At 37.8% G+C, this 288,358-nt stretch overlaps 11 protein-coding genes across 17 annotated transcripts; 5 read left to right on the top strand and 6 right to left on the bottom strand.

Moving 5' to 3' along the window:
- The first annotated feature begins 16,594 nt into the window (after positions 1 to 16,594).
- Positions 16,595 to 34,999, top strand: rcvrn2 (recoverin 2). The gene is made up of 3 exons (XM_007256483.4): positions 16,595 to 17,225; positions 29,383 to 29,494; positions 33,369 to 34,999. Exons 1-3 carry the CDS (start codon positions 16,845 to 16,847, stop codon positions 33,452 to 33,454), a joined length of 579 nt encoding a protein of 192 aa, XP_007256545.1. The 5' UTR covers positions 16,595 to 16,844; the 3' UTR covers positions 33,455 to 34,999.
- Positions 35,000 to 38,744: 3,745 nt separating this feature from the next.
- On the bottom strand, positions 38,745 to 47,992 carry si:ch211-149k23.9 (germ cell-specific gene 1-like protein). The gene is made up of 6 exons (XM_022674028.2): positions 47,797 to 47,992; positions 44,205 to 44,396; positions 43,869 to 43,916; positions 41,481 to 41,633; positions 41,266 to 41,377; positions 38,745 to 40,397 (listed from the first exon to the last, which is right to left on the bottom strand). Exons 1-6 carry the CDS (start codon positions 47,990 to 47,992, stop codon positions 40,013 to 40,015), a joined length of 1,086 nt encoding a protein of 361 aa, XP_022529749.2. The 3' UTR covers positions 38,745 to 40,012.
- Positions 47,993 to 64,713: 16,721 nt separating this feature from the next.
- Positions 64,714 to 71,369, bottom strand: atg12 (ATG12 autophagy related 12 homolog (S. cerevisiae)). Its single transcript, XM_049480615.1, has 4 exons — positions 71,234 to 71,369; positions 68,485 to 68,621; positions 68,308 to 68,370; positions 64,714 to 65,198 (listed from the first exon to the last, which is right to left on the bottom strand). The coding sequence occupies exons 1-4, from the start codon at positions 71,340 to 71,342 to the stop codon at positions 65,139 to 65,141; spliced, it is 369 nt and encodes a 122-aa protein (XP_049336572.1). The 5' UTR covers positions 71,343 to 71,369; the 3' UTR covers positions 64,714 to 65,138.
- Positions 71,370 to 80,853: 9,484 nt separating this feature from the next.
- On the top strand, positions 80,854 to 90,073 carry cdc42ep5 (CDC42 effector protein (Rho GTPase binding) 5). Its single transcript, XM_007256481.4, has 2 exons — positions 80,854 to 81,013; positions 88,643 to 90,073. The coding sequence occupies exon 2, from the start codon at positions 88,648 to 88,650 to the stop codon at positions 89,512 to 89,514; it is 867 nt and encodes a 288-aa protein (XP_007256543.3). The 5' UTR covers positions 80,854 to 81,013; positions 88,643 to 88,647; the 3' UTR covers positions 89,515 to 90,073.
- An 11,000-nt stretch (positions 90,074 to 101,073) lies between these two features.
- grwd1 (glutamate-rich WD repeat containing 1) lies at positions 101,074 to 108,882 on the bottom strand. The gene is made up of 7 exons (XM_007256480.4): positions 108,619 to 108,882; positions 106,620 to 106,737; positions 105,468 to 105,648; positions 104,059 to 104,269; positions 102,955 to 103,100; positions 101,903 to 102,094; positions 101,074 to 101,782 (listed from the first exon to the last, which is right to left on the bottom strand). Exons 1-7 carry the CDS (start codon positions 108,827 to 108,829, stop codon positions 101,474 to 101,476), a joined length of 1,368 nt encoding a protein of 455 aa, XP_007256542.3. The 5' UTR covers positions 108,830 to 108,882; the 3' UTR covers positions 101,074 to 101,473.
- A 21,324-nt stretch (positions 108,883 to 130,206) lies between these two features.
- On the bottom strand, positions 130,207 to 137,706 carry zgc:174888 (uncharacterized protein LOC558116 homolog). Its single transcript, XM_022674025.2, has 5 exons — positions 137,302 to 137,706; positions 136,898 to 137,010; positions 134,478 to 134,552; positions 132,548 to 132,679; positions 130,207 to 130,810 (listed from the first exon to the last, which is right to left on the bottom strand). Exons 1-5 carry the CDS (start codon positions 137,312 to 137,314, stop codon positions 130,406 to 130,408), a joined length of 738 nt encoding a protein of 245 aa, XP_022529746.2. The 5' UTR covers positions 137,315 to 137,706; the 3' UTR covers positions 130,207 to 130,405.
- Positions 137,707 to 147,654: 9,948 nt separating this feature from the next.
- On the bottom strand, positions 147,655 to 162,202 carry flcn (folliculin). Its single transcript, XM_007256478.4, has 12 exons — positions 161,729 to 162,202; positions 160,495 to 160,698; positions 158,679 to 158,825; positions 156,628 to 156,849; positions 156,322 to 156,488; positions 155,984 to 156,075; positions 151,660 to 151,799; positions 151,454 to 151,567; positions 150,491 to 150,614; positions 150,247 to 150,372; positions 149,845 to 149,947; positions 147,655 to 149,315 (listed from the first exon to the last, which is right to left on the bottom strand). Exons 2-12 carry the CDS (start codon positions 160,696 to 160,698, stop codon positions 149,108 to 149,110), a joined length of 1,647 nt encoding a protein of 548 aa, XP_007256540.1. The 5' UTR covers positions 161,729 to 162,202; the 3' UTR covers positions 147,655 to 149,107.
- Positions 162,133 to 174,732, top strand: leng9 (leukocyte receptor cluster (LRC) member 9). 2 transcript variants are annotated; one of them, XM_022674024.2, is made up of 7 exons: positions 162,133 to 162,260; positions 164,210 to 164,322; positions 167,535 to 167,619; positions 168,452 to 168,552; positions 168,647 to 168,813; positions 169,977 to 170,145; positions 170,956 to 174,732. In XM_022674024.2, exons 2-7 carry the CDS (start codon positions 164,268 to 164,270, stop codon positions 171,852 to 171,854), a joined length of 1,476 nt encoding a protein of 491 aa, XP_022529745.1. In that variant the 5' UTR covers positions 162,133 to 162,260; positions 164,210 to 164,267; the 3' UTR covers positions 171,855 to 174,732. The 2 variants fall into 2 exon arrangements, with proteins under 2 accessions (XP_022529745.1, XP_007256539.1); XM_007256477.4 differs by lacking the exon at positions 162,133 to 162,260 and adding an exon at positions 162,952 to 163,061.
- Positions 174,733 to 189,464: 14,732 nt separating this feature from the next.
- On the top strand, positions 189,465 to 253,708 carry ttyh1 (tweety family member 1). 6 transcript variants are annotated; one of them, XM_022674015.2, is made up of 15 exons: positions 189,465 to 189,803; positions 209,032 to 209,189; positions 216,075 to 216,304; positions 221,470 to 221,581; positions 222,359 to 222,705; positions 223,957 to 224,052; positions 225,231 to 225,303; positions 230,034 to 230,109; positions 230,262 to 230,317; positions 231,349 to 231,441; positions 232,290 to 232,382; positions 232,485 to 232,624; positions 237,679 to 237,846; positions 245,077 to 245,155; positions 248,397 to 253,708. In XM_022674015.2, the coding sequence occupies exons 2-15, from the start codon at positions 209,064 to 209,066 to the stop codon at positions 248,478 to 248,480; spliced, it is 1,773 nt and encodes a 590-aa protein (XP_022529736.2). In that variant the 5' UTR covers positions 189,465 to 189,803; positions 209,032 to 209,063; the 3' UTR covers positions 248,481 to 253,708. The 6 variants fall into 6 exon arrangements, with proteins under 6 accessions (XP_022529736.2, XP_022529739.2, XP_022529740.2 ...); XM_022674020.2 differs by having other exon boundaries at positions 189,466 to 189,803; positions 237,679 to 237,739; positions 248,397 to 248,508; XM_022674021.2 differs by having other exon boundaries at positions 189,466 to 189,803; positions 237,679 to 237,739; positions 248,392 to 248,508.
- A 2,086-nt stretch (positions 253,709 to 255,794) lies between these two features.
- On the bottom strand, positions 255,795 to 264,985 carry josd2 (Josephin domain containing 2). The gene is made up of 5 exons (XM_007256474.4): positions 264,814 to 264,985; positions 262,929 to 263,078; positions 262,441 to 262,566; positions 259,986 to 260,180; positions 255,795 to 258,147 (listed from the first exon to the last, which is right to left on the bottom strand). Exons 2-5 carry the CDS (start codon positions 263,048 to 263,050, stop codon positions 258,036 to 258,038), a joined length of 555 nt encoding a protein of 184 aa, XP_007256536.2. The 5' UTR covers positions 263,051 to 263,078; positions 264,814 to 264,985; the 3' UTR covers positions 255,795 to 258,035.
- A 2,457-nt stretch (positions 264,986 to 267,442) lies between these two features.
- On the top strand, positions 267,443 to 278,005 carry ube2s (ubiquitin-conjugating enzyme E2S). The gene is made up of 4 exons (XM_007256475.4): positions 267,443 to 268,001; positions 272,848 to 272,995; positions 275,100 to 275,290; positions 277,242 to 278,005. Exons 1-4 carry the CDS (start codon positions 267,999 to 268,001, stop codon positions 277,593 to 277,595), a joined length of 696 nt encoding a protein of 231 aa, XP_007256537.1. The 5' UTR covers positions 267,443 to 267,998; the 3' UTR covers positions 277,596 to 278,005.
- The last annotated feature ends 10,353 nt before the right edge of the window (positions 278,006 to 288,358 follow it).

The raw sequence follows: 288,358 nt of genomic DNA, 5'->3' as shown, positions 1-288,358 counted from the left end.
CCAGATCTGTGTGCATAAGAAAAGACACTTCTATACTGGATTTACACTGGTGACCACCACCATACAGTATTTCTACACCCATTTCTTATTTCTTATTATCTATTTCTCTATTTTCATATTTCTTTGTTGTAATAATGATTCTTGGCGATTAATCTTATACCATTGTAAAGCCTGTTAATTTCCCTTTAAAATGAAGCCATATTTACAAGAAATATGCTTTTGTGGGATGAGCAGTAAAGATAGGTATGTGGGCTGCAACCATGAAAAATTGGCCAAGTGCTCTCTGCCAATGGCTAACAGCTTATTCAGCCATTGACTCATTTGGTGTTGGACGTTTTCCTTGGGGTGCCATCGTCTTGGCACTGCATGTCTCTGACATCAACCACTGATTGGAACTTGACCTTCAGTTTGGAGATGCTGGTATTAGGGTTCGCCCCAAACAATTCAGCAACTTGGTTTTGTGGAACACCAGCTTGAAGTTGTCCTATCACACAAGATCAGTCAAACGTGGCCTGATGGCAATTCTTGGAGCAGACACCTACTGACCACTGTAGCACTGTAGGGCCCATGCTCACAGGTGCTGCCAATCAGAAACCACCTGGGGTACCATATTATATAAGTCCAAAGCACGTGTCAATAGCAACAGCAGAATAAGATGTTTCCCATTGAAAGAGAAGATTTGGCGTTTTTTTTTTTTTTGTGGGCTCAACTCAGATACCCATCTTACTGCTCATCTCAAATGCATGTTCCTTACAAATATGGCTCCACCATTAAGAGGCTTTTTTAATGGTATAAGATATGTTACCAATAAACATTGTCACAATATACAAAGAAATAATATACTAAACTAAAATGTCCTTACTTTAAGTGTTAAGTTTCATTTTTTCAGCTCCACTAATCATATAGGATACTTTGTAGTTCTAAATTTGTAGAGTGTAGTCCTGTATCTGTTTGTCTGGATACTTTATTAGTATCCTTCTTTTCACCCTGTTCTTCAATACTCAGGACTTCACAGTGTAGACCACCACAGAGCAGATATTATTATTTGGGTGGTGGGTCATTATTCTCAGCACTGCAGTGACACTGATTGGCCTGGTGGATCAGATACAGCAGTGCTGCTGGAGTTCTTAAACACCTCAATGTCACTGCTGGACTGAGCATAGGCTACTAACAGCATCATGTGGGCACTAACGAAGGACTAGAGGAAAAACGACACAACGTGCAGCAACAGATTCAGAGCTTCTGTCTCTGACTTTACTTCATCTACAAGGTGGAGCAGCTGATGTAGGTAGGAGTGTCTATTAGAGCGAACAGTGAGTGATTAAACACAGTGTGTAAGTGTCACATCTGTATGTGGTTTATTTACCAGCAGTAAAAGGCAGGACGGACGGGGGGATTGAAAGGCCAGGAGGGAGGGGCGAGAGAGGAGAAAAAGACTTCCAGGAAATAGCAGTGGGACAGATGGTAGGGCTTAAGGATCCGCCAATTACTTGCCATGCTTTAACACCATCAAACCAAGTGCAGATTAAAGAGGCACTAAATCAATTCAGCCGATACAGAGAAACTCCAGCAGCTTTTCTCAAGCTGTCGATGCTAAAAGCCTAATAATCCAAATACCAAATCAGCCCACCCAATCCGCATCCCACCTGATCCATACTGCAGCGTCCACATCCCACCTAATCCATACTCCTTCACCTGTAGTTCACGCCTGTAGAATGTGCTAACTGTATTCACAATGTGCTGCTAGCTCCCATATCATGTAGGAGACTTGGGTTTAACCCTTAGAACCCTACACACCTTGTGTTCTCAGCTTAATTACCCAGGAATCCCTTCACACATAAACATAATCCATATATGGTTAGAGAGGGCGGAATTTACTCCTTCTAAAAGTAGTGATGACATCCCAGTGCACGTAAGTGAGATCTCCTTTGGTTTCAAACCAAATAATATCCCTCAAAAGTGTTCACAGAAAAAGTGTGAAACTACCTGCTTTACTCAAACTAAAGATAGTTATGGCACTACTTTATATAGTTTTTACTTTACTTGCACATTTTTAGTAAGTAGTCATTTTGCACTAAACATTTTTATTTATTTAGACTAAAAAGTTTACATTTTTGTATGTAGTTTTCTTTGTGTGTCCTGATCAAAATACTGAAAGTCCTAGGCTGCTCTGAGTGTCAGGTTTTTAGTATCTACATGTATCCTAGAGGTGTGATTATTGATTATCAAGAAAAATAAATCCATCTGATGCTGTTTCTCCATGTATTTTGTCAAAGTTATAATTAATAAGCCATGTAATGAACTCAAATCATCAATATTCTTATGCTTTCAACTCATAAACACTCTAATCTAACTAAAGATATCTTAGGTGTGAATATATTTAAAGTCTATACATTTAAAAGTCATAAGTAAATTTAAAAGAGCTCATGGCATGTGGCTGTCTGATATAATTACTGTGTTATAAGACCTGAAAGAAGAACTGACAAAAAAACTGAGAAAAAACACACCAAAACAGTCTAGGGTTCAAAGGGTTCCCAATTCCAAATTCCCAATCTGGTTGACCAATAAGAATCCATGGGCAATACTCCTATAACACTACATTGGCCCACCTCTTGTTTAAGAATAACTTTGTTAGTTGCTCTGAATAAGAGCATCAGCTAAATGTCATAAATGTAAGTGTAAATGTAAAAAGCTACACTATAAAGTCATTGCTTCATTACTCCACATGGTAACGCTAATAAAATGAATAGCGTAAACCTGCGGTGAAGAATATTGGAGGTTAAATTCTGTGAAACTGACAACAATTAATACATAAATGCTGGTTTTCATATAATTAGTAGTATTTTATCCTTTTCAGTAACATAGTGAAGTGCTGTGGTGTATCATAGAGAATTGTCTTGCCATATATCGAGTATAGCAGAATCATACTATCAGAATAATATTGTATTATGGTGGTGGTGTAATTGTGAAATTTCCAGTTGTTTTCCCACTCTGGTGAAAACTTTTATGGAGATGTGGCTTTCATTTTCCAGCAGAACTTGGCACACTGCCCACACTGCCAAAAGTACCAACTGGTCTTATATAATATTCTACTTTTCTGAGAAAATAATCTGTGATGGGCAGTGCTGCACAACGGCCTGCCAGCAGGGGGACCGGTAGACATAAGGAAGGAAATGGTAGAGTTGGATCCCAAAACTCCAACTCTCAAAATCCCTGGCGGTGATCAGCGTCAACCAGCTGCACCTGTGCACTACCCTATATAAACCTCACTCAAACCAGACCTTACTGTTGCACCTTTGCAAAGGGGTGACCAGTAACAGATTATAAAATATTTTACAACACACTAAGTATGTACATTATGTATGTACTGTCTGTAGTAAAAGTAACACTAAACATAAAAAGGACTAGGTCATTATGGTGAATCAATGCCGATCTGCACAAGGCATCTGTCGCTGCGCTTTCCTCCGAGCGTTAGCACTGTGATGCTACTCGGAAATGCTGCATCAACAGCAGTTTAAAAAGAGGCGGAGTCTGACTTCACATGTATCAGAGGAGGCATGTGCTAGTGTAGCACCACAGATATATAGACCCAATTACACAACCACTACAATGAGTGTTACTTGATAAAATAATTAGGATAGTTCTAGGACCAGTTAGGTTCGCTCTAGGAGCAATACACATGGAAGAAATGAGACCAGAATTTGTGCAGCAATAAAGTGTATTAAAATGTCAATCAATGCCAGTAGGTAAATAAAACAATGTAACAAAATAAATTCTGTAAATAAATAAATAAAAAACAATTCAGTTACTCAGTTTCCAAAAGAATTCACCCTTCAATAACCTTGGTCAACAATGAAAATGGTAAGTATACCCTTTGTATTTCAGTATTTGTATATTTTAATATTATATTAATTACTATTATTTCTCTAATCACCTGTGTTCTCTATTTTAGAGGTATTTATGCAGTTTAAGGTAAGTATTATTTTATTATTTTAATCTATTTATAGGTATTTTATAACTAATTAATTATTTCTTTCTTCTAGGTCTAATGGATTATTGATTAAAGGTAAGTATTATTATAATTACTGTTATCCAATTAAACCTCTAGGTTATTTTACACCAATAGTATACCCTTTAACAAACAACCAGAAATAAAAAATAACAATTCTCTGTAGCAAAAACAATAAATGAATATCAAAACCACTTAGAAATTATCAAAATCAAATAACAGTAATCCAACCAATTAAAATTTAACCCTTTTCAGTATCTTTGTAGAGTGTCCTTTCTTTCAAAAAAAATAAAATAAAATAAAAGTGTCCTTTTTACTCAAATAATCTTAAAGTCCACAAATTTTCTTTAATGTTCACTATCAAGTGTTTGAAAATGTGAATGAAGTGTAATGAAGTCACTTGGGTCCTCGGGCTTGGCTCGCCATCCTAGCACCGCGCACTGCACCGGCCGTGTGCAGCTGAACGACACGAGGAGTGTTCGGGAAGATCCATTTCCAATCCATTTCACCCAACAAAAAAACTGGCCTGTTTACATAAAACAGTGTCTGAGTTTCACATAACTCTTAACTTTTTTTTTAAATACACTTACATAACCGAACTCAGTAAAAAACATTACTTTTAACAGTATTACATTCAAAACAGGTCTTAAACATCCAAAATACAGCTTAATAAATCTCCACCGTTCCATAAAATTACATTTATAAGTGGATAAACTCATCTCACACCTTAACCAATAGCGTTAGCATAGCCTCAGGCTTGAAATATATACACGAGGGTTAGCTTAGCATAAGCTTAATAAGCTAAATTCAACACATTAGCTTAGCGTAGGCTAAATTAGCTTAGCATTAGCTTATCACAGGCTAGATTCAATGGGCTAGCTTAGCATAACAAAACGCGTTAGCCGCTAGGCTAATTAGCGCTATTTTATTCCTCTATTTATTCGGCAATTTGGTCAGAAAACATGTTTAAATATACTCTAAACTCACCGAATCCTATCCAAGGTTTTCACACACCACCCCAGGGCACATGGACACCAGGTTCTACCTCCACCTGGAGATTACCGGAGCGTGTAACTGGCAAAGTTTCACGAGGCACAATAAGTGAGCCTTTCCCCCTTTCTCCACTCTGCAGCCTCAACTCTAACAGCGGTCAGCTTGGTAGTGATTTACTCACTAACCACAACGCTGAATTCTAGCGTTTTCTAGTATTTTTTTTATTTATACTTTAAGCAGAGAACTTCTTGCATGACCTGTCTCTTCTCCTCCCGCAGAACTTTCTGGGTAAAACAGCCAGGGATTGACGTCCACTAACCAACAGGCTCCGCCTCTGTCTCTTAGAGGATTATTATGATTGGCTGCTGTTTAGCACCTTGGATCATCTGAAGAACTGATTGGCTGCTGTTTAGCGCCTAAAAGTTTTATTTCATTTATTATCTAAAATAAATAAAAACGATTTCCTTTTCATTTTAAACACTGTTTGGGAGTTTTTTTCTTTTTTTCTATTAATTAATTTATACTGTTTCAGAATAATTAAAGAAATAATAAAAATATATATTCATTATTTACTTTCTGCAGTTATCTAATTTATCTGTCTTTGTGACCCATTTAAGACCTGGGTTACACCCTCCCGTCTTTAACTGCATGCACATCCCTGTGCATTGGACTAGTGGGATGTCTCACAGCAGGATTGGCATATTCCATAGAGGCAGCTTCTATAAGAGACTGAGTGAGGGCTGTAGTCATACCTTGGAATAGGGACTGGACAATGGATATCAGAGGATTGCCTAGCTCTGGATAGGTTAGTCTCTTGGCTTTTTCTCTGTGTCTTGTGGAGCGTCTCACTGATGCTGGAGTTTCTTCATCCTCAGATTCCTCTGTGGAAGGCTGTAGGTGTTCTGCGTTTTCTGGTACCTCTTCAGCAGGTGTAGCAGAATGCAGCATTTCAGAATTTAGAGCTGGATCGTCGACATGGTCTGTAGGTAAGTATTCATTTTCTGCTAATCTTTCAGGTAGGTCTTCTTTTACAGGGATCTTCTCAGGTAAGTTTTCTCTTTCAGGAATCTCAGGTTCAGCAGACGGGTTCTTTACAGCTGGTTCAAGCTGGATTCTGAAGTTAGAGTCAACTGGTATTCTTTCATCCTCATGGATCTGAACAATTTCAACAGGTTCAAGCCTTAAGGGAACTGAAGAATAGTAGATTGGGTAGTCATCAGAATCAGAGTTAGAATCAGACTCTTCTGAATTCTCTTTGGGTGACATCTGTCTTGTTCTTGGTCTCCTAACCTTAGAAATAGGAAGGTCAGCTTCTTCTGGTGATAGGAAGTTGCACGGTCGGAGCAAATCTCTGTGCAATGTACGTAGGGGCCCAGCCTTGTTCTCAGGCTTTACTGTGTACACTGGGAGTTCTCCTGCTCTGCCCACAACAACATACACAACAGATTCCCATTTATCTGACAATTTATGTTTTCCCCTCAGTTTCACATTCCTCACTAACACACGATCACCCTTCTCTAGGGTTGATTCAGTGACTCTTTTGTCAAATCGTGCCTTGTTTCTTTCAGCAGATTTTGCAGCATTCTCGGTAGCCAATCTATAGCTCTCTTCCAGTTGATTTCTCAGATGGCTCACATACTGAGAGTGAGTCTTCTCATGTTGCTTGTTCACAGAGATGTTGAAAGCGAGGTCGATTGGCAGTCTTGGTTTCCTTCCGAACATAAGTTCGTAAGGGATAAACCCTGTACTGTCATGCTTCGTACAGTTATAAGCATGTACTAGTGGCTTAACAAAATCTCGCCAACACGACTTCTCTTTCTCTTGCAAAGTCCCAATCATGCTCAGTAGTGTCCGATTGAATCGTTCCACCGGATTACCACGTGGATGATATGGTGAAGTCCTTACTTTATGAATTCCCATGACTTCACACAGCTCCTTGATCGTTTTGGACTCAAAGTCAGGACCTTGGTCACTGTGCAGCTTTTCAGGAACACCATAATGGATTATGAAGTTCTCCCATAAGCACTTCGCCACAGTCCTGGCCTTCTGATTGGGAGTAGGTATTGCCACAGCATATTTGGTGAAATAATCTGTGATCCCCAGGATGTCTTTGGTGTTGCTGCGATCTGGTTCTAATGACAGGAAGTCCATACACACCAATTCTAGGGGTCTTGTTGCTTTGATGTTAACTAATGGTGCGGCTCTTTCAGCTGGTGCTTTCCTGAGTACACAGCGACTGCATGTCTTTAGCTTCCTCTCCACATCTGATGCCATTTGGGGCCAATAAAAGCGTGCTCTTAAAAGATCTAGGGTACGCTCCAACCCTAGGTGGCCCATGTCATCATGGAGGCTCTTCATTACCATCTCTCTTAGTTCTTCTGGTAGAACTAGCTGGAAATTGACATCTTGTCCTAGTTGTCTTCTTCTGTACAAAATTCCGTCCTTCATTTGTAACCGATTCCACTCTCGGCACATCAGAGAAAGTTTTGGCATCTCCCTTCTTGCAGATGGGGTTGGCACCTCTCCCCTTTCAAAAGATGAGATTACTTCTCTGATAACAGGGTCTGACCTCTGTTTCTGTTGTAACTCAACTTCAGTTATCATTGGGATGACTGGAAACCCTTCAAAGTGTTCGCCCAACACAAAAGCATCAGGTAAAGAATCAGGATGAGTAGACAGGGATCCGACTAAGGGAATGGGTTCGACTTCTGATGCACTCAAGGATGGCTGGCATACTAACCGAGCTTCGCAGATTGCCTGGACCACTTCGGTGCTCACTTCTGCATTAGTGGTAAGCTCTGGTAAGTGTTGCAGCGTAAACTGTCTAATTCGGTCTTGTTCTTTCTGAGAAGAAGGGTCATCAATTTTAGTATTCATGGGATGTCGTGAGAGGGCATCTGCATCGAGGTTATGTTTGCCAGGTCTATATTGCAACTTAAAGGAAAATGTTGACAATGCTGACAACCACCTGTAGCTTGCAGCATCCAACTTCGCTGAAGTGAGGATGTACGTCAGAGGATTGCTGTCAGTTATCACTGTGAATGAATTGCCATATAGATAGTCAGAAAATTTGTCTGTTACAGCCCACTTGAGGGCCAAGAATTCAAGCTTATGCGCTGGGTATCGCGCTTCACTTTTTGAAAGACCACGACTGGCATATGCTATTACACGTTGATGCCCGTCCTGCTCCTGGTATAAGGCAGCTCCAAGGCCAATGGTGCTGGCGTCGGTGTGCAAGATGTATGGCAGACTGGGGTTGGCAAATCCCAGGACAGGGGCTGAAGTGAGTTTAGCGATGACAGTGTCAAAAGCTTCCTGACAGTTTTCCGTCCAGCGGTCTCCAAACAGTTCTTTTGGCTTGTAGTACTGGTTCTGACTTTTGGTCAGCTTGCATCCTTTCCTCTTAGGAGCATATCCAGCAGTTAGCTCATTCAGCGGTTTGACTATCTTCGAGAAGTCTCTGATGAACCTTCGATAGTACCCTGCAAATCCTAAAAAGGAACGGAGTTCTTTGAGGTTCTTGGGACTCGGCCAGTTCTTCAGGACTGCAATTTTCTCTGGGTCAGTTTTCACTCCATCACTGGATACAATGTGTCCAAGGTATCGGACGGACTTCTGGAAAAATTTACATTTCTCAGGGGATAGTTTGAGACCATACTCCTTGAGTCGTTGGAGGACTTTGAAAAGGCGCTCCTCATGCTCCTCTAAGGTTTCTGAGAAGATAATGAGGTCGTCCAGAAAGACAATGACTTCTCGGAGGTTGAGGTCTGACATACACTTCTCCATGAGTCTTTGAAATGTACTTGGTGCGTTAGTGATCCCCTGCGGCATACGATTCCATTCCCAGAATCCAAGTGGGCATACAAAAGCTGTTTTATGTTTATCTGCTTCTTCCAGCTCAATCTGATAATACCCTGACTTCAGATCAAGAACTGAGAACCATTTGGATCCTGTCAGCACAGAAAAGGTTTCCTCCAAATGAGGTAGGGCATATGCATCTTTCACAGTTTGCAGATTGAGTTTCCGGTAATCTACACAGAGTCTTACTTCACCGTTCTTCTTCCTGACTACAACAATAGGGGATGAAAAGGAGGATTCAGACTCTCTGATTACTCCAGACTCTAACAACTCTTCTAGATGTCTTTTTACTGCATCAAAGTCCTGAGGATGTATTGGTCTAGCTCGCTGTTTGAAAGGAGTTTCATCAGACAACTTGATGCGATGTTTCACTTGGTTTGTGTGTCCAAAGTCCAGGTCATGGTGAGCAAAGACTTCAGGCATAGCTCTCAGTTTGCACTCTATCCTTTCTCTCCACTCAGCTGGGACAGGTGAATCAGCAAAGTCAAACTTGATACTTGCATCTATGGCAGAAGCTGTCATAGGTGAGGTGTCAATGGAGTTTTTATTCAATGCATCACTGGGCAGGATTTGTTGCAGTGCATGCAATTCAGCAAGGACTCGATTAGGGGTTAGGGTAATATCATGGTCTGTCTCGTTCCTCAGTACCACAGGCAGCTTAGCGTGAAACTTGTCAGGTAGAGTAATCAAGCTGTTGGTCACAATGAGACCACCAGGAAGAGAAGCTGTTGAGGGTGACTCCAGAACAACCCATCGGTCAGCACCTCTGTGGTTCACGGATCCTTCTAAAATAGAACACTGGCCTGCTGGAATGATTTTGGGTGCATTACTATGAAGCCTTACCGTGCCTACTGTGCAGTTTTCAGTTTGCTTATGTCTCATTTCTAGTGTTTTCAGGACCATTTTATAGCCATGATGTGGTGACTGATGTTTCAACTGATTCTTCTCAAAATGTTTCTCATACAGGACATCCAAAGTATTGGTTCCTATCAGCAAGGTGGGTCGTGCTGCTTCACTGATGTCTGCAACAACTAATGCTAAGGTAGGAATTTCCACAGCTGTACCTAGAAACTCTTTTGGAAAAGTGATGTTCAATTCTACATAACCTGAATATGGAACGGGCTGTCCATTAGCTGCTTCTACTTCTAGTAGATCACCAATAGGTTTACAGCTCAGGGTTGGTTGATATGTCTCATGAAATGATTTGGAAACAGTTGTCACCTGTGACCCTGTGTCAAGCAAGCAGTTGTATTTCTGTCCATCGATGACCACTTCAGAAATACACTTGGTCCCTACTAGACCTCTGGGTAGGTTACCATATGTTTTGGTCTGAGTAGTTTGGTTGTTTACACTGGCCCTGGTAACATTAGGGTTCTTAGTTCTCTGTGAGATTGTCTGGTTCACTGTACTGTGTTCACGGTCCCAAGCATGCTGCTTCTCAATTAACTGCTTCTTTTTAGCAGCCACTAGGGAAGGGTTGGGATCAGCTGGACAGGATACAGCAGTATGTCCGTCTTCCCCACAGCAGAAACAGTACCATGGTCTCGGCCTTTGACTGGACTCTTTGGTAGCACTGGTCTGTGTTTCTTGTGTCACTGTTCTGTCTCTTTTCTTGTTTCTCATTTCAGACAGCACTGCAATGGGTTTCTGTGGCTCTGGAACCATCATGTTGGCAACTTGACTCTGCAGGTGGGCTACTTGTTGTCTCAGCTCTAAAATAGCACCTTCTGAGTACTCAGGGCATTTTGGCTTTGACACTTTAAGTTGCCCTTGCAAGTCTTTGACCTGTTTTCTTAGGCTGTCAACCTCAGCACTAAGGGTTTCTTCTTCTTGGCTAACATAAGTCTCAGCCCTGACTGCATGGGAGCTGGCACGAAACTTTGCATTACCAAAATGCTTTTTCATTCTCATCTCTTTGGCAATGTGCTTATCTTCTTCCATACGAAGATGGAACAATAGCTCAGAAAATGAGGGTGGGTTATTCTTCTTCTGCTCCAGCTGGAGGTCAGCAAGTAACCAATTATCCCAACATCCACGACAAAACTGGCGTAACAGGTGCCTGTTCTTCTCACTGGTGGGTAGACTGCCTTGTTTGATCACTTTACTTAAAACAATGTAGAGCCTTTGGAGGTATTCGGACGGCTTTTCACCAGCATCCTGTAGAGTATTCAGAAATCTTGCGAAGAGCTCATCACCGTCTTCAACAGTGGCGAAAGCTGAGTCAAGTAGGTCTAGATAAGCTCTTGGAGTAGCCTGTGGACCCAGATGCTTTACTAGATTAGCTGCTGGAGGCAAAAGACTATCAAGAACTCTTCTGGATCGACACAAGTCTGACACTGCAGGGTCTTGCAACAGTAGTTCAACATTGTTTCTCCATGTCTCATAGTCAACCTCATTATTAGGATGGGGTTTCTTCCCTGAAAAGACTCTAAGCCTTACTGGGGCATTTGCATGTGCTGCAGTTTCTCCACTCCTTACAACATGTTCAACAACAACGCGTTGAATAGCAGGTGGGTTCAATTCCTCTGGTGTGAGCACCACATTATGTTCAGATCGTCTCTCTGAGTTAATCGCTGGGAAGCTCTGAGCATTCGTCGGTGACTGCGGATAAGCTGAAGACACTTGATTTGTAGGTTCTGCCTCCCATGAACTGGAACTGTCTTGGATTCGGCCAGTTTGGTTGTCTTCTTGACATGCCATTGTTTCACGACACAGAAGGAGTTGCTCTTGTAGAAGTTCTGTTAACGGCTTCCTGCTCTGTGCTGCTAGCTTTTGGAATTCGGCTAGGAACCAGTTTGCATCAGTTTTTGTGGCTGAAGGCACGTATACGCTTGCCAAAGCAGTTATCTTGTAGGAGACATCTTTTTGCCTTGAACTATGGTAAGTATATGGCAGTAAGGGTTTGAGAGTACTGAGAGCTAAAGAACTTTTAAACTCCACTATTGCATTTTTGTGAAAGGCTGACGTGGGGTTATCAATACGCAGTACCCTTGCAATGTAGCCATGCTGCTCTAAATAGTCAGTTAGTTCTGTATCTGTTTCTGTCTCAGTTAACCCACTAACAAGAACTGAGTTAGCAACATTAACTTCTTCCTGTTCTACAATTTCCATGGTGAGTATACACTTTGAGTGCTATTTTAGATCTAGATTTTGTTTAGCTTATTTATATAGTTTTTAGGTGTGTGTTCTAATTATTTGGTCTCACTGCTTCCAATTTTATTGCTCCTGGCTGGCTCGCCAAGTTCTGTAGCACCACAGATATATAGACCCAATTACACAACCACTACAATGAGTGTTACTTGATAAAATAATTAGGATAGTTCTAGGACCAGTTAGGTTCGCTCTAGGAGCAATACACATGGAAGAAATGAGACCAGAATTTGTGCAGCAATAAAGTGTATTAAAATGTCAATCAATGCCAGTAGGTAAATAAAACAATGTAACAAAATAAATTCTGTAAATAAATAAATAAAAAACAATTCAGTTACTCAGTTTCCAAAAGAATTCACCCTTCAATAACCTTGGTCAACAATGAAAATGGTAAGTATACCCTTTGTATTTCAGTATTTGTATATTTTAATATTATATTAATTACTATTATTTCTCTAATCACCTGTGTTCTCTATTTTAGAGGTATTTATGCAGTTTAAGGTAAGTATTATTTTATTATTTTAATCTATTTATAGGTATTTTATAACTAATTAATTATTTCTTTCTTCTAGGTCTAATGGATTATTGATTAAAGGTAAGTATTATTATAATTACTGTTATCCAATTAAACCTCTAGGTTATTTTACACCAATAGTATACCCTTTAACAAACAACCAGAAATAAAAAATAACAATTCTCTGTAGCAAAAACAATAAATGAATATCAAAACCACTTAGAAATTATCAAAATCAAATAACAGTAATCCAACCAATTAAAATTTAACCCTTTTCAGTATCTTTGTAGAGTGTCCTTTCTTTCAAAAAAAATAAAATAAAATAAAAGTGTCCTTTTTACTCAAATAATCTTAAAGTCCACAAATTTTCTTTAATGTTCACTATCAAGTGTTTGAAAATGTGAATGAAGTGTAATGAAGTCACTTGGGTCCTCGGGCTTGGCTCGCCATCCTAGCACCGCACACTGCACCGGCCGTGTGCAGCTGAACGACACGAGGAGTGTTCGGGAAGATCCATTTCCAATCCATTTCACCCAACAAAAAAACTGGCCTGTTTACATAAAACAGTGTCTGAGTTTCACATAACTCTTAACTTTTTTTTTAAATACACTTACATAACCGAACTCAGTAAAAAACATTACTTTTAACAGTATTACATTCAAAACAGGTCTTAAACATCCAAAATACAGCTTAATAAATCTCCACCGTTCCATAAAATTACATTTATAAGTGGATAAACTCATCTCACACCTTAACCAATAGCGTTAGCATAGCCTCAGGCTTGAAATATATACACGAGGGTTAGCTTAGCATAAGCTTAATAAGCTAAATTCAACACATTAGCTTAGCGTAGGCTAAATTAGCTTAGCATTAGCTTATCACAGGCTAGATTCAATGGGCTAGCTTAGCATAACAAAACGCGTTAGCCGCTAGGCTAATTAGCGCTATTTTATTCCTCTATTTATTCGGCAATTTGGTCAGAAAACATGTTTAAATATACTCTAAACTCACCGAATCCTATCCAAGGTTTTCACACACCACCCCAGGGCACATGGACACCAGGTTCTACCTCCACCTGGAGATTACCGGAGCGTGTAACTGGCAAAGTTTCACGAGGCACAATAAGTGAGCCTTTCCCCCTTTCTCCACTCTGCAGCCTCAACTCTAACAGCGGTCAGCTTGGTAGTGATTTACTCACTAACCACAACGCTGAATTCTAGCGTTTTCTAGTATTTTTTTTTTTAATACTTTAAGCAGAGAACTTCTTGCATGACCTGTCTCTTCTCCTCCCGCAGAACTTTCTGGGTAAAACAGCCAGGGATTGACGTCCACTAACCAACAGGCTCCGCCTCTGTCTCTTAGAGGATTATTATGATTGGCTGCTGTTTAGCACCTTGGATCATCTGAAGAACTGATTGGCTGCTGTTTAGCGCCTAAAAGTTTTATTTCATTTATTATCTAAAATAAATAAAAACGATTTCCTTTTCATTTTAAACACTGTTTGGGAGTTTTTTTCTTTTTTTCTATTAATTAATTTATACTGTTTCAGAATAATTAAAGAAATAATAAAAATATATATTCATTATTTACTTTCTGCAGTTATCTAATTTATCTGTCTTTGTGACCCATTTAAGACCTGGGTTACACTAGTCTTAACCCTCCTGGTGTTGGGGCATCACTAGTGATAGGGGGAGTCAAGTGGGTTGGATAATTGAAAAAACGTCATAGTAATTTTTACTTTAAGTAAAAGTAGAACTTTAAGTAATTACTTTACACAGTGTTTGTTGTGCCACATTTAGTTATAAATTTAAAATGAGTTAAAGTATGGAGGTATCTCAGTGTTTGTGGCCGAGCCTGTGTTACCTCAGGCCGCACTCAGGAACAGGGAGCTGCTGGAGTATTTTAAGCTTCAGCAGAGTCAAGTCAGCTTGTTTTTTGGCAACCTCCCTCCAGGTCTAATTCAAAAGCTCTGTTGTCTCACCGTGAGGCCTGAGGGTATCAGAGGACACGGTTAGTTGGATCACACACTGTTGTGGTGTGCTCTACAGGACCATACCTTCACTAACGTTCTAGCCCAAACTGACCTTTCTTCTCTAGTTGAAATGAGTTAAAATAAAACTAAGGTTTAAATGACAAAATATTAATTTTAAAAATCACATAATGATTTTTATGGTTTAAATTCTTTCACATTTGAACTACAGGTGGCTCAAAATTGTTTTCACACTATTAATATTTGGTACGGTTAAACATGGCTCTGGTTCTTTTGCTCCTATGCTTCTGTTCATTTGGGCAGGTGTGAAACCAGTAATCGAACTCAGGTGTGGACTAAAACAACCGCACCAAGACCTGCAAGAGGAGGTGGTCTCGGTCCGGGTTCCAAACTAACTCTGTAGCAGTTTGTTTGTGGTGAGAACATGATCTGCTGTTATGATAAACTGCTGTTCAGGTGCAGTTTAACCTGATTTATTAACCAGATAATTACTACAGTTAAACGCTATCTCTGCTGCTACTGTTCAATGCTAAGCTTTTTTCTATGTCCGCAATGTTTAAAAGTGGCAATATTTACTTTTTTGTTCCCATGCCAGACAGCTCTGACCAATCAGAGGAGACAATGTGCTCGCATGGTTTGTCGGGGCGCATTCTGGTGTGTTTAGATTTGTGCCTGTGTGAAAACAAACCAAACAGAGGGAAGAAACACTTCAAGTAAAACAAACTCATCAACTAATCTCTAAGTCAACTGAACAAATAAGTCTGAATAAATTCGCCAAAATCAAAATGTGTCAAAAAATGTACACAAAACCTGTTAAATATTCAATTTTGAGTTTGAGACTTGACTGATTCCAAGTTGTACCATGTATTAAATCATATAAAATCAAAAATCTAAATTTTTTACAACTGACGCTTTACAGAAATCTGGTATCAGGACATTAAATCAGACAAGGCATTCAATATGTTTTCATTTTTTATGATTTTTTTATTGTAAATTTAATATTAAAGACATTAAAGCTATACAGGAACACATGCTGAATTATTTTGTAAACAGTGTAAAAAGTGTTAAACAAACCAGAATATGATTTATACTTAATGATTTTTCTAGCACATTTATCTTTGAAGACAGATCTGCAGACTCTTGGTATTTTAATCTCAGTGTCTTCATGAGGTAGAGTTACCTGGAATAGTTTTCTCAGTATATTGAAGGAAGGAGTTCCTGGAGGTGCTGAACAATAGTTGCTATTTTTCCTTCATGCTGTGAAGCTCCAGCTCATCCCAATTAAATCACCTCAAATCACCAACTCAGTTCATCAGATTTAGATCAGGGGACTAATGTGAAGAATAAACACTTTTTTTACTATTTACTACATAATTCCATATGTGTCCCTCAATGTTTTTATGTCTTTGAAATTAATCTATAATATAGAAAATAAATTGTAGTGATGAAGTTAGTAAGTGACATTTCCTAGAAATGTGCCATTTGGTTGCACTTCTTTTTTTAAAGTTAAAAGCTTTCATTACATGTGAAATGTAGGTATAAAAAAAATTACATAGGACTTAAAACAAAACCCTGAGGGACTCCACAAGAAATGTTGCATTTTTAGATATAATAAGCTGTTTTTATAATCATTTGAATAAAACCAATGGTTTATTCTGATCTTAGTCTATTTGTGATTGAAAGAGAAAATCAGTGGTATTAAAATGGAACCTTGGGGAAGACTTATATTTAGTGCAGTTGAATCACTGTCATCTCAGACTGATGCAATTATACATCCCTAATATCCAACCTAATCTTTCATCACTGAACACTGCATTAACCTCTGCTGACCGTAGATGGAATGACCTGATTTGTACGAGCAGTTCTGGCTGCTATGTTCTTTTACTCTCCTGAATTAAAAAAGTATTGATAGGCTATTTATGGAGAGAGAAAGAGAGAGAGAGAGAGGTAGAGAGACAGGCCAGAGTGGTAGATTTAGAGCTCAAAGGCTCAGTCAAGCCAAATCTTCCTCTAACAGAATTAACCGTGCCGTCAAAGGTAACAGCCTAAGTCCACCTCCTCCCACCCAGTCAACCACTCCCCTACCCCTCCCTTACACTCCTTAACGTGTCATTCCCTCAGCGCTCCGAGCAGCATCGTTCAAATTCACACCATCACTCGAGCAGGTCGCAGAGTTTACCGTCCACCACAACTGACGACTGTACCACTGGAGGGAAGAATAAACTCATCCTGGTTCAGTCTCTGGATCAGGCTTTAGAGACAGCGAGAGGCCACACTCAGCAAGAAGTTTTTCTAATACCCAAAGCTTCCACAAACAGTCAAGAGTCACAATGGGAAACGCCAAGAGCGGCGCCATGTCCAAGGAAATCCTGGACGACCTGAAGCTTAACACCAAGTTCTCGGAGAACGAGCTCTCGCAGTGGTACGAGAACTTCCAGAAGCAGTGCCCGAACGGCCGCATCACGCCCGAAGAGTTCGAGAAAATCTACGACCGCTTCTTTCCCGACAGCGACGCCAAGACCTACGCCAAGCACGTCTTCCGCTCCTTCGACGCCAACGATGACGGGACGCTCGACTTCAAAGAGTACATCATCGCCCTGCACATGACATCCGGCGGGAAGACACAGACCAAGCTGGAGTGGGCCTTCTCTCTCTTCGACGTCGACAAGAACGGCTACATCACCAAGGCAGAGGTGGCAGAAATCACCGGCGTAAGTTCTTACAGTCTTACATTCTTAATTTCCTATCAGCATCACTTCTTATGGATCGCTCTCAGATGTAGACATACATTCAGTCCTGCATAGCTGAAATGCACAGGTCTACACAAGTGTAGCCGAAGCAAAAATAAGTCAACTAAAACAAAGACAAACTTGTGTTAAAATTCATCTATCTATTTTCATAAGCTATCAGCACTATTTGAGGACTTTTAACAGTGTAATGTAACAAGTTACAAGAGAAAAGCATAGGCCCTAACTTTAAACCCTGTGGGACTTCACTGGAAATGTTCCTTTTTTCAATGAACACTTCCTAATTGAAATAAAAATAAACTATATAAATATTATAGTAATTCGAATAAAACCAATGGTTTATAACTTGTGTTGTAAAAGAAATACTACAAGCACTATTTCAGTGTAAGAAGTAATATTTATCAATAATGGACCATCCCAGGTCCTTCATCACCTCAATTAAGAAGATATTAAAAAATTATAGTGGATACTATAATATAATTAATAGTAGCTAAACAATAATTTATAGTGGATATAAAATAATGTATTGTACATACTGCATTATTAATAGACCGAAATCTTTCATAATAGATACTAAATAATTACTAGTAGCTAAACAACAAATAAATATTGAATAATTTATAGAAGATGCTTAATTAATTAATTAATTAATTAATTAATAATAGTTAATCATTCATAGTAGATACTTAATAATTAATAGTAGTTAAAGAATAATTCATAGTGGTCACTAAGTAACTCATAGCAGATACTAACTAATTAAGAGTAGCTACTGAACAATTTATTGTAAATACAAAATCATTCATTAGGAGATACTAAATAATTATTATTAATAGTAGCTACTGAATAATTCATAGTGGATACTATATAATTCATAGTAGATACTAAATAATTAATATTAATTGTAGCTACTGAATAATTCATAGTAGATACTGGATCATTCATAGTATATACTTAATAATTAATAGTAGATAAAGAATAATTTAGAGTGGTCACTAAGTAACTCATAGTAGATACTAAATATTGTTTGTAGTTAGTAGCTACTGAATAATTCATAGTGGATACTAAATTAATATGCTAATAATATCTACTAAAAAATTCACAGTGGATACTGAATCATTCATAGTAGATACTAAATAATTATTAGTAGTTAAAGAATAATTCATAGTGGTCTCTATGTAACTCATAGCAGATACTAAGTAATTAATAGTAGCTACTGAATAATTTACTGTAAATACTAAATCATTTATTAAGAGATACTAAATAATTAATAGTAGTTAAAGAATAATCCATAGTGGTCACTAAGTAACTTATAGTAGATACTAAATATTTTTTGTAGTTAGTAGCTACTGAATAACTAATAGTGAATACTGGCTAATTCATAGTGTATGCTAAATTATTAATATTAATAGTAGCTTTAGAATAAATAATAGCAGCTAAAGAATAATTCATAGTGGATAATGAATCATCCATAGTAGACACTAAATAATTCATAGTATATAATGCATTGTTCATAGTAATGCTTGATACTAAATAAATAACAGTGGATAAAAAATAATTAATATTATAAATAATGAATATGCATAGTAAATACTGCGTACTTGCAACTTACCCTTGTACATAAGTTAGGTTCTTCTGTTTGTGTATGTATACACATATGGTTTACATACCTATATACATACTAGATAGTGTACTCATGTACTAATATTACAGTACATTATGACCACATTATAAGTGAGTAATTTAAATTAGGTACAACATAATTAATTGTAGCTACTGAATATTTTACACAAGCCTAAACAAAAAACTGTAAATCCACTTTCTAAGTATTAGAATCCACTTTCTAATAAAAACACTCCATTCCTACTGCTGATAAACCCATGTCACACTCTACACACACCACACACACACCGCACACACACAGTACACAACACACACACACAGTACACAGCCATGCAGCGCATAACTCCTGCTCTCAGACACAACACATCATCTCCTCAGCCTGGCCACAGACGCTGTGTTTAGTCTGGACAGGGCCTGTTTAAAAAACGTCTGATTTTTACATTTGCACAAAGAGATAAAACCGAGGTCCTGCATGCAGACTCTGTCTGTTTCTGCTGTAAATCAGATGCAGAGTCTGTTCTTTGAAAGATGTTTGCTGTAAAGGCTTTAACTCAGCAATTAGTCCAGCACTTCAGCCGATTGCTAATATAATCAGCCAAACCAAGAATAATCTAGCGGATTACTGGTTTAGTGCGCAGGCAGTAAACCCACCTACACAAGTCCTACGACTCAGACCGTCCACACACAGGACCAGGATTAGAACCAGCATGTTCTTTTATTATTAGTTTGTTTTTTTTCTGTGTACTTTAAGCCTGGTTACGTTGAATGTACTTACATAACATGAGGTAATTCATTGCATTAATTTTTACTTTTAAAATAATGTTTGCTGAAAACTTAAAAGTTAATTAGCCTACATTGTAAGTAGATTTAATTGTTTGTGGCTCTGCAACAATAAGAACAGAAACAATCATTTTTACTTTGAACTGTATTGATAGATGATAAAATAGATTTGTATTTAGTCCTTATTTGATTTCATTTAAGTAAAAGCTCAGAAAATTATGCTTGCTCTTATAACCTACAACATAGAGACCAGGCAGTTATTCACTACATATGATCTAGAACAGGAGTCAATTAGTTTTGATTGTGGGCCAGATATTTTACAAGCCATTACGTGGTGGGCCACAAAAAAACCTGTTTTTGGAAAATGAAGCAGGTAAACCCAAGAAGAAAGGCCCGCTTCGTCAAGATAGTTGTCCAATACACTACTGCTGCCCCGCCTACTGAATTGGGATACAGCCGTGAAAAAAAGGGCTTTTAAGGAGATAGGCAGTGATGGTATTGTTACTTTGAAAAAGTAATCTGATTACTGATTACTGATTACTCCTTTAAAAAGTAACTTAGTTACTTTATGGATTACTTGATTTTAAAAGTAACTAAGTTACTGTACAAGTTACTTTATTAGTTACTTTCAGCAGCTGCAGACACCACCTCCCGCCGCCTTAACATAAAAATTTTAACCAGTTTTGCCAATACTCCCTTTATTGGAAAATGCATTTTTAACAGCAACAATGTATCTCTAGACATTTAAAGTTGAACTATTTCCTGAAAAAATTAGTTTTTTAATTTAAAAAAAGACCATTTCTCTTGAATTAACTTAACATAAATTATTATTTTTTTATAAAAAATAAAATATGGTCTTTCTTGATTTCACTTAACATAAATACTTGTTTTTATAAAAAAGAAAAATAAAGAAATATCACTCATTAAACTCCTCTCAGACAATCACATTAACTAACTGTGGTCTAATTTATCATATCTTTTTATCTGACAACACTGAAGATTTTTCTGTGCCCTCGAAATAACTCAATACACAGCCATTATTGTCTAAACTGCTGGCAACAAATTTGAGTACACCCCCAAGTGAAAAAGTCCAAATTGTGCCCAAAGTGTTAAGATTTTGTGTGGCCACTATTATTATCTAGCAATGCCTAAACTATCTTGGGCATGGAGTTCACTAGAGCTTCCCAGGTTGCCACTGGAATCCTCTTCCACTTCTTCATGACGATATCAAAGAGCTGGTAAATGTTAGAGAACTTCTGCTTCTCCACCTTCCATTTGAGGAATGCCCTATAAGTGCTCAATTGGGTTTAGATCTAGAGACTTGGCCAGTCTAGCATCATTACCTTTTGCTTCCTCAGCAAGGCAGTTGACACCCTAGAATAATTCATGCTATTGGACTGCTTTCTTGTGCATCAGCATAAGAAGAGGCTTTCTTCTAGGACAGTGTTACGCAGACAGAGTTGATACATTTACCTTTTGCTTCCTCAGCAAGGCAGTTGACACCCTAGAATAATTCATGCTATTGGACTGCTTTCTTGTGCATCAGCATCAGAAGAGGCTTGCTTCTAGAACAGTGTTACGCAGACAGAGTTGATACATTTACAGTAAAGGTGCATGGTCTAAGCAAGGGCGTAGAAACGGGTTTGATATTGGGGGGACACATTTGCTAATATGAGCCAAAGCCCACCTTATAGTGTCTTAGAACTACATTTGTGGAATTAGTTTCAATCACAATTAATCCTTTTTTCTATATTCTGTTTATTATTAGTTACATAAAAGTAAAGGTGACTTTACAACCTAAACATGTTACTCCACATTACTTTTACATTACTTGTTGTTAGAAAAAAAATATGCGTATAAAGAATGTAACTTTATGTTTCATATAGATTTTTGGCAGAAGTTAATATAAACTTTAGACATCAGAAAAAACATTTGGATTCGCCTGGAATCCCTCTATTAACTCAGGACACGTGGTCATACTGTGGTCTTACAGTAGAAGTCAGGTAAGAGCAGTGTTTCTTAACCCTGTCCCTGCATATTCCCACTGTTCTGTATATTCTAGAGCTTTCTAATAAAGTAAGTGATGGTATGATGTGTTTAATACACTGTTGAATATACATAATGATTGATTTATGATCCATAGGGGCCTAAGGGATTTTAACAGGTAAACTCAGTAAATGATTGTTTATTAGCTGATCAGTTGGATTAGGTGGATAATACACAATTTTAGGGCAGTGATCAGGGTTGAGAAACTGCTTTAACATACCAACATGAAGTACTGTACTAAATTCTGCATATCCTCAACATCCAGCTTCTAGCAAACTATTTTTTTGTTCATTATAACTTACAGAAAGTCCTGCAATCCTAAATTAATAAACACAATTTAAAAATGAAAATAGTGATGATAGGCTGAACATTTTATATATAGTTTTTTTTCTTAAACCTTGACTCCCTAATCTAGCTAATTCCAAAGTTAAGCTAACTGAGTCACAAGCTGTAATTTATTAAGCACACAGTGGGTTTGGTCTGTGTGTTTTGATTCAGAGACGTGTATTTTTAAGCAGCTATCAGAAACATATCATCACAGTTTACATGGTTACATCCAGATTAGTTTTAACATCAGCTGCTGCTGCACCCCGCTGCTAAAACTCACAGCGAGGGAAGAGGGGCTTCCCCCACCAGCACAGTTATCTCCACGCTCAGCAAAACCAGCGAGCTATTTGGCTGTTTCTCCTGAAAGGCGTGACTTTCTCTCTGAACTGGCACCATGATTGGTGTTAAGAGATTTTTCATTCACTGTGGGGGCAAATCCACCTGTTTCTAATACCCATGGTCCTACGCCAATGGGTCTGAGCACTGCAGTCTTACCTCCCACTTCTTCAACCTCTGCAGCAATGCTGGCAGCACTCATTAATCTATTTTTTAAAGCCAGCTCCTGGATATTAAGCTAAACATATGGACTCAACATCCTGGAAAACTGCGTATGCCCTAGGTCATCCACATCAGAGTTCTTTGCCACGAGGTGCCGTGTTGAATATTCAGTGATCAATATAAAAGAATTGTATCCAAAATGCCAAATTTAAAAGCCCTGCTCCCTGAGTGATTTGACACCAGGGAGGGAAAATGGCTAATTGGGCAAAATCTAGCAAGTTTTACTTAGGGGTGTACTTACTTTTGTTGCCAGTGGTTTAGACATTAAAGGCTGTTTTTTAAGGTAATTTAAGGGCACAGCAAATGTACAGTGAAGCTGTACACTGATTACTTGACACTGTATCAGTACAGCTTTGTACTTTATTACAGTATCTATCACATATTATTACCAGTTCTATCACAGTGCGCTTTTTATTACAGTACCCTCACTCCAGTCCTATCACAGTGTACTTTATTATTATTACAGTACCCTCGCTCCAGTCCTATCACAGTGTACTTTATTATTATTACAGTACCCTCGCTCCAGTCCTATCACAGTGTACTTTATTATTATTACAGTACCCTCACTCCAGTCCTATCACAGTGTACTTTATTATTATTACAGTACCCTCACTCCAGTCCTATCACAGTGTACTTTATTATTATTACAGTACCCTCGCTCCAGTCCTATCACAGTGTACTTTATTATTATTACAGTACCCTCGCTCCAGTCCTATCACAGTGTACTTTATTATTACTACAGTACCCTCACTCCAGTCCTATCACAGTGTACTTTATTATTATTACAGTACCCTCACTCCAGTCCTATCACAGTGTACTTTATTATTATTACAGTACCCTCGCTCCAGTCCTATCACAGTGTGATTTATTATTACAGTACCCTCGCTCCAGTCCTATCACAGTGTGATTTATTATTACAGTACCCTCGCTCCAGTCCTATCACAGTGTGCTTTATTATTACAGTACCCTCGCTCCAGTCCTATCACAGTGTGCTTTATTATTATTACAGTACCCTCGCTCCAGTCCTATCACAGTGTGCTTTATTATTATTACAGTACCCTCGCTCCAGTCCTATCACAGTGTGCTTTATTATTATTACAGTACCCTCGCTCCAGTCCTATCACAGTGTGCTTTATTATTACAGTACCCTCGCTCCAGTCCTATCACAGTGTGCTTTATTATTATTACAGTACCCTCGCTCCAGTCCTATCACAGTGTGATTTATTATTACAGTACCCTCTCTCCAGTCCTATCACAGTGTGATTTATTATTACAGTACCCTCGCTCCAGTCCTATCACAGTGTGCTTTATTATTATTACAGTACCCTCGCTCCAGTCCTATCACAGTGTGATTTATTATTACAGTACCCTCACTCCAGTCCTATCACAGTGTGCTTTATTATTATTACAGTACCCTCGCTCCAGTCCTATCACAGTGTGATTTATTATTACAGTACCCTCTCTCCAGTCCTATCACAGTGTGATTTATTATTACAGTACCCTCGCTCCAGTCCTATCACAGTGTGCTTTATTATTATTACAGTACCCTCGCTCCAGTCCTATCACAGTGTGATTTATTATTACAGTACCCTCACTCCAGTCCTATCACAGTGTGATTTATTATTACAGTACCCTCGCTCCAGTCCTATCACAGTGTGATTTATTATTACAGTACCCTCGCTCCAGTCCTATCACAGTGTGATTTATTATTACAGTACCCACGCTTCACTCTTTTAGACTCACATGGAATTACCTGGAGCACACATCTCACTGATTGGAGAAGGTCTGGTAGACAAAAGGAGGAGGGAAATCTGGGGGATCTAGAACCCACAAGACAGTCTAATCTGGCTTAGATTACGACTTAACCTCAGACTGAAAGATCACATGAGCAAGGGATGAAGGGAGATATAGAGAGTGAACAGGACACTTCTGTCCAAACAGTGAAAACTGAGAAAACAAATCACTCTTTATCCCAAACTAAAATATACTTTCACTGAAGTCCATCAGCGTCTCGGAGCATTTTCAATCGATCATTTTCAATTCATACAAAACCGTTGTTTTGGTGCTACCCTCTCACAGAAGGTTTCCCACCATACGCCATCCATACGGCATCACCGCAGACTTTTCTGACTGTGGAAAGTGCAGCAATGATTGAAGTTAAAACAGTGTTTAGGGAGGAATACGATGCGATGTGACAAGGCAGTGTTGACAGCTTGCCAGAGGCTTTGGCACTGGTTCTAATCTGAGGCTTAAGTGAGACTGCCTTCTTGGCTAAAGGCGCTGAAGCCCAGGTCCATATTTAACCAGAGTTTTAAAGAGGGAACACAAATCTAAGATCAGTCAACAACCGACCTATCCACGGCCGACCCATCAATAGCATCCCTAATTCAACCCTAATGAGAATCTGGCAGGGATGCCAGAAAAAAAAACTTTTTCCGTAAGACTTAAAATGGTAAATTACTTTTTCACTTTCACTTTTCACTTTTTACAGTATTTATCTTCAAAAAACCAGAAAAGTACTGTTAAATTAAACCCCCCAAGTGTAATTAAACAGTCAGAGGTGTTCCAAATACATTTATTACCTGTAATCTGTAATGTGAAAATGTGAAATTACATTATTTTACTGTTTATTTTGAAATTATAAACTGTAAAATGAACACTAAACTTAACATTTGTTCCAGAGCTACTGTAGCACTCTGTAGATTCAGATACGTCACCAAAAACATCCAGACAACCTCAACAAAACATTCAGCAACCTCACCAAAACATTCAGTCTACCTAACTAAAACAATTACTCAACATCAACAAAACATCCAGAGAACCTCAAGCAAACATTTAGACAACTTCACCCCAAACATACAGCCACCCTCACCAAAACATCCAGATAACATCACCCAAACATTTAGACAATTTCACCCAAATCCTGCCAACCTCACCCAAACATTCAGATAACTTTACCAAAAAGTCCAGATAGCCTCACCCAAACATCCAGCAACCCCACACAAATAGCCAGCCGACCATACCCAACCATCCAGATAACCTCATCAAAACGTTTAGACAACTTCACCAAAGCATACAGCCACCCTCACCAAAACATCCAGCCAACCTTTCTTTCTAACTAAATACAAATTCCAAATAAACACAAAGCATCATGGGAACCCTCCACTGTGACTTTTAAAATTACATAATATGACTTTATTGAAGGAAAGACTGTACCCAATATATATCTTTTTACATTTATCTTACATATTTATTTGTATTTATAAACTGTACTTTAACAGTTATATATCTGCATAACAGAAGTAACTTTGACATTTCACAGTTTGTTTCTTTAAATCATCAGTTACTAACTGTTAAAATACAGGTAGTTCATTTATTCAGCTTATTATTTTTTTTGTAAAATCATGACACATTGTTTCAGATAAAAAGATTACAGGAGAACACTGTGGATTTTTTTAAATAAAAAAAAGTGTGAAGCTAAACGTTGAAGCATGTCCTGCAAAACCACATTACATGCAAAGTGCTGGTTAAAGCCAGATTACCAGCATAAGGTATGTTTTTTTTTTTTTTTTAATCTGGATGACCAGATTCTGGACAACTTTCACCATAAAAAGACCAGTGCAGACCATACGAAACCAGCTAAATCAACCAAGGCTGGTAAACATTAAAGGCGATATATTTAAGGCAAAACTAACTTCTTTTATGTGCTTTTGTATGTTGTGGCCAGCTACCACTTATTTGCATTTAAGTGTCAGAGCCCTTAAATGGCTCTTTCTGATAAAAGAGCTTGTCATGAGTTATTTTTTTTTGTAAAGAACTTGCACATGTTTCGTATAGCACATAGACCTGTTCTAACTTGTGTAAAAAGAGGTATATGAGGTATGATTTTATGATTTTGAAAGATCTCGGTGGCACAGCTAAATCCAGGGTCCGCCTCCTTGTATCTGATATATCTAAAAGCTTCTGTTCCCCAGCCGCCTTTCCCAACGTGGGCAGTCTGAAAACTGTGTAAATGAGCATTCAGCATTAGAAGTGAATGGAGGTCAGTGGGATATGGAGATTTTCTCCAGCTCAGTGATTAACCCAGCAGAAATCTCAGAATTAGGTGCAGATGGAGCTGGCGCTCGGCTACGCTAAATCAGCTCAGCGCTAGAGGAAGAACAGGCTTAGCATGCTGTTAGGAAAACATTAGCATTGCACAGTTAGCTCAGTCCGTTTGAATACATGATTGGGGAATGCTGGGGATTGGGTGATTAACCGACTGCAGTCACTTTAAAAAGAGTAAATTCAATGAATATAGTTTTATGTTGGTTGTTACTTGTGTATGTCTGAGTTTTTATATGTTATTTGTATTAATTTTAGATAAACTGGATTTGGTTGTGCTGGATCCACTAGTGGAGCGTTATTCACTATCTTGGTGTTGTGTTGGAGGGTGGATAAGGGTCTCCTCCGGAGGGTTTATTATGATGTATTATTAGGGAATTACTGCTTGTTTGGCAACCTTACATGTTATCTCCTGTTCTAAATAAAGCTAGCTCAGCATTAATAGGTAATTTATTCTGCAGTATAGCTAACATTTGATCATTTCCTTTAGATTTCCAGGTGTATTGTTTTTTTTTTTTTTTTTTGTGAAAGTAGTGAATTTAACAATTAAGTCAGAAAGCAATACAATATACAAAAGTAAACTAATTTGAAAATAATAAGAGTTTTTCTACCTGTTGTTAACACTGATGAGTGTTTAATTAATATATAACTACATATAGTGTTGAATATAGTGTAGCTCAAAAATATTAATTATAGTGGTAAAGTTACTGTAACATTTTAGGACTGTAACTGGGACCATATGTTACCTGGAACAGTGGTAAATTATACCTACTAAACTAATCTGGGCTTCAGTGTAAACTGTGATTATAAATTGTTTTTCTCTTAAATGATAAACTGATGTATTGAGAATGCAGCAGAGGTTCAGTGGACTGAATGTGAACTGAATGTGTTCACGACATTAACTTAGAAGCTGAAACCTGCAGGTGGAGACAAACTCAGCTTTTTAAATGGTATCATTCAATTCTGACATTGTTGAGTTGAGTTGGGTCCATGTCTATTATAAAAATGATAAAATATAGTTCGAAATAAAAAATAGACTCAATAGACTCCAAATTTCAGTGTGGACTAATTGTTAAGTTCTAACTGTAACACACTACACAAAAATAGTCCAGCCTGTATCCCTCTTTATTCACGCAGTGTTAAAAATGTATAATAAAAGCCATAGCCACTACACTGTCTGTGATACACTATGATACGTACCTTTACAGATTCTCGACTACAATTCTAGATTATTTTATATTATTTCATTCATTTACTTCCTTTTTGTATTATGATTACATGGATTCATTAATGTTACAAATACATTTGATTAAGCTGTCAAGCTTAAGTTTCATATTTGTTATTATTGTCATTATTTGAATTTGCTATGAAAACTTACGGGCTGTGTTGAGTTGGTGGTGATATGTTGAAATTGATAGGGTTTGAGTTAATGATGTGTTGAGTTGATAGTGTTGTGTTTAGTTGGAGTTTATTTTGTTGTGTTGAGTTGGTGGTGATATGTTGGAGTTAATGGTGTTTGAGTTAATGATGTGTTGAGTTGATAATGTTGTGTTCAGTTGGAGTTGATTTTGTTGTGTTGAGTTGGTGGTGATATGTTGGAGTTGATGGTGTTTGAGTTAATGATGTGTTGAGTTGATAGTGTTGTGTTTAGTTGGAGTTGATTTTGTTGTGTTGAGTTGGTGGTGATATGTTGGAGTTGATGGTGTTTGAGTTAATGATGTGTTGAGTTGATAGTGTTGTGTTTAGTTGGAGTTGATTTTGTTGTGTTGAGTTGGTGGTGCTATGTTGGAGTTGATGGTGTTTTATTGAGTTAATGGTGCTGTGTTTGACTTAACGGTGTTGTAGTGATTAGATGTTGTGTTGAGTTGATGGTGCTGTGTTGAATTGATGGTGCTGTGTTTGACTTAGCGGTATTGTAGTGATTAGATGTTGTGTTGAGTTAATGGTGCTGTGTTGAATTGGTGGTGCTGTGTTAAGATGATGGCGCTGTATTTATTTGATACTGTTGTGTTGAGTTAGTGGTGTTCTACTGAGTTGATGGTGCTGCGTTGAATGAATTGTGTTGAGTTGATGTTGTTTTGATGAGGTTTTGGTGTTGTGTTAAATTAATGGTGTTGTGTTGCTTTGGTGTTGTGTTAAGTTGATAATGTTATGTTGAGATGATGGTGCTGTGTTGAGTTGATGATGTGATGACCTGATACAGTTTTTTTGTTAAGTTGACAGTGCTATGTTGATATGAAGTACTGTGATGATGTGTTGAGTTGAGTTATTGGTGTTGTGTTGAGCTGATTGGTAAAACTGATGATGTGTAGAGTCAGTGGTGTTGTGTTGCGCTTATGGTGTTGGTTTGAGTTATTTGTTTTTTGTGTAACATTGATAATGTGTATTAATGGTGTTTTATTGAGTTGAGTCAGTAATGGTGTTGTGAGCTTATGGTGCTATGTTGGTATGAGGGTGCTGTGATATGTTGAGTAGAGCTGATGATTTTGTGTTGAGTGAGTCAGTGGTGTTAAGTTGGTGGTGTATGTGGAGTTTATGGAGTTTATTTGAGTCGAGGATGTTGAATCGATGTTTTGCTGAGTATTGAAAGTATTGTATAAGTTACTCCCTCCTCAGAACAGCAGTAAGAACATCCTGCTGATGATTCTGACAGTTCTGACGTTATCTCTCGTGTCTCCTCTCTCAGGCCATCTTTAGGATGATTCCTAAGGAGGAGCTGGAGAGGCTCCCAGCAGACGAGAACACTCCAGAGAAGAGAGCAGATAAACTGTGGTCTTACTTCAACAAGTCAGAGACTGGTGAGAATTTACACCACAGTTCACCACTCAATATACATTTAATAACTTATTACAATAGAAATACATAGAATCATAACTAGATTATTTTAATAAATTACAATTCTGAACCTTAAATTGAACATGTTAACTATAATCTTTTCAAAATGTGTTATTCACCTTTAAATTGTGAATAATGGATATTAATGTTAATTCAGATTCATTCTGGAGATTAATACTATTAGAGCTTCATACTGGATATTAATGTTAATATTAGAGCTTCATTCTGGATATTAATGTTTTTAGAGCTTCATTCTGGATATTAATGTTATTAGAGCTTCATTCTGGATATTAATGTTATTAGAGCTTCATTCTGGATATTAATGTTATTAGAGCTTCATTCTGGATATTAATGTTATTAGAGCTTCATACTGGATATTAATGTTATTAGAGCTTCATTCTGGATATTAATGTTAATATTAGAGCTTCATTCTGGATATTAATGTTATTAGAGCTTCATTCTGGATATTAATGTTAATATTAGAGCTTCATACTGGATATTAATGTTATTAGAGCTTCATACTGGATATTAATGTTATTAGAGCTTCATTCTGGATATTAATGTTAATATTAGAGCTTCATACTGGATATTAATGTTATTAGAGCTTCATTCTGGATATTAATGTTATTAGAGCTCCATTCTGGATATTAATGTTAATATTGGAGCTTCATTCTGGATATTAATGTTATTATTAGAGCTTCATTCTGGATATTAATGTTAATATTAGAGCTTCATTCTGGATATTAATGTTAATATTAGAGCTTCATTCTGGATATTAATGGTATTAGAGCTTCATTCTGGATATTAATGTTATTAAAGCTTCATACTGGATATTAATGTTAATATTAGAGCTTCATTCTGGATATTAATGTTATTAGAGCTTCATTCTGGATATTAATGTTATTAGAGCTTCATTCTGGATATTAATGTTATTAGAGTTTCATTCTGGATATTAATGTTATTAGAGCTTCATTCTGGATATTAATGTTATTAGAGCTTCATACTGGATATTAATGTTATTAGAGCTTCATTCTGGATATTAATGTTATTAGAGCTTCATTCTGGATATTAATGTTAATATTAGAGCTTCATTCTGGATATTAATGGTATTAGAGCTTCATTCTGGATATTAATGTTATTAAAGCTTCATACTGGATATTAATGTTAATATTAGAGCTTCATTCTGGATATTAATGTTATTAGAGCTTCATTCTGGATATTAATGTTATTAGAGCTTCATTCTGGATATTAATGTTATTAGAGCTTCATACTGGATATTAATGTTATTAGAGCTTCATTCTGGATATTAATGTTATTAGAGCTTCATTCTGGATATTAATGTTATTAGAGCTTCATTCTGGATATTAATGTTATTAGAGCTTCATACTGGATATTAATGTTATTAGAGCTTCATTCTGGATATTAATGTTATTAGAGCTTCATTCTGGATATTAATGTTATTAGAGCTTCATTCTGGATATTAATGTTATTAGAGCTTCATTCTGGATATTAATGTTATTAGAGCTTCATACTGGATATTAATGTTATTAGAACTTCATTCTGTATATTAATGTTATTAGAGCTTCATACTGGATATTAATGTTATTAGAGCTTCATTCTGGATATTAATGTTAATATTAGAGCTTCATTCTGGATATTAATGTTATTAGAGCTTCATTCTGGATATTAATGTTAATATTAGAGCTTCATACTGGATATTAATGTTATTAGAGCTTCATACTGGATATTAATGTTATTAGAGCTTCATTCTGGATATTAATGTTAATATTAGAGCTTCATACTGGATATTAATGTTATTAGAGCTTCATTCTGGATATTAATGTTATTAGAGCTCCATTCTGGATATTAATGTTATTAAAGCTTCATACTGGATATTAATGTTAATATTAGAGCTTCATTCTGGATATTAATGTTATTAGAGCTTCATTCTGGATATTAATGTTATTAGAGCTTCATTCTGGATATTAATGTTATTAGAGCTTCATTCTGGATATTAATGTTATTAGAGCTTCATTCTGGATATTAATGTTATTAGAGCTTCATACTGGATATTAATGTTATTAGAGCTTCATTCTGGATATTAATGTTATTAGAGCTTCATTCTGGATATTAATGTTATTAGAGCTTCATTCTGGATATTAATGTTATTAGAGCTTCATTCTGGATATTAATGTTATTAGAGCTTCATACTGGATATTAATGTTATTAGAACTTCATTCTGTATATTAATGTTATTAGAGCTTCATACTGGATATTAATGTTATTAGAGCTTCATTCTGGATATTAATGTTAATATTAGAGCTTCATTCTGGATATTAATGTTATTAGAGCTTCATTCTGGATATTAATGTTAATATTAGAGCTTCATACTGGATATTAATGTTATTAGAGCTTCATACTGGATATTAATGTTATTAGAGCTTCATTCTGGATATTAATGTTAATATTAGAGCTTCATACTGGATATTAATGTTATTAGAGCTTCATTCTGGATATTAATGTTATTAGAGCTCCATTCTGGATATTAATGTTAATATTGGAGCTTCATTCTGGATATTAATGTTATTATTAGAGCTTCATTCTGGATATTAATGTTAATATTAGAGCTTCATTCTGGATATTAATGTTAATATTAGAGCTTCATTCTGGATATTAATGGTATTAGAGCTTCATTCTGGATATTAATGTTATTAAAGCTTCATACTGGATATTAATGTTAATATTAGAGCTTCATTCTGGATATTAATGTTATTAGAGCTTCATTCTGGATATTAATGTTATTAGAGCTTCATTCTGGATATTAATGTTATTAGAGTTTCATTCTGGATATTAATGTTATTAGAGCTTCATTCTGGATATTAATGTTATTAGAGCTTCATTCTGGATATTAATGTTATTAGAGCTTCATTCTGGATATTAATGTTATTAGAGCTTCATTCTGGATATTAATGTTAATATTAGAGCTTCATTCTGGATATTAATGGTATTAGAGCTTCATTCTGGATATTAATGTTATTAAAGCTTCATACTGGATATTAATGTTAATATTAGAGCTTCATTCTGGATATTAATGTTATTAGAGCTTCATTCTGGATATTAATGTTATTAGAGCTTCATTCTGGATATTAATGTTATTAGAGTTTCATTCTGGATATTAATGTTATTAGAGCTTCATTCTGGATATTAATGTTATTAGAGCTTCATACTGGATATTAATGTTATTAGAGCTTCATTCTGGATATTAATGTTATTAGAGCTTCATTCTGGATATTAATGTTATTAAAGCTTCATTCTGGATATTAATGTTATTAGAGCTTCATTCTGGATATTAATGTTATTAGAGCTTCATACTGGATATTAATGTTATTAGAGCTTCATTCTGGATATAAATGTTATTATTAGAACTTCATTCTGGATATTAATGTTATTAGAGCTTCATTCTGGATATTAATGTTATTAGAGCTTCATTCTGGATATTAATGTTATTAGAGCTTCATTCTGGATATTAATGTTAATATTAGAACTTCATTCTGGATATTAATGTTAATATTAGAGCTTTATTATGAATATTAATGTCATTATTAGAACTTCATTCTGGATATTAATGTTATTTTAACTTTATTCTTAATTGTAATGTTTTTATGAAAACGTCATTCTGGATACTAATGTTATTAGAACATTATTTTGAATAGTAATGTTATTCAAGCTTTAATCCGGATATTAACGTTATTAGAGCTGCATTCTGGATATTAATGATGTTATAATCTCTCGCTCTCTCTGTCTCTTTCTCTCTCTCTTTCTCTCTCTCTCTTTTAGAACGGTTGCACGAGGGCGAGTTTATTCAGGGTGTGATGGAAAATGATAATGCCCTGCGTCTAATCCAGTACGTGCCCACCAAATAGAAAAGTCCGGACCCTGTTCCTCCTCCAGTCCTCACTCTCCTCGCTCTCTCGCTCTCTCTCTCTCTCTCTTGCTCTCTCTCTCTCTCTCTCTCTTACGCTCTAGTGCTGTCCTGCGCTCATTTTGTAAATACCGTTATATTCCATCCACTGTAACTTCCTGATTACTGTAGTGTAACGTTAGTGATGAGCAGTGTAACACAGTGTCCACTCCACAGCACAGTCTATATTTTTATATTTGATGTTGTTCATAACACAAGTTCTGACAGTGCCCAACATGTTCTCAGTGTTTAATGTAGCTTTAATTCAGTGGCAGTCCAGTTTTATTTTGTTTTGTTGTGTATTTTTGTTTGTATTTTTTTTTCTCTGTGGTTGCAGTAAAATATACAGTGCCAGTAAAAGTTTAGACACAGCTTCTCATTACATGTTTTTTTTTCTACATTATAAATGAATACTGAAGTCATCCAGACTATGGAGGAACACATAATGAATCATGTAGTAAATAAAAAGTGTTAAACAAACCAAAATACTAATTCTTGGTGCCCTAATTTATCAAATCTATAGATGAACCACCAACCGTGTAGCTTGATTTAGGGCGTGTTAGTGTGTCTTGCGCAGCTCGAGGCACACAAAAGGCATGAACTAATTCTCTTAATTAATCATGGGCATGCTTTGGGCATAACGTGAAATAAACCAATCAGTGAGCCACTGGCCATTCCGTTTAAGAGCCGGGTGTGCTCTGACTTTGGCGGATTGCTATTTTAACGGTGCTTCTCAGCAGAGGAGACTGACCTGTAAAGGTGAGCAAGCAGCTCATTTTGTATTTTGTTTTTTATTGATATAAAAGTTGGGTTTGTGCACTGCTATGTGTCTTTTTATGCGATAAGCAATGAGCATTATGTCGCCCCTTGCACACGATGTAAGATAGGGCCTTTTCTGGGGCAGTCCTGATAAGTGCCAGTTTCAACATAATTTTTAAAGGGTTTTTGCGACTGCACTTGAGGATACTTTTAAATGTATTTAATTTTTTTTACTTAGTTGAGTAATTCTTGCCACGATATGTATTAAAACATTACTCAAATAGAGCTATTCGCTGTATACCAGCTCTACCTCTTCAATTAACTCTTGATAAGTTCAGCACAGCTGTTAACTGAAAGCCTAAATTCCAGATGACTCTGAAAATACAGCCAAGATGTGCAAATCTGTCATCTAAGCAAGAGGTGCTACTAAATATAAAACATATTGTGGTTTGTTTTACACATTTTTTTATTTACTAAATAATTCCACATGTTTTTCTTAGTACAATGCGAAACATTTTAAAGTAATAAAAAAAAAAAGCACAAAATTTAAGGTGTGCCAAAACTTTTGACTGGTACTGTACATAAAATGTGATGCATTTGTTTCATCTGTCCTGTTTAAATTAACATAAACACTGGAGATTAAGGTGAAATAAGATGTCCTAGAATGCCTTTAGACTCTGTTTTGTAATTACTCTGTTGGTTCTGGTGGGAAAAGCTGAACATTCAGTGGAATAAAAGTGTCAGAGGAGCTGTGTGCGTCTGTGTGGTTTCTGATTTATAAGCAGTATTAAATATCTGACTTCATCTTCAGGTAAGATCTGCTACCTGTTAAGAAGTTTAGATCCATTCCAGTACCTACTGAAATCATGGAGGTAAAAACATCTGGTATTATTATTTAGAACTAATTTTTCAACCAATGCAGCAGAGCAGGCCAAATCCATGAAACTTCCACCACCATGTTTTACAGATGGAAAAAGTTTTTTTGCTGGAATTTAGTGTTTCTCGTTCTCCAAACATAACAGCTATACACAGTGTATGGGTCGGACAGTGGAATGGTAAACCTGTGGGTAGAACATGCACAGAGGAAAGCAGAACAATGGAATTTGTTTTAAATGGATTCATGGAGCGCTGACGATATGAAACATTATCAGAGTGTGTTTATTTAATGACTCCGGCAGATCTGAATATAACAGCCTAACCAAAGTGAAAGAGCCAGAAGGTAACATAGACACGGAGGCTCCCTGAAACACTGTCCTGTCATACAGTTTTTTTCTGATTTTCTGTCCACCACAGTTCAATCAGTTGTAAAAAGAGCCATATAAAAAAAAATCTCAGTTAGCATCAGTTATTAGTTTAATATGATTATAAATGTTGAATATGAGCTGATGGTGGATGGTAGTGATGGTGGTGGGATGGTGGTTTTGATGTGTTTGCCTGTAATTTTTGTTTGGGAGAGGAAAAGAGATTTTACACGAACTGATATTTACTTATAATCCTGGATTAGCTGTGTGTCCATGTGTGTGTGTGTGTGTGTGTCCGTGTGTGTGTGTAAGCCATAAGGTTGGACTTGGCCCGGGACTGGTGAATAGAAATTCTCATCCTCTGTGCGTGCAAGTGAATGTGACACTGCATGTGCGTAAGTGTGTGTGTGTGTGTGTGTATTGTGTAAGCAGGTTTAATATGAGGATATCTGTTCTCCAAAATGCATTTCATAATACTATTTACTGTTCATTCTGTCTCCCCCTCACCGTCACACAGGATTACTGTCATAATCTGCTGTCCAACACGGCAAAGCAGACTTCACCAAATCTCCAATCTCTCTGTCTACAGCCGCCTCTCTCTCTCTCTCTTTCTCTCTCTCTTTCTTTCTTTCTCTCTACGCTGTAAAAAAAAAACAATTAATAAAAGAAACTCAGTAAATATGAGGTAATTTGCAATGACTTTTCTTCATAATGTTGGTAATTAAATAAAAAAATTAACAGCTGAAACACATTAGAAATAACATACAGTCTACTTAACATTTCTTAGTACATTACACAATAAAGTACATCTTCCCTATTGGTTCCTGGCACCTGCTATTTTACCCCAAACTCACCATTAGTGTGTAGTCTTGCCCACCAGGGCTACATTCCCTTTGGCTGAGGAATATAGTTGGCAGATAGCATTTATTCCTCTATGCGGCCTATCGTACACCCTGTGCAAGGGCCGTGGCAACGTTCATTGCTATCTTTACCCCCACCAACATTCTATTTTTACACATTTCAATTACTTGAATTTCTTGTCTCTTAATAAAGTGTTTGAGAGCATCAATTGTAAAGTTTTGAAGAGGTAGAGTTACAGGTATACAGTGAATAGCTCTATTTGATTAATGTTCTAATTCAGGGGTGTCCAAACTTTTCCTGATTATTTCATTTACACAACATTTTACTTGATCTTTATCTTTGACAGTGTTGTGTAAACTAAGATTTTTCAAATTGATGTTTAATTTCATGATGTCTCTTAATATTAAACTCCTTAATTACATTTTCCTGCACTAGAAATGCGCACCCTCTCCACTTTTAGACTCTTTGGCCCGATTTTCCTGCGCTAGAAATGCGCACCCTCTCCGCTTTTAGACTCTTTGGCCCGATTTTCTGCGCTAGAAATGCGCACCCTCTCCACTTTTAGACTCTTTAGCCCGATTTTCCTGCGCTAGAAATGCGCACCCTCTCCGCTTTTAGACTCTTTGGGCCATTTTTCTGTGCTAGAAATGCGCACCCTCTCCACTTTTAGACTCTTTGGGCCATTTTTCTGTGCTAGAAATGCGCACCCTCTCCACTTTTAGACTCTTTGGCCCGATTTTCTGCACTAGAAATGCGCACCCTCTCCACTTTTAGACTCTTTGTCCCGTTTTTCTGCGCTAGAAATGCGCACCCTCTCCGCTTTTAGACTCTTTGGCCCGTTTTTCTGCGCTACAAATGCGCACTCTCTCCACTTTTAGACTCTTTGGCCCGTTTCTGACACCTAGCGTTCAAACTTTGAATCTCACATTATAAAAACCTGCTTAACAGCGGGCCAACTTTCATTCTATTTCTAAAATACCGCGCGGGCCGCTCCAAAAAAGGAAACGGGCCGCAAATGGCCCGCAGGCCATAGTTTGGACACCCCTGTTCTAATCCATATTATGGCAAGAACTACTCAACTAGGTAAAGAAATATTTCAATATCCTCAAGCACTCGATATCCTCAAGTGCAGTTGCGAAAAATATCTAAAACATGACGAAACTGGCACTTATCAGGACTGCCCAAGAAAAGTAAGACGAAGGGCTCTATCTTAAAACCTGTGCAAGGGGCATAGAAAAAAAACATATGCGTAGTTTAAACAGTTAAAGTAATGCTGTTGTTTTTGTTCTTAATAAAGCGCCACAATCAGGCTCAACGTTTGTTCCAAAAAGGTCTTAAAGAACCCTGGTTTCAAGCATTTAATAAAAGCCCAGTTACAATAGTCCATCCAAAAAAACAAAACATGGGTATAATGAAGTTCCATTGTTATGCCCTGCCTCTTAATTTTTTCCACCAACTGCACTGAAAATGTACCAAAAACTTACAGAATTGTGGGGTTTATACTGAAGTGTGAACTGAGCCATGAATTTTCTGTACCAATACACCCCTAATGGGCAAACTATGCCCCTATAACTAGCCTTTTACGTTTATTGGGAGCATCGGCTTAAAGCACTTTATTTCAGAATGCTGGAGGCAAACAGAGATTTGCTATTCGACAAAAGTTCGACAGAAGTTGACATGTGTTATCATGTTTCACAGCACCCCAAGTCCATTTCACACTGAATTTCTCCTTAAAAATGGGATCGCAGAGTAAAAAAGTTCCAAACTTCCATATCTGACTTTTTACTTGCTGTCTAATAATATATTTACACTCTTGACCTTTGCCTCATTCAGATATGTATCAGTTCAGAGCGCAGGGTCATCCAGGCCACGGCGCCACTGCAGCAGTGAGGGTTAAGAAGTCTTGCTTAAGGGCCCAACAGTGTCAGTTTAAAAATTCATTCTGCATCTTAATTCTGCACCAAAAATATCCCAAACGAGAATAACATCAAGTCAAATAAATAAATAAATATTAATAATAATAATAAAAACAGTCCTGAAAAGAAAGCATCTCGTCCTTACGCAATCCAAGACTAATCCATTCAACGTTCCGTGAAATTTCATTCCAAACAGCTCCCAGACGCTAAATCCATTTATTGAATGATCCTCTTGCGAAAGATTCCAGCACCAGCGTTTCACACCTCAGAATCCTGAAGCCGGACAATACATTCACATTGCTATTGTTAAAGCTTGATCAGCAGTTCAGGCAGTTCCTGTGCTCTTTAAAATCACAGCTTTACCTACAATTTTATTTTTTATCAATCAGCTCAGATACGGACAATCATAGCATTATGACCACCTTTTTGTTTCTACACCATTGATACATTGATGTAGTTAATGTAGAGCAACAATTATAGACTGTAGTGTAGCACTGTAGTGACTCTGATTAGCATGGTGGTGGTGGTGTATGAGGTGTTAGTGTGTGTTGTGCTGGTACAGGGACTGGTTTAGACAGTGCTACAGTGCTGCTGGAGTTTTTAAACTCTGTTTACCTACTATCCACTCAATCCACATCACCTATAGCAGTCCTGAATCTGTTTCTGAACAGTTTGTGTTGGGTTCATCCTCTAGTTCTTTATCAGTGGTCACAGCATGCTGCCCACTGGTCATATCGATGCTCTGGTGGTCATAATGTTATGGATGATCAGACTGTACAGTATATCCCACCAGTCAGCATGGTGCTACAGTGCTACAACTCTGTGGAATGTGGGCTAAGTGGGCTCCAGGGCAGGTCAGCATGGGGCACATATATATTTTAACTGGGACCCTGTTGGGTTTTCCAAAAGGGCACCATCTTTACAGAGCACCATAATCTTGGTCTGACCCATAAACAGTCAGACAGTCCCAGAAAGTCATGTCTTTTGGTTCTATGTTGACATTCAATAGTGAATATAAGTGATGGAACCCAACAGCATCGGTCATGGGGCAAGGAGGGGTTAAACATGGGTCCCATCTGGGTTGTACACTGCACATGGGGTCTAGGTTAGATTCATATTAGCTTGAATTAAGGTATAATGATGGTGCCCATTTGGGAAGCGCAGCTGAGTCCCAGTAACACACAGGTACAAATATGAGCATGTTGGCCCATGGACATAATGTTTTGGTAGCCAGTTGTGCAAAGAATGGAGAGGCCTGTCATTTTTATCATAGGTACCAGAAAATTATATTAAATGATTTTCTAACAATTCATTCATCCAAGAACACCCTCCCAACCGTGAAGCATGGGGGTGGAAGCATCATACATTGGGGGACAGAATGACTGCATGTAGTGAAGGAGAATTGTGGGTTCATGTATTGCAAGATTATGGCCAACTACCTCCAACTTCTCTCAGTAAAAGCATTGAAAATATGGGTCTTGGCTGGGTCTTCCAGCAAGACAATGACCCAGAACACACAGCCAGGGTAACAGACCTCTTCATTTTTTGTAGGTGGGAAAACTCACAAATTCAACAGTGTACCAAATACTTATTTTCCCCACTGTCTTATCTTGGCTGGGACACATCGCACAGTGTAGTTTAAGCTATTGGCACCATGCTAATTGGTGGGGTTTAAGCTTTCATTGGTTGGTTTGTCTGATTGACTACACTGTTGACTAATATTTTGGTCCAAACGTCGAAACTTTAACACGGTGAATCCGTTCTGTCTCTGTCCATGGCGTCCTCCATTTCGTCCATCTCTCTCTCGCAATCCTCGCAGCCTTCCGGTCCGCAGCCCCCTACCAGCACCAGCGTGGGGACGTCTCCGTCCCCCACCACCCCCATGCTGCCGTCCGCCCACATCGTGTCCATCATGCCGTTGGGGCAGTGCAGAAGGCTGCTGACGGAGTACAGCCCCGGTCCTCCTGCCCCCGGCACCACCTCCTCGTAGGCCGGAGCGCGGCTGGCAGCCCGGGACTCCTCCAGCCGGAGCCGCTGGCGGTGCCGCATCTCGATGATGGTTTTGGTGTAGGAGTTGAGGGTGAGCACGGCGGCACCCATGCAGCAGCTGAAGGACACCCAGGCCAACCTGAGGGGAGAGGGAGGAAGGTTATGGTTAGAGAATTACAATTGGGTGATCTTGAATGTTAAAGTGAGTGGATCACCATGGCCAGATATAAAAATCTGTATATGCTATTTCAAACCAAGAGCAGAAAAAAAATGTAAAGAAGTCTAAACAATCCTGGTTTTGTCTTCTAATGGCAATTCCACTGGTGGAGACTCTTGTGCACCTTCCACCCCAAAACCAAGAGTGAATAACACTCTAACAAAGCTCAACTAACATACTATGCTCTAAATACCTAAATAACCCTAAAAAGGAGGAAGGGGCGACCAATGAGCATGCTGGTAGGCCAAGTATGTCTCCAGGCCTAAACCCAATTGAGCATCTGTGGGGCATCCTCAAATGGAAAGTGGGGCAGAGCAAGGTCCCTAACATTAATCAGCTCTGTGATATCGTCATGAAGGAGTGAAGGAGGATTAGAACTTTGGCAACCTTTGAAGCTCTAGTGAGCTGCATGGCCACACAATATATTGACAATTTGGGCACAATTTGGGCTTTTTTTTTAATTAGCGGTGTACTCACTTGGAAATTAAGCTGTGTGTTGAGATATTTTGAGGGCACAGCAAATTGGCACTGTTATATATAAGCAAATTTACACTGTTACACTGTTATATATATATTTACATTGCATCAAAGTGTCATATATCCATATGTGAGGAGTGTACTCAATTTTGTGCTCAATGAGATACTGTACAATTAAACTGAGATCCACTGTCACAACAGTAGTTCAAAATGAGCACAAAGTAATCAAAGATGACCTTCACATTGTCCATGTGTGAAATCAGGTAATATGCTACAGTTGGATGAATTTGGATTGAAAGATGAAGCAACTCACGCAAACGACCAGCCGTAGTCCCAGCTCTGCGGCCTCCAGTCTTTGGGTCCAACTATAACAGTCAGCTGGAAGACAGTAGTGTACATCATATGAGCCACCATCCCCATGAGGCCTGGGACAGATGAACAGAGAGAGAGAGAGACAGAGAGAGAGTTACACTGAACATCATACTCCTACAATCTTCAGATCAGCAGAGCACGAGCTTAGCCTCCTACCTGACAGCACAGTGCATATGGCGGCGAAGGCATTGATTTTAAGAGCGTGCATCTCTTTATGAGAACACAAAACCTCCAGCCACATCAGCAGGAAACCCATCCCCAGCAAACTGATGTACATGAACTCAGAAACCATGGACAACCAGAGGACACCTTCAGGAGAGAGAGAGCGAAAGAGAGAGAGAGGGGGTGAGAACCGGGGAGGAGTAGACCAAGTGGTGCAAACAGTGGAAAATGTGTTCATAGATCGAGATAGAACTTTTTAACCCAAATGATCCAAGGTATAGAACCTTCTAGTAGCTAAAACCTCCAATTATTGGAGAATTTTTTCCCTATTCTTCTTAACAAAACTGGTTTATCTCAATGACGTAGATGAATGTCCTTGCATTAACTGGCTTATTGGGTCTTTCCAAAGCATATTTTTTTTTTGAAAGGAACTCTTCAGGCCTCAACAAACCAAGAGATTTTGGATAATTTCATGCTTCCAAATTTGTAAAAAAAAGTTTGCAAGGTCCATAAAGACATGGATGAGCGAGTTTAGAGTGGAGGAACTTAACTGGCCTGCACAGAGTCCTAACCTCAACCCAACAGAGAACACCTTTGGAACAAATTATAGCAAGACTTGAGCTAGACCTTCTCCACCATCATCATCCGACCACACAAATGCTTCTTCTTCTGGAATAATGATAAAAAAAATCCCATAAACACAATATTAAACCTTGTAGAAAGCCTTTCCAGAAGATCTGAAGCTGTTATAGCTGTAAAGGGTGGGCTGAGGAGGCTTCACTACTCCCATTCCAAAGTGCTTGAGGGCTTGAGATTAATCGCTCCAGCTCTTCTCACAATGTCAAAATGTTTTAAAGGAGCGTCTTCAGTCCAACTGATCCCTAAGGAACTCAGGAGATCTTTATTGTTCCAACTTATCTCAGGAGATTTTAAGTTAAACGCACAACATTAACTTATTTAGAAGTTATGAGCTATTAAGATTCACCACTCCAACTATTGTACATATAGTAAATACAGTATATATACAGTACCAGCCAAAATCTAATATTTAAGACTATATTAAAGCTCTACAGAAACAAATGTGGAATTATTTTGTAAATGAAGAGTTTTAAACAAACCAGAATATGTTTTATACTTTAGAAAGCTAGAAGGTAAAAGTAGCCACCTTTATCTTTGAGGACAGATCTGCAGACTCTCTCATGTCTGGAATAGTTTTCTCAGCGTCTTGAAGGAGTTCCTGGAGGTGCTGAACAATAGTTGCTACTTTTCCTTCACGCCGTGAAGCTCCAGCTCATCCCAAATCACCATTTTAGTTAATCGGGTTTAGGTCAGAAGATTTTTTTTTTTTTACAGTTTACTACAGTTTACAGTGTCCCTCAATTGTTTCCATGTCTTTAATATTAATCCAAAAATATACTGTCGCTGTCCAATGACCATTCATCAAGACATTTTGGAACAGTGTAAGGGACAGTGTGTCTGTTCAAATTATGTAGTAAACTAAAAATCCAAGTAAAAGTAAAAGTACCCATCTAAAAATCTACTCGAGTAAAAGTAAAAAAGTACTCAATTTAAAATGTACTTTGAGTAAAAGTTACATAGTTACTTGTAATTATTTGATGTAAAAAAGTACAACAAATCATAAGTTAAATTGTTTTTAATGAACTATTATTCCACATAATAATTTGGACCTTTCAGGCAGTATTTGTTCAGACCACCAAATAAAACATTTTCAAGAACAAGTGGCATAGTTTCTATGATTAATTTTTTTTCTTTACTGTTAAAAAATTATGGTCATAGATGACTATAAACTGTATTTTTTACAGTTTTACAGGTCATTGTTATATTTTAACTTGTCATTGCTTTGCTTTAACTGCTATTTACATGTTTTTTTTAACATTTAAGCAGATTGTTTAATGAGTATAGTACTTACACCACATGCTTTCTCAGGTTTGATGTGGACGTTTTGAAAGCTGACAGCTCTGTCCGGCGGGGCACATTTTGTATTGCATGAGGACGTTATTGCCTCGTTATTCCACACGCGAGCATCCTTGCACCGGTGCATCCGCGCCAATTAATATATATTTTTAATTCAGACAGTTGTTTTTTTCCCAGCATTTCATTTTTTTACTCAGTAATTGGGAATTTTCCAATGTAGCAAAGTAAATTACTTGTGTCAAAATGTACTTGAGTAAAAGTAAAATGACCTATTTTAAAAACTACTTTAAAAATGACAAATTACTCATAAAATCTACTCAATTACAGTAACTTGAGTAAATGTAATTCATTACTTTGCACCTCTGCGTTTAACTGATACGGTACTTTCACATGCAGGCATTCACACCCATTCAAACGTATATATAACCACACATACAGTCTCCTCACCATGCGTTTCTCCAGGGGTTAGATCGAGGAAGCTGCGGCATCGTTCCCCTGCAGAACGAGAGAAAGAGAGAGAGAGAAAAACACCCTCTCTGCTTTATTTAGCTTGTATCTGTAAAGGCTTAGCGTGTGAGTGTGTATTGCAGCAGTTACAGCTATAAACCTGCAGTCTGAACGCTGTGATTCAGTCCTCACTCTGCTCCTGAAGAACCTCTGCACTGCACTTTAAACACTTTAGCGTTTGGGTGGTGTGTTAGAGAATTAATCTCTAAGACAGTGCAGGGAACAGAGTTCTCCCCAGGAACAGGGTGAGGAACTCTGGCTGGTGTAGTCTCTCACCATCAGCATGTTTCTCACAGGACTCCCAGAAGCCTGTGTGGAAGTAGCGGAACATGTACTTGTCCTCCCCTGTCTCCCAGATATAATGCACAGCGTTGGCCAGCTGCCTCTGCCGAATCCTGGCCAGTTCCTCCCTCCGTTTTGGCGACATCGTTCTGTTGGAGGGTCCCCGGGGGTCCGGAGTTGGGCTTTCTGTAAAGACACAACAACAAAAGGTTAAAAGTTGGTAACATGCAGTTTCTGAGGCTGATAACTTTTGATGAAACTCTTGCTCTTCCGTTCCCGGGGCACTCCTGATGAGAGCCAGTTTCATCATAACGTTTTTCATCTTATCTTGTCTCTGTGAGAGCACTTAAGGATACTTTCAAGGAATGTTTACAACTGATGCTCTCAAACACATTCAGAGACAAGAAATTCAAGTAATTAACTCTTGACGAGTTTAGCACAGCTGTTAACTGAAAGCCTGAATTCCAGGTGACTCTAGCTTGTAAAGCTGTCTAAGAAAATCCAGCCAAGATATGCAAAGCTGGCACCTAAGCAAGAGAATCTGGCACCTACTTTGAAAAATCTAAAATATAAACCATATTCTAGGTTGTTTAACACGTTAATATTTAAGGTGTGTCTAAACTTTTGACTGTGCAAAAAGTGTAATTCATTTGTTTCATCGTCTGCTCTGTTATAAGTAACATAAACACTGAAGATTAAGGTGAAAAAAAATCTGTCCTTGACGGGTTCTGGTGAGAAAGCTAAACATTTAGTAAAATAAAAGTGTCCTCTCTAAATTATAAACAGTATTAAATATCTGACTTAATTTCTTCAGGTAAAATCTGCTACCTGTTACGAAGTTTGGATCCGGTCAAGTTAAGGTTAAGTGTCCTTGAGTGCAGTCACAAAAACCATCAAAAACATCATGATGATCAGGACTGGCCAGGGAAGTAAGAGCAAGAGTTTCCTTTGTTGTACAGGATAAGTTTATCAGAGTTACCAGCCTCAAAACCACAAGTTAACAGCAACCCAAGATAAGAGCCACTTTTAAGTTACTACATGATTTGTATGTGTTCCTTCATAATTTGGATGATTTATAATTAATTTACAATGTAGGAAAAATGATATAAATATATATAAGGATGTGTATATAAAGCGCTATCCGAGCGGGATTAGTTTCTCAGGTGGACGTCTGAGAAAAAAAAAAATCACACTTCTACTCAGTGATAAAACTTTTGCATCCGGACTACAATTTAAAAAACAGGAGAACCAGTAAGTTTTTAGGCTTTTTTGGTTACATGACATCGCGTTCAGTAGCTCCTCCATTTCCACTCGCTGTTGTATTTCGGTGGATCTCCATGGAAATGCACGCCCAAAGTGTAATTACGGTGCGTGGCAGTGGAGAAATAGATATTTTATGAAATGCGAGGTGATGAAACTCAAAGAAGTGCATCTGGACAGGACTAAAATAACCTTGCGACCACAGAGTTCAGCAAAAAACAGTAGGTAATTCAACCTGTAATTTTCTCAGAGGAAATCTGAGAAAAACACATACATGGTCGTTCCAGATGGGAATAAAATCACAGAGGACCCCCCCATAAGAGGACCCCCTAATAAACTAATCCCGTCTGGATTGGGCTTTAGTCTGTTTGAGGCTAGAGAACAGTGGGGTTGGGTTTTGTTTAGTTCTGATCTGAGCAGATCACGGGAGCTGGCGAGTGTCGCAGGGTGATTTGAGAGGTTATTCAACTGTGAGTGAAGTGAAGTAACTGGATCTTAAACAAATCCACTGTAACAGGCTTATTGCTGCGTAATACAGCGAGAGAGAGAGGCAGCATCATTACAGCCTGTCAATCACAGAGAGATTATAATGTCACACAAGTACATGTGCAGGAGTCTTCTCTTTCACACACTTCAGACATTAACTGTGATTCTGAAAGAACTGAACAGATAAATCATATCGCTGTCTATCAAACTGTTCATATTTAGCCATTCTTTAGATGGCACATACGCAATTGCCTCAGTCATAGTCAAATACATCCTGTGATCAAGGACATCCTGTGATGAAGGACAAGATGATGACCAACGCAAACTGCAGCAACCGATTTAGAGCTTCTGTCTTAATAGCCTCTGAACTTAACTTCATTTTGTCACCTTACAACCACAAACTTGAAATGTATTTCATTGAGATTTTAAGTGATAGACCAACACAAAGTAGCACATAATTGTGAAGTGAAACAAAAATTATACATAGTTTTCACGTTTTTACGTTTTAATTACAGCGGCAAGTCTTTTGTCTTCTTTGCAAAACAGTTCCTGTTTTACATCTTTTGCAGCTTCCAACAGGTTTTTTTTCCAGGATTGTCCTTTATTTAACCCCATCCATCTTCCCATTAACTCTGACCAGCTCCTCAGTTCCTGCTGAAGAAAGTCATCCCCACAGCATAATGCAGCCACCACCATGTTTCGCAGTTGGGATAGTGTGTTCAGGGTAATGAGTAGTGTTACTTTTCAGCCACACATAGCGTCTTGCATTTAGGTGGCAAACTGCAAACAGCATTTCTAATGACTTTATTTCAACAATGTTTTGCTTCTTGCCATTCTTCCATAAAGACCAAATTTGTTTAGTGCATGACTTTTATTTGTCTTGTGAACAGATTCTCCCACCTGACCTGTGGATTTCTGCAGCTCCTCCAGAGTGATCATCAGCCTCTTGGCTGTTTCTTTGACCAGTGTTCTCCTTTCTCGATCTGTAAGTTTGGATGGACGGCCCTGTCTTGGTAGGTTTGCAGTTGTAAAATACTTTTTTCAATTTTAATCTAACCCTGTCTGGTGAGTTTCTTGGTCTTCATGATGCTGTTTGTTCACTAGTGTTCTCTAACAAACCACTTCACAGAATAGCTGTATTTATACTGAGACTAAATTACACACAGCTGGACTCTATTAACTAATTAAGTGATTTCTGAAGTCAATTGATTGCACTGAATTTTATAAAGGGGAGTGAATACTTTTGCATGTTAGATCTTTATATTAAAAAAAAAACTTTCGAAAACCATGTACCATTTTTGTTCCATGTCACAATGATGTGCTATTTTGTGTTGGTCTATCACTTAAAATCTCAATAAAATACATGTAATTTTGTAGTTGTATGATTAGAAAATTGTTCAATAGATATAATATAGTCACGCTATGTAGGAGTGTCTAATAGAGTGGATAGTAAGTGCACAGCATGCTGATCTCCGCCGTGGAGATCTGCACAGGTGCAGTAGCCATAACAGGCAGAAAAATCATGTTTTTTGTGCATTATTGAGGCAAACTTAACAAACTGTTCATGGGGTTTTTTTTATCAGATTTAATCAGTGTTGTAAAATATGTTGTTGAAATGGTAATCAGACCTTTGTTTTTGAGTATTTTGGTGTCTAAACATCCTAACAGAAAGGAGGCTGGTCTTACATGAGGGAACATAAGCACCTGGCTGCATCGGCAAGAAACTACAGTTTCTACAGGACTACAGTCTGTAATTATAGAACTACAAAGCGCTCCTATATGATCAGCAAATGAAAAAAAATAATGAATGGATGATTTCTGTACAGTACACACCCCTCACCTGTAGTGTAAGGCTCACTGTTGTTCTGGCCACAGTTCTTCATCTTGACGGGCGATAGGCAGAGCGGTTTCACCACTTTGTGCGTTCCCTCACACCAGTAGGAGGTGCAGAAGGCCAGTACGGAGAGAGCCAGGGCGAGCGAGGTGAGCGAGAGTGAGAGAAGGGAGCGGGAGCGCCGGGACATGTGGTCCAGCATGACTGCGAAACAGCAGAGAGAGAAGCAATAAGTAAATTAATTCATTCTGATTGGCTGCCTTTATTTATTGTTGTTATGAAATGACTAGGTTTTGGGAGGAGGAACATGCCTGAAGCTCCTCCCCTTTCCAATCTAGCATCCTATAAATTCCCTTGACTTCTCTTTTGTGTAAAGGCCAGAGGTGGAAAAAGTACAGAAAAATTGTAATTGTAAAATTCTACTCAAGTAAAAGTAAAAGTACCCATCTAAAAATCTACTCGAGTAAAAGTAAAAAAGTACTCAAATTAAAATTTACTTTGAGTAAAGTTACATAGTTACTTTTAATTATTTAATGTAAAAAAAGTACAAATTATAAATAAAATCTTTTTAATGATCTATTATTTCAAATAATAATTTGGACCTTTCAGGCAGTATTTGTTCAGACCCCCATAAAACATTTTCAAGAACAAGTGGTATAGGTTTCTATGATCCATTTTTTTCTTTATTGTTAAAAGGTTATGGTCATATAGGCGACTATAAACTGTTTTTTATAGTTTTACAGTTTGTTATTATTTTTTAACTTGCCATTGCTATGTTTTTGTTTAATGTTTCCAAAAAAACTTAAGAAATTATCATTAAAAACATGAAATCATACAAAAAAGAATGTTGGTCGGTGCATGCGCAGTGCTGTAAAGAAGCACATATCGATGGGTAGCATAACTTGACAGAACACCGGTTCCCCTGAGCACCGCTGATTCACACAGCGTCTCTCCCACTAACCATAATAAACACTGCTGGGAAAAGTTCAGCTGCGCTGCCATGGAGAACAAAACTCAATTTTTTTTTAATTCAGACAATTAATATTTTTTCCCCCCAGCATTTAATTATTTACTCAGTAACGGGGAGTTTTCCAATATAGTGAAGTAAATTACTTGTGTCAAAATGTACTTGAGTAAAAGTAAAAATACCTATTTTAAAAACTACTTAAAAAATGACAAATTACTCATAAAATCTACTCAATTACAGTAACTTGAGTAAATGTAATTCATTACTTTTCCACCTCTGGTAAAGACCACTTTTATCTTATCAGAGAGCTGAAGCTGTCCAAACTCCAGCCTAAAGTTCTCTGAGTTTTCCGCCTTCTTGTCTTTCTCTTCACACATAGCCATAAGCTGATGAATGTTTTGAACAAGCTTAAAACAAAGCAACTAGAAATTAAACTTGAAGATAAAGCTAGATGTTACTTCTTTATGGTCACACTTGTTCTTCTTAAGACACTTAAGTTTTTATAGTGGATATTTAAATGTAAATGAAAGAATGAATGTAAGAAATGTAAAATGAAATTATTTTAATATTAGTGGTTTCAATTAAAATACTGTTACATACTTAAGTCTACTATAAGTCTGAAGGGAGATAACGTAAAGCCAACGTGGGGTGTTGGAATAAAGAATGCATGATAAATTGGATAGAAGGAACTTTTTTTAACTTTATTATAAACATCTAAGCTTGGTTGTAAGAATTTCAAAATTTTACCATCAAATATGCTGAGTATTAAAGGGCGTTTTCACACCTGTAGTTGTGAAAGTTTCTATGGTCCGGATCAGTTGATGAGTTTGTTGTTTATTTGGAGTGTTTCTCCCTCTGTTTGGTTTGGTTTCACACAGGCATAAACCTAAACACACCAAAATGAGCACCAATAAACCACTCGAGCATTGTCTCCTCTGATTGGTCAGAGCTGTCTGGCGTGGGAGCAAAAAAGTAAATCAAGGGGCATATTTCTGTGCAGTGTGAAGCTGCTTTAACACAAAAGTCATATTATATATCAGATGTGCCTAATCAGCTGTTTAGCTCAATAAAAAAAAAGTATATTTGATAGTTGGGTCTGATTTAGACCAGATCACATTCTCACCACAAGCGAACTATTGAAGAAAAAAAATCACATGATGGGCAAGGTTGAGGCAGATAATGAGGGAAGTTCGTGTCAAATTTTAATTCGGTATAAAAAAATAATAACATGTTACTGATAACAAATTAAATGCGTGCATGAATGCTTTAATGTAGCTTTTTACCTAATTGTCCATGTTAAACTGTATTTATTGTGATATATTAATCACATATATGTCCACATATCAATCCATCACACTCTAGCCTTTCCAGCATGACCAAGACCACAGAGCTGTCTAAGAACACCAGGGACAAAACTGTAGACCTGCACAAGGCTGGGATGGGCTACAGGACAATAGGCAAGCAGCTTGGTGAGAAGCCAGGGAGATTTTGGCCAACAACCTCCGACTTCCCTCAGTAAGAGCAATGAAGATTTAGGTAAGGTCATGAATGGGTCTTCCAGCATGACAATGACCCAACATACGCATACAGGCCAACACACAGCCATGGCTCCATAAGAAGCATTTCAAGGTACTGGAGTGGCCTAGCCAATCTCCAGACCTAAACCCATTAGAAAATCTTTAGAGGAAGCTGAAACTCAATGTTTCAAGCAACAGCACCGAATCCTGAAAGATCTGGAGAAGATCTGTATGGAGGAGTGGGCAAAAATCCCTGCTGTAGTTTGTGCAAACTTGGTCAAGAACTATAGGAAACCTCTGACCTCTGTAATTCTCTTTTCCTATTGTATCAAATATTTATTACATGCAATAAAATGCAATTAATTATTAAAAAACATACAATGTAATTTTCTCTTTTTTTAGATTCTGTCTCTCACAGTCTTTTTATATACTATATATATTTTTTTCTGTATAAAGTCCTCAAAGTATGTATTGTATGCATCAGTATTTAGCTCCATACATCTTCCCATCATCTCTGACCAGCTTCCCTGTCCCTGCTGAAGAACAGCATCCCCATGGCATGAAGCTACCACCACCATGTTTCACAGTGTGGATGGTGTGTTTAGGGTGACTTTTTGGTCTAAAGATTTTGGTCTCATCTGGCACATCCATAGCACCTTCTTCCACATGGCTTGTGCTGTGTGCTCACATGGCTTGTGGCATGTTTTTTTTTCTTCCTACTATCCAGATTTGTAGAGTGCACAACGTATAGATTTAATGTGTTTTATTGAGATTTTAAGTGATAGACCAACACGAAGTAGCACATAATTGTAAATACAAAATAAAAATTTGAAAAGAGTGATGTGCAAAAGTACAATATACATATAAAGAACAATATATTGTTTTGGGATAGGCTTACTCTTTAATTTAGCAATCTTGGGTAAATGTATTGTTTTTTTTGACCTTACAATATATATATATATATATATATACTACCGTTCAAAAGTTTGGGGTCACATTGAAACGTCCTTATTTTTGAAGGAAAAGCACTGTACTTTTCAATGAAGATAACTTTAAACTAGTCCTAACTTTAAACAAATACACTCTGTACATTGCTAATGTGGTAAATGACTATTCTAGCTGCAAATGTCTGGTTTTGGTGCAATATCTACATAGGTGTATAGAGGCCCATTTCCAGCAACTATCACTCCAGTGTTCTAATGGTACAATGTGTTTGCTCATTGGCTCAGAAGGCTAATTGATGATTAGAAATCATCAATCATGTTCACACACCTGGAAACAGTCTAGCTCATTACAGAAGCTACAAAGACAAGGGCACACTAGCAGGGCACACTAGCAGGGCTAGCAGGAACTTCAAGCTACACCAGACTGCTCTTTTTACTTTTTTACTTTACTTTCACTTCAGATACGCTGTAGCAGCAACAGCAAACGCGCTTTTCAGCGCGCTTTTTTCGGACACAGGGGTGTTCGATTCTCACTTGAGCGGGGCGTGGCAAACCCCCTCTTTCACACTCTCTCTGTTTGCGGACCTCGGGGGCGTTACTCGCGGCTTTAAAAGACAGTCTGGTGGCGCTGATTTCCTATATCGCCCGCAGCTGTGCGCAATCTAGAATCCTATTACATCACTCACACTCGCCGAGGCGTCAGCCGAAGGCGTCAGCTGTTGAGACCCTCTCGTGTGAAGACCAACGCGGGTAAAGACCTGCGAGTCTACCTGCGCGAGTCCACCGAGCAAGGACACTGACAAGGCAGCCCGTCCTACTGCCTCCTAAAATGTGCTCCCAACACATCTCAGTTATGTCTGGCACGCACAGAAGGCGTAAAAACACAAACAGGCGCCAGGATCATACTAACCTGCGTCCACTAAAACAAACCACGCCCACTACTACCTCATTCTCTGTTGGGCTATGGAACTGCCAGTCGGCTGTTAATAAAGCAGACTTTATCGCCTCTTATGCGAATCATCAGTCATTACAACTGCTGGCACTGACTGAAACTTGGATCAAACCTGAAAATACTGCTACTCCGGCGGCTCTTTCCAATTATTATTCCTTCTCCCACACTTCTCGTCTCTCTGGACGAGGAGGTGGAACGGGCCTATTAATCGCTAATGGCTTAAAACATACTCCACTATTACCGGCAAACACATTCAATACATTTGAGTATCATGCCACACTGGTTAATACTCCAGCAAAACTTGCCATTATTGTTCTCTACCGTCCTCCTGGACAAATGGGCGAATTCACGCATGAACTTGACATGCTACTGTCTTCTATCCCTGAGCAAGATTGTCCCATGCTCATTCTAGGGGATATGAACATCCACCATGACAGTACCAGCTTCACAGACTTCCTATCCCTCATGCAGTCTTTCGAACTGGAGCAGGTCCCCAGCCCTCCAACACATAAAGCTGGCAAACATCTAGACCTGATCTTCACTCGTAACTGTGACACCGACTCTCTAACTGTCACTCCTTTGCACGTCTCAGATCACTACTTTATGAAACTCAATGTTCATATTTCAAATAAACCCACAGCTACTCCTACTATGGTCTCGTTCCGCCGAAATCTTCGAGATCTCTCAGCAGACCAGTACTCCTCGCTGGTGACTGACAATATGCCTCCACCAGGCTCATTTTCATCACTCAATGTAAATGATGCCACTGACACTCTCTGCTCCACACTAAGCTCCTGTTTGGACAACTTCTGTCCTCTTACATCTCGAGCCATTAGCTCAAACAAACCGCAGCCATGGCTTAAAAATGACACACTCAGGGAACTACGCTCCAAACTCCGAGCTGCCGAAAGAAAATGGCAAAAAACCCAAAAACAAGCAGACCTAAAAAATTACCAACTGCTCCTGGCTTCTTTCTCAGCCAACCTCACTACTGCTAAAGCTGAATTTTTATCACAATAAATTCTGCTCTCTCACAGACTCCCGGAAACTATTTGCTACATTTAAATCACTACTCAACCCTCCGCCTCCTCCTCCGGCTACATGCCTTACGGCTGAAACACTTGCCTCATTCTTTACTGGCAAAGTGGCGGCCATCAGCAACCAGTTTACTGATGCACAATGTAGCAGTCCTACTGCATCCTCTACTGCCCGGTGTCCCTCCACCGAAGGCGTTGCTTTCTCCTCGTTCACTCCTCTCACTGAGAACGAGACATTGGCTCTCCTAACACGTAGCCGTCCTACTACGTGTCCGCTTGACCCAATTCCTTCAAACCTACTGCAAACTATCGCACCTGCAATCATTCCGGCTATCACTCACACCATCAATGCCTCTTTAACTTCTGGTGTATTCCCCACTGCTTTCAAACAAGCACATGTGACACCACTGCTTAAAAAGCCTTCTCTCAACCCCGCCCAGGTTGACAACTACAGACCGGTCTCACTGCTACCCTTTCTCTCTAAAACACTAGAAAGAGCAGTTTTAAATCAGGTCTCTGGCTTCCTCTCCCAGAATGACCTTCTGGACCAGAACCAATCTGGGTTCAAAAAAGGACATTCTACCTCTGTTGTCTGTGACTGAAGCGTTGAAAACTGCCAGAGCTGCAGGTCAGTCCTCAGTGCTCATTCTGCTGGACCTCTCGGCCGCATTTGACACAGTCAACCATGACTTCCTCCTAACTATACTCTCAAACATGGGGATCGCAGACAATGTGCTGTCATAGTTCAGATCATACCTCACTGGGCGCTCGTTCAAGGTGTCGTGGCAAGGACAGCTGTCCTCAGCCCGCTCCTTATCCACTGGGGTTCCCCAAGGTTCGGTACTGGGACCCCTTCTCTTCTCCATATACACCACCTCTCTTGATCAGGTTATCCGCTCACACGGATTTTCCTACCATTGCTTTGCTGATGACACCCAGCTATACCTGTCGTTCTCACCTGAAGATCACTCAATCTCTGAACGGATTTCGCAGTGTCTCTCTGACATATCCTCATGGATGAGGGAGCATCACCTTCAATTAAATCTCTCAAAGACTGAACTTCTGGTTATACCAGCAAAACCATCTTTTCAACACAAATTCTCTATAAGTATCGACTCTCTCTCTCTCTCACCGACAAAGGTTGCTAGGAACCTGGGTGTTATGGTTGATGACCAACTCTCCTTCACGCACCATGTGGCCTCAGTTGCTCGGTCCTGCCGCTTTGCGCTCTATAACATCCGAAAAATTAGACCTTAGACAGGCCACCCAACTCCTGGTGCAAGCGGTCGTCATCTCACGCCTCGACTACTGCAATGCCCTGCTAACTGGCCTCCCGGCCTGTGTAGTAAAACCACTCCAGATGATCCAGAACGCAGCAGCACGTCTGGTCTTCAACCAGCCAAAACGGGCACATGTCACCCCGCTGCTCATTGAGCTCCATTGGCTACCAGTTGATGCTCGCATCAAATTCAAAACTCTTACAATCGCCTACAAGGTGATGTCAGAACAGGCTCCTTCCTACCTGCACTCGCTCCTGAAGGCTTACGCTACCTCCCGGCCGCTGCGCTCCTCCAGTGAACGTCGCCTCGCTTTGCCAAACATTCACACAAAGCAATCCAGACTGTTCTCATACAGAGTTCCCCCATGGTGGAACAAACTACCTTCCACTACCAGATCAGGAGAATCTCTCGCTATCTTTAAGAAACTCCTGAAGACAGAGCTCTTCAAAGAGCACTTACTCTCTTAATACCTCTAACACACTAACTACTTCTAACCTCATTTCCTTCTTCCTCTCCTTCACTCCTCTATCCTATTATTCCCCTTTGTCCTCCTTTTATCCCTATCCAAAGATGTTTTTCCTTTAAACTTATTTTACATTGTACTTGACTATTGTCACAAATAGCTTTTGGACAAAAGCGTCTGCCAAATGTAATGTAATGTAATGTAATGTAAAAAACTGACCTTCCTTTGAGCAGATTGAGTTTCTGGAGCATCACATTTGTGGGGTCAATTAAACGCTCAAAATGGCCAGAAAAAGAGAACTTTCATCTGAAACTCGACAGTCTATTCTTGTTCTTAGAAATGAAGGCTATTCCATGCGAGAAATTACTAAGAAATTGAAGATTTCCTACAACGGTGTGTACTACTCCCTTCAGAGGACAGCACAAACAGGCTCTAACCAGAGTAGAAAAAGAAGTGGGAGGCCGCGTTGCACAACTAAGCAAGAAGATAAGTACATTAGAGTCTCTAGTTTGAGAAACAGACGCCTCACAGGTCTTCAACTGGCATCTTCATTAAATAGTACCCGCAAAACACAAGTGTCAACATCTACAGTGAAGAGGCGGCTGCGGGATTTTGGGCTTCAGGGCAGAGTGGCAAAGAAAAAGCCATATCTGAGACTGGTTAATAAAAGAAAAAGATTAAGATGGGCAAAAGAACACAGACATTGGACAGAGGAAGACTGGAAAAAAGTGTTGTGGACGGATGAATCCAAGTTTGAGGTGTTTGGATCACAAAGAAGAACGTTTGTGAGACGCAGAACAAATGAAAAGATGCTGGAAGAATGCCTGACGCCATCTGTTAAGCATGGTGGAGGTAATGTGATGGTCTGGGGTTGCTTTGGTGCTGGTAAGGTGGGAGATTTGTACAGGGTAAAAGGGATTCTGAATAAGGAAGGCTATCACTCCATTTTGCAACGCCATGCCATACCCAGTGGACAGCGCCTGATCGGAGCCAATTTCGTCCTACAACAGGACAATGACCCTAAACACACCTCCAAATTGTGCAAGAACTATTTACAGCAGAAGCAGGCAGCTGGTATTCTATTGGTAATGGAGTGGCCAGCGCAGTCACCAGATCTGAACCCCATTGAGCTGTTGTGGGAGCAGCTTGACCGTATGGTACGCCAGAAGTGCCCATCCAACCAATCCAACTTGTGGGAGCTGCTTCTAGAAGCGTGGGGTGCAATTTCTCCAGCTTACCTCAACAAATTAACAGCTACAATGCCAAAGGTGTGCAATGCTGTAATTGCTGCAAATGGAGGATTCTTTGATGAAAGCAAAGTTTGATGTAAAAACAATGTTATTTCAAATACAAATCATTATTTCTAACCTTGTCAATGTCTTGACTCTATTTTCTATTCATTTCACAACGTATGGTGGTGAATAAGTGTGACTTTTCATGGAAAACACAAAATTGTTTGAGTGACCCCAAACTTTTGAACGGTAGTGTATATATATATATATATATATATATATATATATATATATTTATATATATATCTTTCAAAACAGGCCTTTTTTAAAAAAGGAAATTGTGTGTTTTAACCCTTGTGTGGTGTTCGGGTCTGTGGGACCCGTTTTCATTTTTCATCAAATGATACTAAAAAAATATTTTTTCTAACTCAAACTCATTGGCATTGGCTCATTTTTTGTGAAAAACATATATCAAAACACATTTTCGATAAACACACACTGTACACCCCCCCCCCCCCACACACACACACATTTATATTACATACAGTATGTTTGGCCAAGGGCTAATAAACATTGCTTCATTTGTAAATTTGAAACTAAACACATTTTCTACTCATATCTTGAGTTTAATTCATTTTCTTTTACATTTTATTAAAAAACTAATAAAAAAAAGAGTAGCACTTTTTAAAAGAAATGTAACATAAGAAAGGTAAAGGGCAAATGTTAACCATGTAAGCTGTTTATATTGCTTGCAATTTAGGTGAAGCAAGCATGTGTAAAGCATTTTAATGTAAAATTGCTTAATTTTGCTGAATTAAATACAAATAACAAAGTAAACGAGTAACAAAAATATGAACACCACACAAGGGTTAAGTCAGGATGATAATCAGTGGTTGAGACTGGAAGAACACCAGCAGTGGAGGGACGTGGGGGGATGTGAGGATTATGTTTTTTGATGAAATTATTGGTTAAGCTCTTACGTTAAGTCTAAGTTTACGTGTAATCTGTGTGAGTCGGGGGTGTTTGTGTTGGGGTAGGTGTGTTTGCGATGTCTCCATTGCTCCCTCTAGACAACACAACCCCACAGCACTGAGAACTAACAGAGGCAGCTGCGGCGTTTTCAGTAAACTGACCCTGTGTGAACTCTCGCACTGCAGGAGAGAGTACGACCCGGCCTGAGCGCACTTTTATTTACAGCACAGTTTAATGAAGGACACGCAGGATGTAGTTCGGCAACAAAAAACATTTTTTATGATTAAAACTTTTTTTCACGATTTTTTTTTTTAGAACAGTGCAGAATAAATAATACAAATATAGCAAATTAACATCCCTCTTTGTATGCACAGGTATGTGTAAAAAAAAAAAAAATGCTAGTACCCTCACACCCACACTGGCTGAAGGTATTTTGGACCATTCTTCTTTACAAAACATCTTCAGTTCAGTCAGGTGTGAATACAAGTTTCTGAGTATGAATAGCCCACTTTAAATCACACCATAGATGTGATTTCCAATAATATTCAGGTCTGGGGACTGAGAATATCATTCTAGAATGTTGAACTTGTTCCTCTGAATGAATTATTTAGTGATTTAGTAGATTTAGAGCAGTGTTTAGGGTGTTTAGGGTCGTTGTCTTGTTGAAGTATCCAGCCCCAACGCTTCAACTTCAACTTTTTCACTGATTCTTGAACATTTTTCTTAAAAATCTGCTGATATTGACTGGAATCCATGTGACCCTCAACTTTAACAAGATTTCCAGTACCTGCACTGATCTCACAGCCCCACAGCATAATGGAACCACCACCAACTTTTACTGTGGGGAGCAGTAAAGTATTTGTTTTAGAATATTGTGTTCTTTTTCAACCATGCATAAATAACCGCCCTCCATATAACTCTAATAATTTAGGTTTTAACAGTCCACAGAACCTTATTCCAAAATTAAGCTGCTTATTCAAATGTGCTTTAGCTTTAGCATACCTTAATCAACTCTGTTTGTGGCATGTGCTCAGAAAAGGCTTCTTCTGCATTTCTCTCCCATACAGCGTCTCCTTGTGCAAAGTGTGCTGAATAGCTGAACTATGCACAGTGACGATGCTCCATCTGCAGCTAGATGATGATGTAGGTGTTTTGAGCTCTGGAGGTCTGTGAGTTGACTATGACTGTTCTCACCATCCTTCACCTCTGATTATCTGAGATTTTTCTTGTTCAACCAATGATTCATAAAGAAAATCATGAAAATTATAATTAATACCACTATATACAGGGATTGGCCAATGAAACTGAAACACCTGGTTTATGACCACAATAATTTATTGTGGTGACGGACAGTTCTGGTGGAAACAGGAGAGTTGAGGTGCACATTGAGTTCTGCCGTGATTTGATCAGTCGTGGTTTTATGTTTTTTGGATACAAGCACCCGAACATCCCTTTCAGACAGCTTCCTCTTACAGTGTCCACAGTTAATCCTGTTGGATGTGGTTGGTCCTTCTTGATGGTATGCTGACATTACCCTGGATACCGTGGCTCTTGATGCATCACAAAGACTTGCTGTCTTGGTCACAGATGCGCCAGCAAGACGTGCACCAACAATTTGTCCTCTTTTGAACTCTGGTATGTCACACATAATGTTGTGTGCATTGCAATATTTTGAGCAAAACTGTGCTCTTACCCTGCTAATTAAACCTTCACACTCTGCTCTTACTGGTGCAATGTGTAATTAATGAAGATTGGCCACCAGGCTGCTCCAATTTAGCCATGATGAAACCTCCCACAATAATATGACAGGTGTTTCAGTTTCATTGTCCAACCCCTGTATATATAAGTCTTCTCCTGCATTGGACCATAAGTTCTAACAATCAGAAAATATACGAATATATGTCTATATACCCATCAATACCCATATTCTTCTCTTTTTTAATACCATTTTATGCCACTGATATTGCGATAATATAATAGAGCAGTGGTTCTCAAACTGTGGTACGGTGGAAATCAAAGCATCCCAAGGTGGTACACTAAATAACCTCAGAAAACATTACATTTTGTTTGTGTATAATGCTTTACCCACCTCTTTTAATGGAGCAATAACCTGTAAAGCCCTTCTAACAAATAACCATTTTATTTAATTAATTAATCAATTAATTATTTAAAGAGGCACTAAACCCTAAACCATTTTTTTCTTCATAAATAGCTGAAAGTTATCTTAATTGCTTCTCAGAGGAAGAGAAAACTGTCTTGTTCATTCACATTGTGTATGACTGGAGTATATGCCTGTGTTGAGCGTGCATGTTGCACTTGTTTTGCCAAGATAGCAATTGAACATCTGAAGTGCTGCCGTCTCTCTAGGTTGAATTCAGTAAGTGGTGCACCTGTGTTTTCTGTTGCCAAGATAGCAATTGAACATCTAAAGTTCTGCCGTCTCTCTAGGTTGTTTTTTTAGTAAGTGGTGCACCTGTGTTTTTATATTGCCAAGATAGCAATTGAACATCTGAAGTGCTGCAGTCTCTCTAGGTTGTATTCAGTAAGTGGTGCACCTGTGTTTTCTATTGCCAAGATAGCAATTGAACATCTAAAGTGCTGCCGTCTCTCTAGGTTGTATTCAGTAAGCAGTGCACCTGTGTTTTCTGTTGCCATATAGCAATTGAACATCTGAAGTGCTGCTGTCTGTCAAGGTAGTTTTTTTAGTCAGTGGTGCACCTGTGTTTTTTCTGTTGCCAAGATAGCAATTGAACATCTGACATGCTGCTGTCTGTCTAGGTTGTTTTTTTAGTCAGTGGTGCACCTGTGTTTTTTATTGCCAAGATAGCAATTGAACATCTGAAGTGCTGCTGTCTCTCTAGGTTGTGTTCAGTAAGTGGTGCACATGTGTTTTCTCTTGCCAAGATAGCAATTGAACATCTGAAATGCTGCTGTCTCTCTAGGTTGTTTTTTTAGTCAGTGGTGCGCCTGTGTTTTTCTGTTGCCAAGATAGCAATTGAAAATCTGAAGTGCTGCTGTCTGTCTAGGTTGTTTTTTCAGTCAGTGGTGCACCTGTATTTTTCATTGCCAAGATAGCAATACTCCAAAAATGTACCTGAACACACCTCATTTTCAGATCATCACGCACATTTGTGTAGATTTATCCACAAGCACTGTTGCTATTTAAACGATGCAGGCAGAAAGTGTGAAAATAGATTGTGGTGAGGTGTAAGATAGCAACAAACATCACAATGCACCTTGTATAAAGTGTGTAGAAGGGGCCTATCTTAAGTTATTACACATAGTTTTAATAAATACAATGCCCAATGCTTGGCATTTTTTACATTTATTATATTTAATTTTTTGTTTTTTTGTCAAAATGGCGGAGGAATACTTGCAGTAATTAGTGTGACAGAAAATAGTCCTTCACAGATGCATTTGCTGTAAATATATATGTAAATCAAATGTATGTATGCTATGTTTGTTTTGATAAACAATATCTAGTTTAGTTCTAGTTATGAGATTTTTTTTTGGGTAAATCTACAATAATTCACAATTTTACAACAAACCCACACTCTGGCTGTGTTCATCTGCACTAAACACTAAATTATGATATTAAAAATTATGAAATATTTATATTAGTTTGGATTTTAATAAAAGGATCCATTTATATCCACTTCAGTATATCATGTCTCTTCATTTTTCAGCTCTGAAAATGAAAGAAAACAGGTAAAACAAGGTAAAATGTTAATTTTTTCCTTACCTGTAAACTTTGTTTCCAGTCACAAGTGCACAAATAAACCAGCGCAGTCGTTCCCCTCCCAGTCCATCCTTTATATCTGTCCTTTATCTTTCTGGAAAAAGAGCAGAAATGGCCCTCGGTCCTTATCCTCCCATCACTCCGCTCATCCTAGCTCTGTTTGTACATCTCTGCACCAATCTTTCACCATCTCTCTCTCTCTCTCTCTCTCTCTCTCTCTCCCTCTCTCTCTTTCCTTGGGAATTGGTGTCAGAGTCCAACCCCAGATTTTTGCGTAATCCCTCCTAAGTCCATCTGTTAGAGCTCGCTTTCCCTTTCTCCATCCTTTCTTTTCTTACACATCCATCCCTCGCTCCCTCCTGCGCACCCCCCACGCTGTAATTACAGCACAATGCTGGAGGAAATCACAGGCTGTCCTTTTCTCAATAATCCAAATATGTCCAGCTGGATCTGACACTGTAGGTATTTGTCTCTCCTGTGATTATTAATACACGTCCAGCCTGGCAATCCCACATCTACACACTCAGCCGACATGCTGGCCATGGCCTAAACCAGCATTAGAAAGATAAATGGATGGATGGATACAGTGGCTTCCGAAAGTATTCATCCCCCTTGAACATTTCCACATTTTGTCATGTAACAACCTAAAAAACAGACCTAAATGTTTTTTTATTGAGATTTTAAGTGATAGACCAACACAAAGTAGCACATAATTGTGAAGTGGAACGAAAAAATGGTACAAGTTTTTAAAAAAATAATTAGTCAAGTAAACATCTGAAAAGTGTGACGTGCAAAAGTATTCAGCCTCCGTTACTCTATAAAAAACTAAATAAAATCCAGTGCAATCAATCAATTGCCAATTAAATACACCTGTTCTGTGAAGGCCTCAATTGTTTATTAAAGAACACTAGTGAACAAACAGCATCGTGACTACCAAAGAACTCACCAGATTCAGAGCAGACCAGGTCAGAGATAAAGTTGTGGAGAAGTTTAACCCTTGTGTGGTGTTCCTATTTTTGTAACTCGTTTACTTTGTTACTTGTATTTTAATTCAGCAAAATGAAGCAATTCTACATTAAAATGCTTTACACATGCTCGCTTCACCTAAATTGCAAGCAATATAAACAGCTTACATGATTAATATTTGCCCTTTACCTTTCTTATGTTACATTTCTGTTATGTTCTTTTAAAAAGTGCTACTCTTCTTTTTTTATTAGTTTTTTAATAAAATGTAAAAGAAAATGAATTAAACTCAAGATATGAGTAGAAAATGTGTTTAGTTTCAAATTTACAAATGAAGCAATGTTTATAAGCCCTTGGCCAAACATACTGTATGTAATATAAATGTGTAGGGGGGGGGGGGGGGGGGGGTGTACAGTGTGTGTTTATCGAAAATGTGTTTTGATATATGTTTTTCACAAAAAATGAGCCAATGCCAATGAGTTTGAGTTAGAAAAAATCTTTTTTTCGTATCATTTGATGAAAAATGAAAATGGGTCCCACAGACCCGAACACCACACAAGGGTTAAAGCAGAGTTTGATTATAAAAACATATTCCAAGCTTTAAACAAACCAGGGAGCACTGTTCAATACATCTTCCAAAAATGAAAAAAAAAAAAAAAACATTAAAAATATATAATAACTGTTTATTTTTGTGGAGAAAAGTCAAACGTTGCATTGCTTCATTGTTTATTGCTCATAATATGTCAAACCTTTAGCATTTGTGAAATTGAAGGATCTGGAAAAGACCTAGGTCTGCTTTTTGGGATAATTTTGAAGTAAAGTGCCTGATTGCTCACCAGATATGACTCTAGTGAGTGATGATTCATACGAAGGTGTTTTAGGGCCATTCTAAAAAAAAATAAAATAAATAAATAAAAGTATCTAAAATCGCAATATTATAAGATTAAAGCCTATTATCTAGTATTTTGAGGGAAATGTACAGTTAGTACATGCGATACATGCGATATTTTTGGGATTAATTGGATCAGACAATTTATTTAATAAACTGACTGGATTTGCTTGTATTTTTGTTGATCATTCTATTTATTTATTTTGCAAGATAGAAATAAGTCACAAAGCGGAGATTAAATACATTAATTTTGTACAATAGTTCCTATTAATTACCTAATAATTACAATAATTCCTATTAATTACCCTCCTACCCTCTCTCCCCCTTTCTCCCTCAACCATCCACATCCCCAGCCTGTCACTTGCCACCAGCACTCATGACAAAATGGTACTAAAGAAAAAGAAAATTAAAAATAATAATAAATCAACTCAATACAAAACAATTAAAAAAACAAGCAAGAAAAAAAAATAAAGAAAAAAGATTTATGTGATCTACCTGGGACATCAGATTGCCTAAACTATGACAGTAATGGTGTATTTTTTTTGCCAAAATAGAGAAATAAAGCAAAATCCACATTTAACCAGCGCTCAGATAAGGGTGGAGTGGAGCTTTTCCACTGAATCAGAATAAGACGTCTAGCTAAAAGGGTACAAAAGGCAAAAACATCAGAATATACAGCTGGAATAGTAGAGTCTTTAGGTGATACAGCAAACATAGCAATCAATGGACAAGGTTCAATTTTATTTCCAATTCTAATATAAAGAAAAAGAAGCTAAATATATACAATGCCAAAAAGATTTTAGAGCATGTTAAGTAATGTTTTTTTTTTTTTCAGTTAAGCTTAGCAAGTTTAACCTTTGTCCAGTAGACTCTAGTAACCAGTACTAACTGAATAAGGCTGTGTAGTGCAAATTGAGGAAGAATGTATGCAGTGAATTATCTTGTCCCAATCATCTTCCTCGAAAGTTAACTGTAGCTCCTGTTCCCTCCTGCCCATATAACTCTTTTAGCATTAGCCTCCAAAACATTGACTGGATATTCTAACAAATGCGGAAGAAATGAACTCTAGACAGCAGGTGTGTCAGACACCTCCTCCGACACGTGTGAATCAGCCACCACCTCTTTTAGGACCGTTGTGGATGTAGCACAGCCAGCACACTCATACCTCTTTTCCACCAACAAAGTGCTGGTGCCGGAGCCAGTTCCTGCGAACCTTTTAAGAACCGGCCCGTGTTTCCACTGCTTCAAGGAGTCACTCAAAACGTATGTGAACGTGGGCATCAACAGAGGTCGGGGGGCGATTTGAAAAAAACACAGCGGAACCCGAGCTCCTCTTGAAACTTGTGCTGCTGTTCCTTGGTGGACCACTTTTGATTCATTTTCATTCATTTAGCTGCTTCTGCTGCTCTTAGCTGTGAATGGAGGTGAGGTTTGTAAACAACTTTGCCCTGGAAACGCTTCAACGCCCCGCCCTTTGGCCGCTCGCATCACAGGTTTACTGGTTCCAGACCAGCAAGATTGTGGGGCCAGAACGGAACCGGCTTTTCTGGCCCAGAACCTGTGATTTTGTGATTCCACTGGCACCATGCCGATGGAAAAGTGCCCACAGAGGAAGGTGCAACGATTCAGTTACATCAGCTCACAGACAGTTTGTGCTGATCGACATCACCCTAGTAGTGACGAGGGGAAAGAGCGCCATCTACCCACCCAGAGAGAGCAAGAACAACAGTGCTCTCTCAGGGCTCTGGCAGCAGATGGCAAGCTGCATAACTGGGTTTCAAACCAGGGATCCCATGATCATAGTGGGGCAGCACTTAGCCCACTGGACTACTCTGCACCCCTTTTTACTGATGTTTAAAAGAGGAGTGCAGCCTCCTCAGGAACCAATAAAGCTGGTTCTGTTCCTTAGTGTACAGGATGATCTATGAAGCGTATCACATACCAAGAAACGAAAGACAAGAAACTGGCTTTCAATTTCCACAATAATTTATTTACATAAAGAAAACAACTCGCTACAAGAAATAATTAGCCATTAAAAATAAAAAACAACAAAATAATAAACACAAGACAGGCAGGTGCATTATTTATTATACATTGTTAACAAATATGATTCATCTCTGAACACAGATTCAGTCGATTAGCCAAGACATGTTTAAAACCCAGAAATATGATAAAAAAAAAAAACTCCTCACAAATCACCATATACACTCTTTACACCTCTTCAAAAACTGTGTGGGCGTGGTCATAATATTCTAAATCTGGGCTCAGAGATCAATCATTTTTTGTAGATCCACTTTTAGTGCTGTGAAGAACTTCTAAACAGATGGTTCTTTATTAAAGATCAGTTCTGTGTGTGTGTGTGTGTGTGTGTGTGTGTGTGTGTTGAAAGCTCATCATCCCCAGGCTTGACTCTTGCAATAATGCAGAACAAGTTTTCCGTCGCTGCCAAAACACTGAAACACAAGAGAATTAGAATAATATGTATTTTATTTTGTGAATTCTAGCTGTATTTATTAGTGGTGTTAAATGGTATTAATCACATTATCATGGGAATGTCGGCCTAATCTCAAAATATGCTTTGATTAATCACGATTCATCACATTTCACATCCTGAAACTTTTAATCATGAAAATAAATGGATCAATGTAAGATAATCAGATTCCTATTTTAGCTATATTAAAATATGTTTGTTTAATCATATTTCTTCAACTTAGAACAAAGATTGACATTTGTAAAGTATGTTTAAGAACAGTTGAATTTAAAAAGTCAAATCAATGCAAAATATGAAAAAAGGAAAAAAGAAAGATTCTTTTTGAGGAGACAACAGTTGGAATAAACAGTGTGTGTGAGAGAGGGGGAAAGAGAGGTGTAAGACAGACTAAGTTATGAGATTTAATAAATATCTCACTATAAATAAAAAAAATAATAATAATTTAGCTTCTAAACTCAGCAGTAGCGAATCTGTGTTTACAAAGCTAAATAAAATCACTAATAACGTCACCAGCCTCTATAAAACAAGTTAATTACAGGAGGAAGTTTTTGCCAAACAGCAAAATGATTCATTTGCAAAATGAATGCACTAAAGTGTACAGATTAATAAAGTGTGTTAATGCTAACAACACTATAATTTACACTAATTAAAAGAGGACACATAATGTACATACAGCCACTTTACTAACTCTTTATTAATTGATCTGTTTTAATACTTTATAGCTACAACCTTTTGTAATCTGGGCACAGAAAACTTTTACTGTTCTGAGAAGATTTTTGATCTGAAACCTGTTAAATCACAAATCATTAAGATGAAAAAGGGATACGGGTCAGAGTAATATTAATTTATTTATTTTTCTGATTGTTTGAGGCTAAATGCAAAAATAGAAAATTGTATGTAAAAAATCATTATTAGTTTAGTTTTTTTTTTTTATGTAGTGAAATACGTTTTTTTGATCTATTTTTCCAGTGTTTGTATTTCATCTCTGCATCTTACAACCGGATTTTCAGGAAACATGAAAAACTTTATCTTTTCTTTATTTTCAGTCTTTCCATTTTTGCATTTTGCAAGAATCATACCATCAGATTTGTGTTACAAACTTTTTTTTACAAGACACAAATATCGAGAGAAGATTTAACTTTTATTTTATTTTTTATTTTACTTTTATTTTTCTAGAAATTCTGTTTGCTAAAGACTGAAATAAAAAAATATATCATTAAAAAATTCTACTATACTGAATAGAAAAAAATAATGATTAAGTATTATACCGAATTTTCTATTTGCGAATTTAGCTTGATTTGGTCAGAAAATTAAACTGCTAAACGTTACACTGACTGATACCTGAAGCCTGTAGGGTGTTGTGTTGCAAAAAAGTCCCCAAAGTCATTTTGTATGTATTTTGTATGTATTTGTTCAGATTCCCCACGATTTTACCATTATCACTGTCTTGACTGCATATTAACTCAGAATACTACTACTAATAGTAATATTTATTTGTATAGCACCTTTCATATATACAGTACCAATGAACAGTTTGGACACACTTTTATTTCAGTGTTTTTTCATTATTTTAAAATGTTCTGCATTGTAGATTAATACTAAAGTCATCCAAACAAAAAACAAAAACGTGTTAAACAAACCAAAATACGGTAGCACCTCTTGCTTAGATGACAGCTTGGCACATCTTGGCACATCTCGATTTGAGTCATGTTTTATTTCTCATCATGTCGAGAACTACTCAAGTAAGTAACGAAAAAATTACTTTGAGAAATGAAGATCAGTCAAAGTGTACTCGCAAAGACCATAAAAAACTTTATGATGAAACTGGCTCTCATCAGGAACACCCCAGGAAATGAAGAGCAAGAGTTCCCGCTATTGTACAGGATAAATTTATCAGAGTTACCAGCCTCAGAAACCTCAAATTTACAGCATCCCAGATAAGAGATCCTAAATGCTTCTTCACAGAGATTTTGGTTTGTTTAACACTTTTAATGATTCCTACATGATTCCTTATGTGTTCCTTCATAGTCTGGATGACTTTAGCATGAGAGCTGGATACAGCCAAAGAGGCACATTTGTAATAAAACAAACTGGGTGCCCTCTACTGGTCTCTGCTTAGAATAACGTCATATGGCTTCACTGATTTGAATGAGCTTTAATAAAAAAAAAAAAAAAAAAATTAGGTTTATCTCTCATTCTTAGAAAACTCTACGCTTCAGCGACGTTGATGGAGCATTGCTGTGAGGAGCATTGGATTGCTTTCAGCCACACAAGATTGGGAGTAGAGAGAGATAGAAAGAGAGAAGGAAGGGTGAGGTCACAGAGAGAATCCAATTCAATATACAGTGTTTTTGCATTGTAGATTAATACTAAGGTCACTCAAACTATAAAGAAAAATATATGGAATTATTTAATAAACAAAAAAGTGTTAAACAAACTAGAATATGTTTTATATTTTAGATTTTTCAAAGTAGCACCTCTTGCTTAGATGACAGTTTTAAACATCTTGGCTGGATTCTCTCAGTCAGATTTAAGAGGTAGAGTCACCTGGAATTCAGGCTTTCAGTTAACAGCTGTGCTGAACTCATCAAGAGTTAATTACTTGAATTTCTTGTCTCTTAATAAAGTGTTTGAGAGCATCAGTTGTAAAGTTGTGAAGAGGTAGAGTTACAGGTATACAGTGAATAGCTCTATTTGAGTAATGTTCTAATCCATATTATGGCAAGAACCTCTCAACTAAGAAAGAAAAATGACTTTAAAGAATTAAGGTCAGTCAATCTGAAACATTTTAAGAAAGTTGAGTCTCAAAGACCATCAAAAACGTTATGATGAAACTGGCTCTCATCAGGATCTCCCCAGGAAAGGAAGAGCAAGAGTTACCTCTGTTTTACAGGATAAGTTCATCATAGTTACCAGCCTCAGAAACCACAAGTTAACAGCTCCCCAGATAAGAGCACCTAGTCTGTATGACTTTAGTATTCATTTACAATGTAGGAAAATAAATAAAGAAAAACAATGAATGAGAAGGTGTTCCCCAAGACTGAGGAACTCTGGAGCAAAGAAACACTCACCTCAAAAAGCACGCCCACTTCTTGGTCTGGTGATGGGGCGAACGACTGATTGACATATATGAACTGAAAGAAAAGGTGGAGCATAAGACAAGCACATTGTTATTCACAATTTTAAACCAATAAGCACTTATTAAACAGGCACTTTAATGATTTTCCAACCAGGACCAAGTCTCGTACCAGCTGCTCTCCAGGCTCGAGTTTAAGGAAGCGTGAGATGAACTGAGAGAGCGACTGCACCGTCCTCCCTTTCTCCACCGCCCACTTCTTCGTCTTCATAATGGGAGTGTCTCCCACCGCCTTCAAGAGTACGTCAACTAAAAAATGGAAAAACAAAATAGATAAGCATCTGACCAAGCAAATACAGCGGCCTGCAAAAGAATGCATACCCCTTCAAATGTTTCACATTTATCATCTTACAACTAGGGCTGCACGATATTGTTCTTTTTTGCTAATATATATCTCAATATTAAACAATGCAGGGCCCATGATGTCACCAGCCCCGCCTCCGCCAGCGCAGTGTCTCGCGCCAGAACTGATCAAGAGCTGATTCAGCACCGAGGACTCAAAACCAACACTAATCGGCCCTTTAATCAGGCATTTCAATGGCTTTTTAAAAGGTAAATATTAAAGAGCATTTTCTGGGATTAAAAGCGTTAATTCAGCTGTAACAGGAAATATCTGCGCTGCAAAACTGTGCTGAACTGAGGTACACAGCTTTCAACGTGTGCATTTACAAGCACATGCCTAGCCATGTGCTGTTACCTCGTGTTTACTCCAGCCCGAACTTCTCAGGCAGCAGCAGCCTGTCACTCACACAGACACAGAGACAACGCTGTGTATCTACTTCATGTGTCAAAAAACAAAACATTGCAACATGACGTGTTTGAATTAACCGCCTTAAGTAACATCACACGTCCTGCGATGTGACTATTATTGCACATGGGCACATCACAATGACGATGCTTAAGCGATATATCATGCAGCCCTACTTAAAACTAAAACTAAATTGTATTTTACTGAGATTTTAAGTTATAGACAAACACAAAGTAGCCATAATTGTAAAGCGGAACAATAACATATATTTGGTTTTAAAATTCTTATCAAATAAAAATCTAAAAAAAGTATGCATGCAAATGTATTCAGCCCCCTTTACTCTGAAACCCCTAAATAAAATCTAATTAAATAAATTGCCTTCAGAAATCACTTAACTAGTTAATAGAGTCCAGCTGTGCTTAATTTAGTAAAAGCAGGAGTAAGTAACAGATGTCGAACAGATAGACCAAGGAAAATCACATCAGATGATTACATAAACATTGTGTGTGCTATAAAGAAAGACCATAAAACAACTGTTAGTGACATCAGCAACAACCTCCAGCAACAACAAAAGTACAGAGGCTTCACCAGAAGGTGAAAAACACTAATAATGAGGTGAATAAGAAGACCAGGCTAAAACTGTGGGAAAGAGAGGGACTTATTAATCTTAATTGATGTACACTGCACTCATAAGTCTACAGAAACATTTTATCTGTCTGTCAGTTTAAATAAAGATCCAGCTAAACTGATTGGGAGATCCTTAATTCATTAGGCGTCATGATAATTACATGATCAACTTAACATACTATGAATAGACATGCCCTCAAATGTATTTGATCATTGTGATATTGATCGTCTATTGTGTTTATTTTTATGTTTGTTTACCTATAGAACAGTGAACAGTATTTAAGCCAGTGATGCTTCAATAACCAAAGCTTCAATAACGGTGCAGTAGATGAAGAATAAAGTATATATTTCCCAAAGTATGATTAATTAAATGTCTTGTCTTCAAAAAAAAAAAGAGTATAATTGCTTTGTTATGCTATTGTATTATCATTATGTAATTGGCATTTAAATGGTCTTAAATTGAAAATTATATTGTTTATCACCTGCCTAATTTTGTTTAAAGAATTATTGCACACTTTCTGTAAATCCTATAAACTTTATTTCACTTGTGTTTCTCTGCTATATGTAATATTTAACTGAAATAGCTGTTCCAAACAACCAATCATTTATAAAGGAAAATCTGAAAATGATCAGGGATCCCCTAACTTTATCATATCACTGTATCAGCAATGATATATCGTTCACAAAATATTGTTATTGTGACAGGCCTAAGCATCACAAAAGAATGCAAATGTTTATTGATATCAGTGGGTCACAGGCTTGAAGCAGTTATTGCAATCAAAGGACTGCAACTAAATATTCAGTCTTATTCACTTGAATCTATTTTAAATTCATCTGTTACAATTGTTTGTTGTTCATAAGAAAATAGGGTGGGTTCACACAAAGGGTGCTATCTTCTGAACTGTGCGTCAGATGCAGATGTAAATACTTGGAAATAAAAGCTGAAATATTGATTTTGTGTCTGATAATAATCTTTTAATATCAAACACAAATGTTTTCAGTCTACAGCAGAAATAAAGGGATTGGCCTAACTGTTCCAATACGTTTTGGAGGAGACTGTAGAACCTTTAAGAGAAATTAGTCTGAAATAGTCTCTAATTTAGAGGAATACAGTCAATTTTTAGGGTTTAATCACATTTCTCAAATAAGTTTGGACACTATTCTTTAAAAGCACAAGGTCTATCATGCTCTATCAAATCATATTAGGCTGAACAGATTGATTGCAGCACTCTCATAAAAACACACACATGCATTTTATCCTGACAGCCACGCACCTCGGGGTCAGCTGACAGTCTAAGCACTTCAGTGATTGGCTACAGGAGGCCGAATGCGTTATTTTATTGGCTCACAGCACTGTCAATCAAACAATCACGGAAGTACACCACTAAAAGCTTCAGCAGAGGCTGTTTACACAGAAGTTAAGCTGTTAATATAGCTGTATTTCTAAACACACGCCGTTTAAAATCAACTCAAAAGTGTAATTTACTCTTTTTCTTCTCCTCTGCGACCGCAGGGTCTGCTGAGTCCGCGCTGGGCTGCTGTGAGGAGCTTTCATCCCGCTGAGTTTGTGTAGGAGACTCCGCACTATCAGACATGTCTACACCGCCTAATCAACAGCGCGGCCTTCAAAATAAAAGTCCCACCATCATACTGACATGCAGCTCTAGAAAAAAAATAAGAGACCACTTCAGTTTTTGAAACAGTTGTTTTATACAATAAACTAATAACAACATTTTTCCAAATGTTCCAACATTTTTACAAATAAAGATTTTGTCATTTAGCGCATTTATTAACAGAAAATGAGAAATGGCTGAAATAAAAAAAAGTTAATAGTATAAAGTTCAGAAATCAATAGTTCAGAAAGAGTTCAGAAATCAATATTTTGTGGAATAAGCCTGGTTTTTAAACAGTTTTCATGCATCTTGGTATGTTCTGCACCTCCAGTCTTACACATTGCTTTTGAATAATTTTATGCCACTCCTGTTGCAAGAATTCAAGCAGTTCAGCTTGGTTTGATGAATGTGATCATCCATCTTCCTCTTGATTATATTCCAGAGTTTTTTTATTTGGTAAAATAAAAAAAAAATCATAATTTTAAGTAGTCTCTTTTTTTTTCTAGAGCTGTACATACATAAACACATACATATATACATAAAATATAATAAAATATATAAAACAAAAACAATTTCCCTGATTTAATTAATTGTAACTAATTCATCTGTTCTCTCAACATAATAAATAATATACTCACAATATATTGCCCCAATTATTAATTTGCAAACCATTCCCCTAATTTAATTAGTCATTCCTTAAAGTACAAAACTGGGGTGTGAAACATGATAACAAGAACCAACTTTTGTAGAATAGCCCACCACTATTCACCCCCAGCAATTCGAAATAGGCTTACAACATGCTTACAATGCTAATGATAGGGGCATAGCCCAGGCAAAGAACTCACTATTTTAACACCATAAACAAACTCAAAGTCTCTCTTTAATTGTGAGAAATGTGAATAAAAATATATTTTTAATTATTTAAATTCTATCAAAATTAGTTTGTATTATTCCATTTTTGGTACAAGATGAAAAAAAAATCTGGTAACATTTTTATTTATTTATTTTCTGAAAATAAAATTGTAAGAAATTGTAAAATAGGTGAAAACCTATTTCTTCTTTACTTTACCAAATGGACAAAATGAAATAATGAACCTTTCCGCCAAGTTTTCTGTTTTTAAATTTAGTCTGAAATATTTGCTTTAGGACAGACCTGAGCACACTGGCTCTAAATATAACACTACACTTAGAAATGCTGTAAATTCTGCAGCATTCTCAGCAGTAAATTTGCTGCACCCATAACAACAGAGACTTCGGACTGATAAATAACTGAAGTTGTGCATAAAGCAAAAATAGGAAAGAATTCCACCTAAAAAAGTCAACAGTTCCAACTCCTCAGTTCCTGAATGCTTATTAAACGTTGGTAAAAGGAAATGTTATTTATCCATTTGAAGATTAAATATCTTGTCTTTGTAGTGTATTCAATTGAATATACAGTACAGGCCAAAAGTTTGGACACACCTTCTCTTTTTCAGTACGTTTTCTTTATTTTTATGACTATTTACATTGAAGATTCTCACTGAAGGCATCAAAACTATGAATGAACACATGTGGAAGGTGAAATAGGTAAAAAAAAAAAGTTTATATTCTAGTTTCTTTAAAATAGCCACCCTTTGCTCTGATTACTGCTTTGCACACTCTTGGCATCATTCTCTCAATGAGCTTCAAGAGGTGGTCACCAGAAATGGTTTTCCAACAGTCTTGAAGGAAGGAGTTCCCAGAGGTGTTTATTAGCACTTGTTGGCCCAGCTCACCCCAAACTATCTGGATTGGGTTCAGGTCCGGTGACTGTGGAGGAAAGCTCATTTTTTGTTAAGTACATAAAACTCCACATGTGTTCGGTCATAGTTTTGATGCCTTCAGTGAGAATCTAGAATGTAAATAGTCATGAAAATAAAGAAAACGCATGAGAAGGAGTGTCCAAACTTTTGGCCTGTACTGTAGGTTGAAAAGGATTTGCAAATAATTGTATTCTGATTTTATCTATGTTTTACACAGTGTCCAAACTTGAGTGCTTGAGTGTAGTGTGGTCATGCTGTATTACAGTATGGAGATCAGTCCTGCAGTGCTAACGCTAATCCGGAAACGACCCTCTCTCTCTGTGTCAGTGTGTGTGAGTGTATGAGAGAGAAATAGTGAGAGGGTCTCTGGTGTTGAATGACATCACTCTGTGCTGAGCATATGGCCGGTATGGTCAGTATAGGCAGGCTGAAAGAAATGCTCGGGGAGTGAGATCACGGGGGTCTGTGCGGAATTCCTCCTCTCTGTTTTTTGCCCTCCGTTTCCTGTGCGGGCCTCAAGCAGCAGGATGTTTCAGGATGTGTGTGTTTGTGTGTTTTACTCACACTCGAAACCTTGAGCTCAGTGTACACACAGTTCAGAACACTCATAATCCTTCAGGAGATCAAGGCGTCCTTAAAGGATGGCTTCGCCATTTACAGTACAAACTTAAACCACACGCATTAAACTCAGTAGTGGAAGCTACACTGTAAATAGTGCTTTTAATGATAGAGTGACACCAGCAAGCTGGAATTCCCTACAGGAATCACTAAAACTTCACTCACTGGTGTCACTCAACCATTTAAATCTTTGCATAAATTTGTACAGTAAACAAAATGTAAGAAGAACCAAATCAAACAAATGAGAACAAAAAATTGACTTGGTCATTTCTTTATTGAGGTAAATGCTCCAATGTTACAGATCTCCTGGGCTGCCACCATTCGTAAATGAAAAAAAGGAATGGCCACCATGGATCTTCTGGGCTGTGATTACCACGGTCCCGACTACCGCAGCAGTGGTTTGTTTTGTTTTGTACATATGTTAATTTTTACATTTTATTATTACTATTTATTTTATTTATATTTTAATGCCCCCCCCTAAATTAGGCGAGAATCCCCTCACCTCTGCAAACATACAACAACAAAGCAGCACACAAATACTTATTTGACAGTTGGACTCTTTTATACTTCTTTGTATTAAATCATATGCCATAGCTTTACACGCCCCTCCCCAGAAGTGTAACTATGCATCGTGCAGATAGCTGCAGCAGTGATTGGTCCACTGAGCCGCCCACACATTCCTGCCTTCACGGTTTAAATTGCAGAATCCCTGTCAAGAGCACTCAGAAGTATAAATGCAGGCAGCTGTGTAGGGCACCTCCCTTGTTTTGGATAATCCAGTAACACATTAGCAACCAATACATACTGGCAACCTCTTTAAACAAAAGAAGAAAGAAATAAGCATTTTATTTTAAAGCCTTGTTGTAATTATTCCTGTAATATTGCCACATTTACCTGGATGCCAGTGTATAAGAGTCTGGCAACCCTGGTGGCTTGTCCTTGGCTCTGCTTTGTTCCGCTGTTCGTTATTTACCGGTAGTCCTGATACGCATGCAATTCAAACTATGATATTTATTGTAAAAATTATGATGCAATGTGGGATTTTATAGTGCCCTCAAAATCACAATCCACCTCCAACCTATGATTCAAACACAAATGACCAACATACTTTATAGCAGGTTTCCTATTATAGGGAGATTCGGGGGATCTGACACCCCTAATTAAGACCTGAACACTATTAATGTATATTATCACATGTTTTGTGTCTTCATTAAGGAAGTATCTGCAGAACCACTGCACTACGTGTATGTAGATGCTATCCAAATGTTTAAAAATCACTTTTTATTGTCTTCAGTAATAAATCATTAACATGGTGATGTTCAACTCCATGTCACGAGCACTCTGAAGTGTAAATGTGGGCGGCTGTGTAGGGCACTCCTCTTACTCTTCTTATAGATAATCCAGTTATTCGGCAAAATTTAGATTGGGCACCACACATCTTAGTAACACCTTAGCAACCAACACATACTGGCAACCTCTTTAAACACCTTTGCAACCACCTAGCAACACCTTTGCAACCAATAAGAGGATTAAAAGAGTTGATCCTGCTGTCTAAAATGTAATATTGTCATTGTTAACAGACAAGATTAATCTGAAAAAATTAACTTTTAATCTGGTAACTTTAACACTGTAACAAATAAATGTTTTGCATTATGGGCATATCACAGTTGTTAAATGTACTCAAATGTGTTTATTTGGGTTAACACTGAAATATTTATGATATTTAAATCATTTTTAATTTAAAATTAAAAATATACTTTGAGCGTGAAAATCAACTCAACTGTTAAACTGTGTATAGTGTAAATGTTCAAATACTGGAAAGCCGTCCTCCGTGGAGATGAGTAATCCAGGATGGTATGAGCTCACGGACGCTCCAGCACTTCCAGGCTTTGACTATTGTGTCCCCTCACTGTGAATCAGCTCCAGAAAGGAAGTGATGTCATAGCATAGCTTCAAACCTACAGACATCAGACACAAGGCAAAGGCTGCTGTAGCCTTAGAGGAACCCTCAGTTAGCATAGTGCTAATTATCACATTGCCTCATGCCAAAATTCAAGGGAGAGCAGTAGACAGCAAATTGATTAGTGTTGAAGTGTTTAACCCAGGAAATTACTTGGGAAAGCCCACACCTGTATAAGTTTTGAGGTTTTATCTTGTGAGTGAGTTTGACTGAATACTGGCCAGCTCATGGCAAGGCGATGTGAATGTTAGTGGGTGCAGATGGATGGGACGTTCCATGCAAGCTATCAACATGCATAGGGCATGTATGTGTGTCTTTGCTATCATAACAATGGGAGTAGTAAGCCCCTCGAAACAAGCAAAAGATATGTACTAATAATCTGTATCAATCATGGATGTGTTTCAGGCATAACGTGCAATAAATTAATCAGTTTGTCACTTGCCATTCCCTTAAATATCCAGGGGTGAGTAACAAAAGTAATGCAATAGTTACTTTTACTGGTAACTAGTTACTTTTATAATGGAGTAACTCAGTTAATAGCTAAGTTACTTTTTTAGAGAAGTAACTAGTAACTATAACTAATTACTTTTTAAAAGTAACGTGCCCAACACTACTTACATCTGCCTCTTTTGTTGAGTTGCCTCAGACAGTAGGTACAGATCCCTCCCTCAGACAAAGTCTGCTGGCTAATTCTGCTGTGTACTGTCTGAGGTTCTTAACCAAAATGACAGAATACAAAAGCACACAAAAACAGCAATGGTGTTCTCGGGTCAGTGTGACCCGGTTCATGTTTAATTATCCAAAAAGATGTCTGAAACCAAACAAATCCTAGTAAGCAGTGTAAATCTTTCATAACTAACTCCATTGCTAATTATTCTATAAATATTTAGTGCAATGGTCGTCCTTACCTCTAAAAGGTAATGCTTCAATTAGAATAATTCACTTGATTTTCCTAAAAAAAAATACATGTTTACTTTTTTACTTTTAAAAGACAAACATAAAAAATGCAAAGGTTTTACATAACATTGAAACATAACATTGCAATTTTTATTTTGTTTGTGTTTTTTGTAGGGGGTGGTTACAAATATGTGAGATGAGCCATTTTCATATTATATGTTAATTATACTAATTAAAGCAAGCAGAATACCTTAAAACGGGTCAATTTGACCCATGACAAAACAGGAGGGTTAAACAAACTCTTTGTTTAATGTTTACATCCCATGGTCCTACTAATTCTTGAATTTTTTTAGTCAACAGCACTTGTTTTATCTGAGGTCAGACCATCAATGTCAGACAAAGCAAGACATCATAGAGGAGAGTTCACATGCCTGCATTTCCGTATACTTAAATAAGCTATGAAGACAATGTGGAAAGGCTGGAAACGCCAGAAAGCTTTAGTAATAATTATTGTTGGCAATCACCCTCATTAACTGGGCTGTTGTGCAGATGTAGAAGCATGAAGAAACAAGTTCTCCTGACCTGCCCTGCTATTACACCGAGATCTGCTCACACTGTCGGGTTTGGCCTTGTTTACTATCATAGCTAGATATTTTTTTTAAAGCTTTAAAAAAATTCTGAATTCTGAATCAGCCAGGCCTCAATCAACCCCTACTCCCTCATAAGTATTGAACTATATTGGTAAAGAGTATTTAGTTTAGTAGTGGTGGTGAAAACACAAGTCAATTCAGACACTCCCTCATTATTTACAAGCGTAAACACCAGACACATACACAAGTGATTGGCTTTACTGAATTTAAAACAATGTATACAAATGAGCTGAATTCTGAATTAAAGTTAATTAAGCAGTATCCAATTTATCTGGTCAATTTAAAGTAACAACCTTTCTGGGCAATTATTAGAGTATTGATTTTTTCTGGGCAATTTAGAGGATCCAATTTTTCTAGACAATTTTTAAAGTATCCAATTCTTTGGCCAATTTTTAAAGTATGATCTCCATGTTTTTGGAATGATCATGAAGTAGTATCTGTTATGCTGTTTAGAAACATAAGACTCACATTGTTAACTTATAAAGGGTCACATGCCATATCATAAAAAGGTATTAAACACAAATAATACAATAATGTAGTTAAAAGCATTTAAATCTTATTGTTTTTAATTACTGATCTGTACATATTTAAGACATAAGCATTTTATTTTGACGCCATGTTGTAATAAATACCAGTAATATTGCCACATTTACCTGGATGCCAGAGTAAGAGTCTAATTAAGAACTGAACACTCATATTAATGTATCACATGTTTTGTGTCTTCATTAGGAAAGCATCTGCAGAAGCCACTGTGCTAAGTGTATGTAGCTGCTATCCAAATGTTTAAAATTTACTTTTTTATTTTCTTCAGTAATAAATCACTTACATGGTGATGTTAAACTTTTTAAGAGAACACATTTTATCTCTTTTTAAACAAGTTCGAATAGGTCTATAGGCTATATAAAACATGTTCATGAAGAATCTTAACACAAAATCTCTCTCACATAAAGAGATCTCATCAGTTCTATTCTTGCCAGATTCAGTCTTTTTCTGAATGGAGAAGGGCTCTGTCATTTTTATGCAAATAGGCATTTGCTGGCCATGCCCTGTATGTTCTGAGATATGTGTTTATTTAGATAAATGAGATTCAGTTGTGGCTCCACTGGTGTAGGTTCATCCTCTTGGTGTTGGGATGAACGTTTGATAAGGGTGTCCACTGGTGCGCTGCTACTTAATGAGAGAATTGCTGCTTGTCTGGCAGTCTTTCACACCAACTTGTTTCTTTTTTCAGAAAATGACAATATACAAAAGGAAACTCTATGGAGTACAATCATGGTAACATATGATCTATAGATTGTTGAATTAACTCTAAAATATTATATAAATTGTTTACACTGTAGTAAGTGTGATTACATTTTTCTGTATATTATAACCATTTAACAACACTTTGCTCTTATTATTGAATGTGTGCTCATTTTCTCAAAAGTTTTATTATTTACTCAGTGAAATTTTCCTGTTTTGAACTATATATTGTCACAAAACAGTATTGTATAATTACAGTACTTACCGCTTTATCCACCCGGAAACAAGTGCATTGTTATTGTGCTGCTGATTCGACCTGTATTTGCACTGTAGTCAAGGTGCCGCCTGGTTTATATTACCAGAACTATAAAGAAATACGAGCTGATTAGTTTCTCTGGAAGGAGAGTGTTCTCACTAGAAGACATCAAATGACTTGAGTGATGGATTTACCTGTCAGGCCTGAATTAAGGGAGAACTGAATACAACATTGCTAGAATTCCACTTTCAGCAGTCTGATTTAATTGTTCTGCTCAGGTTGTAGGTTTGGAAGAATGCTTTATTGTTTAGTAAATCAATATAACATGTATTTTATGCCTTAGCATAACACTGTGTAACAATAATACAAATAATTATTCAATATTTATATACAATATCAAGCTATTTAAACCTCAGTGTCCAAGAATACCCTGTCCATCCGCCTCCCTGTCCCCCTATCTCTCTGTAAGTGCGTTGTAAAAGTTGTTTAAGTTGGGAAAGTTGCGAAAGCAGTGCATGACATGGTAATGTATCAGCATATATAGTGGGGCAGTGTATAATGTGATAATATGTAATATGGGATACTGGTATATAGTAAAACAGGACTTTCTCTTTTGCTCTCTCTCTCTCTCTCTCTTTTTTTTCTGTAACTGAGTTGTGAATGTTGTTTAAGTTTGGAAAGTTGTGAAAGCCATGAAATTGGGCTTAATAGAGAAGTGAAAAGAGCTGGAGTTTAATCTCTCTCATTCTCTCCTTTTCCCTCTCACAGTCTTTTCATGTCTCCCCCTATCTTCCCCCTCTCCTTTTTCCCACTCTCTTACCCACCTCTCTCTGTATTTTTTCCTCCATCTTTCCCTCTCTGCCTGTCTCTATTTTCTGCTCTCTCTATTTCTCTGTAAGTGAGTTGTGGAAGTTGTTTTAGTTAGGAAAGCTGCGAAAGCAGCACATGATATGGTAATATAGAAAAGTATATAGCGGGGCACTATATAATGTGATAATATGGAATTGGGAAGAATGGAGGAATGAAAACAGCTGAAATCTCTCTTTCTCTCACTCTGTCTTCCTCTCTATCTATTAGTTTTGTAAAAATAAAAATAATTTTTTAAAGCGTGGAATTGGGAAGAATGGAGGAATCAAAATAGCTGGAGACTTTCTCTCTGTAAAAGTGAGTTGTGAAAGTTGGGAAATTTGTGAAAGCATGGAACTAGGCTAAATAGGGGAATGAAAACAGCTGAAGTCTCTCCCTCTCTCTCTGTGAGTTGTAAAAGTTGAGAAATTTGTAAAAGCGTAAAATTGGGGAGAACAGAGTAATGAAAACATCTGGAATCTCTCTCTCTCTCTGTAAGTAAATTGTAAAAGTTGGAAAAGTTGTGAAAGCATGGAATTGGGATAAATGGAGGAATGAAAACAGCTGGAGTCTCTCTCTCTCTCTCTCTCTCTCTCTCTCTCTGAAAGTGATTTGTAAAATTAGGGAAATTTGTTAAAGCATGAAAAATGGAAGAATTAAAACAGCTGGAGTCTTTCTTTCTCTGTAAGTGAATTGTTCAAGTTGGGAAATTTGTGAAAGTGTGGAACTAAGAAGAATGGAGAAATTAAACAGCTGGACTCTCTCTCTCTCTGTCTCTCTCTCTCTAAGTTAATTGTGAAAGTTTTGAAAGCTTGGAATTGGGAAGAACAGAGGAATAAAAACAGCTGAAGTTTCCTCTTTCTCTTTCTCTCTCCCTTTTTATCCTGTTATAAAAGTTGGGAAAGTAGTGAAAGTGTGAAATTTGGAAGAAAGGAGGAATGAAAACAGCTGTAGACTGTCTCTCTCTCTCTCTCTCTCTCTGTAATTGAGTTGTGAAAGTTGGGAAAGCGTAAAATTGGGAAGAATGGAGGAATTAAAACAGCTAGGGACTTTCTTTCTCTCTGTGTAAGTGAGTTGTGAAAGTTGGGAACTTTTTAAAAGCGTAGAATTGGGAAGAATGTACGAATGAAAACAGCTGGAGTCTCTCTCTCTCTCTCTCTTTCTCTCTCTCTCTATCTATCTCTCTCTCTCTCTCTGTTGAATAGCAGAGCTCACCCCAATAAAGTGGCGTCACTTCCTTGCCCATCCCTGAGGGAAAAAACAGAAATATCCGAGAAGAGCGCGGCCAAGGAATAGCGAGCGGGGAAAGCAGTAAAGAGGAAATAACGCGGATAAACCCGGACTAAATCATAAGGATAATAAGTCTGAGAGCGACCAGAACCGAGAACTGCACGGTTATCGAGGTGAGTGTGTGTTTTTCTCCGGGCAGAGATTAAAGAGTGACTTTTACCTTCACTCACTTTTCCTATCTGCCCCCTCCCTCTTCCCTCCCATTCCCATCGCTTTTACTGCTATACTCTCACAAACCACTCGTTAACACACTGTTTATAACTTTAAATCACATTTTTACTCATAATACGGGGATTTGTGTGTGAATTTATGTAGCCTGGAGATCCGTGCTAACTTAAGAACTTCCACGAAGTTGAATCTGCCTTCTGTTTGGAATTCTTCCGTTCCACCTTAAATGGTACCGCATTCGCCCTGGTCACGTTCCAGCGCCCTTTCAGCAGCCGCTGCACTTTTTAAGGTGGACTTGGAAATTAGGACAGAAGGGGACAACTTTACCCCCTTGCCCAACTTGCGCAATCGCACACAAACCAGCCAACTAGTTAACTAGCTATCTAACTTTACTGTAACGAGTTAAAACAGCAGTGCAGGAGTTAAATACGGTTATAAGACAGATCCAGTGTAACAGGGGAAATAGCGGGCTGATCTGTTCTCCAGCTGTTGCTGTCGCTGGATTTCCCGTCATCCAGGTAACAAACATGGCGATTACACCCATGATCCCTAACACGTCCCCCCACCAGCCCCCCTTCACCTCCCTGCTGGGGCTGTGGCGCATGGGACAGTGTCTAATAATATTCTAATATGGGACAGTATATAATAATATTCTAATATGGGACAGTGTATAATAATATTGTAATATGGGACAGTGTATAATAATATTGTAATATGGGACAGTGTATAATACTATTCTAATATGGGACAGTGTATAATAATATTCTAATATGGGACAGTATATAATACTATTCTAATATAGGACAGTGTATAATAATATTCTAATATGGGACAGTATATAATAATATTCTAATATAGGACAGTGTATAATACTATTCTAATATGGGACAGTATATAATAATATTCTAATATAGGACAGTGTATAATAATATTCTAATATGGGACATTATAAGATGGGAAAGTATATTATATGGTTATATGGGACAGTGTATAATACTATTCTAATATGGGACAGTGTATAATAATATTCAAATATGGGACATTATAAGATGGGAAAGTGTATTATATGGTTATATGGGACAGTGTATAACATTATTCTAATATAGGACAGTGTATAATAATATTCAAATATGGGACATTATAAGATGGGAAAGTGTATTATGTGGTTATATGGGACAGTGTATAACAATATTCTAATGTGAGACAGTGTATAATAATATTCTAATATGGGACAGTGCATAATAATATTCTAATATTATATATGATTGATATGATGGTACAGGTCTGGAGGGACAGTTTATAATACTCTAATATGGGACAGTATATAATAATATTTTAATATGGGACAGTGTATAACTATTGTAATATGGGACAGTATATGATGGGACAGTTGTGGAGGGACAGTTTATAATACTCTAATATGGGACAGTATATAATAATATTCTAATATGGGGCAGTATATAATGGGACAGTATATAATACTATTCTATCAGTATATAATGGAACAGTATATGATGGAAGAGCATAATAATATTCGAATATGGGACAGTATATGATGGGAAAGTGTATTATATGGTTATATGGGACAGTGTATAATAATATTCTAATATGGGACAGTATATGATGGGAGAGTTTTGGAGGCACAGTGTATAATAACATTTTTACATGGGACAGTAAATGATAGGACAGTGTATAATAATATTCCACTATGGGACATTATATGATAAGACAGTTGTTTTGGGACAGTGTATAATAATATTCCACTATGAGACAGAATATGATGGGACAGTGTATAATAATATTCCACTATGGGACAGTGTATAATAATATTCCACTATGGGACAGAATATGATGAGACAGTTGTGGTGGGACAGTTTATAATTATATTCTAATATGGGACAGTGTGTATGTATGTGGTGGAGTAGATGTAGTAATATATAATACTAAACTCTACTTGCAAAGATTGCAAAAGGGTGTTAAATAAGTTTTACCTTGCTATCTGAATACTATATTGTAATAAAGGACAGACTGATGTTGTGGGACAGTGCAGTGTGTGGTACTGTTTGAGAGTATGTGGAAGGATAATGTATATTAAGGTGCTATGTGACAGTATGTTGTAGGATAATGTATATTATGGTATTATGTGAGAGTATGTAGTAGGATAATGTATATTATGGTGTTATGTGACAGTATGTAGTAGGATAATGTATATTATGATGTTGTGTGACAGTATGTTGTAGGATAATGTATATTATGATGTTGTGTGAGAGTATGTAGTAGGATAATGTATATTATGGTGTTGTGTGACAGTATGTAGTAGGATAATGTATATTATGATGTTGTGTGACAGTATGTTGTAGGATAATGTATATTATGGTGTTGTGTGAGAGTATGTAGTAGGATAATGTATATTATGGTGTTGTGTAAGAGTATATGGTAGGATAATGTATGTTATGGTATTATGTGAGAGTATGTAGTAGGATAATGTATGTTATGGTGTTATGTGACAGTATGTAGTGGTAAATTGTGTAAAAAGGTAATAAGGGAAAGTAGCTATTGGTACACTCAGTGTATACTATGATAATATGGTCCAGTGATGGGACAATGTGTATATAACGGGGCATTTATAAATGGCAAAATATGTAGAGAGACAGTTATAATATGGTAATATAAGCTCTGTATATGGTGGGACAGAGCATTATAGGATAATGTAGGGCAGGTGTGGTGGGATAGTGTATGATATTATTTTAACACTATATGGTGGTGAAGAACACAATATGGTATTATGAAATCAATATCAATCAATATTAGGACAGATTATGTTGTGGGAAAGTGTATTAGTTATGTTACAGTATATGGCAGTAAATGGCAAATTACAGTATTATATGAAATTATGGGACAGTATATGGTGGAAAAGTGTGTAAAATTGTGGTATTAAGGGAAAGTAGCTAGTGGAACAGTCAGTGTATACTCTGGTAATATGGAGCAGTAGATGGTGGGACAATGTTTATATAATGGGGCAGTAGTATATGGTAATATGAGACAAGATATATTGAGTGGCAGGTATTATATAGTAATATGAGACAGTAGAGAGAGTATGATATGGTAATATGAGACAGTAGTGAAATTTGAGACCTCTGTGAAAAAGTGTTTGCCCCCTAAACCTAATAACTTGGTTGTGCAACAATTGCAATCAAGACTTACCCACATCTCTGTGGAGGATTTTTGGCTCACTCTTCTTTGCAGATTTTTTTTTTAAATTTAGCCACATTTGAGAGTTTTTGAGCATAAACTTTTTGTTTAAGATCATCCACAGCATGCCAATCAGGCGTTGACTAGGCCACTAATTTTTTTAAGCCATTCAGAGATGGGCTTGTTTATTTGCTTTGGGTCATTGTCCTGCTGCAGAACCCAAGAACGCCTGAGCTTAAGGACACAAACAGATGGCCGGACTTTCTCCTTTAGGATTGTCTGATGAAAAGCAAAATTCCTGGTTGCATCTATTACAGCAAGTTATCTAGGACCTGAATAAACAAAGCAGCCCCAAACCATCACACTACCACCACCATGTTTTAAGCTCAGTACAATGTTCTTTTTCTAAAGTTATGTGTTAGTTTTGCGCCAGATGTAACGGGACACACACCTTTCAAAAAGTTGTGTTATTTTTGTTGCCTTGGAACTCATTTAATGTTGTTCTGTGTTCTTTTGTGATCTCCTGGATGAGTTGTCCATGAGTTGTCCGGCCACTCACCAGAGTTCCATGTTTTCTTTATTTGTGAATAATAGCTCTCAAATAGCCCAAAAGCTTTAGAAATGACTTTGTAATCTTTTTAAGGCTGGCAGAAGTCAATGACCTTGTGTTCTCATCTGTTTTTGAATTGCTTTAAAAAGATCAGGTCAAAATTAGTTGATTTTTGATATTTTATCTGCTTCATGTTGTCAGACAGGTCCTATTTAATTGATTTCATGACTCAGGCCTGTTTGTGATTAGTAGTGAAATTGAACTCAGCTTTCCAAAATATGTGATTAATCACAGTGAAATTTCGGGGGGGCAAACACTTTTTCAAAAATGGCTAGATTGGTTTGGATGTTTTGTTCTCCTAACAGGTCTCCCCAAGCAAGTAACTATACACTAGTAGCTGAGTGCTTGTTTTACATTCTCCTTTTAGTCTAGTTATTTCCTTTTATTTGCATTTAGCTTTTCCTACCAATTGCCCAGTTTAACCTGCGCTATTCTGTCTCAGACAAGTGACTTCTTTACTGACTTTATTACTGCACTTCACCTGTCGGGCTTCTAATTCTTCTCTTTACTGCTGAAACTGAGACTTAGTCCGATGTTAAGCTGAGCTAAAGGCTAAAGCTGTTGCCATGTGGGTCAGCCAGACCTGACTGTTCCTGTAACAGTTTTATTCAGTTTCCAAGAGTCTTTTGTAGGTGTAGGAAACAGTACTCACCACTCTCTGGCTTCATCTGTAATTTTTCTGAAGAAAAGACTTTTAGTTTTAATAGTTACAGAGTTCTCTTTGTTCCTGTGTCTTTTTTTCTAGTTATTATGATGAAAGTGTGAATGTGCTGTGTGTAAATGCTGCAGTAGAGAGTAATAGCAGTAACACCATCTGTTCCAGCTCTACTTTACTACAGACAATGTTTTGTACACTTTATTTTGTAGCATTTCCAGTTGTTTACTGGACTAAAATAGTTAAATAGGTGTAAAAATGTAGCTAAAGCAACAGCTAAATAAAGTAGTTGCTTAGTTCAGGAAAGCTAATGCTGCTAACAGTACATAAAATAGAGTTAGCACAAAGCTAATATTAGCATGCTATTTGATAGCTTAGCCGTAGTTTCCATGTTTAATAATCCTTGTTTTTAAAAAATAAGGTCCCCAGCACCGGGCAGTTTGAAAATATGATAATATGTGTGTTGCTGAAGCCTGAGGGGAGGACTGTAAAAGGATGGAAGTGTGAATGTGCCGTGTGTAAGTGTGTAAATGCTGCAGTAGAGAGTAACAGCAGTAACAACATCTGTTCCAGCTCTGCTTTACTACAGACAAAGGCTTTGTAATGTAACATTTTTTTAAATCCATTTCCAAAGTTAAAGTTAATTGTTTGCTTTAAACCCCCCCCCCCCCCCCCTTTTTTTTACAATATACTTTTACTCTTCTTTTTTTTTTACTTTTTTTTACTATACTTTTTTTTACAATACTAAATACTGTTTTCTTTAAAGGCAATTTACTGCAAAATTGTGTACACTTTATTTTCCCAGTTGTTGACTGGACTAAAATAGCTAAATAGATGTAAAAATGTAGCTAAAGCAACAGCTAAATAAAGTAGTTGCTTAGTTCAGGAAAGCTAATGCTGCTACCAGTACATAAAACACACTTAGCACAAAGCTAATATTAGCATGCTATTTGATAGCTTAGTCATAGTTTCCATGTTTAATAATCCTTGTTTTTAAAAAATAAGGTCCCCAGCACCGGGCAGTTTGATAATATGATAATATGTGTGTTGCTGAAGCCTGAAGGGAGGACTGTAAAAGTATGTGGCTGTGCTACGTCTGCCTCTCTTACAAGTAATTTCTCTGAAGAAAAGACTTTTAGTTTTAATAGTTACAGACTTCTCTGTATTTCTGTGTCTTTTTTTTAGTTATTATGATGGAAGTGTGAATGTGCCGTGTGTAAGTGTGTAAATGCTGCAGTAGAGAGTAACAGCAGTAAAACCATCTGTTCCAGCTCTGCTTTACTACAGACAAAGGCTTTGTAATGTAACATTTTTTAAAATCCATTTCCAAAGTAAAAGTTAATTGTTTGCTTTTTACAATACTAAATACTGTCTTCCTTAAAGGCAGTTTACTGCAAAAAAATTGTACACTTTATTTTGTAGCATTTCCAGTTGTTTACTGGACTAAAATAGCTAAATAGGTAAAGTAGTTGCTTAGTTCAGGGAAACTAATGCTGCTAACAGTAAATAAATTACACTTAGCACAAAGCTAATATTAGCATGCTATTTGATAGCTTAGCCATAGTTTCCATGTTTAATAGTCCTTGTTTTTAAAAAATAAGGTCCCCAGCACCGGGCAGTTTGATAATATGATAATATGTGTGTTGCTGAAGCCTGAGGGGAGGATTGTAAAAGTATGTGGCTGTGCTACGTCTGCCTCTCTTACAAGTCTGAGCACGGCTCTGGCACCAGTCAGCGTTTCTCCCCTGCCTGTACAGATCTCTCTCACTCTTCAGCTGAAGTGTATCAGGATGATATCTGATCCTGGACATTAGCAGTAGAAATCTCTGACTTTAGGAAATGGTTTAGTACATCAGTAAACGTTTAAATGCGCTGCAGTAGAGTGATTACAGTATCAGAGCACTGAATTTTTGATATGACTGGGGTTGCTAAGTCTAGCAATAACCAAAACAGTCAACTCCACTGTGTCCTTGTGATTAATCTGTGCTCAGAACAATATCCAAGACAGATCAACCAGGACCAAATTACTGCAGGTTGATTTCGATCAACAATATTATCATGAAACATTGCCCATAATAATGATGATATTACGATACTGTGATTCTTATTGGATCTGAGTTTGTGAGAGGTATTAAATTTTTTTAGGAAATTTAGAGCATTTTAGTTTCCCATACCTTCTTTTACTTTGTGTAAAAGGAGTGGTAAAATAGCATAAATTATATTAATCCCATAAGAATTGACATAAAGGTAAATATTCTATGATATTCTTTGGAAAAGAGGGTCTAAATTCTATATTTCTATATTGAATGTGTCAGAGAACACAAATGTGTCATTTTTATGCTTTTATATTAGAATTAAGACACATCAGTTTTTGTGAAAGGCCCAGTGGTATGAATGGGTATCAGTGTGGATAGTATGGATGAATGGTTGGTGTTAATCAACAATATTATCACGACTCCTAAATGAGCAACTACCAGGAATTATGAATTTAATGGTGTTAGTTTCACAGAATTTTACAACTTATGTAAAACAATTGTCTAGACAGAACACAAGCTTAACATATGCTTGCAGAAAAATTTTATTTATAACATATCGCAAACGAAAACAATATGATATATCACCATATTAATATAAATATTGTGTTACACCCCTAGTGAAAATGCCAAAACATTTATTCACATTCTAGCAAAAGAAACCATTCCTCGATCTGGTCTTTGGTAAAATAGCCTCATGGTATTGATAAGGAGGGTATGAATGAATGGGCATGTGTTTGATGGATTAGGGTATTAATATGGATAAGTATAGGAATGGAAGGTATGGTTGGGTGGATGGGGATGAGGATAGATCAATGGGGTATGGTTGCTTGATGTATTGATGAGTATGGATACGGTTGAGTAGGGTATGAGTATAGAAAAAAGAGTATCAGGTAGATGGAAAGGTGCTGATGGTCAAGGAAGGGATGAGTATAGGCATGGAAGGTATTAATGGATACACATGCTATGGATATTTATTGAGATCATGGGAATGATGGAAACATTTATAACGTGTAATCTTTATTTTTAAACTCATATTTATTTCTTTTTAATACTAATTACTTTCACTTGTTCTCCTCCCCAGTTCCAATGCCTCTCCACAAGTCGGGCCGGGCTGTCCGGCTGGATCCCACCATGATCTCTGCTCCACTGGGGGACTTCCGTCACACCATGCACATCGGCCGAGGAGGAGACGCCTTCGGAGACACATCCTTCCTGTCAAACTGCGGCCCCTCCAACCCGGAATCCTCAAAGTCCAACACAGACGAGTCTTTACAGTCAGTCTCATCACCCACATCCACCACTGCCGACCCGCCAGAGATGAGGCTGAGCTGTGACGACAGCGTGTCTTCTGACGGAGCTTTTCCCAAACTCCATCATTCAGAATCAGTCTCGTCCTTCGACCTGGATCTGGACTTGGGTCCATCCATTCTGGGAGATGTTCTCGGGGTGATGGACGGGCTCGGGCTGGGCTGTGATTGGACGACGGGCAAGGAAGGTGAAGAGGAAGTGTTTAACCCCATTAAGATCTCCGCAGACAGTGGGTCCAATGAGCTGAATGAGCTGAACGAGGTCAACGGGGTCAAGTCCAAAGGCCTGAGGCCCAAGGTCCGGTTCAGCGATAAAAAAGAGGAAATTATCGGCCGGCAGTTCGGAAATGGTGACGGGTCAGAGGTGGAGTTTCAGAAGGAAAGAGAAATGAGCCCAAGTGCCAATGTTCACATGATAGCAGAAGAAATGGCCTATAAAGAAATGGCTAGCAACGATGTGGCGGAATCTACCAATCACAGAGCAGATCACAGCCCGAGCCCCTCCTCCTCGATGAGCTCAGAATACGAGGGCATCTCCCCATTGGACAGGAGAAGAGAGGAGGAATCGGCGTCAGAGGAAGAGTGCGTGTCTGGAGAACAGGGCTACACGTTCGAGGACGAATCCGACGACGAGATCGGCCTTTAGGAGAACCGAGTGCCAATTTGCGGGACCAAGCACAGAAAAGTCTGCTCAGCAGAACGCTTTTCTAATCAGCATTCCATAGAAGGGAGAAATAACCAAAGCTAAACATCTGGAAAACTGGATTCTGATCATTAATAGGTTAATAATAAGTTTACACACATAAAGATGAGTCACAGCTGTCTTCCAGTGCTGCAAGCTTTAAGATAACCAATGGTAGAAATTATGTATTTAGGCCTTCGAACCAGTGTCTTACTAAGGCTAATGCTTCACGGTTAGCACTATTGTATCATGGGGAAACGACAGAATTTTATATCAGTTCTTCTTTTAGTCATGTGTTTAATATTTAATACTGTAAAACAGCTTCGATAAGTAATTATACGTATTTCAGGTTCATCATGTGTATCATACAAAAAGTATACATTGTTAAACTGGGAAAGTTTTCAACTCGTTTTTTGGGAATGTAGCCATGGCATACAATGTAGTCTGTGAGTAAAATGACTTTTTAATAAAATGATCTCAATACCAAAACGAGTGGTTGAGACACACAGCAGCATACCCAGAATGCCTTGAGTTTATGTGTTTTTCCATTGATCATTTTACGCCATTGTGCATGTATTACCTACAGTATTTATATATCCCCTGATCAGAAAAAGATAGAACAGAATGGAAAATGTAGGTAGAAAAAGCAAAAAAGTGTTTCCTACATTACCTCTGGCTTTTATTTGATTGCAAACAGTAACTCAAGATAATTTTATTTTATATACAGTGCTGTAAAAACGGTAACTTAATTTTTTTAGATAAGCAGTTTTTAAATGAGAACTCCATTTATCAAAAAAATCTATCAAAAGAAACCTGGCCCTGTGTAAAAAAAAGTATTTGCCCCTAAACCTAATAACTTATTTGTGCAACCCTTGGTGCCAACAACAGCAATCAAACTATGGCAATAATGATTCTTTCACATCTCTGTGGTGGAATTCAGGCCATATTGGAGGAATTCTGAGAATTAACTGACTGTCATGCCTATTAGACTATGACTAGGCCACTCCAAAACCTTAATTTTGTTTTTTAAACCTTTCCAAGGAGGACTTGCTACTTGCTATTGTGCTTCGAATTATTGCCCTGCTGCAGAACCCAAGTTTCTGGAACAGAGCAGAATTCATGTTTCCATCATTAACTGCAAGTTTTTCGCAGTGGGCAAAAGTTGTCCAGGTTCTGAAGTAGCAAAGCAGCCTAAGACCATCATACCACTACCATGTTTTATGTTCAGTATATTTTACTTTTTCTGAAGTTATGTTTTGTTTTATGCCAGATGCAACCACTGTGATGGTCCATTATCCCAGATTCCTCGAGTTCAGTAGAGAAGTGGGAGCAGCTTCTGGACATGAGGCTTGTGTTGTGTACATTAGTAAAGTTGTAAGTGGTTTTAGTGAATATAGTAACTCTGTACTGTAGTAGAGAAGTGGGCGGAGCTTCTTCTGGACATGGTGAACATAAGGCTTGTGTTGTGTACAGTAGTAAAGTTGTAAGTGGTATTAATGAATACAGTAACTCTGTATTGTAGTAGAGAAGTGGGCGGAGCTTCTGGAGATTGTGAACATAAGGCTTGTGTTGTGTACAGTAGTAAAGCTGTAAGTGGTATTAATGAATATAGTAACTCTGTGTTGTAGAGATTGTTGGTGATAAAGGTGTATAAAGTAATCTCTTGTTCATGTGGTTCTATCAGTTATTGTTGAATGATGGTTCTTGATTAAGTGTGTCTGAGGGATCGGAGGTTTGTGCTCTTGTTCCTCAACGTTCCTTAAATGGTTTAATGATACAGTATTATATCGGTGGTAGAGGGAGAAATATGCAAATACCAGCCAGTCTTTTACTGAAGATTTTTTTTTAATTATTATTATTATTATTCTCTCACACGTTTGTTACAAATTGTATATTCTCAGCTCATTTTGGTCGTCTGAGACTAACTGAGCATTTCATGGATCCCGCTTTAGTACCAAATCATGATTATAATCACCTACTTGAAATCACACCTTTTGTTTGGATGGTGTAGCAGAGCTGAAATACAGGAATGGGTGTTTATTAATGAATAAAATAAGGTTGAGCAGAAAAAAAACATACTGTCTGCAATCAAATAAAAGTCAAAGGAAATGGATGAAACACTACAGGCCCACGCAGCTTGATTTAGGGGCGTGTCAATGTGTGTTTGGTATCGTGAGGACGCAAAAAGTACGCCTTGTGTGGCTCAAAACACACAAAAGGCATGTGCTAATTCTCTTAATTAATCATGGGTGTGTTTTTGGTGTACCGTAAAATAGACCAATCAGTGGGTCACTACCATTCCCTTTAAGAATCAGGTGTGCTATGACTTTGGCACTTTGGTGTCTTAACAGCGAGGCGCTTTTGTGTGTCTCAGCAGAGGATACTGACCTGCACGTAGACGCTGTGAAGATACGCCGACAGCTTATTTAAGGGAACAGCAATATTCTTTATTTTGTTTATTGCTAAGCTAAAAGCTGGATTTTGCACTGTGCAGCGCATTCTTGTGTGTGTTTGCATGGGTGTACCTGCGCTGAGTGCACAGTGCACACAGCAATGCTGCATATCTAAGATAAGATTGGTTGGCTGACTCTTGACTCTTGTCAGGGTTTAAATCAGTCAGTGGCGCACCTGTGTTTCCCGCCGCCAAGATAGAAACAATTCATTTCAATTCAGTTTTATTTTTATAGCGCTTTTTACAACAAAGGTTGTCACACAGCAGCTTTACAGAGAAAAACAGGGCCAGCGCCTCTTATGAGCAGCACCACAGAGATGCCAGAAACATGCCAGAAATTCAACTGAACACACCTCACTTCCAGACCACCATAACAGCGCAGGCGCAGACTGTTCATGGGGTGTAAGATAGCAACGAGTATCACGACACGTCTTGGGCAGGGTGTACGACACAGCCCTACAGCTTACGGTTGTCTACTGTTTTTGCTGTTGTTCTTTCATGTGCCTACAAGACTCCTTCGCTACAAGATAACTAGACCTCTGAAGGTGGTATCTGTGGTATCTTGACCAAGACATTCCACCAAGTCCTGTAAAGTGTGAGGTGGAGCCTCCATGAATTGGTTTTCCTCTTGTAACCATCATTAAACATATTTAATATTTTGCTGTTTTGTCAGTTCTCATCTCTATACCCAGCATTGATAAGCCTCGGGTACAGGTTGGGGGTCCGCCCTCCCTTGGACCACCATTGGTAGGTATTCACCACTGCACACTGGAATTTTAGCTTAAGTCTTGGCTCAGGTCTGCTAACTTCTCCTCATCGAACACCAGGGGTATAAGAAAATATTGCATATTTTGCAAATAGTTTAGATATAAAGACTGGTGTCAGACAGCAGGTCATTTAGTGTTGTGTTTAAACCCCACCCACAAGATATCAGTGTTGAACTCTGGTGTAAATATGAATTTTTTAGCTAAAAATTACACCATACAATATTAAACTATTTTAAATTGTACCCCCTGTATCATGATGCATGTCGTATCACCACATTTTTACCAATACACAGCCCTATCTATAACACATTGAATACCAGAACCCACATCATTAACAGTGTGAATTTCACCTTTTAGAAGTCATAATGTTTGGGCATAGTATATATTTACATGCATATTATCTATTAGGAGAAAAGTATTTACACAAATAAATTATTTTGTCCTGTGCAAAAGATTTAGACACCGGTGTAAATGACTATTTTAAAGCTTATTTGCTGGGCAGTAAGAGTTTACTAACTCAGTAAAACCAGAATATTTTAAATGAAGACATTTTGGCTGGATGTTCTCAGTCAGCTTCATGAGGTAGAGTCACCTGGAATGGCTTTCAGTTAACAGCTGTGCTGAACTTGTTAATTATGAGAGTTAATTACTTGAGGTAGAGTTGTATACAGTGAATAACTCTATTTGAGTAATATTATAATTCATATTATGGCAAGTAAGGAAAAAAAATACTTTAAGAAATAAAGATCAGTCAATACGAAACATTTTAAGAACTTCTAAAGAATCCTCAAATGAAATCTCAAAGACCATCAAAACATTTTGATGAAACTGGCCCTCATCAGGAAGAGCAAGAGTTACCCCTGTTTAAAGGATAAGTTCATCAGAGTTACCAGCCTCAGAAATCGCAAGTTAACAGCTCCCCACATAAAACATGACTTAACTGTGGCTTATCACAACTGAGTTCAATTTCTCCTCCCACACCCAGACCTGATTACTGCCACACCTGTTTTCAATCAACAAATTACTTAAATAGGACCTGCTTGACAAAGTGAAATAGACCAGAATTTACTCAAAAGTGAGACATCATGCTGATATCCAAAAAAAAAAACAGAAACAAATGAGAAAGAAGGTAATTGAGATCAATTACCAGTCTGAATTATCAGTCTGGAAAATGTTACAAAGCCATTTATAAGTTTTGGGACTCCATCGAACCACAGTGGTGCAGTGGTACAGTGGTGAACTTCCCCAGGAGTGGCCGGCCAACCAAAATTACCCCAAAAGCACAGTGATAAATCATCCAAGAGGTCACAAAATACCAAACAACAACATTCAAAGATTTGCAGGCCTTAGGTAAGGTCTACATTTATGACTCCACCATAAGACAGAGACTGAACAAAAAAAACCCTTCCAACATGGTGAAATAACAACAATTCTGCAAAGAAGAATGGAACAAAATTCCTTCACAGCGCTGTGAAAGACTCATTTCGAGTTTCTGCAAACGATTGATTGCAGTTGTTGCTGCTAAGAGTGGCCCAACCAGTTATTAGGTTTAGGGGGCAAAGTTTTTCACACAGGGCCATGTAGGTTTGTTTTTTTTCTCCCTGAATAATAAAAATCTTTATTTAAAAACGGTATTTTATGTTTGCTTGTTGACTTTGTGTTTACATTTTTAGATTTAAGTATTTAGATCCATATGTTTTATAAGAAAAAAAAATCTGATCCATACACTGAGACAAAAAAACAGATTTGGTAAATTCAGATACATAAATTCTAAGATTAAAAAAATTTGATGCATACATTTTAGATTTAAAAAAATGTGCATACATTAACAGATTTAATAAATTCAGATGTATACATTTTAATATTAAAAATAATTCAGATTCATACATGTTTATATAAAAAAGGTCCATACATGAACAGATTTAATAAATTCAGCTACATTAATTTTAAGATGTAAAAAAAATCAGATCCATACATTTTAAGATAAAAAAAATCAGATACATCAATTTTAAGATAAAATCTATATGTACAGATCTATATATTTTTAAATTACAAAATTTAGATCCATACATTAAAAGATTTTTATGATTTAAAAATTCTGATTAATACTTTTTAAGATAAAAAAAAAATCAGATTAATACTTTTTAAGATTTTAAAAATTCAGGTTAATACTTTTTAAGATTTTAAAAATTCAGGTTAATACTTTTTAAGATTTTAAAAATTCAGGTTAATACTTTTTAAGATTTTAAAAATTCAGGTTAATACTTTTTAAGATTTTAAAAATTCAGGTTAATACTTTTTAAGCTAAAAAAAAAAAAGATGGGCCAACCAGTTATTAGGTTTAGGGGCAAATAGTTTCATGGAGGTGCACTTGTGTTGTCTTTCACTGATATTTAAATTTGTTTGATGATTTAAAGCATGTAAGAGTGATAAACAAGCAAAAATTAAGAAATCATAAAGGGGAAAACACTTTTTCACACCACTGTATGGTAAAAATATGTGATTGGCTGAACTGGTCTTGACGGGGCAGTGGGTTTTGGAGTGCTGTGGAATTTGGGCGTTCCTGTGGGAGTGACAAAAACAATGGGTGGAAAAAACAGTGCGTGGATATGAAGCGTATAGATTTGTTTTTCTTTGTTGTTTTCTTTTCTCTTTTTCTTTTTTGGCACGTTCTCAGCGCACTCACACTGACAGGGCTTTATGCGTCACTTACTGGGAAAGCGTCTGTAATCAGATCCAGTCTGGCAGCTGCTGCTACTGAAGTTCAGAGTACAGAGACACATTTACACATGAGCTAAAATACTGATAATATCCTTCACACTGAAAGGCCTGTGTTATTCACAAATCTGAGGCCATGTTTATCAGTAGATCCCAGAGACGCCAACAATATTTAATAATATTACTCAGAGCCAGGCCACACTATATTCTCAATGCACAGGCTAGAGGTGCACAGCGGCTCTCCACAACCTTAAAAGCTTCACAGTAAACATACATCAACCAAACTCTAAAGCCCAGAAGTGATAAGTGAACACATACTAATAGTTTTATACTATATAGTTTTATTTAAGAAAAAGTTGTTTTAAGTTACTTCCAAGTGCTAACTTGAGTTCTACAAAGATTCAGTTCCACCTTAAATGCTGCTGCTATGTTCACACAATCACACTAACACTAGTTTATTTAGCATATTTGTTAAACCTTCAAAAGTGAAGCAATTACAAGTGTCTGGACACAATTGTTAAACCAGTTAAGGTGACACAAGATAAAAAAAAACAGATACATACATTTTTACATTCAAAATTTTAGATCCATACCTTTTAAGAAAAAAATATAATATCCATACATTATCAGATAAAAAAAATCTGATCCACAAATTATTAGATAAAAAAATCAGATCCCCACATTTTTTAGATTTAAACATTAGGTCCATACATTTTAAGAAAAAAAAAAAAAACAGACATTTTTAGATACAAAAAAAGATCCATACATTAACAGATTTAATAATTTCAGATACATACATTTTTAAATAAAAAAATCATATCCATAAAGTAACAGATTTAATACAGTCAGATACATCAATTTTAAAATTTAAAACAATCAAATACATAGATTAAAAAAAATAAGTTCCATACATTAACAGATTTAATATTAAGATAATTTTTAAGATAAAGAAAATCACATCCAAACATTTTTGGATTTAAACAATTCAAATTAATACTTTTTAACATGAAAATCAGTAAATATAAAAAAAAAATCAGATTCATAGATTTAAATTCAAGTATCTGTAAATTTCTGGATCTGATGTTTAATATTTACATTTATGAAAATTTTAAGTTATTAAGAAATATCTCAAAAGTTACAATTCAAATTTAGGAATTACACAATAAAATAGTTAGTTTATCAGAAGCTCAAATGAACAAAATGCAGATTCAAATACTTCTGTCAACTTTTTGCCTTATAAAGCTCCATCCTCTAATACTGTTCAACTCTTCAACTCTTCAATAATACCCCCCCTACAGTTCAAAACTCTTCAATAATACCCCCCCTCCCCCCCACACAATTTAATAATACTCAAGTATATTAAAAATGCTGTGTGAATAATATTAAAGCTCACCTTCCGCGAAAATCAGATTTTTCTTGTTTTTTGTGGAATACAGTAGGTCTCTCCGAGCTGAATGTGTACACCTGCACATTAAACTGTTTTGCAGCCCCCATTGTCTGCAGGAGCTAAGCAAAGAAATCCCCCCTCCCCCCCTCCGAAAAACGGGTGAATTTTGAATTATCTTTCTGCCTACGTAGGCAGAAACTCACAGACCAGCCCACCTTGGCTCGAGAAACTCCCAGAGGCGGAGCTGAAGCGACGCAACATCACCGCTCATCAGTTAGGAGGTGGGAGGCAGTGAGCGGCAGAGCGGCGGAGGGGCGTCACAGTGCTCCTAGCCAATCAGAGGAGAGATATTTGCATGCTGTTTGCATGTATGAATATTCATGAGCAAAGCTGGAATCCGGTCATTTTGGACACACCCCTAAAACAGTCCATTAAAAAAGAGCTATACAGAGACACCTGAGCATTTTTTTTTTTACAAAAACGGCTCACATGTCATTCATTCATACTAGAGACCACAACTAGACATTTTAAAATGAAAGAAAAAACGACGGAAGGTGAGCTTTAAAACAAGTTGAATTATTGTCAGAAACCCTTCACACTGCCTTAAAACATGTCATAATTTTAAAAAATTCAAATTCAGAAACATTATGTAAGGGCCTTAATCACATATTTGCAACAAAACATCTGTTATGAAATATGGTAGCTTTCCTGGCAATTTGTAGGTCCGTAGGAAGCCAAGGAGCCATGCTAAATGACTCCTGTGAAAGTCAAGAGACCCATATCAGGGGCCCTCGTGATCAAGGGCCCTCTAATGGTAGGCCTTTCTCTTCTCTTGAGCCCCCTGGTAGGGTATCTCATAACCAGAGCCCTCTAAAAATATGCCACCCCCCTCTTTCCTAGGACCCCTAATAGCCAGAAGTTGAAGTCAGAACAGTGCCACAATGCCTCATCTGTTGTCATAAGGGGCCCAAAAGCATGGCTAGAGCCCCCAAAGGCTCTGTGGTCAAAGTCCCTAACAGACAGAGAATCGTTAAAATGAAGGGCCCTCAGAAATAAAAATATATTGTATCATAAATGTTGTAATCCAGCTATGATTAAATGCTGTATATTCAAAAAGAAAAAAGGGTGTTTAATTTCCTTAACGTGACTGTAGGCACTCTCACTCTCACTATTACGCTAAATATGTTTTACTTTCGACTTTCTATTTGACTGTTTACTTTATCTGTGAGAGGTGAATCTGGCAGAGCATCAGAAGTGGAACCGGTTCTATTTGTGATATCTTATAACACCTAGAAGAACAATGCAGGAACTGTGATTCATGTCTGGGACTGTTATTGTTGGTATACTCTTGCGGATGTACTGTAGATAAACCTGCCAGATCATAAAGCTGCTTCTTTTTCCCATCGTTGGTGCATCACTGTTCAGCTGATTTATTCCTTTTATTTAGTGTTTAATAGAATAACTGCTGCTCAAACAGTGAGAACTCTCCAAGCTGTTTAAAGGGCAGGGAGCATGGCCATTAGCCAATCACGGAAGTGCCACAAAAAAAAAATCACAAAAACTGTAACTGATAAACAGAACAAGCACATGCTACAACACGCAGAATCATGCATAAATCTGCACCACTCAATTTGCTGTCAGACTGAGTAACAGCATGGCCAAAATATACGCAAAAGAGCTCAGTAGTGTGTGTGGCCTCCATGTGCCTGTATGACCTCCCTACATCACCTGGGCATGTTCCTGAGGAATCTCCTCCCAGATCTGGACTAAAGCATCCGCCAACTCCTGGACAGTCTGTGGTGCAACATGCAGTTGGTGGATGGAACCAGAAATGGTGCTCCAGATGTGCTGGATTGGAATCAGGTCTGGGGAACAGGCAGGCCAGTCCATAGCATCAGTGCCTTTATCATGCAGGAACTGCTGACACACTTCAGCCACATGAGGTCTAGTGTTGTCCTGCATCAGAAGGAACCCAGGGCCCAATGCACCAGCATATGGTCTCACAATGGGAGACCTGAGGATCTTATCCCGGTGTCTAATGGCAGTCAGGGTACCTCTGGCGAGCAGATGGAGGTCTGTGCGGCCCTTCAAACAAATTCCTCCCCACACCATTACTGACCCACTGCCAACCCGGTCATGCTGGAGGATGTTGCAGCAGCAGAACATTCTCCACAACGTCTCCAGACTCCGTCACGTGTGCTCAGTGTGAACCTGCTCTTATCCGTGAAGAGTACTGTGTGCCAAGGGCGAACCTTCTCATCTGGATCTTCTCTGGCAAATGCCAATCGCCGTTTACGGATTAGCTTTCATACCACCATCCAGGAGTCTGTTACTGACAGTGTTCAATGACCGACATAGCAAACCTTCTTGCCACAGCTCACATTGATCTGTGGGTTGTAGACGCCACCTCATGCTGCCTCTATATTGAGAGAACTGACAAAATGCAAAAGAGACCAAAATATTAACCAGAAAGGAGGAGAAACGAGAAATGGTCTGTGGTCACCACCTCCAGAAACACTCCTTTTATAGGAGTCCTGCTTGTTGGTCTCCATCACTGCTCTCTGTGGGCAAGATCTACATCCTAAATCAGGGGTGTCCAAACTTTTTTTGTTGGGGGCCAGAAGGAGAAATATATTTGAAGTCACGGGCCACAGACTCCGTAATAAAACAAATAATGAAATATACCACTTTAAATAATACTTTTTTCCTGATTATTTCATTTACACACCATTTTACTTGACTTACTATCTTTATATTTGACAGTGTTGTGTAAACTAAGATTTTTCAAATTGATGTTTAATTTCATGATGTCTCTTAATATTAAACTCCTTAATTACGGCAACTTTTAGACTCTTTGGCCCGTTTTTCTGCGCTAGAATGCGCACCCTCTCTGCTTTTAGACTCTTTTGCCCCGTTTGTCTGCACTAGAAATGCGCACCCTCTTATAAAAACCTGCTTAACAGCGGGCCAACTTTCATTCTATTTCTAAAATACCTCGCGGGCCGCTCCAAAAAAGGAAACGGGCCGTAGTTTGGACACCCCTGTCCTAAATGGTCTCTTCTTGTGCTCAGCAGAACTATTACTGTGCACGGCGAGTGAGATTTACATCTTGATTGGTCTCTTCTAATATTCAGCAGACAGACCTATTATTGTATTTTTTGAACTATAAGGTGCACCATATTAAACGGCGCACTATCAACGAACATCTATTTTCTGGTCTATTTTCATTCATGAGACCCATTTTAAGAGACAATACTAATTCACTTCAAATTCGGCAGTTCTCACAGTTGAGTGGTGGGGTAGCTAACTACGTTAAGTAAAGCTAAGCTAAGTAAACAAACTAATAAAAAAAGGACTTTCTTTTAAAGTCAAACGAGAGCTGAATTAAAATCTACACAGATTTCTCTCCTGAAAGCTGCTGATTTGGGTGAGTAAAGCGCTTCTGTTTATTTACAGTAAGCTTAGATTAGCATTAGCAGCTAACTGTTGCAGCAGTGCTAGCCGGGGTTAGAAACAGGCTAGTCTGATAATACTCACCTCTGAACGGGGAAATAAAGGTTAGCGGCTAATGCTAATGCTACTCCAGCCCCGGTGTTGGAGAACTACATTTAAACTTCTGAAAAACACTTTAATTTGGCAAAGTAGCTTTACTGCTCCTTACAACCTGACTGGTAGAATTCATAAATCAGACACACTGGATTAAAAGGCACATTGTTGATTTTTGTGAAAATAAAAAGATTTTAAGTGCACCTTATAGTGCGAAGAAAAAAAGAAACAGTACTTCACTCTGCGAGTGAGATTTACATCCTGATTGGTCTCTTCTTGTGCACAGTAGAGTCAGTGGTAGAGAGTTGGAACGCAGAGCATTACCCTGTGTAGTTTGTTCATGTTTTGCCATTTAGCACAAGCTAACACTAAGGTGTGGTAAACACTCAACAAATACTTAGGGTGTGGTCAGCAACAGCTTATTGGCATAAAGGTGACAGAGCCCTTAAACAGCTCCTTCTGAAAGGGACCAAAATTGACAAGAATAAAGCTGGTGAGATCTTTCTTAATGCGAGACTGATTTTGTGCAACAAACTTAATGAACATGTTTTGTACAGCCCAGATACCTAGTCTAACGTGTGTAGAAATAGGTATAATGTATCCCTTTTGAAGGAAAAGTGTGTGTTTAAAATGACCATTGAATGAACAACCAGTCAATGTGGAAACATTTTGTTTTAATCAGATTTCATGACACAGATGAACAATGGAGGTGGAGTAAAGTTCAAAAAGCACAGACAGCCAATAAAAAAAAGCCACTGTACGTGTCTTACACTATCTGTGGATCCCACTAGTCTCCATAGTCTGGAGACTAGGTATCCAATCTAGACCGTCTTCATAGACCACCAAAGCGCCTGCTAATGCAGTCCTATAAATGCAGGCCAGTATATACGGTATCCTGTAACAAGCGCAGTGACTGGTGGAATACAGGAACCTGGACCAGGCGCTAGCTACATTATTAGCTATGAAACTTCTGAAGTCCATTTGTGCTCCTGAAAAAAGGCACAGATACACCCCCGCACACACAGAGATGTTCACACACACAGAGATAGATGTTCACACAGAGATAGTCCTGAAGACGTTGAACCCGGACAGCGCTGTCGAGATAAGTGTTCCAGGGAGCTGTGGGTGCCAGTGGAGCTCCTTGACCTCTGTCTGACCCTGGTGGAGAAACAGCAGCTGTGGCGGAAGATCCTTTACGTCATTTGCCCGCTCGCCCATGTCACATGACTCTACAGACAGATCCCATTGGCTGACCACGTCATCTGCTCCGGCGGCGGCGAACACGCTGGAGTCCACAGGGTTCCACTCCACTGAGGTCACTGGAGCACTGTGCTGCTTGAAGCTGGCCACCGCCCGTCCAGACTGAGGGAGAGAGTGAAGAGCCAATGAGAATTAAAACTACTTGATCTATTAATTAAATGATCTATTAATTAAATCCACCTTATTCTGCGTGATAATAGGCATCACTGCGTTTCTGCTCACCTTAAACTGCCTCAAGTCCCACACCTTCAGAAGCCCGTCGTCTCCTCCAGACAGCAGGAAGGGTTCGGTTCGATTCCAGCTGATGACGTTGACGTCTGAAGAGTGAGCCTCATTGGCTGAAAGCATGGAGTTGGGCGGAGCTCTGATGTCCCAAACACGAATGGACTGATCCACTGAGCAGGAGGCGAACACCTGTTACCAATCAGAAGTGTGCGACTTAATAATGCAGAATCTATAAGGCTATGTTCACATTACAAGACACATTGCTCAAATCCGATTTTTTGCTCAGATCAGATTTGGTTATCTTGATGGTTCACATTCACAAATGTAATGATTTGTATCTGTGTGTAACATGAATGAATCTGTTCCTGAAACGTCTCCGTGTGCACATTCATATGCGTATAAACATTGTCTTCGTGACCAACAACAAAAATCGTCATATTAGAGAGACGAGAGACTTGTAGCTTTATAAAGGGAAATGGATGGGTTAGCAGCTCATATGTGGAGCATCTTTTGCTGGAGTGGAGGAGAGTAAACAGCTGGTATATACTCAGGTTGAGGAGGTGAAAAAAGGCCAGGTGGTTTGCTTTTGCTGTTTTTGCAGCTATAGCTGCACAGCTGCACCAAGAGATAAAAGTGTGGGTATGAAAGAGAAGCATGTAGCACATACATAAAAGCAAAATGTTGCATTAATCCTAATTTGACTGTTAATATTCATGTCGCATGTCCATGGATAGGATACATATCTGATTTAGGCCCACATATGAAAGGGACTTAAATGTGATTTGAAAAAAATAAACTAAATTTGGAATATTCACACAGCAATGAAAAAATCAGATCTGAGGCACACTGAGCAAACAAGTCACTTAAGCCTGGTAATTTGAACTTATACAATCCTAATACAAATAAACTACTTCAGCTTTGTTCAAACTGCCAGTTCAGATTATTATTTTCCCAGTCTGTACAGCCAGAAGCCGGTATTTTGATCACATTTCCAAATCAATGCAGTTAATTCAGCAACCAGAACCAACAACTTCCTGTTTCTGACTTACTGTAGCTTCAGTGGGTGACCACTGGAGGTCCTCCACAGACTTGGTGTGTGAACTGAACGGCCGCTGGTCGATCTGCCAGGACACTCCGCCCTCTCTCGGCTCCCACACATGAATGTTCTTCTTACAGTCTCCGCTCACCAGACGGCCTTCAGGACAAGCAAAAACACACACAATACATTAGTACACAATACAACACTTACTCACACAGAGGGATTTAACTGAGCAGAGATATTCAAACTTCCCTCCTGAGGAACACTTGCTTATAATCACATTATTATTACACATTTAAACATATCCCACATATATAGTGCTTCTACTGTCTTTGAAGTGATGCACATTCACTACATTCACTAAGAGCAGGGTTGCCAGGTTCAGCAAAATATTAAGCCCAAACTCTGTCTAAAACCCACCCATCAGACAATATAAAGTTGCCACACAAATACACAGCACAGGTGGGCCGTGGTTAGTATTAAAAGTAGCCCAAAAAGCCCAAAATGTATCACAATATGATAATATATTTACATTTTGCCCAACTCTACATACTATACAGTATCAGTCAAAAGTTGACACATCTCTTCTCATTCAGTGTGTTTTCTTTCTTTTAATTTTTTGTTACATTGTCAATTTAAATTTAAAGGCTGGATTGTTAAACAATCCAGAATATATTTTATACTTTAGATTCTGCTAAGTAGCCACATTTATCTTTGAAGACAGATCTGCAAAATGTTGGTATTTTAATCTCAGTGTCTTTATGAGGTACAACTGGAATAGTTTTCTCAGCATCTTGAAGGAGTTTCTGGAGGTGCTGAACAATAGTTACTGCCTTTCCTTCATGCTGTTAAGCTCCAGCTCATCCCAATTAAATCACCTCAAATCAAGAACTCAGTTCATCAGGTTTAGATCAGGGGATTGTGATTGTTTTTTTTTTTTTGTTTGTTTTTTTACTGTTTACTACATAATACCATATGTATCCCTTAATAGTTTTCATGTCTTTCATGTACTATTAATATACAATGTAGAAAATTAAAACATTATAGAAAAACATTAAATGAGAAGGTGTGTCCAAACTTTTGACTGTTTCTGTATACCAATGCATTCACTCACCTGGTACTTTTGGAGACCAGTCAACAGCAAAGCCTTCAGCCATGTGACCAGAAAAACTAAATAAGGGTGTGATCTCCTTGTTCTGCTTGATGAATGCCGCCATGACTGAAGAATTATAAACCGCCTCAAGCTGCGGCCGAAGGTCAAAAATCTCCACCTGGCCCTTCTCTGACCACACGGCAGCCAATGACTGCTCACCTCGCCTGGTTACCTGATTAAGCAAAAGGAGGAGAAGAAAACAAATTTTAGTCCGTCAGAATTAGTGTGTCGATCATATGAACATTATAGACCATTATAGAGCGCCCCCTGCAATTACAGTAGTGTATTACAGTCTGTCAGAATGAGCGTGTGGATTAGGGCTGCACAATATTGGAAAAACTGAACATTGCTATATATATTAGTCAAAATACATATACATATACTGGCCCATGATGTCAGCTAAACAACAATACTCAGCCCTTTAAAAGGGAAATAAATGTGTTTTACCTTTTTGGGATTAAAAGCGTGATTTTGCGTGAAATATCTGCTCAAAAGATTATGTGTTTGACTTAATTGCCTTAGGTGACACCGCAAGTCCTGCAATGTAACAATTGTGCATGCACACATCGTGATGGCGATGCTTAAACGATATATGGTGCAGCCCTAATTAGTATCATTCCAATAATATAGTGTGATATGGAGTAGGGGTGTGCCATATCATATCGTACATGATAATATTGTCAAAAATGTTGAATATCGTGAACGATATTATACCCTGAAATTTCGTGTCAAATCATCCACCCCTAATTATCACATCAGAGTACTATTTTTATCTGTTTTTAGCAAAAGAAAAATTCACTGTTCTCATTTCCCATTATATATCTGTCCAGTATCATATATTTTACTTTAATGCTGGATATATGGAGATACTTGGAGTGCATTACTAGCATCAAGACATTCTGGATCATTGACTTCTGTTACAAATCAAAATCTCAGTTAGTCATATCATATTGCATGCAATAATAAAATTTAAAATAATTTTTCTAATTCAGTGTTTTGTCATATCGCCAGAAGAATCGTTATCGTGAAAATACCATGAAATATTGTGATATTATTTTAGAGCCATATCGCCCACCCCTAATATGGAGTGCCCCTTACACTTCATTTTGTGTGTTACAGTGTGTCACAATGAGAGTGTGGATCATTGAAAAATTACAGAGCATTTTAGAGCGGGCCCTATGCTTACAATAGTGTATTTAAGCCTCTCAGAGATTGTGGGTTATATAAATATTATAAATCATTATAGAGCGCCCCCTACACTTACAGTCTTTCAGAATAAGCATACGAAATTATTTAAACATTAAATTGCCTATGATTTAATAAAACTTAGCACACAACCCAAGCAAAATACAACGGATTTGTCGACTCACTCTGACTCTGTTTATTCCTCCATAATGGGGCACCATGGCGAGCTCCATCTGAGGCTTCTTGTCCTCGTCTTCCTCCTCATCATCATCATCGTCACTTTCTTCATCACTGCTCTCCTTCTTCCCCTCTTTGTTGTCGTTTTCCTTTATGCCGTGGAGGTTGTGCATGCGCATGACTATGAGTCTGTACAGAGAGAGATTTGGTGGGACAAAATATCAATACTAAAATATATATAGTATTGTTTGTGCAAATTACCAATATGTGGAATCAAATATAGATATTATTAAGAAAATATAGGCTCTTTAAACTCCCTCGGAATAACTCCCCAATTAGAATGACCAATTAGACTTACTAAAAGTAAATCTCCACGTGGTGGGGTTATTCAAATGAATAGTGTAAACCTGCGTTGAAGAGTATTGGTTGTTATAGGTGTGATGAGACACTCATCTCACAAGATGAGACATGAAATTAGGTTCTCAGGAACGAGAGAATATTTTAAGAATATATATATTTAATTTATTTATCTATTAAAATTTTGCACTGCTAACTGCAGCTAGCTAATACTTTAAATATTTTGTAAGTAATCATCTTGTAACGGAGGTCAATCAATTTTGAATTTATTTTGATTAAGAATTATGTATGATTTTTCATATGCAGTAAAATACAGAACAGTATATAAGTACTGCAGCTGGTTTTTACCAAAAACCCAACAACTTTTTTCCTGGATGATCTCTTAAGTCTCTTCAGACCTTAGAACTATTGTCAGAACCCCCCCTGTGAGGTTTCTGTATTTAACTGGCAATCCCACCGAAGGTCCTGTACAAACCTGGCAACCTATGACAAAATTTTGGCATGTTGCATCAGCACGTAAACGTGTGACTACATTGCTCTGCAGTTTAAACCATGAAGGTGGGGATGTGCGGGTGGGAACACGAGGTCCAGCAGACCAGATCAAGGTGTCTCGTGCCAGATTCCGTGAAACTGACACCAATAAAGCCCTAATTCTTGTTATTTGCTTATTTAGGAGTATTCTATCCTGTACAGTAACACAGACATTTTCCCTGCATTAAATGAGTAATCTGTCAAAAGTTTTAATAAAAAAAAATTCATCATGTAGTTTTGAAGGAAGTTAATTCATATATTGGCTGACTGACCTGTTGGCGAGCGCCGTGTTTGCCTGGGTTCCAGCACACAACAGCAGAGAGAGAGGAAAACTCTCTCTACTGTCTCCCTCACCATCGGGCAGAACATCAAAACTCAGACATGGAGCACCTGCAGAGGAAGAGAGAGAGAGGGAGAGAGAGAGAGAGAGAGAGAGAGAGAGAGAGAGAAACTTAATTCTATACAGTGGTGTCTCAAGGACATGTTCATCAATGTTCATGTTCGCCAGCTACGTATGAAGCCACCTGAGTGTGAAGGTGATAAACAGGTAAGTAGTGTGAAAATGCTTTGTTTTTGTTGGTTTTCTATTACGGGTGTGCAATATAGCTGTTGGGTACCACAATAACAATACATAATAAAATAAAATACATTAATTTAAGTCACTTGATTTTAGCACATGGCTCAGCTGTAGGAATGCAGCGTTTAGTCGACATAATCGACAAACTCTGCTTTCTCTCCCTGTCTTCAAAAATGTAAACATTGTTTCTCTTTCTTTCCTTTCTGTTTTCTCTATCTATCTCTTTTACATGTTTGAAGATGCTGTTCCTGATGTTCCAAGGCTGGCTCTCCACTGCCCGCTGTGTTGTACTCCGGCTCTGCAACCCTGCACTGATTACCATTAACACACTCAGTATCTGTTTCTGTATTAGCCATAGCTCTATAATTTGTGCCCATCACATTCTTATATTCATAAATTAGTACCTGTTACATTAGCTATAGCTCACATTAATTCTCTGTACTGTTGTTTTGTTCTGTTATTTGTTTGTTGTTTGTTACTTGTTTGTACTGAGCGGGTCAACCCGAGTAGGATGGGCTCCTCTGACTGAGTCTCGGTTCCTTCCAAGGTTTCTTCCTCTTAAAGGGAGTTTTTCTTTGCCACTGTGTCACCATAAAATTGGCATCTCTGTGGTGCTGCTCATAAGAGGCGTGGACCTGTTTTACTCTGTAAAGCTGCTTTGTGACAATCTTTGTTGTAAAAAGCGCTATAAAAATTTAGTTAAATTGAATTAAACACTAGATAAGGGACAAAATAGCCCCCATAATCACTGTATATTAGCTCATTATACATTCAACGTTCTAAATCCCACAATTAGTGGTTTCTCCTGTCTCTGTAGTAATAGACAAAAGCATGGAGCAAGTTTACCATGAGCTGCAGCTCCACCAGCACCAATTATCCCATTTCCCAGACTTCACAAGTATCGTCGGAGGTGTGTGTGTGTGCTTATCTTCACCTTCCTTATGTTGGAGGCATGGCTAGTGATTAAGGGGGGCTATGGGTTTGGCTGATTCTTCCAAAAAAAAAAAAAAAAAAATAGAATACTTAAATATAAAGAGGTCAATAAACCATTACTGACCCTAGAGTATTTTCACCTAAAATGAGCTGACTAAATAAGACTCGTTCTAAACATGATAATCGGACACGATTGGCACGATAAACCATGGTATCGTTACTTTCAATACTTTCATATTGATTCTTGAGTATTTACTACAGATACTCAGTACTTCCAACTCGGTGCATGATCTCAAGTATTTTATCCAATAAGGTTTAAATGTCTCCTTTTTGCTGCTGATTTTTTTGTTGTAAATACCTATTTGATATCCCTAGTTCTTATTGGAATTGTCTTTACCAAAAGTGGGACAAATTCCACACAGAAATCTGTGGAGAACTCAGACTTTTTTTCCCCAATCCTGCTATAAAAAACATGGACTGATGTTATTTTCTACCTGACAATTCTGTCTGTACCACTGTATAATTGTTTGTTTGTAAAATAAATAGATAAAAAAAATATTCCACCTTAAATTTAAGGTGGAACTCTAGACAACCAAAAACAAACCAAACTTTAACTAAAGTAAACACACCCACGTGCACTAACAGCTATTATTACCCACCAGACAGCACTGCTGACATATCGATTAAGTTAAATGATCAGATGAAAAACTGATCGACACAGATCAGTATTAATGAGTGCTCTGCTCGTGCAGTCCTGGTACCTGTCTGGCACTCGTGGTACATGCGGTAAGCGGAGCGGTCCATCTCCAGCTCCTGGCCGGGCTCCAGCGGCTGCTGCCCCGGCACAAACACCTTCATCCCCTCGCCGCTGTTCTCCTCCTGCTCCTCCTCCTCCATGCCGTCCTGCTCCTCCTGCTCCTCCAGTTCCTCCATCTCTCCATCCTCACACGCGTGCTCTCCGGGCGCCGCCATGTTCACCAGAAGCTCGAGAAGACAACACTGCGCAGTAACGTCACGACCGGAGCCGCTTCAGCTGGATAGTATAAAATAAAAGTCCCCCGTTACACCAAAAGGTTTACAGAATGTATTAAATGATGCAGGATAATAATGCGATGTTTAAAATAAAAAAGTAAGAAATATAAGGAGCTTCCTTAGCTTGCCAACAACTGGCTAATATAAAATAAAAGTCCACAATTACACCAAACATTCCTAATCCTACATCGTTCAATTTTATGTTAATATAATAATAATAATAATAATAATAATAATAATAATGACAACAACAACAACAACAACAATAATAATAATAATAATAATGACAACAACAACAATAATAATGATAATAATAATAATAATAATAATAATAATAATAATAATAATAATAATAATAATAATAATAATAAGGGGCCTCTAAAGCCGGTTAACAGTTGGTTAAAATAAAATTAAAAGTACTCCATTACACCAAAACCTATAGTTTGTAGTAAATTATGTAATACTGCTATATTATGTATTTTTTTTTTAATTTGAAAAATATATGGAGCCCCATTAGCTGGCTTACGAATGGCTAATATAAGATAAAAGTCCAATTGCACAAAACTTTCTCAAAGTATAAAAAAATATTTAGGTTATTAATGCGATACCAATACAATAGGAACCATAGCAATGTATAAGCAACTATTGAGCACCTAGCATCATCATACTAACCAAAATCCTGTTTTAGCTTTCCACTTAGCGACCACTTACAAACACCTTAGCGATCAACAGCAGTACCTTAGAAACAAATTAGCAAACACCTAAAACACCTTAGACACCAACACCAATTCCATAGCAACACCTTAGCAACCACTTTGCAACACCTTAGCATCTAAACCAATACCATAGCAACATATAACCTACCAAACATAACCAACAGCAACACCTTAGCAGCAACCACACGAAGACCGCTGAGCTGCAATCACACATTTTCTGTAGAAACTGCACTCTCTAGTTTGATAATGTGGCACTGGAATAAAAGTTTTTTTGAAAAATATAAAGTTAATTTAAAAACTCCAGCTCAAGCGAAATCAATGTTGCACCAGTGTAAAACTAATGGGCACAAATAAATACATTCTGCTGTTGGAGATCAACATTATTTAAATGCATTAAGATGGGAAACTTAAAGTTCAGCACACTCTTGCTATCTAGGTCTCGTCTGTAAGTACGTGTGTATGTGAGAAGATTTTTGGTGCTTCCATGAACGGACATGACTGCAGACTTCGGAGAAAAGAACCGTGGTTTGCTCAGATGTGGCGTTCCCCTCACTTCCTTCAGCACACATCTGCAGATACGTTCAACTCAACCAACTCAACCGCACATCTGACCTGAACATGTTTAACAGCTTCTGTGGAACCTGTTACTCATCTCCGCCCGCCTGAACCGTTCTGCTTTGATTCTTAACCAAAGAATTCTGCTCTGTTTCTGATGGAACAGAACTGTTGTGTCTGTGACTGTGCTGAAGGTCCTGGGAAAGCTTTCCTTCAACTTAGCCAAATATGCAGCTTTAAATATTTTGCCCCATAGAGACAGACTCCCGAGAGAGCGAGCTGTTGGGCACAGTGCACTCAAAATAATAAGGATGATTCACTGAATCAGGTGCCATTTAGATTCCTAACCTTTTAAACTTATTATTTACGAAGAAATAAGTGTCTTTGCATTATGAAACAAAACAATTAAATTACATTATTTTAAAAAAATTAATAGTCACACGTCCCCAAATGACCATCAATACATTTTCAATGAATATCAGACAAATTAAAAGAAATAAGAACAATTAATGCTGCTAACAAATTCGTTTGTCAATTTTAATTAAACATATAGTTTCCCTTTAAAAAGAAGTAATTTCAACCCACATTTCCAGTGTGTTTTCAACCCTGTCACACGATTCAATTTACCCCCTATAAAATGAACATTCTGTCCCTGTAGCATCATCACTGAGGAGATGACAGAAAGGAAGTGTCACAATCTGGAGGTGACATTCCAGGAAAAAACCCATCTCATCTGAGATGGACTGACGCAAAGCGGAAAAGTGTCCTGTGGTCTGACGAGTCCACATTTCAGATTGTTTTAGGAAATCATAGACTTCGTGTTCTCCTGGCCAAAGAGGAAAAGGACTGTCCGGATTGTTCTCAGTGCAAAGTTTAAAAGCAGTGTCTCTGATGAAATGGGGGGGTGTTAGAGGTCATGGCATGGATAACCTAAACATCTGTGAAGCTCCATTAATGCTGAAATGTACAAGCAACCGTCCAAGCAACGTCTTTTTCAGGGACGTCCTGCTTTTTTTTCAGCAAGACAATGCTAAACCACAATCTGCATGTGTTACAGCAGCTTCATAGTAAAAGAGTGCGGGTACTAGACTGACCTGCCTGCAGTCCAGACCTGTCTCCCATTGAAAAAGTGTGGAATATTATGAAGAGCAAAATACAACAGAGACTCCGGACTGTTAAAAGATCTGAAGTTGTATATCAAGCAAAAAAGAACTTCAACAATGAGTGTCTTCAGTTCCTAAATGCTTATTGTTGTTAAAGAAAAGGTGATGACCATGTTCCAACTTTTTGCCTATGTAGTAAATTTAATTGAATACTCACCGTCCACTTTATTAGGAACTAGGTACCTGTCCAACTGCACATTAACGCAATTTGTCGAATCAGCCAATCACATGGCAGGAACTCAATGCATTTAGTCATGTAGACATGGCAAACATGATCTGCTGAAGTTCAAACCGAGCATCAGAATGGTTTAAGCAACTTTAAGCAGTATTTAATGCCACTACTTATATCTGCTTAAAAATATATTTTATGGATATACAGAAAAGTGATATTTAATGTATTTTTTTAGTGTATTGCCATAAAGTGTATTAAATTGAAAATAAATGTTCTTTTAGTATTCTTCACCTAATTTAAAAATACTTTTTAATGCTCTTAACTATACTTTCTTTTTACTAGTGTGGAATACAAAAATACAAAAACCTAAAAAAAAAAAAGAGTCTAGAGTGTAGAGTAGTAAATGAGTGTAGAACAGAGCTTAGATTGGGCCCAAAAAAATCCAGCACAACTCTACCCAAGCCTGGCCCAACCGATAAAGTGTCATTATGGGCCCAAGCCTGATTTAAACCCCACATTTGTTTTAGTAGAAATTAGTGAAAAGGTGACTGTAGAAATAAGTGTAGAAATGCACAAGTGAGTGTAAAAATAAGTGTAAAAGTGTTCAGGTAAGTGTAGGAAGTAGTTAAAAAGGTAAAAGTGAGTGTAGAAATAAGTGAAGTATATAAGTGAGCAAAGAATTGAGTGTAGAAGTTAATTAGTAAATTAGTATAGAAGTGAGTATGAAGTGTACAAGTAAGTGTAAAGTGCACAAGTAGTGTGAAAGTGTGTAGAGTGTAGAAATGGGTTTAAAAGTGTTGGTGCGAGTGTAGAAGTGAGTGTAGAATTGAGGGAATTTGTCAGTGTCAGTTTTAACAGTTACCTAATTTAAAGCTGGAGAATTTTGAGGTATAAAACTGATTTAGTGAAGTTTTAGAATAATTATCTTTGATCTGTCTGGGGAAGCCCCTCTTCAGTACTGAGAGTAATTAATACTTATAAAAGTACTGAATATTTCTTGCTAACTCCAGTGAGCTAACATAAGCTGTGGCTCATGCTAAAGACTACATACACACTGTATAATAAATAATGTTAGGAAAACAGTGAGCGTGTGTTTTTCTATTACAGACATCCCACCCTGCAAAAACCCATCTCAGAGTAGCACCAAGTCACCGACCCCCCAACCACCATCCGAGTGACCTTAACAACAACCATATATTTATCCAGCAGCCCTCCATGCGCTGCCTAATCTGCTGCTGTCACTAAAACAAATAAACATATATAATATAATAGTTTCCTTGCTATTTTTTGTATGTTATTCTTTTAATGATTTTAAACAATTGAATAAATATTATATTCAAATATTATATTATTAGGGCTGTTGACCGATTGAAAACTAATTTGAGAGAGAAAGAGAGAGAGAGAATTATAAAATAGGGATAGGGAAAGAGAGGAATGTGGAGAGCGTCTATATTTAATCCATATTTCCCAATAAATAAAAAGTAATCTACCACTAGCAATACCCTGTTTACACTGGTAAATAATGCTAATATGTCACCAGGCTCTGTAAAAAGAGTCAAATACAGGATTATACTCGGGTTATACAAAAGAGGTAAAGTGATTAATGTGTTAACTAAGCAAATAGGTAGGAGCCACCCATTAAATAATTACTGCATAAGTGATTATTTGTATAACTGATGCAGTGAGTAGCTTCTCATTTGTCAAACAGCCATGTGGAAACAATGATATATCCTGTGATCATGGGAAAGTTGTTTATCTCTTTCAGAACAGTAAAATTATTGACATGCATCATTAAGGCAGAGAAAAAAGAACTGTCCATCGCATTATTAAAAAGTGGGAGGACAGTGGGAAAACATCATCTACCAATAAAGAATGAATAAAAAAAAATTGCGTAGGTCTAACCAGCAAAAACTCGCTAAAGAGCATAAAGATTGGACAACTGGACTCTTATGTGGTCTGATGAGTCCATATTTACCCTGTTCCAGAGTGTATTATTATATTATATTATATTATATCAATGATGTGCAGTAAGGCCCTTCTAACCGTGCGTCCACAAGGAAATATATATTATAGTTATTGTAAACTATAAGCATATATTTTATAAATTAACTAAAATAAAAACAGCAACTAATTCAAAAAAATAGTCTGTGTTTTTCAGTTGCTATGGGACTCTTATCTGACTGACAGTTGTTCTAACCAATCAAAGTTTTTCAAACCCACCCCCCCCCCCCCCTTTTCTGTGTGACCCTTCTGCTGATTTTGAGACAGTTTACATGATTAGCCTACCGTTACCTGTCTTTTAGAAAAATCGCTGTATATCCAGATCTGTTTAACATCAGCAGCTCCAACTAACTGCCTGAACTTACAGCGGGGGGCGGGGGGGGGTTCCCCACACTAACCCTCCTTCACGCTCCGCAAAACCAGCAAGCTGATTGGCTGTTTCTCCTGAAAGGCGGGACTTTCTCCTTGAACAGGCACCACGATTGGTTAAGAGACACAGAGTGGTCAGTGCCCTGTCTCCTCAATAAAAAAAAGTTTTTTAAATATTAATATAATACGGGAAATTTACGGGAAAATACTAAAACCGGAGGACGGCGGGAAAGAGGAGTAAAATACGGTAGTTTCCCGGCCAAAACGGGAGACTTGACAGGTATGCTTTTGTCCTGTGTATGTTATTGTCCAAATAACAGTTTTTATTCAGAAGGTCTGGTGCAGTTCTAATGAAAAATGTATGCAGAGGTGTGTAAAATGTTTCTTTACCACAGATAAAGACAGAGGAGATTTTAATAGCAAAATAAAATAACACAACATCAGTGCTCTTTTTCAATTTTACTTCCATTTTAATCTTTACAGTGGTTCTAAGAAGTTTTCGGCAAACTCCATTAAGCATTCAAAGTCTATTTCAAAGCCTTTTCCTGCTACCTAAAACCACTTCAGGAACTTACGAAGCCAATGTCAAAATAAAAGTCCTTTAAAAAGAGCTTTGCTACAAGAGACTTGGGACAGGAGACGAGACGCCTGTTTCTGAACTTGGCTTTTACACACTGGCTTTCAATATCTTTCAGATCTGCTAAAATATTCTATAATTCTGTATATTAGACACGCACACATTTTCTGTACAGCACATACACACATTCTATTAAAACACACACAGACAGGAAACACTTGCTGCTGGCAGGTTGACTGTGGTAATACAGTGTAAGTAGCTTCATTATGGCTAACGTCCAACAACCAAACATGTAAACATTTTTAAAAAATGCAGGACCGTTCCAGAAATACTGTCTGTCAGAAAAATACACTGGAGCAAGAAATATATATATATATATGATTACATTAACTGTAAAACAAAACAATAATAGAAATAATTGTGCACTTTGCATTGTATAGCATTAATGTTGAAACAGAAAGCTTGAACCCTTTCAGACCCTTTAAAAATTGCATCCAATGAAATTATAATTTTTGTTATACGTTTTGTTGCACTTTTATTGTGTTATGAGTTCATTTCTTAAAGTTCTTATAGTTATTATTAATTGATTATTTAAATCTGGTTACAAACAGAAAAAAGGCATTCTGATATTTTTACCATCACTAGAAAACTGGACATATTCAGGTCTGAAAGGGTTAATGGATGTTAATAGAGCATTTATACAGTTATATCAGTTTATTGTTATTATTATGAAACTTTGACACAAAGTTTTTTTTACGGCTAATTACGGTATCAGTCAAAAGTTTGAACACTATCTCATTCAATGTTTTTTTTCCATACGTTGTATTGTAAATAAACAAGTCATCCAGACTATGAAGGTACACATAAGGAATCATGTAGTAACTTAAAAGTGTTAAATAAACCAAAATACTCTATTATCTGGGGAGCTGTTAACTTGCGGTTTCTGAGGCTGGAAACTCTGATTAACTTATTCTGTGTAACAGAGGAAACTTCACTCTTCCTTTTCTTGAGTGGTCCTGATGAGTGCCAGTTTCCTCCTAAAGTTTTTGATGGTTTGTGCGACTGCACTTGAAGATACTTTCAAACTTATTAATTTTTTTTTTTACATTACTTAAACAGCTATTCACTGTATACCTGTAACTCTAACTCTTCACAACTTTACAACTGATGCTCTCAAACACATTAAGAGGCAAGAAATTCAAGTAATTAAACTCTTGACTCTTGATGGGTGTAGTACGGTGGCCGAGAAAGCCCAGCGCAGTGCAAATTGAAAAGCGCTGCAAAAGCACAAAACACATCCATCAAAATTACAACACAGGCGCAGCAAATAGAAAAACGCGCTGCAAATAGAAAAACGCGCTGCAAATAGAAAAACGCGCTGCAAATAGAACCACAACACAACGGAAGTGAGTCACAACACAACGGAATTTTCCCGGGGGACCTTAAAAGATGCTGTACCAGCTGTGTACAAAGGACAATAAGTGGCAAACAAGCTTCTGAAAAGTAAGTTATGTTTATTACCTGTGATTACCACGGTTGTGTGCATATTATTAAAAGTTCTGCTTCACAAAACGCCTTGTTTGCCACTTATTGTCCTTTGTACACATAGTGAAGTCCGAGACGTTACTGAAGACGCAGCTTAGCTGGTACAGCATCTTTTAAGGTCCCCCGGGAAAATTCCGTTGTGTTGTGACTCACTTCCGTTGTGTTGTGGTTCTATTTGCAGCGCGTTTTTCTATTTGCAGCGCGTTTTTCTATTTGCTGCGCCTGTGTTGTAATTTTGATGGATGTGTTTTGTGCTTTTGCAGCGCTTTTCAATTTGCACTGCGTTGGGCTTTCTCGACCACCGTAGTGTAGTGGAATGGAGAAGAAAAGTAAATTATGTGACTTTGAACGTGGCATGTTTGGTTGTTGGTGCCAGACAGGTATATATAGTATAGTGGTCTGAGTATATATTGAGGGATTTTCACACACAACCATCTCTAGTGTTTAAAGAGAATGATCTGAAAAAGAAAATCTGAAAATATCCAGTGAGCGGAAAAAAGTTCCGTGGGTGCAAATGCCTTGTTAATGCCAAAGATCAGAGGAGAACGGCCAGACTGGTTCCAGCTGATAGAACAGCAACAGTAACTCAAATAACCACTTGTTACAACCAAGGTCTGCAGAAGAGCATCTCTGAACATCAGCACAACCTTGAGGTGGATGATGGGCAACAGCAGCAGAAGACCAAGACCACACCGGGTGCAGCTCCTGCAGCTAAGAACAGGAAACTGAGGCTACAATTCACACAGGCTCACAAAAAACAGGACAATAGAAGGTTGGTACATTCGGATGGTAGGGTCAGAATTTGGCGTCAACAACATGAAAGCATGGATCCAATCGGCTTTCAGGCGGTTCAGGCTGGTGGTGGTGGTGCAGTAATGGTGTGGGGGATATTTTCCTGGCACACTTTGGGCTCATTAGTACAAATTGAGCATCGTGTCTCAAACGCCATAGCCTACCTGAGTATTGTTGCTGACAATGTCCATCTCTTTATGACCACAGTGTACCTGTATCTTCTGATGCTACTTCCAGCAGGATAATGCGCCATGTCATAAAGCACAAGAGAGCACAATCATCTCAGACTGGTTTCTTGAACACGACACTGAGTTCTGTACTGGACTGGAATGTCCTCCACAGTCACCAGATCTCACTCAATCCAACAGAGCAGCTTTGGGATGTGGTGGATGGGAGATTCACATCATGGATGTGCAGCCGACAAATCTGATGATGCTATCATGTCAATATGAATCAGACTCTCTGAGGAATGTTTCCAGTACCTTGTTGAATCTGTGCCACGAAGGATTAAGGCAGTTTTGGAGGCAAAAGCAGGTCCAATAAAGAGATTTGCAAATTGTATTGCATTGTATTCTGTTTTTATTTATATTTTACACAATGCATCATAAAATATCTTGGGTTTGTTCTGTCTGCAATCAAATGTAAGAAACAAAAAATGCCAACCTAACAAGTTTAATGTAACCCATGACGATGGCCTTTTTTTCTAGTGTTCTCCTTGCTCTGTTGTGTTTGTGTGTGTGTCTGTGTCTGTGTGTGTGTGTGTATGCATATAGATGAGCATTCATTTTGCATTTCTCTCTACTGTTGTTTTTCTTCGCGCCGCTGAAGGAAGGCTCTGTGGGAACAAAAAGCATTCTGTTGGGCTGGTGTTGTTTGTGCCAACATCTTCCCGTCCGTGTGCAGCTGAGGTCAGTCACACTGCTCCCGTCACACTTACCACAAGTACCATAACCAAACTCACACTGGACACAAACGCCCATTGACTCCTCACATGTTTAACCACTCAAATCTTAATCAATTTGCATTCAGGCTCACTTCAGAATGGCGGGGGTGGACAAAATAACAAAAACACCACAGAAACAACTCATATTTAATGGTCATTTAATGAAAAATCTGGAGTTAGTGTAAAATCCCCATTTTTGAGTGTGTTGTGAACATTGCTTACATTGAACAGCTGAAATACTCTTAAATAAGTAACCTAAATAAGTACCTAACATTTCTTAGTACATTACAAAACTCACCATCAGTGTGTAGTCTTGCTCACCATGGCAACCTTTCCTTTGTGTGTTCAGTTAGAGGGGTTGGACAATAAAACTAAAACACCTGGTTTTAGACCACAATAATTTATTGTGGTGATGGACAGTTCTGGTGGAAACAGGAGAGTTGAGGTGCACATTGAATTCTGCCGTGATTTGGGCAGCTGTGGTTTTATGTTTTTTGGATACAATCCGGGTTAGCACCCGAACATCCCTTTCAGACAGCTTCCTCTTACAGCGTCCACAGTTAATCCTGTTGGATGTGGTTGGTTCTTCTTGTTGGTATGCTGACATTACCCTGGATACCGTGGCTCTTGATACATCAAAAAGACTTGCTGTCTTGGTCACAGATGCTCCAGCAAGACGTGCACCAACATATTGTCCTCTTTTGAACTCTGGTATGTCTCCCATAATGTTGTGTGCATTGCAATATTTTGAGCAAAACTGTGCTCTTACCTTGATAATTGAACCTTCACACTCTATAAGCTCTTACTGGTGCAATAATGTGCAATTAATGAAGACTGGCCACCAGGCTGCTCCAATTTAGCCATGAAACCTCCCACACTAAAATGACAGGTGTTTCAGTTTCATTGCCCAACCCCTGTATATTGACTATAATTGTTGACTGCCTAGCAACAATGTTGTAGGCAATAAGAGCCAGTTACTCTTTTCTTTACTATTGTTATTCTGTATTTAAAGGTGTACTTCTGATAAAATCCACTTTTTGTTGTTGTTTGTGAAATACAGTAGGTCTCTTTGAGCTGTATGCGGATGCTGCACATGAAACATTGTCTGCAGTAGCTATTAAAAGAAAATATTCAGAGAAACAAGTTGATCAGGAAAATCCACCCCAGGGTTGGATTTTTACTTTCTGGACCTGGACTACCCACCTCTGTGCAAGTAAATAGGTTTACATAGGATCTCCGGAGGATTTGGCGTTTTACAGAGACTCTAAGACTAGGTCAGTGGCTGAACTGCACTTAGCAGAGTATTACACATGTACTAAAGTAACATATGACATGGAAAAGACTGTTATTAGTGTAAAAATGTCTTTATTTTAAAATGTTTCTAACTGTTGTCTGTCTCTCTGCTTCACAGTGCTTTTAGCCAATCAGAGGCAATATGTTTTCATGTATGAATATTCATGAGCAAGAGCCAAAATCCTATCATCCCAATGTGTAGGGTGTAGGGTCAGAATCTCAATCAGGGATTAAGTATGGTTTGAGATTATATTTTCTTTTCCTTACAATTTAAAAATGCTGTGTACTCCCAGACTAGGTTTTTAATCCCAGTATGGGAAACTGACCCTATATAACTACTATATAAGTAGATAAGAAAATTTGAATTAAACAAAAATAATAAATAAAACACAAAAATATTAGACTTGGTGCTTTCAGACCTCAATGCAAAGAAAACATGTCCATATTAATTTAAAAACAACATTAACAATACTAAAACTGTTTGAGATATTATTAAGATATTATTAATGAATGCATTATTTTGAACCAATGCCTCAATTAAATATTATTATAACTCTATTGAGCATTAACATTGTGTTATATTTAATAATGTCTTAACTAGTGTCAATTAATAATGTTTATTAATGTCATAAATTCTGTTAATTGTCTCTTATTGTAAAATGTTACCCGTATTCCATCATATTTGGATGAGCATGAAATGGTTTCAGAAGCACAGTGACCTTTTTAAGGACAGAGCTGAAGGGATGTGAACATGTGCTGTTTGCTTAGTGATTTGGGTAAGCTTTTGGGTGGCTTGAGGACTGTTTTTGTACTTGTTTAGGTTTAATAATGTCTATGAATAACTTGTTCCTGGCCTCTGGCTTTGTAGTGAGGGCCACCACCAGTACGTTTCACATGGACAGTCTGCACCAATCTACATTTTCTGTCCCAGAAAAACAGTGTGGTTTTCTTTTTCTGAAGGAGAGCTGTCTGAAATAATGTGTAATTCCTTAGATAACCACAGTCCAGACATGGCTCTGTTCATTCCCATCACAGTGATCACAGTGTAGCACAGGGGCCTCCTATAAGAATGGTTGAGTTCAGTGATGCCCTTGTAAAAAAATGCATTAAAGTATATTTTTTAAAAAAGGATAACATGGAAAAGTATATACTTTTAGCATTAAAATAAAATTAATATGTACTTAAATACATACTAAATTTACTATTTTGGAACCACTTATGGCAACTTCAGTATATTTCAGTTGTAATTAAGCTATATATTTAAATACAGCATTAAAAGCATTAGGCTGTGCTTTTGAGTGCTTTTGTCATGAAACTCCTGCAAAAGTAGATTAAGTAGATTTAAATGTGTTTTTTTAAACATCATAATTTATAATACACTTGAATGATATTGTAAATGTACTACTTTGCATATTGATGCACATATTGTGTACACCTTAATGACATTGGAAAAAAAACTACACTAGGAACTTTAAGCAGTATTTAATGCCACTACTTATATCTGCTTAAAAAATATATTTTATGGATATACAGAAAAGTGATATTTAATTTAAGTGTATTGCCATAAAGTGTATTAAATTGAAAATAAATGTTCTTTTAGTATTCTTCACCTAATTTAAAAATACTTTTTAATGCTCTTAACTATACTTTCTTTTTACTAGTGTGGAATACAAAAATACAAAAACCTAAAAAAAAAGAGTCTAGAGTGTAGTGTAGTAAATGAGTGTAGAACAGAGCTTAGATTGGGCCCAAAAAATACAGCACAACTCTACCTGAGCCTGGCCCAACCGATAAAGTGTCATTATGGGCCCAAGCCTGATTTAAACCCCACATTTGTTTTAGCAGAAATTAGTGAAAAGGTGACTGTAGAAATAAGTGTAGAAATGCACAAGTGAGTGTAAAAATAAGTGTAAAAGTGTTCAGGTAAGTGTAGGAAGTAGTTAAAAAGGTAAAAGTGAATGTAGAAATAATTGAAGTATATAAGTGAGCAAATAATTGAGTGTAGAAGTTAATTAGTAAATTAGTATAGAAATGAGTATGAAGTGTACAAGTAAGTGTAAAGTGCACAAGTAGTGTGAAAGTGTGTCGAGTGTAGAAATGGGTTTAAAAGTGTTGGTGCGAGTGTAGAAGTGAGTGTAGAATTGAGGGAATTTGTCAGTGTCAGTTTTAACAGTTACCTAATTTAAAGCTGGAGAATTTTGAGGTATAAAACTGATTTAGTGAAGTTTTAGAATAATTATCTTTGATCTGTCTGGGGAAGCCCCTCTTCAGTACTGAGAGTAATTAATACTTATAAAAGTACTGAATATTTCTTGCTAACTCCAGTGAGCTAACATAAGCTGTGGCTCATGCTAAAGACTACATACACACTGTATAATAAATAATGTTAGGAAAACAGTGAGCGTGTGTTTTTCTATTACAGACATCCCACCCTGCAAAAACCCATCTCAGAGTAGCACCGACCCCCCAACCACCATCCCAGTGACCTTAACAACAACCATATATTTATCCAGCAGCCCTCCATGCGCTGCCTAATCTGCTGCTGTCACTAAAACAAATAAACATATATAATATAATAGTTTCCTCGCTATTTTTTTGTATGTTATTCTTTTAATGATTTTAAACAATTGAATAAATATTATATTCAAATATTATATTATTAGGGCTGTTGACCGATTGAAAACTAATTTGAGAGAGAAAGAGAGAGAGAGAATTATAAAATAGGGATAGGGAAAGAGAGGAATGTGGAGAGCGTCTATATTTAATCCATATTTCCCAATAAATAAAAAGTAATCTACCACTAGCAATACCCTGTTTACACTGGTAAATAATGCTAATATGTCACCAGGCTCTGTAAAAAGAGTCAAATACAGGATTATACTCGGGTTATACAAAAGAGGTAAAGTGATTAATGTGTTAACTAAGCAAATAGGTAGGAGCCACCCATTAAATAATTACTGCATAAGTGATTATTTGTATAACTGATGCAGTGAGTAGCTTCTCATTTGTCAAACAGCCATGTGGAAACAATGATATATCCTGTGATCATGGGAAAGTTGTTTATCTCTTTCAGAACAGTAAAATTATTGACATGCATCATTAATGCAGAGAAAAAAGAACTGTCCATCGCATTATTAAAAAGTGGGAGGACAGTGGGAAAACATCATCTACCAATAAAGAATGAATAAAAAAAAATTGCGTAGGTCTAACCAGCAAAAACTCGCTAAAGAGCATAAAGATTGGACAACTGGACTCTTATGTGGTCTGATGAGTCCATATTTACCCTGTTCCAGAGTGTATTATTATGTTATATTATATTATATTATATTATATTATATCAATGATGTGCAGTAAGGCCCTTCTAACCGTGCGTCCACAAGGAAATATATATTATAGTTATTGTAAACTATAAGCATATATTTTATAAATTAACTAAAATAAAAACAGCAACTAATTCAAAAAATTAGTCTGTGTTTTTCAGTTGCTATGGGACTCTTATCTGACTGACAGTTGTTCTAACCAATCAAAGTTTTTCAACCCCCCCCCCCTGTGTGACCCTTCTGCTGATTTTGAGACAGTTTACATGATTAGCCTACCGTTACCTGTCTTTTAGAAAAATCACTGTATATCCAGATCTGTTTAACATCAGCAGCTCCAACTAACTGCCTGAACTTACAGCGGGGGGCGGTGGGGGGGTTTCCCCACACTAACCCTCCTTCACGCGCCGCAAAACCAGCAAGCTGATTGGCTGTTTCTCCTGAAAGGCGGGACTTTCTCCTTGAACAGGCACCACGATTGGTTAAGAGACACAGAGTGGTCAGTGCCCTGTCTCCTCAATAAAAAAAAAGTTTTTTAAATATTAATATAATACGGGAAATTTACGGGAAAATACTAAAACCGGAGGACGGCGGGAAAGAGGAGTAAAATACGGTAGAGGAGTAAAATACGGTAGTTTCCCGGCCAAAACGGGAGACTTGACAGGTATGCTTTTGTCCTGTGTATGTTATTGTCCAAATAACAGTTTTTATTCAGAGGGTCTGGTGCAGTTCTAATGAAAAATGTATGCAGAGGTGTGTAAAATGTTTCTTTACCACAGATAAAGACAGAGGAGATTTTAATAGCAAAATAAAATAACACAACATCAGTGCTCTTTTTCAATTTTACTTCCATTTTAATCTTTACAGTGGTTCTAAGAAGTTTTCGGCAAACTCCATTAAGCATTCAAAGTCTATTTCAAAGCCTTTTCCTGCTACCTAAAACCACTTCAGGAACTTACGAAGCCAATGTCAAAATAAAAGTCCTTTAAAAAGAGCTTTGCTACAAGAGACTTGGGACAGGAGACGAGACGCCTGTTTCTGAACTTGGCTTTTACACACTGGCTTTCAATATCTTTCAGATCTGCTAAAATATTCTATAATTCTGTATATTAGACACGCACACATTTTCTGTACAGCACATACACACATTCTATTAAAACACACACAGACAGGAAACACTTGTTGCTGGCAGGTTGACTGTGGTAATACAGTGTAAGTAGCTTCATTATGGCTAACGTCCAACAACCAAACATGTAAACATTTTTTAAAAATGCAGGACCCTTCCAGAAATACTGTCTGTCAGAAAAATACACTGGAGCAAGAAATATATATATATATATATATGATTACATTAACTGTAAAAAAAAAACAATAATAGAAATAATTGTGCACTTTGCATTGTATAGCATTAATGTTGAAACAGAAAGCTTGAACCCTTTCAGACCCTTTAAAAATTGCATCCAATGAAATTATAATTTTTTTTATACGTTTTGTTGCACTTTTATTGTGTTATGAGTTCATTTCTTAAAGTTCTTATAGTTATTATTAATTGATTATTTAAATCTTGTTACAAACAGAAAAAAGGCATTCTGATATTTTTACCATCACTAGAAAACTGGACATATTCAGGTCTGAAAGGGTTAATGGATGTTAACAGAGCATTTATACAGTTTATTGTTATGAAACTTTGACACAAAGTTTTTTTTACGGCTAATTACGGTATCAGTCAAAAGTTTGAACACTATCTCATTCAATTTTTTTTCCATACGTTGTATTGTAAATAAACAAGTCATCCAGACTATGAAGGAACACATAAGGAATCATGTAGTAACTTAAAAGTGTTAAATAAACCAAAATACTCTATTATCTGGGGAGCTGTTAACTTGCGGTTTCTGAGGCTGGAAACTCTGATTAACTTATTCTGTGTAACAGAGGAAACTCCACTCTTCCTTTTCTTGAGTAGTCCTGATGAGTGCCAGTTTCCTCCTAAAGTTTTTGATGGTTTGTGCGACTGCACTTGAAGATACTTTCAAACTTATTAATTTTTTTTTTTACATTACTTAAACAGCTATTCACTGTATACCTGTAACTCTAACTCTTCACAACTTTACAACTGATGCTCTCAAACACATTAAGAGGCAAGAAATTCAAGTAATTAAACTCTTGACTCTTGATGGGTTCAGCACAGCTGTTAACTGAAAGCCTGAATTCCAGGTGCCTCTATCTCATAAAGCTGACTGAGAAAATCCAGCCAAGATGTGCAAAACTGAAGACTCTTAAATATAAAACATATTCTGGTTTGTTTACTTAATAACTCCATATGTTTTTTCTTCATATTTTGGATGAGTTTAGTATTAATCTACAATGCAGAGCATTTTATAATAATAAAAAAAATACTGAAATTGAGCTTTGTCCAAACTTTTAAGGGGTACTGTATATTGTTAATACTGCAACAGGAGTGTAAATTGTGCATTATCGCTATCTTTCACTCTACATTCAGTGATTCCAAACAAATCAGCCCGCATCTGATGTCTTGCATAACGCTGAAGGCACGCAATCTGACAGTATGAAAAAAATTAAGCTAACCGAGGCACAGAGGAGACGGACACATGAAAGTAGTGCAAAAAAAGAAAAACCCTGTAACAGTCTGACCAGAGCATTATGAAGGAGAGTCGCTACTGCTGGAAAAAAAAAAAAAAAAAAAAATATATATATATATATATATATATATATATATATATATATATATATACTCTGATGACTACCAGCTGCTGATACTACGGCCTCTTCTCTGGAGCGAGCATTAAGAAAAGTTAAGAGCAACACGTGTTGGATAAATGGTGCAACGTTTTACAGCTGCAGCCAGAGATGGGACAGGATGTTCGGAACATTTTGACTCATTTTTAGAGAATGCATGATGATAATAACGTTTCATTGATATGAGTAGATCCTACTCTGATACAATATTAGCAGTTTATTAATTCAACTGTATTTTCTTTTTGTAACTACACAGAAAATCTCTGTAATCACAGCTAAAATGTTTTGGTTAGTACAACATTTCCTGAACGTTTAAGTTAACATTCTTAGAACATTCAATCTGTCAAGTTTTCTGGATGTTGTTTGACGTTTTGCGACATTTAATTTTTTACTTTTGGAAATGTTACTTTTGACGTTTCCATAAGTTATTATTCATCTAGCTGAGAACATTATGTGATAATAACCACACATTTTCAGTAACGTTACTGTAAACGTTTACTGTAACTGTAACTGTTTACTGTAAACGTTTTTATAACATTCTCTGGTAGCTGGGATGTTAATCTACAAATTTGTTTTTGTCCCAATTTATGTATACATTATTTGTAGCATCAAAGTGCTTTAAATTTTTAGAGCCAATCACAGTAAATGCTCCAGCATTGCTGCACCAACTCAACTTTACATGTAGCAATAGTTTTGTAATTAGTCTGTGGTTGCTACTGAGGGCGGGGCAGAGCATCATAGGAATTTATAAGTAAGATTACCAGTAGGGCTGCATAATATATAATTTTTAAGCATCGTAATCGAGATGTGCGAGTGCGCAATAGTCACTTTAAAGGACGTGCAATGTCATACACGTCATGTTGCAATGTTTTGATTCTTAAAACAAGAAGTAGATACACAGCGCTGTCTCTGTGTCTGTGTAAGTGACAGGCTGCTGCTGCCTGAGAAGCATGCGGAGGAGGGGGAGCGAGAGGAAGGGGCAGGAGTAAACACGGTGTAACCGCATGGCCTCCATCCACATGGTTGGGCATGTGCTTGTAAACACATGTGTCGAAAGCTGTGCACCTCAGTCCAGCACAGTTTTGCACAGATATTTCCAGTTACCGCTGAAATTACGTTTTTAATCCCAGAAAAACGCTCTTATTTACCTTTTAAAAAGCCTTTTAAATGCCTGATTAAAGGGCCGATTACTGTTTTTTTCTGTTTTCTCTGGTTTTAAGAGCTTGAAACTGACTCACGTCTTGATCGGTCCGGGTGGGGGTGGTGACGACTGGGCCCTATGTTGTTTAATATTGCAATAAATATCGTCGAAAAAAGAACATTTGCAATGTAACATTCTTCCAATATCATGCAGCCCTAATTACCAGCAAAGCAAAACATTAAAAAGTTGTTTTTATAAAAAGGAACTTTGACTTTTGCGAAAAAGTCCTATTTTACCTCATAATTCTTATTTGATGGTCTTATTTAAGTCATGTACCAAAAAGGAGCTCATTTTAACTGACTCCATCCAATAAATTTACACATTTAGAACTGTTCCTAATAATCAAACAATTTAAATCTGTATATTTTCATCATGAGTTTAAACCATTAAAACTGGTAAATGGTAAATGTCCCATTCCTAGATGCAGCAAGTAGTGTTAGCTATTACTGTAACAAATAAAAATGAAATGTGAAATAAGAGATTCCCGGTTCCTTAAATAATAACGGATGTGAACAACAGGAAAACTTCATGTTGTGGAAAAATAAAATAAAAATAACAGTCTAGAAACCTTTTCACTGTTAGCCCGACATGTGCTACAACATTATCTCATTGGAATCGCGATATGCGCATTGGTATTTTTGCAGGACTCAAATTATTAGATGAAACTATGTAGTAATGGAGCTAATTAGCTAGCTAACTGTATGGTGGACAGCTAGCTGATGCCCTGTAGCCACGTTAGCTGCAAGCTAGCTTTCTATGTTAACTCAACGCTTTATGCTGCATTCCAGTTACCTAAGATGTCAGAGATGGGAATGATGCTCCAGTTAATTAATACATTAATACAGTACCAACAATTTGGACACACCTCATTTAATGTTTTTTTTTATTTTATCCTATATTGTAAATGAATCCTGAAGTAATTCAGACTGTAAATTATCACATAGAAAATCAGGAAGTAACATGAAAGCGCATAAAAACATTTAGGTGCTTTTATCTGGGGGGCTGTTAACTTGTGGTTTCTGAGGCTGGTAACTTATCTTGTGGAACAGAGGTAACTCTTGCTCTTTCTTTTCTAGGGCTCTACTGATGAGAGCCAGTTTCATCATTTTTAAATTAATCAACGTTTTGATGTTGTTTTTAACTGCACTTGAGGATTCTTTAAGTCCTTGAAATGTTTTGGATTAACTTCTTAAAGTAAATTCTTGCTTGACTTAGTTGAGAAGTTCTTGCCATATAGAGCTAAATAGAGCTATTCACTGTATTATACCAACTCTACTTCTTCACAAATTTACCACTGATGCTCTTAAACACATTAAGAGACAAGAAATTCAAGTAATTAACTCTTGACAAGTTCAGCACAGCTGTTAACTGAAAGCCTGAATTCCAGGTGACTCTACCTCATAAAACTGACTGAGAAAATCTAGCCAAAATGTGAAAAACTGTCATCTAAGCAAGAGGAGCTACTTTGAAGAATCTAAAATATAAAACATATTCTGGATTGTTCAACTCTTTTGTTTAGAACATTTTAAAATAATGAAAAACCACTGAATAAGGTGTGTCCAAATGTCTGACTGGTACTGTCCATCAGTTATCTTTGAGAGCATTGTCCATAGTTAGCATTGTTAGAATTGTTTGATAATAATAATTTTGTGCATCCAAACAGGATGGAATCATGTCCACAGATAGGAGTTGGGAAGTACTGTGTGTAGGACTGATTTAATGGGACACTAACAAATAGAAGTGATAATAAACTGTATAACACTACTGCTTTTACTACTGTTGATACAGCCATATTTGATTCCGACTTTCTGAGTAGAAAATCTGACCCGTAGGAACATTCTAGCTCATTCGTAGCATTCGTAGCATCGTAGCATTATTGATCTTCTTGATATAGTAGAAATTTTGATTAGGCTATGTAGGCTACATGTATTTAATCGTGTATGGCAAAAACAAAAAGTGCTGCCTAGTTTGCTAACCTAGCTAGCTTGTTGCTTGTAGCTTTTTGGATAGCTAGCGGTTTTAGCTAACTGCTGTGAGCTGCCTCTTCCTGTTCTCACTGTAAAAAATCTTAACCACCTTCCCAATTTCCATTTTAAACCCCAGGAAAGACATTGTCCCACTCTGAAGAAAAGAGCTTTTAACACAGTGCATAATGAAAACTGAGCCACTACATAAACACACAACATGATGTCAACACTTGAGCTAGTGTAAGGGACGCCAATCCCTTAGACATTTGCTAAATGTTATAAAACGTTACAAACATGTAAGGGTAATGCTGAGGGAGTTTGGCAATGGTAGCATAATTTGTATGAAACAAACATATATATATATTAAACACATTTCTTGGGGAGTTCACTGAGAAATCATTGGGTGCAAAGAAATAATGCTTAAAAAAATTATGTATTTACTGACTGACGAAAATTGTGTATTTACTAAAAGCGAAATGTTAAGGTGACACTGGACTAATGCACTAAAATTAGGACTGTGTATTGGCAATACCTCGGCAATCTGATAAAATCCAATCCAATTCCGATCCTATGCTTTTATAGGGGACATATTATACAGCTTTTTACACATCTACACACTTATTTTAGAACAGGTCTATGAGCTATTCCAAACATGTTCATGAACATCTTTGCACACAATCTCTCTCACATAAAAAGAACTCACCAGCTCTATTCCTGCCAGTCTCATTCCATTTCAGAATGAGCTGTTTAAAGCTCACCTTCCGTCGTTTTTTCTTTCATTTTAAAATGTCTAGTTGTGGTCTCTAGTATGAATGAATGACATGTGAGCCGTTTTTGTAAAAAAAAAGTGCTCAGGTGTCTCTGTATAGCTCTTTTTTAATGGACTGTTTTAGGGGTGTGTCCAAAATGACCGGATTCCAGCTTTGCTCATGAATATTCATACATGCCAACAGCATGCAAATATCTCTCCTCTGATTGGCTAGGAGCACTGCGACGCCCCTCCACCGCTCTGCCGCTCACTGCCTCCCACCTCCTAACTGATGAGCGGTGATGTTGCGTCGCTTCAGCTCCGCCTCTGGGAGTTTCTCGAGCCAAGGTGGGCTGGTCTGTGAGTTTCTGCCTACGTAGGCAGAAAGATAATTCAAAATTCACCCGTTTTTCGGAGGGGGGGGAGGGGGGATTTCTTTGCTTAGCTCCTGCAGACAATGGGGGCTGCAAAACAGTTTAATGTGCAGGTGTACACATTCAACTCGGAGAGACCTACTGTATTCCACAAAAAACAAGAAAAATCGGATTTTTGCGGAAGGTGAGCTTTAAGGGCTCTGCCACTTTTATGCTAATAAAAAATGCTGTTCCTGGCCATGGCCATGTATACACTGAGCGTTTACCACACGTTTGTGTTAGCTTGTGCTAAAGAGAAAACACAAACAAGCTAGTTCATGCTTAAATGAAATAGAAGCACAAAACTCATTATTTGAAAGTACTTATATCTCACTCATCTGCTACTGTCTTGCCACGGACAGTAGGTACAGATCCCTCCCTCAGAAGAAGTCTGCTGGCTAATCCAGACCAACATGCTGGATAATTCAAGTGATCTTGTGGGTGTGGCTGTGGTGGTGGTTGAAAGGTGAGGGGGTTTTATTGCCATCACAATCACAGAAAACAGATGTAAAAAAAATGTTTTGCAAAATGTGTCTCCTTTAAGGATGTTGAAAATAATAATGAATTGAGACATTAGTGACACAATGTGTAATGATTAATAATGTCTTCACTACGTGTCAATTAATTAAGTAAATATTGCTAATTAATGTACCCTTAATGTAAAGTATTGCCAATATTTCTTTGCACCATCGAAGCTTCTGTACAGACATCATTTTGTTTGGACTCATGCTGTGGCTCTGTACCTTAAAAAAGGAAATTTTTTACATGGGAGAAGCTCAAAAAAAACAAAAAAAACAAAACAAAAACAGGAACATCCAGCCAGCACTGAGCACAGCTCCTTCATTACCTACAAGCTCGGCCCAGACCGCCTGCTGTAGCGAACATGCTGCGTTAACCGAGAGCCTCCGCCCGTCAGCCCGGGTTACTCAGCGTTACATTCAGAGCGAAACTCCTGATCCTCTGTCCTCCGTCCAACAACAACATCCACTACCATCCACAGAGGAAATAGAGAGCACACAGGACGAGGCCTGGAGAGGTCGACAGCCCCGAGTCCCCGTTAGTCGGGATGGAGGTGATCCATCTTCTTTCTCTCAATCCTTCTTTCTCACCACATTCACTTCCAACATTCCCTTCTACCTTCGGTCCTGCCTCTCCATCCCCAATCCCCACTCCCCCCCCCTCAATCTCCACAGGAATTTCCACAGTCACCTCCTCCTCCTCCTCCTCGTCTTCCTCAGAAGTGAAGGGGTCCGGGAAGATGCAAGCCTTTTCTCCAGAAGGGCAGTTCAATTCCAGCCATTTGGAGAGGAGTGAAGAAGTGAAGTTGAGCAGGGTTTCAGGGGAGGAGAGAACAGATGGGAAATCGGAGGGATCCGGAGGGTCCTGGAAACCCTGTTTACACAAGAATAAAACAGGGCTGTTAATGAGCTCACTGTCAGGAACACAGAGCTGCACTATTCATGAAATCTCTGGCAGCGAAACATCTGCTCTTACAGAGCTCTTTATACCCTAAACACACTCAGTTACAACATACAGGGTCTAAAATGTGTTTCTTTTAGTTTTATGCTGGAGCTACTGAAGATAAACACTTAATATAAAGACCTGAACCCAAACAATTAGCCTACATTTAACTGTAGGCTCAATAATCCCAATCATTTCCAAGCAAGGAGAGCCCACTCGTGTCACTTTGTTTAAAAAAAAAAAAAAACTTTTTGTTTAAAAAATGTTGTTATCATTATATTATTTGTCAAATCCCAATGTTTAAATATTTTAAAAATTAACTTTTTTTTTTCTTTAAAAGACTGTAATTGCATTACGATGCTGTTGTATATAAGTGTCAAAAATGGTCTTAAAATGACAGTATCTTTTATTGCAATTATTTCTGGTACAATATATCGTCCAAACAAAAATAAATATTCTGACAGGTCTAACTGCATGTGTTAATTTAATAAGCATTTAATAGTTGTTACTGAGTAATTCACACTGAATACTAGGGGTGTCACGATTTCGATATTTCATCGAAATCAATCAAAATTATGTCATGGTCTCGAGTATCGAAGTCAAAAAGCACACTGTAGCTCAAAGAGCAGCCCTTTCTCCAGTTTTGTCTAGCCTCAAATATGTTAATAGTTTTGGTACCTTAAGGAGCATCTTTCTCTCAGATAAAGTTAATAATATATCTTTATTAAAGAAAAAACCTTGTCATTCTCAGGGACTGAAAAAGTCTTAAAGTCTTATTTTTCATGTTTAACTGTTATAGTAGGATAGAGTTCAGTTTGTTAAGGCTATTATTTTGTACATGACTGTTCCTGTATTTTATTATTATTTATTTTCTTATGTTGCACATTGCTGTTTTAATAGTGCACACTGCTGCTACCAAAAAAAAAAACACTAGATGGCATTACATATATATCTTAATTAAATTATTTAAATTTGACCATTAGTGCCTGATGTGGTGTATTACAGATCACTTGTATCACTTTGCATCACTTATGTCAAGCCCACCTTTGAAATAAGATATTGTAAATTTGATGAATCAAACCAATGACTGACCATAGACTAATCTAAAACTGGCATAGACCTCTCTGCTGTAAAAAAAAGAAAAAAAGAAAATTGAGAATCGAATCGAATCGAATCGTGACCCTAAAATCGGAAATAAAATCGAATCGAAGATTTAGAGGATTTTCGCGACACCCCTACTGGATACAGAATTACTTAGGGCAGACACTGCAAAATACTAAATTACAGTTAATACTAAATAATTCATATTGGATACTGACTAAATGATATTTGATACAAGACACTAAATAATCCACAGATACTGATTCATTTAGAGTACATAGTAAATCATACTTTCTGGCTACTCAGTAATTGATAGTAAGTAGTAAATAATTCATGTCCGATACTGAACAATTCAGAGTAGATACTGAAAAATTGCTACCAGGCACTAAACTATCCACAGTACATACTGACACTCACAGTAGATGTAGATGCTGAAACTAACCTTAAAGTATAATGTGAGGGTATTTCTCAACAGTGTAATAACACACATACCAACCTATCAAAAGTATAATGTGTGAGTCAGATAATGTAATGTAATGCAATAAATAAATAAAAGTGTACCGGTACCTCTTTTGAAATGTCATCCAGTTCAATCTTTAGGTTGGTGATGAACTTGTACATTAAATGAGTTCTGTGAAGGTGCCTCAAGAGTTGTGCCCAGGAATGTGACAGCAGCACAACCTCGCTGAACAGACAACACTACACACACACACACACACACACACAGTGAAGATAAGCAGAATGACTGCAACTGTATAGAAAGACATACAATATATATAATATACAGTACATATATAATAGTGTGAATAGTGTGGTCAACAATAACAGGTAAGGCATGCAATTAATCTGTAAACTTTTTTTAAAGAGTCCTGCCATATTTCACTTTTTTACACAGCCTGATGTAACATTATCTGGTACCACTTTAAAATAAGACTACCTATATAAAGGGTTTATAAATGGTTTACAATTAGTTTATTAATGTTTACTAATTAGGTTGTAAATGTCTTAAAAATCATTAATAATCAGTTATAACACATACAGTAGAAAGGGTAACAATATAGATGGCTGTGGATTCACTATTTGGCAAACAACAGGTCATTGTTACCCTTTCTACTTATGTGTTATAACTGATTATTAATGATTTTTAAGGCATTTACTACCTAATTAGTAACCATTAATAAACTAATTGTAAACCATTTATAAACACTTTATAAAGGTAGTCTCATTTTAAAGTGGTACCCATTTTCTGTATTTAGCATTTTTATTTAGCAATGTAAACACAGCATCACTACTGCTCAGAAGCTAAGAAAGTAGATTACTTTTTATTTATATTAAAATAAGAATTATGGGTACTCTTCACCTTCCTCTATCTCTCACTGTTTCTTTTATTTTGCATTGAAATATCCATTATTAAAAGTTTCAGTGTTAAGAAGAAATCATGCAATTAACTACAATCAATCACAGCAAGTTGTGAGATCATTTTTTTATCAATCGAATATATATCAACAGAACACATATATATTTACACAATACAGGCCAAAAGTTTGGACACACCTTCTCATTCAATGCGTTTTCTTTATTATTTTCATGACTGATATTTACATTGTAGATTCTCACTGAAGCATCAAAACTATGAATGAACACATGTGGAGTTTTATGTACTTAATAAAAAATGAGCTGACCTCCACAGTCACCGGACCTGAACCCAATCCAGATGGTTTGGGGTGAGCTGGAGCACAGAGTGAAGAAGGCAAAGGAGCAACAATTGCTAATAAACACCTCTGGGAACTCCTTCCTTCCTTCAAGACTGTTGGAAAACTTTTCATTTCAGGTGGCCACCTCTTGAAGCTCATTGAGAGAATGATGCCAAGAGTGTGCAAAGCAGTAATCAGAGCAAAGGGTGGCTATTTTGAAGAAACTAGAATATTTTTTTTAGTTATTTCACCCTTTTTTGTTAGGTACATAAAACTCCACGCCTTCAGTGAGAATCTACAATGTAAACAGTCATAAAAATAAAGAAAACATATATATATATATATATATATATATATATATATATATATATATATATATATATATATATATATATATATATATATATATATATATGGCGCTTTTGCCATGTGGGTCAGCCAGACCTGACTCTTCCTGCACCAGTTTTTTCACCAGAGTCTCCAGAGTCTTTTGAGCGTGTAAGAAACAGTACTCCCCACTCTCTGACTTAATCTGTATAAAGAGACTTATACTTATAAGACTTTTAATAGTAACCTGTGCTTTATGAGTTATCTGTATTACTGTATGATTTGTTATATATAATATTTTACAAAAAAATGAATTCGTATTTTTGTTCATTAAACTACAATGTTTTATGTTATAACTGTGGTTAATAACTCTGAAACTGGTCAGTTTGACCCACAAGATAACAGGAGAGAGACAGGAGGAGACACTCAACACTCCTACACACATTAAGTGTGTGTAGTCTGAGGCTGAATCTTACCGAGGCAGTCTGGTCCTGACACTGCGTGCTGTCGTTGAATCGAGGCACAAAGTAGTTTCTGGGAAACACCGTCAACTGAAATCAGAGAGACACATTAAAACACTGTTACAGACCGGTGATCTCACCTTCAGTCCCGAAGGTGTAACCTGCAAATAAAACTGCATCATGTTTTTTACTTCTCAATCTTTCTGCATAATTCAGTGGTTAAGAGAGTAGATGTTGAAAAATTAATGGTACATCTATTGTTAAGTGGATACTTAACAATTCATAGCAAGTGCTGAATATTTATAAGCAAATCTTGAAAATTGAATAGCAGCTACTAAATAAATAATTTGTAGCAGCTAATGAATCATACATAGTATCTACTGAATAATCAATAGAAGTTACTAAACAATTTGTAGCAGATACTGAATAATGCAGAAATATATTTGAAGTCATGGGCCATACTCCGTAATAAAACAAATAATGAAATATACCACTTTAAATAATATTTTTTTCCTGATTATTTCATTTACACACCATTTTACTTGACTTACTATCTTTATCTTTGACAGTGTTGTGTAAACTAAGATTTTTCAAATTGATGTTTAATTTCATGATGTCTCTTAATATTAAACTCCTTAATTACGGAAACTTTTAGATTCTTTGGCCCGTTTTTCTGCGCTAGAAATGCGCACCCTCTCCGCTTTTAGACTCTTTGGCCCATTTTTCTGCGCTAGAAATGTGCACCCTCTCCGCTTTTAGACTCTTTGGCCCGTTTTTCTGTGCTAGAAATGCGCACCCTCTCCGCTTTTATACTCTTTGCCCCGTTTTTCTGAGCTAGAAATGCACACCCTCTCCGCTTTTAGACACTTTTGCCCCGTTTTTCTGAGCTAGAAATGCACACCCTCTCCGCTTTTAGACACTTTTGCCCCGTTTTTCTGTGCTAGAAATGCGCACCATCTCCGCTTTTAGACTTTTTTGCCCCGTTTTTCTGCGCTACAAATGTGCACCCTCTCCGCTTTTAGACTCTTTGCCCTGTTTTTCTGCGCTAGAAATGCGCATTCTCTCCGCTTTTAGACTCTTTGGCCCATTTCTGACACCTAGCATTCAAATTTTGAATCTCACATTATAAACACCTGCTTAACAGCGGGCCGTAGTTTGGACACCCCTGCTCTAGTCTGTCCATGTGTTTATTTAACTTCCTCTGCTCCTGCCCTGTGTTTATCCTGTGTCTCTGCCTTAAGTGTTTTCACCTGTGTTTCATTTGTAGCTCCGCCCCCTCGTTTCCTGTTTGTCAGTGTATATTTATAGTCTGTGTTTCCGCTCTCCTTTGTCGGTTCTTGTGCGTCTTAGGTTCAGGTTGTATGTTCTTTGTTTCCTCAGTCGTCTAAGCACTCTCCGTGTTTCTTTATTATTTCAGTTTTTGGTTTGGTATAATTGTTTGTTAGTTTTCTTTATTGTTTAAATAAATATCAACTTGCATTTGCATCCGCTCTCCATGTCCTTCCCTGCTGCTCCTTACAAATATTTAAGTAGCTACTGAGTAATTTATAATATATACTGAATAATCAATAGTAGCTACATAGCTGCATAATTCATAAGTCGCTATTAAATAATTAATAGCAGCTATAAATGATTTATAGCAGCTACTGAATCATTGTAGTAGATACTGAACAATTTATAGTACATATTAAATAACTCATAATGGATAACTAACGGTTAATAACAGGTGATGACAAATTATTAGCAAATCTTAAATAATTCACAACAGCTACTGATTAGTGGATTCTAAATTATACATAGCACTTACTGAGTAAGTCATACCACATACTGAATACATTGTAGTAGAGACATTATAAATTATATCAGGTGCTGAATAATTCTTAACATAAATGAACCCAAAAGAATCAATGGTAATCCATGTATGTCACAGACCCTTTAAAAAACAAAGTTGTTTAAAGTTCCTTACAGGACTTTCTCATTCATTTTAACTCTTAAAAGTTCCTAAGTGACATATACTGAATGTGTTAATGTGTGCTCTCACCTTATTTACAGAATGTAGGAGTGCTGGGTTAGTTCAATTTTTTGAACTGTTTTAACCATTAGAACAAACTAAAATACTTAATAAATAATTAAATGTTTTACATTTCATAAACTAGTTCTGATATGACTTCTAGAGTATGATGTTAAAATAGCAGTTGTGATTTTTTTGTGAAGTGGGTTAAATCATTGATACTATAATATGCTGTGACTGAAAACGATATGAAATATGAAAATGCTGTGATATAAAAACGACAAAATATTACTGAATCAGAATAATACATTTTTAATGTAATTTATAGTTAGTCTATAGATAGTTTTCATTCAGTTTACACGTGTAAGTATATTTAAGAAGACAAATAAAATAGAAATTGAATAAAATCTTTATAAAAACTTACAAATTCAGTCTGCTTTTCACGGATTTCGGTCTGAAGATTGTTGACAGTTGATTTGGCCAAATCATTGCAGCCGCTCCCTCGAACAGTGTAAACCATTGACAGCAGCAGTAAGACTGAGAAAAGAGGGGGAAAGACGGGGTTAACTTACATTTCTGTTACTGTGTTTCCGTTCTACCTTAAAAAGTGTAGGGTTTACTATAAGGCGTCTGGACCGACGCCGCGGTGTAACTGCTGCAGTATTTAAGGTGGAACGGAGGAATTCGAGCTGAGGGAGGTAAGCTAGCTAGGTGAGAGAACAACTGCGCAGCTGAAACTCAGTTTTTAGTAGTTAAGCAGCAGCTAGTGTTGCGAAAGACAGCGAAAAATAGCCTTTTAGAGCTCGCCGTGTGTTTATTATACATTACCTGTGGGTGTCATGCTTCTACCGGCCCCTGTGGGTAATATTATTCCCCATGTTTCTCTTTCTGCCGCCTCCCACCGTGCTGTGGCACTGCTGGCGTTCAGCCCCCCACGTTATTATCCTGCGAGTTCCTGCTGTAGGTCCACTTTCTCCCCTCTCCCGGTCCAAATGGCCACCTCCTGACCCTCTGGTACTTTCCAAAATGCCTTTTAAATGTCCTCACTCCCCCTTTTCTTTCGTTTTCCCTTTCCTTTCACTCCACATGCTCTGTACCCCCCTTTTTAAAAACAGCCCCTCCTCAAGCCAGACTTGCTCTCAGCTGTGCTAAAGCTACGCTTACTACCACAGTTATTACCACAGCACACAGCAGCTCTCAGTAGCATGAAAGTGAAAGTCTCTGCTTAACTCAAGCCTTTTAAAACCCCCTCTTACCCTCCCACCCCTCACACCCCTCCTTCAGACCTCTCCACCCTTTTTTTTACTTCATTAGAGAGAAAATTCTCCCCTCCTCCCCTCTTTTCAGCTGAAACAAAAAAAAAAGGAAAGAGGCCTAGCTAGCACAGGCTTAGGCATGCACTTTGGCCTTCTGTTTTTAATTTCAGCCCCCTCTCTCTGCTTCTGTCCCCCCTGACAGAAGAGTGGGCTGTTTGTGCTTTCTGTGGTGCTTAGTCACTGCTTTGGCAAAAATATATATATATAAAAAAAAAACACACACACACAAAAAAGAACCCTGATTACGCTTCCCCACAGAATTAGATTTTAGATGTAGAACAGATGCAGCGGTACTGCATGTGCAATAACTGCAAGTCATGTGCTCCCTGTGTCTGCACTGACAAATGATGACCTAGTTTAGGTGACACAGCCTGTAGTCATGCACATGCTGCATGGTGCCACTGGGGAGCAGGGTTTATAGGTTTTGAGGATGTTAATGCCTCTGGATTGCTGATTAAAACACAGTCATCTCACAACAATGCACAATGTGATGAGTAAAATTAGCCAACAAAATGATGCATCCCTACACTACGTAACAATTTCACAAAAAGTAAGAAAAGGAAAGAAATGAAATTTCTTTGTTGTGAGAATGCTTCTTGCCAATAAATCTTATTTCATTGGAAAGCGTGTTAATTTCCATTTTAAATTTTGCCACATTTGTAAGAAGCATGCATTTGTGGGATGAGCAGCAGAGCTATGTATGTTGAGTATGTGGGTTACCAGTGCCAAACAGCTTATTTTGCTCTTGCTGTTGACACTTGTTTTGATCTTCTGGTACCTCCAGGTTCTGCCAATCAGCAGAACACCAATGATCGATCTGGATAGAGCCAGTGTGATAGGGCCACTTCAAGCTGGTGTTCCACAAAAACAAGTTTCAACATTATTTGGAGTCCTGAGTACCAGCATCTCCAAACTGAAGGCCAAGTTCCATATAACAGAAGATGACACCCCAACACCACCACACACCTCACAGAGAACTGACCTGACCCCCCAAACACACACTAAGACTGAACTCAACTTACCCATCACTCAACACACACACACACACTCAGCACACAGAGACAGAAGTGTCTCTATCCTTATCAGCAATATTTGCTGCTTCATTTAAAAACAGCACAGATTTAACAAGGTACTGGAAACATTCCTCAGAGAGTCTGGTCCATATTCACATGATAGCATCACACAGTTGCTGCAGATCTGTTGGCTCACATCCATGGTGCGAATCTCCCGTTCCGCCACATCCCAAAGCTGCTCTACTGAATTGAGGTCTGGTGACTGTGGAGGCCATTCCAGTACAGTACAGAATTCATTGTCAGGTTCAAGAAACCAGTCTGAGATGATTCCCGCTTTATGACATGGCGCATTATCCTGCTGGAAGTAGCATTAGAAGATGGGTACACTGCGGCCATAAAGGGATGGACATGGTCAGCAACAATACTCAGGTAGACTGTGGTCTTTGAGACACAATGCTCAATTTGTACTAATGAGCCCAAAGTGTGCCAGGAAAATATCCCCCACACCATTACTGCACCACCACCTCCAGCCTGAAGCGTTGATACAAGGCAGGATGGATCCATGCTTTTAAGATGTTGATGCCAAATTCTGACCCTACCGTCCGAATGTTGCAGCAGAAATCGAGACTAATCAGACCAGGTAATGTTTTTCCAATCTCCTATTTTCCAATTTTGGTGAGTTTGTGTGAATTGTAGCCTCAGTTTTTTCTGTCCTTAGCTGCAGGAGCTGCACCCGGTGTGGTCTTCTTCTGCTGTAGCCCATCCGCCTCAAGGTTCGACGTGTGGTTCAGAGATGCTATTCTGCAGTCCTCAGTTGTAACGAGTGGTTATTTGAGTTACTGTTGCCATTCTATTAGCTCAGGGGTGTCAAACTCATTTTGGCCGAGGGCCACATTGGCATATTGGCTGTCCTCCGAGGGCCAGATGTAACTTATAAATGTAATAAAATGTAACCAAATGTAATATATGTAAATGAATGTAATTACTCCTTAATGTTAAATAACTCTCAATATATTATTTATTCAATCAAATATTACAGTTGCATGGAAAAAATGTTTGCTTGTTGCTCTATTAACATAAATCCTTTTAATTTGTCATGTCATGAAATCCAAAAACTCCATCAATCAAGAACCAAACTATTCAAGTGAATAGAAATGACATGACATCAAGTTATATTAACTTTGAAATTATTAACTGAAATAAGGCTTAATAAATATAAAATCAAATTGTGAGCTGTTAAGAACATAGCATTTCCTCAGATTTAGCAGTTCCTCATCCAACCACTAGTGGGAGCTGCAGCAGCAGCACCACAAGTCCGCAGTCTTTACTGAGTCAGAGCTACAGCCCAGCCACGGGCTACAGGGCTCAGCTCAGCCAGTCTGGAGCGTTTTTAAAATTTTTAAGTTCTTCTGTGTATGAAATAAAGATTTTTGTAACCGAATAATACAGCTCTCTACAGTTCATCTTTCAGCCCAATCACCTAACAGCAGCCGTTTAGAGCATGAGTCACTGCTGGGATTACATTATAAACAGGTCAGTTATCGCGCTGCTAACCTCAGGATGTTTATAACTACGGAGTTTAGTGGACACACCACGGCTGCAAGGTTAGACTGTTGAAGGCTACTGAAGACTATTAAAGGCTATTGGAGGTTATTGAAAGGGTTATTGAGGGCAGAAATTAGTAAAGGCTGGTTAGATAAGTGATTCACGTCCTCGTACTTTGCTGCGGTGAAACTGCGACTAGCGCTGTCCCAGTGATGTTTATTAACGTCATTAAAACAGATTTTGTCAGCTATTGTCTTATAAATATTTACACAGAACTTATATCTCTCCTAAAAAGCGTTTATTTTGGTCAGTAACACTCTTCGTAACACAAAAGGCATACCGGTCTTTCGCCTTGAAGCACAGCCGTCCGTCTGCATCAACTTCTCTTTTTCTGGACATTATGGGATAAACATTTATGTCTCAATTCCACCCGCGAAGTTACACCTTCCCTCCGGCAGGGTTTCCACATCAATGACTACACTGCCGTGTAGTGGCAGTAAGCCGTAACTTTGCGGGTAATACAATCGACAAGCATTGTGGGAAATGTATTTTTTGGTCAAAGAACGCTTCTGACTTATTTATTATAGACACTAAGATCTTACAAGCTCTCGCGGGCCACATAAAAAGACGTGGCGGGCCACATTTGGCCCGCGGGCCTTGTGTTTGACACATGTGTATTAGCTCGAACCAGTCTGGCCATTCTCATCTGACATCAATATTTGTGGGCATTTGCGCTCACAGAACTGCAGCTCACTGGTTGTGCGTGAAAATCCCAGTAGACCAGCCCGTGTGGCACCAACAACCATGCCATGTTCAAAGTCACTTAAATCAAATTTGGCATTGGCAGATGGCACAACCCACATACTCACCAAAACAGCCAAAACAGGCACGTCACTCCATGGCTCATTGAGATCCATTGGCTGCCAGTTGCTGATCGTAATTACAACTGTAAGTGCTTTGGGGTTTGTCTCTACCAGCTTTGCGCATGTAGAGACTGAGATTTTTGACCATTCTTCTTTATAAAACAGCTCAAGCTCAGCCAGGTTGGATGGAGAGCGTCTGTGAACAGTAATTGATATGTCTTTCCACAGAAGCTCAATGACTGGGCCAGACTGGGCCATTCTAACACATGAATATTCTTTAATCTAAACCATTCCACTGTAGCTCTGGCTGTATGTTTAGAGTCACTGTTTTGTATCTCTTTCCCAGTCTCAAGTCTTCTGCAGCCTCCAACAGGTTTTCTTCCAGGATTGCCCTGTATTTATCTCTATCCATATTTTCTCTGACCAACTTCCCTGTCCCTGCTGAAGAAAAGCATCTGTACAGCATGATGCTGCCACCACCATGTTTGACAGTGGGGATGGGGTGTTCCGGGTGATGAGCTGTGTTACTTTCCTGCCACACAAAGCACTTTGTAAGCTTTGATCTGATCTGACCACGGCACCTGCTTCCACATGTTTGCTGTACAAACAGCACTTCTTATGTCTTTCTTTCAACAGTGGCTTTCTTCTTGACACTCTTCCATTAAGGCCAGATTTGTGGAAAGATTCAAAAGATTCCTACACCTGAGCTGTGGATTTCTGCAGCTCCTCCAGAGTGACCATGGGTCTCTTGGCTGCTTCTGTGATCAGTGCTCTCCTTGTTCGATCTGTCAGTTTGGGTGGGCCATGGACATGTCTTGGTAGGTTTGCAGGTGTAGAATAAATTTTCCATTTTTGGATGATGGATTGTAGAACAGTGGTCTTTGGGATACCTAACACTTGGTACATGTTTTTATAACCTAACCCTGCTTTAAACTTTTTCACAACTTTATATCTGACATGTCTGGTGAGTTATTGGGTCTTGACAGAATAGCTGTATTTATACTGAGACTAAATTACACACAGCTGGACTCATATTAACTTATTCAGTGATTTCTGAAGGCAATTAACTGCACTGGATTTTATTTAGGGGGTTGAGAGTAAATGCATACTTGTGAATAGTAAATACTTTTGCACATCACACTTTTTAGATTTTTTTTTTTTGATACAAATTTTGAAAAACATAATTTTTATTCCACTTCACACATTAATGCAATACTTTGTGTTTGTCTATCACTTAAAATACATTTAAAATTGTGGTTGTAAAGTTACAATATGTGAAAAAGTAAGGGGTATATATATATATATATATATATATATATATATATATATATATATATATATATATATATATATATATATATATATATACATGTGTATAATTTTGTGTTTTATCTCAATAAATACAAAACTAGTGTTGTCCTTTGTCATATAATCAATGTTGGTGTTTTTATCAAGTTTATCTGCGAGCAGTTGAAATATAACAGTCAGAACTTGGAACAAAAGGGAATAAATCTTTCTTTTTCTTTTTTTCTTCCTGTTTAGATGTTTTGTCTTACTAAGCATTGCAAGTGTAAGACTATTTTGCTGATTTTAAGTCATTTTAAGCTCAAACTTAAACTCAAAGTCACCAGTCAATTTATACTGATTCTTGTGTCCAAATTTAAGATAGAAAATCAGGGATTTTACTTGAGTCAAGTCTTACTTTAAGGATATTTAGATATTTAGCTTATTTCAAGAAATCTTACTTAAGTTTGCCAGATTTGTGAATGGGTGTGTGTTTTTTTTCTGGATTACAAATCTGTGGTAGATTCCCGGTAGTGACTGCACTGTTACGGTAATGCTGTGACGTGTCTGAGGGCGAGGAGGAGAGGAATGTTCTGGCTGAGGCCCAGCAGAGTTTAAAACGTTCTCGTGAGGCAGCATGAAACGAGAGGAAGGGTAAAAGGAGCAGGGAATACTGTATTATTTATTACAGGAACAAGCATAAGGTTAACAGTGGAGGAACTACCATGTAGCATTTAGCTGGAAGCTGCTTCCAGATGAGAACATAACCCTATAGGTTATAAGAACGTTTAAACAATATTTTAAAAAGGTTTTAGAAAGATCAGCCTCTAATGTTACAGAAATAACGTTCCAGAAATGTTCTGAAAACATGTTACATAATAATGGTTTTCAGGGTCTTAGCAATCTTCTTATGGTCTAGGCGAGTGGTTCTTAAACATTTTAGACCATGTATTACCCAAAATTATGCTAAAAAGTCAAAGTACCACCTAAAAGCAAACTAGGAGTGAACCATATAGGCAAAAAATCGCAATGTGTAATAACGCTGTTGGATATTTTGATGTCAGTGTGAAACATAATAAATTAATTTGCTAAATTACTTTTTAAAGTCATGACATTTGGGGAAAGTTTTTATTCAACAGTGACAGCATGTCATTGTCTCCAATGAAATCAGGCAAATACTTAAGATCCAAGGATTTGCACATCTCCCTGGTATCCACATGCATTTGCTTGTATAATCTTTTGTTTTCGATACATTAAAAACGTTTGGTAGTGTACCACCTTGGGGTGCTTTATGTACCACCAGTGGTACCACACGTACCACAGTTTGAGAACCACTGGTCTATACCAACTTTATGCAAAGCAACAATTGTGTTTATAACATCCTCAGAGAGGTCTTTGCCATGAAGTGCCACGTTAAATATCTAGTGGCTAGTATAAGAGAATTGTACCCAAAATACCAAATTTACCAGCCCTGATGTTTGTATCTCTAACAAATCACTTGAAACCAGGGCGGGACAAAACATAATTGGCTGTGTGTTTGTTTATTTTCAGAGGGCACTAAATCCATACTGCTATACAGGCTGTACACTGGCGTTCTCTGAATTATATTCAAGTTTAATTTCTATAGTGCTGTCCTGTAAAGACATACAGGGATTAAACAATGAAACTATAACCTAGTTTTAGACCACAATAATTTATTGTGGTGACGGACAGTTCTGGTGGAAACAGGAGAGTTGAGGTGCACATTGAATTCTGCCGTGATTTGATCAGCCGTGGTTTTATGTTTTTTTGGAGACAATCCGGTTTAGCACCCGAACATCCCTTTCAGACAGCTTCCTCTTACAGCGTCCACAGTTAATCCTGTTGGATGTGGTTCGTCCTTCTTGTTGGTATACTGACATTACCTTGGATACCGTGGCTCTTGATACATCACAAAGACTTGCTGTCTTGGTCACAGGTGATCCAGCAAGACGTGCACCAACAGTTTGTCCTCTTTTGAACTCTGGTATGTCACCCATAATGTTGTGTGCATTGCAATATTTATTTACCCTGCTAATTGAACATTCACACTCTGCTCTTACTGGTGCAATGTGCAATTAATGAAGATTGAACACCAAGCTGCTCCAATTTAGCCATGAAACCTCCCACACTAAAATGACAGGTGTTTCAGATTCATTGCCCAACCCCTGTATAATAAAACATCTGCAGAGGGGTGAATTCAATTTTGTTGGACACGGTATGCTGTTTAGCCTTAAAACTGAAGAAATTAAAGAAAACTTTAGCGCCTCAAACTTTGATTTCAGTACAGGGAGCGAGGATGAATAGAAAACACCTCAGCTTCAAACGCATCCTGACAGTAATACTAATGATTTTATGATTAAACCCTTGTTTTTTCTCAGTTGTGTTTTATAGATACTTCATAAGATGTCTTTCAAAGCTGGTTAAAAACCAACAAAAAAAGACACACAATTCTTCAAAGTGTTCAAGTTCAAGTAGGCAAGTTCAAACAGAAATGACTGATGGAAATATAAAGACAGGCTTGTTTCAGATCCCCGAGGGCCCTCGCTGAAAACACTCTCATATAAACTGTCTTTGTTCCGCTTAGACTGAAACTGAATATGTGCTGCTACGCTTCGACACACGTTCGTTTCCAGACTTGCAGATGACATCAATGGACCTGAAACAGGAACGAAGATTATCAATATCCAACAAAAATGATTATAAATATAAAGAAGTTCAAGTTGATGCGAATATATTTTCTTTGGTCGTTTTCTGGATTTTTAAAAATATTCTTGCATTTTTTGGACAACGTATCTAGTGCAACAGAGGTAACACTTGCTCTTCCTTTTTTTTAGGCGGTCCTGATGAGAGCCAGTTTCATCATAATATTTTTCATGGCCTTTGCAACTGTGCTTAAGGATTCTTGAAATTTTCTGCACGACTGACCTTCATTTTTTAAAGTAATTTTTTTCTTTACTTAGTTCAGAAAAGAGATCGCCATAATATGCATTAGAGCATTACTCAAATAGAGCTATTCACTGAATACCAGTTCTACCTCTTCACAACTTCACAACTGATGCTCTCAATATGGTTGTATTGTATTATTAGGGTTCAAGCACCGAAGGTGCGTAGAACCCTATTGTTTTTGCTAAGATTTTTCTTATTATTATTATTATTATTAATATTATTATTATTATTCTTTTTCTCCTGTAAAAACAGTTGTTCAGCCTAAACCGTAAGTCATAGAGAAATGAAACTTGGTAGGTAGATGTAGGATCAGTGCATCTCGGTGGACAACAAAAATTGGTCAAGTGGTGGCGCTATAAACAAGGAAATTCATTTTTCACAATTTTCTCAATAACTCAAAAACCATAAGACCTACATTCAAAATTCTTTTTTTGATGGATTCCTTGGGTCAATACCAACAACTTTCCAATTTGGACCATGCACTTCCGTCTATATAGATTTTGTGCTAATTTGCATAATATGCAAAACCTACTTTTGCAAACTAGTCCTAGGAATTTTGACCAATCCTGGCATGTTTGGTATCAAAACACTCGTGAGAGCATGCGCTTCAATATTCATTAAGAAAAAGTTGAAATATGTAAACAATATGGCCGCCATATGCAAATTAGTCCTTCCGGATATATGCCCCATTCACTTCAAGAGGTAAATTTGGAGCACTGTTTCTCAGCAACCGTGCAACCTAGCAAGTTTGCATGCAGAATCTATCATACAGCCTCTAAAGGATGTTCAAAGGGCAACTTAATCAATCAACATGGCTGAACACCATCAGCCAATCAGCATTCAGCAGACATTTTGGCAGGCTGAATGTTGCCCAATCTGGATGATATTTGGCAGTTATGTTCAGGTGGAGACACTGTAGTGACCTGCAAAGTGCTGAAACAATCCGCCCACTGGGGGGCGCTGTTCCAAAAAAACGAGTATATGTCAATCATGCTGTACTATTTTGACATCTAATTGTTTTTGCCATATTTAGTACAGTGGCTCTGACAAATTTCTCAATACAACTATGTTTAAAAAGTGCTTTGTTCATTCATAATTGCTAATTGTTTGAAAATAGCTATATTGAAACTACTCTCTGGATATTTGGCCTATCACCTCCATTTCAGTCTTGCTGCACACTGTAGAGTCTCTAGGTAAATGTTCATTAAAAACATTTGTGAAAATTTCACATACAATACTCTCCAGGCATCAAGCAATCTGTGCGTCCTTGGAATTTCTAACCTAAATTGCTGTAACTCTGCAGTATTTGCTGTAATCTCACAATGTTAAAGACCTCTGTACAATATCACTCTGATGAAGCGCCATTTAATACAGAACTAGATTAAGAATAACTTGACATTACATGTCATATCAGAACATTCACTCCTTTGTGCCTCTTCTCAACATTAATAACAGGTGAAAGACTTTTGATCATTTTAAATGTGACAGAATGTCTCCAATTGTGTTAGACCTTCTTACACATCACCATCCTATGCTCTAGTAGGCACCATTGTGCTAGTTGGTGCTTGATGAAGAGCCATTTAATTCAGAACTAGATTTATAATAACTTCGTAATTACATGTAATGTCAGAACATTCCCTCCTTTGTGTTAATTTAAACTTTGTTTGGTCAAACATTTCAGCTTGTTCTGCAAAGGTTCAAAGGTCAATCTGAATACCACTTTGTGAACATTCTGGTTGAAGCCACCTGATCAATACCAATAACATGTAGACACCTTTTGACTAGTTCTAACTCACTTAATGAATATCCTACAAAGTTCACTAGATTTACATGTGAATTTAAGCACTGATCAGGTTGAAAGGCCTCTGCTCAACATTAATAACAGGTGAAAAACTTGATAATTTCTAAATGTGACAGGGCATCTCCAATCATATTAGACCTTCTTACACATCACCATTCAATGCTCCAGTAGGCACCATTGTGCAAGTTGGTGCTTGAACCCGATGATTGCCGCTTGCGGCTATATTTATTATTATTATTATTATTATTATTATTATTATTATTATTATTATTATTATTATTATTATTATTATTAAGTACCACGCTATTTGTGCCATATACTATATCCTGGATAATCAACACAGGCTTAGCCAATCATGCAATTTCTTTCTGTATTTAAAAAAAATAAATAGCTTTGTTATTTCCTCAAATGTTTTAATAATGTTAAACAAAACATTACAGTTATACACACATAATGACAAATACAAATGTTGTTGACATTCAAAAACTGGAAGTTGAATTTTTTTTTTTTAAATAAATATACCAATAGAAATTCTCCAAAATTATATAAATATCTTTTACACTGACATTTAATGAACGTTACATTGGTTTGTCCTTTTCCTTCATACAGGGTTTTTGCATAACAGCAACAGTAAGCAACAGCTGATAAATTCCAGGAGTTTAAACTAGAGCTGCACAACATTATCACAACATTATTGTGATTATGAACTCTCCCAGATGAAGGTAGATGAATAGTGGGTTCTCATTGTTTCTGTATGTTGCTTTGATTTTAACAAATTGAAAACCTCTGGAATATAATCAAGAGGAAGATGGATGATCACAAGCCATCAAACCAAACTGAACTGCTTCAATTTTTGCACCAGGAGTGGCATCAAGTTATCCAAAAGCAGTGTATAAGACTCAGGGAGGAGAACATGCCAAGATGCGTAAAAACTGTGATTAAAAGAAACAGTGTTATTCCACCAAATATTGATTTCTGGTCTCTTAAAACTTTATGAATATGAACTAGTTTTCTTTGCATTATTTGAGGTCTCTGCATTTGTTTTTATATTTCAACCATTTCTCATTTTATGCAAATAAATGCTCTAAATAGCAATATTTTTATTTGGAATTTTGAAAAATTGTTGTCTATAGTTTATAAAATAAAACAACAAAGTTCCTTTTACTCAAACATAAACCTATAAATAGTTAAATCAGAGAAACTGATCCAGAAACTGAAGAGGTCCCTTTTTTCCAGAGCTGTATATGGACACTATAATTACAGGCTATATTCCTGTATCTGTTTTCCTACATACTTTATTATTATCCTCCTTTCACCTAATTCTTCAGTGCTTAGGTCCCCACAGGTTAGTCCACCACAGAGCAGCTCTTATTATTTGGGTGGTGGATCATTATTCTCAGCAGTGCAGTGAATAGCACTGATTAGCATGGTGGTGGTGGTGTATGAGGTGCTAGTGTGCAGGTATGAGTGGATAAGGCTTTAAACATTTCAGTGTCACTTCTGGACTTAGAATAGTCCACCGACAGCATCTGATGGGTGGCCTCCTGTGGGCACTGATGAAGGACTAGAGTATGACCAACACAAACTGTTCAGCAACAGATTCAGAGCTTCTGTTTCTGACTTAATAAAGTTGACAATGAGAAAAATACAGTGTTTAAAAACTCCAGCAGCATTGCTGCATCTGATCTCACTCATACTACCTGTGGGGTTCTGAGTATTCGAGAACAGGGTGAAAGGAGGATAATAATAATATATATTAGTCTTGTAAATATTGCACAGTTCTGGACTGAACAGATTTGCAGTGGTTGTAAATCAGGGCATGTGTTTTCTCTCTTTCTCTCTCTCTCATTGGCTCAGTGTCCTTTCTACTCCCCTGACTGCAGTCATTAGGTGGCTCTTGTAGGTCTTGCTGAGTCCAGTCATCCAGAATTTGAGCAGCCGTACGTTGTCCTCCTCCCCGGGACCGGTGGCCCCCAGCAGCACCAGGACCTTCTGAGTGTCGTCCCTGCCTCGCCCGTCCACCTTCGTGAACTTAAACAGCACCTTCACTTTACTGTACAGAAAAAGAGAGAGAGGAATAACTGAAGTTAGTGTTTCTAATAAAGTGGCCAGTTAGTAGAGGCACATAATTTCTGTAGGTGTTTCAAATAAAGTCGCCACTAAGTGGAAACACAAGGTTCTGTAGTAGGTGTTTTTAATAAACTGGCCAGTTATTGGAGGTACAAGGTGCTGTAGGTGTTTTTAATAAACTGGCCAGTTATTGGAGGTACAAGGTGCTGTAGGTGTTTCTAATAAACTGGCCAGTTATTGGAGGTACAAGGTGCTGTAGGTGTTTCTAATAAAGTGGCCAGTTAGTGGAGGTACAAAGTGTTAGGTGTTTCTAATAAAGTGCCCAGTGAGTGGAGGTACAAGGTGCTAAGTGCTTCTAATAAAGCGGCCACTTATTGGTACAAGGTTGTAGGTGTTTCCAATAAAGTGGCCAGTGATTGAAATAACAAATAAATTAAATGATATGTTTTAAGTTATATGGGTTTCAGTAAGAGCTGTATGTAGGTAAAGAAGATTGGAAAGGTTGTACTGACTTCATCCACTCCTCCTTCAGACAGAGCAGGCAGTGAGACACCACCTCCACAGACAGGTTCTCATTGGTCAGTGCGACCTCCAGCTTATTCAGCAGCGTCGGACCTGTGGGATAGTAATGGGAAACCAGCTATTGATTCCAAAGGTTCACTTACTTTTTCACTATATTTTTAAGCGTTAAATGAGCGTGTTCAATAAACATTACATGACATTATATTCATTAGTACACTTTACATGGGTGAAGATCAGATTACATTTTAGTACAAACGTATGCGTAAATACATGAAATTCCAAAGGGTTCACATATTTTTTCTTGCCTCTGAGTGAAAATAAAGGTGTGAGAATGAAGGTTCACTTTAGAAAAGTGAGAATATACTGCTGTGTTAGTGTGTCATAGTGTTTACCTTTGTCTACTGGTTGTGTATTGGCGCTGCTGATGCTGAACTGGTACAGTGAAAGGACATCATCATCACACACGACGTGCACACACCCCTGCTCCACATTCAGCACGTCCACCAACACCGTGAACTCTGAAACCCAAACAACAAAGAACATCTTGAAGGACAAATGAATCCTAAATATATTACATAAACAACTAGAAATGTATGAATATAATCAATATCACACAATGTAGTGTGGTAGTCATACCGGAGGAACTGACGTGAGCTGGGATCTGAACATCTGGACTCAGACCCAAGAAGTTATACCGATACGCTTCCTCATACTGTGAACTGTACGCCTCCACCCGCACGCAACCCACTGGGAGCAAGGTCTGATAGGGAGGGAGGAGACATATGTAACCATATAAAGAATGAGACAAATGAAAAAAAATGTTCTTCATCCTCACATAACAGTGTAATACATCTTAGGATATTATGCAGCTCAACATGCTTGGAGGAGAACACTAACTGGTAATTTTGTTACATCAGCTAACAAACACCTGCACTGCCCATCATCACCCAAAGTGAGTGATGTGATGATGGGGAACTGCTTTTAATGGACAGTATAATTTTGAACTAATGTTAAACCACTGTTTGTTAGGAAATTTCAGCAATTGGAATTGTAATATAAAAATGTTTGAATATTAATTAATTAAATTAAATAAAAACACTGTTTTTAAACAAAGTTGACCTGGAAACTCAACGTTCAAAAAGAATCCTGGTTTTGGAGGCACAGATCCGATTTTTTTTACAGACTAAGCTGCTCGCTGCACTTTTACTGTGTATCAAGTTAGTGGTGAGGAGATTTACTCTTTCTTGGTCTTTATCCTGATTCTGCCTTTTGACCGTGGTCGCAATGGCTCAGGAGAAATATTTCTTTCAATAGCTTCATGACCTGAACCAGCTAAACTTTTCCACCTGTTATGGGGTAATACTCAAACCTTAGTTCATTTTACACCCAGAAAGATAAGCCGAAACAGGATTACAGCAAAGTACTGGGCATTTATTGTGACTACAGGTGTTTGTATCAGTGTGAAAAACTACAGCAGCAGTAAAACTACTCTGAGTGTATGATAGACACCATGGTCATTTTTTGTACGATAAGCTGTAGCATTACTAGACAGCTGTTAAACCATAGAGGAGATGTTCTGCAGATCTGTGTTTCTCTAACCTTGAGCACGTTAAAAGCTGATTGGATGAGACCCCGATCCGTTCCTCTCCAGATCACCTGGTTTCCCATGAGCACGTGCCACGCCAGCTGTCGAAACTCTGCAGCACCGAGAACCTAGGAGAGTTAGAAAACCTAGTAAGAAAGTTCTAAAGGTCAGCTCTCTATTAAGAGCTCATAAAGATGAAGATTATTTATAATTTCCTTACCTGTCGTAGATGTCTCAGCGATCTAAAGTTTGGTCCGCAATATTCTTCCCCCTTTCCATCATCACCAAAGAGGAAATCTCGACACTGTGCACTCTCCGATTTACCTCCAGCCCCCTCAGCATTCATCTCCTCTTCTTGTTCTGTGGGGAGTAAACTCAAACTGTAGTGATATATCCCTTAAATTAGTAAGCCTGACCTTATACAAGAGTTTGGCTTTGCCTTTCTTGCCAGCATATGAGCATATGAACCAGCATATGAGTCAGTCAGAAAGCCCAGAACTCCAAGTTGGTTGTAGTGTTTTCATGAAAACAAAGAAGCATTACCATGTAAATAAATGCATCGTTAGGAGCATAATGTTAATGTTAATGGATGTAGTGTTCACATGGACATAGATGGACAGTAACCGTAAAAATGCTACAATAGAAACGGGAGTAAAATTACATTGGAAATGGATGTAGTGTTACAATGGAAATACAGGTATTATTAAAATGGAACTGGGTGTGGTATTACAATAAAAATTTTAATAGGGGTAGTGTTACAATGGAAATAGAGGTAGCATTACAACGGAAATGGGTGTAGAGTTAAAATGCAAATGGCTGTAGCATTACAATGGAAATGGGTGTAGAGTTACAATGGAAATAGTGGTAGTGTTACAATGGAAATAGGGATAGTGTTACAATGAAAATAGTGGTAGTGTTACACTGGAAATGGGTGTAGAGTTAAAATGGAGATAGTGGTAGTGTTAAACTGAAAATGGGTGTAAAGTTAAAATGGAAATAGTGGTAGCGTTACAATGGAAATGAGTGTAGAGTTAAAATGGAGATAGTGGTAGCGTTACAATGGAAATAGTTGTAGTGTTAGAAAGAAAATGGGTGAAGCATTATAATGGAAATAGTGGTAGTGTTACACTGGAAATGGGTGTAGCATTAAAATGGAGATAGTGGTAGTGTTACAATGGAAATGGGTGTAGAGTTAAAATGGAGATAGTGGTAGTGTTAAACTGAAATTGGGTGTAGCATTAAAATGGAGATAGTGGTAGTGTTACAAAGAAATTGGGTGTAGCATTAAAATGGAAATAGTGGTAGCGTTACAATGGAAATGAGTGTAGAGTTAAAATGGAGATAGTGGTAGTGTTAAAAAGAAAATGGGTGTAGAGTTTAAATGGAAATAGTGTTAGTGTTAAACTGAAATTGGGTGTAGCATTAAAATGGAGATAGTGGTAGTGTTACAAAGAAATTGGGTGTAGCATTAAAATGGAAATGGGGTAGTGGTACACTGGAAATGGGTGTAGAGTTAAAATGGAAATAGTGGTAGTGTTAAACTGAAATTGGGTGTAGCATTAAAATGGAGATAGTGGTAGTGTTACAAAGAAATTGGGTGTAGCATTAAAATGGAAATGGGGTAGTGGTACACTGGAAATGGGTGTAGAGTTAAAATGGAAATAGTGGTAGTGTTAAACTGAAATTGGGTGTAGCATTAAAATGGAGATAGTGGTAGTCTTAAAATGGAAATAGCTCAGTACAGAAGTGCTGGTGCTTCCGTCAGTGCAGATCATGTATGAATTTAGATGGGGTTAGCGTATGGGAATGAAATTAGAAACACAAACTCCCGTCCTGTCAGCAGTAACTCATCTCCTGACCTGCTGGCTGCTGTTCTGGAATACACCGAATTCCAGCCTGACTTTCACCCACGCTCTTCAAATGCACCGCTGACGCTCTGTGTATCGCTAATGCATTCACCTCCAGTGAAGCGCTGGCTTATCAACACTGCGTCTCAGAAACAGTGTTATAGCCGTTTTATTTTACATTTGAAACCATGCATGGATCATATGAGAGCAAGGCTGAAACATCTCAGAGATTAAATCAGCACTTGATAAAGTAAACCAGATGTGTGTTCTTGTGTTTCAGCCCAGATATAATGTTCTGAAAGTGGCTGGAAATTACTGAAGACATGCTGTTGAGCTAAAGGCATTCGGAAGCTGTAGTGACATTATCTAATCTCATCACATTATTTCTACAAACTCCCTCAAACACACCGATCTTATCTCATGACAGGATAAGACTACTGTCTGATTCAGCTCAACACTGCTTAAACTAATGTAATGGGGGCTATAACTCCAGCTAAGGGTGTACTGGTACATGTTTTCTTCCAGAACTGAAGAACCGAGTTTTCCACAGACAATGTGAGTAATTTTGTGTTAACTTTGCTTTTCCTTTAAAAAAAAAAAAAAAAAAAAAAAAACAAATCTGGAAATATGTATTTTTTTTTTACGGATTTATGAATTACTATAAAAGGCTCTAGTCTCCACCTGCTAAAGTGATTGACAGCACTACTATAAAAGCTTCTATTGCAATCATACACCTTAAGAAAAAGAAGAGGTACAAGTATGCTGTATATGTATGCGTGTGTGAAGATTAATGAATGTAAAATGGTTCACAAAGTTCAAAACGGTGAGATCCACCTGAAAACCGGTTCTCCACACTTTCAAAGCTCTAGTGTTGCATTCTGTGCAGATGGTCACGGTATTCTGCATGCGCGACTGTGTGAAAGCTCATTTTTGCTGCAATGCTGGGATTTTAAAGAGTTTTCAATAAATAGTCTTGATAATAGTGTCAGTTGATTAAAACAATCAATCGAATTTATCAAAATCAATTACATGTTTTATTGTCTTAAAGCCCCAGGGAAGAGTTTTGTTAATAAATGGGTTTATTTGGTTAATCTGGTCCTCTCATGTAAATGTAAAAAAATATATTTCTTATGAATTTCTTAAATTACTTCTTCCTAAATTGAATTTAATCTCTTGTATCTGTTTTTCACCACTATCAGTCTCCTCTGGATGAAGAATGGGTGGGTCAAAATCCTGACCAATCACAAGGCTAACATAGCTCTGTCCTTTCTTCTAGTCTGAGCAACTGGAACCAGCATGCTGATGGACTGTTGCTTAGCAACAATCTTAGTGAGCTAACTAATCTAGCAAACTCTCCAAAAATGTGTGTTTTAATCATATTTCAGCTTTGTGGTTGCTGTTTAAACTTTGCTAAATGCTGAATGCTGAACACTGTCAGACCATATATTTATAAACACCGTTGCTATTTAAATGATGCAGGCAGAAGGCATAAAAATAGACTGTAGGCAGGGTGTAAGATAGCAATGAACATCACCATCTACCTTGCGCAGGGCCCTTATGTTTTTTTTTAGACAAAAGGAATTCTATTTTATTAGTAGTGTCAATTGCTAAAAAAAAGAATCATATCATACATTAAAGTCATATTATAATTGAAAGTTCAATGCTTGTACTTCCCTGCATTTTAAAAGCCCCACTAGGTCGGATTTCCTTGATTTGTGATCTTTTTTAAAGAAGTGAAATTACAGCTTGAAACTCACTGCAGCGCTGCATTGAGGTGTAATAGGATGAATAGCGGTGCTCTCGTGTCTGTGCCGGAGATCCTCTGAGCTCAAACCAGACTCTGTACGTTTTCCGAGGCGGGCACGAACAACGCTCGCGAGAACTGCGACCTGCTTTCCGACCTTTAGTTCTAATTAAACATTTATTAAACTCTGCAACTGTAGGGGGAGCCCACGAGCACAAAATCTCAATCCTAAATAATTTAGCTTTAAGAGGGAGATAAAATAATGGTGCGGTGTGGTTTAGGCCTGGCAAACAGACTACAGTCTAATCTTGTTTTATTATGCTGTAATATCTCAGGGTAGTGTTGATGCTTATAAAATTAGACTAGATTCTCTCTCTCTCTCTAGATTAAATATTACAAATAAAAAGTAACTACCTTCTGAAGCCTTTGACAGTAGAGACAACGCATTTACTAAATAAATCACTAAATAAAATCACTAATACATCACGAGGCTCTGTAAACTTAGTAATGTATGTCATTTCGGGTTAACTTTGCTTTAACATGTACATTTTTTTAAACTAATTTATGAATTAATATAAAAGGCTCTAGACTCCACCTGCCAAGGTCCAAGAGACTTTTTAAAGTAATTGACACCACTATTATAAAAGCTACTATTGCAACTGTACGCCTTAAGAAAAAGAAGAGGTGCGATTAAACATGATTAAATTACAGAATATTTTTGTATCCACTGTTGAAACAACTACTAAAATACATTTACATACATAAAGGCTATGTAATTTACTCAAAGATGAGTAACTGTAAAAAAATGTTCTGCACTGATTATTCACCCAAATACCAGTACCAAAAAAAAAATAAGTTGTGGTGCATTACTATTCTAGAAACTAGTCCAGACCTGTATCAAGTGTGTTCAGTTATCTTATACAGATCTTATACAGTAAATAAAAGACATTTACCTGTTTGTCTTTCAATAAGGACAAGTGTGTCTTCAGTAGGAGCTCCTTCCAGAAGCTTCTCAGTCAGTCTGCTCCCACAGGCCTTCAGCAGCCTGCAGCACACAGCATACACACAGCATGAGAAACATATCCAGACCTGTGTGTTCAGCTCATTCTGACATTAATAATAATAATTAAAGGTTATTATTAATAGAATTTAAGAAGAAAATGGGCATTAAAATCATCTGTATTTCTGTGTTTAAACACTTCCTCTGACTGGTGAAGCGTGAGCATGAAGATGAGTGAAGTGCACACATGAAGATGGGTGTAAAGTGTGTGAAAGAGTGTGTTTGTTTTACCAGCTGAATGAGGCGTGCAGGCTGGCCCACAGGTTAGGGTGCTGGGTGAGCGAGGGCAGGGAGCGGGCAGCGTTTCCACTGCGCTGGTGAGGAAACACTGCAGGAGAGAAGGCGCTGTTCATCCGTACGGCCCTCTGGGGACACACCCCCTGCTCACTGTCAAACACCTGCAGGTCAAAGGTCACAGAGAGATTTAACACTTATCTGTCAGGAATGTCCTTCCTGACACCTGGTAACATAAAACAGTAAGCCTAGGGGGCGCTCTGTAACTCTGTTACTCTCTTCATATGAGCCGTACTGCAGTACCTTCAGTGCAGTGCTCTGCAGACTCTGGATGGTGAGTTTTAGGTGGCGTAGCAGAAAAGGCCAAGAGTTAATGAGGTAAATCCTGTCCATGGCCACCATCACGATACTGTACCAGCGCTGGAAACCTCGCGCCAGGCTGTCCTTAATGAAGAACGTGTGTGAGAACACAAAGCCATGCTGTTCATCCCCGAAGAAGATGGGTCCTTCCCTGCCTGGACACACCTGAACAAGACACAACCGTTTAACACAACACAACACAACATAGTGAAACAATGCCATAGCAAAACTAGGGGTGCTGTATCACACGCTAACTCTGTTAAAAAGAAGAGTAAAAACTGCATCATATGCTAACTCAATAAAAGGAAGAGAGAAACTGTACTACAGCGAAAATATAGAAGCTGTATATGTATATACAGCATAAAATGTATTATAGTGAAAGTGTTAGGGGTGCGAGATTAAAACGTGATAAAAACAGTTTAGTGTGGATTTTTAAGAGGGATCTGGCAACACAGTAGGGATAGCGGCGAGTGTGGTGGCTGAGCGGTGAGAGCAGCATTTGCATAGAACATGCATCTGCTACTTTTAAGTTGTATGTCTGACTGCATTTTGGCTCCAGTGGAAACAATAAACTGTAAAAGAGTGAAACCTGTAAAAGACACAAACCATATATAAATACTGTAAATAAATCCTACACGTGACTGTTTCATAGGCAGGTGAGCTAATCCCTTAGCTCTGTACTGTATTTAAAAAAAATGTTCTGTCTCTGTTTGCACTTCAAGCATAGTCTTAATATGACATATTACATGAGATTTAGGAGAAAATGCACAAACCATAGGCTTAATATGACTGGTTGTCGTTTGCACTTATTGTTTGCACTATATAATACCTAGAATTTTTATTTATTTTTTTTTTTTATGTAGTAATTTATTTTTATCCTTATTTCAACCAGTCTGTTAAGTTTGCGTTATATGATTTTGTCAATTAAAACTTTAGTTTTCAAGACATTTTTCATTTTTAACGTTTTCTTTAAATTTTTATTTTTAAATCTCGTCTCGTGAACCCAGTATCGTGTCTTGTCTCGTCTCATGATATTAGTGTCTCGCCACACCCCTAGAAAGTATGGGTCCCTGTATCACATTATAACCCAAAGTAAAAAAAAAACTGTACTAGAGTGAACTTATATGCAGGGAATCATAATGTAACTCACTTTAATGAGCAGAAACTCTACTTTAGTGAAAGTAAAGGTACTGTATCCCATTCAAATTCCATTCCTATGATAAAAGTATGGGTCCTGGATTACAATCAAACTCAATTAAAAGAGCAGAGAAACTGAACTACTGAAATGGAACAATTGTACCATAAGTTTGGTTACTGTATCACAATCTAACCTAAACAACAGAGCAGAAACTATATTATAGTGAAAATATATATCCCTATACACAATATAACTCAAATAAAAGGACTGAAACTGTACTACAATAAAAGTATATGTAGTGAATTATAATGTAACTTAATTAAATGAGCAAAAATGTACTTCAGTGAATGCATAGGTTCTGTAGGACAATACATCTAACTCAATTAAAATTAAAAGAGCAATTACTGCACTAAAGTGAAAATATAGGACCTGGATTACAATCAAACTCAATTAAAAGAGCAGAGAAACTGAAATACTGAAATAAACGTTTAGGTACTGTATCACAATAACCTAAACAATGTGTTCCCTGTACACAATATAACTCAAATAAAAGAGCTCAAATTCTATTAAAGTGAAGGTTTATGTAGTAAATAATAAATTAATTAAATGAGTACAAACTGTACTTTGAATGTACTGTAGTTAAAGTATTGGTACTATATCAATCAAATTCCACAAAAAGATCTAAAACCAATTACAGTAAAAGTTTGGGTCCTGTATCACATACATATATAACTCAATTAAAAAGGAGCAATAACTGCACTTTTGTGAATGTATATGTATTGTATCACAATTTACCTGAAAGGAGCAGATAATTAACAGTTTAATAAAAGTGTGAGTACTGTAAACACACAGGTACCTCACAGCTGAGGCTGCGAACGCAGGCCTGCCGGACCACACTGAAGAGCTGGGCCTGTCGGGGGTGCTGGTGGCTGAGGAAACGGATTCCAGTCTCAGTGTCCACACTAACGAAGCCGGGGTGGGACACAGGGAGAGAGCGACAGCCCTGGCAGGAAGGAAAAAAAAAAATAAAATCACTGTTAAACACTAGGACACAAACATGTACAAAATAAACACAAACATGTGTCATTAGCGGACAACATTATTGTGTTAATCTGGAAAATTTAATGTGTTATTTTCAACCAAATTTGGCCCAATAAGTCATGTCTGTTGATGTATTAATATTTTTATTTAGCAATGTAAACACTATCTGTAAGCTGATAACCAATGAACTGCTTGCGAATAATTACATTTATTTAAGTTTAAATTTTAGTTTTACTGCAACATAAATACACATTTGTGTCTGTGATGACAGCCCCTGATAATGGCAACATAATTAAACAATTATACTTTATTTTTAATGCTACAATTATAAATGGAAATTAAAGAACAAATAATACAAAACAATAAAGTAAATTAAACCCAATGTGTTTATTAATATATTCTGTAAATTTACTTCTACTTCTCCTGGTTTTTAATGTGCTATTGTGAGTTAACATACAATATCGGGGCCAATATTGATGTAATCAGGGTGTCAGATATCGGGTGACCGCGGTCTATCCACTTACCGATACATACTACAGTCCGCAGCTTGAGCTGAACAATAAACCAGCAGTAACATAAACACTAAACGCATCACTGATCCGGATTCCAGTTTAACAGTTTACCCTGAACCTCTAGCAGCTTTAGCTGTTTGTCTTTAAAAAAATCTGGAGAGTTTAACACCAGCAGTCTGTTAGCCTAGCTAGCATTAAACTGACAACTGCATTCTGGTGTTGTAAAGATATTAACTACTGGAGTAAACTATAGACGTAATCTACATATCCTATAAAACCACAGGATCTACAAACACTAACCAGCACAAACACACACACACATCTGCTGTTAAAAACAGTGATTAATTTAGTTCGGAAATACAGTTAGCATCGCTGGTTAGCCGTTAGCCATCTCCATTAACATCTGCAGTCTGTTAGCCTAGCTAACATTGCACTGACAGCTGCATTCTGGTGTTGTAAAGGTATTAACTACAGACTGTAAACTGTAGTCATAATCCAGATATCCCATTAAACCACAGGATCTACAAACACTAACCAGCACAAACACACCCATCTGTTATTAAAAACAGCCATTAATTTAGTTAATTTATTGCAGCCATTGCAGCTAATCCACTACGCTACGTGCGAAAATAAAAGAGTCCTGCGCGACCAGTGCAAAAAAGATTAGTCTAGAGCCATGTATTTAATATTTAACACATTTCATATTGAACTTTTTTTTTATATTTGATAAAAATTTAAATATTTAATTTGAAAGAAAACTATTGTGTGTTTGTATATAAAGTGCGTGAAATAAATGACTTTACATTAAATGCACTTGTGTATACACTTCAATTGGCTGTGTGGTCTGTTTCAGCATTATTATGTAACCTTAATCATAGTACTAATAATAAACTAAAAGAGCCCTTTTATCTGTATTTGTATCTGTATCGGCAGTTTTATATCAGTTTTATATCGGAATCGGATCAGAGCTCAAAAAGGTGGATTGTCCCCTCACTAGTTAGTACGGAGCCTTGAACTCATTCATTACTCTTGGTTTTGATATCTAAACTTTAGATGAGCAATTATCCACCAACCTTTGGCCACGCAAGTGTATATAAACTACTTCACAGCCTCTCTCACCTCACACATGTCGGCTCTCTGTGTGGCAGAGCTGTTGGCCCTCATGGTCAGCCCCTCTCCCTCTCTCTCTGCCTCCCGATCGCCCAGCAGGGCGGACCCCGGCTGAGGGGGCGAGGGGGCTGGTGGATGGACGGCCTCGGTGCAGAACAGGGTCCGGGGCCCGTGCAGTTCACAGAAATGGCAAAGAGCAACCAAAGCATTCATCTGGGGATAAACAATAAACAACGTGGTGGTTCTAAAATGGCCCAGTCCGTAGAATTACATTTTATGGGTTTCCAATAAAGTGGCCACAGAGTGGAAGCAAATAGTAGGTTTTTTTTTTTAAATAAAGTGGACACTGAGGAGAAGCACAAGGTACTGTAGTAGGTGTTTCTAATAAAGTGGCCAGAGTGAGTGGAAGCACAAAGTTCTGTGGAAGATGTTTCTAATAAAGTGGACACAAAAAGTTTAAAAAAAAAGAAAAAAAAGAAGGTACAGTGGGAGGTGTTTCTAATATAGTGGCCACTGAGGTGACGCACAAGGTACTGTAGTAGGCGTTTCTAATAAAGTGGCCACACTGAGGTGACGCACAAGGTACTGTAGTAGGCGTTTCTAATAAAGTGGTCACAAAAAGTGGAAACACAAGGTACTGTAGTAGGTGTTTCTAATAAAGTGGCCACACTGAGTGGAAACACAAGGTACTGTAGTAGGTGTTTCTAATAAAGTGGCCACAAAAAGTGGAAACACAAGGTACTGTAGTAGGTGTTTCTAATAAAGTGGCCTCAAAAAATGGAAACACAAGGTACTGTAGTAGGTGTTTCTAATAAAGTGGACACAAAAAGTAAAAAAAAGAAGGTACAGTAGGAGGTGTTTCTAATAAAGTGGCCACTGAATAGAAGCACACAGTACTGTAGTAGGTGTTTGTAATATAGTGGCCACTGAGTGGAAGCACACGGTACTGTAGTAGGTGTTTCTAATAAAGTGGCCACTGAGGAGAAACACAAGGTACTGTAGTAGGTGTTTCTAATAAAGTGGCCACTGAGGAGAAACACAAGGTACTGTAGTAGGTGTTTCTAATAAAGTGGCCACTAAGGAGAAACACAAGGTACTGTATGTAGTAGGTTTTTTAATAAAGTGGCCACACTGAGGTGACGCACAAGGTACTGTAGTAGGCGTTTCTAATAAAGTGGCCACTGAGTAGAAGCACAAGTTACTGTATGTAGTAGGTAACAAAGTGTAAATCATGTTTACGTACCTTATTTACTGTTTCTGTAACACCCAGACTTCTGAACAGGAGGCTCCTCTATTCCTGCGCTCTGTTTATCAGTAATAACGCGTTTAATCGCCTCTCTGATGAGCAGACTTATTAATTAAACTGTGATTATTAGGATGTAAATCAGGTAACAGAACTCAAGAGTGAGTTAATCAGCGTTAATTCACCCAATAAATAAAAACTATAACAGCAGAATCACCACAGGTAATGCTCTCACAGGTGATAAATCACAGTACGACCACATGTTACTGCATTCTGCCCGCTTTCAGGCCGTCCCCGCAGATTTATAACGTTAATAATTCCCCCAAATTCACAATAAACTCTCCATTACTCCATCTTCAGACCCCTCTGTCACGTGACGAGCAGTCACGCGCTTCCTCCATAACAAAGCGAACAGCTGCAGGTCCGTGAAATGACTCTCCCTTCAAAATAAAAGCCCTCTTGTAAACTATTATTATTTAAACAAAATTAATTCGTTTTAGAACTGATTACAGCAGCACAAAGAAAAGCTCAGGTAGGACTCTGTGTAGTAAAATTTCATTATGGCGCTAGTGTGTTTTTTTATACTTTTTAAAAATATCTTTTAAAATACGCTTGCTAATTTGACAGATTTTAGTTATTTTAGTTATCATAAATCCAGTAAAAAAAATAAAAAACATGTTAGCTAGCAAATAAAAGTATCTTAACCTCCCTGTTTTATTACACTCTGTTTTCTAAGAAATCACACTTAAAAATACTACTGTGGAATCAGTAAATTATTAAACCTTCATTTCACTCGGGAATATATTACACTTTCTGTAAATCCTATAAACTTCATTTCACTTCACAGTTGTCACTGTGTTCGTCTGCTATATGATATGTTTAACTGAAATTGCTGATCCTAACAACCAAAGATTTCTAAAGAAAAATCATAAAAATGATCAGGGGTGCCCAAAGGTTTTCATACCACTGTAAATGGAGTTTAAAAGCTTAAGAAAATATGTGTGTAGGAATAAAACATGTAATATTGTTCTGAGTTGAGAAAATAAGTAACTTACAATTTTCAGTATGAAAAATTATTAAGCATTAATAAAGTATAATTTTGCTACATTCATTTATTTTAAACTCACTCTGGAGCGCCCTCTGGTAGACCAGCAAACCTGGAACACATTCTCGAGTGGGAGTTCTCCTCTCTGTACAGTTTCAGCTAAAACACGTGTCAGGTATCCCGTCAGATGATGTCATTGTGAAATATTCCCCTGGATCTAATACACACACACTTACACGCTCACACTAGCAATCATCAAACTCCCTGGTTACCGGCTCGGTGTTTAAGGTGAGCAAATCCACACCGAATGGTAACGTTAACTATAACTGTTTTTGGTGTTATTTTTGCTTAATATTTTAATATATAGGTTATATAGTCGAAGTTTGTGTAAAAGTTAGCTTCTTTTGGAATTGTCCGTCCCACCTTAAATGCTTCAGCCGTTACACGTTGGGTCTCCAGGAGTTGGTACATATCCCTTGCTGTATCCGCTGCTGCTTTTAAGGTGGAAGTGAAAATTGAACAAGAAACTCATTTAATAGCTAGTTAGTTGTGACATTACTAAAACATTTAACAATGTTTATCACTCTCATAAGGTGCTGTTTATTGATGTACCCTTATTGTAAAGTGTTACCAGTATTTTACTTATTTTTGTAAACATATATAACTATATATAGCGTATACCACCAGCAACATTACGTTACCTTAACCTAGTTAGCTAGCGTTAACTCTATTTTTATTTAGTTAAATATTTATGCTCTAACTTATATATTTGTTGATTCTAGATGTTTACACCGGTGTAACTTTTGTTAATGGTCGTATATAAAACATTTTAAAGTACGTGAAATATTGTTTTTATTTATTTTTTTATTTATTTTTATAAGGGACTTTTATGTATGCATTTAGACAGCTTTTGTAAGAGTCGGTTTTTAAGGTAAGCGAATCCGCACCGAATTCTAACGGCAACTATTGTTTTTGGTTGTTGTTTTAAGTTAATAACAACGTTGTATATGTTATATAGTCGAGGTCAGTACGTTTAGTAGTGTTTTCACCCTTAAATGAAGCTAAAGTTCTCGTTGGAATTGTCCGTTCCACCTTAAATGCTCCAGCAGTTGCACAGTGGGTCTCCAGGCGTTGGTACGTATCTGCTTCTGCGTTTAAGGTGGACCTGAGAGTTCAAACAAGGAACTCAGTTTAGACCTTTTACCTTACCGTCCTTTATTATATGACTGCTTTACTGTCAATGAATAATCATCTGTGCTTCTATTTGGATGTTTTTTACCTAACGTTACTTTCCTATTGAAAGTTTAGTCGTGTTTGTCTTTTTGGGTTCAGTTTTAATCTCTTCCTCCTTATGTAACACCCTGAAGTGTGTTTAGACTATTTCCAGTTCCTGTTTTAGGAACTGTCAGGAATAACAGGCCTTTATTTGAACCTAGATCAGCTCTGGCCTCTGAGGTGGACATCCCCGTGGTTTCCCAGATTACACCATCTGTCATGGAAGAAGAAGGACCAGGGAATCCCCTCATAGAAGATCCACACACCCAAATAGGTCTTTCTTTACAACCTATACAAACCCTCACAATATCACCCTGTATGTATGCTGTTGAGCACTGACCTTTTGGCTCAAGGACCAGTTACTAGATATGCCATTATTATGAGTTGTTGTTGTAGTAGTAGTAGTAGTAGTAGTAGACACAATATTAATACTCTACCCTGGATGTGGAGTCGGCTTGTCTGAAAGTGGGTCAGGCTGGCATCAGCAAAAAACCTGACCAATCACAAGGTTACTAACATAGCCTTGCCCCCTCTCTTCGAGTCTGAGCAACCAGAATCTGTGAGTTTGTGAGCTGTCGCTTAGCAACCGTTTAAGCAAAAAAATAAAATCATTCACTAGCATTTGCTACATATTGAACTCACTAGGAGATGGCCAAATGACTTTGAGCGGACACTACGCTCAGAAACACTGCTTCATAAAAAAGCAACAAAGTTTGTGTGAAACTTTTTTTCATTCTGTCACTTAAAACACCCCCCCATTTTGTTATGGTATACATGGGAAATTCAAGCATACCTTGTCTGTACGCTACATTTTGATAGTGATGAAACTGGCTCTCATCGGAACCTTCCAAGGAAAGAAAGACCAAAAGTTACCCCTGTTACACAGAATAAGTTTCATATATTGCACTATTTTTTTAATGGGGAGCAGTTCTGGATGCAGATTCTATCTTGAGGTAGAGTGTTGCCATGGTAATGTAAACAAACATTTGTTTGCCACACCCACACCGGTCTCTGAAGAGAGGTGTGAAGAGAGGAGTGCGTTTTGGTGATTTGTGGGGAGTGTTTTGTCATATTCTTGCTTTGTGTTTTCTATTTTAACTTTACTATATGCTTCTCAAAACACACACATTTAGTATTTAACAATGTTACCAGGGGCTTTTAGTAATATTAACAGAGCAACATAGGTTTGATAATGAGTATTAAGAATATTACACGTGTGTTTGTGTGCGCCATTACCATTTCATGAACTGTCAAGAGTTCAAAGGTCAGATAGGTATGTCCTCACCTTGTATCATAAAGTTAAATAGGTAAACTCTACTGAAGTCGTTTCTGAATGTGAAGCTCAGTTCTTTCAGTGCTTTTACAGATTCTGGGGTGGGCTGAAAAAGGAGTGAAGGTTAAAGCTGGGATTAAAAACTCACAGACAGTATAATTCCACTTTCAGACACACCCAATACTTCTGTGCTGTGATTCACACTGTGTCTACAAATGTGTTTTATTATAGACCACTGAAGTTGTGTCGTAATTTTTTAGTCGGCACCATGTTGTTTTTTCCCATATTTAGGGTTCTGTGTCTAAGAATTTCTGTTAAATGGAAAAAATGTATGGGCTTTTCAAAAATTGGCCTCTTGTCACATTATGTGGCAAATAAATATGTTCAGAACCCTGTATGTTTTATTCTATGTACATTTTTTCTCCTGAACATCACTGGATCCTCTGAATTTCAAGATTATTTAAGAGTAGTAATAAGAAAAATGCTAGCTTTAAGCTAATACTTAACTGACGTCACAGCACAGCAGCAGTGAATGCTAGGGGACTCGATTCTGCAGTACACCAGCGAACTCCGGCTGGATCGTGTTTTGGATTATTCTTCTTCTTCACAGAGGATCATTAAAGCGTTTAGAGAGGTGAAACTCTTTCAGTATAGTGACGTTGAGCAGTGTAGTCTGTGTTAGAGCTTTAAAAGGCAGATACTAAGAGAGAGTGGCTCTCAGTTCAGGAGTAGCGCTTCCCAGCGGGTTTAGTATTTAATTAGGGTCATTACTTTATACTAATTACAACACATGACCCAAATAATCAACCAACAAATAACTAATCAACTAATCAACTACCTATCTGCTGGCTGAGGCGAGCTGAGTGATAAAGCAGGAAAACTAGCAGGAGAGAGTTACTCCAAAACCACAGAGCTAGCTAACTATCTAAGAAACCAAAGAGTCTAAAATACTTAAGATAAAAAACCTTAATATGTGTTTTTTCACTGAATCCTATTATATGGACAAACCTTAACTTGGCTTAAGGTACTAAACCAACGAGACAGAAACACCAAACATTTTTTATTTATTTCACTGCATAATAAAGAGAGTAAATGTTAAAACATGCTACAGTGTTTAAAGCTGGCTCCTGGAGTATCACTGTCCTGTTTTAGTGATTTCCTGCTGTAACACTCTCAGCTCTCTTCAGTGAGGGCAGTTAGTTCATTAGTTGGATCAGCTAAGTTTAATATGATGTAAACTTATGGCCAGAGTTCTCTGGTGTTGTGCTGAAAAAAGTCCCCTGCCGATCTTTGCAGCTGCACTGTAGCATTAGCTTAAAGCTAGCATTTTTCTGATTACAACTCTTAAACAATCTTGAAAATCAGAGGACCCAGTGTTGTTCAGGAAGAAAATTTACACAGAATAAAACGTACAGGGTTCTGAACATATTTAATTTACCACAGAATGTGATAGAGAACAGTTTTTTAAAAAGCTCATTCATTTACCTCATAGAGAAAAAAACGCTTAGACACGGAGGCCTGAAGTCACAGAATGACGCACGACTTCAGTGGTCTATTACAAAAAAGTGGTTTTAATATGTCTAGTATGATATAAATGTTGTTAATGTTTAAAGCTTATATAATTATATTAAAAATGCTTAATTCTAATAAAAAAATGTGGTGCTTTAAAATAAATTATATAACACAATGCATCAATGACGACTACTTCAATTACATACATATTTTTTTAAGTTTTCATATTTTTTCTTGATTTTTTTTGCTTTGTTTCTGTCACTTTTCTATTTCCTATTATATTTTATATTTTAGTGTTTGTGAATAAAATATGTTTAATATTAATATTGTGTGATTTTTAATCAGCTTATATAATTACATGTAAACACTAATATATATACAGTATATGATATATTAGTTTTTATTAAATGTTTTATTTATTTTTCTTTATTGTAGTGATTATGTATAATATAATATTTTCTGAGTATTTAATACTGTAGTATACTGTTAGTATACTTGAGTATACTGTTACTTTTTGACTCTTACTTATTGATTAACTGACTGTAGCATTACAGTATAAAGTGTAATAAAGCCCTGTACATTATGCCTGAGTTACATTAATTTAGCAGTATAAATTGAAATACTACACAAATAATAATAGGTGTTTATTAATGTGTTTATTAATATGAATTTTTGACATTGTTTTTAATTCTCTTGTTTAGAAGCGGAGGTGGCCAAACCAGACATCTGCAAGTTCTTCCTGAGGGGTCGCTGTCACTTTGGAGAGAGGTGTCGACTGTCCCACAGGTGTGTGAGTTACCTGCAGGTGGGCTGGTGGTCCATTCAGACAGTCCTGGTCAGTGCAGTTGGTGGGTTTGGTTGTGAACGGGTTTCAGACAGCAGGTGGCAGAGTTTCTTGTTTTTTACTGGGTCTGGAAAGCGCTGAACAGTTTGATGGAAGTTGTAATGTCTGACGTCTGTGATGCTGTTAGATAAGCTGTTATTATTACTGCTGACTGCAGGGCTGTCTGTCATTATTGTGCTCTATATTTTAAGTCTCTTTGTTTGGGTAACTAAAGACACAGTCCTGTGAAAAAGTATTTGCCCCCTTACAGATTTCTAAATGATAATTGCATTTAGTAAAGAAAAACAACCTATTCAGACCAACCTGGAAATATGTGAAAAATATTTGCCCCCTAAACAACTTGGTTACCCCTATTCATTGGATTAGTGCCACCATGTTTCTAAAGCAGTAATAGCAGTAGGGGCTCCTGGTAGTCCAGCGGTCTAAGGTGCTGCCTCTATGATCAGGAGATCACTGGTTCGAATCCCGGTCATGCAGCTTGCCATCGGCTGCCGGAGCCCCGGGAGAGCACTATTGGTCTTGCTCTCTCTGGGTGGGTAGATGGCACTCTCTCCCCACATCACTCCGAAGGGTGATGTCGATCAGCACAAGACATCTGTGAGCTGATGTATCAGAACAGACTCGCTGTGCTTTCCTCCGAGCACGCTACTCTGTAGTGCTGCATCAGCAGCAGTTTGAAACGAGGCAGTGATTAACTTCACATGTATTGGGAGGAGGCATGTGCTGGAGGAGGATGATGGTGATGATGGTTAATTTGTCATCTGATGAGTGCAGTTTACCTGAACCTGAACCAGAACCGGAACCAGAGGAGGAGAGAGGCAGCAAAAACCGCAAGACCAGGAAAAAGTCTGTAAAAGCAGAAAAGGCCAGAGATGGTAAGGGGAAGTTGAACTCTGGATCCAGTCTTCTCACAGTCCAGTTATCCTGAACTCCTAACCAAGCGTTCTTTCTTCTCCTCCTTCACCGCAGAGCCGCCGGAGCCCGAGAAGAAGCCCCGCATGCGCACGGCTGATGATGTCATTTCCCGGATCCTGTGGGACTCCTCGGTGGATCCGACGGACTTTGTGGTGGGACACCTGGACCGTTTTCTTGGGGTTCTGGAGCGCCCCTTTGCTGACTTCTCCTGGGACACTCAGGTATAACTAATGCTGGAGAATATGGCCAAAAATTATATTACAATATATTTTCTAATTTTAGTATATACAATATAATTTTGATATTAATATGAACAGTAAAATCCACTTCCCGTGGTGTACCTCAGATTAATGCAGAACTCAGGCAGGTTCTGAGTGATATTGAAATATTTTCGCCAATTTCAGTCAAGTTGTCACTGAAGTTGATTCCGCTGCTAAGCCACAGAGATCTGCCAGTACCGTATTTTTCGCGTTATAAGATGCACTTAAAATCCTTTAATTTTCCCAAAAATCATCAGTGTGATGTGTATGAAGTTTACCAGTCAGGTAATAAGGAGCAGTAAAGCCACTAAAAGCCGCTAAGCACTAGCTCTTTAGCAGTCTAGAGGTGAGTATTATCGGCCTGTAGCCTGCTGCTAACCCAAGCTTTAGTGGAAATTTGGAAATCTAAGCTTAAGCACTTAACTCACCCCAAGTAAACAGTTTTCAGGAGAGAAATCTGTATAGATTAATATCCATTGCTTGTTTAAGTTGTCTGACTCATCTAAAATGTTTTTTTTAAGATTTACAGTTTTGTTTACTTAACTTAGCCTAGCTTTAGGTCTCACCACCAAGACTGCCACTGACCACAGTGTAAATGTGAATTTTCGCAGTACGAATCATGGTATCCGTTTAATCTTAAAGCCCACCCTTATGAGCCAATCAGCCAATCTGGTTGTGTAGGGTGTGGAGAAGGGTCAGTGTGCTAGTGATGATCCATGATCTTAAAAGTTTAAATGCTATTTTACTGCATTGTTGGGAGGGAGACAAAACAATAGTGTAATGTAGTGTCTGGCAAACAGACTACAGACTTTTTTTACATTATTAAAGGTGTTTTTTATTGTGCGTAAACGAGTAAAAGATTAAGGCAGAGCTTTAGCAACAAACACGAGGAAGCTTAAAGTGTTTGAGAGAGAGATGGAAATGGAGGGAGGGCCAGTGAGTGTTTGTTGAAGCTGTCAACCGTGCACTGTAAAGTTTTGATTTAGTGATTGATTTGGCGTGTCAGTGTGTCTTTGCTTTTGTAACAACAGGAAAACGAAACGTGCAAAAAGCATGTACTAATTCTCTTAATTAATCATAGATGTGTTTTAGGCATAATGTCATTTTTTTGTTATGTATCACAGGTGTGTGACTCGGATTACTCAGAGGAGATGACCATCCCTCAGCACAGGATCATGTACTTCAGCTATAAAGGGCAGCATGTTTGGGACCGAGACAGCCGCACTGACCGGGTATTCGGATCCACAGGGCAGACGGTGCTGCCCCCTTTTGATCGGGAGGATCAATCTCAAGGTGAGGTTTGCCAGGACTAGATTAGAGGTATTGGTTTAAAGTACTTACGTTAAATGAATTGGGGATTGTACCCTTTTTTGTGTTTAATTGTGATTCAACCAGGGTTCGTACAGTCCCTGGAATTTGAAAATAGCCATTTCCAGGCCTGGAAAAGTTTTGGAAAAATAAAAATACCCAGAATTTTTTTGGAAAAGTCATGGAAATTTGCTCTACAAATGTAGTTAAAAAGAAAATACGTTAGACGTCAGAGTTAGTTCAGTAGCACCATGGATTTCTCAGGATCTGACACAAATTTTATTATTAAAGATTGTGTGTCAGATTCATTTTAGGCCTACTATAATCAATTTTAATTATACTTTTAGTTTATTTATTGTCCATGTCTGAACTGTTTAAAACATTTTTTTTTTTTTTATTTTTTTTATTTTAGGCATGGAAACGTCATGATAAAATCATGGAAATCTATTGGTTAAAAAGTGTAGGAACCCTGATATATATATATATATATATATATATATATATATATATATATATATATATATATATATATATATATATATATATATATACACGTGTGTGATGATTTAGCTAACAAGGGTTGTAAATAAACTCTAAAAACTAGACAGGGACATTGCCAGCTATATTATTACTGTGTCATGTAATTCATTAGTGTTACGTAACCCACTCCACTATTCTGTCTAATCATCTTGGTGGTAAACGATGCGTGTTTAATATGCTTTTGATGACATAATGCTGAATTCTTGTAATAATTATCCTTAATGTCTGTTGTTATCAAAACGGCACGATTTGCAGAGGACGCTCCCTCTGATACGAGACGGGAAGGTGAAAAGTCACGGGCTGAGAGGAGTGAGCTGGAGGATTCTGTGGATAATCTCAGTGATCCCGAAGACAACGCGGACTGTGCTGCAAACGGACTAAAGGACGAGGAGTCTGCAGATGCTAGTCTAACCCGTCGGGCAGAGGGCCTGTCCTTGTCTCCGAAAAACAAACAGATTGCTCCAGAGGAAGACGGCAAAGACATCTGCGCGGAAGAGGATCATGAAACACCGCCTGTACCATCTGTGCTTCAAGAACCTCGGCCCGGACGGCAGCCTCGCAAGCCTACGCACTTTATCTGCTTCCGCGTGGACTCCCCCGCCGCTCTGTTAGCTTTCCAGCGTGTCCAGAGGAAGATTCTGACCCACCTGCCCCAGTCTGAGGAATTCTGGGTCAACCCCTCCACCTTGCACGTCACCCTCTCTCTCCTGGTTCTCCAGGGCCCGGCTGAGGTTCAGGCTGCGGCCGAAATCCTGCGCTCTGTGGTCGGGAGCATCTACAAACCTCCCATCACCGTCTTCTTCCCGCCCAAACTGAAGCACTTCAACGGACGAGTCCTGTTCATCCCACCGCGGCCTATCCCGGACATCCAAAGCCTGAACACCCCCCTCCAGGAAGCCTACAAAGAGAAAGGCTGGCTCCACCGGCACTCCAAGTGTCCCAACTACCACGTCACGCTGGCCAAAGTAGAGCCCAAGGCGGAGGGAGAGGAGGCGGAGAAGATGTTTGAAGACGTGGGGGTCATCAAACTGGCTAAAGACATTAACTTTGGCAAGCTGGAGGTCAACAAACTCTACCTGTGCGTCAACGGCTCGACAAAAACCGAGAGCGGCTTTTACCAGGTCGTATGTGCCGTCCCGCTGCCTACTGTGTAAAAACACTGCACATCCTCAGGGCTTCGCTGTGGCTTGATTGATTAACTGTGTGGGTTGGGGTACAGGGCAGTGCTCACCACCCCCAACTTTCACCAGGACAAAATCATCTAGGATGTCCTCTATCACCACCTTAGTTCCATCAATATCTGAGATTTTCACACAGACGTGCCTTTGGACATGTAATGAAATGGACCCCCAGTCAATTAAAAAAAAAAAAAAAAAAAGAAACACGGCCATATAATATTGTAAAAGCTTTTTATACGTGTTTTTGCTGCACCTGATGACCCATAATGAGATTTAAAGTTTTTAAAGTTTGACCACTAGCCTCTAAAAGGCACCTATTTTTTTTTTTTTTTTTTTTTGAGGGATTATACAGTGGCTTGCAAGAGTTTGTCACCATTTGTCACCTTGCAACCACAAGCTAAATGTACTTTATTGAGATTTTAAGTAATTAGACCAACACAAAGTAGCACATAATGGTGAAGTGGAACGAAAATGATACGATTTTTTTTTTTTTTTTTTTTAAGTGTGACATGCCCCTTTTACTCTGAAATGCCTAAATAAATTAAATCTAGTGCAATCAACTGCAATCAGAAGTCACTTAATTAGCTGTTCTGTGAAGGCCTAAGTGGTTTGTTAGAGAACACTAGTGAACAAACAGCATCATAAAGACCAAGTAACTCACCAGACAGGTCAGAGATAAAGTTGTGGAGTTTGAGTTTAAAGCAGGGATAGGTTATAAAAACATATCCCAAGCTCTGATCTTCCCAAGGAGCACTGTTTAATCCATCATCCAAAAATGAAAAAATGCACTCCAACAGCAAACTTACCATGGTCACTCTGGAGGAGCTGCAGAAATTCACAGCTCAGGTGGGAGAATCTGTCCACAGGATGACTACAAGTCGTCCACTCCACAAATCTGGACTTTACATTAGAGTGGCAAGAAGAAAACCATTGTTAAAAGAAAGAAATGCCATTTGCAGTTTGCCACAAGCCAAGTAGGGACACAGCAAACATGTGGAAGAAAGTGCTTTGGTCAGATGAGACCAAAGTTGACCTTTTTGGCCTAAATGCAAAGCACTATGTTTAGTGGAAAGTAACACTGCTCTGCATCCAACCTGACTGATCTGGAGCTATTTTACAAAGACGAATGGGCAAAAAAAAGATGTCTCTTGATGGGCAAAGCTAGCAATTGCAGTGAAGGTGTGCACTACTGGGTCACACTTTCAGACTTCTCAGTTTGTTATTTGATTAAAATTTTGAAAACCATCCATAATTTTTATTCCACTTCACATTTATGTGCTAATTTGTGTTTGTCCATGACTTAAAATTTAAATAAAACACATTTAAGTTTGTGGTAAAACACATTTAAGTTCAAGGGGTATGAATACTTTTGCAAGCCACTGTATCCAGGGCAATATTACCTAAATGGTACTGAATAACGTGTAAATGAAGGTGAGAAACATACTAGCAAAGCTGCTGTAAGCAGTTGACTGATTGTATATTACAAAACACGTAAATTATTTCTGTCTGGATTCAGTCAGTTTTATGTATTTAATAATCACTGTCGACAAACAAGCAATGCTGAGTAGTTTTAGTATTTAGACCTAAATAAATTAGAATCTCCTAATGTTTATTTTAATCATATCTTTATATCTAGTTACTAGGGGTGTCACGATTCTCTAAATCCTCGATTCGATTTTATTTCTGAATTTTTTAGGGTCACGATTCGATTCTTGATGTTCTTTTTTCTTTTTTACAGCAGAGAGGTCTATGCCAGTTTTAGATTAGTCTATGGTCAGTCATTGGTTTGATTTATCAAATGTACAATATCTTATTTCAAAAGGTGGGCTTGATATAAGTGATGCAAAGTGATACAAGTGATCTGTAATACACCACATTAGGCACTAATGGTCAAATTTAAATAATTTAACTAAGATATATATGTAATGCCATCTAGTGGCTTTTTTGGTAGCAGCAGTGTGCACTATTAAAACAGCAATGTGCAACATAACAAAATAAAAAATAAAAAAATACAGGAACAGTCATGTACAAAATAATAGAACAATTAGAGCCTTAACAAACTGAACTCTATCCTACTATAACAGTTAAACATGAAAAATAAGACTTTAAGACTATTTCGGTCTCTGAGAATGACAAGATTTTTTCTTTAATAAAGATATATTATTAACTTTATCTGAGAGAAAGATGCTCTTTAAGGTACCAAAATTATTAACATATTTGAGGCTAGACTAAACAACTGTTATTTTTATATTTTAAAGTTTTTCTTTAAGAAGATGAGAATGTCCACATTCTCTGGAGAAAGAGCTGCTCTTTGAGCAGTCACAATGTCCGCGGCGTCGGCTACAGTGTGCTGCGCCATTTGTGTAGCTTAGAGGGAGGGATCGTCGATCCTCTTTTTGACTTTGAGGCTCGAGACCATGACATAATTTTGATCGATTTCGATGAAATATCAAAATCGTGACACCCCTACTAGTTACATACACCACATAATGCTGGTAACTATGTACAGCAGTTAATGTAAGAAGGATGGTGCCATTGTTTGCTGTATGAAAGTAAAATCCTTACAATGATAAATGTGTAAGAGGGCTAAAATACTGAAGTGTAATTTTATGAGGATGTATCTGATGTACTGTATATGGTTCGGTTTTAATGTACTCCGTCCTGCTCCATGCAGTCAGGAAATAACTGGTCCGAATAGACTGGGCATGAATTAATAACGCGCTGTGTATTTTAAATGTTTTTATGGTCAAAGTGCTGAATTATTCACCAGTGACCAAACTATTCAGAACACAGCAGCTCTTGGAAGCAGTCAGACATGTGACTGACTTTGAAAATAAATTTGCAAATAATTGAACGTTTTAATGTGTGCATACCTGTGTGTGAATGGAAAGCCTGTGAGCTCTGAACTGCTCTCTGTGGAAAATGTGTCTGTATTTCCTAGAAATCCAGCAATTCCCATGTCCAACTATTTTCCCAGGAATGATGGACAGTAACAAAGAAAGTATAATTGGTTTCTGTGGTTTTGTAGTTAAGTTTTACTGAAGTTTTTTCGACTTTTTAAATTAGCTACACTACATTTATATCTCAAATACACAACGTTACCAAACGTACAGTATTTGCTCATCTACACTTGCATGCATTTGAACTTGAGTGACATCCCATTCCTAATCTATGCGTTTAATATAAGATGTTTGCAGCTGAAATGGCTTCAACACTTTAAGACTTCAACTTTCCACAAGGTTTAGGAGTGTGTTTATGGGAAGTTTTGTTTTTAATTTGAATAGGTCTATGGGCTATACAAAACATGTTCATTACTTCCTTTGCACAAAATCTGTCTCACATAAAGAAATCTAAGCAACTCTTCTATTCGCATCAGTTTTAATCTCATACAGAATGAGCCATTTAAGGGCTCTGTCACTTTTATGCATATAAGCTGTCGCTGGCCACGCCCCATGTTTACGCTGAGTGTTTACAAGGAGTTAGTGTTAGCTTGTGGTAAATGGCAAAACACGAACATGCTAGCTCATATTAACATCTTCCTCACTTGCCATAGACAGTAGGTACAGATCCCTCCCTCAGAAGAAGTCTGCTGAATAATCTTGTGCTGTGTACTGTCTGAGGTTCTCAAACAAAATGAATGAAATGGCAGATATTCAACAGATCTAGTGGGTGGGGCTCTGGTAGGGGTTGATGGGTAAGGGGTGGTTTCAGGGTGATTCAATGTAGATTTTTTTTATTGTGATATCACAGGAATCATATGCTTTTATATTCTATAAGCCGTACATTTGGCTTCCTTTCTTAAAACTCTTAAAACTCTTTTAGATGATTTACTGAAAACAAATTGTTATTTTTTTTTCATGTTTGGAGTGTTTATAGGGGCAGTTTAGACCCAAGTGGAAATACAAAAGCATGTATAATACATGCATAATACATGTGTGTCCCCTTTTAATTCCAATATACGTGGTTTGGGTTCTACGTCCATTAATGTTTCCTAGGATCAAGTAAGTAGGCTGGGATTAAATGAAGGGCTTGGACCTTCTTGTAAATCTGCCATCCCTCATTTTCATCTCATTTGGATTAATTATAGTTAATTATACTTATAGAGCCTGGTATCCTAGTTATCCATAGATATCTGATAGAAATGTATTAATTCCTTCTGCGTTTCAGAACTTCATGTTGAACCAGTGATTTACAGTCAGACTAAAGCCTGCCTATAGATATGAGCTTTTCACTGGCGCAGAATTACTAAAAGCTTCTGCTTTGTACTTTGCCCTGTATTATACGCTGTATACTGTAAGTATACCACAGCTTATACTGTAATCACATTAGGAGATGAGAGATATCTAAGAGGGCTTTTTCCCTGCACTAAAAAGCAAAGCACAGCTGCCATTTATAACCGGAACATTCATAACATTCAAGCGCTGACCAATCGGGCTGCAAGATTTTAAGAAAATACTGTATTATGATTATATATATACAGCTCTGGAAAAAAATAAGAGATCACTTCAGTTTCTGAATCAGTTTCCCAGATTTTGATTTTTGATTTTGAGTAAAATTAACATTGTTGTTTTATTCTATAAAACTATGGACCACGTTTTTCCCAAATTCCAAATAAAAATATTGTCATTTAGAGCATTTATTCGCAAAAAATTGAAATGGCTGTAATAACAAAAAAGATGCAGAGATTTCAGACCTAAAATAATGCAAAGAAAACAAGTTCATATTCATAAAGTTTAAGTGGTCAGAAATCAATTTTTCATGCATCTTGGCATGTTCTCCTCCACCAGTCTTACACACTGCTTTTGGATAACTTTGTCTTTACTCCTGGTGCAAAAATTCAAGCAGTTCAGTTTGGTTTGATGGCTTGTGGTCATCTGTCTTTCTCTTGATTATATTCCAGAGGTTTTCAATTTGGTAAAATCAAAGAAACTTATCATTTTTAAGTGGTCTCTTATTTTTTTCCTAGGTCTGTAGCTGCTGCACTTGGAGGTCAGTGTAATGTTTATCAGTTATATTTTCAGATTGTTCAGAAAAATAGACTATACTAAGTTTCTATTTAGTATAGTCAAGAAGAAATTGGATTTACCGATTTTTTTATTTTTTTATTTTATTTCTGCCTTTCACAAACAGAAATTCGGGAATAAAGGTATACGTAAATCTTCTCTGGATTTTTTTTATTTTTCCATTTTTTGCTTCTTCTAACAATCAAGAATATATACAGTACCAGTCAAAAATGTTTTTCCTACATTGTAAATTAATACTGAAATCACTCAGACTATAAAGGAAGACATAAAGTATCATATAGTAAATTAAAATTATTAAACAAACTAAAATACTGGGGGCGGGCTGTTAACTTGTGGTTTCTGAGGCTGGTAACTCTGATGAACTTATCCTGTACAACAGAGATAACTCCTGCTCCTCCTTTCCTGGAGCAGTCCTGATGAGAGCCAGTTTCCTCATAACGTTTTTGATTTTCTTTGCAACTGCACTTTTGGAAACGTTCTTGAAGTTTTTTTTTTTCTGGATTAGAATATTACTCAAATAGAGCTATTCACTGTATACCTGTAACTCTACCTCTTCACAACTTTACAACTGATGCTCTCAAACACTTTGAGAGTCTTTTGATAAGTTCAGCACAGCTGTTAACAGAAGGCCTGAATTGCAGGTGACTCTACATCATAAAACTGACTGAGAAAATCCAGCCAAGACGTTCAAAGCTGAACAAGAGGTGCTACTTTGAAGAATCTAAAACCATAAAACATATTCTGGTTTGTTTAACACTTTTTTTGATTACTACATAATTCCATAGTATAGTATACCATAGTATACTTTAGTATTCAAATTTTTAAATACTGGAAAACCACAGAAATTAAGGTGTGTCCAAACTTTTCACTGGTTCTGTATATTGAGAATCAATTGTTTCTTAATGTCTTCTTGGTGGTGTCCATTAAGTTTATCTCGTTTTAAGTGCCTGTTGGACTGATGCCTTGATATTTATTGAATGTATCATTTTTGTCATTAATAATTAATTCATTTTCTAATCTGTTTGTCTTGGGCAGGGTTACAGAAGGTCTAGACTAGAGCCATAAGGCAGGAAACTGTTTGGAAGGGGTGCCAGTCTGTCCCTGAGAAACACACATCTAGGAAGCAATGTATAGAAGCCTAGCTAATCCACAAAAAATATATATTTTAATACATTATTTTTAATATATATTTTTTTCTATCCAACTCCAGAAGCCAGTTATCCCTCCCATTAATTAGGACTCCCCCTATCTCCCACTAGCAATGCTCCCAACAACAGGGGCCCTATCTTACACCGTGCTCATTGCTATCTTACAACCCACCAACAGTATATTTCCACACATCCCTCCTGTGTCATTTAAATAGCAATGGTGTTTGTGAATATACAGTCATATGAAAAAGTTTGGGCACCCCTATTAATCCTAAACATTTTAAGTTCTAAATATTTGGGTGTTTGCAACAGCCATTTCAGTTTGATATATCTAATAACTGATGGACACAGTAATATTTCAGGATTGAAATGAGGTTTATTGTACTAACAGAAATGTGCAATATGCATTGAACCAATTTGACTGGTGCAAAAGTATGGGCCCCCTTATCATTTTATTGATTTGAATACTCCTAACTACTTTTTACTGACTTACTGAAGCACAAGATTGGTTTAGTAACCTCATTGAGCTTTGAACTTCATAGCCAGGTGTATCCAATCATGGGAAAAGGTATTGAAGGTGGCCAATTGCAAGTTGTTCTCCTATTTGAATCTTCTCTGAAGAGTGGCATCATGGGCTCATCAAAACAACTCTCAAATTATCTAAAAACAAAGATTGTTCAACATAGTTGTTCAGGGGAAGGATACAAAAAGTTGTCTCAGAGATTTAACCTGTCAGTTTCCACTGTGAGGAACATAGTAAGGAAATGGAAGACCACAGGGACAGTTCTTGTTAAGCCAATAAGTGGCAGGCTAAGAAAAATATCAGAAAGGCAGAGAAGAAGAATGGTGAGAACAGTCAAGGACAATCCACAGACCACCTCCAAAGAGCTGCAGCATCATCTTGCTGCAGATGGTGTCACTGTGCATCGGTCAACAATACAGCGCACTTTGCACAAGGAGAAGCTGTATGGAAGAGTGATGCGAAAGAAGCCATTTCTGCAAGCACGCCACAAACTTTTGCATTAGCAAAGCTTTTGCATACCTCAGGCGACTCTGTTTGTGGCGTGCTTGCAGAAATGGCTGATTAAGATTAATAGGGGTGCCCAAACTTTTTCATATGACTTTATCTATGCTAATGGATGTAGTGCTCTCGAAATAAAGTGTGTTCAGGGACATTTCTGTCCCTGCTTTTTTATTGCTATCTTGGCAATGGAAAACACAGGTGCACCACTGACTAAACCTACAACCTAGACGGACGCTAACAGTCAGACGTTCATTGATATCTTGGCAGGGAGTTGTCAACACAAGCACGTCCCAACACGCGCAACCCCTGCTTGTAACAACTCAACCCTTAACTCAGCTTTATTTATAGAGCACTTTAAAAACAGCAACAGCCGCAACAAAGTGCTGTACATAGCAAATTATAGGATAAAAACAAAATACTAGAAACAATAAGACAAATTTACATATAATTATCAATAAAAATAGTTTTAGATAAATCTATGAAACAAGTAAAGTAAAAGTAAAACAAAGTAAAATAATAAAAACAGAAATAAAATAAAATAAATAAAACAAGAACAAAGTCTCAAATTGGGTTAAAAGCCAAGAAATAAAAAGGAGTCTTTAGCCTGGTTTTAAAAGTGGACACACACATGAACACACAGCAGTGCACAAACCCATAGCGTGTGCCTGTTGGCAGCTATGCAAACTTTTACATCAACAATATAGAAAATGAACGAACAGGTCAGTTTCATCTCCCACCAGGTAGATGCACCCCTGAAATAGCAATACGCCAAAGTCAGAGCGCACCTGGCTATTAAAGGGAATTTCAAGTGACACTGATTGGTTTATTTTACATTATGCCCAAAACACACCCATTATTAGTAAGAAATTTAATATATGCCATTTACCCATTTCGAGCCACGCAAGACACACTTTTCCCACTGTTACGATAGCAAAGACACACTGACACGCTCTATAAATCAAGCTGCACTGTGCACGGTTGACGACTCGAAATGCTATAGATTTCTAAAATAGGGCTCAAGAAAAGTGAAGAACAGCACATGCCTCCTCCAATACATGTAAATTTAAACTCTTCCTCTTTTTGAACTGCTTCTATTGCAGCATCGTTGGGGACCCAGCTCTGATAGATACATCAGCTAACAGATGCCTGTGCTGACCAACGTTAAATTAGCAGTGATGAGGAGAGAGAGCACCACCTACTGTATCCACACTTAGAGAGCATGGCCAATAATAGTGCTCTCTCAGACTCTGGCTGCTGATGGCGCGCAGGATGATCCACGGCTATTGAAACCTATGTGTAGTATCCAGAGTATCCAGAGGAACCCTCTTAGAGGAAAACTCTTCACAGGCGAAGACTGGAACGAGATCAAACACACATCCAGAGTCCCCCAGAGATCTGCGGCACACACATTATTATTCCACCCTATAATTAATAATAATAACTTCTAATATATTCATTAGAAATAATTTGGCTGTATAAAGCCCCCAGCACTGAGCTGTGAAGCAGTGGAACTGTGTTCTCCTTAGCTGTAGCTGTGCTTGTCATGAGTTACCATAAGATCTTTAGTTTTGTTTCTGTCTTTTCTCTTTTTGTTTCTCTGTCCTATCCCCACTCTGTCATTGGTGTTCAAACCATGCGCAAAAGGCATGTACTAATTCTCTTAAATAATTATAGGTGGGTTTTGGGCGTAACATGAGGTAAAAAAAACAATCAGTGTGTCATTTACCATTTCTTTTAAAAGACACTTGAACTGTGACTTTGGCAGATTGCTATTTTAAAGGCGCAGCTACCTGGATATGTCTCTGTCCTTCCTTCTCTCTCGCCCTCACCCCCTCCCTTTCTCTCCATTTTTTCCATTCTGTTCCTCTAATCCAGGGGTCGGCAATTAAGTTTGGCCGTGGACCAGTTTTTTTTTTTCAAGCCATTCAGTGGTGGGCCACAAAAAAAAATTGTTTTGGTAAATGAAGTGTAATAGAATGGAGTGCTACAGACTAGTAGCTCTCCAGGCCAGAGGGTTGGTGAACCCAATTGCAGAACAGTTGATCTCAAAGCAGGTAAACCCAAGAAGAAAGGAAAAAAAACACGCACTACCGCTGCCCTGTCTTGTGAATTGGGACATGGCCAGGAAAAACGCACTTATAAGAAGATAGCGAAAATGAGAACTGTCAGAAACTAAAGTCACGTCGAGCACGAAAGACAGGGGAGGAACGTAAACAAAAACTCATCAGAGAAGCATTTTTTTTCATTATCGTTCACTGTAGTTCAAACGACCTTACAGGCCAGATGTTTCATGCTTGTTGCCGACCTCTAACCACGTATACAATCCAATTAAACATGTCTAAGAATTCCCTGTCCTCCTCGTCATGTTGAGATAAGAAAGGAAAGAAAGTACAGTAGTGACAATACAACATTCAAAGCATAGAAAGTGTTTCTTCAGAACTTCAAAACTCTCCAGTACTTTCTTTCCATCTGGGTGTTTTTGAAGTATGTTTGGGATCATTGTCCTGCTAAAAGACCCGTGACCTAGGACATCCCTATATGGTCCCTATATTGAGATCCAAAAGTAGGGTCCTTCTCGGGCTCCTACCATAGCATTGCATTTTATTTTGAATGTTAATGGATAGTTTGTTCTGGTACTGATGCACCCTGAGCCTGCATGACAGCTTGAATTTCTTTGAAACATTTATGTTTCTTATTATCTTATTTGAGGTGTGATTTTTATATTTCCCACACCTGTTACTTGCCACAGGTGAGTTTAAACAAGCATAAAATGCTTGAAACTAAATTAATTAACCAATTTTGTTTGCCCATTTTGTTTTGTTTGAAATTATACCAAATTTGTCTTTCTCTTTTTTTGTGTCGTTCCAAAACGCACAAAGTTAATAAACATGTTTTTAGCTAAACACTTCATGAAAATGTAGGGGTTCCAACACATGTGGAGTGCAATGATTGTACATTTTGTTTGGCAAAGATCATGCACCAATACAGTTGGGGCCATTTAGCAAGAAAACTGTTAAAAAAAAGATACTGGCCTGTATTCAGAGTTCCCTAACATAACCCCAACCCCATTACGAGCCTTTAAGAACCATTTTGCTGTGTGTGTGTGTGTGTGTGTGTGTGTGTGTGTGTGTGTTACCAACTCTCGCTGAGGAAGTCTTGCATACATAATATAATTTTCTCCTTCTTTTGCCTTTTCTCCCAGATACACGCACATACATGAGTCAGTGCATTTCCCCCCTTTCCCCTCTTTCCATCTCCTCCACCCTTCCCCCACTATCTCTCTCTTTCTATCTCCATCTCTCCCATGTTCATGCCCCCGTTCTCCCATCTCTCTCGCCCTCACTCCCTCCCTCCCTCCCTTTCTCTCCATTTGTTTCCATTGTGTTCCTCTAATCCGTCCATCCATGTCTGTCTGACCGTGTATACAATCCCTGCATACACCAACCACAACAGAGAGCAACATTAGGCTGTGTTATTCACCATAGGTCTAAAAATTGTAGAAAATAATAAAAGAAATAATATAAAAAATTGGGCATTTGACTGATTTATTGCATTTCATGTGTTTTGCATTTTATTGCCACTGTATGAAAGATAGGTGAGAATTTTAAGGTTGTACTGTAAAAAAGACATGCACTAAAGTAGCATCTGTGTTAATTCAGATAATTTAGGGGAGATGCTGAACATTATTTATGATTACATTACCTGTGCGGAAATCTCTTTTAGCCATATACAGGGGTTGGAAAATGAAAATGAAACACCTGTCATTTCAGTGTGGGTGGATTCATGGCTAAATTGGACCAGCCTGTTGGCCAAACTTCATTAATTGCACATTGCACTAGTAAGAGTTTAAAAGAGGACAAATTGTTGGTGCAAATCGTCTTGCTGGCGCATCTGTGACCAAGACAGCAAGACTTTGTGATGCATCAAGAGCCACGATATCCAGGGTAATGTCAGCATACCACCAAGAAGGACCAACTACATCCAACAGGATTAACTGTGGACGCTGTAAGAGGAAGCTGTCTGAAAGGGATGTTCGGGTGCTAACCCGGATTGTATCCAAAAAACATAAAACCACGGCTGATCAAATCACAGCAGAATGCAATGTGCACCTCAACTCTCCTGTTTCCACCAGAACTGTCCATCGGGACAATAAATTATTGTGCTCTAAAATCAGGTGTTTCAGTTTCATTGTCCAACCCCTGTAGAGCTGTACATGCGAAATGACCCATTTAGAGTTGTTTATAATGGTTTGAACTTATTTAATTCAGCATTGGTTTCTCACTCAATGCCTGTTACTTTTAATAATCCATTTCACATTAAATTTACTTTAATCAGCTACGTCACCATCTTCTACCAAAACAAGGCTGTAAGGGAAGTAGACGGAAGTAGTGTTGGAATGCTAGGTACTAGCAATGCTGTCTCACTGCTGCGTTCCCAAATGCACTTCTTCTTCAAAAAGAAGAAAAAGAAATCTTATAAAGATCAAACCTTCCATAGTTTTCCCAAAGATCCTATACTTCAGCGTGAATGGTTTCATAAAATCATAGAGATACCCATTTCAATTTAAGATGTATGTTACTGTGCTAGCTAGCTAATGCTAGCCATATTAATATTACCCAGCCAGCCAATCTAACCAGATGAATGTTAGCAGAGAGACAGCAACTAGCTAAACCTGGTTCTTCGGCTATGACTTGATTAATCCTAAACTGGTTATTTTCTCGGTTAATGTCAAATTGAGTCAGGGGTAATGTTAGTCAAGCCTTAGCTCTTTAGAGTAGCCGTTTAGCTAACGCTAGCTAGATAATATCCTACTGTGGGGATCCTGATCTTACAAGAATGTACACTTACATACTTAGCTAGACTGTATTTGGCTGTATTTAACAGTTGTGTTAACGTTATGTTATGTTATGTCTGATTTGATATTCCAGACGTGGACACAAAAGTAAGTTCAGAACACTTTACTAAAGAGGTTTTTTTTTTTGAAAGACAATGTTTGGAATGACAAAGTTGAAGAAGGATGCTGTGCCCACGTTATTTGCCTGAACAGATTGTTCAGTGAAGCTTGTGAGCAGGACTGTCGTTAGACCAACTTTAAGATATTTTTTCTACAGTCACAGTAACTAGGTACAGTGTATCACAAAAGTGAGTATTTCTTTCATGGGACAACACTCACAAAATGACACTTTAACACAATTAAAAGTAGTCTGTGTGCAGCTTATATGAGTGTAACTTTCTTCTTTCTTCAGAAGATTGCCAAAACCCTAAAACTGAGCTGCAGCACAGTGGCCAAGATCATTCAGTGTTTTAAAAGAGCAGAGTCCAATCAGAACAGACCTTGTGTTGGTCTAAGTGCATGTGCTCAGCTTCACGTCCAAAGGCTGTCTTTGAAGAGGTGGGGGATTAGCCTGTCAGCACTTAGACCATACGCTGCATACTACACCAAAATGGTCTGCATGGCTGTCACCCTAGAAGGCAGCCTCATCTAAAGTCTGTACACAAGAAAGCCCGCAAACAGTTTGCTGAAGGCATGTCAACAAAGGACATGGATTACTGGAACCATGGTCTGAGACCAAAATTAATTAGTTTTGTGTGGATGGTCTCAGGTGAGGAATATAAAGATAAACAGTTAACAAAACAATGCTATTTCTGCTGCCTCGCCTCATGACCTGGATATAACAGATATGATTTTATTTACAGCACAAGTATTTTCGCCTGGGAACAGTTCTGAAACTAGGCGTTAAACCCACAGACATTTTTCCATTTCAGCTAAAAGTCTTAAACACAACAGTAAAGGTAAGCTGCTGTAATCAATAAAAATTGTGCTCAGTGCTGCAGACCTTATTGTTTTTATTAAAAATATCTGAATATGTGTGGATGGTCCTGAATACCTTGTCTCTGGGGACCAGTATTATTATTTGAGGTGTTTTTATTTGCCCATAGCTCTCCACTATTTGAATGACATTTGATTTTTTAGAACAGATTTTATACACAATCTTCAAAGCTATAGTAAAGAGCTATGGTCTCAGGCATTGTATATCAAACCATTTTATGTTTTAACTTTCTCACTGAGAGAGTTTTCAAAAGTTCAGACGTTTAGAAACATGTGGTTAGCAGCAAAGTGAACAGCAAACTTCACTTGTATTACTCCATTAAATTAACACTTTACTAATATATTACACATTTTTCCTGTAAAAGCAATGACTAAAGAGTCTTAAAGTCTAGTCCTAGAATAGAAAAGAAATATAGAATAAATTTATTTTTTGTGTTTTTTTTAAAGGTGGTTGTATTCCATCTTGTGAAGTTGATAATGGGAAAACATCTTAAAACCACCTTTATTTAACGTTGCTTAAAACAACCATAGCATAGAATAAACGTTATTTTTTTTAAAGATGGCTGCATTACATTTTATAATGTTGATTATGTAAAAACAACTTTAAAACAACCTTTAGTAAACGTTGCTTGTTACCCTGAAGGCAAAAAAAAAAAAAAATCAAAGATGCTTGTATTACATATTTTGAAATTGATAATGAAAAAACAACCTTAACACAATCTTTATTTAACGTTGCTTGATACAATTATAGCAACGAACTTTAAATAAACCTTAATTTTTATTAAAGATGGTTGCACTACATCTTTTGAAGTTGATAATGGAAAAACACACTTAAAACAACCTTTATTTTACGTTGCTTGATACAAAAAGGACAAAGAACAATGAATAAACTTTCTTTTTTATCAAAGATTAATGCATTATATATTTTAAGGTTGATGATGGAAAACAACATGAAAACAACCTTTACTTTGATACAATATCTCTTAATACAATGACAGCAAATTATTTATGATTACATTACCTGTGCGGAAATCTCTTTTAGCCATATACAGGGGTTGGACAATGAAACTGAAACACCTGTCATTTCAGTGTGGGTGGATTCATGGCTAAATTGGACCAGCCTGTTGGCCAAACTTCATTAATTGCACATTGCACTAGTAAGAGTTTAAAAGAGGACAAATTGTTGGTGCAAATCGTCTTGCTGGCGCATCTGTGACCAAGACAGCAAGACTTTGTGATGTATCAAGAGCCACGATATCCAGGGTATATGTCAGCATACAACCAAGAAGGACCAACCATATCCAACAGGATTAACTGTGGACGCTGTAAGAGGAAGCTGTCTGAAAGGGATGTTTGGGTGCTAACCCGGATTGTATCCAAAAAACATAAAACCACGGCTGATCAAATCACGCAGAATTCAATGTGCACCTCAACTCTCCTGTTTCCACCAGAACTGTCCGTCGGGACAATAAATTATTGTGCTCTAAAATCAGGTGTTTCAGTTTCATTGTCCAACCCCTGTAGAGCTGTACATGCGAAATGACCCATTTAGAGTTGTTTATAATGGTTTGAACTTATTTAATTCAGCATTGGTTTCTCACTCAATGCCTGTTACTTTTAATAATCCATTTCACATTAAATTTACTTTAATCAGCTACGTCACCATCTTCTACCAAAACAAGGCTGTAAGGGAAGTAGAAGGAAGTAGTGTTGGAATGCTAGGTACTAGCAATGCTGTCTCACTGCTGCGTTCCCAAATGCACTTCTTCTTCAAAAAGAAGAAAAAGAAATCTTATAAAGATCAAACCTTCCATAGTTTTCCCAAAGATCCTATACTTCAGCGTGAATGGTTTCATAAAATCATAGAGATCCCCATTTCAATTTAAGATGTATGTTACTGTGCTAGCTAGCTAATGCTAGCCATATTAATAATACCCAGCCAGCCAATCTAACCAGATGAATGTTAGCAGAGAGACAGCAACTAGCCAAACCTGGTTCTTCGGCTATGACTTGATTAATCCTAAACTGGTTATTTTCTCGGTTAATGTCAAATTGAGTCAGGGGTAATGTTAGTCAAGCCTTAGCTCTTTAGAGTAGCCGTTTAGCTAACGCTAGCTAGATAATATCCTACTGTGGGGATCCTGATCTTACAAGAATGTACACTTACATACCTAGCTAGACTGTATTTGGCTGTATTTAACAGTTGTGTTAACGTTATGTTATGTCTGATTTGATATTCCAGACGTGGACACAAAAGTAAGTTCAGAACACTTTACTAAAGAGGGTTTTTTTGAAAGACAATGTTTGGAATGACAAAGTTGAAGAAGGATGCTGTGCCCACGTTATTTGCCTGAACAGATTGTTCAGTGAAGCTTGTGAGCAGGACTGTCGTTAGACCAACTTTAAGATATTTTTTCTACAGTCACAGTAACTAGGTACTCAAATTTCTGCAGATATTCAAGTATTTCTTTCATGGGACAACACTCACAAAATGACACTTTAACACAATTAAAAGTAGTCTGTGTGCAGCTTATATGAGTGTAACTTTCTTCTTTCTTCAGAAGATTGCCAAAACCCTAAAACTGAGCTGCAGCACAGTGGCCAAGATCATTCAGTGTTTTAAAAGAGCAGAGTCCAATCAGAACAGACCTTGTGTTGGTCTAAGTGCATGTGCTCAGCTTCACGTCCAAATGCTGTCTTTGAAGAGGTGGGGGATCAGCCTGTCAGCACTTAGACCATACGCTGCATACTACACCAAAATGGTCTGCATGGCTGTCACCCTAGAAGGCAGCCTCATCTAAAGTCTGTACACAAGAAAACCCGCAAACAGTTTGCTGAAGGCATGTCAACAAAGGACATGGATTACTGGAACCATGGTCTGAGACCAAAATTAATTAGTTTTGTGTGGATGGTCTCAGGTGAGGAATATAAAGATAAACAGTTAACAAAACAATGCTATTTCTGCTGCCTCGCCTCATGACCTGGATATAACAGATATGATTTTATTTACAGCACAAGTATTTTCGCCTGGGAACAGTTATGAAACTAGGCGTTAAACCCACAGACATTTTTCCATTTCAGCTAAAAGTCTTAAACACAACAGTAAAGGTAAGCTGCTGTAATCAATAAAAATTGTGCTCAGTGCTGCAGACTTTATTGTTTTTATTAAAAATATCTGAATATGTGTGGATGGTCCTGAATACCTTGTCTCTGGGGACCAGTATTATTATTTGAGGTGTTTTTATTTGCCCATAGCTCTCCACTATTTGAATGACATTTGATTTTTAAGAACAGATTTTATACACAATCTTCAAAGCTATAGTAAAGAGCTATGGTCTCAGGCATTGTATATCAAACCATTTTATGTTTTAACTTTCTCACTGAGAGAGTTTTCAAAAGTTCAGACGTTTAGAAACATGTGGTTAGCAGCAAAGTGAACAGCAAACTTCACTTGTATTACTCCATTAAATTAACACTTTACTAATATATTACACATTTTTCCTGTAAAAGCAATGACTAAAGAGTCTTAAAGTCTAGTCCTAGAATAGAAAAGAAATATAGAATAAATTTATTTTTTGTGTTTTTTTTAAAGGTGGTTGTATTCCATCTTGTGAAGTTGATAATGGGAAAACATCTTATAACCACCTTTATTTAACGTTGCTTAAAACAACGATAGCATAGAATAAACGTTATTTTTTTTAAAGATGGCTGCATTACATTTTATAATGTTGATTATGTAAAAACAACTTTAAAACAACCTTTAGTAAACGTTGCTTGTTACCCTGAAGGCAAAAAAAAAAAAAATCAAAGATGCTTGTATTACATATTTTGAAATTGATAATGAAAAAACAACCTTAACACAATCTTTATTTAACGTTGCTTGATACAATTATAGCAACGAACTTTAAATAAACCTTAATTTTTATTAAAGATGGTTGCACTACATCTTTTGAAGTTGATAATGGAAAAACACACTTAAAACAACCTTTATTTTACGTTGCTTGATACAAAAAGGACAAAGAACAATGAATAAACTTTCTTTTTCATCAAAGATTAATGCATTATATATTTTAAGGTTGATGATGGAAAACAACATGAAAACAACCTTTACTTTGATACAATATCTCTTAATACAATGACAGCAAAGAACATTGAATATACGTTTTTTCCAAACATGCTTGTATTACATCTGTTTAGGTTAATGATGAAAAAAAACTTTAAAACAATATTTATTTAACGTTGCTTGATACATTGATTGATAGCAAAGAACATTGAATAAACGTTAACGTTTTTTTTTATCAAAGATGGTTGCACTACATGTTTTAAGGTTGAGGATGGAAAAACAACCTTAACACAACCTTTATTTAACAGTAAAATGTAATGCATACATCTTTGAAAAAATAACGTTTATTCGATGTTCTGCGTTTTTTCGACCTAGAAATGAATGAGAAGAATGAGCGTGTGTGTAGTGTGTGTACTGACCGTGCATAGCGTTTCACACACACACACTACACACACACACACACACACTACACACACACACACACACACACACACACACACTACACACTGACCGGGCTGTGTGAGAAGCTCATTTGCATCCACTCAAAGCTTCCCAAAGGAAAACACGCCTTCCACTGTTTCCACATTAATCGCCACTCTAACAGGGAATAAACACGGCGCGCGGACCCTTCAGCTCGCGATATAATAACACACATCTTTATCTGAGTCCTGTTATCAGTGCTAAACCCGCCTGGCAGCGCTGCTCAGGATGCTTTTCTCCATAAAGCGAACAAAACGCGTGTCATCATCGGTCAGCGGCGGAATTCAATGAGCGCCGTCTAATCGAAAAACAAGCAGCCGAGTGGAGGAGCTTCCAGAAGTGCACTACTACTGAAGGTAAGCGCTTAAAACCAGCATACTGCTGCCATATTTCACTATTTCACTATTTCACAATGCACGACTGTGTGCTCACGTTAGAGTAGTGAAAGATGCATGGAGAGATTAAGGGTGTTGAATATGATGAGCTCTTTAACAGGGTCCATTTGTCTCCAGCTGGATTTTATGCCTCCTATTATATAGCTATGGTGATTTATAGTGGTGATGTAGTCACTGCCTATAATAATAATAATAATCTCCCTGTATAATATTCCTACAGTGCTGACTGTAGTATAGGAATTTCTTTACCAGTAGTATTATTTTTAATTCAGTTAAGTATTTGGTGTGATTTACACAATGGATACACATTGCAATTCCAGTACAACTGAATGGGCACATAATCCTTTATGATATAGATGTACTGGAATTTCTGTAGTACTGTACTGTACCAGGATATCAATATGCAGGATACTAGCTATATTAGACAATAACACATTATTATTATTATTAATATACTATTCTGTACTGGGTGCACAATGCAATCCCAATACACCTAAATGTGCACACAATCCTTTATGATTTAGATGTACTGGAATTTCTGTAGTACTGTACTGTACTACAATAGATTAAAATAAAGACTATTGTATGCATTTGTTATTTGCATTTGTCTCCAGTTGGATTTTATGCCTCCTATCATATAGCTATGGTGATTTATAGTAGTGGTGTAGTCACTGTCAATAATAATAATATTCATGTATAATATTTCTACAGTGCTGACTGTAGGTAGTATAGGAATTTCTGTAGCAGTATTAATATTTTTAATCCAGTATTTGGTGTGATTTACACAATGGATACACATTGCAATTCCAGTACAATTGAATGTGCACCTAATCCTTTATGATATAGATGTACTGGAATTTCTGTAGTACTGTACTGTATACTAGGATATCAATATGCAGAATACTAGCTATATTAGACAATAACACATTATTATTATTATTATTATTATTATTATTATTATTATTATTAATAATATACTATTCTGTACTGGGTGCACAATGCAATCCCAGTACACATAAGTACTGTACTACAATAGATGAAAATAAAGACTATTGCATGCATTTGTCATTTGCATTTGTCTCCAGCTGGAATTTATTCCTCCTATTATATAGCTGTGGTGATTTATAGTGGTGATGTAGTCACTGCCTATAATAATAATAATAATCTCCCTGTATAATATTCCTACAGTGCTGACTGTAGTATAGGAATTTCTGTAGCAGTATTATTATTATTATTAATCCAGTATTTGGTGTGATTTACACAATGGGTAACAGTTACACATTGCAATCTCCATACAATTGAATGTGCACCTAATCCTTTATTATATAGATGTACTGGAATTTCTGTAGTACTGTACTGTACTAGTATATCAATATACAGGATACTAGCTATATGAGAAAATAACACATGATTATTTTTACTACACTAAACTGTACTATATTATGCTATACTATTATTTGTTAAGGTTTACTTGGTACACAATACAATTCCAGTGCAAATGAATGGGCACATAATCCTTTATGATATAGATGTACAGGAATTTATCTAGTACTGTACTGTACTAGGCTATTAATATGCAGAACACAATAGATAAAAAGATGAAAATAAAGACTATTGTATGCATTTATCATTTGCATTTGTCTCCAGCTGGATTTTATGCCTTCTATTATATAGCTATGGTGATTTATAGTGGTGATGTAGTCACTGCCTATAATAATAATAATAATAATCTCCCTGTATAATATTCCTACAGTGCTGACTGTAGTGTAGGAATTTCTGTACCAGTATAATTATTTTTAATTCAGTTCTGTATTGGGTGTGATTTACACAATGGGTATACATTGCAATTCCAGTACATGAATGTGCACCTAATCCCTTATGATATAGATGTACTGAAATTTCTGTAGTACTGTACTGTACTAGTATATCAATATGCAGGACACCAGCTAACATGATTATTATTACCATACTATACTATACTATACTATACTATACTATACTATACTATACTATATATTATTATTTTTTAAAGATTTACTGGGTACACAATAAAATCCCAGTACACATAAATGTGCACACAATCCTTTATGATATAGATGTACAGGAATTTCTGTAGTACTGTACTGTACTAGGCTATCACCATGCACTACTATAGATAAAAAGATGAAAATAAAGATTATTGTATTCGTCATTTGCATTTGTCTCCAGTTTGGCATGTATTTAATTCTATTATATAGCTATGGTGATTTACAGAGGTTATTTGAGTATTTTTTATTTTTTTAATCCAGTATTTGCTGTGATTTACTGGGTACACAATGCAATCCCAGTACAAGTGAATGGGCACATAATCTATGCTTTATGGCATAGATGTACAGGAATTTCTGTAGTTCTGTACAATTGCTATATTTATACACATATTAAAGATGACTAATGTACTAGGCTATCACTATGTAGGGTACTATATGAAACAATTAAAATAAAATATTATTGCTACACTATAATATACTATAGTATATTATACTGTTTATTATTTTTTAAGGTTTACTGGGTACACAATGTACAATCCTTTGTGATATAGATGTTCTGGAATTTCTGTTGTGCTGTACTGTACTAGGCTATATAATATGCAGAATACAGAAAGACTATTGCATGCATTTGTCATTTGCGTTTGTCTCCAGTCGGATTTTATTTTATCCTATTATATAGCTATAGTGATTTATAGTAGTGGTGTAGTCTCTGTCTATAATAATAATAATAATGATCTCCATGTATAATAATTCATACAGTGCTGACTGTAATATAGGAATTCCTGGAGCAGTATTATTACTATTATTAATTCAGTATTTGGTGTGATTTACACAATGGGTACTGTGGTAGGCCCCTGGGGTAAGGGGCGTGACCACAGTGACCCAGAAGGAGGAAGCACACAGAGAACACAGACACGGGGAGTAAATGAACTCAAAACGTACCTTTTATTTGCTTTTAACGCCCTCCACCACACCCAGAATAAACTCAAAAGAACATACTCAGCCCAATGGGGCTCTAGAGTCTGTAGAATGAACTTTAATTTCAGTTAAAGGTCCGTGCAGCCTCAGCCCTCAGCTCCCCATTCAAGACTCTCCCTTCAGTGAGCTGAGGCTGAGTTTTATACCTGTCCCAGCCGGCTGCTTAATCAGTCCTGAATGCACACCGGCTGGGACAGACATGGCTGTGAGTTCCGGCGTGGGGCGGACCCACGGTTCCCCCGCCTCCTCACGCCACAGTACACATTGCAAACCCAGTACAAATGAATGGGCACATAATCCTTTATGATATAGATGTACAGGAATTTATGTAGTACTGTAGAATTGCTATATTTATACACATATTAAAGATGACTAATGTACTAGGCTATCACTATGTAGGGTACTATATAAGACAATTAAAATATTATTACTATACTATAATGTACTATAGTATATTATACTGGGTACACAATAAAATCCCAGTAAAAATAAATGTGCATACAATCCTTTATAATATAGATGTTCTCCTGCAGTACTGTACTGTACTAGGCTATATATACTGTACTATAGGCTATACTGTACTATCACCTTGCCGGATACTAAATAAAAGGTGAAAAGAAAGACTATTTTATGCATTTGTTATTTGCATTTGTCTCCAGTTGGATTGTATGCCTCCTTGTAACATGGAGGAGGCAGGATGTAAGCGCAAGTCAGGTTTATTCTCCATATTTACAAAATAAACTAACAAAACACTAAGGAAGAACTATAAAGAAAAAGGTTACTGAAACAAACACTATACACCAGAAGATAAACTAAAAGACTGAAACAAACAGGCCAAAATAACAAAGAAACTAACTACATAAAGCAAACCTGGAAAACTGAAGACAAAAAACACAACAGGTCTGAGGCTAAACAAAACATTAAACCACGATCTGGAAAGATTAACAGGACACAGTCAAACAAAAAGCGCGACAGAGAACAATGGATCACATGAGGTATTTATACACAGGCACACACTAGGGACACCTGTGGAAGTAATGAGGGGGCGGAGTTACAAATGAGACACAAGGTGACAACACTAATGGCTTGGGCAGGGCTAGGGTGGGGCTAGGGCGGAGACAGAACAATAACAAAACAATGCCATGTGCTCAAAAAAGCACATGGCTGGAAACACAAGACAGGAAAACAGGGCAGGAGCAAAGAAAACCAAAAGAGGGAAAAACACAGGACAGACACAGGCTAATATGTAACACTCCTATTATATAGCTATGGTGAATAATAGTGGTGGTGTAGTCTTTGTCTGTAATAATAATCTCTCTGTATATAATATAGGAATTCCTGTAGCAGTATTATCATTGTTAATGGTGGAAGCTTACTATTATTATTTACTATCTTATTTACTTTTACATATTTACATATTTTTTATTTTCCATATAATATAATCCAGTATTTAGTGTGATTTACTGGGTACATAGTGCAGTTCCTGTAAAATTGAATGGGCACATAATCCCTTATGGCACAGATGTACAGGAATTTCTGTAGTACTGTAGAATTGCATATGGCTATTATTACTATACTATACTATTTATTCATTTTTAAGGTTTGTAGAGTACACAATTCAATCCCAGTAAAAATAAATGGACACAAACCTTTATTGCATAGATGTACAGGAATTTATGTAGCTCTGTACAATTGCTATATTTATACACATACTATATATGACTAATGTACTAGGCTATCACTATGTAGGGTGCTATATGAGACAATTACATATCACTATTATATGTTTTGTCTATTTGCGTTTGTCTCCAGCTGGATTTTATGCCTCCTATTATCTCCCTGTATAACATCCCTACATGGTGATTCATAGTGGTGATGTAGTCACTGTCTATAATAATAATCTAGCACATAATCCTTTATGGCATATATGTACAGCAATTTCTGTAGTACTATACAATTGCTGTATTTATATACATAGCATAAAGGAATAATGTACTAAAAGGTGAAAAAAGACTATTAAATGCATTTGCATTTGTCTTCAGCTGAATTTTATGCCTCCTATTATAATGGTGGTGTAGTTACTGTCTATAATAATAATCTCCATGTATAGTATTCTTACAGTGCTGACTGTAGTATAGGAATTCCTGTATTATTATTGATTATTGATTGATATTATTATTATTTTTTGTTTATTTAGTGTGTGGTTTATTGAGTACACAAAACAATCCCAGTACAAATGAATGGGCACATAATCCTATTACATAGATGTGTAGGAATTTCTATAGTACCGTACAATTATATTTATACACTTACTATATCGACTTATTTATGACTAATTTAATAAAAGGTGAAAATAAAGCTATTATATAGCTGTGCCATTTTATAGTGGTTGCGTAGTTACTGTCTGTTATATACAGAATTCTAAAGATGTGTAAATTACTAAAATATAGTGGTAAGGAGCTCTTAAAAGGGTCCAGTTGGCTGTATAGAATGAAAACAAACACTATATTTACACTGTATAACAGGAGTAAATGCATTTATTATTGTAAACTATATTAAAATATTCCTGTAATATTGTGTAAAGTAGTAGCTTGTACTATCGCATTGGTGTGTATTTAATATAATATTTTATTTTTTACAGTGCATGAACAGTGAAATCTGGAAATCACAATGTATATATATTTTTTTATAATTTATTTGTGTTACTGCTGCAAATAAGCATTAAACACCTGTAAAATTCAATGTTAATATTTGGTATTTGCCTTTGTTTGCAAGTACAGAGGTCAAACGTTTCCTGTAGTTTTTCACCAGGTTTGCACACACTGCAGCAGGGATTTTGGCCCACTTCTCCACACAGATCATCTCCAGATAAGCCAGGTTTCTGGGCTGTCACTGAGAAACATGGAGTTTGAGCTCCCTCCAAAGATTTTCTATAGGGTTCAGGTCTGGAGACTGGCCACTCCAGAACCTTGATTTGCTTCTTACGGAGCCACTCCTTGGTTATCCTGGCTGTGTGCTTTTGGTCATTGTCATGTTGGAAGACCCAGCCATGACCTTCAATCTTCAGTGCTCTAACTGAGGGAAGGAGGATGTTCCCCAAAATCTCACAATATGATGGCCCCGGTCATCCTCTCATTAAAACAGTGCAGTGGTCCTGTCCCACGTGCAGAAAAACACCCCCAAAGCATGATGCTTCCACCCCCATGCTTCACAGTAGGGATGGTGTTTTTGAGATGTTACTCATCATTGTTCATCCTCCAAACACAGTGAGTGGAATTAAGACCAAAAATGGTCATGGGCAAACTTAAGATATGTGCTGATTTAAGCAGGGGAACCTTCCGTACCATGCATGACTTTAAACTACAACGTCTTAGTGTATTATCCACAGTAACCTTGGAAACAGTGGTGCCAGCTCTCTTCAGGTCATTGAGCAGCTTCTCCTGTGTAGTTCTGGCTGATTCCTCACCTTTCTTAGGATCATTGATACGCCATGAGGTGAGATCTTGCATGGAGCTCCAGTCTGAGGAAGATTAACAGTCATGTTTAGCTTCTTCCATTGTCTAATAATTGCTGCAACAGTTGATCTTTTTTCAGCAAGCTGCTTGGCAATTGGTCCATGGCCATTTCCAGGCTTGTGGAGGTCTACAATTTTGTCTCTGGTGTCTTTGGACAGCTCTTTGGTCTTCGTCATGTTAGTAGTTGGAGTCTGATTACTGATTGTGTGGGGTGGACAGGTGTCTTTATGCAGCTAACGACCTCAAACTGGTGCTTCTAATTTAGAATAATAAGTGGAGTGGAGGTGGACTTTATATATATATATATATATATATATATATATTTTTTTTTTTCCCATAATATATAAAATGGTAAATTAGCTTTTTTTTCTGGGAACGCTCCATTGTGACAAAACTTTAAATTTACAGAATATAACAGGATTTCTCAGTTTTTTGGCAGACAGAACATGTATGTAAAAAACAGTAACTTTCTGACAGCAGAGGTAACAGATGATTACTTTTTTTCTGTTTTTTTTTCTGCATATATTGTGCAGTTATAAACTGTCTTTTAACAGTGATATATCCTTGAAAAAGCAGTATATTTTTGTAAATTAATATTTTACAAAGAAAACTTCATTTCACTGTTAGCTTCCTTAAAAACGACTGTTAAAAGCTGTCAAAACACATTTCATTCATATTTTACTGATACAGATTTTTTTTTGTAAAATCACAATATAAAAAACTGTTAATTCTTGTCATTTTAAGGTTTTCCATCAGAGTAAAAAAATTTAGGAAAATAATGTAAGATTTCGTTGGTAAAAAACATCATAGCATGTAGAGTGTTACCAGATGGGAAAATCTAGATTGTTATGATTGTTATGGGTAAATCATACAGTAACAGAATACTAAACAGAATACTACAGATATATATTGATCACTGTATAGACAGTTATAAAATGAAATTATAGAAATTGTAGATTTTTATGGGTAAATACTAAAATATGATAATACAGGATTCTACATTACATACAGTGCCAGTCAAAAGGTATTTTAATACAGCAATATTATATTATTTAGTATTCTGTTTATTGTTGATATAAAAGTTGGGTTTTTGCACTGCTGCGTGTCCTTGTGTAAGTAAAAAAATGGGTGTGTATGTGTGTCGAGTGCATGCAGCGCGCCTCTAATGCCAAGATAGCAATGAACGATTGACGGACTGTAGTCTAGGTTGTATTCAGTCAGTGGTGCCTCTGCGTTACATTACACCAGAAATGTTCCTAAACACACATAATTTCTAGATGACCATGATATATTCGTAAGTGTCGTAGTTATAACAATGCAGAAGGAAGACGAGAAAATATACTGTTGGTGTGGTGTAAGATAGGGCTTTTTGTCTTCTTTTTCTGGAGTGGTCCTGATGAGTGCCAGTTTCATCATAACATTTATGATGGTCATTGTGACTACACTTGAGAATACGTTCAAAGTCCTTAAAATTTTCCCTACCTTTATTTCTATTTTTCTTTTTCTTTGCTTGGATTAGAACATTATTCACCTCTACATTTTTATGATGCTCTCACACACATTAAGAGGCAAGAAATTTAAGTAATTAACTTTTGACAAGTTCAGCACAGCTGTTAACTGAAAGCCATTCCAGGTGACTCTATATCATAAATCTGACTGAGAAAATCCAGCCAAGGATTAAAAACATATTCTGGTTTGTGTAACACTTTTTTGTGTACTAAATAATTCCAGATGTTTTTTTCATAGTTTGGGTGACTTAAATATAATGAAAAAACTTAAAATAATGAAAAAAAAAAAAAAAAGACTGAATTTAAGCTGTGTCCAAACTTTTGACTGGCACTGCACAAGTATTATAAATAGCATTGCAGCTCAACACCATACATTATGACAAAGTATTATTGGGTCAATTCAGCCCTGTATCTGTACCGAGCCGCCCAACACTGTAACTGACACACACAGACCTACTTTCTGAAACATTTGCTTGTATTAATATTTCACAGGAACACGGTGCAGTATAGGAGTACACATCTTTTTCATAAGGGAGTGTGTGCTCACTGGTTTGAACTGAGTTTCTGGGAAATACACAGCAAAATGCAGCCAATGCAGTGATGAATTCACATTATTATAATAGGAAAAAGAGCTACAGAGATATCACTGCTGTTCAGGACAGGATACTAATATATTACCACATTTTTTGCACTTAAAATCCTTTATTTTTAAGAGAAATTGTCAGTGCGCCTTTTAATCTAGTGCAGGGGTGTCCAAACTTTTTTTGTTGGGGGCCAGACGGAGAAATATATTTGAAGTTACCGGCCAAAGACTCTGTAATAAAACAAATAATGAAATATACCACTTTAAATAATACATTTTCCTGATTATTTCATTTACACACCATTTTACTTGACTCACTATCTTTATCTATCTTTGACAGTGTTGTGTAAACTAAGATTTTTCAAATTGATGTTTCATTTCATGATGTCTCTTAATATTAAACTCCTTAATTACGGCAACATTTAGACTAATTTGCCCTTTTTCGGCACTAAAACTGAGCACTCTCTCCGCTTTTAGACTATTTGGCCCGTTTTCTGCGCTAGAAATGTGCACTCTCGCCACTTTTAGACTCTTTAGCCATTTTTTTGCGCTAGAAATGCGCACTCTCTCCACTTTTAGACTCTTTGGCCGTTTTCTGCGCTAGAAACGCACACTCTCTCCGCTTTTAGACTCTTTAGCCATTTTTTTGTGCCAGAAATGCGCACCCTCTCCACTTTTAGACTCTTTGGCCTGTTTTTCTGCGCTAAAACTTCACTCTCGCCGCTTTTAGACTCTTTGGCCCGTTTCTGACGCCTAGCGTTCAAACTTTGAATCTCACATTATAAAAACCTGCTTAACAGCGGGCCAACTTTCATTCTATTTCTAAAATACCTCGCGGGCCGCTCCAAAGCAGGAAACGGGCCGCAAATGGCCCGCGAGCCGTAGTTTGGACACCCCTGATCTAGTGCAATTTATGTTTAAAATTTACCTGTCAGGTTGTAAGGAGCAGTAAAGCCCTCTGATAGAGTACAGCTTTATACAGGAGTTTTAGTTTAGTTCTTTAGCACCGAGACTGGAGGAGTATTAGCATTAGCAGCTAACCACTAGCTCTTTCACGTTCAGAGGTGAGTATATCGGACTGTGGTCTGTGTATTTAGTTGTATTTAGTGTTAAAACAAGCTACATGGATGAACTTATAGCTAATATCACCTTGGCTTACCCTGAAACACTCAGGGTTCCTCATTGTAGCTCTGTCGTGCAAAATTAGCTGCTAACTGGGGTTAGCCTTAGTGGAAATCTGCAAATCTAGGCATATTGTAAATAAACGAAAGCGCTTTACTCACCCAAATAGACAGTTTTCAGGAGAGAAATCTGTGTAGATTAATATTCAGCACTCGTTTGACTTTTTTGGATTTTTTATTTTTTTTTAAGAATTACAGATTTGTTTACTTAACTTAGCTTAGCTTAGCTCTTACAGGTTTCGCCACCCAGCAGCAAGACCTAAGCAAGAATTAAAAAGAAAAACACGGCGACACCCTTGTTCTTTACTATTATTGCATGATGTGCCTTATAATTCAGAGCGTGTTATATACGAAAATTAACCAGAAAATAGATGTTTATTGATAGTGCGCCTTATAATCCGGTATAGTGCAAAAAATACGGTACTGTAATTAATAAATGCAGACAATCACAATAATATACAGTAATACTGCATACACAAATATTATTATTATTATTATTATTATTAAAATTATTAGAAATGCTTATTCAATACTTTGCTATCTTTACTATACTGTAGTATCACAGCAGTCCATCCTTGAACTGTAACTGTCGCCTGTGCATGATTTCACAGCCAAGTGTGTAAGTGTGTCACTGAACGCTGTGGGAAAAACAGCCGCTGTCAGGCTGCCGGGGTTCGCTCTTAAAAGCGCAATCAATATCGACCCCTTTCCCGTCTCGTTTTCGAGGGATTACACTTCCCCTACAGTTCTGATTAAAATGAGGCTCTGATTAATTTGGTCCACATTTAAATGCCAATATGGACCACAATGTGCTGTAGATGTATAGTGAGTCCCCCTGCCTCATGAGTACTGAGCTATCTGCAGTGAAACCCCAAATCAGTTGGAACTCAAATACAGTGAATAAAATAATTATGTGGTCCCTTGCTGATTTTGTAAGTTTTCCCACTGAGAAAGACATGGACATGCTATAATTTTAAAGGTAGGTTTATTTTAACAGTGAGAGACAGAATATCAAAAATAAAATCCCGATAATCACTTGTATAAATCATATATATTTATTTGCATTTTGCAGTGAGAAGTAAGCATTTGATCCCCTACCAACCATTAAGAGTTCTGGCTCCTACAAACCAGTTAGATGCTCCTAATCAGCTCGCTACCTGCATTAAAGACAACTGTCTTAAATTGTCACCTGTATAAAAGACTCCTGTCCACAGACTCAATTAATCAGTCAGACTCTAATCTCTACAACATGGCAAGACCAAAAAGCTTCCTAAGATGTCAGGGACAAGATCATAGACCTGCACAAGGCTGGAATGGGATACAAAACCATAAGTAATACGCTGGGTGAAAAGGAGACAACTGTTGGACCAAATACAAAATAACTGTCAATCCAAATTGATCTGGGGCTCCATGCAAGATCTCACCTCATGGGGTATCCTTGACCATGAGGAAGGTGACAGATCAGGCTAAAACTACACAGGGGGAACTTGTTAATGATCTCAAGGCAGCTGGTACCACAGTCACCAAGAAAACCATTGGTAACACATTATGCCGAAAATTGGATTAAAATCCTGCAGTGCCCACAAGGCCTAGTTACTACTAGTTCTACTAGTTACTTCTCCAAAAAAGTAACTCCACTATAAAAGTAACTAGTTACCAGTAAAAGTAACTATTGCATTACTTTTGTGTTACTCGCACCCGTTTAATGCCATAAACATATCAATAAATCAATCAATGTGTTACTTGCCATTCCCTATAAGAGCTACATGTGCTGTAACTTATGTTGTGAACGACCAAGTCATTTAAGCAATATAAAAATGACCTATATTTTGTGTTGTTGTAGTGTAATGTTTTTATTTTTGTATTATGTTTATTGATTATGTAAAAGTTTGCACGCGCTATGGGTTTGTGCACTGCTGCGTGTTTATGTGGGCATAACATGCGGGGGTGTGCACATGTTGGAGATGCACCTGTGTTGACAATTCACTTCCAAGATAGCAATGATCATCTGACTGTTGGCATCGGTTTTATTTAGTCAGTGGCGCACCTGTATTTTTCATTGCCAAGATAGCAATACACGCAAAATTTACCTAAACACACCCAATTTCAAGACCACCACACCCATCAGTGTAGATATATTCTCAAGCACTGTTGCTATTTAAATGATGCAGGCAGCTAATTTAAGCGTGTTTTGAGGGGACATAGCTGTTTGTGGTTGCCATTTTCGGGGAAAACCACACTATAGGCTATATATATAACTTCACGTGTTCACTCGTTATACAGGCTCCCCTTACTGTGAGAGACAGCCCTGTTGGCTCATTACTCAAAGAGAAGGCCCACAAAGCCTAATGGCCCTTTAAAATGTTAATGTTGTATGAATAACTACATCATGCACTGATGGTGCCTTTTATGGGATGGCCCTTTGATTCATTATCCTATCAGTGAACTTTAATGGGGTCAACAGTGATTTAGGAGCGTTTAAAAAGCAGTTAATTTTCTATTGAATTCATATGTCATGCCACAGTTTTAGGTGCGTGTCCAGTCTAGTGTTTAGAGAGCTGCAGATCTGAGCGCTGCAGAGAAATGAAAACAGGGCAGATTGTACTAAAGTTATTCATTTCTCATCATAAGAAAATATCAACTTCATTAGTTGACACAAAAATCATCAAAAGCTCAAATAAAAATCAGATTTTTGAGGTGTTTGAGTATTCAATGCATTCACCTTTACTGTTATTAAAGCTTAAATTCCATTCATAAACATAACAAACGGGGTGTACGGGAAAAATTTGTGTTTGGTAGATTATTTCTTTGTTGTAACTAAAAATTCTTGGCAATAAGTCTTATACCTTTGAAAAAACTGTTAATTTCTCTTTTAAACGTTGCCACATTTGTAAGGAACATGCTTTTGTTGGATGAGCAGTGGGTGTCTTCTTCGCCAACCTCTCTGCCTGTCTCTGACATCCCCTGTTATATGGAACTTGGCCTCACGCACGTAATTTGGGGGGGACAGGGGAACATGTCCCCTGCACTTTTTCAAAAGCCAGTTTTGGCCCCCTGCAGATTTTATGGTTAAAAACCAATGTCACGCTATATCAAATAGAGACGGATCAAGCGCTAGGACCAGGCAGAAAACAACCGCTCATGTGGAAGCCAGCTTCCCTTTAGACCACCCACAAGCCATTCGATTGGCTCTTCCGTTTCTTGCCAACGTGTCATTGGCCACTGCAGCTGTCACTCTATCTCTGATCTCTATCTTAATCAAAATTTCATCCATGATTGGCCTTCAGTTTGGAGATGCTGGTACTCGGCCTCACTTCAAAAATAATGCTGCAACTTGGTTTTGTGGAACACTAGCTTAAAGTTGTCCTATCAAACAGGTTCTATCCAGATCAGTCAAAAGTGGCATGCTGATTCGTGGAGCAGACACTTACTGACCACTGTAGCAGCTCCCATGCTTACAGGTTCTGCCAATCAGGTGCCAATCAACAGCTACCTGTTGTTACAAGAGGCTTAAAACAAGTGTTAAAAGCAACAGCAGAATAAGCTGATTGGAATTGGCTAAGAAGATTTGGCGATATTTTTTGGGCACAACCCACATGCTCACATCTGCTGCTCCTCCCACAAATGCATGTTCCATACAAATGTGATATAATAAATAAAGTTTAAATGTTACTTTCAACAGTATAAAATGTAATGCCAAGAAGCATTACTACTTCTCCAACAGTATATGATGGAACAGAAAATTAGAATAAAGTTAGAAAAAAAGTTTTAGTTTTTGTTCCAGTATTTACTTTTTATCGGCTGCTGATGGAGTTGGTTTTGACTGTAGTTTACACAACCATTCTGCCAAAATCGGGACGAAAAAATTAAAGGATTAATGTCAGCTCTGACAACATCAGAGTCTGCAGACTAGAACCAACTAGCACAGATTCACCACAACTAAAATCAGAGTTAACATCAGTCTAAAAGTAATTTAGCTTAAGTGATTTGCCTTCTCCCAACAGACCTGATTAACTCACCATCTCATTAATCATCAGCTCAATAATAATCAGAACAATAATACTAGTAATACTAGAGTAGCAGGGGTGGTTAAAGCACATGGACCAGGATTGAGAAACACCGTTATAAAAACGTTTGGGCTAAAGCTGTTCATTCTAAGTTAAGTGCTCAATTTAATTGCGGTTGAAAGTGAAAATGTGAAGTGTATGTTCCTACTATATATATCTATATGTCTTACAACATACTTGTATTTATTGACTGCAGTTCAACATGTTATAAGAAATAGGTTGTCATGTGTTAACTGAATTTACAGCAAAAGTGCTACATCGTGATACATATCATTATCAGGATTTAAAATGGACTGTATCAGGATTTAAATTCCTCACCTGTTAAACGTGGTGGTGGGTGTGCTCTAAAATCTGCAGGGAGATATTTCCCCACCTTATGGTCAAGATGGGCAGTGGTGGCATAGTGATTGTGGATTCAGTATCCCAGCATAGCCCTAGCTGCATGTTGTCTGCCAGGACTTGCAGTAGGTTGTTAGGTCATGCATGGGTCATCCATTTTTTGGACCAAATTCGATATTTAATTAAGGCTTTTCAAACTGTCTGACATCTGTCTAAACGGTTCACTATTTGTAAGTAGCACGCATGTGCGACAGAGCAGCGCTTCACGTGTAGTTTCGGTTTCATCTTGATCAGAATTTCAAGAGCTGTAGCTGAGCTGAGCTCATTAGTGAGAATTCACTCAGATTTTATTTTTCTTTAAGGCAGCAGCCACGATCTAAAGCTGCGTTTGGCCAAATCATTAGTAACACTGTGACACAAACCTTAAAATATTATTGGAAGAAACACATCAGTCTAAATATTTATGAGCATTCATCCTATTTTCTACTAACTGAGTCATTTTTTTTTATTCATTTTTGGAGTTTTTTTGCTGTTTTTCTTATTTCCTCTTGATGCAGGTCGATTATCCTCTCTCTAATGTCACTGATCTCTCCTGATAGTTGGGGGAACCACTCTATTGTGTTTAGTGGCTGTTTAGTCTGGAAATGATTGTAGACACAGTGTAGACGCAGCGCCTGAGGAAGCCAGGAAGAGATCGGAGCGGAGGAGCTTTTGGTTTTGGGTCGGATCTGAGTCAGTCTCTCGTTCTGTCACATGAGAGCAAACTCACATTTCGTTTCTCTCCGCTGAGCACTCAGCACGCCATCGTGAGAACGGGCTGACAGAACTCATCATGTCCAGCGGTTAGGAGAGAGTGTATGAGTGTGTGTGTGTGTGTGTGTGTATGAGAGAGAGAGATGGTGGTGGTGGAGCTCAGAGACGTCACAGACTTCAGTCTAAATAGTTTCTAAACACTGTTTTATTTTGATTCGCCGCGCTTCTAGAAATACAACCACCCTGTCAGGATTAGAACGGTGGAGGAAATGCCTTCAAATCCAGCAGCTTCTCCATCCTTAACGCTGCAAACAGACAAACAATCTGCATTAAAGACACTGACTAAAGGAACAGAATAAAATATGAGAACATACTTTTATTTGTTGATAGTAGTTCAACATATAAAAATAAATAAGATTTTCATGTGATTATTTTATGAAAAAAAAAATTACACTAAATTTACAGCAAAAGTGCTATATTGTGATACAGTCATTTGAAAAAGTTTGGGGACCCCTATTAATCTTAATCATTTTTAGTTCTAAATATTTGGGTGTTTGCAACAGCCATTTCAGTTTGATATATCTAATAACTGATGGACACAGTAATATTTCAGGATTGAAATGAGGTTTATTGTACTAACAGAAAATGTGCAATATGCATTAAACCAAAATTTGACCGCTGCAAAAGTATGGGCACCCTTATCATTTTATTGATTTGAATACTCCTAACTACTTTTTTCTGTTAGTACAATAAACCTCATTTCAATCCTGAAATATTACTGTGTCCATCAGTTATTAGATATATCAAACTGAAATCGAACTAAGAATGATTAAGACTAATAGAATAGAACTAATAGAACTAATATAAAATAAACTGTATCAGGATATGAATTCCTTACCTGTTAAACATGGTGGTGGGTGTGCTCTGAAATCTGTAAGGAGATAATTTTCCACTTCTTGGTCAAGATAGGCAGTGGTGGCACAGTTGTTTCAGTATCAGTATCACAATTAGGGATGGAACAAAATATCGATATTGTGATATATTGTCGTTTTTGCTTGCGATACATTATTGATACTTGTTGTCGAACGATTAACACAGATGCTGTGAAGTATTGTAGAGAATTGTTTTGTAATATATTATGTATCACAGATTTAGAGTATTGTGATATCACCATTTTCTTGTGCAAAGTATTGTGATAATATGGTGTAGTGAGATTCTCTCCCTTAATCTCAATCTTAATCTCTTTTTTTGCTGCTTGATTATAAAGGAAAATTTACATTTTTTTCATACCATATCCACCAGTTAAAACTTAAATACTTTGGTTTATTTTAGTCCAATATTGGATACAAAGTACATTATTTATATCATAACATTTTGGATATCTGACTTCTAAACAAATCTGGTAAAATTCTTGTGTTTTAAATATTGCAATATACACTATATTGCCAAAAGCAGCCATCCAAAGCATTTAACTGAGGAGCTCCAATCACTTCCATGACCACAGATGTATAAAACCAACACCTAGACCTGCAGACGGCTTCAACAAACAGTAGTGAAAGAATGGGTCACTCTCAGGAGCTCAGTGAATTCTAGTGTGGTACTCTGGTAGGATGCCTGGACTCTGATTATTGACTGTTGTCTAGGTTCATTTCAGTCAGTGGAGCTTCTGTGTTTTCCACCAACAAAATAGAAATACACCAGAAATTGACCTGAACACCCCTCGCTTCCAGACCACCACACCCATCAGTGTAGATTTATTCTTAAACTCTGATGACATTTTAAAGGAAATGCTGCAAGGCTTGAAAATAGACAGTTAATAGGGTGTAAGATAGCAAGAGCTTCGCAAAGCACCGTGCACAGGGTGTACGATAGGGTCCATTATAACAATGGAAGCGACTGAGAAGGACAGCAACTTGTTCTTTCAGTAAAAAAATAACAGAGTGCGGCCAGCGGATGCTGAGGAGCATAGTGCACAGAGGAACCGGCTTTCTGCAGAGTCACTACATCAGTACACACCTCCAAACTTCAAGTAGCTTTAGATTAGCTCAAGAAAAAGTAGAGTGTAGAGAGCTTCATAAAATGGGTTTCCATGGCTGAGCATCTCCATTCAAGCCTCACATCACTAAACACAATACAGGCGAGTGAATACACTACAAAGGCAATATAGTTTATATCACAGAGTATGAGTTTTTTTTTCAATATAATGCAGTCCAAGTCAGAATCTACAGAGAGTGCCTCAAGAAAAGACAACCAGTAAATCATTGATGCTCATGGAGGTCACACCCACCTTACAACTTATACAAACTTAAAGGAACTGCTGCTAACGTTAGCCAGATACCACAGGACACCTTCAGAGGTGACCATTTCTCAGCGTGTCAGAACTAGTTTGGTAGCGTGAGGAATTTTAGCATGAGATTTTAACAAGTTTTTTACCAATTTTTACCCAAATAAATGGAATCGGCTTGAAATTGGAACTTTAGATTCCATTTAAAGTGCAATCCCAAAAGGGCGCTGAGTGGTCCAGTGGTCTAAAGTGCTGCCACTATGAGCGGTAAGTCGCAGGTTAGGACCCCAGCTCATGCAGCTTTTCCATCAAAAAAAGCTGCCAGCCCTGCTCCCTCCGGGTGGGTAGATGGCGCTCTGTCCCTACATCACTCCTACGGTGATGTCTGCAGCACAGGGCATCTGTGAGCTTATGTACCTGAGCGCGCTGGCTGCTCAGCAATGCTGCATCAGCAGCAGCTCGAAAAGAAGCGGTGGCTGACTTCACATGTATCGGAGGAAGCATGTGCTAGTCTTCACCCGCCTCACTAGTTTTAGGTCATCATCAGTCCTAATGAGTGGGTTGGGTATTTGGCTGGTCTAAATTTGGGAGAAAATAGGGAAAAAAAATGAAAAAAACAAAAAAGTGTAACCCCAAATCACAGTTTTTCTCTCAGTCTGTAAAATAGGGCTGCAACTAATGATTATATTGGTAATGATTAATAATCTGATGATTATTTTTCTGATAAGTCTATTAATCATCGATTATTTCTGCCACACCCTCCATTTTTGCTTTCTGTGGATACGGCTCCTGTTTCTAGTTTTCTCTATCACTTCAAAACAATAGAAACAATGCTGTTAAATGTCCAGACATTTGTCCTTTAAATGTGGAAAGTAAATAATTTAAATCTGTTGGGCACATTTTTGGAGATGCAGGCAGAGTTGAGTGTAAACTGTGTGAGTGAGCCCAGCACGTACACCCCCCAACCCCCGCTTGTTATGCACACATATACACACAGCAGTGCACAAACCCAACTTTTACGGCAACAATAAACAGAATGAAAGAGTATAAACGAGCAGGTCAGTTTCTTCTGCTGTGAAGCGTTGGACACGTCCAGGCAGCTGCACCGTTAAAATAGCAATCCACCAAAGTCAGAGCACACCTGGCTCTTAAAAGGAATGGTGAAAGAAACACGTTATTATTTGATTTTACACACAAAACACACCCTTGATTAATTAAGATAATTAGTACATGCCTTTTACACGTTCCGAGCTGTGCAAAGCATGTGGTTAATGGCTCGCCTATAGATTGCTAAAATAGGGCCCTAGCGTGTTTTTTTGGTTCCTTGTTTGACATAGTATTTACATTAAAGATGAAGACTGTTAAGTTGGCTAACTACTGTTCTAAGGTGAGAATTAACTTTATGAGAGTGTTAAAATGCTAACTCTTTAAAGTGTTGAAATTGAACTCTTCAGAATTAGCGTCATAGAATGTAAAATTCATGCATGAAAAACAGTGTGTGTGTCTGTAGTATCATGCAGCCTCTCGACTTAACCTACTTTCCTCTCTATCTCTCTTTCTCTTTGTTTCCTCTTCTTGTCTCTCGTTCTTGTTTCCGCTGCTCCGGCACTCGTGTTTTCATTTATTTAAGAAATGATTAAAGCTTTAATTCTTCTTTTGATACAGTGTCTTAATTAAACAATACAGTGTTCAGTGTAGAGCCAGGCATGCCTACCCTCACTAACAAAAACCAGGCATGCAGGCTGGTTCATATGGTCTTTTTCAGAATATGTGCTTCACTTTAAGTGTCAGGATTTCATTTATTTTATTTATTCACTATAATAACTAATTATTTTTAATGGCTAAAATTACAGTTTTGAGTCATTATAAGGCCTTAAAATGTGCTGAATCATTTTCTAAAATAAAGCAGTGGAATCAGTCCTGCCTTATTACAAATCTCGTTCTCTCTCTATAGGGTAAAGGTGGTCACCGGGGCCGGTGGTTGCTATGGAGACTGTGCCCAGTTACAGCCCTTCGATATGGGTGCGGATGTGCCATGCCCTCCCGCGCTTCGACTTGACTATGCAGATGAGGGACAACAGCTTCACTCCGGACAGCTGGGAGTACCAACAGGTTCCCCAATACCTCACTTACACACATTCCTCTGATACACGACATGACAGCGAAACAGCGGCGCTAACACCCTACATAATAATACCCATCCACATAACCATGCCATTAATGGGTCATAATAGATATCTTATGCTTTCATGAGTAGTTGTGACTGATTATATCCAGTAATGTTGGCTTGTAGACTAACAGATTGATGGTATGTCCAGGTGGACAACTCGTATGTGGTTTCGGCAGACTGTTCTCCATCTGACACAGTAGAGGGCGCTAGTAATTTCATATAGATACTTATATGTAATATATAAAGGTTGTGTAACAAACCCACATAATTAGCTCCAACCCCACTCAAACAATTCCACCCCCGACTCAAATAAAACCCACTGAACCCTTTCCCTCACTCTAACAAACCAACCCACTGAACCCTTTCCCTCACGCTAAGAAAATCCCTCATTCTAACAAACCAACCCACTGAACCCTACCCTCACTCTAAGAAAATCCTTCACTCTAACCAACCAACCCACTGAACCCTACCCTCACTCTGACAAAATCCCTTTGTCTAACAAACCAACCTACACAACCCTACCCCTCACTTTAACAAACCAATCCACTCAACCCTACCCTCACTCTAACAAATCCCTCAGTCTAACAAACCAACCCACTCAACCCTACCCTCACTATAACAACCCTACCCCTCACTCTAACAAACCAATACACTCAACCCTACCCCTTACTGTAACAAACCAACCCACACAACCCTACCGTCACTCTAAAAAAACAACCCACTGAACCCTAAACTTAGTCTAACAAATCAAACCACTGAAACCTACCCTCACTTTAAAAAAAATCCCTCAGTCAAATAAACCAATCCACTCAACTCCAGCCCTCACTCTAACAAACCAACCCACTGAACCCTACCCTCACTCTAACAAACCAACCCACTGAACCCTACCCTCACTCTAACAAACCAACCCACTGAACCCTATCCTCACTCTAACAAACCAACCCACTGAACCCTACCCCACACTCTAACAAACCAATACACTCAACCCTACCCCTTACTGTAACAAACCAACCCACACAACCCTACCGTCACTCTAAAAAAACAACCCACTGAACCCCAAACTTAGTCTAACAAATCAACCCACTGAACCCTACCCTCACTTTAAAAAAAATCCCTCAGTCAAATAAACCAATCCACTCAACTCCAGCCCTCACTCTAACAAACCAACCCACTGAACCCTACCCTCACTCTAACAAACCAACCCACTGAACCCTACCCTCACTCTAACAAAACCAACCCACTCAACTCTACCCTCACTCTAAAAAAAACAACCCACTGAACCCTACTCCTCACTCTAACAAAACCAACCCACTGAACCTTAACCCTTACTCTAACAAACCAATCCACTCAACCCTGCCCTCAGTCTAACAAACCAACCCACTTAACCCTACCCTCACTCTAACAAAATCCCTCAGTTTAACAAACAACCCCACTCAACCCTACCCCTCACTCTAATAAACCAACCCACTCAACCCTACTCTCACTCTAACAAACCAACCCACTCAACCCTACCCTCACTAACAAAATCCCTCACTCTAACAAAATCCCTCACTCTAACAAACAAACCTACTAAACCTTATCCTTAGTCTCCCAAATCAACCCACGGAACTCTACCCTCACTCTAACAAAATTCTTCACTCTGACAAACCAATCAACTCAACCCTACCCCTCACTCTAAAAAACCAACCCACTGAACCCTAAACTTAGTCTACCAAACCAACCCACTGAACCCTACCCCTCACTCTAACAAATCAACCCACTGAACCCTACCCTCACGCTAAGAAAATCCCTCACTCTAACAAACCAACCTACTCAACTCTACCCCTCACTCTAACAAACCAATCCACTCAACCCTACCCTCACTCTAAAAAACCAACCCACTGAACCCTAAACTTAGTCTAACAAATCAACCCACTGAACCTTACCCCTCACTCTAACAAATCAACCCACTGAACCCTACCCTCACTTTAACAGAATCCCTCAGTCAAATAAATCAATCCACTCAACCCTGCCCCTCACTCTAACAAACCAACCCACTCAACCCTACCCTCACTCTAACAGAACCAACCCACTGAACCCTACCCTCATGCTAAGAAAATCCCTCACTCTAACAAACCAACCCACTCAACTCTACCCCTCACTCTAACAAACCAATCCACTCAACCCTACCCTCACTCTACCAAATCCAACCTACTCAACTCTACCCCTCACTCTACCAAATCCAAACTACTCAACTCTACCCCTCACTCTAACAAACCAATCCACTCAACCCTACCCTCACTAACAAAATCCCTCACTCTAACAAAATCCCTCACTCTAACAAAATTCCTCACTCTAACAAACCAATCCATTCAATCCTACCCCTAACTCTAAAAAAAACAACCCTAAACTTAGTCTAACAAATCAACCCACTGAACCCTACCCCTCACTCTAACAAATCAACCCACTGAACCCTACCCTCACTTTAACAAAATCCCTCAGTCAAATAAACCAATCCACTCAACTCTACCCTCACTCTAACAAACCAATCCACTCAACCCTATCCTCACTCGCCCCCCCAATTAGACTTACCAAAGTTACTGCTTCATTACTCCACATGGTGGCGCTAGTCAAATTAATAGGGTAACCCTGTGCTGAAGAATATTGGTTGTAAAATTGTGTAAAACTGACACCATAAATCCATAATTTCTGGTATTTGATTATTTAGTATTTGAGTATTTTATCCTCTTCAGTAACACAGATGCTGTGGGGTATTGTAGAGAAAATTGAGTATCGCAGAATCACAGTATCATGATATCATCGTTATCGTGGGGAACCTATCATAATAATATGGTATCGTGAGACCTCCTGTGATTCCCACCCATACGCTTTACACTGGGACTGTTAAAGAGCAGAGGGAGGTCCAGCAGAACCACCCAAAGTTACAAAGTGAAGTGGAGCTGCTAGAACATTGACCAGTCCTTCTGGCTGAATGATGGATCACTTAGCTCCTAATTAGAGCTCCCTCTTTTACTCCCACCTCCACTTTCTCTTTCTTTCCCTCTGTCAGACGCAGTTTTCACACTAGACAGCTGGAGCTGGTGGGTAGAAACACATACACTCTATTTCTGTCTGCGTGTCTGACTCTCTCTCTGCTTACTGAGATGAGATGAGATGAGATGAGTACAGTTATAATTTAATGTACATTTCAGACTAAGAGCTAAGAGAAGTGATGCATTCGACTTAATGCACATTATAATAGGATGACTAGAAAGACATTTCCCATTTCCTCAGAGTGGGACACAATCCAATCTTGCCTTTCAAACATCATATCAATATCTATATGGATTTATTCTGCACATAAAATTAGCGTAATTCACTTGTCAGTTACAGGGGAGTGAATCCATTGACTGTCATCCCTGCCCTGTAGTGCACTAACTTACCAATAACCAGCATGTTCGGTTAGCTTATTTGCTAATCACTGGCTAATAGCACCCCTCCCCCTTTAAATTGAATCGGTTCACTCAAATGCTGCCAAAATCTCTGAAACACGTAGTAAAAAAGTTCCACCTCTTCCTATCAAATTGATGCAAACGCAACAACACTGGAACTCAACACGCTTGAAGGAGAACACTAACTGCTAATTCTGCCCCATCATTAGGTAACAGTCTACACTGGCTAGCATCACCAACTTTGGTGATTGATGGGGGGGAGGGAGGACCATTCTGCCCACCTAGAAAGATAAAGATAAAGATAGTACTATTATACTTTTTTCCATTTAAACTGGGATGATTTAGGTATAGATTGAAGTAGGTAGTTTCCACTAGAATCCTTCACCAGCTCAGGATGGCCACACTGCAAATCAACACTAGTAAAAGCACTTTTTTATACCCAATTTGGAAGCAAATGGCAAATTATCCAATGCCTCCTTCACTAGTAATGCCCCCAATGCTACACTGTTAAAAGTTTATGAACCCCTCTAAGGCGCTTTGACAAAACGTAAAAATAGGGTTTTGAAGCACCCTAAGCTTTCTTGAAGATTCATCAAAGATCCTTAAGAGGTTCCTCAACAGTTTCACCCCTACAAACTCCTCAAAGAACTTTTATTATTTACTAATTTTATCAGAGTATTAGTAGACAGAACACTGCCTCTTTTGGTGCTCTCTCTGACTCTGGCAGCTGATGGCAAGCAAAATCTGGGATTGAATAGTAACCTGGCACAATGGTAACAGTGATAGTGATATATATATATTTTAGTTGGATTCACCATAAAACAACAGTATAGATTAGTTAACTCCAAAGTTTTAGGCTAAACGTTTTTTGGGAATGTACTGAATTTGGAGAAAGAAACAGAAAATGAAAATTGAGAGATGAAGAGAAAAAAGGGAAAAAAGAATGATTGGGGCAGAGGAAAAAAATAGACAGTGCAAGACTGCAAAGAAAGAGAAAGAAAAACAAAAGTGAATGGAGAGTAAGGGAGAAAAAGAGAGAGAGAGAGAAAGAGAGAGAGAAAAGAAAGCAACATGGAAAAGATAATAAGTTGTGCGAGAGATAAAGAATGACTGAGAGATAAAGAATGAGAGAATGATACGCACAGATAGAAAGAGAAACAAGAAAGAGTTCAACAAGAAATAAGAGAAAGAAAGAGAGAAGAGATAGAGAGAGAAAAAGAAAGAGAGAGAAGCAGTGAATGCATTTAAGTAGGTCACAGATTATTAATAGAGATCCAGTGGCGTGGAGAGAAAGAAAGAGAAGGGGGAAACGAGCGAGCAAGGGAGAGAAAGAGAGAGAGAGAGAGAGAGGAAAATGAGTGTGGAAGAGAGTGAGAGGGGATGGACGGGTGGGGGATGGGAGGATAGACACTGATGGAGAGAGAAATAGAGAGGGAGAGAGAGAGGAGAGAGCAGGCAGATGGACACAGATGATACTGCAGATATGTGATGTATGAATGCGTGTGTGTATATATATATATATTTATTTATGTGTGTTTGTGTGTGTGTGTGCGCGTGTATATGTGATGTATGTGTGTGTGTTGTATGTGTGTCTGTGTGCTCGTTTGACAGCATGAAGCAGAGAATGAGTCGTAATTACACGTCTCGGTACGTTTGTTCTGATTGGACGGGTTCCCTTCATGGCAGCCAATGAAATCACTGAGGTTTCTCTGATTTGCATAATGCTGAACTCCATGGGAGCGCTCTGGAGCCACACTATACTGTGGCCTACATTTTTCTCCAAACATATGATTCATACATACATACATACATATCTCATACATACATTCATACATTCAAACGTACATACTGTATATACATACATACATATATACATACAAACTATCATACATAAATACATACACTCCCCTCCACACTATTTCTGCTGTAGGCTAAAATATTTGATTCGTTGAGACAAAATATCAACATTTCACCTTTTATTTCCAGGTATTTACATCTGGATTTAAACCTACCCTTTTCTTGTGAGTAAAAAGTATTGGAACAGATAAACTTACATTAAAGCGAGTAAGACTGGAATACTGTCACCTGTTTCAGTTGCTGTTTATTTTGAGGTTTACTCCCTTCAGTCTCCTCTTATCATATAAAATGCAGCTCTATAGCAGGGGTCGGCAATTAAGTTTGGCTGTGGGCCAGATATTTTCCAAGCCACTACGTGACGGGCCACAAAAAAAAATATCTGTTTTACAATGAAGTGTAACTAGTAGCTCTCCAGCCCAGAGGGTTGTTGAACCCAATTGCAGAACAGTTGATCTTAAAGCAGGTAAACCCAAGAAGAAAGGAAAAAATAAATAAAAATAAACACAGCGCTCCTCATGCGGGATCGAACCCGTGTCGTCAGGGTCGTGGTCCTAAACACTACCGCTGCCCCAGCTAGTGAACTGGGACACGGCTGGGAAAAAGTGCCCTTATAAGGAGATAGGGAGCCCAAGAACGGGCAGAAACTAAAGTCATGCCAAGCGCGACAGAGAGACAAGCAAGGAATGTAAACAAAAGCTCACCAGAAAAGCATTTTATTTTATTTTTTTTATTATCGTTCATTATAGTTCAAACAATCTCACGGGCCAGATGTTTCATTTTTGTGGGCCACATCGGGCCCCCGGGTGGCCTACTGCATAGCCCTGCTCTATACCTTCCACTGTCTTCCCCTGATGAACTTCTATCTAGTTTTGGCAGAGGGTTGGGGGGAAGGTTCTGGGGGTATAACTCTAGGTGGTAGCTGTGGTACCTCTTATGATGGTATGTTTGCAGTGCTGCTCCAAGTGGTTACATCACTAGGCAGTCTATGCGGTGTTTCAGGTAACTGCAAGGGTGGTCCAATGTGGCAAATATGGTATTTTATATGGTATATGTATTTCTTTGCTGTGGGTTTGCCAAGTGTTTGATATACTGTTTTAAAGGATTGCGATGTGTTATTACTTGTTATCTATGGGGTCATGTGGTGGTAGTAAGTTTGCTAATTGGTTGCTATCATGTTGTATGTTGCTAGGCCAGATGGTAAAAAGGCAGTAGCTGTGATATCTTTTGTGGTTGCAATGTGTTTGCTTAGTGGTTGCTAAATTGTTCCATGGAGTTGTAGTGATTTTTTGTGGTATTCCAAGTGGTTGCTGAGGTGCTGAAGTGGTTACATTACTGGGCAGTTTCTGTGGTGTCCCAGGTGGCTACTAGGGTGGTCCATGTGGCAGTGGTAGTATAACGGTGGTATATATTGTGGGTTTTCTCAGCAGTTTTAGCTGTTCTAAAGGTAGCACTGCTGTTTTGCTGTCAAAAGTCAGAAGAAAAGTTTTTGTTTGTGTTTTTTTTTTAACTCATCCTTTCTCTCCCTTCTTTCTCTTCTAGACTCTGCTGGTTCTGTCCAGCCTCTCGGCCATTGCTCTCGTTCTGTCCCTGCTCGTCGTTCTCTCCTTCCTTATCCACTACTGCTGCTGCCACCGTGGCGATGGGGGCAGGGACGCCGAGGAAGAGGAGGAAGATGACGACGCCAGCGGCGGCCATGGTTACAGCGGCAAGAAGGGGCGGGGCATCTGCTGCGTCACATGGGTGTCGGTGGCTGCAGTGACACTGTGCTGGTAATTGACTTGTTAACATTTCAAATGCATGGCGAATGGTCTGGGCTTAAGGACAAATTACAGAAAGTTAAGACAGGCTACCATCACCTATTAAACAATAGAAGAAGAAAAAGAACAAGTGTTGTGCCAAAATCTGACTTGACCCTTGGCGATGTGCAGGCAGGTTACACAGCAAGATGGGTACATCAGATTATGCTGGTGATTCTGTATCTGCACCTAGGTACACAACACCTAGAAAGAAAACTTCACAATTTTACAAATCAGTGTGAAGTACAGGGAAACTCTTTCGACATAGTTGATGAGAGGATGTAGTAAAGTTACTCTTGTTACCCATTAGCCTTATTAGCCTCATAAAATAAAGAAGCACAATACCAGACCATTAACTGCCAACCACTAATTGACAGCTTTGTGATAGGGGGAGTCCTAATGAGTGGGTTGGGTAATTGGGCGTGTAAATTGGGGAGAAAATGGGTAAAATTAGAAATAAAAATAATAAAAAAAGCACTATATTTACATGCTTACTGCATTTCACTGTTTGACATAGTGTGAATTTTGGCAGTAGTTATTTAATAGAAATAGACATTTTACCTTGACTTCCATTTAAAAGTTAAGAAGGCTTTTTCATTCTTCTGTAAAGAATATATATATGTATATATATATATATATACAGTGTATCACAAAAGTGAGTACACGCCTCACATTTCTGCAGATGTTTGAGTATATCTTTTCATGGGAAACACTGACAAAATGACACAATGAAAAGAAGTAGTAGTGGTGTAGCTTATATAAAATAAATTATTAAAATAATTCAATATACAGTCATAAATATCTAAACCACCGGCAACTAACTGGAGTTTACCGGAGTCTCACAGGTTACCACTGGAATGCTTTTCCACTCCTCCATGACGACATCATGGAGCTGGAGAATATTCGAGACTTTGCACTCTTCCATCTTTTGCTTGAGGATGCTCCAAAGATGTTCTATTGGGTTTAGGTCTGGAGACATGCTTGGCCAGTCAATCATCTTTACCCTCAGTCTCTAGAGGTGTGTTTAGGGTCATTATTATGCTGGAACTCTGCCTTGCGACCCAGTTTCCGGAGGGAGGGGATCAGGCTCTGCTTCAGTATTTCACACAGTACATATCGGAGTTCATGTGTCCCTCAATTAAAAAAATGTAAGTCCCCAACACCTGCTGCACTCATGCAGCCCCAGACCATGCCATTCCCACCCCCATGCTTGACTGTAGGCATGACACACTTATCTTTATACTCCTCACCTGATTGCAGCCACACATGTTTGAGACCATCTGAACCAAACAAATTAATCTTGGGCTCAATCAGACCATAGGACATGGTTCCAGTAATCCATGTCCTTTGTTGACATGCCTTCCCTTAGCAAACTGTTTGCAGGCTTTCTTGTGTACAGACCTTAGAAGAGGCTACCTTCTGGGATGACAGCCATGCAGACCGATTTGATGTAGTGTGCAGTGTATGGTCTGAGCACTGACAGGCTGACCCCCCCCCCCCCATCTCTTCAATGCCGAGCTTCACGTGCACTTAGCTTCTATGGACGACCAAGGTCTTTTCTGAGTGGACCCTGCTCTTTTAAAACACTGGATGATCTTGGCCACTGTGCTGCAGCTCAGTTTCAGGGTGTTTGCAATCTTCTTGTAGCCTTGGCCATCTTCATGTAGCGCAAGAAGTCGTCTTTTAAGATCCTCAGAGAGTTCTTTGCAATGAGGTGCCATGTTGTAACTTTCAGTGACCAGTATGAGAGGGTGTGAGAGCAGTACTACAAAAGTAAACACACTTGTACACTAACTACACTAAGTCACATGCCATTTTGGGGGGGAAATGATGATGTTAAAAATGTTAAAGTGTCATTTTGTCAGTGTTTTCCCATGAAAAGATATACTTAAATATCTGTATATATAATACACATTAGAACCCATTGTTAAGACATTGTCCCTTATACTGACCTCTTTTTTCTGTGTGTAATGGTGAAGGAACTTCTTGCTTTTTGCTTACACACACACAAACACACACACACACTCACACACAAACAACAAACAAAGCACAACAACATGTGTTTGCTGCTTGTATCACAATATGAATAACTGTGTCAGCCGCTCACCCCTCCTTCTCTAGTGTAATCTGGGTCAAACACAGAGAAATTGGGTTGTACCATTTCTGCCGGGGTGCAGGGGATTTGAGTAACATCTGGCCCGGAGCTTTAATCTGAAAATGTGAATATGGGTGAGAAGTGTAAGCACAGGGAGGGAGGGTCTTTGTTTCGGTGTTTTTCGGCTTTGCCGTAACAGCAAGAATTATTTGGACAAAACGTTTTTTTCTGAGCGTCGGCTTTTCCTCACTCCTGGATCCGGCGCTCTTCATCTGCTGGAGTCATTCAGCATGTTCAACCACTGAATTAAACATAACCCCCCCACCTCACGCTCGCTCACTCAATTCAGTTCAATTCAGCACAGCTTACAGTCTTATAATTAAAAGACCCTTTCTACGGAAAACTGAATCAACAAAAACATGAAAAAGCCATCGATAAAAAACAAGCCACTACTCAAACTTTACTACACTGTAATAAACTTTTCTGTAAGATAAAAAGGAAATATATTTTTGATAATAGGGGCTAGGTAAAACAAACTTATAAATACAGCTGTCCCTTTATCCAAACAAATACAAATATCTATTCACATTAGTTTTTAAAGCAGTATAAGTATATTACAGATTTTATACAAATATGATACAAGGTTTTACAGCATTACATGGTGTTACACGCCGTTACACATTGTTACACATTGTTACACAGCGTTACACAATGTTAAACAATGTTACATGACCCTATATGGCATTACACACATTACACAGCATTATACAGCATGTTACGAGGTGTTACACAGCTTACACATTGTTACATGATGTTACACAGTATACATAGTGTTACACAGCATTGCATAGTGTTACACAACATTACATGGTGTTATGCAGCATTACATAGCGTTACACATTGTTACACAATGGTGTGCTGGGTCACACAGCGTTACACAGCATCATACAATGTTAAACAGCATTAAAAAGTGTTACACAACATTACTCTGTGTTATACAGCATTCTACAGCATGAAATAGTGTTACACAACATTACTCTGCGTTATACAGCATTCCACAGTGCTACACAACATTGCACAGCAGTGCACAACATTACACAGTGTTACACAGCGTTACACAACATTACATGGTGTTATACAGCATTACATAGCGTTAAACAGCGTTACGTAGCGTTACACAGCATTAAACAATGTTACGTAGCGTTACACAGCATTAAACAGTGTTACATAGTGTTACACAGAATTAAACAGTGTTACATAGTGTTACACACATTAAACAGTGTTACATAGTGTTACACAGCATTAAACAATGTTACTCAGCGTTACACAGCATTAAACAGTCTTACATAGAGTTACACAGCCTTTAACAGTGTTACACAGCAATAAACAGTCTTACATAGAGTTACACAGCAATAAACAGTGTTACATAGCGTTACACAGCACTAAACAGTGTTACATAATGTTACACAGCATTAAACAGTGTTACATAATGTTACACAGCATTAAACAGTGTTACGTAGCGTTACACAGCATTAAACAGTGTTACATAATGTTACACAGCATTAAACAGTGTTACATAATGTTACACAGCATTAAACAGTGTTACGTAGCGTTACACAGCATTAAACAGTGTTACATAGTGTTACACAGCATTAAACAGTGTTACATAGTGTTACACACATTAAACAGTGTTACATAGTGTTACACAGCATTAAACAATGTTACTCAGCGTTACACAGCATTAAACAGTCTTACATAGAGTTACACAGCATTTAACAGTGTTACACAGCAATAAACAGTCTTACATAGAGTTACACAGCAATAAACAGTGTTACATAGCGTTACACAGCATTAAACAGTGTTACATAATGTTACACAGCATTAAACAGTGTTACATAGCGTTACACAGCATTAAACAGTGTTACATAGTGTTACACAGCAATAAACAGAGTTACATAGTGTTACACAGCATTAAACAGTGTTACATAGTGTTACATAGCATTAAACAGTGTTACATAGTGTTACACAGCATTAAACAGTGTTACATAATGTTACACAGCATTAAACAGTGTTATGTAGCGTTACACAGCATTAAACAGTGTTAAATGGCGTTTCACAGCATTAAACAGTGTTACATAGTGTTACACACATTAAACAGTGTTACATAGAGTTACACAGCACTTAACAGTGTTACACAGCGTTACACAGCAATAAACAGTTAATTAAGTTATTATAATTAATTAAGTTTTGTGTCTTGTGGTCCGCATAATCAAAAGTTAAAAGGTAACACTCTACAATGAAGGTACATTAATTAACAGTACAACATAATCTCTCAAATTAATTAATAATTGACACTAATAAAGACTACAATAACATTATTATTTACAACATACAGCATTTAAATGTAATTATGTTTAATAATGTCTTAACTAGTATCAATTAATAAATAAGTTGACATATTACATTATCCTTTAATTAATGTTTATTACTGTTGTACTAGTACTGTTATATGGACCTTTATTGTACAGTGTTACCAAATAAAATAGCAAATTAATACAACTGAACAAGTTCAAGTTTGTAGGAAATGGATGGAGACTGTGCAAGACTTTGGCAAAGCGCCAGTGGACAACGGTGTAGTGCTATTTTAAACAAATGTCAGAGTTTTACTGCCCCATATAATAATTAGAAAAAGATTTTTGATTTGTCCTTAAGCTGAAATGTTAGATATTTCATCTGTAAGAAGTCAAACATAACTGTACAGATTTTGTTGCCAAAACAAAACATGCTTAGCAGATCACGAAACTCAGTTTTAGCTGATTTTAGTGAAGATCGGTGAGATAAAAGTGAGAATTTTAATATATTTTGCTTTATATTGCAGTAAACAATTTGTCATATATTGTTTTTTTTCAGTTTTGAGGAATTTGTCATATTATTTCCCAGCTCTGTTTTTTTTTCTCATGTCAATTTGATCTCCCCCCTCTTTTCTCTCTTTCTCTCTCTCTTTCTCTTTTATTCCTTCTTTCGTGTTTCGGCGCTCTCACAGTGTTGCCATAGGCGTTGGTTTCTACGGCAACAGCGAGGCGAACGATGGGATGTATCAGTTGACCTCGTCTCTGCTCACTGCCAATTACACACTGGCTTCCATCGATCTGCTGGTGAGAATACACACACACACACTCTCACACACACACACACGCACACACACACATGTAAGACCTGATACACACACATAGGCCTACGCATTCATGTAGCTACCGCTGACCTGTTAGTGGAAACCACCCGAGGACCAAATTAAATGTAGGTTACAGTGTGGGTGCGTGTGTGGGTGTGTGTGTGTGAATAAGCCTGAGGTTGGTGTGGTTAGAATTTAACTGGTGTTTATGGGTGAGTGTCATAAACACACAGGGTGAGACTATTGATTTTGTGTGCTTGCAAAAGTGCTTGGCCCCGTTGACTGCTGTTTGTGGCGATTTTAGCGGTCCAATCACGGAGTGCAGCTAATAAAGATACACAATTAGACAAATACAAAAATACACAGACCAGGTGTTTGTGTGTGGGTGTGTTCATTGCATAAGCCACACACCCCCAGCCAAATTTACTGTGATTGATTGAAGCTAGATGCCTAGATGCAACAAATGATAAAAAGAGGCATTTAGAAAAGAGCTGACCTCAACCTGATAGAACACCTTCGTGATGAATTAGTGGATGAGTGGAGACTGTGAGCCAGGCCTTCTCGTCCAAAATCATTGCCGAACCTCACAAAGGTGCATCTGAATGGTCAAATTAAACACACTCCTAACACACCTTGTGGAAAGCCTTTCCAGAAGAGTTGAAGCTGTGCTATAGCTGCAAAGGGTGGGCCGACATCTTTTGTTACCACTCCTCTGTAGTGTCCTACCTTACCCTATTCTATCAATATTCCACCCCTCCAGATTTGGGACACCGTGGCCGTCCTGCAGCGGTCAGTCTCTGGTCCTCTGACCTCTCTGGAGGACGTGTTTGGTGGGAATAAACCGGCCCTGGTGTCGACGCGGTCCTGCAGGCGTCTCTCTGAGCGCGTGGCTTCCCTCCTCTCCTCCCTGTCTCTGGGTCGAGGGGTCCGGGCCGTTACTCCCGGACTGTCAGGGATGAACGGGAGCGACAGTATAGTGGGATTATTAACCCCCGTCCCCCCCTCTGTAGCCCCAACACTGACCCCATCGTCCACAGCCAACAGCGTTCCTGCACCCTTCTCACCGGGGTGGGCTGCCAGCACACTCATGGTCAATGAGGACTACAGGTAAGGCAGGGGAAAAACGACAATGCAAATTAATAGCAATTCATGCATATTTTAGGTTTATTTAGTGGATTGGCTGTGTTTTAGGCAGATGTACTGCTTTACCTATTTTAGGCTGAATTATCTTTTTTATTTTAGTTTGATTTGTAATTAATATTTGGGTTTTAGGTCAGATTACTGATTTTTGTATTTTTTTTTTTATGATTTATTGATTTATATTTGTGTTTTAGGCTAACTTACTGATAAATATTTCTGCTTAGGTGGATTTACTGTTTTATCTTTGTGTTTTAGGCTGATCTATTGGTTTATTTTTGTGTTTTAGGCTGATCCATTGGTTTATTTTTGTGTTTTAGGCTGATTTATTGGTTTATTTTTGTGTTCTAGGCTGATTTATTGGTTTATCTTTGTGTTTTAGGCTGATTTACTGATGCATATTTGTGTTTTAGGCTGATTTACTGGTTTATCTGTGTGTTTTATGCTAAGGCTGATTCAATTGTTTATCTTTGTGTTTTCGGCTGATTCAATGATTATTATCTGTTTTAGGCTGATTTACTGGGTTATTTAGCAATATACCTTTGTGTGTAAGTAGGGTTGGGGAAAATGTGGTGATTTGTTTTTGTGTTTTATGTTTCTTTAGTAATTATCTTAGAGTTTTAGGCAAATTAAATGGTTTATCTTTTAGTTTTAGGCTACTTCAATGATTTATCTCAGTGTTTTAGGCTGATTCAATGTTTTTTCTTTGTGTTGTAGGCTGATTCAATTGTTTACCTTTGTGTTTTAGGCTGAAGATATTTCTCTCTCTTTGTGTTTTTGGGTGATTCAATGTTTTTTTTCTGTTTTAGGCTGATTTACTTGTTTATTTAGTAATATATCTTTGTGTATTAGTAGCGTTGGGGAAATGTGGGGATTTATTGATTTGTCTTGTTTATGTTTATTTAGTGATTTATCTTTTTGTTTTAGGCTGATGTAGTGATAATCTTTGTGTTTTAGGGTGATTTTTCTCAGTTTTAGGATGATTTACTAGTTTGTTTAGTAATATATATTTGAGCATAAGTAGGGGTTTGATTAATTGATCTTAGGCTGATTTATTAATTTATTTTGGTGTGTTAAATTAGATGGATCACCTTAATGCTTTAGGCTGATTTATGGGTTTATTTCTGTGTTTTATTTTCTTTTATGTTTTAGATGTATTGGTTTATTTTATAGTGGGTCCTTTACTGTACCTGTGAATAACATGTTTTCTTCTTTGTTTAGGTGGCTCTCGTATGTGTTGCTACTGCTTCTGGATCTGGTGGTGTGTCTCTTTATTCTGCTGGGTTTGGCCAAACAGGCCCGATGGCTGCTGATCCTGTGAGTGATACACAGTTACACTGTCTGATTATTTTTGCTCTACAGTAAGAAGTTTAAAATATGATGAAATACATCAGAGTTTTTATTTCCAGATATTTACTTGTAGATGTGTTAAACAACCAAAATGTATGACCCTTTTGTGGATGCACTACCCAGGACCCTGTTTTACGCCCAGGGTAGGCACATTGCGATGCTCATTGCTATCTTACACCCGGTTACACAGCCTTACAAACAGTTTGTTTTCACAACTTCTGCCTGCGTCATTTAAATAGCAACAGCGCTTGTGGATATATATATATATATATATATATATATATATATATATATATATATATATATATACGCTGGTGTGCGTGGTGGTCTGGAGATTGCTTCTTTGGCGGTTCAATTCCACACAGCACTCTGCAGTGCTTCTAGTGGTAAGAACGTCTATGAAAAGTTCATACCAGACCGCAAATTACCAGTACCAGTACCAGAAAACCAGTATATCGGATAAGCTGGTATCCCATCCAGCAGTACTGTGGCTTAATAATCACAATATAGCTTAGTAACAAATCACACTGTTTTTTTTTACTAGAATATTGTAACTTGTTTTTAAATAAATAAATTTGACTGAGAGTTTTAATGAAGACAATAAAAGCTAGTGTAGCTCCATATTCTACATTCAACAGTTTAAAAAGAGGTTTACGAATGTGCCATCAGCAGAGTGTGAGTGCATAAATAAAACTGCGTTACCAGGCTCTATCATTTTTGTCACATAATTAATTTGTGTTTAAAAAAATGTGTTAAGGTTTCCAGATTAACTGCATGCTTTGCCACGTTAATGTTGACAGCCCTAGTATAAAACTCTTATTTTTTATTTATACTAGAAAAATATTTATTTTACTGCAGTAGTATACTCTGAAATTAGTTTTCAACTAACAAACTAACACATCTTACTCTGAATATCAGGAAATAAAAGCTGATATTGTGATGTTTTATGATGTGCTGTGATGTATTATGATGTATTGTGCTTTATTGTGATATATCCCAGTGTGCTAATGCTAATGGATGCATGTGATGGTCAGTGGCCGTCAGTCAGGAAGCAGAGGGGTTCTGTTTAGCCTGCTGAGACATGCAGGAAACAGGCAGATGGTGACAGCCAGTGTGTGTGTGTGTGTGTGTGTGTGTGTGTGCAGGATGACGGTGTTGGCCTGGTTGGCTCTGTTTCTGAGTTGGGGGTCTCTCGGCCTGGAGACGGCCACAGTGGTGGTGAGTAATTCTGGACCGGCTACTGCAGCCCATCACAAACCACAGAGAGTGAAAAACAGCTCCCTACAGGAGGCCATTCACAACAGAACAGAGCCTCTGTGTGTGTGTGTGTGTGTGTGTGTGTCTCTGTGTGTGTGTTTCTGTGTGTGCGTGCATAGTCTGTATATCTAATATTTCTAATTTTGAGATTATTAATGCAATATTATACGGGCTTCGAGTGGTCCAGCAGTCTAAAGCGCTGCCACTATGATCACAAGATCCCGGTCATGCAGCTTGCCATCAGTTGCCAGAGCCCTGAGAGAGCACAACTGGCTTTGCTCTCTCTGGGTGGGTAGATGGCGCTCTTTCCCCTGGTCAGTCCGAAGGGTGATGTCAATCAGCACGAGATGTCTTTGAGCTGATGCATTGGAACTACAAAACGAAACTTGGCATCAGCAGCAGTTTGAAAAGAGCCGTGTGTCGGAGGCATCAGAAGCTTGTGTTGTGGCATCATCTTTTATGGGGGATATACAGCTGAGTAGCAGCTGAATGGGTTGTCCTAGATAAATCAATTTTTTAAAATAAAATACTAGAAATATAAATAATAGAAATACTATAGTATACTATAAAACAAGTTTATAAAATGAATTATTATTTTTTACCTTTTTGTAGTTGTTTTAAGTGATTTAATCTACTAAAAGTGTCTCATTTTCTTGGCAGATCAGTTTGCTTAATTTAGGAAGAAAGAACTAAAGCTTAATACAAGCAAACAAAAGCTATAAAAAGTGAAATATTCTCAGCAAATTCTGACAAAAATGCAAAAATCTGATTTTTTTAAAAAGACTTTGATATTTAAACTAGATTTTAAAGGATCTAACTTCAGGGTTCCCGCAGGTCCTTAAAAAGTCCTAAAATGTCTTATATTAAAATATGGGTCTTAAATTGTCATACGTTGACTGTATATTTGCTGGAATTACATTTTTAAATGGTGCGTTTAATGCCAGTGGGAAAAACACAGTGACCCATCTAATCCAGGGAGAGAACTAAGGTTAGCAGAGAGCTAGCTAACATTAAAAGTGAGTTAGCTAACATACTAACTTTAGCTAGCTAAAGCAAGCTAGCTAATGTTACCAGGGATAGAAGTGAGGTTAGCGGAAAGTTAGCTAACATTAGCAGTGAGTTAGCTAACACACTAATGTTAGCAGCAAGCTAGCTAATGCTACCAGGGATAGAACTAAGTTTAGAAGAGAGCTAGCTAACATTAGCGGCGAGTTAGCTTACATACTAACGTCAGCAGAAAGTTAGCTAATGTTACCGGAGAGAGAACTAAAGAAATTATGACTACATTTTTGGGTCTTAAATTATATTTATTGAGGTAATAAAAAGGTCTTAAAAAGCATTAAATTTGACTTTTAAAATGGTGGAAGAACCCTGAAATTTAAAGGTGATAAATTTAAGTTTTTCACTTATAATTATAAAATATTTTGCAAAATTATATTGCATATGGATACTTAAAAATACATTAATACACATGGGATACATCATTAAACAAATACTTAAATACACACACATATACCAAATAACTAATAAAACGAACAACTGCTACATTCACTTTCAAAAACAGCATAAATACAGATACAACATTTTTGTGTGTCAGCATTTCACCTGCTCTTGGCAATGAATGTAGTCAAATACTCAGAGATGCTCCACAATCTAGTATGAATGTCCTACCTGGTCTGTCGAGACAGTTACTCCAACAAAAGCAGGATTAACTCTTTTTTTTTTTATAATACTGCTGATTCTGGAAGAACCCATGAATAAACAGGTGTCCCAATACTTTATAGAGTGGGAGTCACAGGGCATTTCACGAAATGATATTATCACGACACATTGCCCACGTGAGTCTTGATACTCGATTCTCTCCGGTACTAATAACATATGACATCTGTGTTACTGAAGAAGATAAAACACTTAAAATAAAATAAGCAAATACCAGGAATTTGGGATTTATTGGTGTCAGTTTCAAACAATTTAACAGCTAATATTCCTTACTGCAGGTTTATTAACCGTAGTTGTTTGATTATAGCGCCACCATGTGGAGTAATGAAGCAGTAACTTAAGTAAGTCTAATTAGGGGGTGTCTATATTTCAGTGAATATATTCATATTTGACGTCACGTACTGATTATGTATTTCAAATGTATATCTGTATAATACCGATATTTTGACCCACCCCTCGTTGAGAAATGAGAAACCAACTATGTACTGACACTGTATAAAAACAAGTGTGCTAGTTTTCTGGAAATGTCCCTGTGTTAAACAGTGTGTGTGTGTAGTGTAGGGTAGTGAAAGTGCTATGAATGGGAATGGGAATCCTAAAAGTTTCAACAGTCACTTGAGTGTGTGTGTGTGTGTGTGTGTGTGTGTGTGTGTGTGTGTGTTAAACTGTGAAAAGCTTGTTCAGCTAGGGAACGCTGCAGTAATGGCAGAGACCCAAAAAGCCAAGAAAATGGGTTACAGATTAAAGAACGCGTGTGTGCGTGTGAGTGTGCGTGTGTGTGTGTGTGTGTGTGAGTGAGTGAATAGATCTGTGTGTCGTACTGAGTGGCTCTTTGTGAGATGAGAAAAAAAAGAAGCTGAGTTGAAGATGGCCATGAGAGGTCCTCGGAGCGAGAGAGACATATATAGTGAGAGAGAGAGAGAGAGAGAGAGAGAGAGAGAGAGAGAGAGAGAGAGAGTTAAAATAACGTTTGAAATTTAGGCAAGAATGTCGTGGTTTAGACTTCAGATATGTGGTTTATTTGTTGTTCAAAAAAATGGGTGACATCATCAAGTATGCAGCTGTTCCAATTACAGAATAAAAGTCCCACATCTTCCCATCCTCGGAGGAGAGTACACACTCGCAAGTCGAACTTGCCAAGTCCGTACTGGCGAATTACGAGAGTCTAAACTTGTGTACTCTGTAATGAGAAACGGCCACAGTCTCACTGCAACACACTCTAAGACATGTTGTCTAGTTGACAGACTTTAGGAGGGGGAGTGCATCGTTGGACTGAGCGAAGCAGAATGCTTGCTTCAAGTAATTGCCTTCCATCCAGGCAGTCTGTCAGGTTTTGGCCTTTGTTTGCAGTGATGTCATGGATGAGAAACCTGAACTGCTATGGACTGCAATGGAAAATTTAGTTTGGAGTCCTACAGCAATTGAGTTAATTGAGTATGGAGGCCTCATGGTAAGAAAAACTCTGCCCCAGCTGAGTTTAGGGGATTGCAAAATTAATTCAGTGGAAGTTCATGAATTCCCCAAATCCCGTTGGACCAACACCAGTATTTACTTGACTTATCAGCTTTCTTTTGTGCTTGTCAGTTGACTTATCATGACTTAATTTCAAGTTAATTTAAACTTATACTGCATGTAAACCATAGATAATTCATAATCAGAGTAAAATAGATTGACCTTCATTACAAGAGGATTTAAAAAATGCATTTTGTGAGTTTCAGTCAAATAAAATACAGCTCTGGAAAAAAATTAGGAGACCACATTAGTTTCTGAATTAGTTTCTCTGATTTTGCTATTTATAGGTATATGTTTTAGTAAAATGAAAATGTTGTTTTATTCGATAAACTACGAACAAAAACTCTCCCAAATTCCAAATATAAATATTGTCATTTAGTTTTTATGCATCTTGGCATGTTCTCCTCCACCAGTCTTACCCACTGCTTTTGAATAACTTTATACCACTACTGGTGTAAAAATTCAATCAGTTCAGCTTGGTTTGATGGCTTGTGATCATCCATCTTCCTCTTGATTATATTCCAGAGGTTTTCAATTTGTTAAAATCAAAGAAACTCATCATCAGAGTGAGGTAGGGTGGTAATCATCCAACATCCTGACCTTACTAATTCTTGCAATGGATGCAATCAAATCCTGACAGCAATGTTCCACAATGTAGTAGAAGACGTCTTTGGACAGGAGAGGCCAGTACTCCAACAAAGGCTGAATTAACCCTTTTTTAAAAATAACCTTGATTAGAGAGGAAACAGTGAAAGAGCAGGTGTCTTAATACTTATTGTATATATATATAAATTGTATATATAGTATATATTGTATATAGGGCATCTACAGCATACTGTATATCCTACATACAGCTCAAAGCGTATAGGTGATATGTGTGTGTAAAATAGACATTACTGTAAAAAAAAAAGTTACATTCACACATACACAGCTTTATTGCATTACTGTTTTTTTTCTGTGTCCTCTTTCTCACTATCTTATTTTTCTTTCTGTTCTTTGTTTTTCTCTCTCTTTTCTCTTTTTATCTCTGTTTATTCCTCTATTGCTCTCTTTATCGTTCTTTTTTTGTATCTCCTGTCACTCTCACTTTTTATTTTTCTCACTCTCCTCTCTTTCTCTCTCTCTCTCTCTCTCTCTCTCTCTGAGGGCTGAGCTGTGTTCAGAGATAACACTGATTAATTAAATGTCTCTAAATCCCAAAGAGGAGTGTGTGTGTGTGTGTGTGTGTGTGTGTGTGTGTGTGTGTGTGTGTGTGTGTGTGTGTGTGTGTGTGTGGAGAGAACTGTAGTGTGAGCTAGTGTGCAGATCAATAGCAGTCTCAGTAGAGAGATGAGGGAAGTGTGTCATTTGGTCAGTGTGTCACTGTTAACATCTCTCTTTCTTTTGCTCTTCATCTCTCTCTACCTCTCTCTCTCTCTCTCTCTCTCTCTCTCTTCTCTCTTTCTCTCTCTCTTTCTCAGGCTCTCAGTGATTTCTGCTTTGATCCGAACATATTTGTTCTCAACTCTACTCATTTCAACACCGGGACGAGTACAGGTGCCTCATTCCCTCACTACTCTCTCACTCTTTTACACTATTTACACACTTATCACTCTTTCATATATATGTATATATGAAATATATATACACACACAAACACACACACGCACACGCACAACACCTTATGAAATATCTTTCTCCTGAAATAGAAATCCTGGACTATTATCTGACCTGCAGTCGGAGAATGACCAGCCCCTTCCAGCAGGTAACCAGATTCACTTCAGACTCAGATTCATACTGGATTAACAAAACATCACTCCACAGTTACTACTGTCATACTGTAAAAAACTACACACACTGCAGATTCATACTGGATCAACAAAACATCACTCCACAGTTACTACTGTCATACTGTAAAAACCTACACACACTGCAGATTCATACTGGATCAACAAAACATCACTCCACAGTTATTACTGCCATACTGTGAAACTACACACACTGCAGATTCATACTGGATTAACAAAACATCACTCCACAGTTATTACTGCCATACTGTGAAACTACACACACTGCAGATTCATACTGGATCAACAAAACATCACTCCACAGTTATTACTGCCATACTGTGAAACTACACACACTGCAGATTCATACTGGATTAACAAAACATCACTCCACAGTTACTACTGTCATACTGTAAAAAACTACACACACTGCAGATTCATACTGGATCAACAAAACATCATTCCACAGTTATTACTGCCATACTGTGAAACTACACACACTGCAGATTCATACTGGATTAACAAAACATCACTCCACAGTTACTACTGTCATACTGTAAAAAACTACACACACTGCAGATTCATACTGGATCAACAAAACATCATTCCACAGTTATTACTGCCATACTGTGAAACTACACACACTGCAGATTCATACTGGATTAACAAAACATCACTCCACAGTTATTATTGTCAGACTGTAAAACTATTCACGCTGCAGATTCATACTGGATTAACACAAGATCACACTGCAGATTCATACTGGATTAACAAAACATCACTCTACAGTTATTACTGTCAAACTGTTAAAACTACGCACATTGCAGATTCATACTGGATTACGAAAACATTATTTCACTGTTATTACTGTCAGACTGTACAACTTCGAACATTCAGATTCATGCTGGATTAAAATCTGTGTGTGTGTGTGTGTGTGTGTGTGTGTGTGTGTGTGTGTCTGTGTGTGTGTCTGTGTGTGTGTGTGTTTGTGCCCGTAAACTGGTCATAGCTGCTGACCCAGTCTCAGAGAGCACTATCCAGTATCCACTCCCATCTGTCCAGTCTGGAGCGGGACGCCCTCCCACGCTTCCCCAAAGCAGAGGTATGAGAACCTACTGGAACCTACAGTGCCTTGCAAAAATATTCATACCCCTTGAACTTCACCTACATTTTTTTCTGTTACACCTACAAACCCATTTTAAGATATAGACCAACAATAAATAGCAAGTAATGGTGAACTAAAAAGAAAATGATACATTGTTTTATTTATTTATTTTTTTTATCAGGAAAGTATGGAGTAGAACCATCTTTCACTGCAGTTATAACTGCAAGACTTTTGGGGTGTGGTTCTACCAGCTTTGCAGAGCTAAAGACTGAGATTTTTGCCCATTCTTCTTTGCAAATTAGCTCAAGCTCAGCCAGAACATGAATATTCTTTTATCTAAATCAATCCACTGTAGCGTTGTATTGTATGCACTGAATGTTGAGGGTCATTGTCTTGCTGGAAGGTCTCAAGCCTTTTGCAGCCTCCAACCGTTTTTTTTTCAGGATTTCCCTATATTTAGCTTTGTTCTTCTTCCCATCAACTCTGACCAGCTTCCCTGTCCTTGCTGAAGAAAAGCATCCCCACAGCATGATGCTGCCACGGTCTTGTGGACAGATTCTCCCACCTGAGCTGTGGAGTTCTGCTGCTCCTCCAGAGTGATCATGGGCCTCTTTGATGCTTCTCTTGTTAGTGTTCTTGCCTGTACTGGCAGTTAGTTTTGTTAGGTTAGAAATTGTGACATACTCCTTCCATTTTCGGTTCATGGATTGAACAGTGCTCTGTGAGATGTTCATATCTTGGAATATTATTTATATTTATAACCTAACTCCCTTTACTTCTTTTAATTAATGTATACCAGTGGTTAAAACGACAGTCTGAGTTGTGTTTCCTTTCTTTTCTGGTAGAAATCTCTGAGGGAGGTGCAGCAGATCCTAAATGTCACAGAGGGAAACTTCCACCAGCTGGTGGCGCTGCTTAACTGTCGAGGACTCAATAAGGTAAGCATGCCAAGCTGTAGTTCTTCTCAATCTCAGTTGGCATGGCGTGATTACTGCACTTTCCTACCAATGTCTCTCTCTCTCTCTCTCTCTCTCTCTCAGGACTATATAGACTCCCTGAAGGGCCTGTGTTTTGATGGGATGGAGGGATTGCTCTATCTCTCTCTCTACTCCTTTCTCTCCGCCCTGGCATTCACTGCCATCCTCTGCTCCCTCCCCGGAGCCTGGAGGAGCTTTTCCAGGTATCTGCTTCAGTTCTGACCTTAATCAGAGTTACTGTAAGATTAGGACAAAAGACCATGTTGCACACAGCAAAGTTTAGATTACAAATAGGTTAGACTACTGCTTGAGTTACTGAGGGCTACTCTTTTGCGGTGTAATATTTTAGATTTTTTTACACAAGGCAACAATTTGCTACAACCTTGGTTTTGGGTAGAGTTCACATACCTACCATTTACCTATCACCATCAGTGTGTAGTCTTGCCCACCAGGGCTATATTCTCTTGGGTATTTAGCTATATTTTATTTTATATTTCAGTGTTTGATTTAGGGCTGCACAATATATCGTTTAAGCATTGTCTTCATGCAATAGTCAATAGTCATATTGCAGGTAACTGCATGGTCTCCATCAACATGGCTGGGCACGTGCTCGTAAACACTCGTGTCCAGCCATGTGGATAGAGGCCATGCGATTACCTTGGTTCCCATGCAGTTACCTCGTTTCACATGCTTGTAAATGCACATGTCAGTTTTACGCAGATATTTCCAGAACACAGCTGAATTCACACTTTTAATAACAGAAAAAAACACTCTTAGTTACCTTTTAAAAAGCCATTTAAATGCCTGATTAAATGGCCGATTACTGTTGTTTTGTTCTTATCCTCGGGTTTTGAGAGCTCGGCCCTGACTCAGCTCTTGATTGGTCCGGATGCGAGACAGCGTGCAGGTGGGGGCGGGGCTGGTGACGTCGTGGGCCCTGCACTGTTTAATATCGTGATATATATCGCTGAAAAAAAAAAACATTTGAAATGTACATTTTTTTTATATTGTGCAGCCCTAGTTTGATTGTTTGCCCATGGTGTTGTAGGCCATTAGAGCAAGTTCACACTTTCCTTACTAAAAATTGTGATGCAGTACAATGCAGTAACTCTGTAAATGCTGGATTATTTTTCTGTGTAATGGGAATATGACATCTATAGGTAAAACTTTTAACATTTTTTGTTAACTAGGTAAAGGTTTCATGTTAAAATCAGCTCCATTTGTGAGTCATAGTTTACTTTAGTTGAGATAAGTGTTAAAAGATTAACTCCTAGAAGATTGTTACTATAACTCTGCTTAGAGTCTATTCTCTGGTCATACTTATACACTCAAAATCTGCTGTTTAAACTCACGGAGAGTTTCTTCCAAAAGGCAGAATTTAGTAGGTGGTAAATAGGTAATGAAACATCAGAGCATCAAATAAATAAGACTCTATTTAGTGCTCCTAGTCAATATTTAGCCTTTTTATCTTGTTTATTCATGTCCTGAGTTAATTACTTGAATTTCTTGTCTTTTAATGTGTTTGAGAGCATCAGTTGTAAAGTTGTGAAGAGGTAGAGTTACAGGTATACAGTGAATAGCTCTATTTGAGTAATGTTTTAATCCAGGTTATGGCAAGAACTACTTACTTTAAGTAAGTAAAATTACTTTTAGAAAAAGTACTCTCAAGTGCTTTTGCAAAGACAGTCAAACGCTATGATGAAACTGAATCAGGACCTCCCCCAGGAACATATACAAACTTGAAAAAAATCTAACGCTAAAGTACATGTCCACTAGAATTTTTCTTCTATCTGTGATTTTTTAAAATTCAATAGAAGCAACAAAACCGCCTTGAAGTATGCAGTCATAATTTATTAGTTTTATAAATAAAATATAATAATATAAATCTAGATTCAGACATGTTTGAGGTTCGTATGTGTATGACGTCTACTTTTGTAGCAGACTACTCTTTCCTGATTGGCTAGACGCAGTGCGACAGCTGTACTCATTTGTATAAGCTGAGCTCTGCTGAACCTTTTTGCCGTACAGCGAGGTTGCATTCAATGCGCTATGTGACAGCAATCACCATTGAAATAATTAGGATGCATTGAGCCTGAAGTGCCAGTGGAAGACGTACCTTAAGTTGGAAACTCTGGGTATAACCACTGTTTTTTTTAGATTTTGCAGTGCATGCTGGGAACTGTAGTGCACTTCATTGTCACCCAAATACGAGCTAATATTGCTAGAAGTCAGCGTTGAGTGTAGAGCAGATATAGGGGAGTTCAGACTGATCTGCTGGGAGATTTTCTTGTTGAGCTACAGTGTGCGTTGTCCCGAGACTCCATCTGCAGAGTATGGAGCGATCCATAGATTAATGAGGCTCTTAGTGAAGCCTCAGAGAAATGTAGATTAACGGATTAACAGATTATTTTCCCTTATTCTGACAATTCCCCAGTGTATGTTTAAGAGGGAAGCTTCTGCGTAATCTTTAGGGAATGTGTGCCTCGAACATATGAAATATGTCTCTGTTGAAGCGTGCTGAGCATAGATCAGACAGTTCTATGTGTTTATGACACACTGCAGAATAAAGAATTAGGATGATGATTGTAAAAATGTATACATTTAAAAAATGTGAACATTGAATTCTTTAAAACACTTGCATGTTTAGATATGAACAAACTGGGCAAGGAGGGGAACCAGAGGCTCTTGCTATTGCTAAAAAATGATCACCCTTCACATGACCAACACACTGAGAAAATTGCATGGGGGGTATAATATACAGTGGTGTAAAAAAAAGTGTTTGCCAGCATAGCACAGTCTTCACTTTGTTTTTCTTCAGTCATTCTGAGGTGGACTTGCTGGTGTGTTGTGGATCCTTGTTCTGCTGTAAAACCCAAGATCGTTTGAGCTTTAGGTCAAAAATATATGGCTGGACATGGGGTCTTTTGTGACCTCTTGGATGAGTCATCGCTGGGCTCTTGGGGTAATTTTGGTCGGAAACCATAAAGGAGGCAAACACTTATTCACACCACTGTATACAATTGCTGAAGCGAGTGTTCATCCGGGGCAAAGCACAAGCTAGAACCACACCTATCCAAAAGTCACATCATTTGGGTTTAGTACAGTTTAATGGATCATGTGTTGGCCATTTTCAAACCTGATCCAGTTCTGAAACAAAGGACAGGGGAAATATTATGCAAAAACACCCTTTTAGTGCTTTGATACTCCACTTCAGCCTCCACTGCCCATATAAACCCTCAAATTTAAAAATCAGTTGAATCACTGTGAATCAGTTGATAGAGTTGAGCCGTTTGGATGCTCCCTTATCGGGACAGAACCATCCTGGCACCAACCCTCACCAAGACTGATGGGCACCCACTAGATCAGTTGAAGAAAACCATACAGGTCAGACAGTACACAGCAGGATTAGCCAGCAGACTTTGTCTGAAGGAGGAATCTGTACTTACTGTCTGTGGCACGTCAGCAGATGAGGGAGATGCAAGTACTTTCAAATGATGAGTTTTGTGCTTCTATCGTAGCTAAGCATGAACTGGCTTGGTAAATGCTCCGCATTAACACGAGGCATGGCCAACAACCGCTCTTTGCATAAAAGTGACAGAGCCATTTAATGGCATATTTTGAAAGGGACTGAACCTGGCAAGAATAGAGCTCGTGAGATCTCTTTATGTGAGAGTGATTTTGTGAAAAGAACATTATGAACATGTTTTGTATAACCTTTATACCTATTCTAACTTAGGTAAAATGAGATATAATACGTTCCCTTTAGGAAAGAGTGCTGTCAGCAGCTAATTTCTCAAGAAAATGTTTAAAAATGAACTTTAGCTGTATTTCTGATGGCATTACCAAGAGGCAACAGATATAAAGAGAAGTAAAGGCCCTAATACTGAACCCTGTGGGACTCCTGTGTAGGGCTGCCATGATTAGTCGACTAGTCGCGATTATGTCGACTATTAAAATAGTTGACGACTAATTTAATAGTCGATTAGTCATTTTTTTTTTTCTTTGTTTTTCTCTCCAAACTGCTGCGACTGCCTTTCTGTCCTGGATGCACATGCGCAGTAGTGGAAACCGGGGTAGGAAGTGGACGACATCTCAGGACATTATACAGACAGGCTCTGGTTTCATGGCTACCCCGCTACAGAACTCAAAAGTGTGGGTTCACCAAGAAAATAAAAGTGAAACGCGTGCAATGCAATATCTGCAATGAAGAACTTGCCTTCCTCGGCAGCACAACCGCGATGCACGAGCACCTGAAAAGGAGGCATGTTGTGGCTGATTAAATGACGAAGAAGCTAAATTGCTATTTAGCTGCTAAAATTAGCGTAAACAGAGCGTTAACTTAGTACTTAACTTACTCATCTTGATAGCTTTAAAACAGAGGTCACTAATAGGCGGACCGCGATCCGGATCCAGACCCAGACGTTGTCACAAATGCCGTCCCAAACCGATAAACTACAGAGAAGGATTTCATTCTGACAGTGGCTTCTGTTTTCAGTGCTTTTCGGTGCAGTAAACTCACAGATCAGTCATGTGTGGTGTAAAATCACCAAACGCTCTCCTCTGCCAATCAGATCTGTGCAGACCGCTGCCCTGGCTAGTGAATTGGGACGCGGACGGGGAAAAACGCCTTTATAAAGAGATAGGGAGCCCAAGAACTGGCAGAAAAACAAGATCGGGCAGAAACTAAAGACACACTGAGTGCGACAGAGAGACGGTAATGTACACAATATCTGGACAGAAAGGCATTTTTTATTAATATACTTTTTTTTCATAATAGTTCAAACAACCTCACGGTTGAGATGTTTCATAAATGCCAGTGCCTTATCCTTATTTTACACAGTTGTTTACACTTTATGCTAAACAGTAAAATAATTGTCTGTTACAACAAGCTGCATATTTCATTAAAGGTTTAATGAACTATGATTTTAATTGTTTTTATTTTTAGTTAGCATATAGCTGAAATCTAATGATGGTTGTATAATAGCAGCTGCATTCTATTGTGATAAACTGTGTTTTATATTCAATTAACGTATGATCCGATTAGTCGACTAATCATAAAAAATAATCGGTGATTAGTCGACTATAAAAATAATCGTTTGTGGCAGCCCTACTCCTGTGGTACTTTCCCTCCTGTTGCTGTTTTGCTGCTTCCAGCTTGTTCATAAAGCTCAGAAAACACTGTGATTTTTATCATGTGCTCATCCTTAACATCCCTCGCTGTTTGTCTCTCCCTCCGCTCCCTCCCGCGCCGGAGCAGCGACTCGGAGGAGTACGAAGACTCGGACAGCGAGAGCGAGGACCCATTCACTTCTCACCAGGCACGTAGACAGACGGCCATGGGCTCACAGCGAGGGGCCTTGCCCCCCTTCTATAGTTACCAGGGGGCCGGCTGGACTCCCCCCTTTTCTAGCGCACCACCGTTACCGTGAGTAACACACGCACAGACACACAGACAGACAGACAGAATGACCCTGACCAAAAAGCACATGTATACAGTATATATCTGTATATATATATATATATATATATATATATATATATATATATATATATATATATATATATATAAATAAACACCAACTTACACACTTATACTCTCGCAAAGGAGTGTCTAGCAACAGGACCAGTTTTGAGGAGCTAAAAGGAAGTGATAGTATGAAATTTTATTTTAATATTTATTTTTTATCTAAAATAAAAAATTCTTTACATTTTAAATAGTTAAATAATATAATTAATTCATGTGTTCTATTTTATTTTGTTTGCTGTTAAATTTTATTATAATATTATTTTATCATAATTATAATAATAAAAAAATATAATAATAATTTAAATTCAAAACCAGTCAAAGTAATTTTACATGGTACAAAAAAAATTACTTTTTGTTTTTGATAAACCAGAACTTTTCTGACTGATATGATTGACATTTCTTCAATCATTAACCTAAAAAAAAAACGTATTGAATAATATTATAAACGTATTACAGCACTGGGGGGTGGAGTTTACCAGAATTGTTCGCAACTTTTCTAAATTATCTCTTGTCCATGTGGTTCTATCAGCTATCGTTAATTCTATAAATGTAACTTTAAATTATGTATTCAGTATTACTATGTTTGATATGCAATATAATAAAAACGATAAGCTTTAATTATAGCATTATTTTATTGTAATTATTAAATTATATTATTAAAATTTTAATTTAGTCTGCGTAATTCTACAGTACAAATAATATGAGTTTTTATTTTTTTATTCTGACAGAAAAAAACTTTTTAAAATAATTTAAAAAATAATATTCTAAAAGTATTATAGCACTGGGGGCGGAGCTTTCCAGAATTTTATGGATTTTTTTTATAGATTTTATAGGTCACTATTAACTCTACACACTTTCATATGTGCTATACAATATTATTCTCCAACATCTAAAAAAAGATCAGGTTTAGGATTTAGCGGCTAGATTTCCTTTGATCTTCATATTAAAATGAAATAAAAAGTCTATAAAAAATTCTTAACTTTTCCTAAATCCTAACTTTTGCTAAATTTAATTGGCTTTTAAGGGGTTTCTCCCTTATTAAAGGTAATATTCGCACAAACTATACAAATTAAACATTAGACATTTTTTAGTCTCTGGTTGAGTGCTAGCCTATAGACAGATACACACACACACACACACACACTGAGCACATACACACACTACAAAACACACACTCACACACAGACAGACACACAGACAGGTGTTTAGCTGAGCGCAGAATAGCCATTGAAAAAAAAATAAACAGACACAAGTCCATAGGTCTGTCTGTCTGTGTGTCTGTCTATCAGTCTGTCCGTCATTCCAAGACAGACGTAAATCCACCAATCAGAGACGAAAGGTTTTTTAGGTAAAGTCCCGCCCCCCTCCCGCCATCAAAACCATGCTGTCCAAATCAACGCCATGCTTTTCAAATCTGTCATGATCTGTTTTCTCTCTCTCTCTCTATCTGTCTCTCTCTATCTGTCTCTCTCTCTCTTGCTGCTATTTTGCTTCTCTTCGCTACACAGCTACACATACACACTTTATTTCCATAACTGACAGATTCTGTAACCTGTTTTCTGATTGGTTTATGGGGAGGGCGGGGATTGATATTTCATAATTCCCATATTCAGGAAGCTTCTGCTCCACTGTCTTTTGCACTCCGCTATCCCTGTAGCCTTCACCCTGCTCCATGAGCGCCTGATTTTGTGAGCAAGTGGAGCAAGACCTGTAGGATCAAGAAATCACTTAAATACGGTCTGACAACAAGAAGCACTTAAAAGATCTAAAAAATCAACACAATTATGCCCCAAATATGCCTCAAGATTTTCGAAAATAGAGGAGAAAACAGTCCCCAAAAAAAGTCATTGACGTCTATCAGTCTGGAAAAGGTTACATTTAAAGTCGCTTATAAACCTTTGGAACTCCAACAGACCACAGTGAGAGCTATTATTCACAAATGGAGAAAACATGGAACACTGGTGAACCTTCCCAGTAGTGATCGACCTAACGAAATTACTCCAAAAGGGAATGGACAACTCATCAGGGAGATGAGTTAAGCCCAGTGTTAATGATTCTAAACTAAGAAAGGAATTGTGCTCTCTACCATCACTTTGTGACCTCAAGCTCAAGCGTGATTGGGTTCTGCAGCAGGACAATGATCACACCAGCAAGGCCAACTCTAAATGGCTAAAAAAATTAGAAACCCTCCAATGTGGCTCCAAGAAAGAGTGAGCCAAAATTCCTCCACAGATGAAAAATACTTTTAAAAAAGGTTTTAAAAAGTGTCACGGAGACCCAGGCAGGGAGACGAGGAGGCGGACACAAGTGCAGGTAGGGTGAAAATAAATAATAATTTAATAAATAAATAACAAGAAAAACAAGGAATAAGTAACATGAAACAAAGATACACAAATAACCAATAACCAAAACAAATCAAAGAACCTAAACTAAACCAACTAGAGATAATAAATAAACAAACAGGGAATATATACAAGGAGCTAAACTAGGAATCAACACAAGCAGGGTATATACAGGGAGCTAGGGAACAAGAAATAAAACAAGAAACTAGAAATAAACAAGGAAATAAACTATAAACGAGAAAACAAGAAATAAACAAGAAACAAGGAACCAAGGCTAAGAGAGACACTGAGAAACGTTATGAAAACACAGAGAGACGAACGACAGGTGAAGGTGCAAAGACCGACGGAGACAAAGTGGCAGAGGAGGGCTATTTAAAGAAACAGGAAACACACTATAATTAGAAACACCTGGGGAAGGGGCGGAGCTACAAATGAGACACAGGTGGAAAAGTACTGAGACGGGAGACACAGGGGAGCACAGGTCACGTGGGGAAGACACACAGAGACACGAGACGAGGCCAAGACGTGACAAAAAGATTGTTTCCCTTAATAAATAAAATTATCATTTAAACCAGCTTTTTATACTTACTCAGGTTATCTTCGTCTGATATTAAAGTGTTTAATCTGAAAAATCTAAGTATGATAAAAAACAAAAGAAATCTCTGGTGGCCAAACTCTTTTTCACAGCACTTTATGTCATGTTTTGTCTGCTCAGCTTCATTTCATTTATGAATATACATCCATTCCTGCATTTCAGGCCTGCAACATATTCCAAAAAACACTTTTACCACTTTGTAATGTTACCATTCCCTTCTTTCAAGACTTCTTTTGCCTCTGGGGATACTATAAAAGAAAACGTTATTTCAGCTGTTTTTTGCACCATTCTTCCTGCTAGTATGTTCAGCGTGTGACATCCCTGGAAAAAATGTGGTCTCGAAGGTGGCATTTGTTGTTCTAAGATCTAAGATCTCTTCACAGAAGTGTGGTGAACCCCCATATAACACGACAGATCCTGAATTTAGGACTTCTAGGGTTTTGAAAAAAGCGCAGCGACTCAGTTCTAATACATCAGTTCACAGATGCCTTGTGCTGATCAACATCACCCTTTGGAGTGATGTGGGGAGAGAGTGCCATCTACCCACCCAAAGAGAGAGAGCAAGAACATTTGTGCTCTCTTGGGGCTCCAGCAACTAATGGCAAGCTGCATGACTGGGATTCGAACCAGCAATCTCCCAAGCATAGTGGCAGCCTCTTAGTCTGCTGTTTAATGATGGTTCTTGATAAAATGCTTCTGAGGGATCGCAGATATAGGGATTCAGCTTAGGCTTGTGCTTTTACCCCTGACTCTGATATGATATGACATAATTGCCCCATCCCAACTTTGGAATTTGTGGATTGTGTTGCAGGCCTGAAATGCAGGAATGGATGTAAATTAATAAATTAATTGAAGTTAAGCAGATAAAACATATATATGTACAATATTATCCGGCCCCCCTCCGTTAATACTGTGTAGCGCCACCTTTTGCTGAGATTACAGCTGCAAGTTGCTTAGGGTAAGTCTCCATCAGTTTTGCACATCGAGACTGAAATTTCTGCCCATTCTTCCTTGCAAAACAGCTGGAGCTCAGTGAGGTTGGATGGAGAGCGTTGGTTTGTGAACAGCAGTTTTCAGCTCTTTCCACAGATTCTCCATTGGATTCAGGTCTGGACTTTGACTTGGTCATTCTAACACCTGCATATGTTTATTTGTGAACCGTTCTATTGTAGATTTTGCTTTATGTTTTGGATCATTGTCTTGTTGGTGGGTAAATCTCCGTCCCAGTCTCAGGTCTTTTGCAGACTCCAACAGGTTTTCTTCCAGAATAGTCCCGTTATTGGGCTCCATCCATTGACAGATTCTGTAACCTGTTTGCTGATTGGTTTATGGGGAGGGCGGGGATTGATATTTAATAATTCCTATATTCAGGAAGCTTCTGCTCCAAGGTCTTCCGCACTCCACTACCCCCGTAGCCTTCACCCTGCTCCATGAGCACCTGATTTTGTGAGCAAGTGGAGCAAGACCTGTAGAATTAAGAAATCACTTAAATACTGACAACAAGTCTGACAACAAGAAGCAGCTAAAAGATCTCAAAAATCAACACAATTATGCCTCAATCTTAAGATATTCGAAAATAGAGGAGAAAACAGTCTGATTTTCTCAGTCAGAGTGAGTTTGCTGCACAGAAAGTAAAAGGGTTGAATAATATCGCACGCCCCACTTTTCAGTTTTTTATTTCTAAAAAAAGTTAAAAATATCCAATAAATTTAATTAACGATTGTGTCCCACTTATTGTTGATTCTTCACAAAAAAAAAAAAAATCATATCTTTATGTTTGAAACCTGAAATGGGGCAAAAGATTGAAAAGTTTAAGGTGGTCGAATACTTTTGCTAGGCACTGTATCAGGGGTCGGCAATTAAGTTTGGCTGCTGGGCAGATATTTTCCAAGCCATTACATGGCGGGCCAGGAAAAAAAAGATCTGTTTTCGAAAATGAAGTGGATTGCTACAGTCTAGTATTGCTACAGACTAGTAGCTCTCCAGCCCAGAGGGTTGTTAAACCCAATTGCAGAACAGTTGATCTCAAAGCAGATAAACCCAAGAAGAAAGGAAAAAATACATAAATAAACACACTGCTCCTCATGCGGGATCGAACCCGTGTCATCAGGGTCACGGTCCAATACACTATCGATGCACCAGCTAGTGAATTGGGACATGGTCGGGGAAAAATGCCCTTATGAGAAGATAGGGAGCCCAAAAACGGGTGATCGCGACAGAGAGACAGGGGAGGTATGTAAACAAAAGCTCACCAGAGAAGCGTTTTATGTTTTTTTTTTTTATCGTTCATTATAGTGACTCATGTCTGCTGATTGTTGGAAAATCTGCAACCAGCTCCTGACCTTAACTATAAACAAAATATGATTTAAACAGGCAGATTAATGTCTGGTAGCTTGATAAAAGTTACCTGAGAGCTCAGATCTCTTGGGATGCCCAAACTTTCGAATGTCAGCGTCAGTTATCTGTACTGTATATCTATGGAGGGTTCAGGTGCTCCACTAGCTCCACTGTTCAGACGCGCATGTCCTGCTGTGCACCTCTCAGAAACACCACCAATATATAAATATACTGTAATGAACAGGACATTATGGATGTCACCATCTTTCTAACTCTCTTCCTCTTACTTTCTCTCTCTTTCTCTCTCTCTCTATCTATCTCTCTCTCTTTATCCATTCTCGGTCCTGCCTTTTCTCTGTTCCCCCTTAATGTGGCACGGCCCTCCTCACTGTCTCGCTTTCCTCTCTGCTCCTCCCTGCTCCTCCTATCCCTTCTTCTTTTTCCTCCTCCCTGTTCCTCTTTTCCCTTCTTCTTTTTCCTCCTCCCTGCTCCTCCTTTCCCTTCTTCTTTTTCCTACTTTCTGCTCATCTTTTTCCTTCATTCCTTCTTCTTTGTCCTCCTCCCTGCTTTTCCTTTCATTTCTTTTTCTTTCCGGCCTTATTATACCCTCTTTGTTCCTCCTTTCTTTTCTTCTTTCCTCTCCTCTCTGCTCCTCCTTTCCCTAATGCTTTCTTCTCCTCCATATTCATTCCTCCTTCTATTTTTCTCCTTCTCCCTGCTACTTCTTATCCTTTCTTATTCTCCCTGCTCCTTCTTTCTCTTATTCTTTCTCCTCCTTTCTGCTACTCCTTATCCTTATCCTTTCACATGCTCTCTTTTCCTCCCTTCCTTTATCCTTTTCCCTCCTCCCTGCTCTTTATTCTCATATCCTTTCTCCTCCTCCCTGCTCATTTACCTTTCTTTTTTCTCCTCTTCTCTGAGCCTCCTTTCCATTATACTTTCTCCTCCTCCCTGCTTATCTCTTCCTTTATCCTTTCTCATCCTTCCTGCTCATCCTTTCCCTTATGCTTTCTACTTCTCCTTGATCCTCCTTTACCTTATCCTTTCTGTTCTTCCTTTCCCTTCTACTTTCTCCTTCTCCCTGCTACTCCTTATCCTTTCTTATTCCCCCTGCTCCTCCTTTTTCTTATCTATTCTCCGTGCTCCTCCTTCCCATATCCTTTCTTATTCTCCCTGCTCCTCATTTTCCTTATCCTTTCTCCTACTCTCCACTCCTTCTTTCCATATCCTTTCTTATTTTCCATGTTCCCCTTTCCCCTTCTTCCTCTTCTTTCTCCTCTTCCCTGCTCCTCATTCCCATATCCTTTCTCTTTATCTCTGCTCCTCATTCCCATATTCTTTCTCATTCTCCATGCTCCTCCTATTGCTTCTTTTTTCTCCTCTTCCCCGCTCCTCCTTTCCCTTATGCTTTCTCCTCTTCCCTTCTCCTCCTTATCCTTATACTTTCTTGTTTCCCCTGCTCCTTATTTCCCTTCTCCTTTCTCCTCCTCTCTGCCCCTCACTTACCTTCTTCTTTGTCCTCCACCCTTCTACTCCTTTCCCTTGTCCTTTCTTATTCTCCCTGCTTCTCCTTTCCGTTTTTCCTCCTCTTCCCTTATACTTTCTCATCCTCCTTGCTCATCACTTCTTTTATTCTTTCTCATCATCCCTGCTCATCCCTTCCCTTTATCCTTTCCTCCTCCTCCTCCTCCTTCTTCTTCTTCTTCTTTGCCCTCGACCCTGCTCCTTCTTTCTCCTCTACCCCTTTCCTATTCCCCCTCTCCTTTTCCTTTCCCTTCTAATTTTCATTATCTCTTCTTCTTTTTCCTTCTTCTGTTCTCCTCTCTCTGCTCCTCTCTCTGTGTCTCTATGCAGGACTCCAAACGCTTCCTCCAATGGCAACCCTGGTTATGAAAGCCTGCCTCTGAGTGACAGGCCGTCCCCACCCCCCTCTGTGAGTTCCCCTGTCTCTGTCAGTTCATCCTCAGTTTCATTCTCATCGTTTTTACTCGTTTCTGACTGTCTCTCCGTCTTCTGAATGAAGAGCTGCTGCCTGTAGAGGCCACTGTTTCGCCACTGTTCTCAGATTTAGCTCACTGAAATTTCCCAAACTGTTCCTGACTCACGTTTAGTGATAACTCCACGGCAGATTTCTGTGTGTGATAATCTGAAATTAGAGTAAAATGGAGTAAAAAGTATTTAAAAAAAAGACTATAGCTTGAGTTCAGGGCTACTATTTAGCAGTCTATCACAGTTTACTCATCTTTAATACTTTATTTAAGTTAGAGTTTACAGCTGCACCATATAGTGGTGTGAAAAAGTGAAAAAGTGTATGCCCCTATGTGATTTCCTATTATTTTGCATATTTGTCACTCGTGAATGTTTCAGATCATCAAACAAATGTAAATATTAATCAAAGACAGCACAAGTAAACACAATGCAGCTTTTACATGAAGTTTATTATTATTAAGAGAGAGAAAAGAAAAAATCTAAACCTACACGGCCCTGTGTTAAAGTGTTAAAGTGTTAAAGTGTTTGCCCCCCAGGTAAAACAAAACTACTGTGGTTTATCACACCTGAGTTCAGTTTCTTTAGCCAAACCCAGACCTGATTATTGCCACACCCTTTTTAGTTCTCAATCAAGAAATCACTTAAAAGGGACCTGCCTGACAAAGCAAAGTAGACCAAAAGATACTCAAAAATTCAATTTAATTCAATTCAATTTTATTTCTATTTATAAAGGTTGTCACAAAGCCGCTTTACAGGAAAAACAGGTCCACGCCTCTTATGAGCAGCACCACAGAGATGCCAATTTTATGGTGACACAATGGCAAAAAAAAAAAAAAACTCCCTTTAAGAGGAAGAAACCGTGGAAGGAACCAAGACTCAGTCCGAGGAACCCATCCTACTCGGGTTGACCCGCTCAGTACAAACAAATAAACATCAACAAACAAATAACAGAACAAAACAACAGTACAGAGAATTAATGTGTACTATGGATAATATAACAGGTACTAATTTATGAATATATAAATGTGATGGACACAAACTATGGAGCTATGGCTCATATAGAAGCAGATTCTGAGTGTGTTAATGGTAATCAGTGCAGGGTTGCAGAGCCGGAGAACAACACAGCGGGCAGTGGAGAGCCAGGCTGGGAACAACAGGGACAGAGCATCTCCATACATGTAAAAGAGATAAATAGAGAAAACAGAAAGGAAAGAAAGAGAAACAAAATATCATGCCAATATATAAAAGGAAATTAAGGAATGAATGAGAAAGAAAGCACATTAGATCTATCAGTCTGGAAAAGGTGACAAAAATGCAAAAATAAGAAAGTGTGTGCATATCCAAAAGTCACAGCACAGGACATCAGCTAATTAAGTGTTACAGGTCATGCTACAACTTCCACAACTAAAACATTAGGATAATCTGCCTTTTTAATATTTTAAATGACATATTTAGCAGTAGCAGATGATATCTGTCCAATATCATTTATCTTACTCCACTCTTTTGATAGACTCACAGCAGACATTATTAATAAACATGACATGTTAGATTACTGATATATAAATACAGTTCTAGTCACAAGTTTGAAAACATTCATATTATGAAGACAAAAGGTGCTAAACAAACTAGAATATGTTTTATACATTATATTTTTTAAGCCCTATCTGGACGGGATTAGTTTCTCAGGGGGACGTCTGTGAAAAAATTCTTGCATCCGGACTGCAATCGAAAAAACAGGAGGACCAGTGAGTTTTTTGGCTTTCTTGGTCACGTGACATCACGTTCAGTAGCTCCTCCATTTCCACTCCCTGTTGTGTTTACCTGTATCTCCATGGAAACACGCACCTAAAGTGTAATTACAGGGCGTTTCAGTGGACAAATAGCTAATTTATTAAATGTGAGGTGACAAAACTCAGAAATGTGGATCCGAATGGGACTAAAATTACCAGAGGACCACAGAGTTCAGCGAAAAACTGTAGATAATTCAGCCTGTAGTTTTTCTCAGAGGACATCTAAGAAAAACACATATATGGTCGTTCCGGACAAGAAATAAATCACAGAGGACCCCCATAAAAGAGAAACTTACCCCAGTATCCCCTGAGAAGCTTATTCCTTACGGACAGGGCTTTAGATGACAGCTTTGAACATCTTGGCTGGATTTTCTGGGTCATTTTTTTGAGGTAGAGTCAAGATTCAACTTCTCAAGAGTTAATAACTTGAATTTCTTGTTTCTTAATGTGTTTGAGAGCATCAGTTGTAAAGTTGTGAAGAGGTAGAGTTGGTCTAAAGTGAATAGCTCTTTTTGAGTAATGTTCTAATCCATATTATGGCAGAAAACTACACAACTAAGTAAAGAAAAATGAAGAAATGAAGGTCAGTCCGAATCCTTTGAGTCCAGTCAATCCGAAAACTTTGAAAGTATCCTTAAGTGCAGTTTCAAAGACCACTATGATCGTTATGATGAAACTGGCTCTCATCAGGACTGCTCCAGGAAAGGAAGAGTAAGAGATTTCTCTGTTGCACAGGATAAGTTCATCAGAGTTACCAGACTCAGAAACCGCAAGTTAACAGCCCCCCAGATAAGAGCACCTAAATGCTTCACAGAGTATTTTGGTTTGTTTAAATTTGCAATGTAGGAAAAAAAATAAGATTTGGAATGAGAAGGTGTTTCCAAACTTTTGACCAGTGCTGTTAGTTTATCAAAATATATTCAAAATATATCAAGAATGTATGACATAAAATAAACAGCTTTGACACACTAAATTACACTAAGTTTATCAAACATTTCTTAGTATACTACACAAAAAATCCTATTTCTCTTTCCTATTGGCTCATGGTATCAATTATTAGCATAATAGGTGTGCCCCCCCCCCCCCCCCCAGCCCTCACTCTTCATCAGTGTGTAGTCTTCCTCACAGGGCTATCTCCCCTATTCACACAGTCAGAAATCTGCTGCAGCTACTGAACCAACAGGTAGAAAACAGAGTAAAAGCTACAGAGACCCAATAGAAATCCATCACACCTCTGTTATTGAATATTTTTGACAGTCTGTTCTTCTTTGTTTAATATTTGCTGCTTTTCTCTTTTTCTTCTCTTTGCATCGCTCCTCCTCCTCTTCCTGCTGGATCCGGATCTGTCCGCATCGCTCCAACCAATCAACCAATCGCGGCCTTCCCGAAGTACAGTACTCTCCCAGCATGCTGACGGGCTACGGGGGTAATCAATCACACCCTAACCACGCCCACTCCAGGAACCTGTATTCGCACTAATTTTTATGTACAGTATTAAAAAAAAGAAGCAGATGAAATATAACAGATATTTAGTTTTCATATGGATACGGATATGGACGGACACTTTAGTGAAACCAGACGAGCGTAGATGTTTGTGAGAGCAGATGCGCCGAGCTCTAAAAGCACTTAGCCAGAACAGACTGGCGCTCTGATTGACAGATATTAAAATTATAGTCTGAGATGTATAAGCCACCACTGCCCCCCAACCCCCCCCCCCATCCCAACCCATCTGTTTAGTGTCGTTGTGAACATTTGCCGGAGGGCGGATTTGGGATGGTGTGGGCGTTTCTGTAGTATTCTATATATTTTTTAAATGTTTTACCACTTTGTTTTGGAGTTTTTATAATATCGTCGTCACGGAAACACTTAGAAACAATGGCACAAATTCTTTGTATGATTATGCAGCTCGTCGGGCACTCTTTATTTCGGTTCCGTTTCTCTTTTTTAAATATTTGACTGTACCTTTTTTATAGGTGGCAATCCTGTATAACCTTATATACCCTCTGATACTATAAATATATATATTCACTGTAAATGATGACGTTTGAGTGTTGATGCACTTTGATGATTTAAAAAAAAAAAAGAGAAAAAGAAGAGGCCTTACAGTGTCTCTCAAATATAAATAAATAAATATATAATAATATATAATTTATCTGAGAGGGCTAACACTGGCCAGCCTCTCCACTGGCTGCTGACTGGGAAAAAAAAAAAAATATATATATATATATATATCGAAGCAGCCGAGCAATATAACCTCTGTCGCTGACGTCCCAGACAGCGGCCTCAACGTACACAGCAATAATACATCTTTACTCCTGGCATATTTCTGCACATTATGGCATCGCTCCAAAAAACTGAAGCTCCCTTCCTCTCATTTCTGCAGATAGAAGAGGAAAAAAGACTTATTGTGTTGACATTATTAATCAAAACGTCTCAACCTAAAAATTAGCCAGTCTATTGAGAAATTAGATCATTATTTTGTTATTTTGAGATACCAAAATAATATCGGGGAAGAATAAATCAGACAAATTGCAGTTCAAAAGTTCAATTATAAGGCATTATGGAAATAATTCATTTCGTAAGCAAGGTTATTATATAAAAAGTCATTATTTTAAAGGGGACATAGCTTGCAAAAATCACTTTTGTGTTTTTTATATCTCCACTTGGGTCTCGATTGCCCTTATAAACATTCCAAGCATGAAAAAAAAAAACAATCGATCCATTTTCCATGAATCAGCTGAAAGAGTGAGAGTGTGCTAACAGGATTCATCATATGCTTCTATGAGCCCGTTGTTTGGGTGGCTCCCTTATTGTGACATCACAATAAGGAAAACTGTATAGATCCACCCTGGCTCCACCCCGAACCCGAAACCCCACCAGAGCCTCTTCGGTCTGCTGGTTAAGAACCGAATACAGGACACAGTAAGACTTTGTCTGAGGGAGGGATCTGTACTGTACTGATCTACTGTCCGTGGCAAAATAGCAGAACGTACACGGGGCGTGTCCAGCAACCGCTTATTTGCATAAAAATGGGCAGGGTCCTTAAACGGCTGAATCTGAAAGGGACTAAAACTGGTGGTGAGATCTCTTTATGAGAGAGTGATTTTGTGCAAAGAATTCAAAAACATTTTTACCATTTCTGTGTAAAAAGAAGTATATTATATTCCCTTTAAGTAAGATAATAAATAACTTTTCAAAAAAGACAACAAAGAAATTAATTTTATTGAGACACAGGTCAACACAATATTAACTTTTTTTTTTATTTTGAATCAAATTAAGAAAATATATATATATATATATTTTTGAAAATACTAAGTCAAAATTTGGATAAAGTAGGTAATATTTCAGAAAATAAGGACTGATTACTGATGGTTTTTAATAAAATGCCATTTTCTTCAAGATTTTAAATCAAATTTGATTTAAAAAATGTAAGTAAGCAAACCTATGAACACATTTTTGCTTGCAAAAGATTTTTTTTCTCCTCTATCTGACAGTAATGATGAAACCGCCAGATAAAACGACTGTACAGCACACGGTCAGAGTCAGAACAAAAAAAGCTGATTGGAGGAAAGTTGTGTTTGCATGTATCGGTGCAGGTAATGGATTATAAGAATGTTCCCCTCAGTGAAGTGTGTGAAATTTGCCTTATCTGTGATGTTTACTGCACGACACAGTAGATATACAGTAGATGTACAGTAGATCTATAGTAGATGTACAGGGGATAAACAGTATCTCAGTAATAACAATAATATCCAGGCTCCGCCCACAGATGATACTGCTGTGATGTTGGACAGGCTGTGCAAAGTAGAGCTCGGCTCAGGTAAATCCCTACATTTACAGTCTGTAATTCAGTTCAGATTAATAGTTCAGCATAAAGTTCTGCAGCTGTTTTACTGCTACTAGCTAAGCTAAGGCTTAGCCTACACCCAGACCAACATAGCACTTAATTACGGATCTAGTAATTTTAATTCTGGGAATTCAACTCCACTCCTAAAGTGCCAGTGGATTCTAATAGATATAGGTGTAGACAGTTTGGGTACATGGATGGGTGTAGGTATGGATGATGGGTATAGGTATGGATGGTTTGTGTATGGATGGTGGGTTTAGGTGTAGATCAAGGGTGTCCAAACTTTTTTTGTTGGGGGCCAGAAGGAGAAATATATTTGAAGTCACGGGCCACACTCTGTAATAAAACAAATAATGAAATATACCACTTTAAATAATACATTTTCCTGATTATTTCATTTACACACCATTTTACTTGACTCACTATCTTTATCTATCTTTGACAGTGTTGTATAAACTAAGATTTTTCAAAGTGATGTTTCATTTCATGATGTCTCTTAATATTAAACTCCTTAATTACGGCAACTTTTAGATTTTTTGGCCTATTTTTCTGCGCTAGAAATGCGCACCCTCTCCGCTTTTAGACTCTTTGGCCCGTTTTTCTGCGCAAAAAATGCGCACTCTCTCCGCTTTTAGACTCTTTGGCCCGTTTTTCTGCGCTAGAAATGTGCACTCTCTACGCTTTTAGACTCTTTGGCCCGTTTTTCTGCGCTAGAAATGTGCACTCTCTACGCTTTTAGACTCTTTGGCCCGTTTTTCTGCGCTAGAAATGCGCACTCGCTCCGCTTTTAGACTCTTTGGCCCGTTTTTCTGCGCAAAAAATGTGCACTCTCTCCACTTTTAGACTCTTTGGCCCGTTTTTCTGCGCTAGAAATGCGCACCCTCTCCGCTTTTAGACTTTATTACTCTGTTTTTCTGAGCTAGAAATGCGCATTCTCTCTGCTTTTAGACTCTTTGGCCCGTTTCTGACACCTAGCGTTCAAACTTTGAATCTCACATTATAAAAACCTGCTTAACAGCGGGCCAACTTTCATTCTATTTCTAAAATACCTCGCTAGCCGCTCCAAAAAAGGAAACGGGCCGCAAATGGCCCGCGGGCCGTAGTTTGGACACCCCTGGTGTAGATGGTTTGGGTATGGATGATGGATATACAGTTGCAAGAAAAATATGTGAACCCTTTCGGATTACTTAGATTTCTGCATAAATTGGTCATTAAATGTGTTCTGATTTTCATCTACGTCACATCAAAAGACAAACACAGTCTGCTTAAACTGCTCACAGTCAGGGGGCCGGGGGGGGTTTACGCGTGGAGAGAAAAAAAAGTCACAGCACACCATCATCAAAACCTGTGAACAACACTGTGAAATATGGTGGAGGGGGCATCATGGTTTGGGGCTGCTTTGCTGCCTTTAGGGCCTGGCCTCATCAACAGAAAAATGAATTCCCAAGTTAACCAAGACATTTTGCAGGAAAACTGTCCACCAACTGAAGCTCAACAGAGGATGGATGATGCAACAGGACAACGACCCAAAACATAGTAGTAAATCAACAACCAAATGATTTCAACAGAAGAAAATACGCCTTCTGGAGAGTCCTGACCTCCAGAGAGCGATTCACACCAGATATCCCAAGAATATTATAGCTGAACTGGAGGAGTAATGGTCCAAAATTCCTCCTGACTATTGTGCAGGTCTGATCTGCAGCTACAGGAAACGTTTGGTTGAAGTTTTTGCTGCCAAAGGAGGATTAACCAATTATTAAATCCCACATACTTTTCCCCCTTCACTGTGAATGTTAGCATGTTGTGTTCAATAAAACAATGCAAACATATATATTTTTTGTGTGGTATTAGTTTAAGCAGACTGTGTTTGTCTATTGTTGTGACTTAGATGAAGATCAGAACACATTTAATGACCAATTTATGCAGAAATCCAAGTAATCCCAAATGATTCACATACTTTATCTTGCAACTGTAGGTATAGATGGTTCGGATATAAATAAATATGGTTATAAATAAGGATATTGGGTATGGGTATCTGGCCTAAAGTGAGAAATCAGTTTAATGTAATATTCCCATATTGTATTATTGTATAGTACTTTAGTTAAAAACAGCTCATTTTGAGGCTCAGTAGCTTTTAAATAAAGATGCCAGTAATATAATATAAAGTTATAATCTGCCATCTCTGAACACAGCAGCAGCTACAGGAAGGGTGGACGGCTCAGTTTTAGGCCTTGTTGTTGAATTTAATGCACTGTGAAAATGTGATAAATGTAGGTAAAGTACAGGAATTTTAATAACATTCCCGCAGTCTTATTCACTGAAGTGTGTATGTATGTATGTGTGTGTGTGTGTGTCTGTATGTGTGTGTGTGTGAGATTTTTTACTGCTTTGTGTAACGGGTTTTAAAAAACACTGATGCAGAATTTGACTGGGTCAGCCATTTCTACTCCCTGACCTGAACTGCCTTTAGTTTTATAACTTCTATAAAACGAACAACATGAATCTGTTCGGTAACAAAACGTAGCTTTTTTCGTTCTGACCGCCGCATTCTAACTCGAGAGCATCCACCCTAATCTGCAGGAATGTGCTAACTCACCTGAGAGAACTGTAAAAAGGGCAAAACACTATATGTGCGTGTGTGTGTGTGGGGTTTACATGAGATGTTGTGTGTATATATATTATATATACATATATATGCTCCATTTGCCATTGCATTAACCCCCCCCCCCATCCTTTCCCCTCTGGATCATGTTAATCCTAAACCCTGCGTTTCTATGGTTTTATCTGCTCCTTTTGAATGGCATCCTTTTCCACTACAGAGTCTAATACAGCTGAAATAAAGTACAGTGCTAAAACTGAACTGGCCTCCTGTCTATGGAATTTTTGTGGGAACTGTGGAGAGCAGGAGTCTCGTTTAACACCTACCAATTTCCTCACTGTATATGACAATGTATTGTATGGTCATATGGGACAGTTGTGGTGGAACAATGTATAATAATATTGAAATATAGGACAGTATATGATGCACGCCACTTCGGAAACTGGTCTACACAAGAGTTTTCCAGCATAATAACGACATAAACCTAGTTGAGCACCTGTGGGGCATCCTCAAGCTGAATCCACGGCCTCTATGATGTCATCATGGAGGTGTTACACTGGCTTGAAAATGCTTTACCTAGAACTGTGCATGTGGTTCTTCCATTTCTTCACTATGTTGTTCACAGTGGAAACTGACAGCTGAAATCTCTGACATAGCTTTTTATATCCTTCCTCTAAACCAGAGGTATTTCATTAGAATTCAGTACGGTCCAGTTGGAGAAAATTTTGTCAGTCCAAGGTCTGGATCGGCACCATTTTTAACTTGTGTTATGATTCAGTGCAATATCCTGTATATACGTATGTGTCCTGTATACTATATATATATATATATATATTATACAGGATATTGCACTGAAAGTTAAAAACAATGTGTGGCGTAAGATCACGCTCTCCTCAGCCAATCAGATTTGTGTCGCTGCCCCAGGTAGTGAATTGGGACATGGCCGGGAAAAACTAACTTAGATGTTTCATATATGTATATATATATAAATATATATATATATATATATATATATATATAAATATATATATATATATATATATATATATATATATAATGAGGTTGTTTTAACTTCGTCCCAATTCACTACCTGGGGCAGCGGTCTGCACAGATCTGATTGGCTGAGGAGAGCGTTTAGTGATCTTGGTCTGTGAGTTTACTGTGCCGCAAAGCACGTGCACCGTAAAACACAAGAAAAGTTCAGCCGCTTTAAATAAACACTGTCAGAATTAATCCTTCTCAGTAGTTTATCGGTTTGGGTCCGCATTGGACAATGTCTGGGTGCAATGACTGCAATGAATGATATTTAAATCAATTAAACGACAAGAGTGCCCAGATTTATGCACCCGCCTAATTGTGTTTAGAGAATTATTGCACACTTTATACACTTCCATTTCATTCATTCATTCTCTTCTCAAATATCACTGTGTTCATCTGCTATATGTTATTTATTTAATTGAAATTGCTGATCTGAACAACCAATGATTTTTAAAGGGAAATCAAGAAAATTATCAGGGGTGCCCAAACTTTTTTTTATACCACTGAGTAAAATCCCCACTGTTACCTTATTTTTCAGCAGTAAAAAATATTAAACTGTGCACTTTATGTACTAAAAATAAGCAAGTGAAATGCACTCAAAAAATGTACTCCAAATTTTTTGTAAATATTACCTTTACTTAACAGGTGATACAAAAAAAAGTTTACTCAACGTTGCGTGGAATATTGGGTTGTGTCCTCTGTTATAAGTATGCCATCAGTATGTAGTTGTGCCCACCAGGAATATTGCTGGTTGGATACTGTATATTTACTAGAATTAAATCTGGATATTAATGTTAGAGTGTAACTTTTATTGAAATGTACTTTACTGTGTACATTAAAATACATTAAAAAAGCTGTGATGTACAGGACTATGAAAGTGAAACACCTGTCATTTTAGTGTGGGAGGTTTCATGGCTAAATTGGAGCAGCCTGGTGGCCAATCTTCATTCGTTCAGCATACCACCAAGAAAGACGAACCACATCCAACAGGATTAACTGTGGACGCTGTAAGAGGAAGCTGTCTGAAAGGGATGTTCGGGTGCTAACCCAGATTGTATCCAGAAAAAAATAAAACCACGGCTGATCAAATCACTGCAGAATTCAAATGTGCACCTCAACTCTCCTGTTTCCACCAGAACTGTCCGTCACCACAATAAATTATTGTGCTCTAAAACCAGGTGTTTCTGTTTCATTGTGCAACCCCTGTATATAGAGTTCTGCTCTAGATCACAATAAGCTCTCCATCCCAGTTCACACAATACAACCCAGTGTAACCAGTAGAGACCATAATAAATACAGGACACAGACGCACGTTCATTTAAATACTTATTCACTTTATTAGTGAACGCTCCGGAAGTGTCCTCTGAGCTGCTTGACGTGGCAAGAGTGAAAAATCACACACACACTCTCTTTCACACACACACACACACACACACACACACTAGTAAATTAATTATATTTACAGAGACTACCTAACTGTGCTGTAGCAGTTCTGTGCATAGTAATACACACACTCTGACACACAAACCCTGACACACACACCCACACACACACACACCCTACTTCAGCAGTGCAGTGCATAGATACAGAATGAGTGAAGAAAAAAAAAACAGAAAGTGTTAGAACTTATCCTGAGAGAGAGAGAGAGAGAGAGAGAGAGAGAGAGAGAGAGAGAGAAAGAAAGAGAGAAAGAGAAAGCGAGAGAGAGAGAGAGAGAGAGAGAGAGAGAGAGAGAGAGACTCATGAACACAACCATTTGGTTTCAATTATTTCTTTGAACTGTCCTTCTCTGGAACAAAATGAATAAAATACTTAACAGAAACAGGAGGAGGGCGGGTTGCTGAAATCAATAATCATAATTAGTTAACACTTTACAATAAGGATACATCAATTAACAGTACTTATTACAGTAATAAATAGTAAAGACATCATTTAAACATTAATCAGATATGTCAATTAATGATACTTGCTGCTTGCATTAAATATTAAGGAGAGAAATCGAAAAATTTCTGTAATTTTTTTTAACATTAAATTTGTCTGTGTTTAGTGCTTTAACCTCTAACTATGTGAGTGTACACTTCAGGATTTTGATCTTAGAACTACAGTTTTATAACTATTAACATTAGTTGTATTGGCCCTAGAGTAAAACCCTGTGGAATGCCACAAGATCTGCTATATTAACCATCAATCACCCCAACACTTCACCACAGATTCTCAGTAGGAATTCTGTATTAAACAGAACCAATAATCAATCAATCAAACAATTTAATAATGCAATGATATGAAAGCAGATGCGAGAAGGTCCAAAAATGACTAATCTTTGAAGAAGTGTCTAGATACTATTATACTACTATAGCTTAAGTTTGGAAAAAAGTCTCAAATAAACATCACCCTCAGAGGAAACTGGTTTAAATCACTGGTTAGGAACAATCAGTTAAAAAAACACCATGGACCAGGTCTGCCATGAACTGCACACCTGCATGTGTCACTGCCATTGTAATGCTGGCTTGATTTTAGCTGAAGAACCTGGACAAAGAAAAAACCTTTGGGAATTGTGCACTGCGCCAGCTGTTAAGCATGGTGGTGGGAGCATCATGTTCTGGGGCTTTTTTTTTCTAAACAGTAATAAACATTGTTGTTACAACTAATAAACTAACATTAAAACGGTACTAAATGTCTAAGACTGTTGTAAATAATAATAATGAGCTGAAACATTAGTGTAGAAATTTTGCATTGATTAATATGGTCTTAATAAGCGTCCATTAATAATTAATTGAGACTTTCTGTTGTAAGTACTGTTCATTAAATGCAGCCTTTTTGTAAAGTGTTATCCTTTAACACCTTGAACCTTTGGTTTATTACCATATTGAGTGTATTCCTCGTGCACACACTGTTGTGAATCAGTGGCAGTTTGATTTAATATGTATTATGGAGCACCCAGGGGTTCTCTGTTTTAGAGCCTATTAAATTATTGTTCATTAATGATAATTGTGACATTTACAGTAATATGATTAAGAAAGTAAGGCATGAGCAACAGGTTATTTTGGGTTAACTAAATATTAGAGCTTTAATTAGAGCTTTAACCCTTTGTTGATTTCAGAGAATCTGTTTAATAGAGAATATATATTTCTATTAAATAAGAATTTGAGAGTTCAAAGAAATATATGAAAGCAAAATCACCATGACCTTCATGTCCATGAGAAGTGAAGGAGAGAGAAAGAAAGACAAGGAGAGAGAAAGAGAGAAAGAGAGAGAGAGAGAGCTGCAGTAAGTGTAAGTAGTGTCTTCACTGAGTCCACTCGGACACTCAGCCTCGGTGCTCCTTCAGGAGGAGAGACGTCCCTTTATTGACCTCTGAATGGACCTCTCTGTGAGTGACCAGCCTGGTGAGTAATCCTTCAGTCTTTGGTAGTGACATTCTGCACGGGAGGGGGAGGGGCCTCACGCTAAACTGCCCTCAGTGTCCCTGCATGCCTGTCACCCCCCACCCCCATCCCAGCATGCATGTGTGGTTTAAAAACCCACAGAAAACTTCTTGACCTGAGAAATATCACTTCCTGGAGTCTTCCGCCATCAGCCACGTCCCATCATCCTCCACTTCCCTCTGAACAACCAGGAGCATCTCCGCCACATCCTGAGACAACTGCTCACAGAGGAACGACCTGCAGAGAAAAGTATATGTGCTCATATGATTCAAACATTCGCTCTGACAGACTGTAATACACCACACAAAATGTAGGGGGCGTACTGGAAAAAAATATTCTTATAAATTTATGCTGAATATTTTTATTGAATATTTTTAGTTAAACAAAGGTGTTCGAAACTCCCTAAGACTCGCCCCTCAATTAGACTTACTAAAGTTACTGATTCACTACTCCACTCAGTGGAGTAAATAGAGTTAAATAGAGTTAAAACGCAGTAAAGAATACTGGTGGTGAAATCACATGAATACAGGGTAACTACTGTATTGTCCACACTAAAAGGTGCACTTTCCCAAAAATCGCAAATGCACTTTATAATCCGATGTGACTTATGTATGAAAATAGACCAGCAAATAGACTTTTATTGATCCCCACAAATGTAATTGCTCTTCACAGACAGCAGCAGCTGTGATTGGTCCACAATCCCCCACACATTCCTGCCTTCGTGTTACAAACTGCAGAGCGACACAGAGACACGGTCACATGAACTCAGACAGCTGCGTACAGACAGGGCACTCACTAGGGCATCAAAATTCACGAACCAAAAGGCAAAAGGCACCGACTGATGTCTCGGCACTAAAGAGTACAGAAATCTATTTATTTAAAAAAATAATAATAATAAATAATAAATCTATGCTTATTTTCAATACTTCACATGAAAATGCACATAAACATGCCAAGTGGCCAAAGTGATCTAAATGTAAATCAAAATCTGGATCTTCTTCTAAAGATTCAAATTAGGGGTGGGCGATATGGCCCTAAAATAATATCACGATATTTCATGGTATTATCGCGATAATGATACTCTTGATTAATATGACGAAATACTGAATTTAAAAAATGATTTCAAGATTACACTACTGCACCAAAATTAATGTTAAATTTTCTTATTGCATACGATATGATATGGCACACCCCTAACGGAGAAAAAATACAAGAAATGTATCAGATTTGTAACAGAAGTCAATGATCCAGAATGTCATGACACTCATAATGCGCTCTACATATCTCCATATATCCAGTATTTAATTAAAAAATTAATGATACTGGACAAAATCTGTTTCTAGTAGATATATTATGGGAAATGAGAACAGTGGGAACTTTTCTTTTGCTAAAAACAGCAAAAAAAGTAAACCCTAATGTAATGATATGGCAGGATATTTCAGGGTAAAATATCGTTCACGATATTAAAAACTTTTGGCGATATTATCATGTACGATATGATATGGCACACCCCTAATTCAAATACACCTTATTCCATTCAAGTTGTCAACACACAACTCGGTTCTGATACATCATCTTACCGCAGCGATGTGGGGAAAGAGCGCCATCTACCCACCCAGAGAGAGCAAGGCCAATTGTGCTCTCTCAGGGCTGTGGCAGCTGATGGCAAGCTACATAAGCGGGATTCAAACCAAATGCAATCTCCCGATCATAGTGCCAGCTCTAAGCCTGTTGCTGGATTACTCGGCACCCTATAATTATAATTTTAGTTTTTTTTTTTTGTTTTGTTTTTTGCAACAAATAAGAAAATAGGTATTGGTTTGGTATCAGTCTCGAGTTCAAATTTCAAAAATTGTAGGCAATACCGAGCCCAAGCAGTCATACAGGCTACGCAGTAAACAACATATTGACTTAAAGTAGAAATATAAATTGGCCTAACTGGGCTTCCAAATTGTGGAGAAAATAAATTGTGGAATAAATAAAAAATAATAATAATAATGTTTTTGAATTTGTAGATGTTCTGTGAAACGACGTGCCATGTTCAGTGTGTGAGTCTGTAGGTTAGCAGGACTCACCTGAGTTCTGTCCCCCCCCCGATGCAGACAGGACCCTTTAGTTTAGAGTCCAGGTTGTAGTAGTGTCCGTTCACCTGCCGCACCGCCAGCCAGTGTCTGCGTCTCAGCGGGAGAGACACGATTCCCAGAGAGACCCGCGACGGCACGTTTAAAATGAAGCCCTGCACCTTATCCAGACACAAACTCTGCACCGACCTACGGGAGAGAACACAATCAACATCAACCCAGTAGATAGAACAACAAGAGGAGTACACTATACTGCCAACAATATTCATCCACTCATCCATTCAAAATTCCTATTTTCAGGTAATTCAATCACTTCCACGGCCACAGGTGTATAAAAACCAAGCAGCCAGGGCATGCTGCAGACTGCTCCTACAAAGAGTAGTGAAAGAATGGGTCTCTTTCAGGAGCACAGAGAACTCCAGAATGGTACTGTAATAGAGTTACGACACCTGTGCAACCAGTCGTCCAGTCGTGAAATTTCCTCACTACTAAATATTCCACAGCCAACTGTCAGTGATCTTATAACACAGTGGAAGCAACTGGGAACTACAGCAACTCACAGTCAAGAGGAAGAACTGGACTCTAGAGCAGTGTAGACGTGTTCTCTGGAGAGATGAATCACACTTCTCCATCTGCCAATTCAATAGACGAGTCTGGGTTTGGCAGTTACCAGAAGAATGGTTCTTGTCTGACTGCATTGTACCAAGTGTAAAGTTTGGTGGAGGGGGGGATTATAATGTGAGGCTGTTTTTCAGGTGTTGGGCTCGGCTCCTAATGATTCAACGTGCCAAGAGGTTTGTAGAGATTTTTCAACTTTGCATGAACAGTATAGAGATGGCTCATTTCTGTTCCAACATGACTGCACACCAGTACACAAGGTAAGACAATTAAAGACAGGAATGCAAATACAGTGTATATTTAAAAAGCAGTGGACATGTTACAGACCTGGGCTTGGAGCTGGGCGATATGGCCCAAAAAAAAAAAATCTTCGATTTTTTTTTTTAATCCGATTTTCGATCCGATTTGATTCAATTTTTTCCCCCTACTAAAAATCTAATTAAAGATGATAAAGAAATGGTTGAAAACTAGTTTTTATTTAATTAGTTTTCACTTAAATGTCCCCTTTGTGGTTAAAGTGCAACCAGTAACAGTAAAAAAAAAAAACTATTGTAAACAGTGAGAACATCTAGTAACTTTTAGAAAGCTAAACATAGTTTGGGTACTGACACAATGCACCCTCAAACTTAAAAAATAAATAAATAAACCCACCCTCAAAAAACAAATAGAAAGAAATAAAATGGTGTCCTTTTTGGTAAAACTTAAAAAATAGAAAACAAGTCCAATATGCTATTAAGTAAAGACTTTTCCACATTGGGATTCAATTGCAAAACAAAGCTTTTAAATAAAGTGCCAGTGTTCTATAAAAAGAATATGTATAAAATCATAAACTGTAGTGCATACAGAACCTCGTACATGGTTGGAAGATGTTTTAGGGACAATTGCTTGTTTTACTGTGGATGGTGTGCTGCTGCTGCTGCGTTCATTCCTTTGGGAGCAGCACTTCTCCCACTCCGCTTCTGTTTAAGGTGTAGAGATAAATTTGTTGCGCTGCTATGTTTAGAAGCAATTGGTTTAAACGCACCTTACAGCGAGAACCTGTTTGGTCTATGTCCGATGCCGCAAAAACCTAAACAAAAGCTCCGCCGTCATGTTGCGTGTGTTGTGTGGGTTGCTCGCAGGAGGGAGGGAGAGAGAGGCGGGGGTGCGCGGGAGGGGCGGGGCTAAGCTCAGTCTAAAGTACGGGCCCCACAGGGGAGCGTCAGTGGTGAAAATTAAAACTCAGAGAAAATCGATTTTTATAAAAACACAGCGTCCTTAACCGTAAATTCGAATTAACCGATAAAATCGATTCATCGCCCAGCTCTACCTGGGCTTAAAACGAAACCTTACTCCAAGACAATTCTGCTATCTATCGTTTGTTAATACTACGGAGAGTAAAGTTTGGGTAACACTTTATTTTACATTATGATAAGTACTGTGTATTTAATAGGTAAATAAGATAAGGCTACTGATTTCACGTATTTACTAAGTCAATAGTGAACACCACTTAAACTACCAGGTACCGTGTTGTGAAAATGCCCCCTTACAGATTCATTTTGTTTTAGCTTTTTTAATCATATTACCTTTTCAGGATTTACAGGTAGAAAGCATAATTCGTGGTTCCATAAATTACAGTAATTTTTTAAAGAGCCAGAAGCAGCAAATCAGCCCAAAGACCATGATACTACCACCAACATGTTTGACTTTTTTAAAATTATGTGTTTTGAGCCAAATGGGACCAACGGGCCTGTGGTAATCAGGCGTACACCACAGACGCAGGCAGCATGTGTCTATTACAGATCACTATGCTTGATTTACGTGGTATTTGGTAAATGATTGATAAACTGACCTTCGCTTGTCCCACCACACTGCGGCCAGTCCCCGGCTCTGGAGCGCTGCCATAATCACGTTCACATCATAGTTCCCTGTCCCCAACACCGAGCGGTGCGGGTTCACCACACACTGCGGGGCGAGGCTGAAAAACACAAACAATATAACATCTTGTCTATCCAAAACTGTGTCCTAGGTGCTATGGGGCTAAGTGCTTGCTAAATGAGTGCTATAGATATCTTCTCTTCTAACAGCTTTTTTATTTATTTTATTTTTAAAAATGCAATATTTTCCATTAATAAAATTGTTTAAGCTTTAACTATAACAAAGTTTCGTTCTATCAGAAGAATAAATATAATATAATAATAATAATAATAATAATAATAATAATAATATAAAAAAGGGTATCGCGATATTTAGTTTCCTTCTAAAATACATTGCAATTTTTAAACAAATTTCTCCAGAAGTCTACAGGTGAGTAAGAGTGAAGAGGCTGGGTATTCTCACCGCTTGCAGATCTCATCCGCCGTCTCTTTAGTGAAAACTCTCTCCTGCAGTACGTTGTTTAATGCGTGGATGGCGCACAGCTCCAACCTCTGCTTCTCATGAAACACCTCCACCTCGCTCATTCTCCCTCACACACAGGCAGCTGACCACCTACACACACACACACACACACACACACACATCATTACAGCAGTGTTAACAATTAGTCAACATAATAGACAAATGCTAATTATTACATTTTAACGAATAATCCTTAAGTAGTCCAGCCTGTATTGCTCTTTACTCAAATGTATTAATATTTATTATTAATATTTCATAATAAAAGTGCAGATAAAAGCCTGAGCCAGTAAACTATCTGTGATAAATTGAAAAGGGTCTGGTCTCAGACCCTAGCTTGCTTTCGCACTGTCTCTTGCTAACACGCTGTCTCCCGCCTCTCCTAACCTGAGATATTAAAGTACAGTAAAAAGCTCTAGTCTGCCTGACCTAAACCATACTGCACTATTATTACACCCCCTCTCAAAAATACAGGGAACTAGAGCATTAAAAAATATTATAATTTTTTCTAAGTGATTGACATCACAAATATAAATTAATTTGTCAATGTAATGCTGAAATTTTTCCTCTTCTAAAACTTCTTAAAAGTGAAATGCACACAGCAATATGCGTAAGAACAATAATTGATAAAGTGCCACAAAAATGCTATGTAATAATAATGATTGTTTTCTTTGGTTACAATTTAGAAAAAAAAACGTATCGAAAAAAGTATTGTCTGGGAATAGCTACTGGTATCGACAATTTTAAAAACGATACCCAGCTCTAATTACTATCATTATTATTATTATTATTATTACTATTATTATAAGAGAGGAAAACGCAGACCTCGATTAATATATATTTATATTACAAAATACATGTATTTAAATTTTAGTTCTGCCAGTTAAGATTCTTAGTGCTTATAATTTAAAGGGCCTTTTTTCTCCTAATAAGAACAGCGGCGGATCTTAGCTGACTAGTTTGGGTTCCAAATGTCCGCCTCTACTTCTAAGATAATGGAGGTGGTAAATTTCCCAGCTATGGATAGTTAACCTTACTGAAGCTCAGTGATTACCTGTTCAGCAGAAACATAGTCATCTAAATCATTTTCATGCAGTACACTGTTTGGGTGCTGTTGTGTTGTATACCTGGCAACCCGGAGTGTGGAAATAGGTATGGGGGAATTCAGAGACTAAAACCCACACAGAATACCATAAAATACTGTATAAATCAAATAAGAACATACTGGTTGAAGCTGTCATTGGCTGCCATTGCCAAAACTCAGTATGTTTCATCAATATCTGAGGACACATTCTGGTCATGTTATGAGATATTACTGAATACATAAATCGCTAATGGTCCTTTAAATATAATGTCACAAGACAAGCCTCCATTAAATTAAATGATGGGGAGGGATTTGGGTCAACAACCTAAATAATCGGCAGATTAATCGACTAGCTACCAAAAACATATATTAGTTACAGTCATAGTTTACAATTAAAGTAAGTTAGAAACACTAAAATGGGTTTAGTTTATCATTCGAAGTTTCCGTTCCGCCTTAAACGCAGCATTGCTTATAATATAATTTAAGGTGGAACTGACTAATTCAAACATGATTATAGTGGAAAAAAGCCAACGTTTACGTCGTTTTCTCGAAAAAACAATCAAGGACTTATTCACACTCAGACACACTCATTTTTAACACACTCTCTCTACTAATATTTAGCGTTTATTATTATTTAATAACACAAAAATAAATATCACCCAATCAACAGCAGCACTCAGTGAAACACACACGCCCCTAGTTAGTTAACTTTAGCTAAGATAGTTAGCCGTTAACTGTCCTTACCTTTAACTGTGAATCCTTACGAGTTAAAACGACGTTTAGCCGATATCTCAGGAGTTCATAAATAAAATATAATCTTATAAAAACGCTTCATTTACATCTAAACCGACAGCCCTCAGTGAGGTGATGCTACTGAGTGTTAGCATTTAGCTGAGAGCCGAGCGAGTGTAAGTGTCCTGTCAAATAGTGCTACCCACCTGTATGTGCTACTTTGCCGTTATGCGCATGCGCAGATTCAGACGTTTCGAACCTTTTCATGTGATTTTCATGATAATTCTGTTTTTCTTGTGTGAATTTTACACTTTTAGCGGATTATTATTGTTATTATATGCTTGAGTGTTACAAAAGAGTAACTCGCAATTTATAACAGTAACACAAAAAAAATTAGTAGTAAAAAAAATCTTATCAGATTTTAACATGTCTCTATTTTTGCTAAATATCTTCTGCTATCGATATTCTATACTTCTGTTTAATTGATATATATATATATATATATATATATATATATATATATATATATATATATATATATATATATATATATATGATGCTTTTGGCCTATAGAAAGATCCTACCTGCTTCTATTTGGGGCAGGTTTTGGTACCTGAACATAAAATCGACAGAACACCGGAAGAAGCGCTATTGTTGTTGTTGACGCCCTGAACTGTGACGATATTTTCTTAAAGCAACATAAATTATTATTGCTGAAAAAAGAATATTGCTGGGAAATAATATTATTCACGTAGAAAAATCTGAATCTGAAATTTGAAAATATACATAAAATCTATATAGTATATAGTATATATGAAGAATATAAAAAAGTCTTGAATAACCAAAATTAATACTGTCTGTCTATGATTAAAGTTATTATTAAATATTGCTATAGAAAAAATGATAAAAATGGTAAAAGTTCTTTTATTTCCTCGTTTTATTTGTTTACATTTATATGGGCTACAGTAATGTAAAGATTAGACAACTAAACAAAATAAAAAAATATAATGTATAAGTAAATAAATAAGTTTATACTGGAATATGACATATTTCTAAGTTCTAGACAAAGTTAACAAAAAATACTGCATTTTACTACATTTATAATACTACAAAACTCAAATTTAATATATACTAGCTCAGGATATTCCTGAGTATTTCTGCTAAAAATAAAGAAAGCCTACCCATGTATTTCCATTTTTCTTCTACGACAAAGGTTTTTAGATAACAGATTTGCTAGCATTTCTCACTGTAACTGATTGATTGTTGCTCTGATGCTGATGTGTTCTACAGCCAGAACACATTTCTTAAAAGTCATATAAGTGGAGTTTTAAAGCTTTTAAATGTATGTCTACAGTACTGAAGAATTTGGTATTGTTCCATATTGATGGAATTAGAAAAGATGGGTATTCTGTGTCCTTACTGATGATAATACTCTATTGTAAAGAACATCTAATGACTTTTGATGCTGGTCAATAATTCTCCCTGACAGGCTGACTTACATGTTTCCCAATATTATATTATTAATCACAAACACCTTCAGTTTCCCAATCAGATAGAATCTCAGACTGGCTTTTTACTCTCCTCAGAATAGATACACAGTGTAAGTGGTGGGACTGTAGTTCACAGAACACACAACCTTTATCCTCTAATCTTAAGGTAAACAGAGCATTCTGAGAGCAGGCTGAAGCACTGTGTATATTGGAGCGCCATCTAGAGGACTGAATAGACTGGCCACAGCCCTCACTAAACACAGATCTGCTAAAGGATGAAAAAATTAAACAAGCATAGGAATCTGAGATACTTTGACAAAAAACAAATTGTGATGTTCAAGACCAGATTAGACAATATAAAAAATAGACAAAAGAGGGCCACCGTACCAGTCCCTGTTTCTACCAAATAATTCAGAATTTTTCTAAACATTTTATCCAGAACACGAAAAATCAAAAACATCCATCACTCAACTCTGTCACATTCAACCCAGTCACACTCAACCCAGTCACATTCAACCCCATCACACTCAAACCTGTCACATTCCATTCTATAATATTCAATCTGGTCACATTCAACTATTTTATACTCAACTCTGTCACACTCAGCTCCTTAACCCTGTCACATTTAACCCCATCACATTCAGTCCTGTCACACTGGGAACGCTCACAGATGCGGGGCAGTGGTGTGTGCCCACACTCAATAAATATATATATATATATATGTGTGTAAGTATATATGTATGTAAGTATGCAGGTGTGTAGGTAGGTAGAGAAAACTCATTGCATTTATTTAATTAATTACTATGAATCATTAAGCAGCATTAATAAATCAGTATTTTACAGAGACTGTCACAAAAACAACCTCAAAAAAGAACCCTAATTTTTCTATAAAAGATATAAAACATCACATAAACTTTATACGTTTAAAGAGTTTTTTTATGTATTGAAAGAAAGTTATATTTGCATGCTTAGCCTCGCCCCTGCTGTGTGTGGGCGGGTCTGAGTTATTCAAACTGGCCAATCGCAGAGGAGCATTTTTCACATTCTACGGTCCAGCTGGACTGCGTGGTCGCTGAGAGCGGCGACGTCACTCCTTGCGTGTGCTGTGATTGGTTGAACGGCTGCGGTGGCTTTTGCAGGCAGGTTTTATTGCCGGAGCTGATTGGCGGAGCGGCCGTGCTCTCTCTGTTCGTATTTTTGTTCCTGTGTCAAAAGCAGAGAACTGTTAGCTCGCCAAGAAGAAGTCAGAACCGGTTTCTGATGCGAGTAAGGCAACGACACCGCTGCAGTCTCCTGCGTTTCTTTTATTTCAGTTTATTTAGTTTATTTTAACCGGGTTTGGGGACCGGTAACTCCAGCAGAGACGAGAAACTAGCGGAGTTAGCATTAGCGCTCTGGCTAATCGCTTCCAATAGAGCAGACTGATCTGACTCCAGGCTCCGGCTGAGCTAACGCAGAGTTTAGTGGCGCTGAAACCGAAAACAGTCTCATATTCGGTTTAATTCGATTTTAAATTGTCGTTCGTTTCTTTCTTGAAGTTATAGCTAGCTCCTTAGCTAGGTGTTTGCTCTAGTAGGTGTCAGAGTGTTGAGATAAGCTAGTAAGCTAGCTAGGTTAGCTTAGCTACATCGTTAGCCTGCTCGCTCAGTTTATAGCAAGGCTCAGTTTCCTAACGTTGTTAACTACAGTTCCATCTCTAAAGACAAAATGGTAAGTTATTCCACCTTAAATACTCCTTTTCTGATAAAATACATCAAAAATATTTGTCTAACACATTCGGCGTGGAGCCAACACCAACCTAAGTTAACTAGGTTGGTGTTGGCTAGTAAAAGCGCTTCTGATTTCTTTTAAATTGTTCGTTCCACCTTAAATGTCTTAGCAATTAACTAGTGTGTCTAGCTGAACCCTGTCACCTCATTTAAGGAAGCGTCAGTACTAATAAGAAGCTAACCTAGCAGTCGTGGCTAAATAAGTTTTTAATATTTTTTTATATTCCCCTTAAATTCCTTAGCAGTTTAGCTAGCTGAACTATATTAGTTTAGCTGGCTGGTTTCTGGCACCTCATTTAAGGTGGAATGGTCAGTACCTATAAGAAGCTAACCTAGCAGCCGTGGCTAGGCTAACCTTCAAGGCTTGACGATACAATTGACTGATTTTAACCTAGCTGTTTTTTCGATTAAATTCCAAAAGTAATCTAATTTTGTAGCCTAGCTAGCTATTCAAGACCACTAGCTATATCCATTTTTTGTATTTAAATTTCATAACAATATAACATATGTTTAGGGTAATACAATTAATATTTTTATTTGTTAGACTAAGGCGATAATTTTGTGTTTAGAGATACAATTCCATCCAGTATTAATAATTAGTGTGAAAACATAATATAAAACTTAAGTCTGAAAAGTAGGGATCCACCAATATGGAATTTCTGAGCTGATACTGATTCAATATTACACGTACATATCTGCCGATATACACGTTGAACTTGTAGCAAGAATTCACATACTGGTATAAATTCGTAACTTTTAGAATTAATAACAGAGATTGGCTGAACTTAATGTATTTTAAAATAGCAGCGTGTCTATCAACTGAAGTTATGTTTGTCACTATAATTACTTTATTGAGTTATCCAACAATAAGTGAACACAACCTTAACAATATATGATACTCTTGATTATTGTTTGTTTGTATGATAATTGACAGTTAACATTTTTTAGCCAGTCATGCAATGACCAATGCTTTAATAACTGACTTTATACACACAGTGCAAACTGCAGGAGATGAAAAATAAAGGATTAATTTTACCAAACTATGATTAATTAAAATGTTGTCTTAAAATGAGTATAATGTATTTGTTATGCTAATAGATTATCATTGTCAGTGCCATTGTGTTAAAATGACAACTTGTTTATTGCTATAATTTATGGGACAATATATTGTCCACAAACAATTTATTGATATCATTGTTCATTCCTACTTACTAGTGTTCTGTATACCACCAAAAGATATAAAGACCCACCCTTTTAATTCTAGGCAGCCTGATTTATTATTGAGTCCCTTAATACAATATATATTTGGAATTCAATTGTTATCATGCAGCATCAAATGGGCTGTCTTCTGCCTTTTTGTGTGTGTTTCACACCTGTCTTGTTTGGTCCAGACTGCAGGTGTAAAAGGGGTTGTGAACCACGGTCCAGTCCAAAGGACCAGAGTTTGGTCAGACTTAAAGAGGTGCTCTCATTCTGCATCTACTGGTTCATCTGCATCTGTGTGAAACACTTATCTAGATAGATCAACTTTTTTGGATCTTTTACAGGAAATTGAGTCAGTCTTTAAACCAACCAGAGGAAAAAGAGCTGGTGTCATGCCGAAACCTCATTCCCTTTGCGCTCAGGCGCATCAAGCAGCAGTATAGGCGCAAATGCTTGGACTGAATTTATTTAATTAATGTAACAATAGATTTATCCTTATTTATAAACAAAAATAAAGGAGTTTGCTGATAATCTTTTTCATCCGTTCTGCTGTGGCAGGCATCCTTATGTAAGGGGAAGTCTGATTCTGACAGAGCTAGAATTCGTCACAACATAAACCTTAGTGTTAGAACGCCATTTTTTAAAATGTATGTGTTTTAATATATTTTTAATATTCATTCAATTTCAAAGCAGGGTAGCCAGTGTCTGCCAGCTTACCTTGGGCCAGCATACAAATAAATCAGCAGGTAGCCTACTAGATAGACTTTAATTAAGTCCCAATAATACAATAGATATCTAGTTGTAACCGTATAGCACTAAATGGGTTATTCTACTCTAAACTGCTCAACTAAACTGGTCAAATTTAATGCAACCAATCAGAGCAGACCTCATTCACATACCCTAATAACATTAACATAATTTCCTTTAAAAAAGCCCTCACACATACCCAAAAAGAAACTAGGGACAAGAGGGTCTTTAAAAAAAAAAAAAATCTGTTGTTGCTATACTAATGCTGCTAACAGACACTCGATGTGTACCAAGCTTAGGTAACTCAAATTAGATTTTTTTTTGCTCAATGTGGCTTAGATCTTTTTTTCTTTTTAAATGGCTGTCTGAACGTGCCAAATCCATATTTATTTATTTTTTTATCAGATTTGAGTCACATCCATACGTGGTCCTAAATGAGATACATGTCTGATTCATGGACATGCAACATGAATGTAAACGGTCAAATCGAAATTCATGCGTCTTTTTTGCTTTTATGCATGTGCTACTTGCTTCTCTCTCGTACCCACACATCTCTTGGTGCAGCTGTGCAGCTATAGCTGCAAAAACAGCAAAAGCAAACCTGGCCTTTTTTACTCTCCACTCCAGCAAAAGATGCTCCACATATTAGCTCCATTTTACCTATGTAATGCTACAAGTCTCTAAAATCTGATCTGAGCAAAAAATCTGATATGAGCAATGTGGCTTGTAATGTGAACGAAGTCTTAGATGATCACCGGTCTCATCTTTTGGAAAACAGTTTTGTTAGCAGTGCTATCCTAGGAACCTTAGTTTCAGACAATAGGAAAACGTGTCAGTATGTGTCGTACTAAACATATCTTGGAGGACGGACTGAATGTGTTTATGTTCTGGTGTTCATATTGTGTGTTTAAATTCTCAGTTTGTTCCTGTGTAACGTGCATGCTGTTAAGTTCTCTTCGTAAAGCCAGAGAGCGATAATTCAAACAACCTCCAGAAACGACCTCGTTTTCATCGCACATGTGCACCTGCCACCAATTTTCTCCTCGTCACATGTGCCCAGTCTCTAATCTCCAATCAATCTCACTCTCAGCCAAACACCTTAAATACCACCTTCTCGCTTCAAAAGCAGCTACTTTTCTTCTGCGTTCTGACACACGATGCTGGAATTCTCTCATTTCTGCTCATTGTGCTGTATCCCAAGTCTCACATCAGCCTTGTGTTTACAATGATTTTCAGAGAAACATTGGGTTCTCGTGGTAGGGCAACACCTTTTATTAATATTAAAATACTACATTTTTTTTACACTGCCTGCTAATTTTGTGTACACCTCTTGCACCAACAAAAAATGCTCTGTCTTGGTGATGTGCGTGATCTGGCACAGAGACTAACATTACAGCGGACTTAGGCAACCGTTTAAATCGTTAATGTAACTGTCTGTTTGCCAAAGGAAGAAAGGAAAGATGTAAGCCAAATAAGTAATAAAACAAAAATGTATACACACACAGAGCTGGACAATATATTTTGAAATTTATCATGATACGATCAAAATATTCTTATTGTATCGAATATTCTTATTGACAGTACAACCGCTGCTTAAAGGACCCAAAAATAGAGGAAGTCACTGTACTGTGCATAATGGAGTATTTCAATAGGATATTTTAAGAATCTGTCACTCCTGATGCATCTTGTCTGCGAGTCAAAACACACTAAATGCTTAGTATCATTATATTATCTTTAAGTATTTTATATCATATATATTGATTGCAATGATGCCATATCGCCCAGCACCATCAGTGCATGTTTATGTACTCCAAAGGTGGTGGATTTTATATTGTTGATATCAATATCGCAATAATATGATGGGTCCACCAAAATTAAGAAATGTATTGCGGTACAAGTTTTGGCCATATTATCCAGCACTGTGTACATATTACAATCATTTTATATGGAGTTAGAATTAGAGAATTGGAGGTGGACGATACGGCCCTAAAATAAAATCAGATTAAATAAATAAGTTTCAGAACAACACTGCGATAATTGTTCTAAGGCGATGAGACACAACAATGATTAAAATAAATTATAATAATTTAAAGAGACTACTGCAACAAATTAAATATTATAGTTTTATTAAGTATAATATATATTTTAACTGTAACCAAGACTTTGGATCATGGTGGTGTCCCATAAAGTTGTGAAATATTTAGTTAGGTCTGCTTAAATTTAGTAAATGTTGACTTTACTCAAATTTAGAATTAAGAGAATGTTATTTTAAAGCACTGTGAGGCAATCACAGTCAAATGCTTATTGATTATATGTCAAATACTTCATTAATACACACAGCACCGATTTAACACTGTTTAAAGAAAAGGGCAGCAGTGATGGGTCTCTTTCCAAACAGCCACCCTCCAAACAGTCCTTCCTTATTTTCTCTGTCAGTGTTTAAAATGTCCCCTTCATAGATTTTAACCCTAGTCAGTCACAGTTAATCTCTGTCCGATTAACAGATGCCAGCTCTGTGTAACATCTACCATAAAAGACCATAATTTTCGCTCAAACCAACCCTGAAACGCTGTTGAAATTCTTGCTGCTCACTGGATTGAAAGCACATATCTGAACACTCTTTTACCCCCGCCAAAGATGAGACCTAACATAAACGGTTCTGCCAGGAAATGGCCTATAAGCTCTCTTGTCTTTAAACTTTCATTACTACTACTGTTTCTGATTGTGCTTAATAAAACCTCCAGTTTGTGTTAAACTGTGATTGTAGTTCTGATATGGGTTCAAGTTGGACTCTACTGCATATCTTTTATTAAATGTTTGTTTCTTTTTCTGAGCAGAACTCGAACGTGGAGAACTTGCCCCCTCAAGTTCTGAGACTAGTGTATAAAGAAGTCTCAGCGCTGGCAGCAGACCCACCTGAAGGGATCAAAATCTACCCCAGCGAGGAAGACATCACAGAGCTGCACACTGCTATTGAGGGTCCAGGTACGAATTCATTTTCAGTAATTTCCCCACTGATTGTTCTCCGTCCAAATACAGTTGATTAGTTATTACTAACATTTTTGGTGTGGTAGATGTTTTAGCACAAGAACTACCAGGTTGTGGCACAATCGCATTTCTCCCCATTTCACCACTTGGCCCTACAGTTGCCTAGGGGTAGGGTGTCCTGATTCTTGTTAGGCTGGAGTGGTATTGGGAAGTGTTAGAGCTACATGACCCTTCAACCAGAGGCACACTCAAAAGAGAGAGCTATGAGAAATCACTTGCAAGATGGCGGCACAACCGTTAAAAATGAACAATTATATTACCATTTTAATGGCAATTTTCTTCTTAATAAGTGTAAATAATCTTTAGTTTTACGTTTGGGTAGATGGCTTGTTTGATCATTTTCTCGTTCCACCTTATAAATGGTGCAACTATAGTTGCAGGAGCTGCTCCATTTAATCATCTTGAAGGATTGGTTCATTTCTTAGTAACTCTGTGTTGAGGGGAAGGGTGATGAATAAAAACAAGAGGTATAGGTAGAAATGAGATTGGGCCTGAATGTAGATAAGTAGAGCGATGGTTTAGAATTTTGGACTAGGATTTTCTGTTGGCAGACTTTAGGGCTGCAGTAATTGGTCTACATAAATAATGTTGATTTCATAAAAAAATTGAGGACAGATTTCTGTATTGGCTAATCGTTAATTTGTAAATAGTGCACAACACAAAGTTCTGGGGAAAAAACACAGTGGGGAGGTTTAAAGGAGAAATCCGGTGTGAAATTTTACTTGGGTTGTAGTGAAACATCATAACGAGTAGGGGTGTGCCACATCGTATCGTACGTGATAATATCGCCAAAAATGTTGAATATCGTGAACAATATTATACCCTGAAATATCGTGCCATATCACCCACCCCTAATTACCTAATTATCACATCAGAGTACCTTTTTTTTTTAGCAAAAGAAAATGTCACACTGTTCTAAATATACATTATATATCTACTAGAGACAGATAAGATCTGTCCAGTATCATTTATTTTACTTTAATCCTGGATATATGGAGATATTTGTAGTACATTATTATTAGTATCATGACATTGTGGATCATTGACTTCTGTTACAAATCTGATAAAATTCTTTTTTTTTTTTAGTATCTCAGTTAGCCATATCATATTGCATGCAAGAATAAAATTCTAAATATATATTTTTTAAATTCAGTGTTTTGACATATTGCCAAAAGTATCGTTATCATGAAAATACCATGAAATATCGTGATATTATTTTAGAGCTATATCGCCCACCCCTAATAACGAGTATGAACATTTGCTAAATATCCCAGCTCCATTTGCCCCAGCATTCCGAAATACAGTGCTTTTAGCCAATGCTTTCAACAGGCTTACAATGCTAATGATGGGGGCATAGCCTTGCCCATGCAAAGAAATCACTATTTTCACAAAATTAACAAGTTCAGAGTAGCTCTAAACTGCATTGGTAGAATTCCAAGGGAACTGATATTTAAAATGAGACGCTGAGAACTTTAAAAGTGCACAGCTAGTTTATTAAAACACTGTTAATACACACAATACATTCATGGACTTCTCTGGGGCCACCATTTTAAAATGAACTCGAAATAAGTCAACTAAAAAGTACAAACTAACTAGGATGGGGAACAGCTTGCAAAATTTTTTTTGTGGAAATGTTATGAATAATAGTTTTCCACAGTAGTTGCACTGGCTATGGCTTTAATCTGTACCTTAACATTTATATTTTAACACTGAGTGAGCAAAGAGAGAGAGATAGGCTGGACTATTTTGTGTACTGTGTACAACTTTAACTATCAGTCCTAACTGAAATTTAGAGCAAACAAATTTTGAAGGTTGATATTGTCAATCATGTTAACTAATTGTTTGACACTCTACTAATTAGCATAGATTCCAATACTTCCTATTTATTCAAATAAATCTTTTGGTTAAGTGACTATATATGTGGTGCAGTGGAATAACATGTTAACAACATATTTGTTGCTCGATTAATCATTTAATCCATGACATGAATCTGGGACTCGTTTGATTAGCTCTTGTTTTTTTTTTTCCCTTTTCCTGATAGAGGGGACGCCGTATGCCGGAGGAGTCTTCAGGATGCGCTTGGTCCTGGGGAAGGATTTTCCCGCTGTACCACCCAGGGGCTATTTCCTGACCAAGATTTTTCATCCGAATGTCGGGCACAAGGGTGAAATCTGTGTCAACGTTCTGAAGAGGGACTGGAAGGCAGAGCTGGGCCTCAGGCATGTATTGCTGGTAAGTAGCACAGTTCACCATTGCTTATGTTTCATTCTGCCCGGGTCAAAGAGGTCAGGCTGAGAGAAGAAAAGGCCTGTGCTGAAGTTTGTCTGAAGTCTTCTGTAGGTTTTTTAGATATGGTGTTCATGGTCTGGTCCTCATAATTCACTCTGATAATGGGAAGCCAGAAGAAGTGTTTATTTATCCAACATGGCCTGCTCCAGATTGCTTAGTCTCTGTTCTTGCCAACTAGTCTAGTGAGCGGCTGAATTAGTTTAAAATATGTAACAATTTGAAGAACAAAATTCTGATCAGTAGGTTCTGATGATGAGACTGCTACTTATTTGACCATGTAAACCAGGGTTGTCCAAACCTTTGTCAAAGGTGGCTAGATTGGACCATATCAAAATACCTATAGACCAGTCTCCCTTTAGAACAATATTAACGTTTGTAGTTATACATTCAATTAAAGTGACAGTCTGTAAGATTTGTGAAGTTTAGCAGCTTTATGATAGCCATTAAAAAGTTCCCAAATCCTACCAGACCACTCTGATTTTAAAATGAATGTATGTGGCTTCGCAAGAATGGTAGTAGAAGCACACTGCCATTTATAATATTTTGCCCTCCCGCCACTACGGCGATGGTCATAAAATAATATCACAATATTTCAGAGTATTTTTCTATGGCAATCTGACAAAACATTGATTAAACATATTTTGAAGAATACAGTCTTTGTTGGATATCTTTTGAATAGTAGACTTGCATCTCTTTTAAAATGCTGTTCTATAAAATCCAGTCTGGGAAACAGAAATATTTAGCTTAATATAACAGGAATACACCAATGTCTGCATTCTGAACTAATTCAAATATCTGATGTTACACTTGTAAGGTCTAGGGTGAGACTAGAAAGACCTGATATAACTTAAAAAAAAAAAAAGAGCTTGAGTTGATTGATGTTAAAATAGTGCGGCCAGGGTTGGTCTATTACAGTAGCAAAGTCGGCTTTGCTTTAACTTTTTCCATCATACAATAAATACATTAGAAATATCTGTTTGAAATATGGGCCATATCAGTTCATTCCGATGATTTCTAAAAACAACAAAAAACACTATCGGCTGACACTGATATAATTCTGATATTGCGTGTCATCAAAGTGGCAGTCTGTAGTATTTTGTTTCTAAACTGAAAGCAGAAGCATTTCTGAGTGGAGAAGAGATAAAGTATTGTTTAATGGTACCAGTGTGCTGAAATGACCATCCCTGATCAGTCTTACATATTTGTTCCTAAAACTAGGGTGTCGCTTTTTGCAGGAGTTCTCCTGGCCACGTCATGCGTACTTACGTCACACGTACAGCCTCTAAAAGAGGATTCGGCTCAGTTTTACTGAACGCGAGCTGCTGGTGGAGCAATGGGGGCTTCAGAAAAGGAAACTCTGAGCTCAGTAGCTCATTCTCTCAAAGCCTTACACTCGTTCTCACTCACTCACTCACTCACACCCTCGCCGACTAAACATAACCTGGAATCGGATTCTTCCACATTGAAAGAAGGCTGCCTAGTTTAAAATGATTCTTCCGTGTGCTTAGTGCAATTACCCATTCTCACCAGAGAGGGCCCTAAATCCCCAAAATTATGGACATCAGCCTTAATATATACATATGTACAGCCAACAACAATCATTTAATTGATGTCTTGCAGCGCTTTTGTAATTTGCCGTGCCACATCTATTAAAATGAAATGTTCATGTTTTTAAAACAAACCACATTAAAAACACTTGCTTATTCTATTACATGATTTGCTTTTGTTTGGTTAGTGATGGTTTTTGAAACTACCTTTTTAATTTAATGTCATATTGCCAATAGTATCGTTCTCGTTAGTTGCATCCTTATTGTTATTATTTATTATTATTATTATTGTTGCAAAAAAATTAGCTAAAATATTATGATGAATAATGTCTGTCTCTCTCTTTCAGACCATCAAGTGCCTACTGATCCACCCAAATCCCGAATCGGCTCTGAACGAGGAGGCTGGCAGGTTACTGTTGGAGGACTATGCAGAATACGCATCTCGAGCCCACCTTCTCACAGAGATTCACGCAATGGGGGGCTCCTCGGGGGCTCTGCAGGAAGCCGGAGACGGACCCCAGCCCAAGAAACACGCAGGAGACCCAAGCAAACGCGCAGTCACAGCCGGAGCCATGACGACTGCAGGCGGAGCCGGCGGGTCGAACAGTAGCACCACCACTACCAGCGGCACAAACAGTAGCAATAGTGCAGTTGCTGCAAAAAAGAAAACTGATAAGAAACGAGCTCTGAGGCGGCTATAATTGTGAATATATCCTTTTAATTTGTTTGTTTGTTTCTCTATTTTTGTCAATATAAATCTTAAATTGTAGACCATATTTTTCCTTTATTTGTTTGTTTTCTTCCATTAAACTCCATGTTTTATGTTTTTATGATTGTTATACGACATAAATCTCCTTTTTAAAGTGCAACTCAGGATTCTCACTTTTATCATGACATCATAATGTACAGTAGGTTTGTTCTGAACATGATTGAAAGATCAAGTGACTGCAATGTGCTTATTTAAATTATTTTTTTTATTTTATTATTGTTTTTTTACTTCCCCTCAGATATCTGCTAACTTTTTAATGCTATGGTCAGTATATTTGGTATTTCCACCCTTCTTGGCTTTACTGGGTTTAAGAAAATGCATTTATTAAAGTTATTTATTTGGCGTCGTGTCAGTCCAGCCGAGAGTTTTAAATCCGTCTCTGCCACCGGACATCACCCATGATTTTATACCTGTACTACTTGACTCGACTTAACTCTGCTTTGGGCTTTTTTTTTTTTTTTTTTTTTTTTTTTTAGTATGCAATTGTGGCTCCTAATAAGCAGAGTTACTGAGTCAAATGGTGTGTAGGTACGCTGCAGCGGAAAAGCATCAAATATGACAAAAGTATCTTTGTTTTTAATAACACAAGGAAAAAAAACATTTGAAATGTTAACGTACACTACCGTTCAGAAGATGTATTCAGTAATTATCAGCTACAAGGTATTGTAGAATATTTTTTTCAATTGAAGCTTTTTTTTTAAAGAGTCATTAAGTTAATAAATATATAAAACATAGCACAAAAATTAAGGAAACTTGTGTTTTGTAGATTATTGATTTGTTGTAACAATGCTTCTTGGATCAATCCTTTTTTTTTATTTTCTTGGAAAGCCTGTTAATTTTCTTTTTAAATGAAGCAGCGTTTGTAAGCTTGGAGGAAAGTGCTGCAACTCTGTTCCGATAAGTCAGCTCACAGACGCCTTGTGCTGAGCGACATCACCCTTTGGAGTGACATGGGGAGAAAGTGCCATCTACCCCCCCAGAGAGAGCAAGGTCAGTTGTGCTCTCTCAGGGCTCTGGCAGGGAGCTGATGGTAAGCTACATGGCCGGGATTCGAACCAGCAATCTCCCGATTATAGTAGCAGCGTTTAAGACCATTGGACCCTTTGGAGCCCTGGCTTGTTTAGTGTTTGATCTTCTTGGTATGCCCGCTTCACGGCTTGTCTCTTTAACCCTCTGTTATAAGGAACTTGGCCTTCAGTTTGAGTATGCTGGTACTCTGGCTCACTCCAAATAATGCCTTCATAACTGGTGTTCTGTGAAACCTAGTTTTACAGAACACCAGTTTGGAATTGGCCTATCGCACGGGCCAGATCCAGATCAGTCAAATGCTGCAGGAGGCAGATTCTAGGAGCAGACATCTACTGACCACTGTATCAGCGCCAATGCTCACAGTTTGTGCACCTAGGACAGAGTTCTCGCTGGTTCTTAAAATGTGGATAATTAATATCTTAAATTGTCTTAAATTTATCGTAAATTTGCTGTAGGTATTGCATTTTCAGATGGTGCATTTAGTACAGGTGGTAAAACAGTGGACTATCGTAAACATCTAATCCAGGGAGAGAACTAAGATTAATAGAGAGCTAGTTAGCATTAGTGGCGAGTTAGCTAACATATTAACTTTAGAAGCAAGTTAGCTAAAGTGAGCTAGCTAATGTTACCAGGGATAGAACTAAAGTTAGCGTAAATTTAGCTAACATACTAACGTTAGCAGCAAGCTAGCTAACGTACTAAATTTAGCTAGCTAAAGCAAGCTAGCTAACGTTACCAGGGATAGAACTAAAGTTAGCTAACATACTAACATTAGCAGCAAGCTAGCTAACGTACTAACTTTAGCTATCTTAAAAGGGCTAGCTAATAGGGATAGAACGAAGTTTAGCAGAGAGCTAGCTAACATTAGCAGGAAGATAGCTAACATAGCCTACTAACTTAAGCTATCTTAAAAGGGCTAGCTAATGTTAGCAGGGATAGAACTAAGTTTATTGGAGCGCCAGCTAACATTAGCAAATTTGCTAACAAACTAATGTTAGCTAATGTTACCAGCGAGAGAACTAAAGAAAGTATGACTACATTTTTGGGTCTTACATTATATTTATTGAGGTCTTAAGAAGGTCTTAAAAAGCACTAAAGTTGAGTTTTAAAATGGTGCAAGAACCATTACTGGTATTAGTTCCAGAAGCTCAATACAAGTGTCAATATTAACAGCAGAATCAGCTGTTTGACCTTGGAAGAGACGATTGGGCAAATTTTTCATGCTCATACTCAGCTCTACTGCTCATTACACAAAGACATGTCCCTTACAAATGTGACATCATTTAACAAATAAATTAACAGGCTTTCCAACGGTGGAAGATTTATTGGCAAGAAGCATTGTTCCAACAAAGAAATACCAAATCTACCAAACACAAATTTCCTTTCCTTTTTTCTCTGTTTATAAATATTAGGCTGCAATAATGGACGCACTGAAAAGTGTTTAGGATTGACCTCAAAACATCAGTGCAGGGCATAAAAGTTCAAAAGCATAGAAATTAGGATTAAACCTGCATCAGAATTCCATGAAATTCTGAACAAATTATTAAAGCAAATTATAAATTAGAATGCAATGTTTTACTGCAGCGATCCTGCATCATTCTAACTTGTTGGTCTTGAGGACCAGTCAAAGTGCAAAAACTGAACTTTTAAGACTGGTTTGGAATATTCTGCTCTTCTGCAGTGCAGAAATGCATTAAATTTATTAAATACGATGTGATGTTACTTCAAGCCAAACTTTTATGCATTGCATTTTTTTTTTTTTTTTACAGTATATCACAAAAACAGAACATATTACTTATCTCACAACACTTCTGAAAAAATATTGTTGCTGATACAGGTTAATCTGCTAATACTAAAAGTACAAAAATTGTCAACTGATTCAGATATTCTACAGACCATTGATTTGCTTTTGAACGGTAGTGTATGTTAATGTAAAATTGTTCCCCACAATAATTCAATAGCTCCTTTTATTGATCCGTTAACAAAAGCGTCAGGAGACATTCACAATATGTACAGAGAACAAGAGTAGCTGCTGCTTTTTTTTCTCCAAACGATGGAACAAATAAATGTTTGTATAGGCTGCAAAATGCAGATTTTGGAGGTTTAGATCAGATTAAATGTGTGTTCTCATTTTTCTAGGATTTTTATTATTATTATTTGTTTGAATGGAATTAGAGCATGAGTTTAAAGGCTTCAAGCTCTTGTTCAGGTGTGTGTGTGTGTGTGTGATGCCTAAAGTACTGTGTGAAATATGAGTAGGATTAATGTAGGAGTTTAAAGGAAGGAAAACAAAAATCGGTTAAAATGTGGTCTCTCTTTAGAATATGTATTTTTTTTTTTCAAATTGTTTTGTTCTCTCATGATCTTGTTTCAAGTTTTTATATAATGTTTGTTTTTCAGCATTTATAGCAAATTTTTAGAATTCCCCGCGTTTATACAAATAGCGTCCGTCTGAGATTTCACCAGTGATCCAGAAGCAGATGACTGAGGCCGTGCAGTCAGGCAGTTTGCTTTTCCGTTCCCAGACATGTTGGTCTTTTCACACAAATCAACCACTATGGTCAGTGTAACAAATATCATAGTTCAGCTTCCTGCATGTTTTTGAGGCTAATTTTAGAAATTATTTATTGGGTGTAAAACTTTTTTATTAATATTTTTAACTCATATAAGCTCAAATCCATTTCTGAATATTGAAACCAATTTTAAAAAATTAAATCACAATTTCAGTGAGCAGCTCATTCATCTTTGTTTCTCATTAAGAAAAAAATGACTGTATATATTTTAAAGTTAAAATCATGATTTAACACAAATTACAACAATTTCACAACCTACAGTTAAACACATTTTTAAAAATCAGTTGAAAACTAAAATGTTGAAATGTTTCAATAGTTAAATGTTGGAACAGACCTGTAGAAGCAAATAGCTAATACACTTTTACAATAAATTAGTTTTATCTTCTGCACTCTTACACTCCGTAGATAACGTGAGATGAAAGAACACCTTTGCACAATGTCCTGTAGTGAAGCTCTCAGGATGTTCAGTAGCTATACTTCACTGAGGAACTTCATGAGTTAAAAAGTGAAGGAAAGAGTGCTGTTAGGAACTTATACAGCTTTTAAAGGGTCTGTGGCACACATACGTAACCATGGGCTCTTTTGGGCTAAACTAACTTTTTTTTTTCTTCTGCTCAAAAAACCCTCACAATCTAAATTTCACAAAAAAAATATTTTTTTTATTTTTATTTTTTTGGGCGCCCCTTCCAAAGTCTTTTGTTATAAGATGCAAAAATGGAGAACATTTTGAGAATTGGGCAAAGATTATTTTTTCACATTTGAAGAAATTTTAGATTGTAAGAGTTAAAACACCTGACAATTGGGTCAATGAATGAAAATAAATTTCTTCTTTACTAAAAATTAAATAGTTTACCTTATTTTCACATTTTGCCTCAGAATGTCTTTGACTGAACTGATAAACCATTTGTAGCTAAATTTGACAGGGGAAGATTAGGTGTTAAACTTTGTTTTTAACATAATTTTTATGTGGTATAGCAATTTGATTATTTTCTTTTCTACTAAACAAATTAATCTCAACCCATTTATACAAAGTTTATACAAAAGTACAAACTATTTAAAAGTAAAACTATTTAAAGATACAAAATGCAGATTCAGTAGTTGCGCATGTTTTTAATTCTTATTTGAAACCTGTTTCCTCTCTACTGTAACAAATGTGGAAAAAAAGTAAAGGAATTTTACACCAAATTTTATTTAATTTCCGTTTTCACATTCAGCCTCAAAAGATCAGGAAATTGAGTTGATATACGTTACACTACCACCACCATGTTTTGAATATATATTTTAATTTGTTTTCTTTCATTTAGATTTTACGAGCTCCAGTTGTCTGTCATTGCCATCTTTCTAAACCCTGTTTTGTATATTAGATCTGCACTCTCGCCCGCTGGTCTAATGCTCTGGAGTGGACTCTGCAGTGGTCTGGTTACGCTTAGGGAGCGCCCGGTTGGTGGACGCAGTGCCAGCAGTGTCCGTCACTCTCAGTATGGCCTTCTTTTCCAAGGGAAACCCTGGCTAACCTTTCTGAACTCTGGCAGGACCACGCATACGGGTAACCTCGCACCAGTGTGAGGTTCTGGGTGGGCTGTGGGGCATTTGTGTCCATGTAAGTTATTTAAATTAATAATAAAGTATATTAGAAAACACTGAGTTGATGGTTCTATGCTGTGTAATTAAAAGTGTTGCTTTATTTGGTTCATTTGGTAGGATGGGACAATATATCGATATTGCGATATACAGTGTCTTGTAAAGTCCAGCTGTGTGTAATTTAGTCTCAGTATAAATATAAACACCTGTTCTGTAAAGGGATCAGTGTTTTTTTAAAGAGCACTCATGAACAAACCGCATCATGAAGACCAAGGAACTCACCAGACAGGTCAGAGATAAAGTGGTGGAGAAGAAGTTTAAAGAAGGATTAGGTTATAAAACATATCGCAAGCTTTGAGCTTTTGAAGGAGGACTGATCAATCCATCATCCAAAAATGGAGAAAGTGTTCTACAACACAAAATGTACCAACACATGGCCATGGCCCACCCAAACTGACAGATCGAGCAAGAAGAGCACTGGTCAGAGAAACAGCCAAGAGACCCATGGTCAGTCTGGAGGAGCTGCAGAAATCCACAGCTCAGGTGGGAGAATTGTAAGTCACACATCCTGAAATCTGGCCTTTATGGAAGAGTGGCAAGAACAAAAATCATTGTTGGTAAAAAAAAAAAAAAAGGCATTAGAATTGCCATTTGCAATTTTTGCGACAAACCATGTAGGGGGTACAGCAAACGTGGAAGAAGAAAGTTGTACTTTTTTGGCCAAAATGCAAAGCATTACATGTGTCAAAAAAGTAACACTGCTTATTACTCAGCACACGCCATCCCACTATGAAACATGGTGGTGGCAGCATCATGCTGTGGGGATGCGTTTCTTCAGCAGGTTCAGGGAAATTGGTCAAAGCTGATGGGAAGATGGGTGGAGGTAATTACAGGGCAACCCTGTAAGAAAACCTGTTGGAGGCTTCAAAAGACTTGAGACTGGGAAGGAGATTCGCCTTCCAGCAAGACAATGACCCTAAACATACAGCCAAAGCAGCATTGAAACAGTTTAGATCAAAGAATATTTATGTGTTAGAATGACCCAGTCAAAGTCACCTAAATCTCATTGAGCTTGTGTGGCAGGACATAAAAATGGCCGTTCACGGACGCTCTCCATTCAACCTGGCTGAGTTTAAGCAAATTTGTAAAGAAAAATGGGCAGAAATATCAGTCTCCAGATGCACAAAGCTGCAGCAAAAGCAACGAAAGCAATGTACCATCTTCGTTCCAATTCACAATTATGTGCTACTTTGTGTTGCTCTATTCTTTAAAATCTCAATAAAATACATTTGAAGTTGTGGTTGTAAGGTGAAAAAATGTGAAAAGGTATAAAGTATTATTGATACTTGGTGTCAAATATGATTTTTTTAAGAGCTCTAAACTCCCTAAGGTTACTTGAACATTGCCCTGTGATATATTAAGTATTGTAAAATCATAGTATCCTAATAATATCGAATTAATGTCCTCTGATTCCCACCCCTAGTTAATAGTCCTGGAGCATTTGACCCTCAAACAGCCATTTTATTTACAAGCCCAAATCAGAAAAAGCTGGGACAGTATTGAGAATAACTTGAGAAAATTACTTACTAACATGTACTTTAATCTGATTTCAGACAGTATGAACCCAAGATATTTCATGTTTTATCTGCTTAACTTCATTTCATTTATTATTAAACACCTATTCCTGCATTTCAGGACTGAAATACATTCGAAAACATATTAGAATGAGGTAATGTTTTTTCCTCTGCAGCCTATAATACCTTTAAATCAGTTCTTTTAACCATACCTTACTAGATTGGACATCTGTCTTTTCCGAGCTTTTGGTAGAGTTTTTTTTTTTTTGCTATAATAAGGACACATAATAGATGCAGTTGGTTTTTTTTAAGTGTTAACTTAAGTGTTAAAGTTTTAAACTGCCTGACCAAAAAAAAAGTCCTACCTGGATTTAAGTAAGCAAATGATGTGGTGTTGCTTGATGCTGCAGTTGGTCTGCAGGTTTAGGTTCAGCAACAGTATGTGCTGAAAGAATGAGGTCAGCTGACTACCTGAATATACTGAATATAGACCAGGTTATTCCATCAATGGATTTTTTCTTCCCTGATGACAAGGCCATATTACCATAATAATACCAGGATTCATGGTGCTGGAATTGTAAAAGTGATTATCATCATTTTCACACATTAATTGTTCACCAAAGACTCCAGACCTTAACCTCATTGAGAATGTTTGGGATGTGCTGGATGGAGAAGACTTTGTGCAGTGGTCAGACTCTACCATCATCAATGCTGCTGCAAGATCTTGGTAAAAATTAATGCAACACTGGATTGAAATAAATATTGTGACGTTGCAGTAGCTTATTGAAACAATGCCACAGCAAGTGTGTGCAGCAATCAAAGCTAAATGCTAATAGTGGCAACTTTTTTTGGCCAGGCAGCATATGTCTACAGAGAGTGGGGGGCACCAAGTGCTCCAGCAGTCTAAAGGGCTGCCATTATGATTAAGAGATCGCTGCTTTGAATCCTGGTCATTTAGCTTGCCATCAGCTGCCAGAGCCCAATAGGCCTTGCCCTCTGGCTCTTTCCCCTCATGACTCCAAAGGGTGATGTTGATCAGCACAAAGCGGCTGTGAGCTGCTATATCAGAACTATCAAACTCGCTGCATTTTCCTCTGAATACTCGGAAATGCTGCATCAGCAGCAGTTCGAAAAGAGGCAGAGGCTGAATTCACATGTTTTGGAGAAGGCATGTGCTAGTCTTCACCCTCCTTGTGTTGTGGCATCACCAGTGATAAGGGATACATAGCTGAGTGGTTACTGAATGGGTGGGACACTTGGCCTAGCTAAATTGAGAGAAAATAAAAAAGAAATAATAAAAAAAAGACTACAGATAGTGAAATATTTCAAACCAAAAATGTGTTAGATTTTTACAGAGGTGCTTAGTTATAGCAAGTGGAAGAACTTAATGCAACAGAAAATGAGTAGCTTTGGTACAAACCTTACGTTCGGGAAGCTCCGGAAGCACAGGTCAGACGATGCCCCTGATACGATATATCGCAATATTAATATATTTGGTCTTATCCCTAATGTTAACTGATCGACTGAATCTGAGCTCAATCAGTGATCAGTCTTGTTCATCAGATTTTTCACTAAACGACAGTTTTCTTCTGATTATGTTCACCTCCACTGTGAACAGTTCTGACTGGGTAGGGTTTATTCTAGTTATTCTAGTAAAATTCTGCAGTTTTACGGGTTTCTTTCATTCGGGAGCTTCTCTCTGATTGCTGGACGGTGTTGTGCGTGGTTTTCCTGCGGTATGCAGATTTGCAGGGCTGCACGCAGGCTGTAATTTGTGCGGTTATAACAGCTGAGCGCTCTCTCTGTGGGGCTGCTTCAGAGAGGCCTAACAGCGGCCCACCCACCTGTATAGGAATAGCAGAGCGCTCACACGGCTTAATTACTGCCTGAGACAGGCAGCACTGAGACAAGGGTGGGCTTCAGCTCACTCACAAATCACTGGGATCCGAGCTATCGAATAAAAAATATTCCAATAAAGTCACTGTATTCTAGGGTTTGGGTCATGTGATTTCGTAGCTGTGGACGCCATTTTTTGGGGACCTAATTTGTTGATGTGCTGATAGTCCATGCTAAGAAAAAGGCTAAAATTATCATCTTAATTTTGAAAAAATACATTGGTACCTCAATAAAGTTGATAAAATTGGTCTTCATAAATATCCTCTGTAGGAACATCAGGTTTTAAAGCACTAACCACATCTTAGCCTTAGTTAAGCTTAGATTAGTTAAGCTGGGGTTCTATCGAGTTCTACTTATCTATATGTGCTGCTTGGTGGCTCTGTGCGTTCAAACTCCCACAGTTTTCAATGGTTTTATGTATTTTTATTGGTGCACCAACCAGGCAACACAAATCAGTGATTTAGTGGATAGCACGTTTGCCTTTGAACACTAGGGTCTTTGGTTCAAGTCCCTGTCTGGGTGGAGTTTCTATGTTCTTCCTGTGTCTGCGTGGATTTCCTCCAGGGACTCCCATAGTCCATGGTTTCCTCCCAGAGTCCACAAACATGGAGACCAGGTAAATTGGATATTCTAAATTGACCACTAAAGTTGTGTCTTCATTATATAGTCGATGCTGTGTTATTCATGCCCATATTTGGGATTCCGTGTCTAAGAGGTTCAGGTCAATGAAAAAAAGGAATGGGCTCACATTCTGTGTTAAATAAATATGTTCAGAACCCTGTACGTTTTATTCTGTGTACATTTACCTCCTAAATAGCTAATGCTACAGCACAGCTGCAGATATCGGCAGGGGACTCTTTTCAGCGCAACACCAGTGAACTTCGGCCGGATCACGTTTTGCATTATTATACTTCTTCACAGAGGATCATTAAAGTATTTAAACAGGTGAAAACTCTTATCAGTATGGTGATGTTGAGCAGTGTAGACTGTGTGTCAGAGTTTTAAAATGCAGATAATAAGAGAAAGTAAGCTTTTACAGGAAAACCCGCAGGATTTATTTATTGGTTACGGTCATTAGTTTATTTCTGCACACCTGACCAAAATAATTAACTAACTAATCTACTAACTATCTGCCCTCGCTGAGGAGAGCTGAGTGATACAGCAGGACAGTGTTACTCCAGAACCACAGAGCTAACCCAGCTAATTTAAGAACCCTAGAGTCTAAAACACTGGCTTAATGTACTAAAACATTGAGCCAGAAACACCAAACATCTAAACATGTTGGATCAGCTGGGTTTAATATGCTGTCAACATACAGCCGGAGTTCACTGGTGTTGCGCCGAATGGAGTCCCCTGCCGATCTCTGCAGCTGCGCTGTAGCATTAGCTTAAAGCTAGCATTTTTCTCACTACGACTCTTAAACGATCTCATAATTCAGAGAATCCAGTGATGTTTAGGAGTAAAATGTACACAGGATAAAACGTACAGGATGCTGAACATATTTATTTACCACAGAATGTGGTAGAGACGGGTTTTTAAAAAGCACATTCATTTTCCTCTTAGTGAAAAAATGCTTAGACACGGGAACCGTACAAGGACTATTCATAATCTAGCTGTCACATTAGTGCCCTTTCCACACATAAAACTAGAAAAAAAAACAGCTTTACATGAAAACAGCTTGACTTATGGGTATTTCCTTATCTTAGCTGTACATCTAACAATTTAGCACACATTTCACCAGAAGATAATGAATAAAAAGTGTGTTGCAACTGCTATTTATTTGCCATAGCTAGCTAGTGTTAACCACTGGGGGCTTATTTATGGATAAGAAGCTTGTACAGCAAAACACACAGCCCCTGAAACACAAGGACATTTATGTGGTGAAAGCTTGATTTGATACATATATAATTTTTAAATTGGTGGAAATGACACAAATTTAATTTATTTTCACTCGGGAAAAACATTGAGGGTGACCCTCATTTACAATGTTGCCGAGCATTTACAACATCAAAGGGATTTAAAACATTTAATAATAAATTTGA

Source organism: Astyanax mexicanus, chromosome 6, assembly GCF_023375975.1.
Source record: "Astyanax mexicanus isolate ESR-SI-001 chromosome 6, AstMex3_surface, whole genome shotgun sequence".
Classification (NCBI taxonomy): Eukaryota; Metazoa; Chordata; class Actinopteri; order Characiformes; family Acestrorhamphidae; genus Astyanax; species Astyanax mexicanus.
This window is presented reverse-complemented; position numbering and strand designations above follow the sequence as displayed.

Coding starts and splice junctions, on each gene's coding strand:
- rcvrn2 (XM_007256483.4), top strand. CDS start 16,845: ATGGGAAACGCCAAGAGCGGCGCCATGTCCAAGGAAATCCTGGACGAC. Junction 17,226..29,382: donor AGGTGGCAGAAATCACCGGC/GTAAGTTCTTAC, acceptor CTCCTCTCTCAG/GCCATCTTTAGGATGATTCC. Junction 29,495..33,368: donor CTTCAACAAGTCAGAGACTG/GTGAGAATTTAC, acceptor TCTCTCTTTTAG/AACGGTTGCACGAGGGCGAG.
- si:ch211-149k23.9 (XM_022674028.2), bottom strand. CDS start 47,992: ATGCTGGACCACATGTCCCGGCGCTCCCGCTCCCTTCTCTCACTCTCG. Junction 43,917..44,204: donor CTGTGAGAAACATGCTGATG/GTGAGAGACTAC, acceptor CTCGTTCTGCAG/GGGAACGATGCCGCAGCTTC. Junction 41,378..41,480: donor CATATGCACTGTGCTGTCAG/GTAGGAGGCTAA, acceptor CATCTGTCCCAG/GCCTCATGGGGATGGTGGCT.
- atg12 (XM_049480615.1), bottom strand. CDS start 71,342: ATGTCTGATAGTGCGGAGTCTCCTACACAAACTCAGCGGGATGAAAGC. Junction 68,622..71,233: donor CGCAGAGGAGAAGAAAAAGA/GTAAATTACACT, acceptor TCCATTTTTTAG/TTGACGTACTCTTGAAGGCG. Junction 65,199..68,307: donor AAGTGGGCGTGCTTTTTGAG/GTGAGTGTTTCT, acceptor CTTGTGTTTCAG/TGTTTTGGCAGCGACGGAAA.
- cdc42ep5 (XM_007256481.4), top strand. CDS start 88,648: ATGCCTCTCCACAAGTCGGGCCGGGCTGTCCGGCTGGATCCCACCATG.
- grwd1 (XM_007256480.4), bottom strand. CDS start 108,829: ATGGCGGCGCCCGGAGAGCACGCGTGTGAGGATGGAGAGATGGAGGAA. Junction 105,649..106,619: donor AACACGGCGCTCGCCAACAG/GTCAGTCAGCCA, acceptor CTCTCTGTACAG/ACTCATAGTCATGCGCATGC. Junction 101,783..101,902: donor GGGACTTGAGGCAGTTTAAG/GTGAGCAGAAAC, acceptor TCTCTCCCTCAG/TCTGGACGGGCGGTGGCCAG.
- zgc:174888 (XM_022674025.2), bottom strand. Junction 132,680..134,477: donor GTCAGGACCAGACTGCCTCG/GTAAGATTCAGC, acceptor GTGTGTGTGTAG/TGTTGTCTGTTCAGCGAGGT. Junction 130,811..132,547: donor TGGATGACATTTCAAAAGAG/GTACCGGTACAC, acceptor TTGTGTAAACAG/GGTTTCCAGGACCCTCCGGA.
- flcn (XM_007256478.4), bottom strand. CDS start 160,698: ATGAATGCTTTGGTTGCTCTTTGCCATTTCTGTGAACTGCACGGGCCC. Junction 156,850..158,678: donor TTCGCAGCCTCAGCTGTGAG/GTACCTGTGTGT, acceptor TGTCTTGTTCAG/GTGTGTCCAGGCAGGGAAGG. Junction 151,568..151,659: donor CGCTGAGACATCTACGACAG/GTAAGGAAATTA, acceptor TAACTCTCCTAG/GTTCTCGGTGCTGCAGAGTT.
- leng9 (XM_022674024.2), top strand. CDS start 164,268: ATGGAAGAAGAAGGACCAGGGAATCCCCTCATAGAAGATCCACACACC. Junction 164,323..167,534: donor AGATCCACACACCCAAATAG/GTCTTTCTTTAC, acceptor TCTCTTGTTTAG/AAGCGGAGGTGGCCAAACCA. Junction 168,553..168,646: donor AGCAGAAAAGGCCAGAGATG/GTAAGGGGAAGT, acceptor CCTTCACCGCAG/AGCCGCCGGAGCCCGAGAAG.
- ttyh1 (XM_022674015.2), top strand. CDS start 209,064: ATGGAGACTGTGCCCAGTTACAGCCCTTCGATATGGGTGCGGATGTGC. Junction 221,582..222,358: donor TGGCTTCCATCGATCTGCTG/GTGAGAATACAC, acceptor CCACCCCTCCAG/ATTTGGGACACCGTGGCCGT. Junction 230,110..230,261: donor CAACACCGGGACGAGTACAG/GTGCCTCATTCC, acceptor CTCCTGAAATAG/AAATCCTGGACTATTATCTG.
- josd2 (XM_007256474.4), bottom strand. CDS start 263,050: ATGAGCGAGGTGGAGGTGTTTCATGAGAAGCAGAGGTTGGAGCTGTGC. Junction 262,567..262,928: donor GCGGATGAGATCTGCAAGCG/GTGAGAATACCC, acceptor TGTGTTTTTCAG/CCTCGCCCCGCAGTGTGTGG. Junction 260,181..262,440: donor GTGTGGTGGGACAAGCGAAG/GTCAGTTTATCA, acceptor TCTCTCCCGTAG/GTCGGTGCAGAGTTTGTGTC.
- ube2s (XM_007256475.4), top strand. Junction 272,996..275,099: donor CACTGCTATTGAGGGTCCAG/GTACGAATTCAT, acceptor TTTTCCTGATAG/AGGGGACGCCGTATGCCGGA. Junction 275,291..277,241: donor GCCTCAGGCATGTATTGCTG/GTAAGTAGCACA, acceptor TCTCTCTTTCAG/ACCATCAAGTGCCTACTGAT.